The 265,714-nt window shown below is 45.0% G+C and overlaps 6 protein-coding genes and 2 long non-coding RNA genes across 8 annotated transcripts; 4 read left to right on the top strand and 4 right to left on the bottom strand.

Moving 5' to 3' along the window:
* Positions 1–23,448: 23,448 nt before the first annotated feature.
* On the top strand, positions 23,449–53,175 carry LOC310840260. Its single transcript, XR_014561881.1, has 2 exons — positions 23,449–23,666; positions 52,314–53,175. It is a non-coding gene; the product is annotated as an uncharacterized lncRNA (long non-coding RNA).
* Positions 53,176–53,626: 451 nt separating this feature from the next.
* On the bottom strand, positions 53,627–104,578 carry LOC310840132 (uncharacterized protein). Its single transcript, XM_083729330.1, has 9 exons — positions 103,577–104,578; positions 88,522–88,736; positions 77,201–77,261; positions 73,828–73,923; positions 65,395–65,562; positions 63,882–64,007; positions 61,155–61,375; positions 60,085–60,140; positions 53,627–59,106 (listed from the first exon to the last, which is right to left on the bottom strand). The coding sequence occupies exons 1-9, from the start codon at positions 103,913–103,915 to the stop codon at positions 56,543–56,545; spliced, it is 3,846 nt and encodes a 1,281-aa protein (XP_083585456.1). The 5' UTR covers positions 103,916–104,578; the 3' UTR covers positions 53,627–56,542.
* LOC310840244 lies at positions 98,741–150,432 on the top strand. The gene is made up of 2 exons (XR_014561865.1): positions 98,741–100,460; positions 150,315–150,432. It is a non-coding gene; the product is annotated as an uncharacterized lncRNA (long non-coding RNA).
* Positions 150,433–155,236: 4,804 nt separating this feature from the next.
* On the top strand, positions 155,237–178,630 carry LOC310840175 (keratin, type II cytoskeletal cochleal-like). Its single transcript, XM_083729456.1, has 9 exons — positions 155,237–156,387; positions 157,831–158,039; positions 166,079–166,139; positions 168,847–168,942; positions 171,014–171,178; positions 172,007–172,132; positions 175,221–175,441; positions 176,355–176,389; positions 177,434–178,630. Exons 1-9 carry the CDS (start codon positions 155,980–155,982, stop codon positions 177,622–177,624), a joined length of 1,512 nt encoding a protein of 503 aa, XP_083585582.1. The 5' UTR covers positions 155,237–155,979; the 3' UTR covers positions 177,625–178,630.
* A 9,092-nt stretch (positions 178,631–187,722) lies between these two features.
* On the bottom strand, positions 187,723–197,154 carry LOC310839562 (keratin, type II cuticular Hb3-like; the record flags this gene model as incomplete). The annotated part of the gene is made up of 10 exons (XM_083728196.1): positions 187,723–187,792; positions 187,892–188,015; positions 189,089–189,120; positions 190,220–190,440; positions 191,779–191,904; positions 192,598–192,762; positions 193,726–193,821; positions 193,970–194,030; positions 195,046–195,254; positions 196,882–197,154. 10 exons carry the CDS (start codon positions 197,152–197,154, stop codon positions 187,723–187,725), a joined length of 1,377 nt encoding a protein of 458 aa, XP_083584322.1.
* A 9,084-nt stretch (positions 197,155–206,238) lies between these two features.
* Positions 206,239–224,939, bottom strand: LOC310840171 (keratin, type II cuticular Hb5-like; the record flags this gene model as incomplete). Its single annotated transcript, XM_083729450.1, has 9 exons — positions 206,239–207,828; positions 207,952–207,983; positions 211,380–211,600; positions 212,115–212,240; positions 214,036–214,200; positions 214,637–214,732; positions 215,374–215,434; positions 217,744–217,952; positions 224,472–224,939. The coding sequence occupies 9 exons, from the start codon at positions 224,937–224,939 to the stop codon at positions 207,569–207,571; spliced, it is 1,638 nt and encodes a 545-aa protein (XP_083585576.1). The 3' UTR covers positions 206,239–207,568.
* Positions 224,940–234,931: 9,992 nt separating this feature from the next.
* On the top strand, positions 234,932–244,818 carry LOC310840211 (keratin, type II cytoskeletal 75-like). The gene is made up of 7 exons (XM_083729516.1): positions 234,932–234,945; positions 235,409–235,504; positions 236,916–237,080; positions 237,335–237,460; positions 240,572–240,792; positions 242,157–242,188; positions 244,376–244,818. The coding sequence occupies exons 2-7, from the start codon at positions 235,466–235,468 to the stop codon at positions 244,657–244,659; spliced, it is 867 nt and encodes a 288-aa protein (XP_083585642.1). The 5' UTR covers positions 234,932–234,945; positions 235,409–235,465; the 3' UTR covers positions 244,660–244,818.
* Positions 244,819–247,513: 2,695 nt separating this feature from the next.
* LOC310840170 (keratin, type II cytoskeletal cochleal-like) lies at positions 247,514–259,137 on the bottom strand (the record flags this gene model as incomplete). The annotated part of the gene is made up of 9 exons (XM_083729449.1): positions 247,514–248,114; positions 248,227–248,261; positions 249,247–249,467; positions 250,675–250,800; positions 251,229–251,393; positions 253,765–253,860; positions 255,179–255,239; positions 256,962–257,170; positions 258,667–259,137. The coding sequence occupies 9 exons, from the start codon at positions 259,135–259,137 to the stop codon at positions 247,876–247,878; spliced, it is 1,623 nt and encodes a 540-aa protein (XP_083585575.1). The 3' UTR covers positions 247,514–247,875.
* Between the last annotated feature and the right edge of the window lie 6,577 nt (positions 259,138–265,714).

The following is a 265,714-nucleotide window of genomic DNA, read 5'->3' as shown; positions in this document are numbered from 1 at the left end:
TTTTTCATTGTCACATATCTAGCAACTGTGAGAGGTGGGGACACAATAATGTATTGATTAAGCAAATAAATGGCCCATCAAGTTGGACATGTTGCTGTGGTGGTGGTGGGATGTTGGTCTAAGTCAACTGTTGCAGATGGCAGCCAGGCAAGTTGCTTTTTCAAAAGCTGGTCCCACCCCAGATCTGCAAGCCAAACATTACTGCAAAGCCTTTAGACAGAGGCAGGGGATGCACCAAGCGCAAGAACTCAGGAGCTGCGATCTGCTTCCTAGAAATGACTAGCTGCCATTTTCTCAATGCAGAGGGAAATCTGAGGCAGAAGAAGCTCACCGCATGGGGCAGAGCTAGCTTCCCAAGAAGTGGGTATCTGATAGAAAGGGCAAGAAAGCTTGACATGGTGGAAACACACTGGCACAGTCAATCCAGCTCTCGTGCTGGTGCATTTTCACTGTGTTGATATCCCTGCCTCTTTGCCACTTCTCCTCTTTCTCCCACTAAAAACCAGTGGCCCACCTGCCAGAAAGCTAGCATAGCAAATTGGCCCTTCCTGGTGAGCTGCTTCTGATATGAGGCCCATCCCTTGCACCACTGAGGAGCTCCCTGCTCCTGAGAACTGAGATCGTTCCTTCCTGCATTATTCCACCCACTTCATCTGCACAAGTCCATTCTGAGTAAGGTTTATTGGTCACACTATAGAGGGAGGGAATGTTGGGAAATTGGCTTTTTCATGTAGTGTGATCACAGCGTATGCTCACTGAATGAATGAATTGATTTGATTGATCATTTAATTTCTATACTGCTTAATATATTTTTAAAAAATCCCTAAGCGGTGTACAAAAGACAGAAGCAACAGCAAACAACATAAACAATATATTACAAAAATACACAGTTACATATAAAAATGTTACATTAATGCAAAGGTACTAATATCAATTCATTCTCCTTCTGACCTACACCCTCCCCCTCAGCCCCCAGCTTCTCATGCAGGGTCCCTACAAACTTTCAGTTCATGCACAAAAGTCTCACAACAAGAGTTCCTGGAAACAGCAGACACCACCCTAGTCTCTCACTTGAGCCTTGCTTGTTATGGACAGACCCAAAGTTCTTCCTCAGGATTCCCACAGCTGTGTCCCATTCACCTGCATTCTCCATACCCAGTTCCAAAGTTTCCCGAGTTCCCTGGGGGGTCCAATGAATGGCATAAACCTATTTAATGGGTGTTGTTGAAAGTGGATGTGGTGAGAGGAGGCTACAAGACCAGCAGTACCTGCAAAAGATCTCCGAAACCTTCCAGATGTTGAGACTCCAAATCCCATCATCCTGACCATTGGTCATGCTGGCTGGGACTGATGGGGGTTGTAGTTCAACAATACATGGAGAACACTACATTGGCTACCCCTTTCCAACAGCATCTGCATGTCTGCAAGTTTCCCATCCCTGTGCAGCAGACGGCTTTTATTTATACCGCCGGTGAATGCTTAGGCCTTTGCAGTCCACAGCAAGCAGGAAGGTTACATATCTGTGCAGCCATAAACTGAGAGAGTGTCCTTACATGAGATGGGACAACTGTCAGAATCAAAGGATGTTTAGTGAGCAGGAGGAACCTCACAGAGACACACTGAAATAGTAACAGAAGGGAATGCTAGTTCCACATGAAGGAGCTAGTTGCCAGGTCAGGAACATCCCAGTTCCTGAGATTTCAGGGCCTGACCCGAGGCATGAGGGGGCTGGTGATATCACGGGGGCACGTCCTGGAGACTTGAGGACAATTGGGAGAGGGGAGTGAAGGAGAACAGACCCCCCCCACCAAGTGTCTATGCTAAAATTTGCAGCTAGCTCCTAGTGGGTTGAAGCTTACAAGCAGTGTGCACAGGCATCATCATCATCATCATCATCATCATCATCATCATCATCATATAAACACTCTTACCTACCTGTAGAGCGTCAGGCAAACCTGGAGACTTCACATCAGACCTGGAAGTCTGACAACCCTAGAATAAGGTTACCAGATTTTTTCCAATGAATCCGAGCACACTTTTCAACTTCAATGGATTTTGTATGGGGACTGATTTGTAAATCTGGGGACTGTCGCCGGGAAACGGGGACGTCTGGTAATCTTACCCTAGAAGGAACACAAGCAAGTGAATCTACATGGCTGATTCAGGCAGCGTTATTATTTTTTGGGTGTTGCCACAGAAGGTGGAAAAGGTTTCCTTACCTGGTACTACAATGACCTATGTGCTGCTTTGCCCAGGGCAATGGTATATTTGTGTGTGGGAGGATGAGGAAAGAAACGCTAGTGCTTTGGGGAAGGCCAGGAAGGGAAGGAAACACAAGAAGGGAATCCTTTCTTCCTCACACATCTTTAAAACTCCATGCGAGGGTCAGGCTGTCTTGACTCATGGAAGAGCGCCTCCTCTTGTCTGCAATTTGGGGTCATTTGCAAATGAAATCTCCTTAAGCCTCTTTGATTAGCAGCAGATCATAGCTGAGCTGTGTGAGGCCACTTCAAAAAGGTGTCGAAAGAACAACGTGGGGGATCTCCCTCCCCCTTTCTAGCATCATCTTAGGGACTTCATTTTAATAGATATGGTTTTTGACCGCTAGTCTCTTCTGAGAACAAGAGGAGCCAGTGGTCAGCGTTCGATTTCCATACTTTGCTCACCTCTCCCCTTTCCATGATCATCACTCTAGGACACAGACCATGTCACCAAGAAGAAGTCCAGGGCAATTTATCAATTAACAGCCCCCCACCCAACACAAAACTTTACCCACAGTATTTCCCCCTGAACTTTGCACCATTTTCTTCCATCTATCGTGTATCAGGGGGACATGTTCCCACTCCTTTCAGCCACACTTTAATTCACAGGTTCTATTTGTGGGGGGGGGGGGACTCCTGGCATGCCGTTTCAGTAGGAGTGACTCACCTGGTGGGGCAGAGTCATGGCAATAGCCTCCCATGGGGGCATCACTGCTAAGGATGAAGGAGAAATTCACTCCACTTCACAGTTTAAAGGCAAACATTTAAATTCACACTTGTCAAAACAATACATGAACCTGAAACACAGCCATCCATCAAAATTGGCATTTTCCCGAATTTTGCAACAGAGTTCCTCAGCCAAGTAATGTGTAGGGGAAAAAACATGCAGTGCCCATAAAAAATGTGCCCATCGGCAAAATCATTACAAATGTGTATTAGGGAAAGTATATATTAGGCAAAATTCAGTGGGTAGAGCATGAGACTCTTAATCTCAAGGGTGCAGGTTTGAGCCCCACATTGGGGGAAATGATTCCTGTATTGCAGGGGGCTGGACCCTCATAGTCCCTTCCAACTCTACAATTCTATGATTCTACAAGCACCATATTTTTCGCCCTATAGGACGCACTTTTCCCCCTCCAAAAATGAAGGGGAAATGTGTGTGCGTCCTATGGGGCGAATGCAGGCTTCAGGAGAGCGCCACCGCCAGCCCCACAAACTCGGGGGACAGCGGGAGGCGCAGCGCACCTTTCCCACTGTCCCCTGACTTGGTTAGAAGGCTGGCGGGGGGGGGGGGAGAAGCCTGCTCCTCCCCGTCACCAGCCCCGCAAACTCGGGGGACAGCGGGAGGCACAGTGCACCTTTCCCGCTGTCTCCCAACTTGGTTAGAAGGCTGGCAGAGGGCTTCCCCCTCCTCCAGCCCCGCAAGCTCCCAGAGCGGTGCCAAAGATGCATGCAGCTTCGGCATCGCTCTGGGTCCCGTTCTGGGGGCTGGGGGAAGGGGAAGCTCGGGCTTCCCCCGTCCCAGCCCCACGCCTAGGGGGGGAAAAATAATTTTTTCCCCTTTATTCCCCCCCCCCCAAAAAAATCTAGGTGCGTCCTATGGGCCGGTGCGTCCTATAGGGCGAAAAATATGGTAGGTGCATAATGGGAGAAATTCACAATAAGTGCAAATAAATCTTCAGGTTTTTTATATTAAAAAAAAAACCTCATGGTGTGGAAATGTGGAGCACTGGATTTAAGATTGGAAAATAATAATACAAAACTGACAGATTTGCTCATCCTTAATCACTGCCACTTATTGTAGAGACATGGAAATAGGAAGAGTGAATTGTGTGTTATAAGGGGACATAAGCAGGGGCACTGAATTAGCACCAGCCCGGCCCAGACCCCACTACCACCTTGCCATTCCCAATATGGGATAGTGATGCCATGTTGGAAGGCTGTTGCAACAGCTGTGCCCTACTGTGTGAGTCACTCTTCCATCTCACAAGAAAAGAAGGCCGTGCCTGGAGGGAAATAGGAGTATCTACCCAGAGAAAGGAAGAGCATATACCCAAACAAGATAACTGGGTGGGTTGAAGCCACAAAAAAGATTCAAGAGCTCCAAACCCAAAGGGCAATTCTCCAAGTCCATCAGAAAGAGCCACACCTCTAGCAAACAACATCTCTTGCATTCATGTTGCAGATGGAAAAAAACAGTTATGTGTGATCCCATGTCAGATTGCCATGCTGTATGGATAGGGAACAGGGAGAAACCAAACTGGGTGCTGGGGAGAATCCCCAGAGGAGATGCCTCTGGGATGAGGATGTCCTCCGGGAGCAGATTCTCAGAATCAAGGAAAGTCAAATGCCCCTCTAACCACATCTTTATCTCCTCAGCCATCACACTTCTGTTGGAGATAGGGGCCATCAAACCAGTTTCTCTGGACCTCACCCTGCTCTAGGGTTTACCAAACTTTTGCTTTACAGCACCCAAGATGCCCGGGAACGTGCAAACAAATTTAGATGTGAAATGCTTCAGCTGGAGAATGTGGAAATGACATTCTGGAATTGGAATGTTTCCTTTCATGGCAGCAGCCAGCAGCCACACAGAGTTTGTAGATCTCCCTGAAGCGTTACCTAGCACTGTCAATTCACCCAACAGGCTGGAATCAGCATTGTTTTGCTTGCGCCAGGAGGCACGTCTGACAACAAGCGTGTTTACAGGGGTGGCCAGGGGTGCTTATGGCTCATTTGGCATTTCAAAGATAGGGTGCAGGAGCTTTTTACTGCATCTCCCTGCCCCTAAAAGGAGCTGAGCATTTGCAAGAATGATAATCAAAACACTCTGAAATTTTTGAATTCTTTGATGCATGGAATTACAAGACCTACCTTTTATGAGTGAGAATATAAGATCTGGATTCAAAGTTCTGGAAGACCATGAGTCTCACCTAACAAAGATTGTGAAGGATGCTTCTGTCTTGCCAAAAGATGAGGTTCTACACAAAATCTCTCCTAAAAGCCATGACAACTTCTTTTTCAAGAACGGAGAAGCCATCAATCTCATTTTCCAATAACCCTAGTGGTGATGATAGTTGGCACCATAGAAATGCCACTCTAGAAAATTATCTTGCCTGCCAATGGTCATGATGGATGTCAGTCTATTCAGCTAGGGGAGCAGGGAATAGAGGGCTCTTTTGCAGGGTTTATAAAGGTGGAACATATTACTACAGCATTGAGCACAATGGTAGAATGGCTCAGCAAGAAAGCTTTCAGTCAAATGGACACAGGCCACATTTAGCAACATTCAGATTTGCAGCTGGTTTAAAGGCAGCCCAAATGACTTTTGCCTTATGAAAACTTTTGCCTGAGCAAATTCTTTGCTTGGTACTGGTATTCACTGGCCATTGAGGTGGATGCCTTAGGAGCAGGAACCATATTGAGCCAGTCTACATGTGTATGAGACAGATATTTCTTCTTCCCATTAAGGCTGTTCTCAGAGTCATACAGATGTTAGAGAGCCAATGCAGTGTAGTGGTTAGAACAGTGTTTCCCGATTGGGGGATGCAATCTTAGGAAGATCAGATCCTAAGAGAAGAGGAGGAGGAATATTTGCCACCCACTTTGCTTCCAGTGTCTCTAGAAGCAGGGAGACAGGATTACAAATCTGACCAAGGTGGAAGTTGGAGCTTGGGGAACTTTTGGACTTGAGAGGAAGATGAAACTAGGTTTGGAGCACCCCATAAGCGTTAATTTTAAATATGGAGGATTAGTTGGAAAAAACATGGATCCTGTGGGGTTGGAGCCCCTCCGAGCCTTGGGGCTCAACATCAAGGACCATCAAAGAGGCCGACAGAGAGGAACTGAGGGTGACTTGAGAGCCTCGGACGTGAGATCTCCAGGCTAAACAGTATATGATGAACAATTGTCGGGGACCAAAACCGGGAAAGGGGGGATGGAGTTTGGTAATCCAAAGGGTATATAATTATAATTTACTTTGTTTTAATGTGTTGATTATTTGCATGGAAGTTGGGAAAGCCGTGGAAGGGAAATACTGGCCGACTTTAAGAAATATGCTTAAGAATAAGAAATGACGTATAAGTATTGATGTTTAAGTTTAGATAAGTTAAAATTGGTTTTTAGAATGGTCAAATTAAAATGAAAATAAGAATTGCAAAAATAATTTAAGGAAATGGAAGAAAGAGGAAAGGTAAAATTACAATATGTAAAAATTATTAACTGAAGGTTGAGAAATAAGTAATAAGAATTTGCTGGAATAACAATTGAATTGGAATACAAGAAGGGGAGGTGTGAGGAGGTCTGAGAAAGAAGTTATATGAAAATAAGCAATTGAAATTTCATATGTTTTTAATTGTTCTTTTTAAGTTTTTTTGTATTTTTGTTACTTTTTTGTCTATTTTTGTTATGTTTGTTATTGAAAATGCTAATAAATATTCATTAAAAAAAATAGAAGCACGGAGACAGGCAGACACAGAAACTGCACAGTTGAGAGGGGAGCTACCCAGCTTTGAGATAGTAGCTAAGCAATCAGAAAGGAGGGAGCAGCTGGGTGATACATCAATTGAGTGTGTGTGTGGGGGGGGGAAACACCGTCCCGGGGGAAAAACACCCTCCCTCCCCCCAAACTTGGAGGTCTGAGTGTGTCAGAGAACAAAGGAGATGCTGGGGAGGGACATCCCATTGGGGCGCTTCTTGCTGCAGAAATGGGGGGGGGGTCAGAGTGAGCAACTGCTATCCTTGCAGAGATTTGCTGGTCTGTGCTCATTAATTCTTATCGGTGAGCTACCAGAAAGGAGAGGGGAACTCCTGGACTTGACAGGTAGGGTAGGAGAACTGTGTACACTTTGAGGTCCTTGAAGCCAGTAGTGGATATAAATGTATTAAATAAATGGTCACCCTGTAGGGCCCAGAAGACTATGATGGGAGTTCTTGTTATATATTAGTTCAGCATTCATTGTAGGGATTGGGGCCTTTTCCCAGGAGACCTGCATGGCCTATAGGTCTAGGAGTCAAAATAAATGCCTCCCTTCACTTACATGTGATGTTGACCTAGGTAACCAAGAGGAAGAGCTATCCTACTACTCAGGACTCTTGCCTCAGCACTCCTGAAAGTGTCCATTCAACAGTAAATCACTTAAGTGACTATGGTAGCCCGAGTCCCATTGACTCACACTTTGTCCAGTGCCCATTCTTGCCTTTGCCTATTATCATGCTCATCTCCTTGTGTAACTGCTGGTTTGAGGAGATTGCAGCATCTGGTATGCTGCAGAAGTTTGGGTGGGAGAGGAGCCTAGTGGTCAGTAGGCAGGTGTGAATCAAACAGTTACTGCTACTTTTTGGCTTCTGTAATGAGCAAATAGGGAGAGGGCAGAAGGAACCAGAGCTCCGAGAAGCAGCAGCAGCATTTGGTCCCCTCCAGCATTCTCTTTTTCCCCTACTCATCGCCGAAGAATTGAAGCTTTTGAATTATGGTGCTGGAGGAGACTCTTGAGAGTTCCATGGACTGCAAGAAGAGCAAACCTCTCCATTCTGGAGGAAATCAGCCCTGAGTGCTCACTGGAAGGACAGATCGTGAAGCTGAGGCTCCAATACTTTGGCCACCTCATGAGAAGAGAAGACTCCCTGGAAAAGACCCTGATGTTGGGAAAGATGGAGGGCACAAGGAGAAGGGGACGGCAGAGGACGAGATGGTGGGACAGTGTTCTCAAAGCTACCAGCATGAGTTTGACCAAACTGCGGGAGGCAGTGGAAGACAGAAGTGCCTGGCGTGCTCTGGTCCATGGGGTCACGAAGAGTCGGACACGACAAAACGACTAAACAACAACAACAACAAATTTTTCTTTCCAGTGTCTGAAATGCTGGCCATACGAACCCTCTTCTGATTTGGAGAGCAGAAATGGAGCGGGGGTGTTTCAACATTTATCACTGGCTCTTATTTCTTCATGAAGCAGGTGTTTGTGTGTGTGTAAAAAATCCAGTTAGCTAAATGTATATGATAATTTATTGCCCCCTTGTGTTTTTTTGTGAAACTGCAGGGCATCATATACTTTTGCCCGCATCCATCCTTTGATTGTTCCCATATTTGCTCCATCTGCATTAGCTTGTATTGGTCTGGTGGCTGGCCAGAGTCTTGATGTTGTTTTCAATGGAGTCAGTAGTAAAAGGTCCAAGCGCTCAGCTATCACTGTGTTGAGAAGAGACAGTGGGGATGGTTTAACTGAGGGGTAGGAAGAAGCAGCAGATTTGGACCTCTAGGTAGATCTCTTTGTGACTTGCAGTAGATCACCAAGGGTTTCTGACTCCCATCTGTATAATTGTAGCAATACAAAGCAACCTTCCTCACCTAATTAGGCTGCTGAAATGAAGGAAAGCCAATCAGGAATAGACTTTCCTGTGAAGGGCTTTTGAGCTCAGTTCATTTCTGATACTGACATCAAATTCCCAGGCTCTAAAGATGCTCAGGACTGCAAGAAGATCAAACCTCTCCATTCTTAAGGAAATCAGCCCTGAGTGCTCACTGGAAGGACAGATCGTGAAGCTGAGGCTCCAATACTTTGGCCACCTCATGAGAAGAGAAGACTCCCTGGAAAAGACCCTGATGTTGGGAAAGATGGAGGGCACAAGGAGAAGGGGACGACAGAGGATGAGATGGATGGACAGTGTTCTCGAAGCTACCAGCATGAGTTTGACCAAACTGCGGGAGGCAGTGGAAGACAGAAGTGTCTGGCGTGCTCTGGTCCATGGGGTCAAGAAGAGTCGGACTAAACGACTAAATAACAACAACAACAAATCCATTTCTTTTTTTTTTAAAAAAATAATTTTTATTAATTTTTAATACATCACACTCATACACATTTTATCTGATTTTAACAAAATTCAATTTTTGGTCTTCCTTCGGCTTCTCTGGTAATCATCCATTTTTACCATTCAATACACATTTCTTTCATTATATTGCCATTTATCTTCCCTCATTTTTTCTATTTCCTTTAAACAATACCTCTTAGAGTTTTACAGTGCTTCTTGAAACCCCACTAGCGTTGTTTGTACCTCACATATATTTTTCAGATATTCTACAAATTTTCCCCAATCTTCGATGAACTTTTGGTTTCGAGTATATCTTATTTTCCCGGTCAACAACAAATCCATTTCAATTGAATCACATACAATCCAAAGCATAAGTCAAAACATGCAATACCAAGTTTATAAAGTCTCTCCTCTGTTTTTGTACAACGTCATATGTAGAAAATACTAGAAGCCGTTCCCCATGCCCACTTTGATCACCAACCCCACTTCCACCAACCCCATTCCCTTTCCCTTACTCCTTACTCTTTTCTAAAGCCCCCTTACTCTTTATGCATGCCTCCTCCCCAAGCTCGTCTCCTTAAAGGTAAAGGGACCCCTGACCATCAGGTCCAGTCGTGGCCGACTCTGGGGTTGTGGCACTCATCTTGCTTTATTGGCCGAGGGAGCTGGTGTACAGCTTCTGGGTCATGTGGCCAGCATGACTAACCCGCTTCTGGAGAACCAGAGCAGCGCATGGAAATGCCATTTACCTTCCCGCCGGAGCGGTACCTATTTATCTACTTGCACTTTGACGTGCTTTTGAACTGCTAGGTTGGCAGGAGCAGGGACTGAGCAACGGGAGCTCACCCCGTCGCAGGGATTTGAACTGCTGACCTTCTGATCAGCAAGTCCTAGGCTCTGTGGTTTAACCCACAGTGCCACCCACATCCCTGCTTGTCTCCTTACTCCTTGCTAAACCTCCACAGCTCATCTGTGTCACAATGCTGTCCCCTTGCTCAACCTGCTGCACTGCTCCAAGCCCAGGGTGCCCACCCATGTCACCCTCCCACCACGCACACTCAACCCACCCAGCACCAGATGCCCAGCTCACTCACCCGCTTCAATCCCCCCACTGGAATCCCAGCTTGCTCACCTGCCACCCCCCTTGCTTGCCCCTCCACTGTAAGGAAGTTTTAAACAAATAAGTGACTGACTGTAATGTTAGTATTAAGTATCCATGGAGGCATGTCAACTCCCGTCAATTGTACATTCCATTTTCTACTCCATCATCACCTATAAAACCCCTTTCCATGCTGGAGGAAATGTGACATTGCCTAAGGGTTTAATCAACACTGTATTTTGGCTCCTATCTCCTTCTCTGCATTCATGACTAATATAATAATTCCACACTGATGAAAATTAACTGTTTATATTTCCGGTCCACCTGCAAGCCCATTCGCAGGCAGTGACCTGCAGTCTATCTGCATCTTCACCGCTTGTGACTAACGTACGAAGCAAACAAAATAGATCTTCAACACACCGTCATGTACCCTGCAGATACACAGAATGGTTGCTTCCTGTTTATGAAATTCATACTCTAGATGGACTGTGGTCTGAGGTCATGATCTTCTCTTTTTTTTAAAAAAAATTATTTATAAAATTTTCAAATTTAACAATGAAAGAAGAACATTCCATTTGAATTATACATCCAATTCTAATCTTTCCACTTTCAGACTTCCTTCAGTCTTTCTGGAAATTTTCATGTTTTCACAATTCACATTTCTTGCATCTGTATTGTTTTGGTTTTTTTAACCAAATTAATCTTAACAATTATTATAAAACAATATTTCTTTCCATTATTATCACAGAGCTTCTTGAAAACCTACAAACGTTAATTGACCTTCACATATATTCTTAATATACTCTGTAAATTTATTCCAGTCCTCGGTAAATCTCTGGTCTCGCCGGTTCCGAATTTTCCCCATAAGCTTGTCTAATTCTGCGTATTCCATCAACTTTTTTCTCCATTCTTCTTTCGTCGGGATTTCTTCCTGTTTCCATTTTTGTGCCACCAAAATTCTTGCCACTGTTACTGCATGATCTTCTCAATGTATGATGTCTAAACAAAGAAATCCCTACAGCAACGCGCAGTCCAATCTTGTAGGTGTCTTTTGCCAATGAAGAAACTGAGATCTACCGTATTTTTAGCCCTTTGGACACACCGTCCCATAAGGTGCACTTAGTTTTTTTGGGGGGAAATAAAGGGGGGAAATTATTCCCCCCCCCAGGCATGGGGCTGGGGTGGGGGAAGTCCGAGCTTCCCCCGACCCCAGCCCCCAGAACAGGCAACTCTCCGCAAGCCATGGGAGCCTGGCGCAAGGCTCCCGCGCCTTGCGGAGAGCTGCGCAAAGTCTGGCCGTGCTGAGCTCAGTGCACCCAGCCTTCGGCATGCAGGCAACTCTCTGCAAGCCGCAGGAGCCCAGCGCAGGGCTCCCGCGGCTTGCGGAGAGCTGCGTGAAGCCTGAAGAGCGAGAGGGGTCGGTGCGCAGCAACCCCTCTCACTCTCCAGGCTTCAGCAAAAGCCTGCATTCACCCCATAGGACGCACACACATTTCCCCTTCATTTTTGGAGGGGAAATGTGTGTCCTATGGGGCGCAAAATACGGCACTTCTCAGTGACTTCATGGGCATCTGGACTGGTCACTGTGAGAACAGGCTTGCTGGGCTAAATGGACCACTAGCAACGTCTTCTGATGTACCTCTGGGTTCCTGATGTGGGTTCCCCAGTCATCAGACAAAGCAGGGTGGGCAGAAGACAGAAGGCCTTTTTTGTGTTAGCTCCTCTGGTACTTCTGCACAATCTCAGCCTCACAACTGCTCTACTCCAGCCCCATTAAGGTAATCTGCAGTGATGCCAGTGACGTTTAAAGCACAGTCAGTTTAATGCACATGTCTCCCCCTGCAATGAATCCTGGGAACTGTAGTTCTACCCCATAGAGCTAATTTGAATTACTGCTGTACCAAAAATTTCCCTTGTGTTTTCTTCAGAACATTCTTCATCAGTTAATGAGAACTGGTGACAATATCATGGGTGTTTGTACTGTCCTTTCTTTCATTTGAATCCTTGAATGAGCAAGTATCGCAGGGAGAAGGGAAAGAGACAGAAATGGAGCAGAAAGAGGCTAACATCACTGGCATCTTCAGCCAGCATAAAGTCAAAATTTGCCACTTTATCCAGGCTTTCGATACACTAAGATGATGTGGCAAATTGTGCTGCTGAAGCTTTTTGCTGCTGTTATTAGGGGTTATTTTGTGGACTTTAAAGAAAATGAAATGCGTGGATAGAATTCAACAGTGCACCAATGTGATCATCTCATCAGCACGATAATTTCTGCAGGTAAGACTGAACAACCTTTCCTCTCCTCCCAGACCCCCCACGCTCTTCTGTGGGGTTCTTTCCTTGCAGAGCCACTTTGACTTTCTTCAGTATCCTGCACATTTTCAATACGTTGCATATTTTGGGATAACTGACAACTACTAAGCATGCTTTTCTTAATTAATTATTAATTATTAATATTAAAGAAAGACAAAGATACAAAGCTGCCTACATTTAGGTTCTGTCTGTCTGTATTGATTCCCCACCCATACCCTTAGACAACTTCCAAAAATAAAAAATAAAAAAAATCCTATGAGTTTGAGGAAGAGAAACTGGCTCCAAAATCCTCCTTTCCATTATAGGTCTCCTTAAATGTAAAGGGACCCCTGACCATTAGGTCCAGTCGTGGCTGACTCTGGGGTTGCGGCTCTCATCTCGCTTTATTGGCCGAGGGAGCCGGCATACAGCTTCCGGGTCATGTGGCCAGCATGACTAAGCCGCTTCTGGTGAACCAGAGCAGCACACAGAAATGCCGTTTACCTTCCCACCAGAGAGGTACCTATTTATCTACTTGCACTTTTATGTGCTTTCGAACTGCTAAGTTGGCAGGAGCAGGGACCGAGCAACGGGAGCTCACCCCGTCGCAGGGATTCAAACTGCTGACCTTCCGATTAGCATGCCCTAGGCTCAGTGGTTTAACCCACAGTGCCACCCACATCCCATTATATTAAATGGCAAATTATGTCCTTGCATAGACTTGCAAAATGCATAATATGGAAATGCAGACCTTTTTATCCTTGCAGAAAATTTATCTTGTGCCACTTCCATCCATCCATCTCAATGAATATTCAATCTCTTTGACTAAACATTTGAAATGAATCATCTGGAACAGTTTGGTGCTTGATTTGCACCAAGTGGGATAACTATCAGTGCTTTTTTCGGGAGGGGGACGCATACCCCTAAACATTTTGTGAATCTTTGTACTTTTGTCCATTTACTGTATTTATTTCCCCCGATTTGAACTATAAAGTGGTGATTTTCTTGAGTCAAAATGAGAGCACCCCTAAACATTTTTTAAAGAAAAAAAAGGCACTGGGGATAACTATCAGTGCTCAGGATCTTATCAAGGACATTGCAGCAATTCAGTTCTCCACTAGGAGGCTGTCTTGTACCTTTGCACAATCATATCAAGCGCTGTGGAAGTAGTGATACCTGCACTTTCAGCCTTTGACTCATCTACCAGAGAACCTCTGCACATCTGCCAAGGAACCTCTGCCCATTGCAGGTGATTCTGGGGCATGTTCTAAGACAGACAAAGTTCACATGGAGCCTCTTGGTCAACTTAAAGGTAAAGGGACCCCTGACCATTAGGTCCAGTTGTGACCGACTCTGGGGTTGCGGCGCTCATCTCGCTTTATTGGCCGAGGGAGCCGACATACAGCTTCTGGGTCATGTGGCCAGCATGACTAAGCTGCTTCTGGCGAACCAGAGCAGCGCACGGAAACACCGTTTACCTTCCTGCTGGAGCAGTACCTATTTATCTACTTGCACTTTGACGTGCTTTCGAACTGCTAGGTTGGCAGGAACAGGGACCAGTGGCATAGCGTGGGTTGTCAGCACCCGGGGCAAGGCAAGTAATTTGTGCCCCCTAACCCGTGGATTTGCGCCCCCTAACCCTAACCCCCAGATGTTGCGCCCAGTGCAGCTGGCCCCCCCTGCACCCCCCACGCTACGCCACTGGCAGGGACTGAGCAACGGGAGCTCACCCCATTGCGGGGATTCGAACCGCCGACCTTCTGATCGGCAAGCTCTAGGTTCTGTGGTTTAACCCACAACGCCACCCACATCCCATTGCATCACAATTAAAACATGCATATAAATATTACTGTTTCAGGAGCAGGCCACTAAATAATCTTAAAAGGTAAAGGTAAAGGACCCCTGACAGTTAAGTCCAGTCGCAGACGACTCTGGGGTTGTGGTGCTCATCTCACTTTATAGGCCGAGGGAGCTGGTGTGTGTCCACTCCGCAAACAGTTTTTCCGGGTCATGTGGCCAGCATGACTAAGCCGCTTCTGGCGAACCAGAGCAGTGCATGGAAACGCCGTTTACCTTCCCACCAGACCTATACCTATTTATCTACTTGCACTTTTTTTTGGCGTGCTTTCGAACTGCTAGGTGGGCAGGAGCTGGGACTGAGCAAAGGGAGCGCACCCCGTCATGGGGATTCGAACCGCCGACCTTCTGATCGGTAAGCCCTAGACGCTCAGTGGTTTAGACCACAGCGCCACCACGTCCCCGGTGCACTGGGTGACCTGATCTTTTATTTCCCTTCTCTTTCCTCCCCCTCCCCTTTTATGAAGATTACCCGCTCTGGGACCCCACAGCTAATTCTCCCCTGGCCTCCTCACTGGCCCAAGTAGGACTAATTCAGCCAACTAGCCCTAGAGACTATCTAATGTTTATTGGATGGATTTTCCCCAAATTGATTTTTGAACTTTGAATTTTATTGTTATTCATGCTTTTATACTGTACTTTATGCTGCTTCTATGTTGTATTACAATTAAGTGTTTTAAATTTGTTGTTAGCCGCCCTGAGCCCGGTTTTCTGAACTGAGAAGGGCGGGGTATAAATAAAAAGTTATTTATTTATTTATTTATTTATTTATTTATTAGAAGGTGATTGGGCCGGATCCTGCCCCCGGGCCTTAGTTTGCCTACCCATGCCCTAGGTTGTAATATTATTATTGTGGGAGTGGGGCCTTGACTTCTCTCTGTTTGTTTTTCTCAACACCATGAATAATTTCGTACACCTCTATAATCTCCCCCTTTTTTTCTTATCTAACCTGCCTGAATTATCTCAGTTTTGCCTTTCCACTCCCTATCAGTCCCAGCACCCAATGGATTTATGGTATTGGATAAAGCACAATATATGTCTCTCTTCTTATTTTCCTTTCCTATTCAAATTTCCAGATGGTGGCAGTAGCACACTGCAGAAGAAAGGTGCTGGAAATTATTTCATCTAAGAAAAATATCAAAGGAGAGGAGAGAAGCCATTTCGCATCCATGCACTTCACTTTCTGGGAAACATCCAGTGAGTTTTGCAGTGAGGTGGCTGGTTTAGTTCCTGATGCAAGAACTTTCTGAAGCAACAAGATTCCTTTCTTAGTGCAGTACTGCAATTAATGCAGGTTTCAGGATTTGGAGGCTTGTACATACCAGGGCCCTGGGATTTGGAAATTAGGCAGATGGAGGCAGCAACTTCCCCTGCAATGTTGTTTGCTTGTTGCTAGCCTGGACTGTCCTTCTGTTTTGCCTTGTTGCCTACTCCCAACAAGTTACAGACAGCACCACTGGAGAAAACCCCGTACTGAGCAAGCAGGCAGAGAAGCAGGCAGCTCAGATCACACACTCCAGCAGCCATGACACAGGCTGTCACCACCACTGTTCCACATCATCACTTGTCTAGCCGGACAGTGCTCAGGGTACCAGGTGGAGCAGAGAATGAAGGGTAGCAGGCATTGGAAGAAGCAGGGGATTTGAATCAGTTCACTGACCTACCTATTTTGCGCTTTCCAATATGTCAAGCAAAATGCAGCCATCCTTTGAAATTTGCACTTCTCTGGATTTTGCAGTGCAGTCCTTCAGCCAAGTAAAAGGTAAAGGGACCCCTGACCATTAGGTCCAGTTGTGGCCGACTCTGGGGTTGCGGCACTCATCTCGCTTTATTGGCCGAGGGAGCCGGCGTACAGCTTCCGGGTCATGTGGCCAGCATGACTAAGCCGCTTCTGGCGAACCTGAGTGGCGCACAGAAATGCCATTTACCTTCCCGCTGGAGCGGTACCTATTTATCTACTTGCACTTTGACGTGCTTTCAAACTGCTAGGTTGGCAGGAGCAGGGACTGAGCAACGGGAGCTCACCCTGTCGCGGGGATTCGAACCGCCGACCTTCTGATCGGCAAGTCCTAGGCTCTGTGGTTTAACCCACAGTGCCACCCACGTCCCTTAAGCCAAGTAACATGTACCAAAATGGCAAAAAAGTGTTAGACAAGTTCTGCTTTCTTGAATGCACTGTGCAAGGTTGGGACAGAGGTCCAGGGAAGGGATACACCACTCTCTCTCCTTACTCTCTCCTGGCTGTTGCCAAATCCTAGAAGTTCAAAGAACTAAAAATGCCACCTTGGCCAAAACTTTGTTCAGGATGGGGACCAGCCATGCCCAGAGACCCCTCAACACATTGATGGAAGCCAGGAAAGCTGCCTGTGTGGTCAGTATAAACTGCAGGAGAAAGGAGATAGAAAATACAACCAATATTTTCCAGTGGTAGAGGCGTTGGTGGGGGACATGTTGGTTCATTTCCTAAGGCTGGAAAAATCCAAAATCAGATGGAATAGATTCTCATATCCAAACCTGGTCAAGATCCAAGTGCATTATTTTATTCATTATCACATCCCTTCCTTGGGGCAATATAAATATAGGTGGAGTTGTCCCCTTTGATCTTCACAGCAACCCTGTTTTGTGCGTTTGTTATGTTAGGGTTAGAAATCTTGACTGGCACAAGATCACTCATTGCATTTCATGGCTGAGAGAGGATCTGAACTGAGGTTTCCCCTGTCCAAGTACAGCATGCTGTCCAGTACACCAGATCTCAGCTGCTCTCTAGCCACCACAATTTGTTATGCTCCTAATGCCCTCTGGCCAGGTAAGGGAAGCTTGTCGTTCGACATCCTTGGCGGGGGCCCAAGGCTGAAAAATGGTGGTGCAGGAGATGCAGAACTCTGGTGGGAAGGGGGACAGGCAGTAAATCTGAGCCAAATCAAGCCCACTGAAGGTGCTTCCTGTGGCCACCCCTGAGATGTGAGAGGTGTGTGATGGGAGTGAGAGGAGGAGCATCTGTGGCAACAAAGAACCAGTTTGGTGACATGGCCAGCATGTCAGACGAGGAGTGGGGAGATCCAGGTTCATGCTCCCTCATGGTGACAGCTTAGGCCAGTGACTCTCTCCTTCCCTCAACATAGACCACCTCACAAGGTTGTTGTGAGGATAAAATGTGGAGAGTACAGTGGTACCTCAGGTTAAGAACTTAATTCGTTCCAGAGGTCTGTTCTTAACCTGAAACTGTCCTTAACCTGAAGCACCACTTTAGCTAATGGGGCCTCCTGCTGCTGCAGTGCTGCTGCTGCGCAATTTCTGTTCTCATCCTGAAGCAAAGTTCTTAACCCGAGGTACTATTTCTGGGTTAGCGGAGTCTGTAACCTGAAGCGTCTGTAACCTGAAGCGACTGTAACCTGAGGTACCACTGTACTTACTGTCTGTCTGTCTTTGTATGTATGTATGTATGTATGTATGTATGTATGTATGTATGTAGCTCCTTGGAGGAAAAAGTGGGATATAAACATCTCATTCAACAATAGCAAACAAGAAGACCTTCTACCCATGACTCCATTCGTAAATCCTCCTGAGAAATGGTGGCTGACCTGAGCAGTAGGAGGATAACATACAGGGCCTCTGCTGAGTCCAGAACAAGCACTGAGCCCAGTGGAATTTAATTATCATGGGTGTGGAACAGAAAGCTTTTGGACCAAGCTGTAATCTTTCCCTCTCGTGCAATTACTGTACCCTAATCAGCAAGTGGCTTTCACAAACGGCAACTTTGAAAAAATCCTGGAGAGCCATGGCCAGTCGGTGTAGACCATACTCAGCCAAATGGGCCCACAGTCTGATTTGGTATAAGGTGGTTTCCTATGTTCCTGGAACAGCACCACAAATTGCTCCTCAATTTCTTCAGTGGGAACCACAATATAAGAGATGACCAGCTTGCTTCCTCAGAACTGTCCTGTGGTGTTGCTACAATCGGATTCCACCCTAGCCATGGGTGTAGTCCTTCTCGAGTATGCACTTTTGCCAAGGTATAGCAAGGTTTAAAAACACCAGCAATCATCTCCGAGTGCCTCTTACCACTGATGACAGAGTTGTGACTCAGCCCTATTCTCCCACAGGGAGTGCAGTTTGGCAGATTGACCCCAGGATGGTTGCAAAGGCCTTTGGGGTGAATTCAGATGAAAGGCACAGGGAGTTTCATTAAGTGCTTAGCTATTGACATTCGCGGTCATTTGGGTTAAAGACTATTTGCACCTACCATGCATTTAAGGTAATTAAGCCTCACACCACACACTGTGTGGCATGTAATTACCAGCTTGCTTTTTTCTTCTTTTTCTTTTAAGAGATGGGGAAAAAACCAAGGCAGAGGATGGTTGAGGCACCAACTGCCCTCAAGGCCAATTGGGGATTGCTGGGCTTTTTCCTAGTCCAGGGAAGCTGTGGTCCACAGTGTTGGACTCTAGCTTCCATAAGCCCCAGCCAATATGCCCCAAAAGCGGGTGATGGGAGTTGTAGTCCAGCAACATTCACAGGTTCCCCATTTCTGCCCTAGTTCTTCAGGTATGTTCCCTCCTAAACTTTCTTGGACCATGAACCACATTACCAAGTACATGATGAGGCCTCCTGTGACATCATTTGCCCTTCCTATCAAGCTGGAGGCACATGTTTCAATGGAAACAAGCCAAGGGGCTGATTGTTCTAGAAACAGGAAGCATACTATGCTGTTCCAATGGATTCCTTCTCCAAATTCAAACTACAAGGTAGCTGGTTAGCCAGGGCTGACATTTGGCAGTGTGTGGGCACACAAGTCCTGTAATAAGTTGGGGTTCAATATATTGAGACAATAGATAAAGTTTTGGTTTTATTAAGTAGGATTTACAACAAACACTAGTTTTCTGCTGGAGCTCTATTAGCAAGCCAGACTCCACCCCCTCACACCATTCCCCAGGGATCATTTCCAGACTCCCACTCCAATGTTTCTTTGTAAGGAAATGTCCACAACTTACTGCAATCACTACAAGCCCTATCTGCACAACAGTCCTAGCAGAACATGGGTGTACCAGGACAGGGTACACATCACAGTTTGTGGTGCTTTCACAACAACTGTGCAGCTTGCTAGACTGTCCTGTTTGTGCAGCTGGCCTTTGCAACAGCTTATGCCCATGAGCGCCACAAATTCCAACATTCCTAGTGCCCCATCATGTTTCTCTTTGTATGAGAAATCAAATGCAAAAGCCGTCCACTTATATACCAGCCGTTCATTCTTCCTCAGAACACATGATGCTATGTCAGCCTTAGCTTGGCTGGCCTATTGCATTTTGGTGCCTGAGATAGGATATCTAGATGGAACACCTTCCTAGATAAACTGGGTAGTCTTCCTTTGGAAGCCAGGATCTGCATAAAAGCATCACTCCGTTCACTGCAAACCCCAAAACAACAGCTCCTTTTCACTGAGGTTAGAACAGGGGGACATCCTCATGGATTGTGTCCCATGCCTTAAATCTGCCCATCTGCCACAATGCCACCATTCACAGCATCCCAAATTTGTCAGCTGAGGCAGTTGCTTCACTTCAAAATGTTGTTGTTGTTTAGTCGTGTCCGACTCTTCGTGACCTCATGGACCAGAGCACGCAAGGAGGCACTCTTCAATATAGGACTACTTCAGGATAGGAAACTGCAAGTCAAACCATTGGTTCATCTTACAATATTGTCTAAATGCTGGCTGGCAAAGGCTCTCTAGGTTTTCCGACCGAAGATGCCAGGGATTGAATCTGAGATCTTCTACATGTAGAAAATGTGTTCTACCACCGAGCCACAACTCTTCCATTTTGTTTCATGGCTGAGCTGGTGGCCACCTCTGAGCTTGGAGGGACATTTTATCAGGAACACCACAAATGGGAAGGGCTTTCCTCAGGGCCAGCTCCAAGGCACTTAGAATGGGAGATGACTGTCTCCCCATCCATGGAAAGTCTCTTCCCTCTTATTTATCCTTGCTGGATATCGGGTTAAAGTGGGTGGGCACATCTGAAGAAGAGGTGGATGTTGGCAGTGACAGCATTCTTGTGGGCAAGCATTCTAATTACCCATAATGCTTAGGGCCATATGCAATGCTATATGCACTATGGGGAAGGACTGAAAGGTGCAAGCTTGAACTTGCCCATCTAGGCACCAGAGTAGCAAAACCAGGGAAGACACGTTGCAGAATCCAGTGTTGGATTCCATTGTTAAAATCTCTAGGGTTCTCCTTCAGTACGAAACAGTCCTTTGGCTAATTTTTTCCACCTCACTGGGAAGAGAAAACTTGCCCTTGGTTGAGGCTGACAGATCTGCCCTGGCCTGGGGCCTTTCTGATGTCAGCATTGTTCCCTGAAAAAGGCACCGCCCGATGTGTCTCCTTTGTGCTCGGAGCATCCACAGTGTCTTGGGATGAGGAATTATAAAAACGAGGGGGCAGTGGCGGCTCCAGCCTGCTTCTGTACTCCACCCCACCCGTCCCCTACTTTATGTTCACAGGCCAAAGTCTTTTGGGGGCTTTCAAGAAGAGACAGGGCTCTATCAGCAAGTGGGACCATTAATCTATTCAGATTGGATAAATCCAAAAGGTCCATTTCACCCTATTGTACAGGCTCTACTTAGATAAGTAGAGTCATCCTAAGATCACAACCAAACTATACACCCAAACAATTTTAACAGCCATGGCTTCCCCCAAGGAATCATGGGAACTGGAATTTACTCCTCACGCAGCTGCAATTCACAGCACCATTAACAAACTACAGTTCCCATGATTCCTTGCTGGAATCCAGACACGTTAAATGTATTGCCACAACCAGGTACCAGTTCAGAATTACCTTGAAAATGGACTGAAATTTCAAGTGAGTGGATAAGAATTGAGTTTGCCATTTTGCATTTCTGTGACATAAAAAATAAGGGCATTGCTGTGGACGTGTAAAGTGTGTTCTCCCTAAACAGAGAGCACGTGTTGCGGTTGGGAAAACATGCCACCTTGCCATGACTAGGCAGTTTTGAGAGAAAACCCAAGCCTTCTAAAGGGTTAAGATTGGGTTGCTGGGGAGTTTTGAATGTTGCCAGTTCAGAGGAGGGGTTAGAGTCTATAAATATAGGGGGCCAGACGTTGGACTTCCTCTTGGCCGTTTTGCTGCGGATCACCCGCCCTCCCTCCCTTTAATAGGGGGTTTTTTCTTGATCGCTTGACCTTGCTATGCCTGTCATGGTGTCGTCTGCCTTGGTGCAGGGGCACGGTAGGAATTTTTCCATCTGGCTGATTGGCTGGTGCCATTTGGTTTTCGCCTACTGCGTAGCAAATCGTCACAACTTGTAAGGTTGGCGGTTAGGCATTGGTTAAAGTGGTGCTTGGAGGGGTAAGTGCCTACCCCTCCAAATGATGCGAAGGGAATTCCGTTAAAGGAATCCAGGGGCTTGCCATTCTTTTCGTCCTTGTCCTTGGCATCGGACTTGGGCCGTGCAAGCCCCACAGGAACATGAGGGTGAGAAGTGAGGGACTGTTGCCCAGCTTCATTTTCTCACCCAATACTTGTTTCCCACTCTGGCTTCCGCTGGTGTCCGGAATGCCAGCTCTGTCCCTGAGGGCATGGACAGATAGTCATAACCAATGCCTAAGCAACCACTCACATATTTTGTATTGAATAAAGTTGTGGCCAAAATTATGCCAAAAACCTAAACAAAAATTACGTGTGAAGTGTGAATTTTTTTGGGGTGGCAATTGTGGGACTCAACACGCAACATCCCTATCTTCACCCCAAGGACCTCGCCCTAAGTCATCCCCCCCTGCAACTCTACATTTCTGAAGGCTCTTTGTTTGCAATGTATTATATTGTACTGTACCAGTTCTATACCAGTTTTTATTGTTCCTTAGAAGGACAGACATAAATTTGGATACTCTTAATGATGTTGGGTATGTTTCAGTGGATTGTCTTAAAGTAACTGAGGAGTACACTGCCTTGGTAACTTTAAGTTCAATGTTGGCATAGAAATGATTTTAATAAATAAATAAATAGTGAAGAAATACTCATTTACTCTGCAATATTATGTCCCACCCTGGCTTCCTATATTCTTCAACAACAATGACAACAACGCACACACATGCGCCCAGCACACTATGCAGCGTCACACAGATTTTTACCCAAAGATTTCGCATGCACTTGTGCACACACAAAATGCCTATGTTATAAATCATTGGTTTTTCAGCTGGTGGGCCATGATGTACAGCTGGGTCCTACTCTTGAATTAAAATTGCATCACACCAGGGAAATCACCACATTTTCTTTTCTTTTCTTTTCTTTTCTTTTCTTTTCTTTTCTTTTCTTTTCTTTTCTTTTCTTTTCTTTTCTTTTCTTTTCTTTTCTTTTCTTGGAAGGTGAATAGATGGCAAAAGAATAAATGAGAGAGAAAGGAGGAAGCTGGAAGTTTACTTTAAGTGGAGCCTGTGTTGTAGATTGTGATTGAAAGTCAACACTAAGAATTGTTGGAAGATGCGCCGGCCTCAGTGAAGCATATTTCACACTCCCAGCACCAATGTTTTCTGTTCTTTCTTGGGTTTTCCCTTTAAAGCCCATTTGTTCATTTTCTTTCAGCACACAAACTAAGAAACTTTTGCAAATATTTCCTATGGTAACCTAGAGTAACGCTCTTCAGAACTGCTTTCTCGCACACACACACCCCATCTTCCTAGGGCAGCTGATGTCAGCACATCTTACAAAACCAGCCAAGGCAAGTCCTTGGAGGAAAAAAATGCAAACACACACACAAAGCTGAGCAGCTACTAGCCAGGGCCAGTCACCCTGGCATGGAAAGTGCAACCTTTCCCAGTGACAACATGGCTCAGAAATTCCAAGCAAGAGAGAACAGGGAGCAGCAAGGAGCCAGCCTTAACCACAAGGCAAGGTTCCCCCCCCACCTCCCTGAGCTGCTGGGTTCAGCCTTAGTTGGAAAAATGTGTCTCTTCTACACTAAGCTTTTGGTATAGAAGTGAGGAACTCTGGACAGAGGGTATGCAGCCTTTGGGCTGAAAAGGGTTCCCCACTCCTGCTCCGTTGAACGTTAATTATCTCCTGACCTCAGATGAGGTACACCAGAGTGGAAGACCTGAATGAACTACAGTGGTACCTCAGGTTAAGTACTTAATTCGTTCCGGAGGTCCGTACCTAACCTGAAACTGTTCTTAACCTGAAGCACCACTTTAGCTAATGGGGCCTCCTGCTGCTGCCACTCTGCCGAAGCACGATTTCTGTTCTCATCCTGAAGTAAAGTTCTTAACCTGAAGCACTATTTCTGGGTTAGTGGAGTCTGTAACCTGAAGCATATGTAACCTGAAGAGTATGTAATCCAAGGTACCACTGTAAAGGGGTTGAAAGCTGCATCAAACTGCCCATGCCCTGTAAAAAACCAAAGAAACAGAACAACAAAAGCAACAGCAGCAAAGGATTCCCGCTGAATTAGTTCCACTTAATTTGCAATTCCAAAATCCTGAGAGAACAACTCCAGGTGGGACATTATGTACAAACTCCAGAGACTGGTGTCAACATTCATGCATGAAATATTTCTGACTTCTGCAACTGATGAGAACAGTCTCCCCCCCCCATGAGTGAAACTGAACAAGCTTTTTTTAAAAAAACCACACCTTGATTAAAAAGTCACAGGGTTACCAGAGGTGAAAATTGAGCTGTATCTGGTTCTTGAGCTGCCAATTGGCCAGACTTATGTGGAACTCTTGAACTGGCCTTGCCAGAACCTTCCCAGACACTGAGCGCTATGGAGAACACCTTCTCTCCCCTTCCTTCTTACATGGAACCATTTCCCTTTCTTCATATTCGATCTGATCTCTGGAGAATACCAAAGGGCAGCTTCCATATATGCAGGCTCTACTATGAGACTATTTAAATCATGGGGAGGCAATGTGGTGTGTGTCCCCGCCCTCCCCTGATGATACTGGACTTCAGCTTACATCAGCACAGCCAATAGGCAGGGATCATAGGATCTGTAGTCCATCAACATCTTGAAGACCCCATATTGTTTACTACTGATTTAAATTAGTGAGGGCTTGGCACCCCATGTAACTTTAGGTCAAGAACACTCGCAATATGACCTGACATCATCTGAGGCTACTGGTGCCTCCCATGCAGGAGAGGTGAAGAAGACTTTAGCCTGTGGTACTCAAGGAAGACGCGGGAGGCACTGTGGGTTAAACCACAGAGCCTAGAACTTGCCGATCAGGAGGTCAGCGGTTCGAATCCCAGTGACTGGGTGAGCTCCTGTTGCTCGGTCCCTGCTCCGGCCAACCTAGGAGTTCGAAAGCACGTCAAAGTGCAAGTAGATAAATAGGTACTGCTCCGGCGGGAAGGTAAACGCCATTTCCGTGCGCTGCTCTGGTTCGCCAGAAGCTCCCTCGGCCAATAAAGCGAGATGAGCGCTGCAACCCCAGAGTCGGTCACGACTGGACCTAATGGTCAGGGGTCCCATTACCTTTACCTTTACTCAGGGAAGACAGAGCGTCAACACTGGGAATGGAATCCAGCGTTGTGGGGAATGCACTCAGGGAGAAAGAGTAGAGTTAGGGTGTTTCCATCTGTGAGCCAAACCAAGTGACACCATTTTTTTCTTTTCATTTATGAGGAGAACACTGAAGGTCTGCCTTGGCCTTTTGATGTGTCATGTGCAGGTTTTTCCCTCAGGGAATGGAGGGTGAACCTGTCACAGCTTGATGGATGTTCACTCAGCCACTGCTTTCCCAGCAGAATTTTTCAGCAGCTGTGTAGCTATCCTCACCCCAAGTTTATGCAACGTAGCATGGTCACCACTCTGCTGCTATTTTTATTTTATTTTTATTTATAACAAATGACTGGAAATCAAAAATAATTAAAAGTTTGCCCTTCCCTAAATGGCTAGTCAAAAGCCAATGATTGGCACACAAATGTTTGTTGCCTGACTGCAACATGAAGTGATAAGACTTGCCTGGAAGAGCCTCCACATCACCACCTCAGTTCACCTGAAACGCGACTCTTTCCCCTTGAAGCAGTTCACATTAACACAAACTGACCTCCGAGGCATTGAGTAGTAAGGCCTAGTCTACCCAAGCAGCAGAATACTGTGGAAGAGTCCTAAGGTGGCAGAGGTGGCCAATGTCCATTCCTGTATTGCTCTCCTATGTGTGGTGGAGCGGTTAAGAGCTTTAGACTCGTAATCTGGTGAACTGGATTCGATTCCCCGCTCCTCCACATGCAGCTGCTGGGTGACCTTGGGCCAGTCACACTTCTCCGAAGCCTCTCAGCCTCACTCAACTCACAGAGTGTTTGTTGTGCGGGAGGAAGGGAAAGGAGATTGTTAACCACTTTGAGACTCCTGAAGGGGAGTGATAAAGTGGGGTATCGAATCCAAACCACTCCTCCTCCTCCTCCTCCTCCTCCTCCTCTTCCTCCTCCTCCTCTTCTTCTTCCAAGTTGGCTTGTTGGGGGAGCTTACCACTTTGAGGAGGGTGTCTATTCGAGCCCATTCCTTTCTGTGGAACATTTTCACCTAGGGAATTGTGCTAAGATGTGATGTCTTTCCTGCTGTCTGGAATGATACAGTCCATTCTGCCTTCCTGGATGTCTCTCCCTCATACCACTTCATTATGCTGCATGAATAGCAGACCAGGCCCAAGTCACTGTAGGCCTTTTGTAGTATTCCAACTGCCACCAGTCAATAGGGATGGGTGAGTCTGTCGTTTTCAGTTTCTCTCCATTTCTAATTTTTCCAGACATAAGTTCAGTCCTCCACATTTCCACAACAGTTTGCTGGTTTTTGTGTGTGCCTAATATGCATACTACATGGGTGGTGCTGTGGTCTAAACCACTGAGCCTTTTGGGCTTGCTGATCAGAAAGTCAGCGGTTCAAATCCCCATGATGGGGTGAGCTCCTGTTGCTCGGTCCCAGCTCCTGCCAACCTAGCAGTTCGAAAGCACGTCAAAAAACAAGTAGATAAATAGGTATCACTCTGGCGGGAAGGTAAACAGCGTTTCCATGCACTGCACTGGCTTCGGTGTTCCGTTGCGCCAGAAGCAGCTTAGTCATGCTGGCCACATGACTTGGAAAAACTGTTTGCGGAGCGGACAAAAGCCTTGGTCTGTAAAGCGAGAAGAGCGCTGCAACCCCAGAGTCGTTTGCGACTGGACTTAACTGTCAGGGGTCCTTTACCTTTACTTTAATATACATATATTTGCAAAGCCATTTCCCATAATATAATGCATTTTTGTATGCTGTTTCCACAGTATATGTATATGTACACTTTACAGTAGTATATGCATTTTTGCACAACCTACTTGTTCATATAATTTTGCACTGGAAAATTCAGAAAAGTGTGAATTTTGAATGAGGGTTATGTTTTGATTTGTCTATTGTTTCAGAAAATGTGAATTAGGTAAGTTTGTTTTTAAATGGGAAATGAATTTAGTTCTCCCACCCCATCTCTACCAGCGAATATTAGTGTTTATATTCAAAGAAATTATATTTAGAGTAGATCCACTGAAATTAATGAACCTATATTAGTCATGGCCATTATTTTCCATGGGTCTGTACTGAGTAGAGGTAATATGCAGTACAACACAGTTTTTGTTTTTAAGTCCTCATGAAAATTCATAAGCATTTTAGTGGAAATTTCTCCTTCTCATCCTAATTATTACTGACATTTTTGTATGGCTGCTTCCTTAATATAATGGATGTCTGCATGTTATTTTCACTTATATATGTGTTTTTATGTACACTTTGCTCCAACATATGCAGTTTTGTTCACATTTCCAAGCTGGAGAACTGCATCAGAAAATTTAGACACATGCAAATTTCGAAAGATAAGCGTATTCTGATGTGCATAATCTTTCCAGAAGTGCAGATTAGATAGGTGTAGTTGAAAATGCGAACCAGATCAAATTCCTCCCCAATCCCTGCAAAACCTCTAATGATCACTGAAATAATAATTTATAATAATAATAATTTATTATTTATACCCTGCCCATCTGGCTGGGTTTCCACAGCCACTCTGGGGCGGCTTCCAACAAAATATTAAAATACAGTAGTCCGTAAAACATTAAAAGCTTCCCTAAACAGGGCTGCCTTCAGATGTCTTCTAAAGCAATCATAGTTCTTCCTGAACTGTCACAAGTTCTCCAATTTCATTACGTTCTCCTGACTTAGAGATATCTGAATATTTGCTCAAAACTCCATAGGAGAGAACTAGTGATTTAAAGCCTCAAAGTATACAAACTTCAGCTCAAAACCTACACACATAGAATTCTTTCCTTACTGGTAGGAGGAGAGGACAGAAGCACACTCCTTCGCTACCACACAAGGGAGACAGGATGTTTGCAATACCAAAGTGTCTTACTCAGCACCTCTTAATCTCTCCTTCTCTCCCTTCACTTTTTTCTTTCTGTATTTCTTAAGCACTGGCTCTGTTTTAATTACTGGTATGGGGCTGTTGGAATCACACACTCCCTGATGCTATCATGAAAGAAAAAGTGTTTAGGAAAGCATTGCTTTGTGAGAGATGGTGGGGCGGGAGCCCATACATCGCCTGCTCTGATGTGCCACAAGTTTCCCCACCTCATTCCTTGCATGACTTGGCGTAGCTTAGAAATGCTGCTTTCTTTGCACATCTCAGTGATCCATGCAAAGGCTGCAAACAATGACACACAAAGGCAGAGAGAGGCAGAGAGAGAGAGAGAGGATGCAACAGCTCAGGTCAGTTTCACATGAGTTCATTTTGTCATATGGTGGTTCCATTTAATGTGGTTATGACCTGTTTGACCTCTCTCAGAACTTGTGCGCATTTTTACCTGAAGTTGCTTCCAACTTCTACCAGCACTCAGCCGAGGCTTAGAGTCTCATGTCCTAATCCATGAAACCAAATGTATTTATTCGTTTTTTTAAAAAAGTAAGATGCACCTCAAAAGCTCTCAGCGGAACAATTTATTTATTTACTACAGTGGTACCTCAGGTTAAGTACTTAATTCGTTTCGGAGGTCCGTAGTTAACCTGAAACTGTTCTTAACCTGAAGCACCACTTTAGCTAATGGGGCCTCCTGCTGCTGCCGCACCGCTGGAGCCCAATTTCTGTTCTTATCCTGAAGCAAAGTTCTTAACCTGAAGCACTATTTCTGGGTTAGCAGAGTCTGTAACCTGAAGCGTATGTAACCTGAGGTACCACTGTACAATTATATACCATCCTTCATCCGAGGGTGGTTTACATCATAAAAACACACAAATACACAGGTGGGGTTTTTTTGAGCACGAACTTAGGTGATCTGAGTTCTCTTACCTGTTTTAAATTTAATAATAATAATTTTTTGTCAGGGCCCCCCTGGAAGGATATACATTCAATGCCTGAGCCAAAAATCCACCTGTATCTGTAATCAATAAAGTTGTGGCCATTTCTAATCCAGATCATTGTCTGCTTGAGTTTATTAACCACATTTTATATTTAGTCGCTGCCCGGGGGGTGGCAGCACTGTGACTGGATCAACAATAAACAAACAAACATCATGGTGCGTTCCCACATCTTCCCCCTCCCCAAATACACAATAACAAACAAAACAATACAGTGGTGCCTCGCAAGATGAAATTAATCCGTTCCGTGAGGCTCTTCGTATAGCGGTTTTTTTGTCTTGCGAAGCAAGCCCATTGACAGCTTAGCGGATTAGCGCTATTAGCGGTTTCGCGGCTTTTAGCGGATCAGCTGCTAAGCGGCTTATCAGCGGATTAGCTGATAAGCGGCTTAGCGGCTTAGGAAAAGGGGGGAAAAAGGGGGAAAACCCCGCAGGAACTCGCAAGACATTTCGTCTTGCGAAGCAAGCCCATAGGGAAATTCGTTTTGTGAAGCGCCTCCAAAACGGAAAACCCTTTCGTCTAGTGGGTTTTCCGTTTTGAGAGGCGTTCGTCTTGCGGGGCACCACTGTATTTGTGCCCGCCCTCCGCCACTGCTCAAGAGCTTAAAAGGCCATATATTGTTTAATTAGTCGAAGGCCTGGGAGGAGAGGAATGTTTTGCTGAATCTAACACCCTGTTTCCAAAAGTGTACAGTGATGGTACAGAGTTTTTATAGGAATCCCCTCCCTTATTCAGCTAGGATACCCAAGGAAGGACTTTACAAAGCTCAGCAGCCGCCAGGAGTGGGAGCAGAATGAAGTGACTCATGCATTCAAAAATCGGTTGTTGTCCAGATATTTTGAACTACAGATATTTTGACAGCTATGCCAGAACAAACAACGGTGCTGGCTGCGGATGATGGGAGTTGTAGTCCAACATATGAGAGCCAGTATGATGTAGTGGCTGGGCTGTTGGACTAGACCTGGGTGCCCAGGGTTCAAATTCCTGCTCAGCTATGAACTGTACTTGAGCTGGTCTCTCAGCGTAACCTATTTCACAGGGTTGTTGTGAGGCAGAGAACTACGTTCACCACCTTGAGTACCTTGGAGGAAAGGTGGAATATAATTGTAAATAAATAGAACATCTGGAGAGCACCAGGATGGGGAAGGCTGCAAGAGAATAAAAATGTCTAGGTGCAGGATTCACACAGATAGGTATATTGCTATGTCTCAACACTAAGCAACAGAATAGTCATTCTGTATTCCCAAGAGTGCTTACTTGGGAGTAGACCCCATATCGTGGTGTGAGAATTAATTTTGAGCAAGCATGCATAGGCCTGAGCTACCACTGACTCATAGCTGAGTGTGAAAGTGAACTGTCTCTGTGGAAAATAATTGTGTGCGAGATGATAAGAGGTGTTTTAAAAAATCTGTCTGGGCCTGCAGTGGCTGTTTCACTTAGGCAGGTAAGGTAGAAAGGCTACACCTGTGGAATCACTGCCTCTGCTGTCAGGTCAAGGAGGAAGCATGGCGACTCTGCTGCAAGTCCCAAGTACATGACACCCATGTTCTCTTTTAGTGGTGGGAGCAACTAAATACTGTAAAATTAACTGCCACAATTAGAAATGAAAAAAGATTTAGAGAAGTTACAAATGGGTGTAAGTTAGCAATGCAATGTATTTGAAAAAGATCTAGCAGTTTCAGGAGATGGAAGAGACAGCATTTATTTTCAACATGAATAATATCCTTCTTGAAATGAAATGGGATTGAGACCAATATTTAATAATGTAACAATTGATTACTCAGGAGTTCTTCTATGTGTATTATTTATGCTAGTTATTATCTGTATTCTTAGGTAATCTTAGTAGTTGTTGAAAAGCAGTCCACTCAGAAGCACTAAATTGTACATGACAAAAAAAGAAAAAAGAAAATGACACATGTCTCTTAATATTCACAAAAGGCTCTGTATTCCTAAATTATTTGGGTGTAAAGTATATTAAGATTTTGTAAATATATATATTAAAAAATTACATGGCACTGAAGTACATAAGTGATCAACTCACTTAGGTGGCCTCTCTAGGATAAATAATTGCCCTCACCATTTTGTGGTACAGAGGTTAGGAGGAAACTGAGTTCAGATTTGCCACGGTCCAGCTACAACGATACTTAAAGGTACCCCTGCCCGTATGGGCCAGTCTTGCCAGACTCTAGGGTTGTGCACTCATCTCACTCTATAGGCCGGGAGCCAGCGCTGTCCGCAGACACTTCCGGGTCACGTGGCCAGCGTGACAAGCTGCATCTGGCGAGAGAGCGCAGCACACGGAACGCCATTTACCTTCCCGCTGGTAAGCAGTCCCTATTTATCTACTTGCACCTGAAGGTGCTTTCGAACTGCTAGGTTGGCAGGTGCTGGGACCAAATGATGGGAGCTTACCCCGCCGCGGGGATTCGAACCGCCGACCATGCGATCGGCAAGCCCTAGGCGCTGAGGTTTTACCCACAGCACCACCCGCGTCCCTTACAACGATACTTAAGATTTATTAATTTTTCAAGATTGTTTATAGTTTTAATTAGAATTGGGAGTGGGCTCCACTTTACTTGTAAGCCATCTAGAGTTTACCTAGATGTGTAAATAAACAAGTCTCCAACATTCAGTCACATACCAGTGTGACCAAGAAACAGATCCTGGTTTGAGGCTTTGCAGATGAAGATGTGGGACTATGCAATGACAACAGATTCGATTTTGAACAGTTAAAGTTTTCGGGGAAGATACATGTTTTGACTCATCAGATACCATGAGACCAGTCTTGTCTCCCCTTTACTTCCCCCCATTAGTGAATGGCTGTCATTCACTTCTATTGGGAAAGCGGAGAAAAATTGATGCACTGTTGCAACAAAGGTGAAAAAATGGCCCTGAATCCCTGGCACTGGATGGCTGAGCTCTCAATGGCAGGGATATTGGGTGTGGGTGGGTGTCACACTATACAACTACACACACATTTACACCCCCTCTGCCCTTGGCATCATGGGTGTGAGGCCATACAGAAGAACCTTCTAGGTTTTACCTGCCTTTCACTATGCAAATCAATGGAGCAATGTCCCCACTGAGTTGCATGGGGAAGAACAGAGAGAGAAAGAACACAAACAGATGCTGGAGACTGGGGGCGCTCCCAGTATTCTGAGATTGGCCACACTCCACAGCAGCCATTTTGTGACTAGACGTGTCCTCATGGCAGCCATGTTGTGATTGCACCCATGACACTTAAAAAAACCCCCAAATGTGCCTAAGGGCCCCAAATGGGACCAACATTTATATAAAGACCACACATTTGTTAAGACCCAGGCTGTGGGAAATGCAGCTTTAATCTTCTAGCCTTCGATCCTACACAGCAAAAAGTTTCTGTGGAGACTCTGAGCTCTTCCATGGAAACCCAGGGTTGTCTCTCAGTTTCTTGCACTACCCAGTGCCTTTTCCTGGTAGGCTATAATTTGGATGGGGAGTCCATGCCAGTGTCCCACACAGCAAGACAGGTTGCATAATAACCGGGAGTGCGGCTCTACGTGGGTAAAGGCGCTGGTGAAACCATGGAACCTTCTCTTCAGGTTTAGACATGCCCCTTAGTTGTTTGATGCCACTAATGAGTGTGAGGCATGCATAGGAAATTATGTATATACATACATAGACGCACACATGAAGAGCTTCCCAGCTTCCTCTCTCTCTCCATCCAAGGAGGAAATCCTATCCACTTCGCTGGCCAGGGAGCAAGTACGTAAGATTGCAGGGGTGGCCAAGACAAATCTTACTCAACTAGGTGCCACTTCTTCTTCCATACTCACAACCACTACTGCAGATCAGAAGCGACCACCCCTGCAGGGCAGCAAGCTGGCTACCTCAGTATACCGGGTTGGCCATCGTGAGAATTTGCACTGCAGGCTCCGCTGTCCGGATGCAGCTGGATGAGTGCTTTGGCCTGTCCACGTGCGCAGGGGAATTTGAAAGCCTTGTGCAATGTGACGAACAGGTGTCCTCCTGTATTTGTGTGTGACTGTGTGGGGGTGTAGTTTGTCTGCCTCAGCTTGTTCAACCTATCCGATCTGCATCAGCAAATAACTTGCACAGTGAACGCTGTCAACTTGCAGCAATATATGGGACACTTGTGTAGGGAGAACCAAGGCGCAGTGTTGGGGATTTTTCACCTTAGATACCCAAAGGTCTTGAGCAAGCTCCTCTGAATAGGTGTGCACAAGCATGCAAGCCGTAGGATGGGGGTCTCCCTCTTTTAATATCAAAAGAGGCCTCTCTCACTCTTTAAAAATTGGCTTCTTTTTTTTAAATAATTTTTATTAATTTTCCAATTTTAAAACAAAATAACAAACAAACATCAACAAACAAGAACATACAAACAAGTATAATTTCATATCCTCATTTTCATGAACCTTCTCTCTCGGACTTCCCCATACCTCACCCTTTCTGCATCCTTATTTAACAGTTTTTCAGCAACCCTTTACTCCAGTTAAATTGTAACTTATTTTCTTTCTCAGTTTCATCTTAATTCATCAAACAGTTTCAGCTGTAATTCTGCATCTTCCTTTCCCTTGACATTTTAGCACTCATCAATTTTAAAACAGTTCTTAAGGTCAACTTTAAATTTCTTCCAGTCTTCCTCCACCGTCTCTTTCTCTTGGTCACGGATTCTGCCAGTCATTTCTGCCAATCCCATAAAGTCAATCACTTTCGTCTGCCATTCTTCCAGTGTAGGTAATTCTTGTGTCTTCCAATACTTTGCTAGAAGAATCCTTGCTGCTGTAGTAGCGTACATAAAAAAGTCTTGGCTTTTCTTGCACTGGGTTAAGCAAATCAACAGGTAAAGGTAAAGGGACCCCTGACCATTAGGTACAGTCGTGGCCGACCCTGGGGTTGCGGCGCTCATCTCGCTTTATTAGCCAAGGGAGCCGGCGTACAGCTTCCAGGTCATGTGGCCAGCATGTGGTGGGATCATGTGGCGAACCAGAGCAGTGCACAGAAACGCCATTTACCTTCCCACCGGAGCGGTACCTATTTATCTACTTGCCCTTTGTTGTGCTTTTGAATTGCTAGGTTGGCAGGAGCTGGGACCGAGCAACGGGAGCTCACCCCGTCACGGGGATTCGACCTTCTGATTGGCAAGTCCTAGGCTCTGTGGTTTAACCCACAGCGCCACCCGCGTCCCTAAATCAACAGGTAGGGGTGGCAATTTGTTGACCAGTCGAAGCCATTCCTGGTGTGTGGCAGCTGTCACATGCTGACAGGTGAGAGCTGACTGCAGGGCAGGGACTCAAGGTGGACAACTACCCTAGAAGAAGCATGACATGTCCCACACCAGAGGTACTACCTAACACCCCATATGCCCCACCTTTGTGTAGTCGGTTTGCTTCCATGCATGCTTGTACACCCCTCTCTGTCTTCCAGTGAGGCAAGCAAGAGGCATTCTCATCACTGAAGGACACATCCTAGGCAGCCAAAAAAAACTTGGTTTGAAGCTGCGGTAGCTGGTAGCGGCAGCAGCTGGCTAATGTGTGTGGCCTGCAAAGAGTCCCCTGGGCAGATAGAGAAGCTTGGGGGCCGTCCCTGGGTCCTGAGGCTCCCCACCTCTGCACTAAAAGGCAGCGACTTTCTCCAGCACATTTCCTTGAACACGATGTGCTAGAGGTGTTCATGTTTTGGTAGTTGGGGTGGACATGCCTTAGATTGAGGGTCGAGCTAGACAGGGAGCACATGATTTAAAAATGTGCTCCACTGAAACTATGGGACCTCAGAGCCTTTAAACTGCAGCTGCCAGAGGTCAGACCATTAGCACATGAAAGCACATGAACTCTGGGCCTCCCTGCACTTGGCAGCGGAAGGAATTTCCTGCGGGTTGTCTTGCTTGCCCGAGCCATTTTGAGCTCTTTACTGCACGAGCTTCTGTGCTCCCTGATCACTTGTCTGCACCCTTCTTTTCACTGCCTGTTGCTATCCTACGCGCATGCATACAAGGTTTGCCCGCCGGTTGTCTTGCATAAGAACTGGATGGGGCACGCGAGCTAAGGGACCGAATTCCCTTCCCTGTTGCACATTCTCTTTGCACTGGTTGGAGAGGAGAAACTGTCCTTTGCGCTAGAGCTGCCTAGACCGATTTTCTTCATGGGCCTTCCCTCACCCCAACCCCCCCCCCATCCCAGCTCCTGCGGGCAGCTCCCCACCCTGGGATTCCTCAGCGATGAGGTGGCTCCTTTCAGATATGTTTTCTCTCTCTTCCAAATCCCTGAATCAGAGGGTGTGTCTGCTAGGCTCACAAATACTCGCAGGCTCCAGCAGGAAGAGGACAGAGTCTTTCCCATTGCTACGCAGCAGAGGCAGTCTATACCTGGCCTCCTGCCACCTAGGCCCTTGCCAGATCAAGCAGCCAACTCTGAAGTGCTGGTTCTTTGTTCCACCCATTTTGATAGCAGAGTTCCTTTTAATCCCCTTCTTAAGAGTCTCACAATTGCAGCCTTATTTCCCACAACCAGCTGCAGAAGGCGGGGGGAAATGGGGCAGAAAGCTTTTGAGTGTGCCATTTCTCTCTCCTTCCGTCTCGCCTGCCCTGCCCTTGGGAGTGACTCACCCTTTTACCTGTCCTTCGGCCCTCAGCAGTGCTCCTCCACCCTGGACTATGAAATACCACAGTCATGCACAATTGCTCACACAAGGCCTAGTATTTAACAAAGTTGCGGGGTGGGGGGGGTAGGAAGTTTGATTCAGTTCACATTTAAAGGTGAATGTACCTAATTTACCCTTTCTTTAACAATATGCCATCCAAAACTCAGCAACCCTCCAAAGTTCTCAGAATTTTGCAATGTGTTTCTCCAGCCAAGTAATGTGTCCCGAAATGCATATTCTAGGGTTAAGCATGCATTTTTAAAATGTGCATATACCTAAAAGCAGAAACAAAACAAAAAAAAAGCATTATGTTATGGGGAATTGCTTTGCAGAAATGAGTAATTAGGAGAAATGAAGATGGATTTTTATGAGGACTTTAAAAAAAAAAATAAATAAATTGCAAACTGGAAATAGTGAGAGCTGAATTTGAGACTGGAAAAATGAGAAACCTAAATGGACAGATTTTACCATTCCTAGTGCTGCTGGTGGTGGCAGGAGGCTCACTGGTTTTATGTTAAGTGGACCAGGCCATCACAGACTGGATTTTTGACTCTGTGGGTGCTCTTGCAGTGAGCTCAGTTATCCCCCTCCCCGCAACTTATTACAGGGAAGCCAAGCTACAAAGCTACCAAACCAGTGCATTCTATTCATTCCCCCCTCTTGCCCTTCTGCCTTCTCAAAGAACTGGTTTGCAGTGATTTTTCCGCCTTTCAGCACAGTTGCAGAACCAGCCTCTCAGACATAGACTGGCAAAGCACCGAAGATGCCCATGGTGAGAGGAGTGGTCCATGGGGCAGTTAACAATCCACTCAACCTCAACACAAACATGATTCAACATTAATAGGGCTGCATATCCTATTCCCAGCACTTCTACCATTCGCTGTCAAACCCACAGAGCCACTTACGAAAGGTTAATATCCTGCACATCAGCTGTGTGCGATAGGGAACTGGAGACCAGTGGCGTAGCGTGGGGGGTGCAGGGGGGCCGGCCGCACCGGGCGCAACATCTGGGGGTTAGGGTGCGCAAATCCACGGGTTAGGGTGCGCAAATCCACGGGTTAGGGGGCGCAAATTACTTGCCTTGCCCTGGGTGCTGACAACCCACGCTACGCCACTGCTGGAGACTAGACTCAGCTCCCAGCTCACCCTACAAAATAGCTGCTTGGTGGTATTTTTAACTTTATTTATCTACCAGCTGCATTCTTACACCTAACCTGAGCTCAGGGCGTTGTACCACAAGGATTAGAACAACCAGATACAGTCATCGCATATAAATCCATGTAAGAAACTTAAACACAAAGTCTCCAGTAATTATAGGCATTCTCAAAATCATCACGGAAGCCTTTAGCTGGCTGTGTGCACCTCCTTTGGCTTGAAATGCAAGCAATGAAATAATGCTTTCTTCTTTTCTCCAGCTCAGTCTGCTTCTAGACAAGCTGTTTATTGAGCATTCATCCTGATTTGTTTGCAGCGAGGTTAGACAGAATTGGCTAATTAATGAGCGTTCATTCAGATTTGTTTGTGGGCGGTTTAGAGAAAGTTGCACCAAGCAAGTGTTGTTCCATACTTTCCTGTCACTTTCCTTACGACAAGAAGTCCAGTGGGCGGGCGGTTGGAGAACAGGCTTGAATCTGCCAGTATGTGATTGAATCCCTCAGTAAAATAGCGAGAGGCTCCATTGGTTTGAAGGCCCAAAGTCCCTTAAAGAAAGAATTAATCTCTCTCTTGGATACCTGTGAGGCTGCCACTCAGCAGGGGAAACTTCAGCTTGCTTCAATAATAAAAAAAATGAAGCATCTAAGCCCCATCTGCACTGGGAATTTGTTAAGGGTATGGAGAGTTGCCAGGAGACCTTTCGTCCCCTCATAGGGATACAATTTTCAGAGTGGTTTAATAGTCAATCCTTCTTCCCAGGGAACTCCAGGAACTGTAGATCTGTGAGGGCAACAGCTGTCTCCTAACAACTCTCAGCTCCCTTAATGAACTACACTTCCCATGATTCTTTGGGGGAAGCCATGGCTGTCTAAAGTAGCATCATCCCACTTTAAATGTATAGTGCAGATGGGGCCTATGAAACTGGCCTGCTTAGGAATCCGAGAAGGCTTTCATTCCATTGTATGTGCAGCAGTAAACTAAATTTAAAGTCCGTGTCTAAGAAATCCATACTTTGTACCAAGAAACCTCAACATTTGCACGCAGAATGACCCATGCAAGCCACAGCACTATGTGCTAAGCTGCTTATTTTGCACACACATTGCTTTTTACTTCGATGCCCAGGCATTTGATTTTTTTGGTTTGTATAGGTTTGGGGTCCCGCCACATGCTGCAAAGACATTGTGTTGCTGCAGGAGGGACAGAATCATTCAATGTCTTCACGGGAACAGGAGGGAGCTGTAAGAGAGCACCATATTACCTCACCTTACCATCTAAATGTGAGGTTCCCCCCCCTTCTTCTTCCCGTTACTGCCCTCGTGTTTCTCAGTGCATTGTCAACAACATCACGAGGGCTTGAAACTTTAAAACAAAAAAGAAATTAAAATCAGGTTCTCACGAATGGGTGGCAGTGGGAGAAAAGGGGAAAGGCAAGGTGGCTGCACATCTGTCATTGGAGCATAGTGTCCCAGAGCCACAGCTCTACTTGCCTGAGTGTTCCTTTGCTGCCTGTCCACAATTTTCAGGAGACCACTTGGTGGCGCTGTTGTTCTAGTTCACTTGAAGCTCCGAGGAGGACGTGAAGTATGCAATTAAAAGGACTCCACCCTTGTGAGAACAGCTTGTCCAATCTGTTTTATTATTGCATAGAGAGAAACGAAACTTAGCCACCCACCTTATGTGAAGGTGCTGGTGGTGATCATTGGTTACCAGTAGACCTTTGCCAGCACAGTGGTACCTCGGGTTACATACGCTTCAGGTTACATACGCTTCAGGTTACAGACTCCGCTAACCCAGAAATAGTACCTCGGATTAAGAACTTTGCTACAGGATGAGAACAGAAATCGTGCTCCGGCGGTGCGGCAGCAGCAGGAGGCCCCATTAGCTAAAGTGGTGCTTCAGGTTAAGAACAGTTTCAGGTTAAGAACAGACCTCCAGAACGAATTAAGTACTTAACCCGAGGTACCACTATAGCAGTGTTTCCCAACCTTTGGTCTCCAGCTGTTTTCAGACTACAATTCCCATCATCCTTGACCATTGATCTTGCTAGCTAGGGATCATGGGAGTTGTAGTCCAAAAACAGCTGGAGATCCAAGGTTGGAAAACACTGCACTATAGTACCGAAGGCAAATAAGAACCCCCCACCTCTTGCATAACAAGTTGGATTTGCTGAAATTCCCTTTTCTGCACAATTCATATAGGTGCAAGCCCTCTTTTTCATTTGGCCATCCTAGAAGTGCCTGTTACCATCTGAGACTGGGTGCAAAGTTCTTTGGGGCCTTGCAGAATGCCTTTCTGTATGAATTGAGATACATGGTGTGTGTGTGTGTGTGTGTGTGTGTGTGTGTGTGTGTGTGTTTGAGAGAGAGGGTAAAAAAGGTAGGCAGGCAGATTTCCCTCCAGGAAGTGATATTCCATGGCGTAATATGCACTAGGCATTTTCTATAAAACACACAAGTCCCTGCCCACAGACTAAAAGCAAACTAAAAGCAACATTTAAGAACCTCTCCTTCCTTCCATGCTTCCTAGGTTGGCAGACACACGTTCCTTCTGATCCAACCAAGGCTAGATAGCTTTGTAACTTGGAAGTTTAGCAGGGAAGTTATTAGCTGCCTGGAAATTCCCGGTCATGTTTGTTCAGGCACATGCCTTTCAGCTCTGCATGTGCACACATACATTTCTCAAATGTAAGACAAGAGTATACACACAGACCCAAAAGCAAGACTCCATGATAGAAGCAGATAGAGCTGGAGTTGGATTTTGCAGACCTGGTTTCAATTCTCATTTCTGCCACGGACTCATTGGATAGGCTTCGGCAATTCGCTATAGGTCAGCCTCAGTTTCCTGTGTGCAAAGGGTTGCATGGAAATGGAACGGAAATAGAACAGTCAGCTCATTTTCCCAGAGAGCTGCTCAGCTGATTTGTGGATCAGGAAGTGGAAGCAGCCACCAGGAAATCTGCAACATTTTGCAGCTTTAAAAGGCATGTACAATTATTGACACCGTGCTCTAATTTGGTGTGGGAGAGACCTATTGTGCAGTCTCCCAGAGCTTCTGGGAAAGCTATAGGAGGGCATACATTAGGAGAAAGGGCGGACTTGCAGATTTCATCTAGGGGACGCCTACCATTCTGTACCCTCTCACTGAGCACTGTTATAGCATTGCTTTCCCCTGCCTCTAGTGTAGGGGTGAGGAATTTGTGGCTCTGCATAGGTTCTTGGACTTCAATTCCCATCAGCCTCAGCCAGTGTCGAGAACTTTTGAAAGAGGTGGTATGTCCATTAGATATGTCCTGCTTGTGAGTTTCCCATAGTCATCTGGTTGGCCACTGTGAGAATCGGGATGGTGGATTAGACAAGCCATTGGCCTGTTGCAGCAGACTCTTCTAATATTCATATGTTAAGACACAGCTTTCATGTGTAGTAGCTGCGAACACCGCAAAGATGACCTTTGAAGCACTCAGGGCATTAAAATATGTACTGAAGTGTTTAAAAAGAGAGCAGAATGCTCAATGATGTTATTTTATGGTTGTGCATTGGGGCCGCTGCACATGGTGTGACTGACACACTCTCTGTGGGGGTCAGCTGTGAGAAGTGGCTCACGCATGGATTATATGAATATTCTGCACATCATCACACACAGCACAAAATTGGTGTGGCATAGCATGGGTGGTGCTGTCGTCTAAACCACTGAGCCTAGGGCTTGCCGATCGGAAGGTCAGTGATTCTAATCTCCGCGATGGGGTGAGCTCCCGTTGCTTGGTCCCTGCTCCTGCCAACCTAGTAGTTTGAAAGCACGTCAAAGTGCAAGTAGATAAATAGGTACCACTCCGGCAGGAAGGTAAACGGTGTTTCCGTGTGCTACTCTGGTTTTGCCAGAAGCAGCTTAGTCATGCTGGCCACATGACCTGGAAAAACTGTTTGCGGACAAACGCTCCCTCGGCCAGTAAAGCGAGATGACTGCCGCAACCTCAGAGTCATTCGCGACTGGACTTAACTGTCAGGGGTCCTTTACCTTTACAGAGTGGTGGTGGGGGGGAATTGCCTGATTGGTGTGGTGATTGTGGCAAGCCTTTTTCTCAAGAAGGACTCATCCTTTGATACAGGGAAGAAATTGAAGCAGTCTCCATGTTGTAGCTGTGACACGAGCACCAGTTGATAGGCACTTGGGATATCAGGTATTCCACACACCTGAATAAGATACTTCAGTTCTCACACTGCCCAGTAACATTGCAAAATGTCTGGGCAATCTGTTACTCAAGGAATTGGTTTCGGTGGGATTCAAAAAAGAAAAAGAAAAATAGGCACCAGGCCTTGTGTGCTGAATGTCAGCCTTGCTCGAAAGCCACGGACTGAGCTGTTGGGAGTGGTTTTGGCTACCTCACCACCTCCAAGCCTGTGTGCGCTGCTGCCAATGCACCTGGTGAGCTCAAATAATTTTTTTTCTTTTAAGTCCTGGCAGATGTTGCAAAACTCGGTTGAGGTTGGAATGCTGGCATTCCTCTCCTGATTGGTCAGCCGATCAGCGAGAAGAGCAAGAGATGGCCTTATAAGGCAAACAAGAACACTTGCCGTACTTTGCCACACCTATGTAAGAGACTGGACTTGTCTGGAAAAATGGTGAACATTTCCTCTGTTGGGTGGAGCTGCTTTCTCTGTCTCTTCTAAAAAGATCTTTCTTTCTTTCTTTCTTTCTTTCTTTCTTTCTTTCTTTCTTTCTTTCTTTCTTTCTTTCTTTCTTTCTTTCTTAACAGGGGGAAAAGATCATATGCATGCAGGGGAAATCACAGCACACCTTACCTGCCAGAGAAATCTGATATGAAACATTTATGCTTTACCGTGTTTAATAAAGATCTCTGCTTTCCCCCTGTCCCCAGAACATCGAACCCCTGCACACTGCAGGAATCCCACCTCTTCTCCTGTTCTTATTTCTGCAGTGATGCATAAATATTAGCAATATAAATATTAGGGTTGGGGGGAGAAATTTGATCCAATTCTAATTTAAAGGCAAACATACCCAATCCATGCTTTCTGAACCAATCCACAAAGTGAAATATAGACAGCCTTCAAAATTCACACGTCTCTGAATTTTGCAGTGCAGTTCGCCAGCCAAATAGAATGTACCAAAAATGCATATATTAGGTGAAAGTGTGGCTAAAATTGCATATATTAGCAAAAATAACATACAAAAATGCATTATCTTAGCTTTGCAAAATTTGCATGTTAGGAAAACATTCATTAAAGTTTCTCTATTAGGAGAAATTTGCAATGAAATGCTGATGAATTTTCATGTAGATTTTTCTGGTGTAGAGATGTGGAGAATTGAATTTAGGAGGGAAAAGTGAGAAAGAGAGAAATCAGAACTGACATAGTCACCTACTCCTAGCATTATCCCACTGTTTCCTGCAGCAACCATGTGAAATGTGAAAATAATATATGTTGATTTATCTGATTGGGCCAGGAGATACATCTACACGGGGAGTTTAAAAGTACATCAAGTTAAGACTTTAACATTCACTGCAAGAAAAATCCACATAGCCTGACCTTTACTACCCCTTCACTTACATGAGAATGCGATTGCACTTATTCTGAAGTCACCGAGATGCTGTCAAATTGTTTCTGATTGCTGGAAACTCTGTGAAATTGATTTAGCTTTCTCCTTGGCACATATTCTGTCTTTTGATCTGGACCACCAAGAACTTTCGTGACTCCCCATTAAAACTGTTTTATTTGTGGTGTTTTGTTTTTCATCTAGGTTCACCTAGACCTTGTTCATCTAGGTCTTTTAAATCTAGTTTTAAGTAATTTTTAAGAGAATGTTGTAGTGATGTTGGGGGTTCTCCCAAATCCTGCAGAGCCAATCTTTTAATCAAATAAATCAATAGCATTATTGGTTTTCAAAGCATTTTACAGACAGTCTTCCAATCACCTATCAACCATCAACCTCCTAAGGAAGGTCAGTGTTATTCTCCCCATTTTGCAGATGAGATGCTGAGATAAGGAAGTGCCTTATCTTGGCCCACCTAGATAGCTCATGGCTGAGGTGTGATTTGAAACCAGATCACCCTCTTTGCCAGTAAAGTGCACCAGTTTCCCATCTCACTGAGGAGGCAACACATCCTCCTGATTGAAATCCACAGAATGCAAGACAATTTCTCCAGAAATGAATCATTCAGAGTCAGTTCCAGACAACTCCATCTTTGTGTTCAGATGCAACCAGGTGTGACTGGAGTGGATTCCTGTGAGAAGCTAGGATTGTTTAGATTGCTGACCAAACCCAATAGATGGGGAAAGCTCCTTAATTTACTCATTCCTTCTGCCAACAGGTCAAATGCTAACCACATCCTTACAAAGGACTAATTTATCATTACTAGAATCAAGTGGCAAAGATTTTCCCAGACTTTACAACCTCCTTGAAGGGCAATGGGGTTGGGTGGGGGTAATATTGCATTGAATGAACGTATATATATTTGACTTTCTTCTATAATGTTTTATTTGATGTTTTAAAAATGAGATTGGACTAGATGACGCTTGGGTTGCCTTCCAGCTCTTCAGTTTTATGATTCTATGATAAAGAGGTATAGAAGTCAAATGAATAATAATAATAAATAATAATACTGCACATATGAATATTCCTTCAAGGATAAAATTTTGCATTCCTATACATTTAGAACATTAGCATGTCCGGGAGAAAATTAGGGTTAGAACCATGGCATGCTCCTTATCTTCAAAGTATGACCCCTTGCCATCCCCAATCTGAAGTAGAGCATTTCAGGATTCTACCACATTATTCAGTGTGTAACATGTTGAGCATATTTTATTCCTAGGTTGGGAATATTTGGCATTGCAGATCTTGTTGGACTCCAGATCCAATCAGGCCCAGCCACCATGGACAATGGACAGGGATGACAGAGGTCATGTGGCCAGACAACTTGCAGAAGGTCTCAGGTTCCCCACCCTGTTCCTTCCTGTTTACACACGTGACTATACAAGTGCCATAAATGTGCTTTAAATGTGTGGTGTGGAAGTAACCATTGCAGGTTAACGATAATGTGCTTTGAAGGTGGGGGATGGGGGTTAGGTCACAGCAGTCCAATATTAAATCTGAAAATTAATTCAAAAGGAATCCCAGATAGTACCGAAAAAGACACTGGTCATGAATATTGTGTGTATGTGTGTGGGGTTTATTGCCTTGTTTTTGTTTTATTATGTATTTTGTACTCTCATTTTATATATTTTTTTCTGTTGGGAACTCCCCTGGGATCTTTGGATGAAGGCCTGTATACAGATTTAATAATCAACAACAACAATAATATTACAGGATGGTAGAAGAACTAGAAGCTCTCTTCTCAAGGCTTGGCCTCAATCTCAAACCTCTCTCTTCCCACACATTAAATCTTAGCTCTCAGCTCGGCTTGGCTCCTCAGCAAAGCTTTGCTTCCAAGGTACAGTAAGAAAGACAAACAATATGTAAAGAAAAAAATAAAAGTGGGTCCCGTGTTACGGACTGGGAGACAACTTGGCTTATAGAGGAGGAAATGTTTCCTAAATCCTTTCACCAGCTCCATGAGGAAAGAGAGATGACAAAGCTCTCTCTCCCCATCCCCTGTGCTTTGAAAGCACAATCCTGCTACGTTTTCCAGCATGAACATTTGGCAACTTGAGATGATAGACAGAGTCAGCTTGGAAATGTCTCTATCCCCAGTGTGAGCAATGCAAAGACCAAACGTTGATGCATGACAGTAACCTTGAAAAGCTCTAGATGGCACCCTGAGTGCATGCTTAGAAGCAGAAGGAGGGGGCGGGGAAAGAAGAAAAAGCACACAGCTCTTGGGCCATGGAATTCAGGTATGATGAGTTAAACTGGAGTGTTGACTCACCCAGCAACATAGCTGGAATTGTGGGCCTCTTCTGAGCTCTTCGCAACAACACAGCGTCCCTTCCAGATAATTCTCTAGTAGGTGGTGATCAGTAATGATCATTTCCTCACTTGGCCTCATTCTTCTCACAGCGCTGGGAGCAAAATTAAGGAATGCATAGCTTCATCCTAGGAATGTAAGCAGGAACCAATTTCCTCCCTTGTCTTCCTCTAAAACCTACTTTGTTCATTTTGCTTTCCGGGATGGCCAAAATGCACATAATTAATTGTGTAATTAATTGCAATGCATTCCAGTCAAGGGAGACATAAAAACAAAACAATCCACAATATAATTATAATGTTTGTGGACTAAAAAAACACTTGCTTGATTGCTGCTTCTGACCTCAGACAAACATGCAAATTGCAGGAATTCCTGCTCCTGACAGAATTCTCCAGCTTCCATATATCATATCTTCTTCTGCACCCTCCTGTCTTGAAGGGGGCAGTTTGAGTACTGCTGTCTTCCCTTGTCCCACAGAAGTCAGTTTCTCTGAAATATTATTATTTTCTAGCTAAGAAGAAGAAGAGGAAGAGTTTGGATTTGATATCCTGCTTTATCACTACCCTAAGGAGTCTCAAAGGATGCTGGTGGCGCTGTGGGTTAAACCACAGAGCCTAGGACTTGCCAATCAGAAGGTCGGCGGTTCAAATCTCCGCAACGGGGTGTGCTCCCATTGCTTTGTCCCTGCTCCTGCCAACCTAGCAGTTCGAAAGCATGTCAAAGTGCAAGTAGATAATAGATACCACTCCGGCGGGAAGGTAAACAGCGTTTCCTTGCGCTGCTCTGGTTCGCCAGAAGCAGCTTAGTCATGCTGGCCACATGACCCGGAATCTGTACGCCGGCTCCCTCGGCCTGTAAAGCGAGATGAGCGCTGCAACCCCAGAGTCGGCCACAACTGGACCTAATGGTCAGGGGTCCCTTTACCTCTACCTTTAAGGAGTCTCAAAGCGGCTAACATTCTCTTTTCCCTTCCTCCCCCACAACAAACACTCTGTGAGGCGAGTGCGGCTGAGAGACTAGCCCAAGGTCACCCAGCAGCTGCATGTGGAGGAGCAGAGACGCGAACCCGGTAGATTACGAGTCTACCGCTCTTAACCACTGCACCACACTGGATCTCACCACTCTAAGTGGTGGAGTGCATGCCCAAACCCCTAGGTTTAATCCATGCCATCTCCATGTAAAAGAATAAGGGTTCCGCTGATGAGATAGGCATTGGAGAGCTTGTCAGAGCTGACAATACTGGGCCAGATGGAGAAATAAGTGGGACCTGGTAGAAGTCAGTTTTTTTCTGATGCTTCTTAACAGTAATGAGCTGGAGGGCAATTTTAAGGCAGACTTGGTGACCAGAAGGATTCTTTGCCTCCCAAGCTGGGTTTATTTCTGGTCTTGGAGCATTGGGGGGCTGGGGAGTAGATTGGGAAGAATGTGTGTGAGTTTTTAATGGGACTTGGCTGGCAGAGGAAAGCTTAAGCATTCAATTTGCTCACCAATTTCTCCTTGCCAATGGACCCTTTCTCTCCTTCATTAGCCAGCTTCAGGACTGAGAGCACCGTGGCTCCTGCAGTTTCCCCGCCTTGCTTAAAATGAACTGCTTTGCAAATGCAGCCCTGCAGCCCTGCTCTCTATGTGTAATAGGTGCACCTGTAATTAGGTGCAGTCGTGACCGCCTCTGGTGTTGCGCTCTCATCTCACTCTATAGGCCGAGGGAGCCGGTGTTTGTCCGCAGACAGCTTCCGGGTCATGTGGCCAGCATGACTAAGCCGCTTCTGGCAAACCAAAGCAGCACACAGAAACGCCGTTTACCTTCCCGCCGGAGCGGTACCTATTTATCTACTTGCACTTTGACGTGCTTTCGAACTGCTAGGTTTGCAGGAGCAGGGACCGAGGAACAGGAGCTCATCCCGTCGCGGGGATTCGAACTGCCGATCTTCTGATCGGCAAGTCCTAGGTTCTGTGGTTTAACGCACAGCGCCACCTTCATCCCTTGCTCTCTACGTGAAGGTTGCACCTATGATTTCAACCCCTTCACGTTGCACTACAGATGTAGAACAAGCTCTTTGCTTTGGTCATTCCTCGTACCCATGCTGAGCCAGCAAGGAATATGATAGCAGCGATGGCACCTCTTTGCCCCCCACCATTTTAATCGCATTCAGGACAACAAGTGAATACAGCGCATGCTCGCATCTCAGTTCCGTCCTAGCTGCCAGGTTGCTATGGCCTACCCTGCTTCTCTGTGTGGTAACAGCTAGGAGGTAAACAGTGACTCATACAGGCCTCAAGGACTGCTGGGAGCTGGAATGAAGAGAACATACCTGGACAGCTCACAGCAATGCTATGAGAAGCAGCTTTGAGTGCCTTGCTAGCAACCTGTCCCCCTTGTCTACAGCCAACTGCTATTTTTCATTTCAATATTGGCCCCAGTCCTGCCCTGCTAAACTAGTTCAAATGTTTAGCTTGTCTATCTGGTGCCGAATTAAATCGTGTCCGCTGCTCCCCCCCCCCTTCCCAGTTTCCCAATAATTCACTGTTTGATTTGTGGAAGCATCACCAGCCCTCCCTCCCTCCCTCCCTCCCTCCCTCCCTCCCTCCCTCTCACTCCAGTTCCTCGGCCCCACCTCTCAGTCTACAGAGATGCTATTCAGAGCTTAGCCTCCAATCCTATCACTTTCATGCCCCTTTTCATTTCAGGAAGTGTCTTGGCAAGACAAGTCCTGCATTGTTCGCCGTTGGAAGGGAGCAAATGCCCACTTCTCAAGGCTAGAGGGCACTGTAGATACGTGCGAATTTTCATTCCCATAGGCTGAGGTGTATGGCAGGGTGGGTGAGGAGAGGACTGGCACACTTTATACAGTGGTACCTCGGGTTAAGTACTTAATTCATTCCGGAGCTCTGTACTTAACCTGAAGCTGTTCTTAACCTGAAGTACCACTTTAGCTAACGGGGCCTCCTGCTGCCGCCGCGCCACCGCTGCACGATTTCTGTTCTCATCCTGAAGCAAAGTTCTTAACCTGAGGTACTATTTCTGGGTTAGCAGAGTCTGTAATCTGAAGCGTATGTAACCTGAAGCACATGTAACCCGAGGTACCACTGTATAAGGTGCGGTGTGTGAGAACCTGTGGTAAAGGGAGCAGCAAGCGGTTACTTCGATGAGCACAGACTCCGCCTCTGCCCTCCCTTCTAATATTTTCTGTGTATGTTAACATGGCAAATCTCCCCCAACTCTACAACCATTAAAGGTGAAAAAGCTTTGCCCTCTTTTGTACCTGGCATCCCTACTGTGCACCTCTCTGGACTTAGTTGTGTACAGCAAGGGGGAAACAAGCCAGGCAGAGGGAGCCCAGGAGAAATTTCTTCTGCTGGCTGATGCTTCTGCGTGTCCAGACATCCACATTTTTTAATTTTATGAAGGGGTAGGGTGGTCTAAACTACAGAGCCCAGGACTTGCTGATCAGAAGGTCGGCAATTCGAATCCCCGTGACGGGATGAGCTCCCGTTGCTCAGTCCCTGCTTCTGCCAACCTAGCAGTTCAAAAGCACGTCAAAGTTCAAGTAGATAAATAGGTACCACTCCGGCGGGAAGGTAAACGGCGTTTCCGTGCGCTGCTCTGGTTCGCCAGAAGCAGCTTAGTCATGTTGGCCACATGACCTGGAAGCTGTACACTGGCTCCCTCAGCCAGTAAAGCGAGATGAGTGCCGCAACCTTATAGTCGTTCGCAACTGGACCAAACAGTCAGGGGTCCCTTTACCTTTATCTTTAGGGTGGTCTTCTTCCTTGCAATATTCCTCAAGGAAAATATGAGCCCATAGGCTCCCCCCTTTGTTTGTTTGATCTGCCTGCTCTTGCATAACAAATGAATGAATGAAAAGTGTGTTAAAGGGAGAAATTCTCAGTTGGGCCTCACCACCCTTTCATTCGTCTTGTGGCTAGGCTAGAAGTAGTAGAAGAAGAGTTTGGATTTGATATCCCGCTTTATCACTACCCGAAGGAGTCTCAAAGTGGCTAACAATCTCCTTTCCCTTCCTCCTCCACAACAAACACTCTGTGGGGTGAGTGGGGCTGAGAGACTTCAGAGAAGTGTGACTAGACCAAGGTCCCCCAGCAGCTGCATGTGGAGGAGCCGGGAAGCGAACCCGGTTCACCAGATTATGAGTCCCCCGCTCTTAACCACTACACCACACTGGCTCATGCGTGCATGCGCACACACAAACACATGCACAAATACTCCATTCAAATCGGGCACACAGCAATAGGGAGACCCATACTGGCTTCCTGATGAAAATCACCCCTCTTCCTCAAGCTGCTATTTGCATTAGTAGGGAAAATGTATGGATGCAATTTTGGGATTGGGCTATTTCTGTGTGCTGCTCTTATTATGCATTCCACCTAGGGTGCTTCTGGACAAGTATTTATTATGGGACGGGTGCTCCTTATGCCCACATTATTTTTTTGCAACATTTATACATTGTTGGCTTCAAAGTGCTGAACAGTAAAAGGTAAAGAGTTTGGATTTGAAGAGTTTGGATTTGATATCCCGCTTTATCACTACCCGAAGGAGTCTCAAAGCGGCTAACATTTCCTTTCCCTTCCTCCCCCACAACAAACACTCTGTGAGGTGAGTGGGGCTGAGAGACTTCAGAGAAGTGTGACTGGCCCAAGGTCACCCAGCAACTGCATGTGGAGGAGCGGAGAAGCGAACCCAGTTCCCCAGATTACGAGTCTACCGCTCTTAACCACTACACCACACTGGCTCCCCTGACCATTAGGTCCAGTCGTGACCGACTCTGGGATTACGGCGCTCATCTTGCTTTATTGGCCGAGGGAGCCGGCGTACAGCTTCCGGGTCATAATAATAATAATAATAATAATAATAAATTTTATTTATATCCCGCCCTCCCCAGCCGAAGCCGGGCTCAGGGCGGCTAAGAACCATAAAACAGTACAAAAGTACAACACAACACTCTAAAATCATTCATTATAAAATTAATTCATGTGGCCAGCGTGACTAAGCCACTTCTGGCGAACCAGAGCAGCACACGGAAACACCATTTACCTTCCTGCCAGAGCAGTACCTATTTATCTACTTGCACTTTGGTGTGCTTTTGAACTGCTAGGTTGGCAGGAGCAGGGACTGAGCAATGGGAGCTCACCCCGTCGCAGGGATTCAAACCACTGACCTTCTGATCATCAAGTCCCAGGTTCTGTGTTTTAACCCACAGCACCACCCACGTGAACAGTACCCACCCTTTAATTCAGATTTCCCCTTTCTTGGGAAAATTCACCACATTTCAGTTTTACTTAAAAAAACCCCAGCCCCCATTGCCAACGAACCATTTGTGATATTTCAGCAACTTGCCTGCATTATTCAATTTCCATCCAAAAATATCCACGTTCAGCTGGCCTAGAAACAGATAGATTGTAACCCTGTCAAGCAGGCTCTTAGGGTAAGGGAAAAGCCTGTATTCAATTATCTCTTTCTTTTGTGTGCAAGGCCCTGCCCCTTGTGTACAGGCCAGACTACCCAAGGGTAGAGGGGCGCTTTTGATCCCACCACAACTGCTACCTCCAGGCATAATGCTTTGTTTTTTCATAGAAGTAAATGGTAGCCATTCTATTGGAGGAAAATAAGGTAAAGTAGCTAAGTCAATGCTTGGTTGGCTCCGCTGCATGACTGAGGCTCCTCTCAGTCAGCTATTGTGACCAACACACTAGTCTCTCTCCAACTTGGTTCCCCAGATGTTGTTGGACTACTACTCCCATCATCCCTGGTGAGTGGTCCTGGCAGCTAAGGATGATGGGAGTTGTAGTCCAACAGCATCTGGGGACCCAAGTTTGAGAAAGGCTGCCATATACGTTACTCCTTACAGATCAGTGGCAACTATTGAATTATGTAGGAGAGAGTAAGGGGCAGAATTGAGTGTGCTTGTGAGTATGTTTAAACCTGCCCCTTTCTCCATTATCTGATGTCCCCAGTATCAGTTTAGGGTAATTTCACTGCTCATCTAAACAACACAATTGTTTCTACATTTGCTGCTCTCCATCTATTTACCCAGTACTTTTCCGAGCACAATTCAAAGTGTTGGTGTTGACCTTTAAAGCCCTAAACGGCCTCGGTCCAGTATACCTGAAGGAGCGTCTCCACCCCATCGTTCTGCCCGGACACTGAGGTCCAGCACCAAGGGCTTTCTGGCGGTTCCCTCATTGCGAGAAGCAAAGCTACAGGGAACCAGGCAGAGGGCCTTCTCGGTAGTGGTGCCCACCCTGTGGAACGCCCTCCCATCAGATGTCAAAGCGATAAACAACTACCTGACATTCAGGAGACATCTTAAGGCAGCCCTGTTCAGGGAAGTTTGCAATGTGTGACCTTTTAGTGCATTTTTGGTCTCTGTGAAAGCCGCCCATAGTGGCTGGGGAAACCCAGCCAGATGGGCGGGGTACAAATAATAAATAATAATAATAATAATAATAATTATTATTATTATTATTATTATTATTATTATTATTATTATTATTTGCCAGCATAAAAAACCCTGATGTTTGCTATGAGGTAACAGCAGTATTTCACCTCCTTTCTTGAACAACAGAAAGTTCCTTTCCTGCAAGCAGATGGCCCAAATCTCAAACAAAAAATAGATAATTAAAGGCCTAGGTATCCTCCTATGTATTTGAACCACTGCATAGCTCTCTTCCAAAAGGGGCTACAAGATCTCTTCCCAGAATGCTTAAAGGCAGCAGCTCCCTGAACAGAATGCAAACCATCCAGGGCTGGCTCAAAACTTTCCCCATAGTGACTCGAAGCATGAAGGCAATTCTTCGGTGAGTCACATCTGGAGAGCCTCTTACTGCTGTTTTGATGCACCTTATTTGCCTCACTATTTCCATTTGGAAATACTCCTATCACAATGTTAATCTGTCAAAAGTTGTTTGCCCTGCAGACGAGTATCTGCATTTTATGGTGACTAAGAATACACATTGCGGTCAAATAACTAAAGCCTGATCCCTGGATGATGATGGTGTTTGTTTTCTAAAGACAGCCAAAAACTTGACATTTTGTCTTTTCTCAGTTTACGTGGGATGAACTAGGGAAGCAAGGGAATGAGATGTTTTGCTTGCTACCTGCTTGGAGAAACTATTGAACAGGCAAAATGGCCATTATTATTCAGGGTGGTTAAATATGCACAATGGAAGGGTTTTCGTTTAGCAAGGACTCCTGGGAATTTATAGTGTTCTGTGTGGATATTCTTTCTGCATCCCAGGAACATCACTGCCAGAGAGAGTAGACCACCCTGTGTCAAGAATGGGTGGAAGGGCTGTAGGTCAAATAGTAGAGCATCTTCTTTGAATGCAGAAAGTCTCAATTGTGAGAGCCAGTGTGGTGTAGTGGTTAAGAGCGGTGGACTCGTAATCTGGTGAACCGGGTTTGCTTCCCCGCTCCTCCACATGCAGCTGCTGGGTGACCTTGGGCCAGTCACACTTCTCTGAAGTCTCTCAGCCCCACTCACCCCACAGAGTGTTTGTTGTGGGGGAGGAAGGGAAAGGAGAATGTTAGCCGCTTTGAGACTCCTTAGAGTAGTGATAAAGTGGGATATCAAATCCAAACTCTTCTTCTTCTTCTTCAATTTCGATCCTCACCACCTCCAAGTATGGCTGGGAGTGTTTCTGGCCTGAAACCCTGCCTGTTAACTGTGGACAGTACAGTGGTACCTCAGATTGAGTACTTAATTCGTTCCGGAGGTCCATTCTTAACCTGAAACTGTTCTTAACCTGAAGCACCACTTTAGCTAATGGGGCCTCCTGCTGCTGCTGCTGTGCCCCTGGAGCCCGATTTCTGTTCTCATCCTGAAGCAAAGTACTTAACCCGAGGTAATATTTCTGGGTTAGTGCAGTCTGTAACCTGAAGCGTCTGTAACCCGAGGTACCACTGTACATGGACCAATGGGTTGACTTCCAATTCAGCATAAGGAATCTTCCTATGATCCTAAGAGGATGGCAGCACCCCTTTGCCCCCCCCAAGTGCACTCCATAGGAGTGAACAGAATTGTATATGGGAAGTAGTAACATTTTCCCCCCCCCACCTCAGTGGATTGAACTGTCAGGGGGTAAATTATATCCTAAATACAATAAAAAGGTAGAGGGCAGTGCCATGGACAGAAACGCCCTATTGGGTGTCCTGTTGTGTAGAAGCCTGATGATCGTCTTCCAAAGCAACTACTCTATTCCGAACTTAAAAATGGAAAGTGTAATGCTGGTGGTCAACAAAAGAGGTTTAAAGACTCTCTCAAGGCAAATCTTTAAAAAATGTAGTATAAACACCGACAACTGGGAAACAGTGGCCTGTGAGTGCTCCAATGGAAGAACAGCCTTTACCAAAGATGTCATGGACTTTGAAGATGCTTGAACTCAGGATGAAAGGGAGAAACATGCTAAGAGGAAGGCATGCTTGGCAAACCCTCACCATGATCAACTCGTGCCCAGAAACCTATGTCCCCACTGCGGAAGGATGTGCGGATCCAGAATTGGCCTCCATAGTCACTTACGGACTCAAAACTGTGTTTATGGAAGACAATCTTACTCGGCTATGAGGGATCACCAAAGAAGAAGAAGATATTGAACATACATTTTGAATTTTGTGCATTTTAGCAAACATACCAAGTGGTGATATTGTGCTGCCTTTCCCATGCTTCTTATCCTTGCTTTCACCCTTCGACAACTGGCTAGGAAGGTAGGACTTTTATGTGGACTTTATATGGTGTTGAGATATTTGATTGCAATAAATAGAGTAATAAATATAATTCAAGTAGGTGAGGGTCATGAGCCTCAGTAACTGATATTAGTTCCTTGCAGAGAAGTAGGAAGGTGATCTTTTCAGAGTCTTATGAAAAACATTGTATATTGTCTTCCGTGGAACACACAAACACACACACACACACACACACACACACACACACTTTATATGACCCTCCCTAATTTTAAAGTATCTGTTTTTTTCTTTAAAAAATTAAAAAGGGGATATTTGGCAAACCCAACACACAAGGATCTTTTGTATTAGGTAGTGCTGAAGTACTTTGTGAGCTGAACATAAAAGCTTAATGATAACTCGCTTTAGATATCCAAAGTGTGGGTTCTATGGAGCAATCAGTGGGCCTGGAATTTTGCTGCTAAAAGTAAGAGCAGATGTTTGGTATAGGAATCAGGTATTTTTTGAGGAATGAATGACACTTCTCATACTTTGTTTTTAAATAGCTCAGTACTTTTATTAACACAGCGATGTTTTAATACAATGCAACAGAAATAAACAAAGAGGATCTTTTCTTCAACAGCATCATGCAACCTTATGGACCAGGCTTCCCAAGTAACTAATACCTTGCCCACAGAAATTTATGCAAGTGAGAACAATGGGCAAAGAATCGGAAATCTCATCTGCTTTAAGTTGCCATTGTGATGGTTCTCGAACATAAAATTTTGATAAACCCCAATCTGGCTGTAGATGAACAGATTTCACTGCACGGGTCAGTGGCTGTGAAATTTGAACTCCCCCGTGTGCTTTAAAAACTGCCAAGCACTGGAGGTCAACATCCTCTTTTTAGTAAGCTGTTGCATTTATCCAACTCCTCTTAGAGCAGAAAATATGCAATGAATGTATTAACTATGTTTCCCTTATGCAACATGGCGTAAGATTGGTGTCTTCACCGACCTAGAAATTTTCCATTGGGGAAAATCAATTGTGGTCTCATCGGCCTGTTCACCTATATATTCCCATTATGGGCTGTGGTACAAAGCCTATCAAGATCCAGTACCAATAAGGTTGCAGGAGTGCAGGTTGATGGCAAAGTTTGACCCCAATGTGTAGAAATGCTCCCCTATAGGTTATATATTTAGTTGCAAACAAAGGAAAAACTAAGCATTAAGTTAAGAAGAACCAAAATAAGTTATACAAATATATGAGTAATGCTAATGGTATCATCTCAGCAAATACTAATAAATATCCTACGAGAATAGCACCTAACCTCAGATCTGCTATTTGTCTTTTACTTTAACAACTGACTTCCATATGCAATATGTACACCTGCAGCAAAACCCTCACCTGAGAAATAGGCCAATACAATTCAGGGCTCATGTCCTTGACCTGTGATCAAGGCAAACTTGAAAGGTCCCATTTTCTCTTTCTCTGGAGACAATCCTCACTTCACATTCCACAGTCAGTCCCCTGCCTTCTCTTTATCTCTCTCTCTCTCTCTCTCTCTCTCTCTCTCTCTCTCTCTCTCTCCCTCCCTCCCTTGTAACTTTCCACATTGTTCTCAGTTTTCTTGGCATTACTCTTCTGAGTTAGTAATCACTGCCTAGATATTTTCCTCCTTCACCAACTAGGCTTAACTATCATGTGCATATTGTTTTTAATTTGTTTGGGTTTTTTCTTTTTCTTTTTTTTTAAAAAAAGAATACATTCATCTATATTTGCAAGTGCAATCCTATGCATGCCTACTCATGAGTAAGTCCCACTGGGTCTTACTGCTAGGTAAGGTTGCACAGGATTCCAGGCTTAGTTATGATCAGCTTCCATCACCTTGTCTAATCCATAAGCAGAAATAGAGGGGCAATGGAATGGTGCCATTGTAGCAGCAGTGCAGCTGAAGTACACAATGAGGCTTAAGTTAATTGCTCAGTCTCTAATCACTGGACTCCACAGTCCCTGGATCTGAGTACACATGTTCAGCTCTACAACTTGCTGATACAGAAAAGAAACACTACACCAACACCTATCTATAGTCATTACACCAACACCTATCTATGCTCATATAGACATGCAAAGTTCTGCCCTACTCCATTGTTCCCTGAATCTACAAAATGATAGCATGTGACTATGTTTGGGTAGGCAGTTGGCCCAGAATGTATGCTAAAAATCACTGAGGTGCACGTAATTTGCTTTGCTTCACTTTCTTTTTGTCTGGCTCTTATGGTGCTCTCTCAAATACAAATGAACAATTCATTACCAGCTACAGTGGTACCTCGGGTTACAAACACCTCGGGCTACAGACTCCGCTAACCTGGAAGTAGTACCTCGGGTTAAGAACTTTGCCCCAGGGTGAGAACAGAAATCGCATGCCGGCGGTGAGGCGGCAACTGGAGGCCCCATTAGCAAAAGTGGTACCTCAGGTTAAGAACAGTTTCAGGTTAAGAACGGACCTCTGGAACTAATTAAGTTTGTAACCAGAGGTACCACTGTATTCCTAATGGTAGTATGGTTACAAACACCAATTTTGCATCATTTTGCATCTATTTTGCACCAGGAGTTTCATGGCATCTAACCTGGAGAATGTATATTCTCACATTCTGCTTCAGGAGCATAAGGGAATAAGAGTTTGTGCTATTGTCTCATGCAACTGGCAGGTACTCTGAAGAACTGGGATGGAAGAACTAAATTCTACATCCGTTATAGACCGGGTCTTGTCCAGATGGGGACAAGTTAAGACCCCATGTGACATGTGCTTATCTGTATGCAAGAGTCGTGGAATAGCTCACATGCAAAAAACTGTAGACAGCTGAAGTAGATGAAGTGTAACATGGGCCTATTAAAAAAAGCAAGTGCTTAACACAGTTTTAGCAAGACGAGGCCCAACCATGACCTGACTTGTGAGATACATATTTTAGTTTGCCAGAGCCTAATGGTGTCCCTAAAAGCAGCCAGAAGAGGAGCAGTGAAATGTCCCCACTGGTTGCACTTCTCACACAAAATATCCCTTGCTGAGCACCACTTGTATTTCAAAAAGCCCAGAAATAATTTAATCTACATATTAATTTTTTTGAGTATAAGTAAAAGAAAGAAGGTGGAAAGGGCACTGTTTATAATACAAGTCAAAAGACTATTCTGTTGGCTTCTAGGTTCTTCCAATAGGTAATGCTAGTATTATAACTCCAATACTAGTTTTCCCTCACCACAGAGAATACTACTCTGTGAACTTGACCCCCACAAACCCTAAGAGACAAGAAAGGTTTCGTTGCCACCTGTAGGAGTCGGATTTCCAACTGTTAACCTCAGTAATTTAAGGCTTAATGTGGATTTCCATCTGTGGACCATGAGTCAATGGATGGAATGAGGCTTCTAGAAGAAGGTATCTGGATCCCAGTCATGTGCTCCTAGGAAACTTACTCCATAGAGCCAGACTCAACATAGTAGCATATTTCACCAGCTGGAAGGTGGTGGTGCTCATCAGTGCTAAATTCATAGACCATACAGACAGGGATTCCAATTGCTGGCTCATCACTCTGGGATCTGGAAAGGCCTCTCTCCACCAAAGGTCCACTCTCTGGGAAGCCTTCATGTCCACCACTGTGGCTTATGCACAGGTTTTCTACTAGGGCCTCTTCACTTCTGCCGCTGTAGCTTCTAGAGAGACCAACTTCTGGCACATTTTCTTTTTCAGAGCTGTGGCTTCGAGACAGACTGCTTTCTGGAGCATCTTCGCTTTCAGTTCTAGACAAAGTAGGGGGTGAAATAACTGCACATCTATAGCTGTAGCTTCTAGAAACTGTGCCCTCTGGGATATTTTCAGTTTCCTTGCTGCTGCTTCTAGATAGACTAGCCTCTGAGGCACCTCTGCTAACTTCACTGGAGCTTCTATAAAAATCAGCTGGTTTAAAGCTCCCACTTTCTCCACTGTGGCTTCTAGAAAAGCTTGGCTCTATAGCATCTCCACTTCTTCTGTGAATCCAAATAGGAGTAGATGTCTCCACAGGGCTTCCACTCTCGCCACTGTGACTTCTAGCAAAACTATCACCTTTGGCTTCTGTACTTCTACAAAGACCAGACTCTAAGATAATGTTATGGGCCTCACTATAACTGTGATCATCTACCAACCTTCCACTTCTATCACTATGACTTTCTTTGCTTTCACTGCTGTGGTCTCTTGAAAGGCCACCACCTACAAATCTTCCACTGTTGCTGCTTTGGCTTCTGGAAAGACTACCCTCTGAGGTGCCTCTGCCTCCACTACTATGACTTCTAGAAGCACTACTTTCTATAAAGTTTGCATTAGTACCACTGGAGCATCTAGAAAGGTTGCCCTCTTGTGTACCTTCAGTGCGGGCTCTAGTAAAGACAGTGTCTGCAAAGCCTCCACTTCTGCTTCTAAAAGAACCACCCTGTGAGCCATCTCTGCTGGCCTTGCTGCTGCTTCTAGAAACTCCACCAACTGGAACGCCACCATCTTCAGCGCTGTTGGTTCTGGAAACCACAGACTCAGCAGATCCTTCGCTGTCATGGGCTTCCTTTTCATCACTGTAGCTTCTAGAAGGGCTGTTAACTGAGATGTAGCTGCTTGCCCCACTATGACTTCTAGATATGCTACCCACTGGGACTCCACTATCTTCAGCACTGTTGGTTCTAGAAACAGTAGGCTCAGCATATCCTTCAATTCCATGGCTAACATCACTCTCGTTTCTAGAAAGGCTACCACCAGAGGCATAGCTGTTTGCCTTGCTATTGCTTCTAGATACACCACCCACTGGGACTCCACCATCTTCAGCACTGTTGGTTCTAGAAACAATAGGCTCAGCATACTCTTCACTTCCATGGCTACTATCATTCTGGATTCTAGAAAGGCTACCACCAGAGGCATAGCTGCTTGCCCTGCTATTGCTTCTAGATGTGCCACCCACTGGGACTCCACCATCTTCAGCACTGTTGGTTCTAGAAACAGTAGGCTCAGCATACCCTTCACTTCCATGGCTAACATCACTCTCGTTTCTAGAAAGGCTACCACCAGAGGCATAGCTGCTTGCCCTGCTATTGTTTCTAGATATGCCACCCACTGGGACCCCACCATCTTCAGCACTGTTGGTTCTAGAAACAATAGGCTCAGCATACCCTTCATTTCCATGGCTACTATCATTCTGGATTCTAGAAAGGCTACCACCAGAGGCATAGCTGCTTGCCCTGCTATTGCTTCTAGATGTGCCACCCACTGGGACCCCACCATCTCCAGCACTGTTCATTCTGTAAACACTAGGCTCAACACATGTTTCACTTCCATAGTTTCCATGGATTTCATTTTCATTACTTTCACTTCTAGAAAGGCCACCTTCCACATAGGATACACTGGTACCACTATAGCTTCTAGAAAGGCTGTCCCCTGAGACACCTTCACTCTCACCACTATGAGTTCTAGCATAAACTTTATCTGCTAAGTCTCCACTTCTGCTGCTTTGGCTTCTAGAATAGTTGCCCGCTTGGACACCTTCACTTGCGCCACTGTTGGTTCTAGCGAATACACTGTCAGTCAAACCAACACTTCTGTTGCTTTGGCTTCTAGAGAGGTTGCCTTCTAGGTTATCTCCACTCCTGTTACTGTGACTTCTATAACTCCCACTTCCATGACCTTGACTTCTAGAAACACTGCTATTCATGGTGTCTTCAATGTCTGCAAAATTTCCACTTCTGCTACTGCTTCTAGAAGTACTACTCTCCAAGGTGCCTTTGCGGATACTGCTATGACTTCTTGAAGCCTCTGAGATACCCTCTGAAGGACCTCCACTTCTATTGCTATGGCTTCTAGAGAAATCATCATTGGAAAACCCTCTGCTTCCACCACTGTAACTTCTAGAAAGTCCACTTTCCAAACTGCTTCTGCTACGGTTCAGGTTATCTGTTGAAACTTCATTTGCTACGCTTGCCACATGTGAGGTGGTTGTGATGTTGGTGTTTGATGAAGCTGTGAAGGAAAAACAGAGAGGATGGTTGCAGTTTTGGGAGGTTTCTCTTATACTTTTACTGTAAAGGTAAAGGGACCCCTGACAGTTAAGTCCAGTCACGAACAACTCTGGAGGTGCGGTGCTCATCTTGCTTTACAAGCCGAGGGAGCCGGCGTTTGTCTGTTCCACAGGCAGTTTTTCCGGGACATGTGGCCAGCAGGACTAAGCCACTTCTGGTGCAATGGAACACCGACACCAGAGCAGCACATGGAAACGCCATTTACCTTCCCGCCGGAGCGGTACCTATTTATCTACTTGCAGATTTTGGCGTGCTTTCAAACTGCTAGGTTGGCAGGAGCAGGGACTGATCAATGGGAGCTCACCCCATCACCGGAATTTGAACCGCCAACCTTTTGATCGGCAAGCCCAAGGCTCAGTGGTTTAGACCACAGCACCACCTACGTCCCCGCACTTTTACTGTAGTGTTTCTCATTTTAAAGGACATTCCACTTACGTATTTGAGTCTAAAGCATCCCTCTAGTGCTGGCTCCAGGGTTTTTATTTTGGGGGGGAGGGTGCTTGGGCAAGAAGACCTTAGTAGGACCTCCCTGAGTGGGCTCACCACCTCCTTGTTACTGTCCCCACTTTCTTAACTGTTCTTTTCCCATTTGGGCCCAGTCTAATCACCCACTCAGGTGGAGAGACAAGGCAACTGGAGGGTGCTGTTCTATCTGCTCTGTCTTGTCAATAATTGCATGCATCTAGAGGGCAGGTAAACAAGCAGTGGCAGTGAACGGGAGGAGCAACAGGGCCTGAATGCCTGAGGTGCTGATAATGGGCCTCCTGGACCTTGGGCAGGTGCCCAAAGTCCTTCTTGCTGCTGCTTCTCAGCTCAATCTCCTTTTCAGCTTTTAGAAAGACATGGTCAAATGTAGGATGCTCTTCAGAATAATGAGCATAGCTGATAATCAATCAGACAACAAGAAAAATAAACTTACAGTTCTTTGGCATGGAGTAGATTCTGCTAATGACAGCAGGCTGTGGGGACTCCATGCTGTGAAGGGAAAAGGTAATGAGGTAAGCTACAGAAGAAGAAAAACATCTAAAGAAGTAGAGTTCAACAGTTTGGTTAAAAAGTCTGGGATGTGAATAGGAGTCATCATTGCTACATGTGTAGAATGCTGGTGGATTAGGAACCCTCAGAGTTCCAAACACTTAGAAGCTTGTTTCTTATGTTACTCATGTGAAGGGGCTTCAGGTGTACAAGGGCTGCAAAGCTGGGCTGCAAAGTTGGCTTTCCCTTAAGGTCATCCAGTGCCTTCACTGAGCCCCCAGTGTTCATGCATTTGAGCACGGATATCTGATAGGTGAAGTCTGTTCAATCAGGGTTCCAAGCCAGGTAAAGGTCTATGCATGTAGGCTTCATCTTGACACTTGGAAGTTGAGTAAGGGAGAGATATAATATCAGGGTTGGGGGCATCAGCACAGCCCCAGTGCCCTGCAGCAAAGATACACATCCCTCCATATGGTTAATGCACTTCTTCTCTCTTTGTTGGAATTAATCTCTGAACCAGGCCTTGTATTTGGTTTGATGTTTTACAACATACTTTTTCAGAGGTATGACTTTAGTTAAGTAGCCCAGCATTGCTGGATCTCAGACCAGGATGTCTGTCATCTGCCAGAAACTGGAACCTATTATCTAAGTCCCTTAGCTCCTTAGGAGCAATGGGGTGGCATTTAATTAAGGTTTACTCAAAGCAGACCCATTGAAATTAAGGGAATGAACTTAGTCATGTTTTTTTCATTTCAATGGGCCCACTCCTTAGGCAAAAGCTACAAACTCCAGGTCTTTCCCTAGAGTGCAGCTGTAGACATTTCTTGATTGTTTCCCTTCTTGAAAAACATCAAGCATGAAGTGTCATAAGATGTCAAACAGCTGAATATACAAATACTATCTGCAGGACATTCAGTCTCAAAGTTCCCAGAGGAGAATTTTGAACAGAAATGATTTTCAGCTCTGGCCTCTGTTCAAATGACACACATAGTGGCTTCCAATCAGTTTACACACCTGATTTCTTCCCCTTCCATCAGCTTCCGGTAGGTAAGAATCTCTATGTCCAGGGCCAGCTTGATATTCATCAGCTCTTGATACTCCTTGACAAGCTGAGCCAAGTCCTGCCTGGCATTGTGAAGAGCCTCCTCCAACTTAGCCAGTTTGGCTTTGGCATCATTGAGTGCAGATTCACCTTGCGCTCCAACCTCTTTGATGTTTTCCTCGAGACGCAGGCACTAGAATGAACAGGAGGCAACATGGAAGGTGATGAATGAGGGCACATGGCTTGGGAGTGCTCCATGCTCTCCTCCTGCTCACTGCCTTCCATTTGACCAAGTGAAATGCTGAATGGGTCACTCACAGGTATGTTCTCTCTGGAGATGGGCACTCCCGGGGGATGTTAGATCCCTTGCAAGACTAGGGTCTGAAGTTACAACACTTCCCGTGAGAGGGATGGAGAGATCGAGGAGGGTGGGAAGAGATGGACTTACCAGTCTGCTCTACCACTTGAAGCATTCTGTCAGTAACAAATCATGCTGTGAAATTTGAGAACAACCACTCCCAAACCATGCTGGAAAAGCAACAATATTGAGTTCCAGATAAACTGTTCATTCAGCATTCACCCTGGTTTCCTTGCTCAGAGCTTCTGTGGAGGTTAGACTATAGCTAGACTTTATTGAGCATTCATCCTCATTTGTGTGAAGGTTTGTTTGCATGCCATCCTGTTAATGATGCATTCATACCACACTTTTCAATGTATTTCTTCTGCTGCTTTCCTAACGGCAAAATCATTCCTGGTTGTTTTCAGTGAATTTGTTGCACCAGGGTGACAGAGCGATTAAATCTATCTTAATTGCACAAACCTAAATTTCAAGTATGCACTTGAATCCCTCCAGCAATAGAGAGGCAGTCTGGAGACGCCCATATATAATTTCATTTATTAACAATAACAAATTTGTCAGGCGGCTCTGGGTCCCTCCAGACTGCCAGTATTTTGCAGGAGGGATTGAACTGCATACCAGAACTTTGGGTTTATGCATTTAAAGTGGATTAAAGGTCTCTGTCACCCTGTCACAACGAACCCACTTTGGAAAAACTTCAGAGTTTAATGGAGAGATGCATTGAAATGTGTGAGGTGAAGGAATGACTCACAGGAAGAAGTGTAAACAAGAAAATTAAGGCAAATGCAGGGTGAATCCTCATAAGCGTGTAATTGCCCTGCAAACTAATTAGAAAGAATGCTTAATAAAGACCGAATATAGTCTAACCACTGTGTAAACTTTGTGCATGCAGATCAGAATGCTGAATAAATGGATCGTCAGGAAGAGCCTGCTTGCAATAAATCAGATATGCGAAGTAGGTTAACAAAACAAAGCAGGCAAAATGCTGTCCTTTGATCCTATTGTAACTAATTTTACTAATGTTCCTCCACACCACACACTTTCCCTGTCCTATGAGACAAAATCCCCACATTCCTGTAGTGCAGGGGTGTCCCGTCCTGTTTCACCACCTGAGGCAACCAGGAAGGTGAAACACAATTGCCACTATCCCCTCTCCCACCAAAGCTTCACTTCCTGGGGTCACAGAGCTGTGGCTTTCATCAAGATCTCGCAAGAAGCCCACAATATCTTGCTGGAACCTGGAAGCCACAGCTGCTTCCCCTTGTGGCAGTGGGAGCTGGAGGTGTCCCCCACCTTGGGAGAAGTAGCAGTGAGATCTTACAAGAACCATCACTGCTTCTCCTTGCTTCTCTGGCAGTGGTAGAGGTAGGTGAGATGCCTGCAGGGGCGCCTCCCCTTTGGATTCCATAGCCCATGGGAACTGCCTTGGTCTACCTGAGGGGCAGGCCGGTCCTGCTGTAGTGTATTAGTTAGTTAAGGCCAGGAATGGGGAATAATGTTTAAGCCAGAGAATCCAGATACTGTTGGATTTCAACTCCCATCAGCCCTAGCCGTCAAGGCCAATGGTCAAGGGACGGTAGGAGTTCTTGGCCAACAACACCAGGAAGATCACAATTCCTCATCCTTGGCTCAGTTTTTGAGAAACCTTGGATTGAACCAGGGACATTCTGTATGTAAAAGATGTGCTCTAAGCTATGGCCCCTCTAGGATGAATACCGCCAAGACCACACCCCTGTTTTGCCTGCTGTCTTTCTTCATAGTTGCTGTAACATTCAGCTGTTCCTATTGCATTAATTTCATCATGAATGTGGACAGGTCAAGCACTGCAGCCATAGGTAAAGGTAAAGGGACCCCTGACCATTAGGTCCAGTCGTGACCGACTCTGGGGTTGCGGCGCTCATCTCGCTTTATTGGCCGAGGGAGCCAGCGTACAGCTTCTGGGTCATGTGGCCAGCATGACTAAGCCGCTTCTGGCGAACCAGAGCAGCACACAGAAATGCCATTACCTTCCCGCCGGAGTGGTACCTATTTATCTACTTGCACTTTGATGAATTGCTAGGTTGGCAGGAGCAGGGGCTGAGCACCCCGTCACGGGGATTCGAACCGCCGACCTTCTGATCAGCAAGTCCTAGGCTCTGTGGTTTAACCCACAGTGATACAGCCATATATACACCTAATTAGAATATAATATTAGAATAGCAAAAAGCATGCACTTTTACATTGTGTGTGTGTGTGTGTGTGTGTGTGTGTACAACATCTATGTGAAATCTTGATTTGGCATATGTCTTGAGTTTTCCCCCTCTCATTCTTGTTTTCCCACCTCCCACCAGCCACATCTTACTTGGCTTTTCAAAGACACAATGCAGGACCTCATTTTCTGGATCTGTATGTTTAACTCAGCAATCACCCTCCGGTCTTGAAGGAGATGGTCACCATACTTAGCAGACAGCACCTCTCTTTCATTCAGCTGGAGGAGAAAATGAAAATATATTACCCTCCTCTTAGCAAAGCAACGCGTGGGCACCAAGTAAGAGGATCAAGGAATGGAGGGGCCATAAACACGACACCTTTCTGAGAAAACCTGCAACAATGATTGTACTCATTACCGCTGGGACTTTCCGTGTAAAACTTCCTTCCTTTCTAAGAACTCTTGAGCCCTGGGGATTAGCACACACATATAGAATTACCCTTTTGACCAAAGTGGCAGCAGCTAATCCTTCTTCCCAACTGAATGATAAATCTGTTTTCTTCTTCTTGTACATCCCCTTTCCCATTATTCATCCTTATTTTCTTCCCCTTTCCTTGCTGCTTCAGCATGCTTGATCTGGGTATCGCCATTCATGCCAAATTCCTGAGGTCTCTTTACTTCCTTCCCATCACTGGGAGATGACAATCAATTCTGCCCACCAAGGACGAATCAGGTCTACCCCTTTCCATTTATCTGTTGTTGCTACTTGTCCTATCTGTATATTTTTTGCAGGCTATGTAGTGCCATGGTGGAAATGAAGCAGCTGTCATTTTCCTAAGTGCGTAGCATATACTAAAAGAATAGCCCTGTCCATGGTCTATTCGGGTTGTGATTCAACACAGCCTAAATTCATGCTACTTTTCCAGGCTTTTAAGAAGCATACTATATATGTATGTTTTGCGAAGAGAGAACTATTGGGAGAAATATAGTCAGGCCAGCTGTAAAGCATCCAGCAAACTCCTCTGTGGGTTAATATTTCAGAACAAATAATCATTTTGTGGGAATTAGACCAAAAAACCCCACTCTCTGGTCTACATCAGATATGTATGTCTTAGTAGAAGTGAAGGAATGGGTTTCTGTGCAGTCAGTTTGAAACGGGACCCAAAATCTACTTTTTTGTAGTAGTACAAGGGAGCGCAGAAACCTATTCCTTCAGAAGAAAAGGAGGAGTTTGGATTTGATATCCCTCTTTATTACTACCCGAAGGAGTCTCAAAGCGGCTAACATTCCCCTTTCCCTTCCTCCCACAACAAACACCGTGTGAGGTGAGTGGGGCTGAGAGACTTCAAAGAAGTGTGACTGGCCCAAGGTCACCCAGCAGCTGCATGTGGAGGAGCGGAGACGCGAACCTGGTTCACCAGATTACGAGTCTACCGCTCTTAACCACTACACCACACCAGCTCTCAGACTATCCCATCTCCACACATTAGTCTGGGAGGAGCAGATCAGGTTGGTTCATATTAAGTTCTTCACCCATCCATTTCTGCATTCTCTCTTTGAGCAGCTCTGGCATTTTAAGCCCTCCTCCTTTGCTGTGTCTTTCCATTAGGACTGGTGTCACCATCAAGGGCTTGGGGGCAGTTCTCATTGGCAAGCAGGTGTGTACCTTGCTTCGTGTGAGTGCCTCTAATTCTTCCCAGCTCCTGATAGCCAGGTCTTCATACTGAGCTCTCACATCCTCCACGATCCGGTGAGGGTCAGGGTTGTATCGGTTGTTATCAATTCCCACCACGATAGAGATGTCCTTGATTTGTGACATCACCTCTTCAAGTTCCTAGGTACAGCAGAAAGAAGACTGGGCTTGAGTTGTTGCCATGCATATGCAAGGTCATGTAATTACCACTCGCGACAAAGGACTGGAAGCTCAGCTGTGCATGGATATAATATCAGTTAACATTACGTATCACTTATTCAAAACTTTTCACCAACATTATCTTAGCATAAGATAACCTTAGCACAATGCCCAGAGAGAAAGCAAAGGAGGTCACACCTTTGCATAAAATGTGCACACACACATTATATGTGCAGAAGCAATAATCCACCTCCAGACTGGATTATTGTAATTCGCTCTACATAGGGCTGCCCTTGAGACTGACTCAGAAACTCCAGCGGGTGCAGAATGCCATGGCGAGACTCCTTATGGGGTCTTCACTGCGAGATCACATTCCCCCGGTGCTATACCAGCTGCACTGGCTCCTAGTGGAGTACAGGATCAGGTTTAAGGTGCTGGTTTTAACCTTTAAAGCCCTATACGGCCTAGGACCCCCGTACCTACGGGACCGCCTCTCCACAGAGGAACTTACGGTCTGCAAATAAAAACATCCTGAAGGTCCCAGGCCACAGAGAGGTTAGGCTGGCCTCAACCAGAGCCAGGGCTTTCTCGGCCGCGGCTCCAATCTGGTGGAACGCTCTGTCACAAGAGACTAGGGCCCTGCGGGACCTGACATCTTTCTGCAGGGTCTGAAAGACAGAGCTGTTCCACCAGGCCTTTGGTCAGGGCGCAGCCTGACTCCCTCCTCTGGCAATCTGCACAGAATTTTGCTTAACGGTTGCCATCAATTTGATTTTAATTAATTTTTATAATGAAATGTTTTTAGAATGTTGGATTATTTGATTGTTGTTAACCGCCCTGAGCCCGGCTTCGGCTGGGGAGGGCGGGATATAAATTATTATTATTATTATTATTATTATTATTATTATTATTATTATTGACTATAATTTAAACAGAAATATGATACATCTTACCACAGTGGGGAAGATGGTGTAAGGTGGAAAATATGTCCCTACACCTCAGTAATCCCTACAACAACTCTACAAGGCAGGTTAGTATCATACTACCCCCATTGGTCCATCTTGCTCAGAAATGTCTATGCTAACCAATATCAGCACACTGGGGTGTCAAGAAGGGGTGTTTCCTGTTGGGAGATAACGCTGAGGCCTTGTGCCTTTCCCCAATGCAGTGTCGCCCGGGATTCTTCACTCCGGTCTCCCGTCACGCTGATGCGACCCATACCCTCCTGGGACATGAGCACATGACCAGCAGAGTCCAAAATAGAAGCGCTAGCCTTGAGGTGTAACATCTAATCCTTATTTAGTGTAATGAAATCAAACATAACAGTACAAACAGTATAAAATAAACATGGCTCCTCTTTCTCTCTCTTCCTTGGAGAGAACGCTGAAACAAAACATCACTGTGAGAGAACAGTGGGAGGTAGGGAGCTAACAGTGTATCTCCCTTTCTGCTTATATAGCTCAAACAATCAGCAGCTGAAATGCATTACATACAGACACGTGATCCAACAATCCCATAACTGCAGCGTAGGGAGGGTTGAAATCCTAACATCCCATCTGGAAATTAACCTGAGACCTTCTGCATGAAAATATGAGCTCTGCCCATGAGCTATTCTCTATTTCCACCTAGATCCAAAACCAACCTTCCTTCCTTCCTTCCTTCCTTCCTTCCTTCCTTCCTTCCTTCCTTCCTTCCTTCTCTCTCTCTCTCTCTCTCTCTCTCTCTCTCTCTCTCACACACACACACACACGTAGCAGCTCCCTGACCTCGGGCACATACCCACAGGATGACTGATGCTGTCATGATACAGAGGAAGGGTGCCCGGACTGCACCTAATAAAGACGGGATTCAGCTCAGTAACTCTCAAAGGCATCATAATCCCAGCTAGCAAACCACACACACATGCCTGCGTGGCTGAAGGGCAGGCAAGATCTAACTTGAAGGATTCCGAAGCCAGAACATTTTGGGTGTTTTTGTCCAGCTTCCTTCACCTCCAACCTATGCCTTTCTCAAAACAACCATGGTTTGTGACAGCCAATCTCCATTGGGCAAATGGATTCACTCCACCACTCAGCCCTTTGGTTTTTCCTCACTTTTATGGGAAGTTTAAAACTGTTTCCACATGGAGGGTTGCAGTTTTGCTTGCCTGACTCACTGGGAAGGAACAAAGGCAGAGGCTGGAATCCATGGTTTGCCCACCTGTAGCAAAAAACTGCTTGCCACCAAGCAGAGTTCTCAAATTACTGTCTCTTCCACATATACCTATTTCCTGAGTAAAGTAAACAAGAATTTTTGCACGCGGGTGGCACTGTGGGTTAAACCATAGAGCCTAGGACTTGCCAATCAGAAAGTTGGCGGTTTGAATCCCTGCCATGGGGTGAGCTCCCATTGTTCGGTCCCTGCTCCTGCCAACCTAGCAGTTCGAAAGCATGTCAAAGTGCAGGTAGATCAATAGGTACCGCTCTGGCGGGAAGGTAAATGGCATTTCCGTGCACTGCTCTGGTTCGCCAGAAGCAGCTTAGTCATGCTGGCCACATGACCCAGAAGCTGTACGCCGGCTCCCTCGGCCAATAAAGCAAGATGAGCGTCGCAACCCCAGAGTCAGCCATGACTGGACCTAATGGTCAGGGGTCCCTTTTCCTTTACACCCTCATTTTAAAAGGAACTAAAGCCTAGAGGTATAGATGCAGAGAGAAGTATGTGTGCACAGTTCTGAAGCATTCACAGAAGAATGGCAACAGCCAGGATATGTTAACTCTATAGCAATTAAGGCTGGCAACTTTGGGAAGGGGCGAAGAGGCAGAGTCATGGCAGAAGGCGGAGCCAGGCAGATGGCTTTGTGATGAGCCATTAGCCACTTCATTAATTTTATTTTTAAGGAAGTTGATTTTGCTGCTAAAGACCAGCAGGGCTCCCCCTCTGTAAATTCATGAACTCTGACAAAGTGAAGGCTGAACAGAATATCCAGTTTTCAAGACACGTAGCTGAAGGTTCTATTTAAAGATTGGGTGGGGCAAATGGCTATCAGAACACAATATATAAACATATATGAGCAAACCAGATAGACATGTGTGCACATTTTTATTTATAGAAGTATTAATACACCACCCTCTGATAAAATATCAAGGCAATGTACACTCTTTAAACCCCATTAAAACAATAATTAAAATGACTGGCTACTCAACAAAATGTTAAACAACTACATTTGCTTGACCCTTTTCATTCATACCCTGTTTTTCATGGCCCAGAATCTTCAATCTAGATACTTTGAGCACAAACAATGCCACCTTGATACAATTTTCCCTAATACATGCACACACACACACACACACACACACACACACACACACACACATATATATTTGGAAGACATTGTTTGGTTAGATAACTGCATCACAAAATTTGGATAACTGCAAATGCTGAAAGATAGCTGTATTTTGGTTTGCATCAGTGGGGTGTGGTCAGTGGACTAGGGGAACCACGCTAGAGCCCTAAATGTTCCCCTGGTGCCTTCTTCCCAAAGCCCAGGAAGCTCACACATGTGATGTCACCCCCCATCACCTTCACAAGCTGGTGCCTCTGGCCCTAACTGTTCCCCTAGGAAAAATTTCACCGCAGGCCATCGATTTGCATATTGGTCTGGGAAGTGCAAATTTGGTAGATTTGCCTATAGAATGAACTGAATGGAACTTCTCTCCCACCTCAAGTGCTATGATATGTTTAGAAAAGTTATTTCCATAATGTCGGACAGAGAAACAGAAGAAAGGCTTGTGCAAAATTAACCAATAGCCGTGTGTCAGGGAACTGACATCAGAGCGAGAAGCGGAGGCAGGGCTCCAGAGTGATGCCAGAGAGGGGACCAGCAGGGGGGAAGGAATTCAGCGTAACACCAGTAGAGAAGAGAGGGAGATGGAGGAATTGGTGACAGGGCTCCAAGACCCTTCACCCGAAACTAGTGGAGAGAGCGCTGGCACGCCCCTGCCTTCCCCTTACATGCGCAGATGCGTTCCGCGCAGGGAACATAGGAGGAGACTTGGCGTCAAACAGCTTTTATGCTGGAAGAGGTTCAAGAAACGCCCACTGACGGATTCTGCAAGTGACTAACAGGTCACGGAGGGCAAGCTCTGACCCTAAGCATGGTTGAGCAAGCAATCTAACTGAACCGAAGGCAATTTACGCACAAGTAACACCCTCACAACCATTACACCGTGCAATGGAAAATAATAGAGGAATGTGGATTGAGACACACCCACTGCTGGATTTATGTATAAGCTAAACAAGCTATAGCTTAGGGCACTTGCAGAGGTAGAGGAGTGTGTGGGGGGAGCGCACCACCCCCGGCAGTGTGATCCCAGTGGGGTGCCATAGCGGCTGCCCCACGCCCATGCTGGGCGCCACGCCCCTTTGGGCGGCGCATCATGCCTTGGGACACACGCCAGCCATGCCCCCATTTGCTCTCCGCCCCCCCGGTGCCAAAGCATGACGGTCCGCCACTGGCACAGGGCCCCACTCTCTTGGGGCCCCCAAAAAAAATTTAAAGGAAAAAACACACCTGGATGTACATTTCCAAAATATAAGATAAAAAACAAATAAAATAAAACCCACATACAGCAATGGTGTTTTGTGTTGTGTAGACTCCTATGATGTAAGTAATGGGCCCCGCCTGCTAGCCTGCCCCCTAAAATACCATTGGTTTGCTCATTTCTATATCAATTACCTTGATAAAAATACATATTTTGTTATGTGCAAATGGCTTTAGAAACCTATTAGGTCCATAAATTACCATATAGCATACATTCAACACAAAAAACAGCGACAATTTGTTGTTGACAAAGGACAGCTGGGCATAAAAAAGGACCCATTACCTTCAGTAGCTTAGGGCCTCATCAAACCTAAATCCGGCCCTAGACACATCCGTACATTCCTACTCCTAACACTACTACAATCTCTATAACTCTGACTTCTCATCTGTTCATGCAGCACAGAGGTGAGGCTGTTTGCGTTTAAAATGTCTAGATTTCAGTGCCATGTAAAGCTGGGCATAATTATTTACTAAATTTGTATGCCACCCTCTATCTGTAGATCTCACAGCGGTTATGAATGAAGCAGGTCAGACAACTGTGCACATGTCTGTTCACATATTGCTTCTGATAGCCATTTGTCTCTCCCAGTGTTTATCCAAAATATTCAGCTATGTGTCTTGGACAGCGGAAATCCTATTCAGCCTCTACTTTGTCTTCTGAATTTTTGTCCTAGACACCGCCCACACATTTTCAAACTTACTTCAGTAACCTTAAGGTCTAGTAACCTGCTTGAAATAAGTGAAGCATCCTGAAGCTGAGGATCTGAGGGTGCTAAAATGTGTGTGGTGCAATTTGAGAGATAAGCAGGTGGGCAGCGGGTAAGGGAATCCACTGCTACAGTTATGATCTCTTACTGCTGGTGACATTTGCATTTGTAAATGGAAACTTCTGCAGGCTCTCTGCCTACCAAGACTGCTTGTGAAGTAGGGAGGAAAAGGACCAGAGGCACAGGAAGATACAACACATCCATGGAAAGAGCCTACGAAAAGTACCGTATTTTTTGCTCTATAAGACGCACCTTTTCCCTCCTAAAAAGGGGAAATGTGTGTGCGTCTTATGGAGCGAATGCAGGCTTGCACGGCTATCCCAGAAGCCAGAACAGCAAGAGGGATCGCTGTGCAGCGCTCCCTCTTGTTGTTCTAGCTTCTGGCTTAGCCGTGCTCTGTCCCTTCCCCCACCTCCCGGAAAAGCCCCCAAGAGCCGCGCTCCCTTTCACGAGCCAGGTGGAGTGTGTGTGCAGCTCTTGGGAGCTTTTCCCCAAGGAGGTGACGGGCTGCCCTTCTCCCTCCTTGGGGAAAAGCCTGCAAGTGCCACACACACGCTCCATGCGGCTGTATGCACACACACACGCTGTATGCATCTCAGGCTCTGCTCAGTGCTCCCTTTAAATAATATTTTTTTTCTTGCATTCCCCCTTTAAAAACTAGGTGTGTCTTATGGTCAGGTGTGCCTTATGGAGTGAAAAATACGGTAATCTCTGCCAGTCCTAGCAACCATTACGGTCTCTACCTTCTGGCCGAAGCAACCAATGCACAAGAAAAATGGAAGCAAAGGAGACATGGTGACAAACTAGCTCTACTTTAATTAACAGGCCACTCCATTAATGTAATAACCTTGGAGTCATTTTATGCTGATTGCTGGAGCACTGTCTGTGAAATGGGAGCAATAAATGGGAGTTCTAAACCTCAATGTGCATGATAAAGCTCAGGAAAGCTTTGAAACACCTCTTCCTTAATTTATTTGGCATCAGACAAAGCAGGGAAGGTCAAGTGACTTGAAGTGAGCCTACATTTTAAGAGAGGGCAGGGCAAAGGCGCTATATCTGGCACAGGTAGAAGGAGGTAGATGGGGTCGGAGTGATTGCAGAAAAGCTTGGTTTAAGAGGTATTGGAGCAGGATTCCAAGAGCAAAACAGAAATGGGTTGACAAACGAGAGTGAGAAAGATTGTCCTCAACAGAATGGGCTTTCCAAAGCAACTGGCAAGGCTGGGCCAGTCTCCACAACGGAGAGGAACTGTCATGCTAGATTGAGCCAAGCAGTTCAGCAGACTCTCCTTGCAGATAGCATATCTTGAATTCCTAAGGAAAAGTCACCGTCTGATTATGTATCTAGGCCAAATGCAATGAGGGCGATGTGGGCAGGAGAGTGAGTGCTGCTGGGGAATTCCTTCCTGAAGCAGCTGAAGATGTTTGTGTCTCAAACAAAGCGTGTTTTCCTTCAGGGAGAGCACGTGTTGCGGTGGGGTCTACTGAGCCACCCCTTAGTTGCTGGGTAAGTTCTCCAAGATGGCCAGGGGGCATTGATTGGATTGCCGAGTTGCTGGGGCAAAAGTTATGTTGCAATTTTGGTGGGAGGGGTAAAAGGTTTAAATACTCTGCACGCAGCCTTGTACTTGCTGCGTGCAACGGATCACCTGCCCACCCGCCCTAGAATAAGGGGTTTGTTGCGTTGACCTTGCTATGCCTGTCATGGGGTCGTCTGCCTTTGAGCAGGGGCCTGGTAGGAATTTTTCCACCTGGCAAATTGGCTGGCTGGGTGGTTTTTGCCTACTGCGTAGCAAATCGTCACAACTTGTAAGGTTGTGGTTAGGCATTGGTTATAAATCTGGTGGAGGAGGGGTTAGGATAGGCTGGGCCTACCCCTCCATGGAGGGGTTCAGGATAGGCTGGGCCTGCCCCTCCATGGTTGCTGCGGAAAGGGAATTCCGTTAAAGGAATCCTGGGGCTTGCCATCTTTTCGTCCAATCCCTGGAATGGGACTAGGGCCGGCAAGCCTTCGGGGAGCAGGCGGGTGAGAGTTGAGGGTCTGTGTCTCAGCTCCAATTCTTCCCCGACTTGCTTTCCCCCGCACTGTCTTTCGGTGGTGCCCGGAAGTCAGTTCTGTCCCCAGGCGGGGGGACAGATAGTCTTAACCAATGCCTAAACAACCACTCACAGTTTGTATTTTAATAAAGTTGTGGCCAAAATCATGCCAAAAATCTTAAACAAAAATTACGTGTCCGTTGTGAGTTATTTTGGGGGGTGGATTGGGGACCTCAACACGCAAGTAGGGCTGTCATTGCACCCTGGTTGCAGATCCTGTGCCTGGGGGAGATTAGAGGTCTTGCTTCTCAGCTTGGGTTGTAACTGGTGTAATATGTTTTGGAAGGGTGGGCACATGTCACAGCTACATGCTCTATGCGTATTGTCAAAGTAAATAAACCCTGATTATTATTTTTTTAAAAAATATATAATTTGCAGTTGTCTTCCTAATTTGTCTCTGGCCATCATTGAAGCTACTCTGCTGTTGTTGTTTTGAAAAAAGAGTTTGCCTTGTCTTGCAAGGCTGTTCTTAAGGGATCAGGCTTGACTGAGAAAGTGTCACTTGGTGTGCTCTGACGCCTCGGACAGTGTTGTTGTAAGATCAAATTGCACGGTTCCCACCAATTATTATGTGGCAGCATTGTTCGCTTTGCACTGATTTTGTATGGAGAATGAGCTGTAACCCACAGGTGTCTCTGTGTTTTGCTTAAAAACTGAACAAGCACTAAGGAGAACCTTCACTGAATTAGGAACATACAGAAAACTGAATTCTCTCTGGAAATTCACCATAGACCAACAGTCCAATCTTTACGCAAGCAAAACACACCTGTAGCCCACCTTGCTCTTTCATGCTTCCTCTTACCTGTTCATAGATATTTTTCATCAACTCTGCTACAGCAAGAAGTCCACTCAGTTTCGCTTCAAGTTCAGTTTTGTGCAGGAAGCCGTTGTCCAGATCCTGTGTAGAACAGCAAGAGAAGAAGGGTTTGTGTTTTTTCATTTGAGTTGGAACTTCTGACCAAAAGTTAAGAGTGCTGCAACATATTGTTGGGGAGGGGGAGAAGTACCCTCTGCTGACCAATGCTTAAGGGTAAAGGGACCCCTGACCATTAGGTCCAGTCGTGACCAACTCTGGGGTTGCGCGCTCATCTCGCTCTATAGGCCAAGGGAGCTGGCGTTTGTCCGCAGACAGTTTTTCCGGGTCATGTGGCCAGCAGGACTAAGCTGCTTCTGGTGAACCAGAGCAGCACACGGAAACGCCGTTTACCTTCCCGCCGGAGCGGTCCCTATTTATCTACTTGCACTTTGACGTGCTTTCGAACTGCTAGGTGGGCAGGAGCAGGGACTGAGCAACGGGAGCTCACCCCGTCACAGGGATTCGAACCGCCGACCTTCTGATCAGCAAGTCCTAGGCTCTGTGGTTTAACCCACAGTGCCACCCACGTCCCTTGACCAATGCTTAGATGCTCTCTAAACATTCCCACCATAACTCTGACCTTCCCCATTCAGTACCACAGGGATTGAATAATCATACACTGATATTCCTACTTCCATATGTGCCGTTACAAAATGCAAGCTGCTTAAAAACATACACCCATGCCAAAGATCAGTGGTTTTAAAAATACCTTTTGCTTTTCAGGAACACTTTCCATGTTGACTTCTTTGTTAATGAACCCTCTAACACATTTACTACTGCATCTCCAGGCAGTACATATTATTATGGGGCATGCTCAATTTGTATAAGGTGATGGCAAGCATATACAGTCTCACTGCTGCCACGCTTGAGCTGCGTCCAAAACTCACCCAGCCTTCTTCTGAAGCTGCACATGGAAGATCGCAACATGTGTACAATCTACTTTCCAGGTTTGCTTTTCCTCCTCCACCTCCTCCTTGTTGGAAAACTTTTCGGAAGCTTTTTAGGAGGCCACCCAGATGCTGATGGACCACTATCCCCATCATCCCTGATCATTAACCATGTTGAATGGGGCTGATGGGAGTTGGAGTCCAACAGCATCCAGAGGGCCACAGGTTCCATATCCCTACTTTAGAGGAACTTCAAATTTCCTGTTTGGAAACCAAAATCACAGATTGAGGGAGTTCTGGTATGTGTACCTGCTCTCATTTAGGTTTGGGTTATACACTTCCCTTTTTGCTCCATGTCCCAAAATATATGTAAGATTTTATCACTCCTTTAGGGTTGCATCAAACAAAGTTGCTCCATTTGTACAAGGGCATCTGCAACAAACTTCCCTTCCCTCTCCTTTTCCTTATGCTGCCATTTGCTCTGGAGGGTTAGGGGCATGCACACCAACTCCTGGGACGCGGGTGGAGCTGTGGTCTAAACCACAGAGCCTAGGACGTGCCGATCAGAAGGTTGGCGGTTCGAATCCCTGCGATGTGGGTGAGCTCCCGTTGCTCGGTCCCTGCTCCTGCCAACCTAGCAGTTCGAAAGCATGTCAAAGTGCAAGTAGATAAATAGGTACTGCTCCGGCGGGAAGGTAAACGGTGTTTCTGTGTGCTGCTCTTGTTTTGCCAGAAGCACCTTAGGCATGCTGGCCACATGTCCCGGAAAAACTGTGGACAAACGCAGGCTCCCTCGGCCAGTAAAGCGAGGTGAGCATCACAACCCCAGAGTCGTCTGCAACTGGACCTAATGGTCAGGGATCCCTTCACCTTAACCTTTACACCAACTCCTAGGGGCTAAGGCAGTCCCCCCCCAATGTATTTTTGATGAGACCAGACCCCCCTCAATGTTCAGAGGACGTTCGGCTCTGCCCCCGGCCCTCAGGACATTGCACATGTGACATCAGGATGTCGATTGGACCCCTCAATCAACTTGCAAAGATGGTGCCTCTGGTTAGGGGGAACCCCATAAACAGATTTGGGAGGGATGGGGGGGGGAGAGGGAGGAAAATTTTTGTTGCACAAGGAGAAGTCATTGCCCAAATGGTATGACATTGTTGCATATAACTCTTCGTTCTGTTGGAAATTAGGTGGATCACAGAAGGAAGGAAGTTGGGCTGGTCCACTAATTACTCTTTGAATTAGAAGAAAAAATTAGGCTGTTGAATGGCAGCAGCAGAGTAAACAGAAAGGTAGTTGCAAGCTGGTTTCAATGCAGGATGAACACACGTAAAAGGAATTCGTAATTCATAGCAGCAGCAGTATATCACAGGGAATATTTTTTGACGCCCAGCTTTGTTTCGTACTTAAAGGTCCCCATAGCAATCACCTTCAATGAACATTCAAGGCTGTCCGTCAAGAGGTGGAGTGAGGGAACTTAGAAGTAACACAAGAGCGTCGTTATGCCTTAAGAACAGGAAAGGCTGGAAATTTCTGTTTGCACTTAAAACATCATGGAAATCTTGAACAAGTTTCTTATAATCATACAGGTTTCTCCCAGACATGCTTGTCTGACTGCCAGATGACAATGAGCAATTACAGGTTGTCTTGGTTCCAATGTTTTTAAAACCTCCTTTTCAGAAGAATAATTATAATCAAGGTCAGAGGCCAAAATTATTCGATACAATAATATGGCTGCTGCCCAAAATCATGATTCATTTACAGCAGTATCTAGAAATAACAAATGCTGTAAGGATTTAACAATTATCGCAGTCCAAGTTTCGCTTGTCCTGTAAGTGGCAGCCAGGACATTGACAAAACTAACAAGTTGGATTAGAAAGAGTGCAAATCAATTTTGAAAATTAAAAAGCCAAAATGTCTAATTTTGAGAACAAAATTTTCAACCCCTCTTTCACTTTATTCATTTCAGTAATATTTTTTCAGCATATATATTATATTAAAAAAAGAGATGGTTGACACCTTTTTGAACTTCAACCCTTTTGGTTTAAATAAGCACTTTGTTTGTTTTTCATTTATTCCTAGTGGTCCAAATGGACCTATAACCACCCTTTTCAGGCAGACACAACTTAGTCAGGTCTAACCACACTGTTTCCATTTTTCTCCCTCTTTGTCTCTCTCTCATGCCTGTCTGTGTCCATTCCAAAGCAGACAATCTCATCAAGGGACAATTCTTGGGGTTCCTGGTTTAAACAAAAGAAGTGGCCCAACCCCCCAAAATGGAAAAGCCTTTAAAAGTTTTCTCTCTCTTCCATAAGAGATTTTATGTAAACCTGCCAGTGATGCCGCTGTCATTGAGGGAGGTGGGTATATGGCTGGGGACCAGCATTACCACTGCACGGATGTGAAACTGAAGAGTTTTGGGTCTACTTTACCTTTTTGAGTGTCATGAAGGTGAATTCCATCCCAGTGCGTTTGTTTATTTCTTCCTCATATCTAAAGGAAAGGAAGGATGGCTGGTATGAATGAAATGGCAAAAGGTATAATTTAAGCAGTGTATATAATTTAGGCTCTCAAGATCTGTTGGTTTATTTCTTCCGCATATCTAAAGGAAAAGAGGGATGACTGGTATGAACGGAATGGCAGAAGGTATAATTTAAACAGTGCATATAATTTAGCTGCTCTAGATTGATTTCCATTTTCTGTTTAGGAAACAGAACCGGTGTTTCCCTTACATCCATCCCATCACACTCACACGCCACACAAAAAGTCACACCTGAGCTATCATCTCATTAACTTGTGAATTATCATACCTCTTAGAGACATAATTTTGAATGATGGGCCTATTCTGCTGGATCCTGTACAGATAATGCTGTAATAAGAAATTGCCCCTGCCCTAAAGAGTCTGTAGAATGACTAGAAAATGTTTGGGAGGAGAAATAACGTGAGAAATAATAGCAGACGAAATAAGGGCACTGGGCGAGTGCAGAAGATGTAGGAAAATAATCTCTAATTAGTGCGTGGCTAATCACGTCATCCCACTGCCTCAAAGAACAAAAGAGATTTCCTTCTTCTGCACCACCCCATTTCCTTCTTCCCAAGCACAGTTCAAAACGATTGTGGCATGGTGGCTGGTGGCTGTAGGTCCTTTGTGGTCCTCTCCAACACCACACCGCAGTTCCTTATCACATCAGATCAGGGTTTCGCAAACTTGGGTCTCCAGCTGTTTTTGGACTACAACTCCCATCATCCCAAGCTAGCAGGACCAATGGTCAAGGATGATGGGAACTGGAGTCCCAAAACAGCTGGAGACCCAAGTTTGGGAAACTCTGCATCAAATGCCCATTTCATATGGTTACTTTCCATGACGGTGCTTCTCCCTTACCTTATCTGCATCAAGAATGCTTATACTGTATTATATCCTATGGTATAAGAAACAGCATCTGCCACCCCCCTGCATAGTACAATAATTATAGTGTCTCAAAATGTGAACCAAGGGACTCAACTAATTGAACCCTTTCTAGAGAACACCAAATACAGAGCAGACCCCTAGGGCAGCTGCTGCCATTTTATATTATTGTGATGGGAAGAGTTGCATTGTGTTGACTGGTGCTCAGCACCACCTGTTGCTTCCATCCTTTCTACAGTGTGCAGCAGCAAATGTTAGAACTGCAATGACTAAGGTCTCAAAGCCCTATATCTCCAATTTCATCTGCTCAACTTACATACAGCTTTGCCAAAGGATGACAATGCCAGCATCTCCAGGCTTAACAGAACTGGATGGACAGGGTGGTGCCCCCTTGTATCTAAGTTCCCAGAAGAGGCCTCATCACTGTAGGTGTTTTAAACAGGTTTGTTAAGGAGCTAAAGAAGATGGGATGGGAGTGAGGCAACTCCATTTTGTGATGCTGGCAGCCTGCAGTCATAAAGACACTTGCGATCCATTTTCTTCTCAACAGGAAGTAATGGAATGTAGCCCTGGGTGGCATGCAGGTCCCACAGGGGCCCCTGAGGCAAGCTTTGAACACAATGGACTGCATTAATATCCCCTAACAACTTAGAATGCTTTCTCTTCAGTAATGCAATAGCTTGTTATTGTCTAAGTAATAAAAAGCAAGCCTTTCCTGAGATCAAATGAGAGTGGTGTTGAGGCATGGCTGGAGGGCTCCAGATGTTGTCTGTTATCGATACGACTGTGATACATTTTACTCCTGCGCCCCGCCTTTAGGTTTCTGGACAGAACCAGGAAACTGCGTTTAATTCTTTCCCCCTCTGCTCTTTAAATTACCCTAAGATGTTGGTTTCAGTTTGCACCTTGTGCCTTAGCATTGCACAGTGTCTCACGGTAGGGTTCCCAGGCTGCAACCTGGAGAATAAGTCTCTCTCTTTAAATGTGCCAGACTGGGGGCAAAGTGGGGGCTGAACCTGAATACAAATAAGAAGAGCTCTGCTGAGATGGACTAGTCTGTCCCCTTCTGCATCCTGTTTCCAACCAAATGCCTATGGCAAACACAGAAGTTGGACAGAAGGACAATAGCTTTCTTCTGCTGTTGTTCTCCAGAAACTGGCATTCAGAGCAAGCAGGTTCTTGACTAGTAGCCACTGATAGCTTTATTCTCCATCAGACTGTCTAATCCTCTTTGAAAACCATCTATAACTTCTACACTAGGCATTTACTATGTAAAAGCCACACTTTGTTCACTGACGTTTCCCAGGGCATTTGTAGGACACCATCAACATCACCCTATGGTATTCTTCAGTTTCCCTCACGCTTCTCTCATTTCTTGCAGAAGACAGAAAATTTGGGTAGGGTAGTGGAACAATCTCCACAGGTCTGGTCACCTTATGCCCTTCATTAAAAGAGTGTTTTTCTAATGTGTGCAGTGACCAGTGCTATTTTTCTGGAAGAGGTGCTGGAGCTCAGTACAAACATCTCCCTTGTTCTCTTAGAATGGTAATGGTGCCCATCTGAGAGGTGCCAGAGCTAAGCTGCAGTGAAATCTGGCTGAAAAAAAGCCCTGGCAGTGACATATCAGAGCCTATCACCACGGAAGTACTTCGCTACTCATTACAGTGCTACCTCTGGTTATGAACTTAATTCATTCCGGAGGTCCATTCTTAACCCGAAACTGTTCTTAACCTGAAGCACCACTTTAGCTAATGGGGCCTCCCACTGCTGCTGCGCCGCCACCACGCAATTTCTGTTCTCATCCTGAGGTAAAGTTCTTAACCCAAGGTACTACTTCCAGGTTAGCGGAGTCTGTAAACTGAAGTGTTTGTAATCTGAGGTGTTTGTAACCTGAGGTACCACTGTATTTTACAATGAAGTGCTTTGAAAGAATTCGGCTGGGGCCATGGAAATGTTCACCCAGCTTTGAGATCTGGCGTAGGAGCCTTCAAGCAGGGGTAAGGGAACAAATTCAACAAGCAGAAATCCAGGCAAGACAGAAGGACAGGCCTGGCCATTCAGAAGCGTCATACGGCTAGCCATAATAGAAGCTGGTCTTGCAAACCTCTGTTCCAGAGATGGGGAAACTGTGGCCCTGCCGATGTTCTTGGACCAGAGCTCCCTTCATTACTGACCACTGGCCAGGCAGGGTGGGGTTGATAGGAGCTGGAGTCCAAGAACATTTGGTGATCACACGTTCCATAACTCTACTGTACTTGAAGTGCGACCTGAACATGCAGGGTGACTTGCTGGGCTAAGTCAAACCCTGAAGCCCCTGAACCAGCAGTGCAGTCAACGCAGACACCATGACTCTGTATGAAAAAGCCCCAACGAACAGAAAGAGCCCGAGGCTGAGGGAAGAGAGCTCTTCCAATTCAGAATGGGTGATGACAGAACCTCCTCCCCACCCTGGGAGCTACCTCTTTCATAAGCCCCATTACAAGGATAGTGGCAGAAATGTTGGTTCTTCTGGTTCTTCTGCCCTTTGGCTGGAATGCTTGGCTTGTTGCCAGAGCACACACGCTACGCTTAATTACAGCCTGCCTCCTGCATACAACCCTGATCCCTCTCCATTCTCTTTTGCAACTCCTTCTGATACCTCCTGCCTTCAGCCCACCCTGAGAGAAGGCTTTATGGATTGCAAGGCCCTGACATACTTTACCCGAGGGAGGTAGGAGAGGAGCAAACAGGAGGCATGTCGGTCTTGAGGGGTTGCAGAGCAACCTGATCATAGCCTGCCAAACCATCCATGTTCCTTTAACCAGGGCTGATTGCGTAGGAGTCCCTAGGATCAAGGAGTTGCATCCAGGAGTTGACTCATACGGACATGGAAGGTTCATTCCCAACTACAGCAGTTGGAGATCCTCACTGAGAATCACAAGTGCAGGGCAAGGAGGGTGGTGATGGGGAATAATTGTAAAGTGCCCACCAGGTAAAAACCCATATTGTATACCTTGTTTTTAAAATATTTTATTTTATTTATTATTACATCTCTATCCCATCTTTCATCCCATGGACTCAAGGCAGCATGTATGGTTCTTCCCCACCTCATTTCATGCTAACAGCAGCTTTGTGAGATAGCTTAGGCTTCAAGACAGTAACCAGCCCAAGATCGCTGAGTGAGTTTTGTGGCTGAGTGGGTTTTTGAACCCTGGCTGCCCAGGCCCCAGTCCAGCACTCTAACCAGTACAGTGGTACCTCTCGTTATGTACTTAATTCGTTCCGGAGGTCCGTTCTTAACTTGAAACTATTCTTAACCTGAAGCACTACTTTAGCTATTGGGGCCTCCTTCTGCTGCCGCGCCGCCGCTGCGCGATTTCTGTTCTCATCCTGAAGCAAAGTTCTTAACCCAAGGTACTATTTCTGGGTTAGCGGAGTCTGTAACCTGAAGCGTCTGTAACCTGAAGCGTATGTAACCTGAGGTACCACTGCACACCAGAATGGCTCTCATGTTAGTGTCTGCACACAAGTGTGTTGACATTAGGCGTAGCCTAGCGGATGTTAGCACTTCCTGTCTGCTGCCTTTTCATATTTTCTCAGCATGGGCTCATTTGTGTTGTCAGAAAGAAGGGGTGGGAAAGCGGTGGCCTTCCAGATGTTTTAAACTGCAGCTCCCATCAACTCCATTGACCTTCTGCATTGCCAGTAGTCAGGGATAATGATGTTGCAGGCAGGAACACCTGGTGGTTCCCCACCCATGTCATGAAGGATGCCCAGAGCAACCTCTAACACATTTATAATTAAACAACCAAAGATAGTGAATATAATGATCAAATCAACACACAAGACAGAAGCAGCCATTTTCAGTCCAAGACTGAAGTTTTCAGACTGTGTTCCAAGGAACCCTGGGGGCTAAGAGGTTTATTAATGAGAAGAGCAGCAATGGTGGACAACAGCTTGTGCACCTTTAACAATATATCCTTGCAATGTGTAAGCCGCCAAGAGTGGCTAGGGAAACCCAGACAGATGGGTGGGGTATAAATAATAAAATTATGATGATGATGTGCCAGACATTTTGGCTATACTCTCAGTTCTTGTGGAACACATAGCTAAATATAATAGGTCAGGTGCGTTGATGCTTTGCACAACTTGTGGAATGCACCTAACAACATGCTCCCCAAACCTTTGCCATGTGCATCCACTTCTTGAAAGGCAAATTCATGTCAAGGATTCCTTAAGGGAAGAAGGTTTTGAAGCCCACTGATCTGATAGTTCCTGGAAATTCAAGTGATCAAGTGGGATGCAATCATGAGGACATTATCACAGCTTTACATTGCTGCAGAGAAATAGAGCATTGAACATATCCTCCTGACAAGAATTTGGATTCTCTTTCACTAGAAGATGGGAAACTGTGACATATGTAAGCAGTATAAAATTTGCAATGCTATGCACATGTGATTCTGCAGAAGTAGCTATATCCAGCTTATTGATTTTATACAATAATTGGTAAAAGTATTTGACACAATTCAAAAGGCTCGTGTACTTGGTGTAGGTGTGTGCCAAAGACACAAATATCATACCCTCCAACATTTCTCCAATGAAAATAGGGACATCCTATTCTATAACAACAACAACAACAACAACAACAACAACAACAATAATAATAATAATAATAATAATAATATTTATACTCCACCCATCTGACTGGGATGCCCCAAGGCCTCTGGGCAGCAGCTTCCAACATATATAAAAACATCTCTGAGGCAAAGTCTCTGGGACATATCACACAGTGATCTCCGATCTCAGTCTCATGTTATCTGTGGCCCAATAGCAGTAGGAATTCACTATGGGCTCAATTTTCAGACACCTACATATCTTAGAAATCTGTCTATACCAACTTATCGGCATCTTTTTACCAAAGCCAGATTAAATGTATTTCCATCAGAAGTGCTAAATGGCAGACTGAGAGGCATCCCATATCAGAATAGGCTCTGTGCATGCTCTCAGGACATCGATTGTATGAGGCATATCCTACTGCATTGCAGACAATATGAGCAAGCTAGGGATCTATTGATTAAACCCCGACTGGCAAATCGGCCGGGTAAATCTGAAGCCTACTACGTATACTGAATATCTTCTGGACGACAAGTCTAATGATATCACAGTGGCCGTGGCAAAGTTTTTTTCAGTAGTCATACGTATCACAGATCATCATACTCAAGACTAAACAAATATCGTCTTGGTCTTCCTCTCCAAGGGGGTTTTCTGTATGAATCTATATTTTATTCTGAATCTATGTTATGGGTCTTTGGACTGCAAGAAAGATATTATAGAAAAACATAATAAAACACTAAACATTAAAAAAAACTTCCCTATACTGGACTACCTTCAGATGGCTTGGGGAGCTGGATAATGCCATACCCTCCAACATTTCTCTGATGAAAATAGGGGCTTCTTAAGGAAAAGTGGGACATTCTGGGATTATGTCAAAAACCAGGACAGCTTCTGTAAATCTGGGACTGTGCCTGGAAAATAGGGACACTTGGAGGGTCTGAAATATCCTTTGCTTCAAAATATCTTAACAAATGTACTTGGAATACACTGACCTTTTGCAATCTACCTTTGACTGCAATAAGGAGACCATGATAAAATATTGCTCCACTATTGAAATCGGCCCCACTTTACTAAAATCTAAAATGGTATCCAGATTACTATGGAGACTCAGAATATGCTTGCTTTTGTGACAGTAGACTGGGGCCTTTGAACAATCCAGTAACAAGTCAAGCTGGTTTGAGCTGAAGTGCAGTGCTATATTAGGAGAAAGTCCCTTTAGCATGGCTTCAGGTTTTTGAGATAATTTTTTACAACAACGTTAATAAATGTGTAAAAGCAAAAGCACAGCTTTCAGAGTTAACACATTATATTTGAATACAGTGGCACCTTGGTTCTCAAACTCCTTGGTACTCAAACAACTTGGAACCCAAACACTGCAAACCTGAAAGCAGGTGTTCCGGTTTGCAAACCTTTTTCAGAAGCTGAACATGTTCCGTTTTGAGTGTTACTCTTCCGATTTGAGTGCCACACTTCCGTTTTGAGTGTTATGCTGAGGTCTGTCTTCTGTTTTTGCTATTTATTTTGCATTTTTGTTTTTGTGGCTCTTTTTCATTTTTGTGACTTTGTGGAACCCAGTTCAGCTACTGACTGATTGATTGAGTGAGTGACTGCAGTACGTTATTGCTTTAATTTTGTATATCAATGGTCTTGTTAGTAAAATTCATGTTAAATTGCTGTTTTGGGGGTTGCTTTTAAAAGTCTGGAATGGATTAATCCATTTTGCATTACTTTCTATGGGAAAGCGTGCCTTGGTTTTGGAACGCTCTGGTTTTGGAATGGAATTCCAGAATGGATTAAGTTTGAGAACCAAGGTACTACTGTACAGTGGTGCCCCGCAAGACAAATGCCTTGCAAGACGGAAAACCCGCTAGATGAAAGAGTTTTCCATTTTGGAGGTGCTTGATCTGCTTATCAGCTGATCCGCTAAGCCGCTTAACAGCTGATCCGCTAAGCCCGCTAAGCCGCTAATAGCGCTAATCCACTAAGCCGCTAATGGGCTTGCTTCGCAAGACGAAAAAACCGCAAGACGAAGAGACTTGCGGAACGGATTCTTTTCGTCTTGCGAGGCACCACTGTATATGGATTTGGTAAACTTGGAATATGTTGGCACCAACTGCAATAGCTGGAGACTGATCCAACAGATATCTACCTACAGTGGCATCTCTTGTTACATACAGGCTTCCAGATGATACCAAAGCCAACCAAATCTGGCTCTATGCTGATCGCAAAAAACCAAATCAGAGCAAGAGAAAAGCTTCCTGCCATCCCTCTGAGATGAACAGTTTAAATCCATTTCACAGGGCTGAACAATTGCCAAAATGGGAAAACGCACATTTTCCAAGTCTTTTTGCACAAAAAGCCTCCGTTTTAGTTCAGCTCTGTTTAGAAAAGGTGTATATTTCTTACAAGTAAAGCGTTTTTTTGGGGGGGTATTTCTACTGAAAGCACTATTTCTAGACCAAAAACCAAAACAGGAGCATACCGTATTTTTCGCTCTATAAGATGCATCCAGCCATAAGACGCGCCTAGTTTTAGAGGAGGAGAATAAGAAAAAACTTCTCTCCCTCTCTGCACAACGCCCCTTCAGCGAAGCGGCAGGAGAAATAGAGCCCGTTCCGTTTCAGGGGAGGGGGAACATTCCTCCCATTGCCCTGAAGAGGCTTCACGTGGCTATCCCTGAAGCCAGGAGAGCAAAAGGAATCGGTGCGCACCAATCCCTCTTGCTGTTCTGGCTTCAGGGATAGCTGCGCAGCCTGCATTCACTCCAAAACGCACACACATTTCCCCTTACTTTTTAGGAAGGGAAAAGTGCGTCTTATAGAGCAAAAAATACAGTAATTGGTGCAGCCCTACATTTAATGCAGCTTGGAATCAATATTATGCAAGGAATAAAGGAATAAAAGAAGCAGTAAAGAGGAGAGGACTGTCTGAAAATGATTGTTGCATGCATATTATTGTCAATTGGTTTAATTGTGCAACACTTTATGCATCTAGTCCCAGCCCACCACCAGCACCCACATATTTTCTACCTATAATGTTTTCCAAGCAGAAAATCATGATTTTCATGACATCTCTAAATAAAACTTGCTGGTCCAAAACTGAGAGAAACCTTTAGTCAATTGGAAAAGTGATCAGAAGCCTTAAGAATCAATTTGAAATGCATGGCCCTTGGACAGAAACATTTAATTAACTCTCAGCTGTTGTTATGAAAACAACAACAATAATATCTTTAAAAGGAAATTTCACAGGTTTTAACTCTACAGTTAAATAGGTTGCTGGCATATTCTGTTTTTTTGGTTGTTGTTTCCCTTGGGAAACATTGCCATTGTGTAATAACGACAGCCTCGTTACTTTGCTTAATGACTGATGGTGTCAGGGGATATCTTTTCAAAGTTCTCAAACTGGATGCTGGCATGTTTCTCTTGCTTCAGTGAAAGTAAATGTAAACAAATCTTCCAACCTGCTCAAGAGCAATAAAAATAAAGCTCTTAGGAGCGGGAAAGCAGATCTAGGAAAACATCCAGATGGCTTTATTTTTAGGAACTGGGAATGCCTTCTCATACCAATGGTTTAACCTAAATGACCCTGAACATCTGGATTGTTGGGATCTTAGGGTCACCTGGATGATCTCCCAGATCTACAACCCCATTCTCAAGATCTTTGTTCCACAATTTGTGTCTGCTCTGCCAAATGGATGTGAAAGATATGGTGTCAAAAATCCCGCCTGCCTCGTTCTGCAGCATCAAATCACCCACTATTCCATCTGGCAATCCAATTCCTCTTTTATCTAGGTTGGTGTGACCTTGAGAATACTTACTTGTAAATAGGGGTTATGACAAAGATGGCTGCATCTATGTATCTTTTTTATTTTTAAGACTATTCACAGGTAGGTATATTATTATTTATCCATTTTTATCTACAACTATAACTGCTAGGTGAAGAACAGAGGGTGCATATCTATCTATCTATCTATCTATCTATCTATCTATCTATCTATCTATCATCTATCTATCTATCTATCATCTATCTATCGATCATCTATCTATCTATCTATCTATCTATCTATCTATCTATCTATCATCTATCATCATCGTCTGTCTGTCTGTCTGTCTGTCTGTCTCAAACCCTGCCTGAAGCCTTACAATCTAATTATAACAGGACAAGATAAGGAGGGGAATGAAATGAAAGTAAAACAATGACTGACCAAATAAGTGCATCCTTAAGTCACTTGTGAATATACTAATAGAAGAGGAAAAACTGACTGTTGGGTGGGGAGTCCTAGAATCAGGAAGCTGCCAAGGAAAAGGAATGTCGGTAGGAAATACAAGTACTAATATCAGGCTGGTATTAGAAGAGTGCAGACTCCAGGAAGGAACAGAGATAAAGAATAGCTGAATGTTGTAGGAGGAGTGAGACTGAAGGGTAAGTAGACTACATTTACACATAATTATTTACACATTAAGCTCCCTTTGCTTCTCACGTTTCCTTTCCATTTGGCTGAACTTTGCACATTCAGCCAACATGCATTATCTAGCAATCAAGCCAACAATTGGAACAGGACATTAAAATACGGTTCACAAAACCAAGTCTAAAATTAGGGGTATTATTTGTTTCTCACAAGAGAACAAATCTCTTCATGCATTGGCAATCTGATATTCGGTGCCCAGCTGAGCAGATCTCAACAAAAGAGGAGGCTCAATGCTGGCGCAATGAGCTTGTGGCCATTGCTGTTGTGCTACGACCCTACTATGCCTTATTTACAAAGCTATTGTACTACCAACCTTACTGTATGCTTGTGAAACATGGACCACTTATAAACACCATCTCCAACTCCTCAAAAGATTTAAAAATGGAAAGCGTAATGCTGGTGGTCAACAAAAGAGGTTTAAGACAAATCTTTAAAAATGTAGTATAAACACCAGCAATTGGGAAACACAGGCCTGCGAGTGCTCCAATTGGAGAACAGCCTTTACCAAAGGTGTCATGGACTTTGAAGATGCTCAAACTAAGGAGGAAAGGGAGAAATGTGCTAAGAGGAAGGCACATTTGGCAAACCCTCACCATGATGAACACCAGTCTGGAAACCTATGTCCCCACTGTGGAAGGACGTGTGGATCCAGAATTGGCCTCCACAGTCACTTACAGACTCACTGTCAAGGCGAAATGATTGGAGAAGAAGAAGAAGAAGAAGAAGAAGAAGAAGAAGAAGAAGAAGAAGAAGTCTTCTGCAGTGCTTCAACAACGCTGGCGCTGCTGAACTCTCACCACATTTTCTCCTCAACTCCTCTGTTGTGCAACCATGCAAGTTCATGGTTTTTATTTTAGAGAATAAAAATATGTATTGGGGCAGTGGTGGAAGCAGTCTTCTGTACGTCAACCAAAGGTCTGTTGGAGAATTCTTGCCTCTCGAGCACAGGACAGAATGGTTATCTTTCATTTTACAAGCCCTCTAGAAACTCTCTCGCTCTCTCTGTTATGACATCTCATCTCAATACAGGACTATCTGTAGTGGATACAGATGTGAAGTATGAAGTTGTAATCTTTGAGGGGTGCACAGAATATGCAGAAAGATATGAATTAAGAGACAAGGAGGAAAGAGATGCTTTATAAATATGTCCACCAAACACGTGAAAGACCTAGAACAGGAGTGGGGAACCTGATCATGGCCCATGGACAGGCATGATGGGAGTTGTAGTCCAGCAATATCTGGAGGGCCACAAGTTCCCAATACCAGAGAAAGAAGAGAAGACTTACTTGTTACGGAAGGCGTCCATGGCATCCAACACTTCATCAAGTTCTGAATCCAGCTGCTCTTTTTCTGCATCAATTGATCGAATCTCTAGGTTCAGCCTGTTCATGTACTGGTCGTAGAGGAGTTTGATATCCAACTCAGAAAGAGAGTTGTCTTGTTCTTTCAAAAAGTTCCATCTCGTGAGAAGGACTTGGTTGTGCTGTTCTAGGCTCTGGACCTGTGAGGTTGTCAATAAACGGAAAGATTAGACTATGGCGATCCTCTTGTCTACCTTTCATCACTAATGCAGGAGTTACTATATCCAAAATAAGTCCTCAAAATTCTTATCCAGCCTTTTGATAAAGCAGCAACAGCAACCCCACCAACCCACATTACACCTAAGTTTTGTTGCACAGTGCAAAACCATTACCCCAAATTATATCAATAACGAACATATAAAGACATCTGAAATTAACACCCTTTTATTGTGTGGGTTTGTTTATGTGTGAACTTTTGGATCCCATCCAGGACCAAATAGTCTCCTACCTGTAATGTAGCTATTTCATTTAAGTATATTGCATTGTACTGTACAGGCAGTGTTTTTTCCTTTTCTTTTCAGGGGGTACTCAAGGTTACACAGTACCAGCACTTTATGGGGGTTGTTGTTGTTGTTAAAAAGTGTGGCACCTATTTTTCTAGAAAAAACCCCACTGCGTACACGTAATGTACGTCCATTATAGAATGGCATAATATTTTCATTTTTTTGTTTTATTTGCCCCAATCTTGATATGGCTCACCCATCACACAAAATGGAGGCACGACCCTAACCTACAAATAGAGCTATATGTGCTGCCACTGTTGCCTTCGTACTTGCTATAGTTGCCCTTGAATGCAAAGCCATCTGTTTGAAACCCTTTTGGGGGTGCAGAGATGAGGAGAAATGAAGACAGCAACTTTCAGAGTTTCTTAGGAACTGCAAGATGTGCTTTCCACTCTCCAGTCCCTTACAGATCCAATCACTTTCAGCACTTCCATGGCCTCGAGGATCTGATACCTCCCTCCCTCCCTCCCTCCCTCCCTCCCTCCCATACCTGACAATATTCAAGATAAGGAACACTCAGACTGATTAACATTTGTTTATTTACTTAGATCTCTGCCTAGCACACCACACTGCGAATATTTCCAGGACCATTTGTCTGTTTCGGTACAGTGTTACTTGCCTCAAAAGTCTCTTCAATATCTGCACCAAATACTCTTTAAATTAAAGATAAAAGCAGCTTGGCTTCGTGTTTCATGAAGCACTTCCAAGAAACTTTAAAGCATTTTTCAGATTTTTCAAAAGCACTAATTAACAGCTGCTCCTTCCGTAGTGCAGCTCTTTCCACACAAATCCTACAGCTGAGAACTGCCAAAGCCTCCATCACTGAGGTTTTGTTTCAAAAGATGTAGCGAGCATCTTACCCAAGAGGATAATACCAGAAGCCTCTGGGCAAGTTTCTGAATCGATATATTTTGAAGGTGTAGGCACACTTTGCGTGGACAGGCGGAGTCCCCAGATCCCGAGTGGTCTCCCCCGTCATGTGGAATAACGACTCTAGACAACGTGCTATGGGATTAAATTGGCCACAACTTTATTAAATTTCAAGTGGCTCAGGCATTGGGCGTTCTCCCTCCCTAGTCCCCAGCCGGGGACCTAGGGAGCATCAGGGTTATCCAGTGTGTGTGGGGGGGATGGGCCGGCTCTGGAGAACATATGTTCAAGCAGAGATAGCCGCCCCCGTTACGCCGCCGCAGGGGAGAGCAATGACGACCTTTCGGCGTACGGCCAAAGCCTCCCTTCAAAAACCCCTTTAACGGGGAACCCTGGTATCGCCGCCGCAAAGAGGAAGATGGACTAAAGGATTCCTCCCAAGGCCTGATACTGCCAAAGTTGTGACGTTTTGCTACGGGAAAGGCGAAACCTGCCAATGCAGCGAAATTCCTTTCCGGCCCTTTAACAGCGACCTTATCGTAGCAGCGCCCACATACCTGTGGAGACAGGTTAACCTGCAAAACCTATGAAGAAAAGTTAACCTGCAAAAGAAGACATTAAATGAGGGTGGGTAGGGTGGGAGAAGCTCTGGAGCCAAGTGAGGATTACCAATTAAGATCCACCCTCTATTGTGTGGGCAGGTAATCCCTCCCCTTACCTGGCCTGGTTTCCCTGGCAACGCTTCCCCCAGGTGGGATTGGACAACTCACTGGGCTAGGCGGGGACCTCCAGGTATCCCACCTGAGGGAAGGCAAAGCCTATGCTGATGGGGCCACTCCAGATCCAGGGCTGCACGCGTCCACGCAAAAGGCGCCCCCCGTTTTAAGTGGGGAGCGGTCATTCCTCCACAGGTATGAGAACTATGCCAAGAGCCAAAGCCCTTTTTCTCATGTTGTTGTTGTTTTTAAACTCATCTCATTCTAGAACTGTACAGAATGGAAAGGAACCAGAAAGGAGGAGAGACCAGAGATCAATCCAGCTGAAAATCCGTGAGAGAGAGCCAGTCACTTCTGGCCTCTGGCCACACAGCCACCTGAACTTTACTGTACCTTGCAACCAAGCTGAAATGTGTGGTAACCTTGATGGTATAGTAAAGCATGCCTCACTGTACAACAGGGTATTATAGGTGAGTGTAGACAACCTACAATGAACTTTTACGTGACTGCCACACCACAAATAGGTGTCCTAAGCCCTTCCAAAGAGCACAATGATAATAATCTGAATCCTGAAATACAAAATAATGGATAGTTCATGGACAGGGGAAAAAACAACCTTCTCCTCCTTTGAACCTCATCCGAAACTCAACTTTTCAAGAGTACAATGTGAGGGGGTAAATACAAACATTAGATCCATGCTTCCTAGGTGAAAACGTATGGGAAATGATATATAATGAGATGAAAAATAATGTTGAAATATACATTTATAAAGAAACCAGAAGCTTTTCTACTGGGCATTGTCGGAGGTGCAGTAAATAGAAAAGATTTTAAGCTGTTTTCATATGCAAAGACGGCAGCAAGAATATTATTGGCACAAAAATGGAGGCAAGAAGAATTACCGACGAAAGAAGAATGGAGGATGAAATTGATGGACTATGCAGAATTAGATAAATTAACAGAAAGAATTCAAAATCTGCAGGACCAGAGATTCACAGAAGACTGGAGTAAATTTACGGACTATTTGAAAAGTAATTGTGATGATCAGATTACGTTTGTAGGTTTGCAAGAAGTTTTGTGAGGTGAATTATTTGAATTATTGCAAAAATAGATAAAGGGGAGGATGGTTAGCTAAGATATTTAAAGGCAATATGAATTTAAGAAATGCAGAAGAAGTGATAAGAATGGTGGATCATCAGAGGTGCTGGTGGAAGTCCAAAAATAGATTGTATAAGATGTGAAGTTTTGTGGTATGTATTATAATTTATATGTTAAAAATTAATAAAAATTATTCAAAAAAAAAAAGAAAAAAGATCCATGCTTCCTAGTGATCCATTGGGTTATCACAACTAGCTCTGCAATGCAAATTACAGAAGATTGTATCTGGTGCTCATCCAGCTTAGAACAGACCCACTGAAATTAACAAGCACGGCTTACTTAGGCCCATTTATTAAAATGAAAAGGTAGAGCATCTGCTTTGCAAGCAGAAGTTTCAGGTTCAATCTCCATCATCTCCAGGTGAGGCTGGGAGAGAACCCTGTCTGAAATCTTGGAGAGGCACTGCCAGTCAGTGTAGACAATACTCAGCTTGATGGACCAGCTTCCTGTGCTCCTGTATTTATAGAATTACAGTTGGATGCAACCCATAATTGTTGGTTGGGCTAGAGAATATAAAAGCCATGAACCAATATCAACTTGTGCATGTCAAAGAAGAAGTTATGGACAGGCACCCACAATTTCACTGGCCAGAGTACCAGAGGCGAGTGCCCCTTGGTCTCTGGTGAGGAGGAACAATACCCAGCAGCTACCCAAAGACTGTTCGATGAAGGGAAGAAAACGATACAGGTGTTTGTCGTAATGTTTCTTCCTTTCTCCCAATTGCATTGTAAGGGAAGGGCAACTTCGCCTTCCCACTGTACTTGCTCAAAGCTTGAGCAGGAAGAAGAGTCTTACATCCAAGTTTGGATGAGATAAGGAATTGGCATGAAGCTGAGGAACACTTGCTGTTTCTTCCTTCCCCAAACCTCTGAGCAAAGGGCTTGGTGGAGAGGTAAGGATGTTTATCTCTTGCGTGTATCAGATAAGGTACAGCAGTAGTGTCACTTTCTGCATCTTATCTTATGCTAATAAGACGCCTCTCTTCCAGATTCACTGTGCTTAGGGGTGGGGGCACAATTTCATTCCAGCTGTGCAAGTTTTCTTACCACTGCCACACAACTGCGGTTTTCAGTAATCCCATGCCAACGTCTTACAGGTGTTTCAGTCTAGGTTCAGATTTTGAAACCTACCACTGCAAAACAACCTAAATGGGCTTCACCGGTAGCATTAGATAAGCAAAATCCAGGCTGATTTCAGCACAGATCAGTGACTAGCAGAGGGTGGATCTGTCAATGTTGGTTTATCTCGGTTTCTCATGTATCCAGTCTTCAGTTCAGTTCCCCACATTTCCACATCAATTTGGAAGTTTTTAAAATGAAAAGATCCGCAAGAAAATTTGTTAGTGTTTTAGAGTACATTTCTTCAAATATACACATTTTTGCATGCAATTTCCCCCAATATAATGCACTTCTGTATACACCTTTTCACCTAATCCAGAAAAAAATGTATACATTTCTCAGTTGGAGAACTAAGTCGTAAAATTCAGAAAAGTGAGAATTTGAAGGATTGTTTTATTTCAGTTCAGGTAGTTTCAATTAGGTGGACTCACATGCAAACTCAAACTATGTTCTCCCCATCTGTATCAGTGACGTGACTCCACAAACTGAAGTGAAAGGAAATCAGCAGAGGTGACATGGGCTTAGGTAGCCATGACTGTGCATAGCTAAATCAAAGTCCATTCACTGGGTCTCCTCAAAGAGATGCAGTTCTACTTCATCAAACATCCTCTACCTAGTTTCCCCCTTTCTTCTCCAGGGAGAAAGCGAAGCCCCTAGTTTGTGAACATATTGCTACACAGCAAACAATAAAAATGTATTAAACAAGCCTCTATAAATAACAACCCACTGGCAGATCTTGCATTGAGTTCAACAGATGAAGATTTGAACAAGTTTGCAATGAGTCAAGAAGGAAAATGGCAGCTCCTATAAACTTCAGTGCAAGCCTCACATGTTAAGTTTTCATCAAAACATGTCCACATTTCTTGATTATTGGCTTTGGCTCAAGCTGCTGTGCTAACAAGCCTGTCAACCTGTGTTTAGAGAGTATTATCTTTCTAAAGAGCATCTGCTTCTCTTTATCCAAAGATTGCACATGATAGAGAATTCACCCCCTCTTTTGGCAACCTCTTCCTTACTTAATTACCACCATTGGTTCCTGCTTCCAATGTTTGTTTGGAACTGCCAATGAACAACCAAGGAGAGATGTCTGATAGCATTATTATACAGCACCTAGAGGCTCCAAAGGAGATGGTTGTCCTACTGAGCAATCTCTCGTACAGGCATAAAAGGAGCACAAGTTCAAAAACAGCTCCAGTTAAAGAGAGACACAAACCTGGAAGGAAATGGAGTACGCATATAGACCAAGAGAAAGAAAAAGGAGACACCTCCAATTCCAGAGTTAATTAATCTCTGCTTTGTGAATCCAGTCTATGATCATTATCATACAGCTAGCTGATTTATAGAAGATAAAATTCAGATTTTCTGAGTTTCGAGCCAAAGAGTAGTGCATTCTGTGATGATTGAGCAGTGACATGCCCTTACTTAGGCAGTGTGACATTCTAACCCTTGCCCAAACTTGATGCATCACTGATCTGTTATGCTTTGGGTTTAACAGCCTTAATATATGGCCTGATTCTGGCACAAAAAACTCTCCCCAAATGCTTCTCTGAATACACATAGCTGCCTTGTATGACTCAGGCTGCTGGTCTGTCTAGCTTGCTGGTAGTCGATCTACAAGGCTCTCCAGTGCTTTAAAGAAGGATACTTTTGAGTGTTACCACCCAGTATGGCCAAACAGTCTCTTTTCTTACCAAACAGCCCTGTCACCTTAATTTAAGTGGTCACCTTAATTTAAAAGTAAGTCACAAATGAATCCTCAAAGTGCCCTGGGTGGGAAACAACCCCATTTCAGTTCCATTTCCAGGGTCAAGGGAAGGAAAAGGAAGCAGCATTGTTTCTTGGGAGCATCTGAGGTTTCAATCAGAAAGGAGATTCCACCTTTGAGGTTACAATCTGAAAGGAGGAATTTTCTGTTGGAAAGAGCTGTTAGACAGTTAAGATCAATAAGGCCTTTAAGAACCATATTGTCAGGAAAGCAGTGTTTAATGTCTGGACAAAATACAAAGACTTATTGGAAAATAAAACTCCAAGGTGGCTTTCACCTCTGGAAGCTAAGGCCCGAAAAAGACCCAATATGGAGGCCAAATGGCCAAAATATTGGGAAATATTAGAAAAAGATGGAAACAATTGGAAATTGCAGAGTTTGGAGAAAATGAAGGATAAAGTGCGAGACTGGTTACATTATGCTCAGATTAAAGAAGTCTTTAAAAATGATAAAAAGTTAGGGTTCCAGGTGGAGAAATCGAAGTTGGAAACAGAACTGTTAGAACCTAAAACTAAGGTACTTTCAAGAATGTATAACTTGCTGTTAAAATGGAACACACAAGATGAAATGGTTAAATCGGCTATGATAAAGTGGGCACAGGATATTGGGCATAACATTATGTTTGAGGACTGGGAAAGGTTGTGGACCACTGGGCTGAACTTCACTGCATGTAATGCTTTGAAGGAAAATGTTATGAAAATGATATATAGATGGTACATGACCCCAGTTAAACTTGCCAAGATATACCATTCGTCTGATAATAAATGTTGGAAGTGTAAAGAAAACGAAGGAACATTCTTTCACCTCTGGTGGACTTGCCCTAAGGTGAAGGCCTTCTGGGAAATGATATATAATGAGCTGAAAAAGGTATTTAAGTATACCTTTACTAAGAAACCAGAGGCCTTCCTTCTGGGTATTGTCGGCCAGAAGGTGCTAAAGAAGGACAAAATATTTTTTATGTATGCAACAATGGCAGCAAGGATACTCATCGCCAAGAATTGGAAAACCCAAGATCTACCCACCCTGGAAGACTGGCAGATGCAACTGATGGACTACATGGAACTGGCCGAGATGACTGGCAGAATCCGAGACCTGGGAGAAGAGAGGGTTGAAGAAGACTGGAAGAAATTTAAGATTTATCTAAAAAAACATTGCAATTTGGTTGAATGTTAAGAAAGGATGCTAGATTATAAATAATTGTGCACCACTAAATTAGACGGAATCAAGATGATAAGTAAGTTGAGGATAAATTATAAACCTATTGGAGAATTAATAGACTATAGTTAAATGAATGTGACAAAAGATTGTAAACAAGATGATAAATTGCGGGCAAGAATTGACAACGATGCAAGTGGGAGCGGGAGGTGTGAGGGAGTCCTAAGAAGCTAAGAAAGTATGTTATGATATATGTTATATTTGTTCTTTATTTCCGCATTTATGTTTGAAAACCTTAATAACTATATATTTTTTTTAAAAAAGGAAAGAGCTGTTGGACAGTGGAAGGGACTGCCTCAGAAGGTGCTGGGGTCCCTTTCATTGGAGGCTTTTAGGGAAAGGTTGGATGGCCATCTGTCATGGATGCTTTAGTTGAGAATCCTGCATTTCAGGGGCTTGGACTAGATAACCCTCAGGGTCTTCTGCCAACTCTAGAATTCTATGACAATTCACACAGTGCGGTGGCAAGCTGACAGTGGCAATGCTGCCTCAATGCATTTTGATGCTCTTGGCAAATAACAATAAGCCCCCCACACTCTCTGCTCCACATACAAAAACCAAGAGGGCTACCACCTGAATTCCATTTCAACACAGGCAACAGGGCAGGGCAGTCTGTTCCTGAGAGCAGCAGCTTATCATACAGACTACTTGACCTACATGTCTCTGGTCTCCAGCAGCTCCCTGGTGCTCCCTGTTCTCCAGCATCTGCTACCTGAGGCAGCTTCCTCACTCTGTCTAATGGTAGGCTGGTCCCTGGTGGCTGAAGGCTTTGCTTTTGCTTAATTAAGTTTAAAAAGATAGACAGACACCCACCAGCCAACTTGTCTCATAGTACGATTCCTCCAGCCACCTGAAAGGAATCATGCAACTTATTTCTTCTTAATTCAGCAGCAGAAGGGATGGTGGTGAGATGACTAACAATGAATAGGGGTACAAAGTAAAAGGGAAAGTGATTTTGGAGCAGGGTGGGGAACTAACTGGGATTTTCATTAATTAAAGGAGATTTGGGTAATCTGGAAAAGGAAATTAATGGGAGAATTTATTTGGGGAGATTTAGCTGGAATGCTCCAACTACCGCACAATTGCACTCATTTCACACACTAGCAAGGTTATGCTTAAAATTCTACAAGGAAGGCTCAAGCAGTATGTGGACCAAGAACTCCCAGAAGTGCAAGCTGGATTTAGAAGAGGCAGAGGAACCAGAGACCAAATTGCAAACATGCACTGGATTATGGAGAAAGCTAGAGAGTTCCAGAAAGAAATCTACTTCTGCTTCATTGACTATGCAAAAGACTTTGACTGTGTTGACCACAGCAAACTATGGCAAGTTCTTAAAGCAATGGGAGTGCCTGATCACCTCATCTGTCTCCTGAGAAATCTCTATGTGGGACAAGAAGCTACAGTTAGAACTAGATATGGAACAACTGATTTGGTTCAAAGTGGGGAAAGAAGTACGACAAGGCTGTATATTGTCTCCCTGCTTATTTAACTTAAATGCAGAATTCATCATGCGAAAGGCTGGGCTGGATGAATCCCTAGCCGGAATTAAGATTGCCGGAAGAAATATCAACAACCTCAGATATGCAGATGACAAAACCTTGATGGCAGAAAGTGAGGAGGAATTAAAGAACCTTTTAATGAGAGTGAAAGAGGAGAGCGCAAAATATGGTCTGAAGCTCAACATAAAAAAAATGAAGATCATGGCCACTGGGCCCATCACCTCCTGGCAAATAGAATGGGAAGAAATGGAGGCAGTGAGAGATTTTACTTTCTTGGGTTCCATGATCACTGCAGATGGTGACAGCAGCCACGAAATTAAAAGACGCCTGCTCTTGGGAGAAAAGCAATGACAAACCTAGACAGCATCTTAAAAAGCAGAGACATCACCTTGCCAACAAAGGTCTGTATAATTAAAGCTATGGTTTTCCCAGTAGTGATGTATGGAAGTGAGAGCTGGACCATCAAGAAGGCTGATCGCCGAAGAATTTATGCTTTTGAATTCTGGTGCTGGAGGAGACTCTTGAGAGTCCCATGGACTGCAAGAAGATCAAACCTATCCATTCTTAAGGAAATCAGCCCTGAGTGCTCACTGGAAGGACAGATCCTGAAGCTGAGGCTCCAATACTTTGGCCACCTCATGAGAAGATAAGACTCCCTGGAAAAGACCCTGATGTTGGGAAAGATGGAGGGCACAAGGAGAAGGGGACGACAGAGGACGAGATGGTGGGACAGTGTTCTCAAAGCTACGAATGTGAGTTTGACCAAACTGCGGGAGGCAGTGGAAGACAGGAGTGCCTGGTGTGCTCTGGTCCATGAGGTCACGAAGAGTGGGACATGACTAAACGACTAAACAACAACACAATCGGCTTACTTTCTCTGAAATGTAAGTAATTATTTGAAAATTTGCCTCTATACTTATAACCCTGCTACTGTTACATCAGGCTGGCAGAATTTCACCAACCATTTCTTTCCTATGAAGCTGGACTATCTCATAGCATAGCTAGTGCCCAGCCCTATTACGGCTGCAGAAGTGAAGTTGCTTGATGCCACACTGGAGACAGGAGAATTTTTTCAACACTGACATGCTGAGACTGGGCTTAAGTGCCAACCCCAAAGCGATTCTGCCTAGCAGTGTGATACTGCAATGTAGCTGAAGGGCATCATGTACAGTTTTGCTGGTGCAGCAGTGCTGAGCGTTGGATTACAAAGACATTTGTATCATGCCCATTTGGTGAGGGGGGGGGCAGTATTAGACTGAATAGTTTCTATGGTAATTTAAATGTCCAAAATGTGTTACAACTCTTTTATCTCCTACAACAACTCCTGGTGGCGGGCACACTCATTTTATACATGGCGAACAGAAATTGAGAAAGACTGGCTTGCCAAAATAACCCAGGGCTCATCCCTCCCACTTCCCGAAACTTAAAGAATTCCAGCCAGGCACTTCTGCATAAAGACGTATGAACTGGCTGATCTCAGATATAGCACACAAATCTTGATCACAAGAGGTGGAAAGTGGGCAGGTTGACTTCTCCAATCATAGAAATAGCTGTCCACTAAATCAGCGATTGGCTGGTTCTGCTGATTTGTTTCTGTTCTCCATGTGAGCACTTGTGTGCAAGAAATGATTATAGGAAGTGGCCTCCAGGGAAAGAGCTGCTACAATTGGAATTTAAGGACCCCAAACTACATGTTAGGCAGAATGTGCATCTTTTGCCAGTGAGAGCTACAGCTACACATCTCTTTCCTCTTATACTGCCCGTAACATTTAAAGAAGATGTCTGACTCGATGGTGTCATGCTCAGTTTTCCTATCCACCCCTCTGCAAAAAAGGCAGCGGTTGATGAAGGGATGCTGTTGCATGGAAACTCTGAGCATCATCTATTGTGTTATGCATTTTCTAAAGATTACAGCAGATCACCCTTTTCCAGCATGGTTTCCTCCAGAAATTTTGGGTTACAACTCCCATCAGCCTTAGCCCAAAACATCTGGAGGGCACCAGGTTAACAAAAGTTGTAGTAGAAAGGCCTGGGAGGAAAGACCTTGATTGGCAGCTGCCTTACAGTCCTTATTGACATGTACTTTGACTTCCAGACCCACAAAAACAATGCGTGTTGCAGAGGATTCTGGTGAGGGTTGTACATGCAGGCTGGTGTCCAGACCTGCCCTGATGAGCTGTGATTGTACCCTAAAACATTCCCAGCACCCTCCCTTGTAGATTTATATTCCAGGGAAAGATCTGCGGTGGTGGGCAAGCTGCATTTCAAGGACAGCTGTCAACCATCGTTCTTTTTTCATGGAGTAATCCCAGATACATCTCCATGGAACCAAGGACCAACACAATTTGACACCATTGAGGACGATCACTTTGGCTCCCAGTGTGCCTCCTGTTTCTTCAGGAATGAGTATAAAAATCCATATATGGTCAAAAAGCCAGATCAAAGTTCAGTTGCATTTGTCTCCAGTAGCTCACACAACAGAGAACATGCCTGCACATTTATCCATTTGCATGTCATAAACACTGGGTGTAGTATTCACATAACTGAGGAATAAACAGTGTCTCTTAAAATGAAATCACAGTGGTGCCAGTGTGTGTGTGTGTGTGTGTGATTTTTTTGGTTTTAAGATTGGCACTTGCTGCCTACATTAGACACTTCAGTGAAGCAACCCTTGAGGAGATTACCATCTGTTTACGGAACATGAGGGCTTTGCAGGAACCTGCCTTGGGTAGTTCAACTATTTCACTTTCAAAACAACCTTCTGCCTTGCCTATGAGGTCTTAGTATACCACAGGAGAGAGGTGGTGGGGAGATAATTGTATGCTGCTGCAGTAACATTTCTTCTTCAAACTTCTAAAGGCTTTCATTCTGGTCAAATCTAAAGGACCTCTCCTGTGATCTATGAAAAGTACACATGTGCTTTTCCCTGCTGAAAGTACCAAGGAAGATCACTTGGTGTTTTCCTAACTTCATAAGGCTATACAGTATGTGATGCCTGGCAAAGGACATTCCTGTCATCAGAGGTAAGGCCTTATACCTATTGTACACCTTGAGCAGAATGTGCTGGAAGATAGAGGTGTTTGCATCAAAAGACCTTCTGTGCTTGCCAGTTCATTTCCATCCCCAGTTAAGGTCCTGGTTTGGGCCTTTAAAGCCTGAAACGGCATAGGTTTGAGTATCTGAAATACCATCTTCACCTCCATGAAGCTGCCCCTCAACAAAGATTGTCACAGGCCCTTCTGTTCCAGATGCTGTTGCCCTCTGACATTAGGCAAATCATGGCTAACAGAGAGAGAAGGTGCCTTCTGGGTGATAGCACCAATATTGTGGAACTCCTTTCCTAGGTACTTACTATATTTTGGCATCAGATAATGGCTGTTCCATACTCTCAAGTACTAGAACCTGGGAAACCAGATTCTGCGTTCAGCCATGAAAGTTCTAAGGTGACCTTGGGCCAGCTATCAGCTGTTCGACTAACCTATCTCACAGGGCTGCTGTGAGGGGGCAGGGACCTATGTATGCCACCCTTGGGCTTCTTGGAGGAAAAATGGAATATACATGCAATAAATAAATATTAAACATTTTGATTGAATGGTTTTTTGGGAGCTCATGGGTTTCATTCACCCACTGCCTTTTTTTTTTGCATTATTAGTGCATGGACTTTATTAATTTGCTGCTTCTGCTGTTTGTATCATGTTTTTAGTATTATAATTACAGTGGTAACTCTGGTTGCGAATGGGATCCATTCTGGAGCCCCGTTCACAACATGAGCAGAACACAACCTGCGTCTGCGCAGGTCGCGATTCACCACTTCTGCACATGCGCGTGATGTCATTTTGAGTGTCTGCGCATGCGCGAGCGGTGAAACCCAGAAGTAACCCTTTCCAGTACTTCCGGGTCGCCACGGGACGCAACCTGAAAAGATTTAACCTGAAACGTCTTTAACCCGAGGTTTGACTGTATTATAGTCCTGAAGATTTTGTTAGGTGCCTAGAACAGTCTGCATGATGAATGAATGAATGAAACCTTTTCTTAAATCCACTTCAGACAGTAGGGTGGTATGTAGGGGACATGTTTTTGAATGCTCCTCCCACCAACACAAATAAATAGCTCCCTCCATGAAGTAAACGAGGACATTAGGAATATTCTCTAGGATTTGTTAGTTTATTACATGTTTGGAACTTTTAACTTTGGAATGCATTTGAGAACATGGCACCCCACCACATTCTGAAGTGGTGCAGTCTAGAATTCTGTTATCTTATATCTTCATGCCTCTATCTTCATGCCTCTTTTATTTCCAGTGGCAACAGTGAGGGATGAAGGGCTAGTTAGAGAGTAGGAAGGGATGACTGAATGGCAACTTTTGAGTCCTCTTTGCTCTTCTCTTCAATCGTTCAGATGCTAATGGAGCAGCTGACAAGGTACAAACTATGAAGCTGAATCTATCCTGCTGACTGAAAACTTGTTTAATGGACTTTACCTTCCCCAAGAACCCATAGTTGCATAGCTGCATGTTGGAGAGTTTGTAGTTGCTGCAGCTCTGTGAATGGGATGGTTAGGATCTTTAACAGAATTCTCCTGAAACTACAATTCCCATAATTCCCCGGGAAGCTGCTCAACAGAGATCCCCAGAAGTGCATTTTTGTCACCCTGGGGGCCTTTCATGAGACTATTTTGAATGCACTAATAAACAGTTGTTATCATTCGTCACATAACACCTAGTCATCTCCTTTTAAGGAAAATGGTGGTTGCATCACATTTCATCTCCGCTCTGACTGAAATTTTACTCCATGCAACATGAATCATAACCAAAACATATATTTAAAGGGGAAAACACAGCTCTCAGGATTCTTTGATGGAAGCCATGGTATAAATGTGCTTTAAATGTTTATGTGACTCTGGTCACGTATTACATAATGCCTGCAATCTTGCTTGTGAATAGTGAGTGACATAGCCACTCTCCCATGTGTCTGAAGGTTTGTGACCTTTTGTTCTGTTTGCAAATATTCCCTCCCACCCCATGCTTCCTCTTCTGTACCATCCCACTGTGGGTGTGTCTATGTAGCTCTTTAAAAAATTGTGGGCCACTTTTAAGGCTCTGGAGGGACTGGAGCAACCCCCCCTATGAGGAAAGGTTATGATGATTGGGCATTCCTTAGTTCTGGGGGGGCGGGGCAGGGAAAAGGCAAGAAAAGGGGCACATTATCATAAAAATTATGCATGCTATGAAGGAAGTGGATAGAGAGAAGTCTATCACCCCTCTCTCATAACATTAGAAGCATGGGATCTGGTGAAGGTCAATGGTGGGAGCACAGGAAAAGGAAGTACTTTTGCACAGAGTCTATAATCCACTGCTACATGATGCGTCAAAGGCCACCAACTTTGACAGCTTTGGATGAGGAATACAAGGAAATCAAAGGCATGGAGAAAAAGGCTATCAGTGGCTACTTATGTTGGCTATGTTGTACCTCCACTATCAGAGGCAGTTTGCCTCTGAATACCAGTTGCCAGGGATCACAAGAAGGCATGGTACTGTTGCACTCATGTTCTGCTTTTGGGTCTCCCACAGGCCTCTGATTGGCTGCTGTGAGAACAGATGCTAGACTAGATGGACCTTCAGCCTGAACCAGCAGGGCTCTTATTGATGCCCAGCCATTGTTGCAAACCTAATTATATTCCTTTGAAGCTATACGCATTTAGCTGGTGAACCTATTTGTTCTTATTCCATTTATTAAAAAACCTGGAAACGGCAACCATCCACCCCCCATAAACACACAGACCAAGGCTATCCCCACCTGTTACATCTGAGGACTGACAACAGTACTTCACAACTGCTGTTGGCTTTGGACTAGTAAGACTAGAAATAAAATCTTGGAAGTTATATTGTGTGGCATTAGATACTGATAGTCTTTGGACTGCGCCAGAGAGCTGTCCTGGTACCTGAAGCAGTGGCCTGAAATTACAGCAACATACACAGGTGATAACTTGCCACCCTACAATGGTACCCTAAAGCTGCCACCTGAAGCAGCCACCTGAATCAACCACCTAAAGCAGCTCTCTCTCACTGTCTTGCACACTGGTCAATACAAAGAGAGGCGTCATCTTACCTTCCCATTCAAATAATAGTATACAATCTTACCTTTCCAATTAAGGCGGCGAATTGGTTATTGAGTGTCCTGATCTCATCTTTCTCCTTGGTCTTTATCTCCTGCAAGGAGGGATCTATATCCAGGTGTAGCGGTGTCAGAAGCCGCTTGTTGACCGAAACCTTTGGGTAAGAGCAGCGGCTGTGTCCGGTGAGGCTCGAAGAGCTGAAGTTGTTCCTGCTGGTGCTCACCCCCATGGTGGGGCTGCTGCAGGCCCCATACCTTGAAGAAGGGGAGCAAGAACGCTCTCTCCGCATGCTAAAAGAGCCTCCTGGCGAAGCGAAAGAGCTGCTGTTGCTACGGCTCCGGAAGTCCCTCGAGTGGCTAGTCATTGCGGCTACAAGGAGGCCGGATGAAGCAGTAGGTACTACGGAGAAAGAGAAGAAGCACACCAGGGAGCAGAGCAGATTTCAATTCCTGTCTGCGCTGAGCTCAGTTTAGCTAATGAATTACAAACACCTGTTCTGCTATGTTCATAAAGTAAGGAGGGTGTGACTGTTGATGTAATCCAGATCAACCTGTTGGCTTTCTCTCTCCCCCTCCCTTCCTCCTTCCCGCCTGCCTTTTGTAGTTTTGTTTGTGAGGTGAGCGCACATGCACAGGCACTTATAGTTGAAAAAGAAAAAAAAAACAACTCAAAGCAAAAATTACTCACTTTGCAACCATCTAGATGCACACACAGTGAGGGTGGAGAGGCTTCCTCAGTCTTAAATGGAAAAAGAGAGTTTTGGAAGGTTGACTGAAAGATCACACAAGAGCAACCGTCCAAGAGTAGAACATGCCAGGATGTTTTCTCAATTATCACCCAAATCCCGAGTGAATCAAAAGAAACATGTGGTAAAACTATACACTGATTAAGGAGTGATTTAGTATTTCCAGTTCATTCCTTTTCAGGCTGTTTGAATGCTAAGAGATAATCACAAGGGCCTTCTATCTCCTTTTGTCTTGTAGTTAAAACAAGGCGGTTGTGAGTTCATTTTAAATGCAGCAAAGTGAAAAGTAAAGAATCATTCCATGCAAGGGTATGGATACTAACCAGTGCTCCCCCCCCGGGGGGGGAATGGAGGGTTATGCATACCCCTAAACATTTTGTGAATCTAAGTTTGGCTTCATTGAGGGGCAGTATTTCATTATGAGTAGGAAAATGAGAGTACCCCTAAACATTTTTAAGGGGGGGGGGAGCACTGGTACTAACAAGCCAACTTACACTAGGGCTTTCCCCACAAGAACTTATAGCCTCAGGTTTTGAAAAGGCTAAAAGGATGGTGAGCCAGCGAATAGGAGATGTAGAGCTTCAGGACCATATGAGCAAGATAGATAAATATCCAGCCATCCAAGATTATGGAAAAGGGTTCAATCTAACACCATATTTGCTGGATTTACAAATCGCAAAATACAGGCGGGCGTTTACCCTTACCAGATTTGATGTACTGCCATCTGCCTTACTAAAGGGCAGATACGTGGGCAAACCCTATGCTGAACGAGTCTGCCCATGTGGTCTGAAAGAGGTGGAAACGGTTTCACATGTGTTGCTACACTGCGACCTCTACGGGGATATCAGGTCACTGTTTATTTCCCCTATCGTTCAGAAATTTCCAGGTCGATCTGAATCTCAGCAGCTGAAAATCCTACTAGGAGATAAAAACCCAGAAGTAACACTGAAAGTGGCCAAATTTTCTGCGGCTGCGATCAAGCGGAGGGCTTTAGCTGTAAAAAAGTAAAAGACTTGACCCCTGGACAAGCCCCCTCATTTTTTAAGTCTATACATATATTGTAGTGCGTGTGTGCGTGTGTGCGTGTGTGCGTGTGTGTGTGTGTGTGTGTGTGCATATGTGTATTGCTTTTATGTATAATTTTACAATTTTTAATTGACACCATTACTCCCCTTGTAAACTATCGTTGTTTTTTCTGGTCTATGACCGTAATAAATTAATTAATTCATAATTCATTCAAGCCAACTTACACTAGGGCTGCTTGGGGAATTCAAATGCCAGTATAAACTGGCCTGAGTCGCACCTCTTGGACTAATGTGCAGATTTTGCACTTTTCCAAATATTGTGATGCATTTTGGGCTCAATTAAAGTGTCAAAAGGCATTTTTAAAAATAGTAATATGAGAAATATAGATTAGATATAGATATATAGATATAAAATGCACATAGCAAAATGCAAAGGCAAACCAAGGGTACATATTGTAGTGTAGCCCGCCACAGCACTATGTAATACTTTGGCTTATGTGGTGCACTTGCCACAATTAGAAGGTGCTTGTTTTTCTGGATGAAGATGCCATTTCCATCTCATGCATGTGATTTCAGCGGCCACAATCTAGTGCACGTCTATGCCCACATCTCTTCCTGTTGAAATTAGGTGGTTTAAGTGGGTCTAACTCTGCACTGAGTTTGTGACCATAAGCAATTAAGTCATATCCTCCAACATTTATTTAATGAAAGTAGGAACACCCAGTACTATTTTTCTAGAAAAAGAAGTGCTGGAAAGCACCAAGAACTCTTGTTCTCTTATAATGGCACCCACCTGAGAGGGGCCAGAATTGAGTTTCTGTGAGTTCCAGATGAAAAAAAAAGCCCTGGGGAAATCCTATTCCATACCCTCCAACATTTCTCAGATGAAAATAGGGGAAAGGGGGACATTCTGGGATTAAAACAGAAACCAGGACAGCTTCTGTAAATCCAGCATTGTCCATGGCAGATAGAGACACTTGGAGGGTCTGTTAAATGCTTGAAGATTATTAAGGGGGCCAGTCAATTACATGAAGGGTAGGCAGCTAAAAAAGCCAATGCAATTCTGGGCTGCATCAATAGGAGTATAGCATCTAGATCAAGGGAAGTAATAGTGCCACTGTATTCTGCTCTGGTCAGACCTCACCTGGAGTACTGTGTCCAGTTCTGGGCACCACAGTTCAAGAAGGACACTGACAAACTGGAACGTGTCCAGAGGAGGGCAACCAAAATGGTCAAAGCCCTGGAAACGATGCCTTATGAGGAATGGCTAAGGGAGCTGGGCATGTTTAGCCTGGAGAAGAGGAGGTTAAGGGGTGATATGATAGCCATGTTCAAATATATAAAAGGATGTCACATAGAGGAGGGAGAAAGGTTGTTTTCTTCTGCTCCAGAGAAGCGGACACGGAGCAATGGATCCAAACTACAAGAAAGAAGATTCCACCTAAACATTAGGAAGAGCTTCCTGACAGTAAGAGCTGTTCGACAGTGGAATTTGCTGCCAAGGAGTGTGGTGGAGTCTCCTTCTTTGGAGGTCTTTAAGCAGAGGCTTGACAACCATATGTCAGGAGTGCTCTGATGGTGTTTCCTGCTTGGCAGGGGGTTGGACTCGATGGCCCTTGTGGTCTCTTCCAACTCTATGATTCTATGATTCTATGATTCTAGGCCCAACCAGAGCTACACTTTGTTGGAAAAGCTAATCTCGTTCCGTCTAGCCCTTTGTAGTATAAGAAGTATATGTAATTATCTGTTTACATTCACTTCACTGCTGTGGTATTTAAGGGGAAATGTCTGCCAACACTTATGAAGTGGCTAGGAAATATTTAAGAGGAAAACAACTATTAGGCATATTGCTGAGGAGGAGTGTGAACTGGTTCCTCAGTTGGACTGGCCTCAGTTTGGGATGTTCCAAATTAGTTTGGTAAATTCTTATGACACAGGACAAATATTATTTGCACTGCTTATTCCTCTGGGCACTGCCATTCCAGCCATTTATTTCATATTTGCAGTGTTTTAGGCATTTGTTTTTGTGTATCATCACAACATCCTGCTGGAATTGAACATATCCCAATGCCTCCCACCCAGGCCAAGAATTACATGAGTTTCCCCTAAAGTGGGAAGAAAGTATAGTAATGACCAGTATGGTCACAAAAATTGGCTGTTTCAAATCTGGTTCAAAGCAAAACTCATCAGTAAGGTTGGCGATTCAAATCCCCACAACGGAGTGAGCTCCTGTTGCTCGGTCCCTGCTCCTGCCAACCTAGAAGTTCGAAAGCACAAAGTGCAAGTAGATAAATAGGTACCGCTCCGGTAAACAGCGTTTCCGTGCGCTGCTCTGGTTCGCCAGAAGTGGCTTAGTCATGCTGGCAACATGACCCGGAAGCTGTATGCTGGCTCCCTCGGCCAATAAAGTGAGATGAGCGCCGCAACCCCAGAGTCTGCCACGACTGGAGCTAACGGTCAGGGGTACCTTTATCTTTACCTTTATGTGATGCTACCATAGGCACCGACTCCATGGGGCCTGAGGGGGCCCGAGCCCCCTCAAAAATTCGTTTGGGGGGGCTCTGCCCCCCCAATAATTTAAGAAAATTATTAGTTATATTATGCTTTGTAAAATCACAAAATTATGTTGGTATTTTTTATTTTCCTTGTTTGACGATAGTTACCTTTTAAAATACATTCAGTAATGAGTTAAAACAAATAATTATTACTGTAGTAAAAGAGGCGGCGCGAGTAGTTTTGCTCGGTGCGTGCGACTGGCCCAGCCCCTCTTTCCTTTTCCTCTCTTCTGCTCTCCTGCCGGGCGCCTGAGGGAGAGTTACTTAGCGGTTCTGAGGAGCCGCTGTTGTTTCGGCAGTGGAAAAACCGCCGCCCGCGAACCGCCGAGCTCCCTCTCTCTTTCCAGCCTCTCTCTCTCTCTCTCTCTCTCTCTCTCTCTCTCTCTCTCTCTCGCTATGGCCAAGGAGGAGAAGAAGCCCTTCAGCCAGTCTATGGCCGAGTGGCGGAGGTTCATCTACAACCCCAACAGCGGCGAGTTCCTGGGGCGAACGGCCAAGTGCTGGGGTGAGGAGGGCGAGCGAGCGAGCGCGTGCGCGCGGGGAAGGGAGGGGAGGGGGCGGCCGGCACGAGGGGCGGTGGGAGGCGAGGTGCGGCGCGGCGGGCACTTGCCTTGCCCACCACGCATCTCTCTCCTTCTTGGTCTCTCTCACTCCCTCAGCTGGCGAGGGGGCCACGAGGCGGGCGGCAGCAGCAGCAACGGGCCGGGAGCGGCTCTTAGAAAACTTCCCAGGGCAGGACCCCGGTATGGGCCCCCCCAATATTTTTTATAAGTCGGCGCCCCTGGATGCTACTTGGCAATGTGGCTTCCTAGCATGCCTCCTCTGCCCCAGTTTGGTTCATCACTGTTTTATTTTCACGGGCAGCCGTAGTAAGTTGCCTTTTTTTTTGCTTTCACTTTAGACCAAGGGCCACTGAAAATACTGCTGCAAGCGGTGATCGAGGAGTTTCATCATGGTGACAATAAGAGAGCTTTGATTTCTTTGTTATGGCAGGGGGAATGACAAAAGAGTAGCCACATAAGTATTTGATTGTTTTGAGCATCAAGAGATGTCTACAGAAGGGCACAATCCAGCTTGATCCTCAGTTACCATACATATAGAGCAGGGGTTAGCAAACTTTTTCAGCAGGGGGCCGATCCTCTGCCCCTTAGACCTTGTGGGGGCCAGACTATATTTTGAAAAAAGAAGAAGAAAAAGAATGAATTCCTATGCCCCACAAATAACCCAGAGATGCATTTGAAATAAAAGGACACATTCTACTTATGTAAAACCCGCTGATTCCCAGACCATCTGTGGGCCGGATTTAGAAGGCGATTGGGCCGGATCTGGCCCTTGGGCCTTTGCCTACCCATGATATATATATATATAGAGAGAGAGAGAGAGTGCAGGTCTCCTGCAAGACTGAAAAGCCAAACCTATCAGATTTCAGTACTGCTGCCCTAACCTTTGTTCATTGCATTGGAAAAGTATGCAAACCCTCACAGTTACCAAAGCTTCTTTTAAAAAATCTTACTAGCAAGCCAGGTCTCCCACACAACTGAAAAACCAATCTTACCAGTTTACAATTTTATTGCCTTTTCTACTGTGACATAACAACAATAACAACAACTACAACAATAACGGCAGTATCCAACTAGCACATCCTATCAGTGCAAGGATTTCCATTTCTACAACAGAACTTGCCCTCTTTTCTTCTCCCGCCCCACACCTGCCCCACACCCTCCCCACATCTACTCTGGAAGCTTGGGAGAACCCTGAGAAGAGATTTAGGGAGCTCATTGGGGAAGGTGGGTTAGTTCCATTGTGCAAGCAGAAATCCTTGTGCTGACAGAACAGGGTACTTGCACTAATTTGAATACAACTCTCAAGTGAAGATCTGTGAGAGTTACTGTGCAGCAGATCTGTACAACAGATCTTAGATGTATGTCAGCTTTTTTTAAGGAGCACAAGCCCTGTTGCACTATGAAAACAAAATTTCAGGTGCTGTCATCCCACCATGCACAGGTGCTGCAGGAATTAGACATGTGGACAGATGGTGGCAATTGCACAACACTACATTTTCTGTGGGTGTACAATTCCAAAAGCTTCACTTTGTAATTTCTGTGCATGCTCAGTGAGGTGAAGCAGGTGGAGAAACAGAAGGGTCTTCGCATGTACAAAGTAAACACATTTCAGTACGGTAATTTACCACCCAGTGGTCTGAAATGGATACAGAGGATGTTAATCCTTAGGGCCAAATTCAACTAATGGGTCATAATGGTGGAAGCCAGCACAACGACTTCCAATAGCAGAGCCAGGCTCCCTCCCACCCCCACTCTTCCCCCATGGCCTTCACATATTTCCCCAAACTGACTTGAGGTGTATGTCTGGAGAACCAATAGAACAGCGTGCAGGGAGAGGAAAGGGGCATTCATTCCTTCTGGCAAGTGGAAATTCTTGTGCTGATAATTCCACCATAGCACCACGTTGAATTCCTCCCATAAAATTCAGAAGTGTGTGTAAGCTTCTCCCCCTATCCCAGATTCTGATTAAAGCAGAATGAGAAGGAAAATAAATTGGCACAACACTTCCCTGTGAAAACGCCCTTTCAGAACTGGGCACATTAATATTTTTTTTTGTCTTGCCAGTTTGAACTTGCAGAGAAAGGAGGGGATTATCTCTCTTTTTGCAAAACTATGGCCCAGAGGTGTCTTGAACCAATTATAATTAATACTCATTGTAAAGATCTGACTGAAGTTTGGCAGACCGATAGCTTTCCAAAGGCAAGAATGGTTAGCCATTTGTGGCTTGGCACCAGCAGAAGCCCTGCAAAGCAGTATTTATGAAACAAGGTCAGTAGGCCAAAGTGGCCAGGCCTCTTGTCCCATAATGGGTCCTTCAAACTGATAGCTCCAACAATATGTTAATAAACAATATTGATTTTTAGTTTTCCCCCAAGAAAAACCCACTGCCTCTCCAGTTCACAAGGATACCCTCTCTGGAGTCTGAAGATGATGTCCTCTTTGGGCTCTGGGAAGGTTCTGTTCGTGAGCCTGAGGACTCCCCACTTACACCCATTTCACTAATCTGTGTGGGTTCCTAGAACATAACACCCGTGCAAGTGGGGAGACACCAGTATTGAGCTGCTAGCCGAGCCTGCCCAACCATGAGGTGGGGTGAGGCAACCGCTTCAGGCAATAGAAGTGCAAGAGGTGGTGCCCAGCCTGATGCACTACTTCCAAGAGGGTGGCATTCCAGTGAGTGGCAATGCCTTGCAGAATGCCCTGGCTCTCATTGAGTTTGGACAAGAACTGGAACATTCCAGCAGTGGCAGAAGGGGATGGTGGATCATGGTGGTGCAGGGGCAGGAGGCAGCATGTTCCTGTTTCGCCTCAGGTGGCAAAACAGGATGAGCTACCCCTGGAGGCTAGGCTGGCTGGAAGTCGGTGAGAATGCCACTGTTGCCTCCTTCGTTCCGTTCTATGAGTCTGCTCCTTTTGGGATTTTTCTTCTTAGTCTAAATCTTTCCGTTTCTCTTCTCAGTTTCCTCACTCCAAAATTCTCGTTCTTCTTTAGCTTCTCCTCTGGGCAGAAGGGGCTTTCTGTAGGGAACCAACACGGGGTAAATTTACTCCTTTCCAACTTCTACAACAAATCTTTCAAGTCTCCATTACCTCCTTTGTCTCTAATCCAATCTTTCTTCAATTCATGACCCTCATACGTGAGTTTTCTATTTGACTCTTGCTTTGTGGATAGGAGCATTAAAAATACACTTCATTGCTCTCGTTCTTTTGAAATGTTCTCATGATGCTCTTCTCATTCCATTCCTGGCCATAATGATCAGGGTGAGGTTTGTTACCCTCAGCATATAATATTGAGATAGGAATGAAGTTAGGCTTTTCATTCTAGGATCGTTGTAGGGTGACCAAGATGACTCCCATAGGCCTTTTCTCAACTTGTTCCATTTTCATAAGCTTCATTGTTGCAGCCAATACTCTATACTTTTCGATCTACTTGCGATGAGGCTATATTTTAATATTTTAATGTTCCATTATTTTAATGTTGTATTTTATTTTTGTTTTTAAGTTGTAATCATTCATCTTGTTTTTATTATTGCTTGTAAGCCGCTCTGAGCCCGGCATTGGCTGGGGAGGGCGGGGTATAAATAAAAAATTATTATTATTATTATTATTATTATTATTATTATTATTATTATACTTTTCGATCTTATGCGTTCTATTTCCCACACTTTGTATAATACCTTCTGAAATTTCACAGATGAAAATCACACTTGTAACATGCCTATTTTCACACCGGATCACTGCCAGAATTTTCACCTCACAACTGCTTACGGATTGTTGAAGGTCTTTGCTGGCAGCTGTAAATCAATCACCTGCATTGATTTTAAAAGCAAAAGGGGCGTTTTGTTAAAGATATAATAGAAAACACACAGTTGTCCTACAAAATGGTAACAGCAGTTCAAAACAAATCTTACCAGATGCAGCATATGAAAAGGTAGGCGCTGTACTATGTGTGTTTGTGTTCATATCATAGGGTTGGAAGGGAACCTGAGGATACCTAATCCAGGCATAGGCAAACTCCGGCCCTCCAGATGTTTAGGACTACAATTCCCATCATCCCTAGCTAACAGTGTTCAGGGATGATGGGAATTGTAGTCCCAAACATCTGGAGGGCCGGAGTTTGCCTATGCCTGATCTAATCTAACTCTCTGCAATGCAGGAATATGCAGCTGTCCCATATGGGGACTGAACTTGCAAACTTGGCATTATCCGCACCATGACCAAACCAAGAGAGCTGCATATGTGTGCTTTTACATACAAGTGTCCTACAACAGAAGTTACCAACCTCTTTGGACCATTGGGCACATTTGGGATTTTGAGAGAGGGCTGAGGGTATCATAAAATGGGTCCTATTTCACTGGTTACACTGAACATAATCATGATTTATTATTTATATCCCTCCCATCTGGCTGGGTTTCCCCAGCCACTCTTGGTGGCTCCCAGCAGAATAGTAAAAACACGATAAAACATCAAACATTTAAAATGTCCCTAAACAGGGATACCTTCAGATGTCTACTAAAAGTCATATAGTTGTTTATTTCCTTGACATCTGATGGTAGGGCCTTCCACAGGGCGGGCGCCACCACCAAGAAGGCCCTCTGCCTGGTTCCCTGTAACCTCACTTCTCACAGTGAGGGAACCACCAGAAGGCTCTTGGCGCTGGACCTCAGTGTCTGGGCTGAGTGATGGGGTGGAGACGCTCCTTCAGGTATACTGGGTCAAGGCCGTTTAGGGCTTTAAAGGTCAGCACCAACACTTTGAATTGTGCTTGGAAATGTACCGGGAGCCAATGTAGGTCTTTCAGGACCAGGGTTGTATGGTCTCAGCGGTCAGTCCCAGTCACCAGTGTAGCTACCACGTTCTGGATTAGTTGTACAGTAGTTCCCAGGTCACATTCAAAGGTAGCCCCATGTAGAACACACTGCAGTAGTCCAAGCGGGAGATAACTAGAGCATGCACCACTTTGGCAAGACAAACAAAGTTCACTGCTGACAGGTACAAGCTACACATGCATATCTGTTTGTGTGAAAGAATATTCATTGATTTATGCAGCTCATCTGCTGCGTACACAGGTACATTATCTGCACATTTATTGAATGTTATATTTGAATAACTTTGAGTATGTACCTCAGCTATTTGCTTGGACAGTCGGAGTCCCACAGATCCCAGGTGCCCCCCCCCCGTCACGTGGAATAACAACTCAAGACAACATGCTATGGGATTAAATTGGCCACAACTTTATTAAATTTCAAATGTGGGTAGACCTTGGCTCAGGCATTGGGCGTTCTCCCTCCCCAGTCCCCAGCCAGGGACCTAGGGTGCATCAGGGTTATCCAGTGTGTGTGGGGGGGATGGGCCAGCTCTGGAGAACATATGTTGAAGCTGAGATAGCCGCCCCCGTTATGCTGCCGCCACAGGGGAGAGCAACGACGACCTCTCGGCGTACGGTCAAAGCCTCCCTTCAGAAACCTCTTTAACGGGGAACCCTGGTATCGCTGCTGCAAAGAGGAAGATAGACTAAAGGATTCCGCCCAAGGCCTGATACCACCAAAGTTGTGACGTTTTGCTATGGGAAAGGCGAAACCTGCCAATGCAGAGGAATTCCTTTCTGGCCCTTTAACAGCGACCTTGACATAGCAGCGCCCGCATACCTGTGAAGAAAAGTTAACCTGCAAAATAAGACTTAACGGAGCGTGGGTAGGGTGGGAGAAGCTCTGGAGCCAAGTGAGGATTCCCAGGTAAGATCCTCCCTCTATTGTGTGGGCAGGTAATCCCTCCCCTACCTGGCCTGGTCTCCTTGGCAACGCTTCCCTCAGGTGGGATTGGACAACTGACTGAGGTAGGCGGAGACCTCCAGGTATCCCACCTGGGGGAAGGCAAAGCCAAGCCTGTGTTGATGAAGCCATTCCAAATCTAGGGGCTGTGCGCGTCCACACAAAGGGCGCCCCCCGTTTTATGCGGGGAGCGGTCATTGTGTTCACAGGTATGCAGACTCTATACTTGCCGGATATAATGTGTGGACACCACCATAAACTCACTATAACGATTGCAAGCACAATTATCAAAATATTGGGGCTACCCTTGGTAAGTAGGTACAACGGGAGCAATCCTTTGTGGGTCCAAACTCCCACAAAGTCTCTGTTTTTAAAATTTAATCCATTCATTCAAATTGCTCCAGATATACTGTATACATGATTTTCTCTTCCGTTTCCCTTCAAGCCTTCCCATTCTCTCTTCAAGGCTGGGCTGTACTTCAAATTTCAGAAAATGTTTTATGGCAGGAAGATATTGACTCATACCTTATGGCAAACCTAGCCTGTCCTATAACTTCTCAAGGTGTTTTGTGGTAGGGGGAAAGGCTGGGCAATATGTTAGAGACATGGAATTTCCTGTTTTGTTTTGTTTTTAATTGTTTTCAGCCCTGATGCTTTGGGAGTGATAACTTCTTAAAAGGGTGTTTCCCCACCTTTCCTGTTTACACCGCCACCCCTATCTATCTGTGTCAGATATTCAGTGCAATTTGCAAAGGCATGAATGTCCTAGCCCTAATTGGCGACATTTGGTAAAAGGATGGGAGAGTCAGAACCCAGGAAGAAGCCAGGAAGGAAAACTGGCATAGGGTCATTGTGTGTGGAAATCTGGAACTACCATCTAAAACAACCAGGGAACCTAAGTGCCCTGACTGCAATGGAGCTGTTTCAGAACTATTGTGCAATGTGTGTGTGCATCTCAATATGATTTTATTATTTATTATTTATTATTTATTATTTATTATTTATTATTTATTATTTATTATTTATTATTTATTATTTATTATTTATTGTTTATTGTTTATTGTTTATTGTTTATTGTTTATTATTTATTGTTTATTATTTATTATTTATACCACGCCCATCTGGCTCCCCAGCCACTCTGGCCGGCTTCCAAAAAAGCATTAAAATACTATAATACATCAAACATTAAAAGCTTCCCTAAACAGGGCTGCCTTCAGATGTCTTCTAAAAATCTGGTAGTTGTTGTTCTCTTTGACATCTGGTGGGAGGGCGTTCCACAGGGAAGGCGCCACTACCGAGAAGGCCCTCTGCCTGGTTTCCTGTAACTTGTCTTCTCGCAGTGAGGGAACCGCCAGAAGGCCCTTGGAGCTGGACCTCAGTGTCCGGGTAGAACCATGGGGGTGGAGACGCTCCTTCAGATATACTGGACCGAGGCCGTTTAGGGCTTTAAAGGTCAGCACCAACACTTTGAATTGTGCTCGGAAACTTACTGGGAGCCAATATAGGTCTTTCAAGACTGGTGTTATATGGTCTCGGCGGCCGCTCCCAGTCACCAGTCTGGCTGCCGCGTTCTGGATTAGTTGTAGTTTCCGGGTATATCTAGTATATTGCTTTTCAACCACAGTGGTTGAATAATAATATTTATAGCTGGATCATATTTCCCTCTCAATAACAGATTTGGAATGCATTGCAATTCACAAAGATCGAATTCTTCAAATACCCCTCAGTGCAACCGAGATTACATGGTTAATGAAAATGGGGAAGAAATTCATTTTTGTTTGAATTTTAAAGAGAAAATATTTTAATTCACACCTCTGAGATCGATACATGAACCAAAATGCATCTATCCTTCAAAATCCTCCCTTCTCTGAATTCTGCTATGTGGTTCTTCAACTAAAACAAAACATGCAGCTATTATGAGAAAAGTGTGCATTAAACGGCAGTGGAAATAACATGCAAAAATGCATTATATTATGAATGTGAATAGACTGATAAGATTCAATATTTCATCCCGGTCTAATTAATGTCATTATTGCTTTCCAATTTCTTTGGGAGATTATATGGGCTAAACTACCACAAACAAGCTGAAATCCTCCTAGAATATGAAACTTGTCACCAAAGGCAGCCAAGCCTCTGTTTAAAGATACCGGTAATTTTCTCACATTCTTGTGCTCCATTATTGGATTCTATTGCTGGTGGCAGGTTTCACATTCCGGGAGGATTCCAACTTGTTTGGAGATATTTCTGGAAAACACATAGAGGAAGCAACTAGTTTCTTCAGTTAGGTCCAACAGATCAATAATTATTTCTCGGCATCAACTCAACATTGGAAAATTCTAACTCGTGATGTATCAGACCTAGGCATAACAAAATAAGATGGGAGAGTCCAATCAATGCTTTGAAACCACTAAGATATCCTCTTGGTAGTATATATGATGGTTTAGAGATCTTTAATAACACAAGCCTAAAAGGTTTACAAGCAAAAATAAAGAACGTGATTTAAAGTCAGCTACAAGCCAAGTGCAAGTGACTAATAATTAGCTTGTGGACGCGGGGACCCTAAAAAACCACAGGCGCGGAAGCCTGTGGACTTGGTGACTCGGTGGGCACCATTTGCGCCCCCCGACCCGCGAAGGAGTCTTTTTAAAGGCTACGGAACGGGGGACGGGGAGCGGCGTGGTGCTGAGAGTCCTCTGCTTCCCCTGCTAAGTGAAGCCGCATGCCATGGACGGAGAGCGCTGACTTTTTCCTTTGAACATTCGGATTAAAAGCAATAACCCGTGAGTAATACACAGGTGGCGCTGTGGGTTAAAGCCTCAGCGCCTAGGACTTGCCGATCGAAAGGTCGGCGGTTCGAATCCCTGCGGCGGGGTGCGCTCCCGCTGCTCGGTCCCAGCGCCTGCCAACCTAGCAGTTCGAAAGCACCTCCGGGTGCAAGTAGATAAATAGGGACCGCTTACCAGCGGGAAGGTAAACGGCGTTTCCGTGTGCGGCTCTGGCTCGCCAGAGCAGCGATGTCACGCTGGCCACGTGACCCGGAAGTGTCTCCGGACAGCGCTGGCCCCTGGCCTCTTAAGTGAGATGGGCGCACAACCCCAGAGTCTGTCAAGACTGGCCCGTACGGGCAGGGGTACCTTTACCTTTACCTTTTTAATACGGAAATTGGACTTAAAGGGGAAATTTTCTTTCTGAATTTGGCACGATCGGGGAAGGCGCAAAAAGGAAGTCCGTCTCCCCGCCTTGTAAACAATTTAAAGCAAGGACTAGATAACTAAGGTTGAGAGAATATCTTCTTCTTTATTGGACAAAAGTTATTAATTTCACGATTGGACAGTACAAATAATTTTGCTGGAGGATAAGAGTTGATTTGGAGAGCTGAAGTGTAACCCCCCGGGACCCGGGAGTGATCTGCGAGAGAGCCTGTTGAAAAGATACAGAGGACTTTGTCAGCTGTCAAATTAGCTGTCAAAGTTGGGGAATAAAAAGAAACTTTGTTTTTGGTGCCTTTGCTGGTTAGATTTGTTACAATTTGGATACAAATTGTTGAAAACAAAGAAGAACAAGTTATTTTGATTTTTGGATTGGAACTGGAAGGATAGTAAGTAACCATAATCCCTCTAGAGGGGGTTCTGGGACACTGCAAGAATGGCTGCAAGTGGAAAAATACTCATTGAGCTGAAAGGACTTTTTATCTCCTGGGAAAGCTTCAAGAACAAAGTGATATTTTGGCTGCAAGGGTAACCACACTGAATGAAACAGTAAATAAATCTACTGAAATTGGAAGGGACTTGACTCAAGTCTTTGTTGCTGAACAAAAAGTCCTTGTAGCGGAAATAAAAGTCTTTGCAGCTGAGCAGGAAAAGAAATTTGACAAATTTGAGAAAGTGGAACAAGAGATACATGATGACCTGGTGGGAAAGGAAGGAGGAGTTACAGTGTTGCAGAAGATGAAGGAAGGCCAGAGGCCTGTTAGGAAGGACATCAAAGAAAATAAGAACTAGATGATGAAAATTTGGTTTGAATTGGAGAATGAAGAATGGAGAGATCTCCTTATGAGGAGATCTGAAGACCTTTGGATTACAAATTTGATCAAGATGGAAGTTGGAGCTTTTGGGACATTTAGACTCAAAAGGATTAAGAAACAAGATTTGAGCTCCACTTTTAAATATAGAGGTCTGGCCGTAAGAAAAATGGACATTATCGAGACAGAGCTTCTCCGAGATTTGGGGTTTGATATAAAGGACTTTCAAAAAAACTGGCAAAGAGGAACTGAGAGAGAATTGAGAGCCTCGGATGTGAGGTCTCCAAGCTGATAGCAGATAGACTGATGGACATTGGGGATTGAAACTGGGAAAGGGGGGGGGGGAGTTTGGGAATCCAAAGGGAGTATAACTATATTTTGATTTTTTTTTCCGTTTTTTTATTTTGTTTTGTTATGAGTATAAAAATGGGGAAATCAGGGAAGGGAACAGGGGTCGATCTTAGAAAAAGACTCTAATGTATAAAGACTGAGGTTTATAAGGTAAAATTGGTTACATAATATGAACTAAATATAATAATGAGCTAAATACAATAAGGTCAAAAATTGGGGATAAGAACTTGTTGAACCAAATAAATGGAATTGGAATACAAGAAGGGGAGGTGTGGGGAAGTCTTGGAAATATGTTATTGAAAATAAGGTTTAAATGGTGAATGCTTTCTAATTTTTCTTTTCTTTTTTCTTTCTTTTTTCTTTTTTCTTTGTTTGTTCTTTTTCTTCTCTTTTTTCTGGATTTTTTGAAAATTTCAATAAATATGTTATAATAATAATAATAATAATAATAATAATAATAATAATAATAAGCTTGTGGGCTGCTATGCATGTGTGATAAGGATTGTGTAATATATAATTTTTATTTGTTTTTGCACATGCTTTCCAAACATAACATCCCATCTTATACAATATAACAAACCTTTGGCTATCACAGCTCAGGACTTCCATCCACCTCGACTAATGGTTTTCTAACGTTCTTTCTGATTTTTGCATTTTATTTTAATGGTTATTGCAATAAAATCCCAGTCCTAAATAAACTCCTTCTTAGTCATTTTTCGCAAAAATTCATGTGGTTCTCCTTACAAAACTTCTTGCAAGAAGTGTGGTAAGGATTTTCAACAAGTCTGCGTTGATGCTACAGAGCAAGTTATAAAAAGGAGAAAGAAACGGTTTGAGTATGAGGCCCAAGAAGAGTCACTGCAAGATGCAAAACAAAAATTCAAAGTAGGTTTCTACTATGCTGTTGAAGGGAGAGTTCAACAACTACAACAAGATAATTTCCTAACTGACCTCCTTGTATACAGTATCAACAACAACAGAAATACTTAAGGCCTGCAACAATTTGGGGGAAAAAATCATTGGTGCACACTTGAAATGAAGATATTGATGCTGAATATTTGTGCTGTGAATTTTAGAGACACCCTTAATTTTCAGTGGCAAGTGGGGAACGCAGTTTCTCAGAGCTCAGACATAAAAACCCACACTCAACAAATGTTGCAAAAATGACTAGTGGGCTTGACAACTGTATCAGCTGAACATGCTCAAGTATAAGCAGTTGACCTGAAGGAACCAGTGACAAAATTTGCAAGGGAAAAGCTTGCAAAGTTAGATTTTGACGTGCCTGGAATTGAAAATTTTAATTTCAACATCACAATTCACAAGATTATTCAAAATGATTTGTGTGCTAAAGCATTTTCTTTTGTATTTGAGAAAGATAGTCAAATATTGTTGTGTAATGTATTCTTGCAATTTAAAATAAATTTAGCAATCTGCTTTTGAAAATTAAAGTTAATGGGGTATTGGGGGGATGCAAGAGGTTAGCCTTGCTCAGGGTGCAAAATAGCCTGACACCAGCACTGGAGGCAGCCTCACATAAAACACAGTCATTATAGTGGTCCAAATTGAATGTTACTACAGCTTGAATTGCTGTGGTCGGGTCTGTATTATCCAAGAAGAGGCTGCAAGCATGCCAGCCTAAACCTGCAAAAAGCGGGCTAGCCACTACTGCCACATGTTGATTGTGCAGTTTTAAATGTGCATTCTGTAGTTGACCTCCTTTGTAATGTTTTCTTTTGAAAACTTTAAGATAATATTTTAGTTTCCTGTTAATTAGGTTGCTTTGAATGTATACAGTGGTACCTCGGGTTACATATGCTTCAGGTTTCATACGTTTCAGGTTACAGACTCCGCTAACCTAGAAATAGTACCTCGGGTTAAGAACTTTGCTTCAGGATGAGAACAGAAATCGGGTGGCGACGGCGCAGCAGCAGCAGGAGGCCGCATTAGCTAAAGTGGTGCTTCAGGTTAAGAACAGTTTCAGGTTAAGAACAGACCTCCAGAATGAATTAAGTATGTAACCAGAGGTACCACTGTACTTTATATTTGGCTGTCTTGGGTAATCTTTTATTCTGGGTTGCGTTATTTGCTGTTTTATTGTGTTGTAAACCACTTTGAGATTTCCCCCCTTAAAAATATAAAGTGGTATAGAATTGATAATAATAATAATAATAATAATAATAATAATAATAATAATAATGTGTAATGGTGACATCATTGCATTTTCAAGTTTCTCTTTCATCACTTCCTTGGTTGCTGTGGAGGAGGTAGGGAAACTCAAAATGTGGTGATGTCATCATGTCACATGTCATATAATTCATTTTACTATATGCTACCAGAAAGAGGCCGGGGAGAGGGGGAGAGGGGAGAGAGAGAGAGAGAGAGAGAGAGAGACTGTCACTTGTATCAGCAGCCCCAAAATTCATGTAATGATTATTACTGGCCTTTTGCCCCATTGAATTCAGGGTGACTTGCTTCCAAATCATAATGAATGGGATCAAGTGTTGCTTCTTTTAAATCTGTTTGACTTCATTTTCTTAAACATCCAACCTGCGTTGCTCATAGGCCATCAGACATGACTAATGAATCACAGTCTTCCCTCCCCCCACTGTGTCTCTCTTGGAAGAATCCTATATTGAATCTGGCCAAACCTCAAAACATCTACACCCGCCGGTTTCACATGATGTAACTGAACGTGGGATTCATCTTGCCAACATTACATCACCTTGTTTGCTAACGATATACTTTATTGTGGCTTCCCCCCCCCCCCCGCCATGGTCTTACATGTTATAGCAGATACTATGAACAGTTGCTTTACTTTACAGTGGATAGGTCTCGTTTATGAGAATACATAGATATTTATGAGGCTCTGGGTTGTACCTGCATGCAGATCATGTGTGTTTCAAGGTATCTATCTTGAAACTTGCTGCACACAGACCAAAAATATGAGCTCATAATTTGTGCATTGCAGTGATCCAACAAGCCCTGTTCAGATGTTATGCCAGAACAGTAATTAAAATCCATGCATACTCCCGTTCCTCTAACATCCCAGTCACTAACTACTCAGACCACAACTTTCTTATGTTCTGCTTTCAACCATTTCTAAAGGGGATTCCTTCCCATGTTAGCTTGAACACAAATAGAAGCCTTTGCATGGCGAGTTCCCGCCTCCCCCCAAAGAAATAAAGACACGGGACACAATAATTCAGGTTAATGGGTTAAATTAGGCCACAACTTTATTGATTACAGGCATTGGTCCTAACTAAAGGTAAAGGTAAAGGTACCCCTGCCCGTACGGGCCAGTCTTGCCAGACTCTGGGGTTGTGCGCCCATCTCACTCAAGAGGCCAGGGGCCAGCGCTGTCCGAAGACACTTCCGGGTCACGTGGCCAGCGTGACATCGCTGCTCTGGCGAGCCAGAGCCGCACACGGAAACGCCGTTTACCTTCCCGCTGGTAAGCGGTCCCTATTTATCTACTTGCACCCGGAGGTGCTTTCGAACTGCTAGGTTGGCAGGCGCTGGGACCGAGCAGCGGGAGCGCACCCCGCCGCAGGGATTCAAACCGCCGACCTTTTGATCGGCAAGTCCTAGGCGCTGAGGCTTTAACCCACAGCGCCACCTGCGTCCCCTCTTTGGTCCTAACTACTAACTGGCTAAAAGCCGGAAGGGTTAATCACCAGTGGGAGGAGTCCTACTGAGGCATGTCAACTAGGAACTCTCCCCGGTGTCACCGTGTGGGGGCGTGCCATGGGCTCACACCTCCTTAGGCTTAGGACAGGGCCACGCCCCCCGGAATCCTTTACTGGACTACCCTTGTTTGGGGGGAGGTGATGGCGCTCCTTCCCCCTTCATTTGCATAACAATAGGACTATAACCCCCACCAATGCCTAACCGCTAATACCGAAGAGTTGTGACGGTTTGCTATGAGGTAGGCGAAAACCAAATGGCTGGTGCCAATCTGCCATTTGGGAAAATTCCTACCAGGCCCCTTGACCGTGACCAACCATAGTTCATAGCAACGTCAGGGTGGGATGCGAGGGAAAAACGAAATCAGCTGTAGGGAAGGAAAGAGGAGGGGCCTCGGCTGCAGCCGGGTTAAATAGCCGAGGCCCGGCCCCCCGGCGCCAGCCGATTGGCTGGCCCAGGGTATGAGGTGGACGGGGATTCCCTTGTTATCGCAGGGGCTGGAGCCAGCGTGTGTGGGAGGGACGTGACACCCGCAACCCCACCTCCTTGCCAGCACGGAAGTGGCTTTATCAAGGGCTCAATTTCTGTGAAAGGCTCTGATTGCATACAAGTGAATACAGGTAGACAGGCTTCTTCAGAGGGTGGGGCCAGTACATATATAACTGTTTGAGGTGGGGCTGGCCCTATAGCCCCTACATGTGTGGATAAGGGCCACAGTGGAACTGAAGAGTCTCAATTTCTTTGAAAGGAGAGCACCCGTGTGATGTGATGAGCATCTGACATCTTTCATGGGTCCTTTGAATTTAATTGGTTTGCTTTAATTCAGGGGTTGGCAACCTGTGGCCCATGGGCCACAAGCAGCCCACGGGGGGAGTTTAACCAGCCCACGAGCTGCCCCCAAACTTAGCTACCCGCTTGGCGAGTCCCTGTGTGCTGTGCTAAACCGGTGCGGTGTGGTGTGGGGACTCACTTCTGTGGCACCGGAAATCGCATCTGCGCACACCCAAGACGCTGGAACTTGTGTCTGAGCATGTCCAGACGCCAGAAATTGCTCGTGCACGCACGATCCGGCCCAGACCAGACCAGGCAGGTAAAACTTTGCTGACCCCTGCTTTAATTCATACAAGGTTTTCACATTGTGGTTGGTTGTCATGCGATGTCAATAGAGCCTAAGGCAGAGGGACATGTCTCTAAAGAGCAATGCGATAATTATTGTTATACAGTGGTACCTCGGGTTACAGACGCTTCAGGTTACAGATGCTTCAGGTTACGGACTCCGCTAACCCAGAAATAGTACCTCAGGTTAAGAACTTTGCTTCAGGATGAGAACAGAAATTGTGCTTTGGCGGCGCGGTGGCAGCAGGAGGCCCCATTAGCTAAAGTGGTGCTTCAGGTTAAGAACAGTTTCAGGTTAAGAACGGACCTCCAGAACAAATTGAGTTCTTAACATGAGGTACCACTGTACTTTTATATAATGCATTGTGTTGATTTTGTATTGCTAAGTTGTAGGCACTAGGTGATAGGTTCTGGTACCACTTTCATCTTTCCCATCCATCAATTGAAAACTGAAGCTGTACCTGAGATGTTGCTTTTACAAAGGATAGTACATTTCCACTTCTGCATCACGGACACTCCTAGGGCTGTTTTACTGGCCTCTCAGCTACCTAGCACGTAGCAGGGTGAAACATTATTGCCAAGAATGAGGTTGTGGTTTTATGTTTGCGAAGTATAAAACTGTTGATACAGCAGTAGACATAACTACTTGGTTTTGAATGGAACATCATTCAGTGGTCACTGAGGAATCATGGACCTAGGTGGCCCCCTGCATCTTAAGAATCCCATTTAAATTAAATTAATAAGTTAATAGTGGAATCCTATGCATGATTACTCATAAGTAAGCTCCATTGTTCAGCTAAGTATGTATAGGAGTGCCAGCTTTCAAGTTCTCCTGAACTCTTCATCAGGCAAGGTGTTACACAAGATGATTCACGTCACCCCCTGCTTCGTGTGACTTCTTGCCTGATGAAGATGAATAATAATAATAATAATAATAATAATAATAATACAACACGTAAGAGAAAGGGGACAAGGAGGGGAGGTGAAAATAAAGCTCAAAACTCAGGAACCAATTTCTAGACAGTTGTTCTTAAATCGATACCTGCATTGCAGGGGGTTGCACTCCAACGCCACAATTCTGTGATCAGCTGGCACAGTTCAGAGGCAGGAGGTCCCTGATAGAGCTGGTTCTCCAGCAAAGTGGAGGCAATGAACCCTGCTTCCTATCTCTTTAAAATATATATATATATATATTTATTAAGGTTTTGAAAGGTTACAGAATTAAAAAAAAGAAAAGAAGAAAGAATAGCAAAAACACAGAAAAATAGAAACAATTAAGGAAAAACACACACAAATCAATCCTTCCATGACTTATCTTTCATTTGCTTGTTTCCTTGACCTCCTCACACCTCCCTTTTTTGTATTCTAGTTCAATTAGCTATTTCAGCAAATCCTTTCCATCTTTGTTTTTATCCTAATAATTTATCTTAATATAATGTAACTTTACATTCTCACCACGTAACAATCTAATTTACAATCTTTGAACCCTGCTTCCTATCTCTCCCACCAAGGCAGCCTGATGAAATGGTATACTGAGGACTACATTTCCATGACTAAAGGGACTTACTGTACATTGGTTTCTTCTCGCATTCCAGATTACCTACGTGGACCAGGATGTGAGACTATTATCAGGGTGATGTAGTTGTCAGCATGTTGGACTTAGGCTGAGGAGAGCTCAGTTTAAATCCTCATCGAGCCCTGAAGTGCACAGGGTGACTTCAGAAGAGCCTCTCTCTTGTTGTGAGAATAAAGTGGGACAACCCACTTCACCAGAACAAGCAGCCATTAGAAAGCCAGTGTAGTGCACTTGTTAGAACAGGCATAGGCAACCTTCGGCCCTCCAGATGTTTTGGACTACAATTCCCAGCATCCCTGACCACTGGTCCTCTTAGCTAGAGATCATGGGAGTTGTAGGCCAAAACATCTGGAGGGCTGAAGGTTGCCTATGCCTGTGTTAGAGTGTTGGTCTTCAACCAGGGAGACTTGGATTCACATCCCCATTCAAGTCACCAGGTTTTCTTGTGTCAATCACCGGTCACGGAGTTCATTGTGAGGATTTACGACTGGAGCCGTGTGTGCTGCCCTGAACCTTTTGAAAGAAGGGTTAAATGAAAATTAGATAGAAAGAGAACACCATGTTCCTTTCCTGAGCTCATTGGAGAAAGAATGGGAGATCGAGAGTGCTGTGTTTGCTAAGCTCTTTTAATAAAAAATAAAAAATAAAATAAGCCCTCTCAAATTGCCTCCTGCTCTAAGATTCTGGAGATATGGTCTGATGTGCTGAATCACAACACACCTGCAATGACTTCCTGCAGTGGTACAATTCACTGCAGCCACATCTGGTGCCACCTGCTGTCCAAGTCTGTCACAGGCACCAGGCTGTGTTTGGTTCATGATTAGCACATTGACGTACTGCAGTCTCTGTACAGCCATTTCTCAGAGTCAAGAACAGAATCACCATCCTGGGTGGAGATGAACAGGAGTCATTTGTCCAGTTACAAATGTCCATATGAGCCAAAATAAATTGGGTCTAGAGTGATATGGGGATGCGGGTGGTGCTGTGGTCTAAACCACAGAGCCTAGGGCTTGCTGATCAGAAGGTCGGCAGTTTGAATCCCTGCGATGGGGTGAGCTCCCGTTGCTCAGTCCCTGCTCCTGCCAACCTAACAGTTCGAAAGCACGTCAAAGTGCAAGTAGATAAATAGGTACTGCTCCGGCAGGAAGGTAAATGGTGTTTCCGTGCGCTGCTCTGGTTCGCCAGAAGCGGCTTAGTCATGCTGGCCACATGACCCAGAAGCTGTACACTGGCTCCCTCAGCCAGTAAAGTGAGATGAGTGCTGCGACTCCAGAGTCGTCCACGACTGGACTTAACGGTCAGGGGTCTCTTTACCTTTACCTTTAGTGTGATAAGAGCAAAATTCTACAGTGAAAAAATACATGGCACACATCTAGCAATTCAAATAGTGTTTCATACTTTGTTCTGTTCAGACAAATCACACTTCCTCAAATCACTTTGAATAGGGTGGGGGCAAGGATGAGAGAAAACAATATAGGGAAATGAAGACTGTTCTAGGGTTGAAGACTATTATAGGGGTGGACAGCCTATAGGGGAGCACAACCTCTAGGGAAGCTTTGCTGACTGCAGTGTTCAGTGTTCCCTAGGATTGAGGAGTTCTGACACAATGCAGTTTTGTGAAATATGGGATAAAATGAATTTTCAGGTTCCAGAGGGAGGGAGGGATCACATTGTTGTTGTTGTTTAAATATACCACCCTTCACCCAGAGATCACAGGGCAGTTTACAGCACAAAAAGACAAAATTAATAAAGGTATTTCCACCATAAATAATGCATTTTTGTATACATTTTTTAGAAATGGAAACTGCATCACAAAGTTTGTGGAGCCATATAATCAAACTATTAGCTGTGTTCTGATCCATGTTTAAGTCCAGCAACTGTGAACTGGGTTGCTTTAGAATCCAGAGTGAACACAGTTCCACTCCATCCTTGCCCTGATCCCATCTCCCTGCTAAAACTCCCCCTACCATCTTTTCTCAGAAGGAGCCAGACCCCTCCCCAGTCCATTTCATCCAATTATTTATTTTCTCACACACCACACCCTGAGTCTAGTAGGTACTGATAACCTTCTCCTCCAAGTGTTTACACTGGTGTGTCCATATCAGTAGGATCTTTCCAGCAAACATGCAAGTCTGAACAGGGATAGTCCTACCTATTCCTTATTTGCATCAGTTCTGGCCCCCTTTTTTCCAGTCCCTGGCAGACCACCCATTCAAGGAGCAGCCTTCTCCACCTCATTCCTTCTAATTACTGCTATAATTGTTCTTTAGATAGTTAGGGAGGAACTGATGACACATGCAGAAGGATGGATGTGGCTAAAGGAGAGTCATTTCCTTGGCTGAGAGCTAGGAGAGGATCAGGGAAGATTGAGGATGCATGTAATCTGTTGTGAATGAAGTGTGTGAAAGACAGTTTATTGCTACACACCAGGACTAAACAGTTTGTGGCTCAAGAAGACCAGCACTGTCCACCAGCCATGTATCGTGCCATGCTAAGCATTTGATAACTTTCCTGTTTTGCAGAGGGACGCAGGTGGCGCTGTGGGTTAAAGCCTCAGTGCCTAGGACTTGCCGATCGAAAGGTCGGCGGTTCGAATCCCTGTGGCGGGGTGTGCTCCCGCTGCTCGGTCCCAGCGCCTGCCAACCTAGCAGTTCGAAAGCACCTCCGGGTGCAAGTAGATAAATAGGGACCGCTTACCAGCGGGAAGGTAAACGGCGTCTCCGTGTGCGGCTCTGGCTCGCCAGAGCAGCGATGTCACGCTGGCCACGTGACCCGGAAGTGTCTCCGGACAGCGCTGGCCCCTGGCCTCTTAAGTGAGATGGGCGCACAACCCCAGAGTCTGTCAAGACTGGCCCGTACGGGCAGGGGTACCTTTACCTTTACCTTTTACCTGTTTTGCAGTCCCAGGCAGGCAGCAAACCAGGAGGTTTAATAAGCCCCCAGTGGGCTGCTAAATAGGACAGGTGGGCATGTTTGGCTTGAAGGTTCATGAGTTAAACAGCAGTAAGAGAGAGGCCCAAATCAGAGTTGTGTTTATTATCTATCAAGATAACATTTGAAAGAGGCTTAAGACGCTGAGATCTTCAAAAGGGAAAATGTTTTAAGGGCATGGGGTCATGAAGAGTTGGACACGACTAAACAACTAAACAACAACAACATCTCCTTAAAGGGATGTGGATGGCGCTGTGGGTTAAACCACTGAGCCTAGGGCTTGCCAATCAGAAGGTCGGCGGTTCGAATCCCCGCGACGGGGTGAGCTCCCGTTGTTTGGTCCCTGCTCCTGCCCACCTAGCAGTTCAAAGTGCAAGTAGATAAATAGGTACCGCTCCAGCGGGAAGGTAAACGGTGTTTCCATACACTGCTCTGGTTCGCCAGAAGCGACTTAGTCATGCTGGCCACATGACCCGGAAGCTGTACGCCGGCTCCCTCGGCCAATAAAGCGAGATGAGCGCCGCAACCCCAGAGTCAGCCACGACTGGACCTAATGGTCAGGGGTCCCTTTACCTTTACCTTAACCTTTACCTCCTTAAAATGAACAACAGTTTGGTTGAGAGAGCACTCTTGCTTGAAATGAATTCACAAGCTACATTCCTAGGGAAAAGGGAGAATGGAGACTTACTTAGAATAAATAAATATATATCTTGGTATCAAGGCAGTGCAGAGGATGGCAGGATTTCCAGTACACTCAGTTCCCACCTACCAAACACAATTTGTTCCCTAGAAATTGTTCATTAGATGAGTATTCTCATAATGAGTTGACTATTTCCATTGATTCCTACGGAAAAGTTTCTAATGCATTCCTGACCATGGAATTTTGACACCACCAACCCCAAGCCATCACCCCACACAAAATCCCAGAAAAAATGCTCTCTGATTTGTCTGATCATTTCTCCTCCCTTCCTCCCTCTGTTCCTCAGCCAAAGGCAAACAAGGAAGTAATAAATGCTCTCTGATTGGCTATCTGTGCTGTATATAGCGAGGTTTTGGGTACTAATTCCTCGTGTTCGGGTAAATGAATTTTTGCATAGTGAATATTCATAAAGTGGGACCTGTGTGTAGTTTAGTAAGTGTTCATGGAAGACAGTAGAAAGGGTCTCAAAGGCAATGCCAATTCTTGCATTATCCATAGAAATATCAAGTATTCAAAACATTCCCTGATAAAACTAGTGAATTTTTGTGGGCCAGGGGAAGGTAATGTCGGCAGACAGAGCCCCTTTTTTTGTATCACCGTTTTTCACCTAAAAAGCATTTTAGAGGCGAATCAGAGATTTCTCCTTACGCAATACATCTGAGAACTTCCAAATGAAGCAAAAAAGGTTTTGTGAAAGTTCTGCAGTAATAAAAGTCCCACAAAATTCAAAAAGTCTTTGATAGGTTAATACCTTTGAGGATTTTAGCAAGAATTTTGCTTCGTCAGTGTCTGTATGTGCGAATAGATGTGTTCACCACCAGTTTATAACCACAGAAAAGCCTTCATAAGATTATCTAATCCATTTCAATTCATTTCCATAATCTCATTCATAATCTTTATAAAGTTTTCAAGCCCTGGGGCCAAATTAATTATTGGCTAGCAATTTATGCCTTGAGCAACTCTGCAGAATACAAAGGCTTTTTCGACTCTCAAGGGCGCCATTTCAGATTTCAAAGAAGGAGTTGGGAAGGCAAGAACTTCCAATAGAGAAAGGTTTCTAAGCCTACAATTGAATATATCCCAGATTAAAAGAAAGGAAAGAAGGAACAGTATATTTTTAAGAACATTTGTTACTTTTTAATACCTTAGAATAATATAGCAATGATAGCAACATCCCTAACTAAGCTACATGAACCCTGGGAATTGTGGTACGTAACTATCTCAAACAGATGGCTGCTTCCAGACAGTTGTGATTTTCAATTAGGATTCAATCAAATACTGGCATATTCAAGTTGAACAATTAAGGGTGATTTGAAACTCTTGAACAACAAGCCCACCCAACCACCTACACCCGAAAACAGGACGATTTGCAATAAGGAAAGTGGTGGGAATGCACTGGGAAGTATGGAAGAACATTTGCTTGACTCATCTAAACTCCCCATATTCAATTCACAATAAATGCTCAATGTGTAGTCGAAGTTCTCTAAGATCCCCACAACCTTTCTGCAAAGAAATTGGGACGATTGCTCAGTTAACAAGTTGTCTGGATTCTAAAAGCTATCAGAGAATCCTTTGTAACCTGACATTATTTCCTTGTGGATTCCTACAGGTCTTTGTGGGCAGCCAGGACAAATAAAAAGCCTTGGTGGCAGTTTACATTTGTAGAGTCAAAGCCATTTGAACATGAACATTAGAAGCAGCCAATTTTCACTACCAGAAGGAAGGCGATGTGGTGTGTATTTCTGTGATGGAGGTGTGTTGCTGCACTTTAAACTCCCACCCCACAATGCAGTCTCTGAGGTTCCAGTTTGAAATGGGAGACAACAAAGCAAAAGAAGGGCTTTTTAAAATGTTTTCCTATCTTTATTTCTTGCTGAAAAACCACATCTGAAAGCTACTCTTTTACCCATGTGGGGAAAATATAGAAGTATCCCTATCTCTTTCATAGTAGGGGGGAAAGCAGCTGGGTATGTGTGCTTTCTCACAGGAAACACATTGCAAAGGGAAAGAGTTTTAGCACACGTCTTCCACTATGCTGGTCTTCTACTTCCAACTGCAGCCTCATCACTTCCGCTTAATTCAGGCATGTCCAAAGACCGTTTCGGGGGGCCTAATCCGGCCCGACGGTTGATTTAATCTGGCCCCTGTGGCCCCTGTTTATATGTCACATAAAAAAGCTCAAAAACTCCAAAACTCTGGGGTTAAATCTGAAAAAAGCTTAACAACTCTGGTTGGCCCACACACATGTTCAGATCATCAAATCTGGTCCTCTTTGAAAAAAGTTTGGGCACCCCGAGTCTTAATTCAAGGGGGAAATGCTCTCAAAGGAATCACAGAGCTACACCTGAACATATTGTTCTACCTTCAGGCTCAGCCATGGGTGAGTCCAGAGGAGAAGGGAGTTTCACCATTGTGGGTCAACCACAAAGAACAGCTGAGTTGTCAACATGTACTTTCTCAACTGACTGACTAGATCTTGATGGGAGATAGGATCAGAGGAGCACATTGCCTCAGGCTAAATGTGAGCATCCAGTGATCTCTCCATTCTGCAACCTAAAGCTGACAACCAAGACAGGGAATTGACCAACCACCTGGTGGCCATCATACGTATTTGTTGGTGGGTTGAGTCCTCATTTGTTCAGGAATGTCACAACAGTCTTTATTACAAATTCACCATATTTGTAAGGTACACAGGTAAATCGGTCCCATATGTGTTTAAGTGAAGTCTGCCTTTTCAACAGAAGTGTTTTATTCATGCATGTTTGCAGAGATACTTCCAAGCATTCTGCTTGAGTTGTTGCAGTTGTGATGCTGGACTGGAGAGAGGGCAGAGGAAGGGAGGTTGCTGTTGCTTCTCTTCTTTTTCATTCATCATTTTCACTGTAGCAATCGATGGTGCAGCTCTTCAGCTGGTGGAAACTGGTGTAGCTCTCCGAAAGATTGGTAAAGGTAAAGGGACCCCTGACCATTAGGTCCAGTCGTGACCGACTCTGGGGTTGCATGCTCATCTCGCTTTATTGGCCAAGGGAGCCAGCATACAGCTTCCGGGTCATGTAGCCAGCATGACTAAGCCACTTCTGGCGAACCAGAGCAGCACACAGAAACGCCATTTACCTTCTCGCCAGAGCAGTCCCTATTTATCTACTTGCACTTTGACGTGCTTTTGAACTGCTAGGTTGGCAGGAGCAGGGACCAAGCAATGGGAGCTCACCCCGTCACGGGGATTCGAACTGCCGACCTTCTGATCGGCAAGTCCTAGGCTCTGTGGTTTAACCCACAGCGCCACCCACGTCCCCCAAGTTTAGTAACAGGGGCTTTAACGTTACACAATATCAAAAACATTGCCATGTGTCATTCTAATGGTCTGTGCCGTGCAGTGCTGTTTTCTAACAATCAACATCTAGATTTCTCAGGTAGGGCCCAAGCAGGGCATACATCCTTCTCCTTCGTCAAACACTGCCATCAGGTGATCAGTGATATACTGCCTGTCTCTGCAAATGGAGGTGGTGCTTTTGGCTATCACATTCATAAAAAGGTTAAGGATCCTTGACAGTTAAGTCCAGTCACGAACGACTCTGGAGTTGCGGCGCTCATCTTGCTTTAGTGGCTGAGGAAGCCGGTGTTTGTCCGCAGGCAGCTTCCAGGTCATGTGGCCAGCATGACTAAGCCACTTCTGGTGAACCAGAGCAGCACACGGAAATGCCGTTTACCATCCCACCAGAGCGGTACCTATTTATCTACTTGCACTTTGATGTGCTTTCGAACTACTAGGTTGGCAGGAGCTAGGGCCGAGAAACGGGAGCTCACCCTGTCGCGGGGATTCAAACCGCTGACCTTCCGATCAGCAAGCCCAAGAGGCTCAGTGGTTTAGACCACAGCACCACCCACCTCCCACATTCATACACCTGTGTTATTTATGCACTCACCTAATCCTCTTCATCAAAAGCCTTTTTTCCACTAGTGCATTGCAGACATACTGCTTCAGTGTGTTAAAAGGTGCTCTCTCTAGGCTTGGTACAGAGAATTGGCACTGAAATTCTGCATAAAGTGAAATCATAGGTAACTTTTACGGTTTCCTTCAATAAAAATTGGATTATTTTTTTTAGTAGAACTTTAAAGGAGGAGCATCCCACACATCAGTCAGCATCTTGACCCTTGATAGTCTAAAGGATCGTTATACTGTTCTTTGTCTTTGTTAAGATACTTTGAAATGTTCAGAAAACAGAAAATGGAAGTGCCTCAGACTTCCTGCTTTTTTACCAACCTTTTCTGTAATGTCCAAAGTCGAACTTTTTGTGGCTTTGGGGATTGCAGGGGACTTATACTACCTGCTTCTAGCATACTACTTGACTATAAAAATGCCAGAAATCTCAAGTGGTGTTTTTCTACAAAAGAAGCTTGCTTTGTTTTTGTAAAAAGGAAACTCACCCTGCAAAAATTCCCTCACTCTGAGAAATAAGAGTGCAAAACAATAACATCTTCTGGCAATTATGAATTCCATCATTTCATGTTGCATACATCACAATCTCCACCTTGCCAAACCTGTATTTGTAAATTGCAATCCTTGGCAATTATGGACTTAGCATATATGTAATTTATGTGCATGATTGCAGGCAAGGGTATGTGCCATCCCAGTCATTCTCTTTGGGTAAAATCCCAACATCTTTCCCAAGAGTTCAGGATAGATTTGCTTGCCCCAAATAGCTTTACAGTCTGTATTAGGTAGGAAAGGATGCGGGTAGCGCTGTGGTCTAAACCACTGAGCTTAGGGCTTGCTGATCAGAAGGTCGGTGGTTCAAATCCCCGCAACAGGGTGAACTCCCATTGCTCGGACCCAGCTCCTGCCAACCTAGGAGTTTGAAAGCACGCCAGTGCAAGTAGATAAATAGGTACTGCTGTGGCGGGAAGGTAAACGGTGTTTCCGTGCACTCTAGTTTCTGTCACGGTGTCCCACTGCACCAGAAGCTGGCCACATGACCTGGAAAGCTGTCTGTGGACAAACGCCGGCATCCTTGGCCTGAAAGTGAGATGAGCGCCACAACCCCATAAATGTCTTTGACTGGACTTAACTGTCTAGGGGTCCTTTACCTTTTACCTAGACAAAGTAGGGATGGGTCAGGAGAAGAGGTTAGCATGAGAAAGAGTTTCAGTGATGTAGAGAATCCAGTGGTCCAGCATAGCTGCTTTCGACTTCAGGGCATCTTGTGGTATGGGTTGCATTTAATGTTCTTTCAAGACTGAAGGATTCTGGGATTCAGAAGAAGGAGGAAGAAAGACAGTGTTTGGGACCAGGGAGAGGAGACGGTGGAGGAAGATTGGAAGAAATTTAAAGACTATTTACAGAAGTATTGTAAGATTAATGAATGTTAGAATGATGTTGGAATGAATTTATGTGATTCTAGCAGAAATGTAACAAAGATTTAAGAAAAATAGACTGTTAATTGGTGAAAGGAGGGAAAGTAAACTTATATTAATATCAAGATAAATTCTAAGGACAAAAATTTGAAAAGAGGGAAAGGATTTGCTGAAATGATTATTGACTTAGAATACAAGAAAGGGAGGTGTGAGGAGGTCAGGGAAATAAGCTAATGAAAGGAAAGTAATGGGAAGATTTGTTGTACTTTTTTTTCTTGATTCTCCTTTTTGCTTAATGGATTTTAATTTTCTGTTTTTTCTATTGATTTTTCTTTTTTCTTTTTAGTATTTTTACTTGTCTATTAAATATATATATATATTTGCCCCTCTTCCACCTTGCCTCACACCATAAGACATTTTTCTTAAAAACACATACATCATAAAATAACAAATTTTGTAATTAAAATTAAACAAAACAAAAATTAAGCAAACAAAAATAGCCATACATGAGTCAAGATAAATAAATAAAACACCGACTTAAACTGTCCGGGCAAAGGAAACATTTTTTACCTAGCACTAAATAAGAATGGCATCAGGTCTGACTCCCTGTGAAGGGAATCTCACAAATGAAGCAGGACAGCTGAGAAGGCCTCATCTCCCCTTAAAGGTAAAGGTAAAGGTAAAGGTAAAGGGACCCCTGACCATTAGGTCCACTCGTGACCGACTCTCGAGTTGCGGCTCTCATCTCGCTTTATTGGCCGAGAGAGCCGGCGTACAGTTTCCGGGTCATGTGGCCAGCATGACTAAGCTGCTTCTGGCGAACCAGAGCAGTGCACGGAAATGCTATTTACCTTCCCGCCGGAGCGGTCCCTATTTATCTACTTGTACTTCGACGTGCTTTTGAACTGCTAGGTGGGCAGGAGCAGGGACTGAGCAATGGGAGCTCACCCCCTTGTGGGGATTCGAACTGCCAACCTTCTGATCGGCAAGCCCTAGGTTTTGTGGTTTAACCCACAGCACCACCCGCTTCCCTCATCTCCCCTTACCACTTGCCTAATGCCAGACTGCAAAGGTCAAGGAGAGCTTGTCTTCTGAGAACAATCCCAATGACCGGACAGGATTGTGATGGAGCAAACAGCCATGTAGATACCTTGCTCCCAAGCCACATTCTCATTGTTGATAAGCTGAGGTCACTTTTGCAACAACACCAATACAGGACCATCAGGAAAGTATTATTTAGTCATCAATTTGAAGGGCTGTCAGAGGACTATCCATTGTTTGAAGGGTTGTCTAATCTTAAGTCCACTTTAAAGGTAAAGACCCATAAGAAGGGGGAACAGGGGCCTCGAAGTTGCCCATCAACAGTTAGTTAGCAAGTGGGCAGCAGGCTGAGTAGACACACACAGGTCACCTGTTCATAGTCTTCCCCACTATGGTGAGACATGCTGTATTTCTACTCCCCCTAATTTGCATGCAAACTTTCAAGCAACTCAGTATCCTCTTTTGTGATGTGTGAGTGGATACCCTACAAGAGTAAAAAGGTAAAGGTAAAGGTACCCCTGCCCGTACGGGCCAGTCTTGACAGACTCTGGGGTTGTGCGCCCATCTCACTTAAGAGGCCGGGGGCCAGCGCTGTCCGGAGACACTTCCGGGTCACGTGGCCAGCGTGACATCGCTGCTCTGGCGAGCCAGAACCGCACACGGAAACGCTGTTTACCTTCCCGCTGGTAAGCGGTCCCTATTTATCTACTTGCACCCGGAGGTGCTTTCGAACTGCTAGGTTGGCAGGCGCTGGGACCGAGCAGCGGGAGCGCACCCCGCCGCAGGGATTCGAACCGCCGACCTTTCGATCGGCAAGTCCTAGGCGCTGAGGCTTTAACCCACAGCGCCACCTGCGTCCCCTACAAGAAATGTAGCCCAAATGCCCCAAATCTTGTCCAGATAAGGAGGCAGGATGACACAGATGAGGATATGAGGAGTTGCAGGAGAGGTAGGCAGCAAATACATTTTTGGCTTGCTTACCTCCAAGTGACAATTTTCAAAAGAAATGTTAGAATGGACCTACGTGGTGCCATGGGCAGTGGTACCTGAGCAGAAGTCTTTGGTCAACCAAATAAGCACAAAGTGCCAGGATAATAGCATGTATGCCATTCCTTGTCTGAATGAACACATGCAAAAGTGTCATGGACCAGAAATAGATGGAGCTTTCCATCTGTAATTGTTACCTCTCCCTTGAGTGGTTGAAAGTTCCAGGAGTGTTCTCTTATGGGCAGTGGCATAGCGTGGGTAGCCAGCACCCAGATTCACGTGGAGGGGAGAGGGAGGGAGGGAGGGAGGGAGGGAGTACACATGCACAGTCAACTGCTTAATGGTGTCTGCATCACCCAGGAGATCACAGCTGCGGAGATAAGAAAAGAAGAGTAATTCTGTTGTCTGGAGAGGTCATTTCCTGGTTTGCATGGAGAAGCCGTTTTCAATGGAGCCCAGTGACAGAACCATGCCGCTGTATTGAGGCAGCACTGGGTGTTGAAATTTTGTACCCCTAACAAGAGCCCCTGGGCTCCTCCAATGCTACACCACTGCTTATAGGACTTAATTCCTTGCAGCGAATGAGAGCACTAGAGACTTATGGTTCCTTTGTAATATCTGCGGAAAGTTGATCAATCAAAAAAGCTTATGTTATAACTTTTTTTAAAAAGGGAGCATGCATTTTTTAAGGGAGTATGTGTTTTTAAAAGGCATGGGCATGGTACCACCTTGCTGTATTGAAGAGCCTCCTTTGCTTATGCGTAAGCAAGCAGAGTATTTTGGGAGCATATTATTTTCAAAAAGCACCAGCGTGAGCTCTGCAGACCTCACCCTTGGGTTGTTTCATGTTGAACTAGCCTGAGCTGAACTCCCAGCTCTCTCGTCTGACTTATTGTCTATGTAAATTCAAGCTGCTTCCAGCTGTCTCACTGGGTCCTCTCTAATATCTGGCGGGCGTGTTATTACAAAGGCTGGAGAGAAAGTGGAAGGACCATTGTTTACCATCAGCTACAGGGTTTTGCAATAACATTGTTGTTGTTGTTTAGTCATTTAGTCGTGTCCAGGTTTGTCATTGCTTTCCTCCCAAGAAGCATAATAATAATAATAATAATAATAATAATAATAATAATAATAATAATAATTTATTATTTATACCCCGCCCATCTGGCTGAGTTTCCCCAGCCACTCTGGGCGGCTCCCAATCAGTGTTAAAAACAGTACAGCATTACATATTAAAAACTTCCCTGAACAGCGCTGCCTTAAGATGTCTTCTGAACGTCAGGTAATTCTTTATCTCTTTGACATCTGATGGGAGGGCGTTCCACAGGGCGGGCGCCACTACCGAGAAGGCCCTCTGTCTGGTTCCCTGTAGCCTCACTTCCCTGTAGCCTCACTTCCCTGTAGCCTCACTTCTGGTTCCCTGTAGCCTCACTGAGGGAACCGCCAGAAGGCCCTCGGCGCTGGACCTCAGTGTCCGGACTGAACGATGGGGGTGGAGACGCTCCTTCAGGTATACAGGACCGAGGCCGTTTAGGGCTTTAAAGGTCAGCACCAACACTTTGAATCGTACTCGGAAACGTACTGGGAGCCAGTGCAGATCTCTCAGAACCGGTGTTATGTGGTCCCGGCGGCCACTCCCAGTCACCAGTCTAGCTGCCGCATTCTGCATTCTAGCAGGCGTCTTTTAATTTCGTGACACCATCTGCAGTGATCATGGAACCCAAGAAAGTAAAATCTCTCACTGCCTCCATTTCTATTTGCCAGGAGGTGATGGGACCAGTGGCCATGATCTTCGTTTTTTTGATGTTGAGCTTCAGACCATATTTTGCGCTCTCCTCTTTCACCCTCATTAAAAGGTTCTTTAATTCCTCCTCACTTTCTGCCATCAAGGCTGTGTCATCTGCATATCTGATAAGCTAATTCACAATAATCTGGAAAACCAAACCCATAACAGTGTATTTGTGACAAGGCTTGCTCCCAAGGAGATGAAGAGTTGTAAAGAACCATAAGGGTCATTCCTGCAATGCAGGAATCTTGTTGTCTGACGCGGGGCTCGAACCCTTGACCCTGGGATTAAGAGTCTCATGCTTTACCAACTGAGGGTTTTGCCACCTCAACTACTGCTACAGAAGCCTAAGAGGAGGCTGATTATGTAATTAAAGAAGACTTTTGTTCTTATTCTACAGTGAAGGGAAACAACTGATCCCAGGTCAAACAAGTGGAGCTGTAAACAGAGACCAGATCTTCTGGTTTGTTGCATTCCAGAGCCTCTCCCGCTGTACCACACACTGTGTTTGTTATGTCCCTACAATACCTGGGAAAACATTCTGAGATCCAAACGCCTCTGCATCCACCCATTTGCACAGGAAAATCCACAGTGGAAACTTGCAGCACCCAAATGGCTGTGCTTCCAACTCCAAGGAAAAGAAACAAGGACACTCCTATAAAATAAAAATGAACACTGGGTCAATAAGAGCAGCATGGGGGCCGGGTATGGCACAGACCTGGGTGCACCATTCCCACATTTGGAGTTTACTTTGGAGGAAAGGGTAGTACAATCTTCTGATATTTCTCTAATTGGGTATTTACAGATCAAGAAGATATTAAAGGGAGTGCTGGGGCAAGCACAAAGGCAACACTATCATCATGGGTCCTCTTGGTCCTTGAAATGCAAAAATACTGGCTCGAGTGCACAGGAGAGAGATTCCTGGGGTGACTGCATTCTGTTCTGTTTCCTTATTCTGTCAAAGTGATAACCAACAAAGGAGCGGTTGCCTAGAGTTCTGGCTCAAAACCCCTTGATCCCTCCTGTCAAGGGTTGTATTCAGTGCTAATCCTACTCAGGGTAGACCTGGTCAAGTTAATAGACATGGCTAATCCATGTCTATTGGGTCCATTAATTTCAATAGGTCTACTCTAAACTGACGTGGGTGGCACTGTGGGTTAAACCACTGTGGGTCCATTAATTTCAATAGGTCTACTCTAAACAGACAGACGTGGGTGGCACTGTGGGTTAAACCACAGAGCCTAGGACTTGCCGATTAGAAGGTCAGGGGTTCGAATCCCCACAACAGGGTGAGCTCCCGTTGCTCGGTCCCAGCTCCTGCCAACCTAGCAGTTCGAAAGCACAAAGTGCAAGTAGATAAATAGGTACTGATCCAGCGGGAAGGTAAATGGCGTTTCCGTGCGCTGCTCTGGTTCGCCAGAAGTTGCTTAGTCATGCTGGCCACATGACCTGGAAGCTGTACGCTGGCTCCCTTGGCCAATGAAGTGGGATGAGTGCCGCAACCCCATAGTCGGTCACGACTGGACCTAATGGTCAGGGGTCCCTTTACCTTTACCTTACTCTGAACAGAATTTAATAGGCTGCAACCCTCGATGTTTTTGCAAACAGAAAAGGATTGTGGAGAAAACATGGATGATGGAATTGTGTGGGGAAACACATTGTTCCTGTCTGCATATTGTACTGAACTGAAATGAGAGATGAAGGGATTTCCCCAATTTCATTCCTTTATTATTCTCTGGGTTTGCTCTGCCCGACAATTCTTGCCTCTAATTAGGAGACTTTCTGAAATTAATTCTGGCATGGCAGCGCGCACACAGGGGTGGCTTTTGAACCTTAAAATCTGGAATTTCCATCATCCATGTTTTAGCTAAGCACATTAATGAAGCGGGATCTCAGACGGCTAGAGCGAGTATGGCGACGGACTCGTGACGGAGCCTCAAGAACATCTTATAGGACGCTTATGAAAGCCTATGAGATGGCTATGAAAGCTGCTAAGAAATCTTACTTTGCAGCTTCCATTGCATCCGCTAGCTCTCACCCGGCACAACTTTTTAAAATAATTAGGTCAATAACGTCCTTAGGAGGACAACCAAATTTAAGCACAAATTCGACCCACAGCTGTGAGGCATTCGCGAGTTTTTTTGCGGAGCAAGTCCTGTTGCTCTGCCGTGACCTCCCTGCCAATTTAGATACAGTGACTGAACTGGAGGCCCCTCGACTGACTTCAGGTCCAGTGTTGGACCATTTCGATCGGATACTCCCTACTGATGTGGATAGATTCCTCCAAGTTGGTAGGCCCACCACCTGCCTCCTTGATCCGTGCCCGTCTTGGCTGATTAGGGAGTGTCCAGATGTTGTGCGGACCCCCCTGGTTGAAATTATCAATTTGTCCCTTGACACGGGGACATTCCCAGGGGAATTGAAGGAAGCAGTGGTGTGTCCACTCTTAAAAAAAACTTCATTAGATCCCTTAGACCTATCCAATTACCGCCCAGTTTCAAATCTTCCATACCTGGGTAAGGTAATTGAGAGAGCGGTTGCTGAACAGCTTGGTAGGTTTCTGGAGGAAACATCGGCATTAGATCCATTTCAGTCCCACCTGGTTTTGGGACGGAGACGGCTCTGGCTGCCCTAACAGATGATCTCCGTAGACAACTGGATCAAGGCGGGTCAGGACTGCTGATCCTTTTAGATTTGTCAGCAGCCTTTGACATGATCTTCTGGACCACCGCCTTGCAGACGTGGGGATACAGGGCATAGCCCGTAACTGGTTGTGCTCTTTTATCTCTGGTCGGGGACAGAGGGTGGCACTAGGGAGGGAAATGTCGTCGCGCCACTCCTTGGTGTGTGAAGTGCCGCAGGGAGCAATTCTCTCCCCGATGCTTTTTAACATCTTTATGCGCCCCCTTGCCCAGATTATCCGGAGCTATGGGCTGGGCTGTCACCAATATGCTGATGACACTCAGCTCTATCTGCTGATGGATGGCCACACTGACTCGGCCCCGAACACACTGACCAGATGCTTGGAAGCTGTGGCTGGATGGTTTCATGGGAGCCGATTGAAACTAAATCCTTCGAAGACAGAGGTCCTATGGCTAGGTCAGGATGGCATGGGGATGAGGGACCAACTCCCTTCTCTTGCGGGGGCCCAATTAGTGCCATTGCCTTCCGTTAAGAGTTTGGGTGTAATCCTTGATGCCTCCCTTTCCATGGAGGCGCAACAGCCAAGGCGACATTTTTCCACCTTCGCCGCATCAAGCAGTTGGTCCCTTACCTTTCCCACCCCGACCTGGCCACAGTGATCCATGCGACGGTCATCTCCAGGCTTGACTACTGTAATTCGCTCTATGTGGGGCTGCCCTTGAAGCTGTCCCAGAAACTCCAGCGGGTGCAGAATGCTGCAGCGAGGCTCCTCACGGGGTCTCTGCCATAGGAGCATATTCACCCAGTGCTTTTCAAGCTGCACTGGCTCCCGGTGGAGTACAGGGTCAGATTTAAGGTGCTGCTTTTGACCTTTAAAGCCCTTCACGGCCTAGGACCCTCGTACCTACGGGACCGCCTCTCCTGGTATGCCCCACGGAGAGCCTCAAGATCCATAAATAATAACACCCTAGTGGTCCCAGGCCCTAAAGAAGTTAGATTGGCTTCAAGCAGAGCCAGGGCCTTTTCAACTCTGGCTCCGGCCTGGTGGAACGCTCTGCCTCATGAGACCAGGGCCCTGCAGGATCTGATTTCTTTCCGCAGGGCCTGTAAGACAGAGTTGTTCCGCCTGGCCTTTGGCTTGGAGCCAATTTGATTCCCTCCCTCTCTCTCTCTCCCTCCCTCTCTCTCTCTCTCTTTTTTCCTCCTCTTTCTTTCTTTTCCTTCTCCTGCGATGAGGCTTCATTTTAATATTTTAATGTTCCATTATTTTAATGTTGTATTTTATTTTTGTTTTTAAGTTGTAATCATTCATCTTGTTTTTATTATTGCTTGTAAGCCGCTCTGAGCCCGGCCTTGGCTGGGGAGGGCGGGGTATAAATAAAAAATTATTATTATTATTATTATTATTATTATTATTATTATTATTATTAAAACTTGGCACAAAAACGAATCCTGATATATCACACGTGTAGCTGCACCAACATGCTTTGTGAAGTCCTTTGCTGATGTCATGTGCTCATGGGGGAACACTATTCTTCTTTGATCTCTCAGTGGTCTCTGAGGCCATTTGTGATGGCAGGGGTGTTAACTTGAATAAAATATAGGGGGGCAGGTAAGCCCCACCTTGCATAATTGATCACACAATGTGGTGCATGCACAGCATTTGAAAGGCAATGGTCCTCAACTTTGGAGGGCAGCCCCCTCAAATATTTTATGGGGGTCTGTGAAGGGACCATGACCCCTAGGAGTTAGACTTGTTGAGATGGACATTTGGGAATAATGTTTTACAATGGTTCCAATCCTATTTCTGGGGCCAGTGTCAGAGAATAACATTGTGAGGCTATCTTTTGGTCCCTTGGCAGTTCAGCTGGCAGGGTGGGAGGGCAGCAGGGTATTATCTTGTCCCCTAGCAAACTCATTACAGTGGTACCTCTAGATGCGAATGGGATCCGTTCTGGAACCCCATTCGCATCTAGAAGCAAACGTAACCCATGTCCATGCATCTGTGTGTGCGCGGGTCACATTTTGGTGCTTCTGCGCATGACATCATTTTGAGCGTCTGCGCATGTGCAAGTGACGAAACCCGGAAGTAACATGCTCCGTTACTTTCGGGTTGCCGCAGAGCGCAACTCGAACGCGCTTATCCCGAAGCACATTCAACCTGAGGTATGATTGTATTCAAGCGCGGATTCTTGTGTCACAAAATCCCACCATCCACTTCCGAGAGGGGAGATATCAGCAGGCTTGTGGGACCCCTAAGGTGTTTTAAGCAGCATTAAAAAAACCCCAACCTATTTAGAAAAAATCCTACATGCCAAACCCACCACCTCTACTACTCCAATAAGAATTAAGCATGCACACTTGACACACAGTGCTGACTGATTTTTTTTTTACTTAGGGAGAGCAGGCAGAGAACAGATAACCAGGAGGAGGGGGATGGAATGGAGTATCCTCATAGTTGTCAACATTTCCCTTTTCTTGTGAGGAATCCTATTCAGAATAAGGGAATTTCCCTTAAAAAAGGGGAAATGTTGACAGCTATGAGTATCCTGGAACTCTGATCAGGAGCAAGTCATATTGCATTGTTTTGTTTCAGGTCCCATTTGTATTTTTACAGATTCATTTGTCCTTTACAGATAAATGAAAGACGTTGGTACTAGAGACTAGACATTTTTCCTGCTTGCGAGGGAGGGAAACCTCCTCAGAGATGGTCAAAGTAGAATGACAACACTATACCACATATACAATATTATTGTCTAACCATCTATGGTTCCTTTTCAAGCAAAGAAATCTCCATTTTGTTGCCCATCTCTGGATATGCTTCTGGGAGGGGAGTTTCCTCTGTGGACGTCATTAGCTTCTGTTTTCAGAATTTGCTGCACAGGTAATGATGGTTTTCCTCTTAGTTGAGACATCAAGAGTCCCGGAGGCCTGTACATCCATATATTAGAATCAATTATCTCTAATTACTGCCCTTGCTATCTTAATAATAACCACACACACAGAGTTTCCTTCTCTGCCATAGTTCACCTTGTGTGGAGGAATATCACACCCACCTTGTCCAGGGAGAAATGTCATTCCTGTGAAGAATCCTGCAGGGATCCACCTGGATAATCTCACAAATTGCCCTGGATAGACACCAGACCAGATTTTCCCCATGACACATAATTAGCTAATAGACTTCTGCAATGAATATGGAGATAATGACCATGATCTCAAGTGGTTAGAAAAGAGTTTGAGAAACTTGCAGAAGACAGGGCTATCATCAACAACTATCCCTAATAGTTAATGTAATATCTTTATTTATAAGCAGTATTCCAGTGAATGCCAGATTCCAGGGGCAAAAAGTGAAGGAGAGGCATCATGGTATGCATGTGACCCTTCCCATGTGATGTTGCTGGCCAGGAATGAAAACAGAAAGATTTGTACAACCTTTGGTCTAATGCATCAGGGCTGTTTTTGTTTTTGTTTTTATCCTGGGGTTTCCAGTGTGGTGTTCATGGTGTTCACAATGCACCCTTGCACCCACAAGGCCTCTCACACCTTTGTATCAGGCATTGAGGGTGGTCACCTTTATTGAAGAAGGAAGCTGGAACAGTGATGCTCTTCTCAACCTCCTCTTTCAGCTCTGTGGGTTTCTCAAGGCTCAGATTGGCACTTGAGAAGCTGCCAGGCGGGGGGGGGGGGGGGGCGACTTGGAAGAGAGAATGAAATGCCAGAGAAAGAAAGAAGAAGAAGAAAAAGAGTTTGGATTTGATATCCCGTTAAACCCTAAGGAGTTTCAAAGTGGCTAACATTCTCCCCTCAGCCTGCCCCCTTCTGGAGTCTTTGCTGTCACTTTGGGAAAGGACGTTCCTGACACCCAGGCCCTTTGGAAAGGCAAATAATGACACGTGCTCTCTCTGTGTATGCATGCATGGACATATGTGTGCTTTGCCTATTGAGAATGGAGGGAAATTGACCCTGGAAAGGGATAAGAGGAGCATTCAGAGACATGGTGCCCAAAAGGTTGGAAACCCTAACTGCAGCACAGCACCCACTCAGCAGTATACTACCATCACTGTGAAGCTGGTTATATAGTCCACTGTGAGTCAACATCTTCTACTTAGGCCCTGCAGTCATTACTCCATAGCAGCAGCGCTCAGGTGTGATCTTCAGGCTCCCCTGCCATAGCATCAAGACACTGCAGCTCCACCTACAGACATCACAAAATTGAAGGGACAAAGTTTGCCACTAAACATAGCCAAGGAGATAGGCTCACCAGGGCCATAAATAGACAATGTTAGAATACTTGCACGTCACCTAGAGATCTGAAATTTGGTACGCGTATTGAACAAGAACCTGCAATGGCTAGGAAACAGTGCCTCTCTCCAAAATGGGAGACTCAAAATTCACCCCAAAATGTTTGTCACCTCTAGGTCCCTGTGAGACCTGAAAAGACTCTGCTTATTCAGAATGCAGAATTACAGCCTAAATAAATTATTTCTTACTTCAGCTTCATTCCTTTTTTAAAAAAAATAATATTTATTAACAGTTTAAAGATTACAAAAAGAAGAAAAAGAATTAAACAAGACAATACGATACATTACAAAAACAAAAACACTACATAAAACATTGAATTAACAAAACAAAACAAAACAATTAAAAACACATCCAATTTCTTTCCCATTCCTTTCCCATTCCCCTTTATTGCCTGTTTTTTATTCCATTATCTTTTTTCTTTTATTCCTTTTTAAAGCAAATCATTTTAGAAAGGATTCCCAAAACCTAAGACTGGCTGCTATCCAAGATAACTTATCTAACGTATTGTATTTTCCCCAGCAGTTTTCCCCAGCACTCTGGGGTCACATATCTGCTAGTCATCTTTGGCTCTTAAGTTCATTTAAAGTCTTGGCTTTCATTTCAAAAGGAAAACATTTGTGGTTATAGATGTGGAGGAAAGCTTGGAAACAGAGGAGCAGCATGTTTTAGCATTTCCGGGCATGTATTTCTTAACCACATCCAACATATCGTTTATCACTTTATGTACACAAGTTTGAATAGATATTTGGCAGGGTTTGTAAGTGTTCATGTGTCCACAGAATTTTGCCTGGAGAAGGCCCCCTGCCTGGTTCCCTGTAACCTCACTTCTCGCAGTGAGGTAGCTGGAGTTTCGGCTTCTGACAGTCGTTCGAAAACTGGAACACTCATTTCCAGTTTTTGATCGTTCAGGAGCCGAAACATACGAGTTTCAAGGCGTTCGGCTTCCGAGGTTCCACTGTATTGTGATGCAGCACCATGAATCCTCCAATGGGGGCTGTGCAATGACAGCCTTAGAGTTCTATGTACCGTGCAGTGGCGTAGCGTGGGGGGTGCAGGGGGGGCCGGCCGCACTGGGCGCAACATCTGGGGGTTAGGGTTAGGGGGCGCAAATCCACGGGTTAGGGGGCGCAGATTACTTGTCTTGCCCCGGGTGCTGACAACCCACGCTACGCCACTGGTACAGTGGTACCTCTGGTTATGAATGGGATCTGTTCTGGAGCCCCGTTCTCAACCTGAAAGGAACGCAACCCATGTCTGTGCACGCACGGGTCGTGATTTGCCACTTCTGCGCATGCGTGTGACGTCATTTTGCGCGTTTGCGCATGTGCGAGCGGTGAAACTCAGAAGTAACCCTTTCTGGGACTTTCGGGTCACCACAGAACACAACCTGAAAAGACGTAACCTGAACCGAACGTAACAAGAGGTATGACTGTGTATAAGAATGAAGCTTTTGCTAACTCCAGGGCAAAATCGGCAGTGAGCTGTGTCAAGCAGACACCAGCTTGGAAGTTGCAGGGCCAATAAGGCAATTTAAATAACGAGGGGAAGGCCATTCTCCCTCAGCCCACATCCTAACTTCTTTCATTGGCTCTGTGACCCCCAAACTAGAGTCATATTGGCTTAGTTCGCTGTCACTGTCATTTTGGGGTAAGATAATTTTAAAACCTAAAATGGTGGGCAGCCAGAGCATTCAGTTCCTCACATGTGACTCTTGCTGCACTGTGGTGGCGGCGTGGTATCTTTGGGGCAGTTAGGGGTAAAGTTGGCCTAAGATGGATGCTCTGGGTTGCATGCGCACTGCATCTTTACTCTCTAGTCTTGCCCTAGTGCTAAAGAAGGGAGAGACGGAGGGAGGTCATGCCTACACCACACATTTGCCTCAAAGTATCCTGGGAAGTAGAGTCTGTGAAGGATGTTGGAGACTGTAGTTCTGGGAGGTGTCTTCTAAGACCTCTCAGCATGCATAACAAACTACAGTTCCCAGAATTCTTTAGTGTTAGTCATGACTGTTAAAGTTCTATAAGAGTACTTTAAATGTATGTTGTGGGTGTGACAAAGGAAATAAATGGTTTCGAAAGAGATTGTGCCTATTTGGTATGACTCCTGCGTAGTGCTGCCTGAGTCATGAATGAAAATTGCATAGAACAGTCCTTTACAAAGTTTGGTGCCTTCAGGGAACATTTTCTACACCAACTGGTCTGCCATTAACCTTTCAGTGTCTGCTATTGAACCTGTCAGTGTTGCAGAGGATTCTGGGACATAGAATCATAGAATCATAGAGTTGGAAGAGACCACAAGGGCCATCGAGTCCAACCCCCTGCCAAGCAGGAAACACCATCAGAGCACTCCTGACATATGGTTGTCAAGCCTCTGCTTAAAGACCTCCAAAGAAGGAGACTCCACCACACTCCTGGGCAGCAAATTCCACTGTCGAACAGCTCTTACTGTCAGGAAGTTCTTCCTAATGTTTAGGTGGAATCTTCTTTCTTGTAGTTTGGAACCATTGCTCCGTGTCCGCTTCTCTGGAGCAGCAGAAAACAACCTTTCTCCCTCCTCTGTGTGACATCCTTTTATATATTTGAACATGGCTATCATATCACCCCTTAACCTCCTCTTCTCCAGGCTAAACATGCCCAGCTCCCTTAGCCGTTCCTCATAAGGCATCGTTTCCAGGCCTTTGACCATTTTGGTTGCCCTCCTCTGGACACGTTCCAGTTTGTCAGTGTCCTTCTTGAACTGTGGTGCCCAGAACTGGACACAGTACTCCAGGTGAGGTCTGACCAGAGCAGAATACAGTCTGACCAGAGCAGAATACTATTATTTCCCTTGATCTAGATGCTATACTCCTATTGATGCAGCCCAGAATTGCATTGGCTTTTTAGCTGCCGCGTCACACTGTTGGCTCATGTCCAGTTTGTGGTCAACCAAGACTCCTAGATCCTTTTCACATGTACTGCTCTCAAGCCAGGTGTCACCCATCTTGTATTTGTGCCTCCCATTTTTTTTGCCCAAGTGCAATACTTTACATTTCTCCCTGTTAAAATTCATCTTGTTTGTTTTGGCCCAGTTCTCTAATCTGTCAAGGTCATTTTGAAGTGTGATCCTGTCCTCTGGGGTGTTAGCCACCCCTCCCAGTTTGGTGTCATCTGCAAATTTGATCAGGATGCCCTTGAGTCCATCATCCAAGTCGTTGATAAAGATGTTGAATAAGACCGGGCCCAAGACAGAACCCTGTGGCACCCCACTAGTCACTCTTCTCCAGGATTAAGAGGAACCATTGATGAGCACCCTTTGGGTTCGGTCAGTCAGCCAGTTACAAATCCACTGAGTGGTAGCATAGTCAAGTCTGCATTTTACCAGCTTCTTTAGAAGAATATCATGGGGCACCTTGTCAAATGCCTTGCTGAAATCAAGGTAGGCTACATCCACTGCGTTCCCTTCATCTCCCAAGATTGTAATTCTGTCAAAAAACGAGATCAGGTTAGTCTGACATGACTTATTTTTCAGAAATCCATGGTGACTATTGGTGATCACAGCATTCCTTTCTAGGTGCTCACAGACTGTTTGCTTAATGATCTGCTCCAGAATCTTCCCTGGTATTGATGTCAGACTGACTGGGTGGTAATTATTTGGGTCCTCTCTTTTCCCCTTTTTTGAAAATAGGGACACACTCAGTGCATGCCTGGCACGGTCTAGGCATGTGGGGCTTCACAAGTGATCCATGTGAAGTGAAAGCAAGGGCTCAGGCACACGCTTTCCTCATTTCCATACCGTCCAACATTTCTCCAGTGAAAATAGGGACATCCCATTCCATAATGATAATTTTACTATTTATACCCTACACATCTGACTGGGTTGCCCCAGCTACTCTGGACAGCTTCCAGCACATATAAAAGCATACTAAAACATTAAACATTTTTTAAAAAACTTCCCTATACAGGTTTGCCTTCAGATGGCTCAGGGCCGGATAATTCCATACCCTCCAACATTTCTCCAATGAAAACAGGGACATCCTAAGGAAAAGTGGGACATTCCAGGATCAAATCAGAAACCAGGAAGGCTTCGCTAAATCAGAAATGTCCCTGGAAAATAGGGACATTTGGAGCGTCTGCATTTCAGAGGGATATGTCATCGTATGGAAAAGCTATCTATCTACAGATGATTATCTGCTATTACTGGGCTTCTCATTGAGGAACCCTGGACCTATGATAAGCTTTCAGAGTTCCCCTTAAGAGGTGTGGTTCTCAGACACAGGGATTTCTCTAGCTAAAGGCCTTGTTACTGGTTAATCACAGGAGTATCTTGGAGTGTTTGCTCATGTATGGCCAATAGAAAATCTCCAGTGACTTTCTGCCGTAAACCAAGGGCTAAGCAATATGCCTTGTTTTTACAAGGTTGTAAACTTTGAGCACTGTTGCAGATGACGCTTGGCTATTTCACCGTTGGACATTGATTTACTACCAACAGTTTTTGCTCAGGCACCTTCCTTTTTTTGTTCTCAACACCTTACACTGCCTTTCTTAGGGAAAACACAATACAACAAAGCAGGTGTGCAAAGAAGCTTAGGGATTTAGCGCATGCCAAAGGGCTACACCTACTGCCTAACCAGATTTTGCCCCCAGATAAAACTTCCGTTTTGCAGTGGAGCATAACAAAATTTGGGCTGTCTTGCACTGGGCTGTGTTAATGCAGAGATCTGCAGGGACCAGACTTCAGCTTGCATGCCTTGGTGTTTTCTTTACCCAAGGTTGTATTCCTGCTCCTGTTTTCTTCCATCATCTCCTCCCAGAACCTTATGTTCATGGAAGGAAGGTAAAGGTAAAGGTAAAGGTAAAGGACCCCTGGACAGTTAAGTCCAGTCAAAGGCGACTATGAGGTTGTGGAGCTCATCTCACTTTCAGGCTGAGGGAGCCGGCGATTGTCCACAGACAGCTTTCTGGGTCATGTGGCCAGCATGACTAAACCGCTTCTGGCACAACAGAACACAGTGACAGAAACCAGAGCAGCACACGGAAATACCGCTTACCTTCCTGCCGGAGTGGTACCTATTTATCTACTTGCACTGGCATACTTTCGAACTGCTAGGTTGGCAGGAGCTGGGACAGAGCAACAGGAGCTCACCCCGTCGTGGGGATTCGAAACGCTGACCTTCTGATTGGCAAGGCAGAGGCTCAGTGGTTTAGACCACAGCGCCACCCGTGTCCCTTAGAAGGAACTAGGACTATAGAGGCACCAGCGTAATTGGGGGAGATGTACGGGTGACTTGCAACGTCCCAATGTCATGAATGTGATATCAGGACACCAGGAGGAGCTCGGGGTGGAGCTGAACGTGACGGTCACATGGCTTAATGGCCAGCAACCATTGGAAGCATGCCAAGCTTGGCTCCGCACTATGGCTCTGTGCTTTTAGGACATTGGGGACCACTGGCCCCTATCCCCAAAATATGGGGGGGGGCAAAAGGACATGGTCCCTAGGAGACAGTGCTGCTGCTCGGTTATGTATGAAGATACTACACAGTGGGGGAAAGCACACCTTTGCAAATGACATTCAAAAAGCTGCTCCTTTAGCTTTGGCATCTTATCTAAGTAAGCATTACTCTCTGTCTTGCAGGAGGAAGAGGCCTACAAGGTCACATCTGTGGGGTGCCCTACCGCACAGTTGAGTTACCATGGCTTCTAAACAACACAGAGAAACATTGCTTCTGATAATGGCATTGGCCTGAGAGTTCCCAGGGCAAATTCCTGTCTGATTTTTTAACCTACCCAAGTGAGGCTGGCTTGATTTATGAGAGGAATGCATCGCTACCACATTCCACCTAAAGCAGGCACACACCAGCTTAACATGTCTCCAGATGGTCACTGTTTTGTGGGTGGGATTCAAGCATATACCGTATTTTTCGCTCTATAGGACACACTTTTCCCCCTCCAAAAATGAAGGGGAAATGTGTGTGCGTCCTATGGAGCGAGTGCAGGCTTTTGTTGAAGCTATCTGCAAGCCTTGGGAGCCCAGCGGGAGTTCCAAGGCTTGCGGACAGCAGCCTGCAGCCCGAAGCTGGGGGAGTGCAGCGCCGTGCACCCCGGGCTTTGGGCAGATATCCGCAATAAATTTATTTTCCTTTATTTCCCCCCCAAAAAACTAGGTGTGCCCTATGGTCTGGTGCACCCTATAGAACGAAAAATACGGTACCTGAAAGTTAGGTTTGCACAGTTAAAATAGATTATAGGGCTCATTGGAAAAGAGCTATTTTTGCGGTTTGGAATGTGACAGGGAAACGCATTGAAAAGTATGGAATAAACCAATTACAAGCAGGAAGGCTTGTGAATTTCTGTGCAAGCAAATTGGGATGAATACAGACAAATGCTCATTGTCATATAACCTCCCCAGAAACAAAGCAGAATGAATGCACAATAAAGACCAGGTATAATGTCATTTCCTCCTGCGTGATGGTCAAGTAAATCAAGATGGCTACTCAATAAACAGGTCATCTGGAGGCAGGGGCGGAGGAAGGGGGTGGGCTGCCCCCCGGGAGTCTTCACTGAGGGGGGCGGCATTTGGCGCGCCACTCTCCCGCGACTCCCAAGCTTACCCTGAGCCGTCTGGGGAAGGGGGGAGCTGCTCCACTTTGCCAGTGGCATCCCTCCCTCCCCCCTTGGTTTTGACAGCTCAGGGGAGGCTTGGGAGTCGCAGGCGGGTGGTGCGCCAAATGTCCGCCATCAGTGGCTCACTCCACCCCTGGCTGCAGGGCGCGCGCACCGCTCTGTGCACCTGAGCAGATATTCTGCACATGGGAGGGCACCTTCCATGTCCCACGCCCCTTAGGAGTGCACTCCTCCCCCCTTGGGAGCGCGCTCACCCTGGGCGGTGCAGACATATGCTCTGCCACTGTCTCTGTCTGGAGGGACCCTTACCAAGGCAAAGGCAAGCCATGAGAAGTATGTGTGGAAAAGTTGCAGCATTTGGGACTTCTTCATTTAGATAAAAGGTGTGTAAGAGGTGACATGATGATGGAAGTTTGTAGAAAGTAAATGGAGAAAAGTTTCTCTCACAACGCTAGAATTTGTGCACATCCCATCAAGTACAATGTTGGACGCTTCAGGACAAATAGAAAGCATGTCTTCATATAGCACATAGTTAAATTATTCACACACCCCCTACAAGGCGCACTGATGGCGCAAACTTGGGTGTCTTTTAGAGAGGATTAGACAAATTCATAGAAGATGATCAATAGCTACAAACCATGATGGCTATGCTCTGCTTCCATGGCTGGGGGCATTAATGCTTCTGAATCCTAGTTTATCGAAAATACAGGAGAGGAGAATTTTCTTGTGCCCAGGTTCTGCTTGCCACAGGAATCTGGTCAGCCAATGTGAGAAATAATAATAGTAATAGTAGTAGTAGTAGTAGTAGTAGTAGTAGTAGTAGTAGTAATAATAATAATAATAATAATAAATCAAATCAAAGAATCCTAGAGTTGGAAGAGACGCTGAGGATCATGTAGTCCAACCTCGTGCAATGCAGGTATATTGTTAACGGAAAAATCCGAGGGCTCCCTTGGACAAAAACAAAGACACCAACCAGGATTACTTGGAGCCAATCAGCAGCCTGTAGGCTTGGCCTTTATTGAACTGTTGCAACAGGGTGCGCCCCTCACTTGCAGGAGAGAGGAAAGACACAGAAAAAATGGTGTGCAAGGTCTTATAAAGACTTTTGAAATTGCCACCCTGTAGATGAAGACCACCCCCAGAAACATCATACATACATCACAGAAAGGAGGGGTTGAGGGAGGAGTTGTGGTGGTAATCTGAGTGTCCTGTCACCTGGCTGGTTCCCCCTTTCCCCCTCCCCATGAGTACTTTCCAGGTGACAGAGGGGAGTTTGCAGTTTCCTGCCCCCAGAGGGAAGAGCCGATTATTGTCCTTTGTTCCAGTCTGTGCTGAATCCACTCCCATATGCAAGTTCTTTGTGATCTTGATGGCCTTCTGTCTAGGACCATCAGGGTTGGCATAGCAACTGGGCAGGGCTCCTGTGGATGTGCTGAAGGGATAATGGCTGGCCTGTATCAAACCTTCCCCATTTTGTAGTCCTTCCTTCATGGAGTAAAATAAAAGTGGAACAGTGCAAATCCGATGTATGGTTGATTTTCTATGAATTTATAACAGAAGCATAGTGTATGTAGTATGTGTGAGTGTGTGTGAAGTTTGTACAAACTGAATGATTGGGGGGGGGGTTTCCTGCTACAATATGCAGCTGTCCCTTACAGGGATCAAACCTGCAACCTTGGCGCTGTCAGCACCACGCTCCAAACAACTGAGCTATCCTTGTCAAATTAGCCAGCTCTAGAATTTTCTTTAAATAGTTTGCCCTTGGAATTTCATATAACTTCATATAACATAATGAATGATGTCCCTTGGCACAAGAGGGGATGGGAAAGGAGCTCTGCAAGATGAGGGGCAGGGTGAAACATGGTCCCACAACTCCTTTGCTTAAAAGCACAGAAACAAAGACTTGTATCAAAAGAAGCTGGCAACCCTAAGTGCATCACAATTCCCCCTTGTCCCATTTTTACAGTCTAAGGACTCATCCATATTTCCGCTTATCTTCTGCTTAGAAATCATGAGTCCAAGTGCTTTTCCACTTGACCTGTGCTGTCTAGCCGCGGGTCCAAGAAGTTCTGCCTTTGTTCCACTGCTTTCTCCAAAAAAAAAAAAAAAAAATCTGTTCTTTAGTGCTACATCGGAACAAACGACAATCCACAGAACACCCACTTGCTGTTTATTCTGATTAAACGCTAAAGATTGGAAGATTGGGAAGTCACATGCTTTAAATCTGTATTGGATGTCCTTCAAAGGTATGGCATGAATCTGCCCTAATAACACAAAGTGAGAAGTTTGAGCTCATGGTGGTGATTACTGTATTATTAGAGCGATCATCTGCAAACATTAGGTTTAAATGAGAACAGAATGTGGCCAGTAATTCCTTTGCTTAAAATACAGCCTAGAGTTTATTTACATGTTGCAAATGGGTGATCTGGGACACATTTCTGGGTTGTAAGCCTCAGAAAGCCTCCTGCAAGGTTGAAAGCCGAGACATGAAAGGATGCAAGTTCAGCTGCACTAGAGCAGTTTGTCTGTTCCTTCTGTCTCAGTGTAGATCAGATACAAAGAGCTTCATTGTTCATGTTGGCTCTCACAGCCAGTGTACTATAGTAGACCGGGTGTTTACATTTGGGGATCTAAGTTCTAGTCTGACTTGGTGGCTGTGGAAAAGTGAAAATCTCTCACCCTAGCCTACAGCCAGCAAAATGAAATAAAGACATATTGACACATGCCCATGGGATATGGTAATAATAATAATAATAATAATAATAATAATAATAATAGTATTTATTTATAGCCTGCCCTTCCCGGTTCAGAAAACCAGGCTCAGGGCGGCTAACAACAAATTTAAAACACTTAATTGATGCAACAAAAAACATCATAAAATACAGTATAAAACGTGAATAGCAATAAATTCAGAATTCAAAAATCAATTTAGGGGGGAAATCCATCCCATAAACATTAGATGATCACCAGGGCTAGCTGGTTAAATTAGTCCTATTTGGGCCAGTGAGGAGACCAGGGGAGAATTAGCTGTGGGATCCCAGAGCTGGTAATCTTCATAAAAAGGGGAGGGGGAGGGAAGGAAGGGGAATACAAGATCAGACTAAGTTCAAATTGAAAGCCAGGCGGAATAGCTCTGTCTTACAGGCCATGCGGAAGGAAGTTAAATCCTACAGGGCCCTCATGGGACAGAGCATTCCACCATGTTGGAGCCATCACTGAGAAGGCCCTGGCCCTGGTGGAGTATAATCTGACTTCTTTAGTAACAACATCCAAATGGTTAACTGTGAAGGTGGTAGATAAAAGAGTTGATGAGCTAAAGAAAACCGACCCTGGCTGTGATGCCACATGTACTCAGATTGCACCTATCGTCACCCCATGTATGCAAATTATCACTTAATTTTTACTTGGCTGCTTTCTAATATTCCCAGCTAGACAAGGTACTGTTAGCACCTTGTCTTGGGTCAGTTGGTTGCTCTTCTTCAGGCAGCAAAATGTCTTGGATCAGCCCCGCTTAGAAGCAGAACCCAATGAGTTCAATGACACTAAGTCTGAAATTCTAAGCTGACTTGCTGAGCCCTATTGAACACAGTAGTGTCTGCCCCTGAGTGGGGTTGTGCAGCATGTCTGGGCCCAGGCAACAGAACAAGGTGATAAAAATCCAAAGGTGGAAGGCTTTATCATGTCAGAGTGAAGAGATAAGAATTTGCATTCCCTGGACATTCCCCAACATGAAAACAAGCAAACAATGGACTCCTTGTGCTTAGAAAAATAATGCAGCAAGGAGGCAGCAGAGAGAGAAAATGTCTCCCCGATTTGCTGATTTTCTACCTTGCTTGTTTCCAGTGGGAGGAGGCATTCAGGAAGATACCCTCCCCCTACTTGCCGGCCAAAGAGGGACATTCCAGAATTCCCCACACCCTCCCACACCCTTCAGCCAGCTTCCTTCTGCTTCGGTGTGGACATTGCCTCTTACTTCCTGGTAACTGTGCTTGGAATGGTAACCCTGATATGAACTCTACAAGATAAGTGAATCCTCTTTTTAAAAATAATAATAATAAAGCCTCAGAAAAATAGCACAGAAGTGAAATGTCAAATGTGAGGCAACATTTGAAGTACACCTCTCCCATCACATTTTGTTCATCTGTTTTTCTAGTCTCCCTCACCCACCCTGGCTTTGTCTGCTTTTTAATCTTTTTGCTCGCAGCAAGAGGTTGAAAAAAATGTGTGATAACTGCGGCACCCTTCCCTGCCTCCCACACGAACATGGACAAATCGAGGAGGGAAGGGAGAATGTCCTCAGGCTATGGAAGTATTCAGAGTGCAACCTGCTCTCTGTGCAGCAACAAAGGGCGAAAGCCGCCTCTGTGCAAAGGTGGGGCGAGTGCAAGGTGCAGGGAGTGGAGCCGATAGGGTCTCTGTGGCTGTGTTTCTCCTGTGTATGCTCAGCAGGTTGAAGGCAAGGAGTGGGACGGCCGCCAGACACACCCAGTCCGGGCAGTAAAACGATCCCTGCTCTGCCCCCAAGCTCTTTCTAACGGATAAAAGGAGAGGAAGTGCCAGCCTGCAGGTTTAGAGGGACGCTTCTCTCTTTAACTCCTCCGAGCCTCACTTGCTGTTTCTTCCCACCCCCCCTCTCTCTCTCCAAAATAAGGAAAGCCCTGCTTGAATAGGCCATGTCGAAATTTGGTTACAGCTCCCGCTCAGCAGCTGGGTCCGGTGGGTTCACCCAGGTCAGAGTCAGCTCCGTCTCTTCATCTCGTGGAATCGGAGGCGGTGGCAGTTTTAGCAAGCCGGGGGGCTTTGGCAGCTCCAGCCTCTACAACTTAGGTTCTGGCGTCAGGAGGATTGCCCCCGCCAGCTCCTACAGCGTCCAGTCTTCCTATGGTGCCCTCGGTTCCAGCAGACATGGAGGGATGTATGGTGGAGGGTTTTCGCCCGCAGGCATTCAAGAGGTCACCATCAACCAGAACCTCTTGTCACCCCTCAACCTGGAAATCGACCCCACCATCCAGAAGGTGCGCAAGGAGGAGAAGGAACAGATCAAGACCCTCAACAACAAGTTTGCATCCTTCATCGATAAGGTGAGCTATACGTAGCTTATTCTGAGCCTTCTCTAGTGTCCCAGCAATCGATAGGAGCTTCTCTATAGGCCTCATGGGGCCATGGCTGTGCTTTGCTTAGAAGTGTGGTCTTTTGTTGTAAGCTCAACTGTGGCTCTGCTAGATATTTTATTTGAAGCAGCACCTGGCCTTTGTTCTCTGCTTTTGATTTGTAACTCAATGACCAACATGACCCTGCCATTGCTTTCTTGGTGATCTTCCTTATTCACTGCCTGGTTAATAGCAGAGTGTGTTGGAGTCACAACTTCAACATGATGGCTTTTATTCCCTCATGTTGTGAAGACGGTGACCAGCACACCACATCCTGGGGAAAGTGGAATGAGAAGGGGATCCAAAGTAAAACATACATACAGTGATCTTTTGCTTGCTGCAGCTTCAGTTCTCTGAACCTGACATCTGAAATTAAGGCAGTTAAAGGATTTGATAGGTTCAATTATTATTATTTTTTAAATGTCAATGAATCTGAAGCTTCACCTCTTTTATTGATTGATCAATAAATCTCTGTTAAAGTGCACCACACTTTATAAGGTAAAAGAGGACAGATTGCAACCCCATGGAGATATAGCCTATCATTCATTTATTTATTTTTAATAAATGTTTTATTACATCTGCTTCTAGCTCCTGGACCATTTTTTTTTCTTTTTAAGTTCTCTCAGATACCTGGGAGTATCTTATTTGTTACCCTGTGGTATATCACAAGCATTCATTAGCCGTAACCTTCGTGGCACATTGCAGTACAGTTTGCATTACTTACCCAAGAAGAAATGTGTTGAATTTAATAGTCAGCCCACACTGACTTCCTGTCAGACACACACACACACACAATGAGCCCCAGTAACTTTGTGTATTCATATCCCTCCCCCATCGCAAGTGTGATACAGTCAGCAGGCTGTGAGTTTAGGCATGATGGTCCTGGGGCAGGGGGTGGAATCAGTGATCAGTCACAGCCTTAACTGGGTTGTTTTTTTGGGGGGAATGCAGTAAAAGGTATAGTTAATCAATATTGATGTAGATCAAAAGAAATCTAAATAAATGTCGGAAGTCCAAAAGTTCTGCAAAACATGTACCTGAATTCAAGCTTCTACTATATATACTGTGCTCTGGATCTTACTCACCTGATGAATGCAGATACTTGATATGAAAAATCTCCATTTTCAGCATAGTTTTATCCAGAGTGTTGCAGTTTTAGCTGCTCCTCTCCCACAAATAGTCAGTGAATCTCCTTCCTCCCACGCCCTCATCTATCTACATTCCTCGGAGGACTCCTTCCCCCCAGCCCCATCTACCCCCACATCTAAGAGCTGAGAGCCACGAAGGGCCATTATCTTCTACTGTTTTGTGGTATTTCGAGTCCTGCTGGCAGAATGACAGGCTTTATGGAATTTGCCTCGGGGGCTTTTTCAGGTCCGATTCCTTGAGCAGCAAAACAAGATGCTGGAGACCAAGTGGAACCTCCTGCAGGAGCAGAAGACCACACGGAGCAACATCCCTGCCTTCTTTGAAGCCTACATCAGCAACCTGCGGAGGCAGCTGGATGCCCTGGTGAACGACAAGGGACGCCTGGAGGGAGAGCTGAAGAACATGCAGGATCTTGTTGAGGATTTCAAGAACAAGTAATGTATTCATAACGGTTTTTGCAGAGATGAGCAGGTTCAGGTGGCCCATTCACAAAGCATCACCTGGCTCTAAATGGGAGAGCTTAAAGCTTCGATCCTATGCACATTTCTTTTGAGAGCAAATCCCATTGGTTTCAGTGGGGCCAAGCAACCGTAACTGTGCACTGTGAGCCTCTGGCCCGTCTACTCCAAAGTATCTCCCACTAGGCTTGTCAGGTGCAAAAAGAGAGGTCAGGATTCCTGCACTTTTAATAGTTAATACCAAAGAAAGAATTCCGGCAGATTTAGCTGGCAAGGCAAGCTACACCTGTTGAATACCCCTAGTCTAAGGGCACATACACAACATACATTTAAAGCACATGGCTTTCCCCAGAGAATCCTGGGAACTGTAATTTATCCCACAGAGCTCCAGTTCCCATCACTCTTAACAAACCACAGTTTCTAGGAGGAAGCCACCTGCATTAAATGTGCATTATTTCTGTGGTGTGGATGTGATCTGCAATCTGCAAAGGTGTAGAAGCCATGTCCTCTTTCCCCCCTGGCTCCTGCAAGCCCCACTGGGCTTGCTAGGGGTTACTTCTAAGCAGGTGTATGCAGAGACACCCTGAGATGACTCTCATGCAGTTCGCGGTGTGAGCATGCAAGTGTCTGCTCAAAACTACAAATTATTGAGTTCAATGTGACTTCCTCCCAGGTAAATGAGTGGAGAATTGCAACCACAGTATGAGGGTTTGCTGCATCTTCCAAAGCATGCAAAAGATGCATCAACTTTTTAAGAAATCCAATAAAGTATCCAATAAACCTAGGAAAGGCAACATCAGGCATTCATAATCTTGGAGTATTTTCAAGGGCCCAGGTAAGTGCAGGGGTGGGGAACCTTTGGCCTGTCAGATGTTCCTGAACTACAGCTCCCATAATCCCTGTCTACTGGCCAGGCTGGCTGGGGCTGATGGGAGCTGGAGTCCTGCAACATCTGGAGGGCCATGGGTTCCCCACCCTTGATTGAAAGCATCCAAGATCTGGTAGCCTTTTAGTGTCTGAATATATCTCGTTGTGATTCCCCTCCTTCCTATATGGATGCCAGAAGCCTGCCTGCCTGGCACTGAGTTTCCCAAACTGAATATTGATGCAATGGTTTGATTGCAACCTTGTTACACTCTTCTCATTGGAAGCCACACACTGCATGGTCCCTTATTGTACCTGCTCCTGCTCCCCAACCTTGGAGCAGGACCTCAGAGTGCATTCATGTGGACACATATTTTGCTTAAGATAAGGGTGTTAAATAAATGTCATAAATGTCACTTAAAGGTATGGCAGAGGATAGCAGCAGAATGACTTTGCTTCAGCCAGTGTTGGGTACTTACAGGACTTCAGTATTTCTGAACTACATCATCCCTGACCATAGATCTTGTTGGCCAGAGTTATGGTTCATCAACATCTGGAGTTTGGAAGGGTTTATCACCCCAGTGCTTCTGTGTTCATGGAAATCCATGGTGGCTGCATCCAGAGTTTTTATCTACATTAGTTCATGGAAGAATGATTGAACAAACTTGTCCCCAACCTAGTTGAATTTTATTTATTTATTTTACTATAAAAATACTTGTATACCACTCTACCACCAAAATGTATCAAAGCAGTTTACAAAAGCAATTTTTATTTTTAAAAAAGAAAAGTATTAGAATGCAGTAATGTAATACATTGACAATTACCACAAAAAGCACAAGGAAAACACTTGGGCTGTATAACACAAGGATAGGAAATCTGCAGTCATTCAAGTCTTGCTGTACTACAACTCCCATCATACCTAATCATTGGCCAATGGCTATACTTCCTGGAGCTGATGTTGCTGAGTTGGGAGTCACAGGCTCCCTGTCAGTGGTATAGCAGGTATTGGTTGGTTAAAAAGCAGGCTTTTACCTTGCTAGAAGCTAGTCATGGAAATCTTCTGGAATCGATCTGGGATGGGCAGCAGGACTGTGCTGATAAAAACATATTTGTGATATCAAATTGCAAGGTATTTCTTATAAGGAGACATGAGAGGACTCTACAGCCACGTAAGAAGCAATAACATATTAGAGGAGAGACTTCAGATTCAGACTTACTCTTTTGTTAAAGTGCAAGAACATTAAGCAGCAGTGGAAATGGTGTGGGTATGTGTCAAAAATTTAGAAAGAATATATGGTTTAATCCCAATGGGCCTGCATGCATGTCACATGAGACATCGTTAAGCTCTCCTGATTTGCCTTTTAAATATCAAGCCTTAGGGCTGATTTCCTCATGCCGAAATAGTGCCTGGGTGTGGCACAGCCCACTATGGACTTCAACATTTCAGGCAGCAGAGGGGAAATCACATGTCTGAATGCTGCCCTCACCCATATGCTACCCTTACCCACACCTGTAGCTCTCTGCGCATGAAAAGCAGTCCTGCTGGGCTAGGTTAAAGCCTTCTTCTCTGATCCTGCTAGCTTTTTTGGCATATGGCAGGAGAAGGAATTTCCAGCAGGTTTATGGGCTTAAACACCTCCATCTTCTAATAATTTCCTGGTATACATAACTTATTAGAGAGGTGCAGTGACCTTAAGGTTAAAAGCTTGCTCACGTCTACCCTAGCAGCAGTTTGGCTTCTGGATTCCGTTGTGGTCTGCAGATTGTTATGTGTGTGGTGGTGGTTGTGATGGTGTTTTACTTCCTTTTGCGTTATGTGCCTTTGGATTGGTTGCACGACTCTTCTGGGGCTGTTGTCACAGGCGCTCTCTCTCTCTCTCTCTCTCTCTCTCTCTCTCTTTCTCTCTCTCACCCTCTCTCTGGTTTGGATTAGGAGGGTCAGGTGTCATCTGTGAGGTTGTGGATCAAAAGTTTTCCCCGCACAGTCACAACACAGAGTTGGGTTAGATAGCTTTTTGCCCCTGCCCTTCCAGCTCAGATGGTTTATTCCATTTGTAGCCGCCCCCATTATTTGTCCCCTCAAGGTGGGCTAAGCCAAGAGAGAGTAACTGGTCCCAGCTTGCCCAGCCAGCTTCAAGGTTGAGTGAGGATTTTCGCTCAGCTCTCCCCAGACCACTCCCCAGCCCTCTTAACTACTATGCCCCACCCTGAATCTACAGAACTTAAACCAAGCTCCTGCTCTATCACATATCCAGTGTTTTAAAGCTTTAGTAAATCAAGTTTCAGCTGTTACGCTTTCACTGTGTACCTATATGCTGTGTTCTTGCACGGCCACGCACTTAAAAAGCAATGTGTGTGCATTTCGTGTCCTCTAACAATTGAGATTAGCTGCTTTGTGCAATTAATTCAAAGAGGAAAATTCGAGCGAGTGAAAGGTAGCTCCCCCCCCCCCCCGGCTTTCCCTCTCCCTTGGCAAAGAATTGCTACAAGGCCGGTGGGAGGCGGGCAGAGTTTAAACGTTGTATCTGTCGACAAACTTTGCAGTTCACAAAGGAACACACCTGTTGTTATTAAAAAGAGTTCCATGGAGACGAGCGGAGCAAAGGTTGGCAGTTTGATCGTGTTCAAGAGGCCCTTCATGCTCCTAGAGGAAGTCTCAATGGGAACCAATTCCTCACCCTAACCCCCGCCCCACCTATAGTGCTTTAAAATATATATGAGTTGGCAAACTGGCTCAGACCGGAACGGAAAGCAAACAGTACTGATAAACCCCCAGGGTGTGACCCATAGAGGAGAAAAGTCAATAACTAGTAATCCTTCCCCAGGTGCAGCCGTATTATGCATAGCTAGGATAACTGGTGGGGGGGGGTGTGCAGAGAGACAGCGACCCTGGGTAGAGCTTGGTTAGGGTTGCTATATTATTAATCATCTGAATTACCCCTTTGAAACAGCTGCCAATGCTTTACAATCAAAGGGCGTTTTCCTGAACCAAGGGCATATCTATAATGCATATTTAAACTGGTATAAAAGTCATTCTTTTTCAACAGTCAGCCCTGGGATACATAGTTCTGTGAGAAGGGCGTACTTGAAGATATGCAATGTAGAGAATTCTCAGCAAAACTACAGCTCCCATAATGTTTTGGGGAAGGAAGAGAGAGCCATGACAGTGAACATCCTATAAAAGTGATATAGATTTGTGGAGTAGTGTTTGTTTTTTCCCTGAGATAAGTGAATTTGAAACAGTCTCATATTTCTTGCCTTGTGATTTCAAACAGGGATGATTCAAAGACCAAGTGTGAAGACAACTTTAGCTGCGCTCAGGCTGCCAACAATATTCTTGGGGAAACATAGACATGGGTAATATAAAAAGATAGGGGAGTAATTTGAATCCGTTTAAGGCAAACTTCCCATATGTGTTGTTTACAAAATACAATGCAAACCGAAATACAAAATTCACACTTCTCCGAATTGGGCAATGCTGTTCCCCTGCCAAGTTACATGTTCAAAAACGCACATAAATGTGTGCATAAAAATGAATACATTTGTGAAAATAACATACAGAAATGTCTTGCATTTAGGGAAACTGCTCTGTAGAAATGTGCCTCTTCGGAGAAATTATCATGGAAATGTTGGTGATTTTTTGTGAAGACTTTCTTTGGAAATGTGGAGAAACCAAAATTGACAGATTTGTCCATCCGTAGATGTGGGAGACCTAGGTTTTTCAAAGGGAGGTGCTTTTTGCTCTTCCTCTCCCTTGCAGCATTCAGCACCTTAGTCCACATGGTGTGGGGAAGGAGGAATAAACAAAAATCACCTTATCCTATTCACCGGTGGGATGTGCCCTGAGGAGAACTCAGGGGCTGCTTCTTCCACTGAGTGTGAAGCCAAGATTCAATCCTTTTATTTTAGTACAATTTTATCACGCCTTATACCAAAGTTGCTCAGGGTAGCCTTTCTTTATTTTCAGGGGTGGGCAGAGTGCAAGATAGTGAGATCCACTCTGTTATTTGCTAGAGGGATAAGGAGCAAACATAGAATTAAAGAACAGGGTGCCCCTAAGCACATGATCCATCCAGGAATATGTATTTAGGGCCAGAACTGGGTGTACAGTCTGCTGACTCACAAATCCACTCCTGGTTTTCCCCATAAGCTTTCTTCATTTCAACAGCCTAATTCAGAAGAGCGTAGGTATGAGAGAGAGGGAGTTGCTATTGTTTTAGCAACTGGTAGTAAAAACCCTTAGTGATCTGCTGGAAATCACTCAGAGATCTACCAGTAAGCCCCTAATCTACCTTCTGCCCCCCCAATCCCACCCTTGATCTCTGAACTCCAATCAAGTCTTTTTCACAGAATGCATATTAGGGTTGCCAGATTTTGATACCTGAGCAAGACCTGTGCTCAGCTTATCAGTGACCACATGGAAGAACATTTAGTTGTGAAAGTGCTGCTTCGTATTTCAAAGAAATCCTGTTCACCAGATCACTTGTGCGCATGCAGCATCTGTCAGCCTGTGGTCCAAGAGGGTGTTCTTCCCGTGATAGCCACAATCTTGGATAGCTTTAAAGTGGCGTCAGACCAATTCATGGAGGAGAACCCATGCTGCCTGGGTTCTTCCTCCACCACCAGAATACCAGTTTGCCTCTGAATACCAGTTGCTGAGGAGCACCAGTGGGGAGAGAGGTGTTGTGTTCATGTGCCTCTTGTGGACTTCTCATAGACATCTAGTTGGCCACTGTGAGACCAGGGTGCTGGACGAGAAGGGTCTTTGGTCTGAAGCTCCTTTTACATTCTAAGCAATGTTGAAGAGTTGTTCTTGAGACTAATATGTGCCACACAAGCTCCTTCAGGGAAGGGCAAGGTATTTTAAAATCAAAAGGGGGGTGGGAATCTATGTGATCTATGCAGGCTCAATAGCCTAGGGTTCTAGGTTAGATTTGATATTATATATATTGTGGAAATAATTTGCCAAAAACAAAAGTAGTAGTAGTAGTAGTAGCAATCTATGAATTGCTTCCTGTGGGGCAACTCAAAGTGACTTACAAGACACTAAAAACATATATAAGGCAATTACATACATATAAAAAGTTAAAATATTGCATATATAAAATCGGTCATTTGCAAGAGGCCAGATAGGATAGCAATCTCCACTGAGAAGGCTTGTTGAAAGAGGAAACTGTTCAACAAGCACCAACAAGACAATAGAGAGGGGGATATGAAGTACTTTGAAGTCATGATGGCTGTGGAATAAAAGCAAAGTCCGTTTATGTGGATGCTGTAAATGACACGGAGGAAGGCCTGCCCTTAACTACACTATCTTTGCACAAAGGCCTTTGAACTCTCTCTCTCTCTCTCTCTCTCTCTCTCTCTCTCTCTCTCTCTCTCTCCAATAACCTCATGAAAAGACACTGGCAGGCATCTGAAATGCAAATAGGAACAGCCCCACAAATGCAGCTCTGGCAGCACTGAAGGGGCAGAGAATATTATTGTTCTATCTTTTGCCTTTGGGGTTTTGCAACAGTATTGACCAATTATGGAAACTGAAATCCATTCCAGTCCTCTGGTATTTATGCTCAAGGGCCATTGCCAAACCAGTTATCCGTCTTCAAGAGTGGAGAGAAGGGAGGGGACGACTGTTTCTTCCTCTTTCTTTGAAACAGTGCCACATTCTTGACTCTTACAAAGTTGAAGGTCAACTCTAATCCTTAGATGCTTCTCAGAAGGATGGTTGCCAGATTAGTTATCATCCATTTTGTACCTACTCAATCTTGTGTTTGTCAGTGTGGAGTCTGAATAGTGTTTCTTCTTGGTTAAGAGCAGAAGAAATTGTGGCCGCTGCAAACCACAGCACTATTTTCATGGTTTTTTTGCCCGTGTCAGGAAACTTGGGGTATCTAATTTTCACAAAGGTATTTTTTTTATTGTTCATCATCACACTTTTTCCATTCGATTCCATCTTGCACTTCCATCTTTTGCATTTCCCGCCATGCTCTGAAATTGGTCTAGCTCTGTAAAAGTGTTTCTTAGAGCAACATCTTTCTCTCCCTCAATCTCTCCCCCCCCCCCCAATTTCCAAATCCAAAATAACTAGCTTCCTAGATTTAGGACACACCTTTGCAATTATGAACAGACCAGTTTTGCTCCTGAAAATGAAAAGTACAGATATTTGTTGTGTTCATATTTGGCAAGTAGAACCAGAGAAAATAGAGGCTCCACTGAATGATTTTGACAGCCAAGTAGCAAAGGCTAAACCAGAATGCTGTATTGATGTTGCATGTTGCAGGTAATTGGTGCCTAGAATTTATTTGATTTGACAAAGTGCCAAGACTGGTGGGCAGAGAAATTCAAAGGTGGTTTCACCCTCAGCCTTGCTGGACTCTCACAAGCAGGCTGGAGGTGCTCCTGCAATTCTCTATCCATTTCTCAGGGGTTTTCTTTACTTTTTTGTTTCATTGGGGGACACCAGGAGGGAAATTCCCAAGAGAGCTTTAGACCAACTTGGTGGGAACAACCAAGCTGTTTCCAAATCTCCCCACACCAACACATCCCTGAACCACACCTAGCACACATCCATTCTGGCCATACCAGTGTCAGAAATCTTACGTTTATTTGGGCCAGGTTGTTGCCAGTTTCCCTGGTAGCAGGGAGGCTGGATCAAACATCCAGGGCTCCATCTCCAAGTTTGAAAAGGTGGAAAAGAATGCTCTCCCAGGAGCCACAGGATTGCACCCTTTAAACTCTGCAGCCCAACTTAATTAGTAGCTTTCAGGATTGGTGAATTTGGTATGAAGGAATATTTTACAAAGTACAGTTGTTTTTTCTGCAAAGGGAGGAGAGGGAAAGAGAGAAAGTTGGTTGTCATTGAAAGGGAAGAGGGATGAAATATGGTTAATGGTCTTGATTTGCTTGAGAACAGAACTGCAATCTGGAGTTTGTGGGCCATGATTTTTGCCTTGTTAGTTCAGTTGGTTAGACTGTGGTGCTGATAACACCAAGGCTGCAGGTTCGACCCATGTATGCAAGAGCTGCATATTCCTGCATTGCAAGGGCTGGACTAGATGTTCCCCAGGGGCCCTTCCAACTCTACAATTATATGATTCTACTAACCTACATGTACATTTAAATGATGTATTTTAATTCCCTTTTTCTAACAGATACGAAGATGAAATCAACAAGCGCACAACAGCAGAAAATGACTTTGTTGTGCTCAAGAAGGTGAGAAACTGTAACTGTTTTTTTACTCACAGTGTCATTGGTAATCATATGTGTTCTGACTCAAAACCTATGGCTGGCTGGTTGTGTGCCTTGATGGCCACACTCAAGCTGCTAATGCTGCAAGCTTTTCCAGTAGTATTTATGCAGCTCTCTGTGAATTGAGATCTGCTAAAGTGAAGGAGGGACGCAGGTGGCGCTGTGGGTTAAAGCCTCAGCGCCTAGGACTTGCCGATCGAAAGGTCGGCGGTTCGAATCCCTGCGGCGGGGTGCGCTCCCGCTGCTCGGTCCCAGCGCCTGCCAACCTAGCAGTTCGAAAGCACCTCCAGGTGCAAGTAGATAAATAGGGACCGCTTACCAGCGGGAAGGTAAACGGCGTTTCTGTGTGCGGTTCCAGCTCGCCAGAGCAGCAATGTCACGCTGGCCACGTGACCCGGAAGTGTCTCCGGACAGCGCTGGCCCCTGGCCTCTTAAGTGAGATGGGCGCACAACCCCAGAGTCTGTCAAGACTGGCCCGTACGGGCAGGGGTACCTTTACCTTTACCTTTTTAAAGTGAAGGAGGTGGCAAAACTGTTTTGAGACAGTGGACTACAAAGTAGAGATGAGGGGTCACATGGCTAAATGTTGGTCCATATTGGAAAACCCCACAATGCATATAGAAAATTAGACTTGCCTTCTCCCTGATATGCTAGCTTCCCATACATAGGGTCTTCCTCTTGCCCCATGAGAAGCATTCAGTGATGTTCTCCCCACCTGCAATATTACGTAGTACAGTGTTTGTATCACTGCTTCACTTGCTCTTTGTAGGAGCTAGAACTGAATGCAGCAAAGATTCTGAAAAAGCAACCTTAACGAAGATCAGGCTTATGTTCATGGAAGGTGGGGGAGATGGGAAGGCCAGAGAATCATTTCTCAGAGTGATCAGTGTGCTGCAGACTTTGACTTCTACTGGGGGAAGGATGCTCTAACACCTTTGAAGATCATTTTCAGTAAAGAAAGAATTGTTGGGCACCTCTGATGCACTGAATCACACTGAATATTGCACACGCTTCCTTATTATTTGGGCTGGACACCCAAAGCACATTTTCCATTGTGTAGACATGGCCTTTCTCTTCCCTTTGTTTACAAATCAAACAGACAAGATAGACAAGGAGAATAATAAAAGGCACACAAAGAGGGAAGGTGACTTACCCAAAGTCAAACAGGCCGTTGGCAATGTTGGAAACAAACTAGGGCAAAGGCAGACAACGTGGTGACTGTGGGCACACATGTGCCCCCAGAGCCTTCCCTGGAGCCCACAGTGTCTCCTGCTCCCACTGAAGTTAGTCTTGAAATTAACTGTTGTAACCAAAAGAATAGATGGCTGTGTGTGCTTGGTTGATGTGTGGTGTGGTGCCTAGGAGAATTTTTCCAGGTTGGAAATGCACCTACAGACCCATAAAAAGGTTGGCAACCCCTGGACTGCCTGCTGAGGGCCTGAAGGGCCCTGCCCTTGCCTCTTTCCACCTGGCTTGGGGCGGGGCTTGACAGGCTTCACAAGGACTGTGGCTCCTGCTTAGCACCAAGAGCTCCTCTTTTAAACTGTTTTAAATTTTCATCTGTGTTGTTTTAAATGAGACCATCTTGGCTGTGAGCCCTGGAAGACCTGCACCCTGGCTTACTGGCTCTTTCCCATCTGGCCTGGGAGAGTGGAGTCCTGACTGACTCCAGCTACAAAAGCTGTGGCTGTTGAGCAGATTCCTGGGCTGGAGCATTGTTTACGGGGGGGTTGAGAGAGCTATTGCTGTTATTGATATTATTGTTGGTATCTTTAGTTTTAGATCTTATGATTTGTGTGGAAATTGTTTCCATTAGGTTGTGTATTTTTTTGATGTGTTTCATTGTTTATGACTTCTGCTATGTTTGCAGTTATGTAGATCTTGTCATGTTGTAAGCCACCTTGAGCATAGTTTCAACTATGGAAAGGTGGCATACAAATAAAATGGTGGTGGTGGTGGTGATGGTGATAGACTAGGACAGTTCATATTAAGAGCAGGGCACAATGGTTTTCAGTCCGAGGGTGATTAACTCTTGGTGCATGGAGGTGGAATTCTCCATCAGTTGCACAAGGTGACAATGCTTTTCTCTTCATCGTAGTCCTCACTCCAGTGAAATCTCATTCAGTGTACTTGGTTTTCTTTATATTATGTATTTAAGGAAGACCATATACTTCAATAATACACAAGAATAACGAAAGACAAGCAGATTTAAAATTAAAAACACACACAATACAAATGTGGGTAATTTTGTTCACAGTCCCAGCGAAAAGCCATAATTATTTTATTTATAAATATCAGGATATTTTCCTTGATGTATTATGACAGTCTCACTTAAAACTGAAAAGTTACTAATTCCTATTTTCCAGCAATAGCTATGGACCAGATTTGACTGTACCATAAATTTGATCCCTCTAAATATTTTCTTGCGATAACCATCCTGACAGCAAACAGTAATTAGAGAATCTATTCTTTATTCAAACCATCTGCATTTGGCCCCATCCCATATCCCCAGTAATGCTAACAAAGGGGTTAGTATCAATTCTTGCTTTGTTATTAAATTAACTGCTAGGAACACCATCTCTCCCAAAACTGCCAATGGGTGACACTCCCACCATACATGTAAATATGTGCCTTTATGTTATCAAACTTGGTTTTCTGATTGTGTTTTTAGGATGTTGACGCATCCTACATGAACAAGGTGGAGTTGGAGGCCAGGGTGGATGGAATGACTGATGAGATAAACTTCCTGAGGGCACTCTATGAAAATGTAAGTATGCTCTTTCCACCATTTAGGATATCCTTTTCCAATCTGGTGCCCTCCAGATGTTGCTGGATTCCAACTCACATCAGCCTCCCAGCTAGCATGGCCAATGGTCAGGGGTGACAGGAGTTGTAGATCAAAATAGCTGGAGGGCACTAGGATGGCGAAGGTCTCTGCAGTTCTCCAGAGTTTCACACGGTAGCCTTTCCTAGCCTTACCTGGAAATACCATGGATTGAATGCTGGAAGCTTCTGCAGATGAAGCCTTCTCAAATTGAGGTCTTAAAATGGGAGGGAATATTTTTGCTCAGCCCTGTCTTAAATATTCTAACATTGGTTAGGAAAAAGAAAAGAACATGGTTATGTTTGCATGCGTCCTTTCAAGGCACTAAATATACTCATCAATAAGGCATGAAAGAATGTTTGAAGACTTTAATGATGAAGACGGTCAATGCTCTTAAAGACCAAATGAAAATGTAACAAGCAGACATTGTTTCCTTTTTGAACCAAGAAGGTAAAACCTAAATGCCCCAGGTGGGTGGGTAGAAATTTTCAGCAGAAGTTTTGCTTGTTCTTCAAACAGCAAAAAACTGTTTTAGACTTGTGGTTAGGGGCCATGTTTCGCAGGATCATGGTTGATCCTGCCATTTGGATAGGAGGACCAATGGATAGGAGCCCCAATGGGGCTGCAGGCAAAGACACATGAAGGGTTAGGATTAAAAGGCTTTTGTGAACAGCAGCACTTTGTTCAAAATGAGAATGATCAAGTCTAAAGAAATTTAGACTGGAAAATCCAGGTGCAATATATGTTGCTATATAAGCCACTGAATGCAAATGATGGTTATTTGTTCTCTGTGATGAAAGCAACAAACATTGAAGGCATATCATTCTAGTCATCTGTATTTACTTTTTGTTGTGCTCACAACAAAAAAAGTATTGTTAAGTAATGTATTGTAGCAAAGACGACAATTAGCCCTTGCTTAGCATATCCGGGTGGTTTCCTCACATGTTTCTCATCTGCAGCAGATGAAAGTCAAAAGGGGTTTGCAGGTCTTGTTGGTTTAATGACATAATATTGATATTCTTGTGGCAGGATGAACTCAGTATAGGCCACGTTGCAGGAACGGGGGGAGATAATATCTCTGAGCCTGTACCAGTTGATAATTGAAACTGGTGTCTGGGCTTCAGTGGGACATTTGTCCCCATTATTCTCTGAGCATGGTAAGCCACATAACCAATAAAGATACAAGAATGGTTTATCTGGATATTATGTCCACCATTTTGCAGCAACTTTAAAATGCTGCGTGCAAGCAACTATGTTAACCTTGTGGTGAACTGAACAGATGAATCAGTCAGTTATCACCACAGGCACCCCAAAAGGGAAGTTAAAGTTGGTGTGCTGAAATTGGAACATTTTGGGTTATAATTTGAACAAGAGGGTGTTCATGGTGTTGTTGGACTTCAACTCCCATCAACCTCAGTCAGCATGGCTAATGGTCAGGGATGATGGGAGTTGTAGCCCAGCAACATTTAGAGGACCCACCTGTGCTTTAAGAGTTGGTTCCAGATTCTCCCCCAGGTGGAATCAGGATTACCCTGAAAAATGGTGGGCTCCAGGTATCATTCTGTGTCAATGAAACCTGGGTTAAATTGGCACACACTTTCACATGACCATTAATTCTGGCAAAAGTGGGGAACTATTCAGTGATTTGCAGGGGCAAGGAAACTGTAGTAGCAGTGCCCTTCCTCCCTTGCAATACGGCCACTAAGAAGAAATGCCCTTAAGACTTTAAATGCAAACTGAAAATAAGCCAAGGGAGATGAAAATGATAGAGGATGGGATTCCCTTAGCAAGTCCTGTCAGCAGAAGCTTTGTGTAAGGTCTTCTGCTTGCATAACAGGGCTTCTCCCCTCCCACTGCATGCCTGCTGAAACTGCCTGGGGTGTGTGTGTCTCTCCCTCTACCCGCCAGACTTTAATTTTGTTACTCATAAACCCTAATGGTTCCTGATCTGAAGGAAAGGCAGGATGTTAAGAAGGATAACAGACAATGAATGCACGTCTCTTTAATTTTCCAGGAACTGCGTGAGCTGCAGAACCAGATCTCTGATACTTCTGTGGTGCTTCAGATGGACAACAACCGAAACCTGGACTTGGATAGCATCATTGCTGAAGTCAAAGCTCAATATGAGGAGATTGCCAATAAGAGCAGGATTGAGGCAGAAAGCTGGTATCAAAGCAAGGTGAGCCATAGTGGCAAAGATGAACTCATAAGGAAACAACTGTTTGGGGATATGAATAATATCCTCCCATAATGAGGTGGTTACCAATTACAGTCTTGACTAATGAGAAGTCAATGACATTTCATATTTGCTGCATTCCCTGATTTGATCTTGTTGAGGAGCTGCCTTATCCGCAAAGGAGACCCCTCCCCCCGATGATCACACCTACCTTTTAAAGCCTCCAGGATGAACAGCTCTTCGTTCATCTGTAACCGTTCTATAATGGAAGTGCATAGTTCCAAGCCCTCGATCTGCCCGTTGTGATGTCATAATTTCCACCTTAACCAATTGTTCCACATCCTCCTCCGCATTGTGTTATTGTGTGATGCCTGTTGGTAATGCACTCAGGATACTTCACACAAATAATCAAAGAGACAGATGAACTGATCTTTGTAACAATGAAAGGGTAACATCCTTTTTGTAATCTCTCTCTGTACTCATTTTCCTCTTTCCACAAACACATTAACTCTTCCTGAGTGCATACAATGGGTTGCATTCACTGCAGTAATAAGCAAATAATTTCCATCAGTGCAAATTTCTTCTTGTGCAACAGAATGCTCTCTTTCTTTCCTCCCCCTGTGCCCACCCCTTAGACTTGGCAATGGTGCCAGGAGAAATCCTCTTGCACTAGGACATTATTTAGTTAAATACCTCCCGATAGGTACCATGTGCCTTTGGCACTGGCCCTGTCACCAGAAAGAAGAGCCTGTGGTGAGGAAGGGAGACTGTTGTGCTGCAACAAATCCTACCTGCACCTTCAACGGCATCTCTCCTCTCTGTTAATCTCAGTATGAAGCCCTGCAAGCCAGTGCTGGGAAGCATGGCGATGACCTGCGGAACACGAAGAACGAGATTGCTGAGATTAACCGCGCAATCCTGAGAATGCAGGCTGAGATTGAGAATGTGAAAAATCAGGTGAGTAGCTGGAAAGAACTCTTTGTGGGGTTTTCTGTGATACAACACACACACACTGACTTAAATGAATTATGGGGGTGTCCCTGCATAGGCCAAACAGGCCCCACTCCCCACACCTCTTGTGACTTTGTGCTTCTATAATTGCCAACTTGGGGTGTGTGTGTGCGCGTGTGTGCATGTGTGTGTGAGAGAGAGTTAGTTCCCTTTCCTCCACCCCTGGAAGAAACTGATGATGCCCCCCTCAAGAACAGGAGTCAGCAAACTTTTTCAGCAGGGGGCCAGTCCACCGTCCCTCAGACCTTGCGGGGGGCCGGACTATATTTTGAAAAAAGAAGAATGAATTCCTATGCCCCACAAATAACCCAGAGATGCATTTTAAATAAAAGCACACATTCCACTCATGTAAAAACACCAGGCAGGCCCCACAAATAATCCAGAGATGCATTTTAAATAAAAGGACACATTCTACTCATGTAAAAACATGCTGATTCCTGGACCGTCCATGGGCCGGATTTAGAAGGCAATTGGGCCAGATCCAGCCCCCGGGCCTTTGTTTGCCTACCCGTGCTCAAGAATTGTAATTTCAGTTTAAAGTTGTGTGTTTCTCATTAACAGGCATTGCATTGGCCACTATGATAAGGTAGCCTTTTGGCCTGATCCTGCAGGTCTCCTATCAATGTTGGTTCCATGAGAGTTCTGGCCAGGAAGTTTACTACTCTTTCCTTCTGTCTTCTGTCAATCATTGGCAGTTCGCTGAGTGAATGACATGTTGGTTTTTTGTATTTTTTTAAAAGCACGGTAATTGTGCTGATGAGTACCCTCAAGGACTGGATATTTCATGATGAATTAACCAGAAAGCTTGCTTGCTCCAAAGCTGGGGAGATAAGCCATTGTGAATCACTCCCCATAGTGTTTGTTTGGCTTTAGGGCAGGGTGGCTCCAGCAAACATCCACACCGAAGCAAACAGTGAGACCCAATTCACCGCCTCTGAATAATGAATGGAAGCCCAGATTCTCAGCAGTACGCCCTTCCTCTCCTATATATTTGCATTGCACGCTTTACATTGCATTACAGGAGAGTCTAGTACTGATAACAGAGCAATGGGAGTGCAAGAAATAAATGAGTCATTGGCAGCAATGCAGTTGGCTAGTCATCTTAGTCTCAGTCATCTTTGCTTCCTACAAGCAGCAATCTGATTGTAAGCAGTTGCTGCAGCATGGAAATGTACTCCCTTGCTGCAATATATATTGCTATGAACCAAGTATCCAAGTATGAAAAGTCAATTAAGTCAGGACTGTGTGAGGTGTTAGCCTGGGGTAATGAGCCATTACGGTAATGAACCAAATGGCCTCGGTCCAGTATACCTGAAGGAGCGTCTCCGCCCCCATCGTTCTACCCGGACACTGAGGTCCAGCAACGAGGGCCTTCTGGTGGTTCCCTCACTGCGAGAAGCCAAGTTACAGGGAACCAGGCAGAAGGCCTTCTTGGCAGTGGCACACACCCCCCCCCCGGGAACGCCCTCCCACCAGATGTCAAAGAGAAGAACAGCTGCCAGACTTTTAGAAGACATCTGAAGGCAGCCATATTTAGGGAAGGTTTTAATGTTTGATGTATTACAGTATTTTAATATTTTTTGGGAAGCCTCCCAGAGTGACTGGGGAAGCCCAGCCAGATGGGTGGGGTATAAATAATAAATTATTATTATTGTTATTATCAGGCTAAGTTCAAATTGAAAGCTAGGCAGAATAGCTCTGTCTTACAGAAGGAAGTTAAATCCTGATGGGCAGGGTATAAATAATAAATTATTATAATATTATTATTAGCACAACAAAGGAAAATTTTAGCAGGCCTAAATAGGTGGGACCTATTTATCACAGACAAAGCCAAGAGCAATGTGGATTGGCAGTGCCAGATTTACATATAAGCTAAACAAGCTGTAGTTTAGGGCCCCAGTCTCTTGCCCCCCCCCCAAAAAAAAATAAAGGAAAAAAACCTGGATGTACATTTCGAAAATATAAGATAAAAAAACAAATAAAATAAAACCTACATACAGCAACAGTGTTTTGTGTTGTGTAGTCTCCTATGATGTACATATCTTGTTATGTTCAAATGGCTTTATAGATATCTATTAGGTCCATAAATTACCATATAGCATATATTCAACAAAAAAAACAGCGACAATTTGTTGTTGACAAAGGACAGCTGAACATATAAAGGGCCCCATTACATTCAGTAGCTTAGGGCAGGCATAGGCAAACTTGGCCATCCAGATGTTTGGGGACTACAATGGCGAGCTGCATCCCTACAGTGGTGAGCTGCATCCCTACAGTGGTGAGCTATGCATACCAATTAGCACATGCCAAGGTTATGCCAATCCATGCGCTCTTTTCTCCTCGCTCTGTGCAGAGGCTTGTGAGCCCACCCTACTGGCAGTGGTTCAGGCTCTCAGGCAGAGGGTCCTTCTGGTTACCTGATTATTGACCATTTTGACTGGAGATGTCACTGGGGGTTGAACCTGGAAACTTTTGCATGCAATTCATGTTGTTGTTTTTTAGTAGTTTAGTCGTGTCCGACTCTTTGTGATCCCATGGACCAGAGTACGCCAGGCACTTCTGTCTTCCACTGCCTCCTGCAGTTTGGTCAAACTCATGCTGGTAGCTTCAAGAACACTGTCCAACCATCTCGTCCTCTGCCGTCCCCTTCTCCTTGTGCCCTCCATCTTTCCCAACATCAGGGTCTTTTCCAGGGAGTCTTCTCTTCTCATGAGGTGGCCAAAGTATTGGAGCCTCAGCTTCACGATCTGTCCTTCCAGTGAGCACTCAGGGCTGATTTCCTTTAGAATGGATAGGTTTGATCTTCTAGCAGTCCATGGGACTCTCAAGAGTCTCCTCCAGCACCATAATTCAAAAGCATCAATTCTTCGGCGATCAGCCTTCTTTGTGGTCCAGCTCTCACTTCCATACATCACTACTGGGAAAACCATAGTTTTTACCTTTGCCATTTGGGCTGCTCTCTCTCCTTTGGGGCAGAAGGATGGAGAGGCAGAACTTCTAAACAATCTTATGCCTTGGTTCCCCCCCCCCCCAGCGTGCTAAACTCGATGCTGCCATTGCTGAGGCAGAGGAACGTGGGGAGATGGCTATCAAAGATGCCAAGGCCAAACTAGCAGAGCTGGAGGCTGCTCTCAACAAAGCCAAGCAAGAGATGGCCCGCCAGCTGAGGGAGTACCAGGAGCTGATGAACGTCAAGCTGGCCCTGGATATTGAGATTGCCACCTACAGGAAGCTGCTGGAAGGAGAGGAGAGCCGGTGAGTGCCAGATGCCATGCTCAAATCATCTAACCTCTTCACTAGGGATGCAATGTTTAATCCATCAATTGGTTAGCCTCAATTGGGCTGCATCCAGCTAGCTCCTACTCAGCAAACCATTCAAATGAATGGATCTCAGTTAGTCATGATCATTCATGTTAATGTGACTCCTCTGGGTATTACTGTTATGTGATAAAAAGCAATAAGCTAAAGAGGTGTTCCCAAGCAGCAAATTTTTAAAATAGATAATTGCTTTTAAAGACATGTACTTTTAAAGCAGTGCAGGTGGTGTGCCCTGTAAGATCTTAGGAGGGGCATCACCCTATTTTAATGTCTTGCGTAGCCTTTCTAAGCTGCTGTCTGCTCTAGTGCATGGACACATCATCCAAAAGCAAATTTTGCTTCTTGCGTTCAAACTGCTGGTTTTACCCATTTGCAAATTCACACAAATGTGACTGATCAATTGATCCACGAAAAATCATAAAGTTGCCTGGCTGAGATCTCTTGATTTGGGACAAGACTGTTCTTTACTCCCTTTGCTTCCACAGTTCACATGACACTAAGGCTTGTGCAAGCTGTTTCCAAACATGGCACACCTGATTTGTTATTACTTCAATTTTGCCTTTCCACTTGCAGGCCATTTGCCCAAGCTGGTTGGCACTGGAAAGAGAAGATTGGAGGGCTAAGTGGACTTGTAGCCTGGTCCAGCAGGGCGGTTCCAAATGGTTCCCCCCAGGACTGGAACGTGTCCATTAATTATCGGTCGCTATTTACAGGCACACAGCTGTCTCTTTTGAATATTTTATATAGACAACCATTTATTTTGTGTTCCCTTTCTGTTGCCAAGATCTATAATCCTTCAGGCATTAAAAGTTAAGAATTAACTGGAGCTCTTGATTTCTTTTCTGAATAGGCTGGCTGGTGATGGAGCTGGTTCTATGAGCATGAGTAAGTTTGTTTTTCCCACCTCCTCTCTCCCTTCCTTTCCCCTTCTACCACAATTGTTCATAATACATCCGGACTATTTGGCAAGCACAGCCTACTGTAAGCACTGCTTAGCAGATAGAGAAGAGGTGGAATCTTAATACATATGCAATATGTGTGTATTTATATGAATATACACAAATATAATGCAGCATCAGGTCTGACGCTTTTATACATATAACCATATAATTTTAATGCAAATTATTTTGTGTATAATTAAGTTGGGCAAACCAAACCAAAAATGCACAAAACATTTGGAAATAAGCGGTTGCTCAATATAAGAATTGACTCAAAGTGAGCAAAGCTTGATCTGGTCAGAACCACCAAATTCTGTGTATAAAACTATTTAAAATATATTCCTCCTCCATCATTAGAGGTTCTGCAGTTGCAGGGGAGATTCCCATCTTTGCTACCTGGTAGGAGTGTCAGTTGGATGAGGGTGGTGCTGTGGTCTAAACCACAGAGCCTAGGGCTTGCCAATCAGAAGGTCGGCGGTTCAAATCCCCGTGACGGGGTGAGTTCCCGTTGCTCAGTCCCTGCTCCTGCCAACCTAGCAGTTCGGAAGCACATCAAAGTGCAAGTAGATAAATAAGTACCACTCCGGTGGGAAGGTAAACGGCATTTCCGTGCTCTGCTCTGGTTCGCCAGAAGCGGCTTAGTCATGCTGGCCACATGACCCGGAAGCTGTCCGTGGACAAACACCAGCTCCCTCGGCCACTAAAATGAAATGAGTGCCACAACCCCAGAGTCGTCCACGACTGGACCTAACGGTCAGGGGTACCTTTACCTTTAGGAATGCCAGTTGGGGCCTAGATTGCTATTGAAATGAATAGCATATAACCACAATCAGAAATGTTTGTAATGGGCAGTTGCTGCTGAGCCCTAGTTAATAAACCCATTCCATGTTATTGGAAACAGTCCCTTGTTATTGGAAATTCATTTCCCCAAAAACAGGCCACACTGTTACTGTATCAAAGCTTAATACGCGGTTTCCCTGGTGTCCTACAGCTGTGCTCAACTCCAGTTCTGGTGGCTCCTATGGCAGCGGAGGTGGCTATGGTTTTGGAGGAGGAATCGGCTTGGGAAGTGGAATGGGCAGCGGCGGAGGCCTCAGCTTCTCCTCTGGAGGTGGCTCAGGTGCCCTGAAATCAACGTACAGCGTGACAACAAGCACATCCAGACGAAGTGTCAGAAACTAAGCTCAGAAAACCAAGGTCATCACTGCCTGAACACATCTCCATTCCCCCCACCCCTTCCCCCAGAACAGAGGTAGATAAAGTAAAGAAGAGATAGGGAAGATGGGATCATTATCTCCCAAGAACCAAACTGGCTGCTAAATCCAGCAGTAATAAATGAAATGATGGTGCCATATTCTGCAAGTGCATTATCCCACCTCCCACATCAACAACCTAAATCAGGAATGGGGAACTTCCAGCCAGATTTGGCCCATGAGACCCTTTCCCCGAAAATCATGTCCACCTGCCCTACATCAGACATCGTATGAGATGTCAGATTTGGCCCAGGTAGCAACATGGCTGGCTCAGCTGCTCACAAAGCCTGTCTTTGCAGAAAGCAGGATTGAACTCCCCATATATCATTCCTGCTCGGTTCAAGTCTGCAAGAGGGTTCCTTATGGGCAACGCTCTTGGGCACCTGAACCCTGCATAAATCAGGACTGAATTGCCTGCTCATCAGCTGATGTGCAGGGAGTTCAATCCTGCTCTGTTGCTATAGCTTACCCCAAAGTTCCACGGACTAACTTTGACAGGGAACACCCATCTGTCAAAGTTGGCCTGTAGGATGGTGGGAGATAAAGATCTGGCCTGTTGAACCAAAATGGTTCTCCAGTCCTCTAGGTACTACAGCTCCCATCAGCCCCAGCAAGTATAGCCAATGAATTCTAGAGAGTTCCCCATTCCTGCACTTTTGAAACAAGTATAATTATAGTGCACTGCTATTATGGGGTGGCTCCACAGGTTCCCCATCCCTGGCTTAAATTGTGGTGCTGCTCCCATTGAGATCAAGGGGAGTTTCGCTGTTGGTTTAACTGAGAGCGAAGTATAATTGGAAAACGAAATTCCAAACTATACAGGCAATTTCCATGTCCTCTGTTTTGGATGCAGAAATCGATTCCCACCCTCTCCCAATTTTCTTGGGGAGGAAAATGTGGAAGTCACAAAAAATAAAATTCTTCTCTGAATGATATTCTGTTTTGTGATGGCTTTTTCCTCCTACTCCACATTGTAGTCACAACCACTTAAGAGTATCCAGTTCTCACATGGGGCCACATGTTCTCACATTCTGCTTTTTTGAAAAATCATGGATTTCAAGACACCATTTTAGCTCTTTATATGTCACAGTTGAGCTATAACTTTAGTGAGTGCTTGTAGTGGGAAGGGGGGTAAGTGAGCAATCAATTACCATATTTTCCTGTGTATAAGACTAGGTTTTCCCCCTAAAAAATAATGTCAAAAATTAAGGGGCGTCATATTCTGGGCCATCTCCCCCCGTCAACTTAAATTTCAGTCTCCCAAAATAGGGGGCGTCTTATAGATGGGGGCGTCTTATAGATGGAAAAATACGGTAACTTATTCAGAAATCTAGGATTGGAGAGCTGGAGCAATGAATGCACTGAGAAAACAACAGAAAGGTCTGTTTCTGAAATTCATTACAAGATGATTCACACAGCATTAGGTTGCATTACTTCCAGAATTTCCCGAACATATCCAGAATACTGCTGTCTCTAGCAGTGTCCGGGTGGAAATTACAAAAATGTCAGAGAAAATTCAGACTCCCAGCATCCCTGACCCCTGGGCAAGCTGCTTAGGGCTCATGCAAGTCCCAAACATCTGTGGCATACCATGTTCACTAACTGCACCAAACATTCAAAGAAGTCCAAACAAAAAAGAATTATTGGTTTGCATGCTTAATATCTCCAGTTAAACAGGACCACAGGAGGATACCTGGCCTACTTGTGACATTTCATATATAGAATCATAGAATCATAGAGTTGGAAGAGACCACAAGGGCCATCGAGTCCAACCCCCTGCCAAGCAGGAAACACCATCAGAGCACTCCTGACATATGGTTGTCAAGCCTCTGCTTAAAGACCTCCAAAGAAGGAGACTCCACCACACTCCTTGGCAGCAAATTCCACTGTCAAACAGCTCTTACTGTCAGGAAGTTCTTCCTAATGTTTAGGTGGAATCTTCTTTCTTGTAGTTTGGAACCATTGCTCCGTGTCCGCTTCTCTGGAGCAGCAGAAAACAACCTTTCTCCCTCCTCTATGTGACATCCTTTTATAGATTTGAACATGGCTCTCATATCACCCCTTAACCTCCTCTTCTCCAGGCTAAACATGCCCAGCTCCCTTAGCCGTTCCTCATAAGGCATCGTTTCCAGGCCTTTGACCATTTTGGTTGCCCTCCTCTGGACACGTTCCAGTTTGCCAGTGTCCTTCTTGACATTTGACATATCATTGCAGGAATCCTTACAACCCCTCTGCGAAATAGGCTAATATTATTATTCCCATATTTCAGAAGGAGGATTGAGACAAGAAGGTAGTGGCTTGATTGAAGGTGGGTGATAGGATAAAGTACGTTGTTTTGATAGGTGGGTTATGGGCATAATTAATAGGATAAGGACTGAGAATAGAAGGGCTAGAACTCCACCTAGTTTATTAGGGATTGAGCAAAGGATTGCATAAGCAAAGAGAAAGTATCACTCTGGTTTAATGTGTGGTGGGGTAACTTGGGGGTTTGCAGGGGAGAAGTTTTCTGGGTCTCCTAGAAGATTTGGTAAAAAAAGAGTTAAGAAGAGGAAGCATGATAATATTATTAAAGCACATAAAAGGTCTTTGTAGGAATAGTAGGGGTGAAATGGAATTTTATCTGTATTAGAGTTGAGACCTGTGGGGCTGTTTGAGCCTGTTTCGTGGAGAAAGAGTAAGTGGACTATGGAGGTACCCATAATAATAAAGAGCAGTATAAAGCATGGGTAGGCAAACTAAGGCCTGGGGGCCGGATCCGGCCCAATCGCCTTCTAAATCCGGCCCGCGGACGGTCCGGGAATCAGTGTGTTTTTATATGAGTAGAATGTGTGCTTTTATTTAAAATGCATCTCTGGGTTATTTGTGGGGCATAGGAATTTGTTCATTATTTTTTTTCAAAATATAGTCCGCCCCCCCACAAGGTCTGAGGGACAGTGGACCGGCCCCCCTGCTGAAAAAGTTTGCTGACCCCTGGTATAAAGTGAAGGGTAAAGAATTGAGTTAAGCTTGCATTGTCTACTGCAGATCTGCCTCACACCCACTTACAGCGGCCGGGGTGGGGTGGGGTGTGGAGGGCAAGGCACAGCAAGCCCTGCGTGGTGTCAGTGCAGTGTTAGAGCCAATCTGATGCTCCTGCCACTTTGCCCACACCACGCTGAACTCCTCACCCCTCTCGCTCTCCATAAGAGCCAGTGATGCTCAGCATCAGGAAGCCAGGCACTCAGCACCACTGCCAACCCCACCCCACCAACTGCGACTGCCCAATGGTCTGCTTATGAGCTTGAGGCTCATATCTGGGAATCTAATTGCAAGCCTTTGTTTGGCAAGTGGGGAGCCAATTACATTGGTACCTTGGTTCTCAAACGTAATCCGTTCCAGAAGTCCGTTCCAAAACCAAGGTGCGCTTTCCCATAGAAAAGAATACAAAATGGAGTAATCTGTTCCAGACTTTTGAAAACAACCCCGAAAACAGCCATTTAACATGAATTTTACCATCTAACGAGACCATTGATCCATAAAATGAAAGCAATAAGCAATGTACTGCCGTCACATAATCAATCAGTAGCTGAACTGGGTTCCACACAGTCACAAAAACAAAACAAAAAGAGCTGCAGAAGCAAAAATGCAAAATGAATAGCAAAAACAGAGACCTCAGCATAACAATCAAATCAGAAGTGTGGCACTCAAAATGGAGCATGTTCAGCTTCTGAAAAAGTTCGCAAACTGGAACACTTACTTCCTGGTTTGCAGTGTTTGGGTTCCAAGTTGTTTGCGTACCAAGGCGTTTGAGAACCAAGGTGCCACTGTAATATCAAACTTGCTACACAGTGTGCGAAGGATTACAGGCTGGAGCACACCAGCTATTATGCATATTAAACTTGTAAATTCAGAACTTTGCTTTGCAGGCTCTAACATGCGAGGATTACTTCACCATCCTTACCTATGCCTCTTGCCTCTACCTGGGGGCCTGGGGATGTGGGGAGAATCGTGCTGATACTACTGACAATGCAATTATTACATTTAAAACTTGTGGGAAAGCTGGGAAAGGCAAATGAGATAATTTTTGTTGTCATCCTGCTTCTGCTGCCCCCACACCCTTCTTGGATAATCATAGAAGGATCATAGAATCACAGAGTTGGAGTCCTCTAGTCCAACCCCACCCAAACACACGGTCCCCCATCCAATTTGAAACCATACTGGACCCTGCTTAGCTTTGCAAATGTAATAGCAGTTTTACTGCAGCACCACTAGTGCTGGTGGCACGTATGGAAGCAGAAGTAGCCCCATCACAGCTGTATGCCAGGATGCTGTAAGCAACTCCCGGCTGGTTGCCCAGGAAAGTATATAGACAGGGGGAAGTTTCTTACCATCCTTTTTAATTTGATATTTACAGAGAGAGGCTATAGAAGCAAAACGGTTGCTTCTGTCTCATGGGTAGGTCTGCTCTAGCCATGCTATCTGGGGCTGATGGGAATTGTAGTCCAATTGGGCCTATTTACAGTCGTCATGCAACAAGGACTGGCCCTCCCCCTCCCAGTCCTTGCTGGCGTACGAAGGGGGGCAGGGGAGCACACTGCCCTGGGCACCATTTGGGGAAAGGGTGCCATCGCGGCCACACACCACCCCCCCAGGATGCACGGCACACGCCACACAACCCTGGATGTGCACCACACCCCCACAGGTTATGCACCACGCCCCTGCGCTGCTCGCCATGCCCCCGTGGGTGCCACGCCCTGCACTGCTTGCCACGCGCCACACCCCTGGGGCGTGCGCCAGCCATGCCCCCACCTGTTCTCTGCTCCAGGGGCTGCAGCATGTTGCTCTGCCACTGGTTGCATGACCACTGTAAATGCCCATCAGAGAACTGGCTAGGTCTCACCCAACTATGATTTAGCAGCAAACTACAGTGGTACCTCGGGTTACATATGCTTCAGGTTACAGACGCTTCAGGTTCAAGGGTTACAGACGCTTCAGGTTACAGGCGCTTCAAGGGACGCGGGTGGCGCTGTGGGTTAAACCACAGAGCCTAGGACTTGCCAATCAGAAGGTCGGCGGTTCAAATTCCCACGACGGGGTGAGCTCCTGTTGCTCGGTCCCTGCTCCTGCCAACCTAGCAGTTCGAAAGCATGTCTGCTTTCGAAAGCATGTCTGCAAGTAGATAAATAGGTACCGCTCCAGCGGGAAGGTAAACAGCGTTTCCATGCACTGCTCTGGTTCGCCAGAAGCGTCTTAGTCATGCTGGCCACATGATCCGGAAGCTGTACGCCGGCTCCCTTGGCCAATAAAGCGAGATGAACGCCGCAACCCCAGAGTCGGTCACAACTGGACCTAATGGTCAGGGGTCCCTTTACCTTTTTACAGTGGTTCCTTGGGTTACATACGCTTCAGGTTACAGACGCTTCAGGTTACAGACTCTACTAACCCAGAAATAGTACCTCGGTTTGAGAACTTTGCTTCAGGATGAGAACAGAAATTGTGCTCTGGTGGCATGGCGGCAGCAGGAGGCCCCATTAGCTAAAGTGGCACTTCAGGTTAAGAACAGTTTCAGGTTAAGAACGGACCTCCAGAACGAATTAAGTTCTTAACTCGAAATACCACTGTACTCTTGAACAAAGGTTGGACATTCAGGGACAGCAAATTACTTTGGTGTCTCTGGTCTTGGGGAGGGAACCCAGGAGAGATAGCATGGATCATAGGTTTCAGCAGTGTCAGGAGTTGCTGAAAGATCATTTTTTAGGGCCAGATGTGTCTTTTGGTCCTATTAGCAGCACTCTTATGTCTAGAACCTGCCGCCTTCTTTGTGTTAACTCTGCTTGTTCTGTGCTTTCCTTTCCCACCCATATATGACAATCTCTGTTCCAAGACTGTGTGTGAGATTTGGGTGAGAAAAGTTCCTAATTGCTGTATGTGCCAGCATAACTCTCTACTTAGCATCATAGCGTTGTCCTTACTTGTTTCCTTTGTGTTCTTGCCAAGAAAATCTGCAAGGCACCAGAGTCAAAAGAAAATGAGAAAATCCCTTGGAAAGCTGCTTCTTGGACCCGACGTGTTCTTCTTCCTCTCAGCCAGTTTCATTCCCATGATTTTAGCATAAGAGATCCTGATTTCATCCAATTGTGTAATTAGAAATGTTTACAAATTAACTATCACTCAGCCAGTCATTTTGGCTTCGGTATTTTGAGTCTGGGACTGGTAGATATTGTACGCAACAAATTGTTCCACACATCGCAGTCTCCAAGCGATGAAAAGCTCCAGGGTCTCCAGCTTTTACCCAGGGTTCCCTGTCCTTGGAATGAAAGTCAACGGAGACTGTGGCATCTTCGGGATGTATCATTTTATTTACACCTTAGGGGCTACCCCTCCTGCTTGCTCCACTCTAGTACAACCACTAGAGGTCACACCTCTAAATTTGGCCAGGCTTCAGAACACACAGGTGTTTTGTGATATTCATCTACAGACTTCAGCCAATGTCTGGTAAAATGGTGGCTGCCCTAGAATCTCATTTCGACAAGGGGTTAAACCCCCCCCCCCCCAGATATTTCCTCTGACAGTCATGAAATATTTTGCTTCCAGGACAAACTGCTCTGGATCAGCTCCAGAACATAAAACAATGTACAATATTTAGAAAGGGTTATTGAGAGCCTAGGACTTGTTGATCAGAAGGTCGGCGGTTCGAATCCCTGTGATGGGGTGAGCTCCCATTGCTCGGTCCCTGATCCTGCCAACCTAGCAGTTCGGAAGCACATCAAAGTGCAAGTAGATAAATAGGTACCGCTCCGGCGAGAAGGTAAACGGCGTTTCCATGCGCTGCTCTGGTTCGCCAGAAGCAGCTTAGTCATGCTGGCCACATGACCCGGAAGCTGTACGCCGGCTCCCTCGGCCAATAAAGTGAGATGGGCGCCTCAAACTCAGAGTCGGTCACGACTGGACCTTATGGTCAGGGGTCCCCTTACCTTTACCTTTATATTGCATTCAGTTTCCATTTGCATCTAATCTGACCTTTTCTCCTGTGAGGTCAGGCAGCATACATAGGAGTCATCAAAACAAGAACCCTGAGAGGTAGGTTGGATCTAGTGAAACTATTATTTGCTCAAGGCCAGCATATTTCAGCAACTGCTAAAGAAGAGGGATTAGTAAGGGTCTGGGCAGCCTGTAGCTTCCCAGATCTTAGTTATGTTGGCTGGGGCTGATGGGATCTCAATTTCAATCACATGTAGAAGTCCATAGGTTTTACAACTCTGGGTTAGATTTCCCTCTATTCTGCTTTTCTTTCTTCCTTGAATTCTTCACTTCATCCTGTAAATTCAGATTTAACCAGGAAGAATTCCTAAAGTAATTCAGGAACTGATGCATGTGTGGTTTGCCGCAGTGTTTGCTTGCTTCTCAGGTGGGATTCTGCACCTTCAATAGCTGTAGAACAGAGGGTATTTCAGCAGATGTAACTTACATAACCATCACATTTTATGTGATGTCATATCTTTGCATTATTTTTCCCCTTTGCAATAGCATCAAAATCTTCATTGTACCACATTCTACTCATGCAGAAATTCATGCTTGCTTGCTTGCTTGCTTGCTTGCTAGTAATACCCCAAGCCAAAAGAAGAATTTCATCACATCAATGGGAGTTTTTGGCAGTGCTTTTTATCCAGGTTCACAAGCATACCTTAGGGCCCTTAGTCATCTTTTTTTTCTAAACAAATCACACACACACACACACACACACACACACACACACACATTTAAATGCTTTATCCTTCCCTTTATAGGGACAATAGTGTGGCAATAATGAAGAGGGGGAAAACATGGAGTCCCTCAAACCATTTTTTATTTTTTTATTTTTTTATGCTCAGCACAATCCATTTATTAGAAACAGAATTCCAAAACAGGATGGAAAACAAAATGCAGGCAGAAATGTATTATACAGAAGCACTTAGGGCAGTCAGTTGGAGGTAGAAGGCCACACTTGTCTCTTTATGCACATTGCAGGGCAGAGATGGAGAACCTGCAGCCCTCAAATTGTTATTGGATGCCAATTCCCATCAGCCCCAGTGGGCAAAGACAGTGGGATCTGTAGTCCAGCAACATCTGGAAGGCCATAAGTTTATCCATCCTTGTTATAGGGAATGAAAATTGATCATTCTTCTATGCTAATGCCAGTTGGAATATTTAGAAAAGAACATGTATGTTTTCTGTAGTCTTTGTCCATGGAGTTTTTTGTTTTGTTAAAGCTATGGTTTTCCCAGTAGTGATGTATGGAAATGAGAGCTGGACCATAAAGAAGGCTGATCTCCGAAGAATTGATGCTTTTGAATTCTGGTGCTGGAGGAGACTCTTGAGAGTCCCACGGACTGCAAGAAGATCAAGCCTATCCATTCTGAAGGAAATCAACTCTGAGTGCTCACTGGAAGGACAGATCCTGAAGCTTAGATTCCAATACTTTGGCCACATCATGAGAAGAGAAGACTCCCTGGAAAAGACCCTGATACTGGGAAAGATTGAGGGCACAAGGAGAAGGGGACAACAGAGGACAAGATGGTTGGACAGTGTTCTCAAAGCTACCAACATGAGTTTGACCAAACTGCGGGAGGCAGTGGAAGACAGGAGTGCCTGGCGTGCTCTGGTCCACGGGGTCACGAAGAGTCGGACACGACTAAACAACTAAACAACAATAACATGTATGTTTTCACCCACACAGCAGTTTCTGGCCATCTTTATACTTAATCACAAGTATTATGTCCTGGAAAGACAAGCTGTTTGATCAGGTTTGGGCTTCAAGTGATTATTTTGGCTGGTAGGAGCGCAGAGACTGAAACCACACAGCCAGACTGACAGGTTGATGGAGGGAGACACTGCCATCCAATAGCAAGAGGAGGGTGAAAATTGCAAAATAGCTCCCAGTATCCATAGATGGTACAGCTGTGTTCTGTGGACCTAAGCCAATTTACTATAGCTACCAAAAAGACACATTTGTGCTGCAAAGCGTGTTCTCCTTCATGGAGAGCACGAGTTGCGGTGGGGTCTGCTGAGCCACCCCTCTGTTACCAGGCAGGGTCTCTAAAGATGGCCTGGGGCAGTGATTGGTTCACTGGGTTGCTGGGGTAAAAGTTATGCAGCAATTTTGGTGGTGGTGGTGGTGGGGTAAAATGTTTAAATACTCTGCTCGCAGCTTGGAGCTTTCTCTTTGCTGCGTGCAATGGATCACCCGCCCACCCACCCTTGAGTAAGGGGTTGTTGCATTGACCTTGCTATGCCTGTCATGGGGTCGTCTGCCATTGGGGCAGGGGCCTGGTAGGAATTTTGTCCATCTGGCTGATTGGCTGGGCCATTTGGTTTTTGCCTACTGCGTAGCAAATCGTCACAACTTGTAAGGTTGCGGTTAGGCATTGGTTATAAATTGGTGGAGGAGGGGTTAGGCTGGGCCTGCCCCTCCATGGTTGCTGCGGAAAGAGAATTCCGTTGAAGGAATCCAGGGGCTTACCATCTTTTCGTCCAATCCCTGGAATGGGACTAGAGCCGGCAAGCCTTCGGGGAGCATGCGGATGAGAATTGAGGGTCTGTGACTCAGCTCCATTTCTCCCCGACTTGCTTTCCCCCGCACTGTCTTTCGGTGGTGCCCGGAAGTCAGTTCTATCCCCAGGCAGGGGGGACAGATAGTCTTAAGCAATGCCTAAACAACCACTCACGGTATTGTATTGAAATAAAGTTGTGGCCAAAATTATGCCAAAAACCTTAAACAAAAATTAAGTGTGCGTTGTGAGTTATTTGGGGGGTGGCTTGGGGACCTTGACACGCAACAGCCAAGTCATTAAGCAAAATTGGTAGTTCATACAGCTTGTAGAAATGTATGGTGGGAGCCATCACTTTAGTATTTCTGAATAAATATCAGATTGACAGCAGGGCATTTGTAACATCTGAAAAGGGGTTTGTTTGGCAAATCTGCTATTTTGAGTATTTGCTATTGGTAGGCAGTAATAGGGGGAGGTTGCCATTATTGGTCATCCGGTGTGCCAGCTGCCTGTTGCCCTTCCTAGTATCTTCGTCCGCAGTAGCCAGCAGGTGCTACAAACTTGACACTGGAGCCCCTGCCACTCCCACAACTAAAACCCCGTGGAGGGGGACACGGTTCTCCGCAAGGTGGGCCACAGAGAGGAACACACGTCACCCCATCCCTGCAAGGATGCATGGCATCCACACACGAATCTCTGCCTGGCCCGCAGCTTGTCACTCGAGGGCCACAGGTTGTCGTGATCTTGCCGCGGGGCCCACACACAGGTTGTGGGTCGGTGTCGCACACAACTGCACCCTGGCTCCTTCGCACAGCTGGTGTGGCAGAGGGAGAAAAGCAACATGGTAGTTAGAGGTCAAGTCACAAGAACATAAGAATAGGCTGCTGAATCAGGCCGATGGCCTATCTAGGCAGAATCCTGTTCTCACAGTGGCCAACCATATGCCTGACCGCACGCAGGATCTGAGCACTAGAGCCCTCTCCCCTCCTTTGGCTCCCAGCTATTGGTATTCAGAAACATTACTGGCTCCAACTGTTGAGGGAGAGCATAACTCGTATAGCTAGTAGTCATTGATATCCCTATCCTCTATGAATTTGTCCAATCCTCTTTTGAAGCCATTCAAGTTGGTGTCCATCACTCTCTTCCATGGAGTGAGTTCCATAACTGTGTGAACTCACAAAACTGTCAGGAGCAGACCAACAATAAATCACATGGCGTCAGTGAAGTTAACTCTTTATTCAAAGAAACAAGGCAGCTCGAGAGACCAGGCCCAGTGAGCAGAGCAACGCTTCCTGGTAGATCTTACCCCAATGGGGCAGTTGTGAGGACTGAAGGTCCCCAACTTCCTACAGTTCCTTAAGCCTCCTGCTCCCCTTGGTGCTTCCCAAGCAATCTGAGACTTTGCCTGTATTTGCTCTGCCTTCTTCATACCTCTACTGGTTCTAGGAGACCAGGGGGAGGGGATGTTAGGGCAGAGGTCAGGGCCCCCACATTTTGGAGCAACACCTAATGAATTTGATATTTAAGGGCGTGTATTTTGTATCTTCATATTTCTGAACCGCTCTAGGGTTTTCATATGAGGTGGGACACAGAAATGTCATAATGACGGTAAAATTTAAAAAAATATGCACATTTCCCCTAACGAGGGGAGTCCTCCTAAGTACCAACTAAGGAGCCCCCATAAGACCACTGTTCCGGAGTCTAAACCTATCTAATTGCACCACTGTCTGGCCTTCAACTCTCTGGCCTCACAGAATGCATTTTCTCATAGCTTGGGCCCCTGCCACTCCCCCCCCCCCGCTCATGATGAAAACATGGTCATATCTCACTTCTCTAATAACCATTATCCCCAATGTCACCCAAGAAGGGGGTCGTCAGAATACTTACAGATGTTCACAGCACATTCTCCCTCACCCAACCTAAAAAGCAAATCAGGGTATAAATAAAAATTATTGTTATTATTATAAATGGTAAATAAATGGGTTCTTTGCTAGGAAATCACCACCACTGCTATGCATCATTCATCGACTGAAAAATCTTGGCCTGATATCACACATGAAGGATGTAGAATGATCCTGCCCCCTTGTTTCTCATCTCATGACCTCTCTCTGGGGCTTTCTGACAATGGCCACCAATGATTCACCCATAGCTTCTTCCTATACCCTCTAAGGCACCATGGGGCAGAGCAGGGAGTGTTGTAGCTCAATGGGGAAGCACCTGCTTTGCTTGCAGAAGACCCCAGGTTCGAATCCTGTCATCTCCAGCTTGCCTCTCTTTTTCTTTTTTTTAAAAAAATTGAGTAATAGATAATGGGGAAGATCTCCTCCTGAGGCTCTCAAGAGTAGGCAGCGCTAGACTTGAGCAGACCAACAGTCTGATCTGGTATAAGGCAGCTGCTAAGTGCCACTGTCACTCTTCCTTGCTGGTTCCACCGGCAAGGAAGGATAATAACTGAACAATGTATCCTCTCCTAGTGTCTAAATCCATTTCTGCAAGGCTGAAGTTACCCTAATGGGCCAGCCTCCACTTTTGGCAAGTGAAGTGATAGGAAAACTTAGCCTGCTGTACTTCTGCATTGCAGATTGCTATTAAAGGAACTAAAACAACTCTTAAAAGCCTGCAACGATTTAGTCAAATCCACAAGGATTCAATAATGGTTTAGTGATTTCATCTGTTTCCTTCTCCTATGGAGACTTAACAGTGATATCGAACAACTTCTGTCCCATTGAGTCAAGCATGCCCCATACAACTATTCTTTATTGATGATATATATTTATTTACTGTACTTATATCAGTTGCCCAATAACATATGCTCTTTGAGCACCATGCATTACGCTCTTCCAGGTGCTTGATATCCTCCTTTTTGGAGTTGTGGGCGGGCACAAAAAACACACACAATGCATTTATCCAGCCTCATGTACACAATACATAGCTAGTGTGCTACTTTGTGCTTGGTGGGCTCTAGACTGTGCTGCAGTGCAGCTGGTGTGCTAATTCACCCAGTCCTATGGGGCTCACCTGCATTCCTCTCCTTCCAGCAGCTTCCTGTAGGTGGCAATCTCAATATCCAGGGCCAGCTTAACGTTCATCAGCTCCTGGTACTCTCGCAGCTGGCAGGCCATATCCTGCTTGGCCTTGTGCAAGGCATCTTCCAGCTCAGCCAACTTGCATTTGGCATCTTTCACAGCTATCTCCCCGCGCTCCTCAGCTGCAGCCACCTCCTCTTCCAGTTTTGCTTTCTGTGGTGGCAAAGGCAACAGCATCATAACAGCACATGAACTCAGCTACATTGGTCCCTGGACTGTGGTTTGCCTAGTTAATGTAATGCCTTATTAGTTGCAAACTCTAAAGAACTAGAAGGAGTGGTTTTGAGGGACACCAATAATTTCTCTGCATATTCCACAACAATTCAGGAGTTCCCCTGGAGATTTTGCGAGCTGATGAAGTGATAGGTTAATTATTGCTTTGTATATTCTTTCCCACACTGTGATCTTTCCTTTTCAAAATGGTTAAACACAGGGGCGGGGGGGGGGGGAGCGTTGCTGGATCAGGCCACTGGTCCATCAATTCTAATGTCCTATTCTTTGGTATGCATAAAAACTGAATAAATCTCCCACCCCTTGCTCTGCCTCTCATCAAAGAACAATGGCTTAATTCAGAACCATGTTTCCTAACTATAATGATGATGATGATGATGATGATGATGATGATGATAATTTATTATTTATACCCCACCCATCTGGCTAAGTTTCCCCAGCCATTCTGGGCGGCTCCCAATTGAGTGTTAAAAATAATACAGCATTAAATATTAAAAACTTCCCTAAATATGGCTGCCTTCAGATGTCTTTTAAATATAGGATAGCTGCTTATTTCCTTGACATCTGATGGGAGGACGTTCCACAGGGCGGGTGCCACTACTGAGAAGGCCCCTCTTTCTGGTTCCCTGTAACCTCACTTCTCACAATGAGGGAACCGCCAGAAGGCCCTCAGCACTGGATTTCAGTGTCCGGGCTGAACGATGGGGGTGGAGACGCTCCTTCAGGTATCCTGGGCAGAGGCCATTTAGGGCTTTAAAGGTCAGCACCAACACTTTGAATTGTGCTTGGAAATGTACTGGGAGCCAATGCAGATCTCTCAGGACCAGTGTTATGTGGCCCCGGCACATTGCAGTAGTCCAAGCGGGAGATAACTAGAGCATGCACCACTCTGGTGAGACAGTCTGCTTAACTAAGCTTAACACTCTTAGTTTCATTTAAGAGAATTCCCACCCCTACCCCTACCCCATACTATTTATTCACATCTGATCTCCTACAATTTTACCTGGAATTGTTTTCAAGCAGTATTGAGGACTAAAAAATTGGAACTTTTTTTTTTTAAAAGATGAGAGTAGCATTTGTTCCACATGCTGAACTCTGTACCCAGTAGTGATCTGTTGTGATCAAAGAAAATTCCTGCTCGACTGAACTTGAAGTCACTTGGTTCCTTGGTAAGCAGCTGTGATACTTCAATTGCACATTTCTAATCTGCAGCTAACCTCACAATTGTGACTTCCAAAAGTCAACACTGTCCCATCTTACCTGGGCTTTGACATTTGAAACTTCTGCCTCCAGCCTGTGGACCATCCGGGTCAGCTCACTAAGTTCTTCCTTGACGCTACGCAGGTTGTCACAGTGTTTGGCCGCAGTTGTTTTCAATTCTTGATACTAAGGCAAAAGAGAAGACGTTGGAACCACTGAAAGCCGGGTGTGGTGGGGGAAGTCACACAATCACCCCCCTGTTTCCCCCTCAGAAGCCCGGCCCTTCCTGTGCAGCTGTAGCCAATGTATGTGGCCTCAGTGGGAAGAGATAGAGGCAAGGAGAAGTGGATGGAAAGGCCCCACCCCAAAGCCCTCTAGAGAGGAGGCTGTGAATGAATATCAGGGCAAATAGCTTCAGCAAAGGGAGAGACTTCAAAACAATAGAAACTGAACAGCACCCCTAGAGCATCCTTTGACATCCACCCATCCTTGAGGGAACTCCCTTCTCTAGATTGCGTCCCATACCACGAGCCACTTCTATTTATACCATCACTCATTTTCCTTGTCTTATCTTGTGCTTCCCATCCACAGGAGAATCTGTTCTCCTTGCAGTGCCTCATTCTGCCAGGTCCCAATGCCCAATGGTTCCTCCCAGCCACCAGTTGTTCTCCCTCCCCCTTCTTCTCCAGTTGATTGACACTGTACACATCTTTGCATGTGGGAAACACAGTTCTGTCTTAAACCCAGCAAAATGCAAAGGTCACAACTCTCCACTGCTGAAGGCAGAAATGTGGAAGCTGTATGTCCACTGCATGGAATCAGAGAAGTTCCCCCATTCCTGCCTTAAGGCATGCTAGATATTTCCACCACAGGGATCACCTGGCAATGGCACCAAGCTTCAGCCTCAGCCCGGCTCCGAGAGGCAATATCTTCATACCGACGCCGGAATTCCTCAATGACACAGTCCATATTCAGGCCTCGGCTGTTGTCCATCTGCACTGTGACACAGGTGTCCGAAATGCAAGACTGCAGCTCGCGGATTTCCTGTCAGAGGGACAGAACACGGCCTGTCAATACTATGGAGTTTTACTTTCATGAAATTGCCTCCAGATTTGGCCTGCGCTTTTCAGAGAGGATGGAATAATTCCTTTGAATATACCTGATTCCATACCCAAATTCCATGTTCTCTAGCCAATGTGGGAGGATGCTTTTGATAGCCTGTTTGGGACAGAGGTAGCCAACACCTTCCAGATGTTGCTGGATTCAGCCCTAGCTAGCAAGGCCAGGGATGATGGGAGGTCAAGAACAACTGGCCAGAACCAGGCTGGTTTTGAATCTTCAGCTGCCCTGATAAGAGTTGATGGGAGCCTATTGTGCTAAAGGTCAGCCACCCATACTACCTTCCTATTATTCTGTGAGCATGATTTAAGGTGTGGGGGATTTGCACTAAAATGGCCTTAATGTCATGAGCTCAACCCAGTCTAGAATGCCCCTCCTGCTCCTGCTCCTCTTTACCTCATAGTCTCCTCTAATCAATCACATTTTATTCCACCCAAGATGATGAAGTTGTGCCATGAACCTTGACAGAAGACCTTGGCCTAAGTCACCCACACCCACCATGCTGTTATCACCCACTGCTGCATCTGAATAGTTGGGGCCTTCACACAGCTGAAGAAATGTTTGATTTGCCTTGAACTGGCTGTATTGTGAGCTGGTTGAATACCATGGGCAGTAATGGGTTAGGGTTAGTTGATGGTCTTGGCATCAAAAAGAATCCAAATGTTCTCTCAGCTACATGGAGGCTCACACCAAAGCTTCTGCTTTCTGCCTGAGAGCTCAAGAATATGTCTGTCTTATCTAGTTCTAACATGGTTTTCTTCCTCAGCTCTTACCCCAATTCAAAATTGTGTTTGCCTTTTGGTCTACAACCTGTCACATGTGATAGGAGCTGTGGTCCAAAAACCCCACAGGTTTTCCATCTCTGTATGGAATGGGAGAGTACCTTACCTCCTCAAAGGTGGCTCTGAAAAAGCAGATGTCTTTCTTCAAGGCGTCCACTTTAGTCTCCTTTTCTGACTTGTCCATGAAAACACAATCCACCTCCTACAGGAACATGAGAATGAAATGGGGAAATATTGATAAGAAGCCTTGACTCTTAACAATTACCATTCAAGGTGCTAGGACAAGAATAGTGCTAAAGCCCACTTGGGTCTAGAAACAAATGCCATATTTTAGAAGACTTGCCACTTGCCTTTTTAATAGTCACATACTCATTTTCAGCACATGTGCGGTGGTGACACTCCTCTTCGAACCTGATGAGGTAAGTGAAACAGTTTAGCCTCACATCTGAATGTTTATTTTATTTATTATAAAACCATTTACAGACTGCTTGATATTTTAAAAACCTGTAAACCATTTACAGTATAAAATAAAACAAGCAATTTCATTAAAACAAAAAGAAAACCGAAAATCAATAAAATAGCAGCATAAAAACAAGTAGATGCATGCAAAAAGAAATGTAACAAAAATCAGGGGATTTGGGCATATGAAACAAGATCTTTAAAGTAAAGGGGCAACCCAGGCAAAGAGTGAAACGCTGTATTTTTCCCTCTATAAGACGCCCCCCATGTATAAGATGCCCCCTATTTTGGGGGACTCATATTTAAGAAAATTGGGGGAGATGGCCCCATGTATAAGACGCCCCCTAATTTTTTACATTATTTTTAAGGAAAAAATCCTAGTCTTCTACATGGAAAAATATGGTATTTACAGGTGCTGCTTATCAGGTACTTGTGCATATCTCATCCAAAATTATTCTGCTCATGTTCATTTTGGGAGGATCTTTGAAGACCGACTTTGCTTAATGCTGAGTCAACTCTAGGCTTGACAAATCACAAAAGAGAGAGCTGGCCTATAGGGCTAGTCAATGTAATACCCTGCAGATGCTGATGGGCTACAGCTCCCATCATCCCTGACCGGGACACGTGGGAGTTGGATTCCAACAACATCTGGAGAGCTACAGGTTCCCTGTCTCTGCCCCAGAGCATTGGCACATGAGACAGAATTGTGGCTTCTCTTGCCCATTCTGCCTTCCATCCCCTCCATGTCTTCTGTAATGATCAGGACTCCAGATGTGTCACACAGCTGGCAAGGAAGATTTCACACAAGGCCAGAAGAGGCATGACCAGAGGTAGCCACCATTTACTGATCTGCTGGTGGGCCACCATATGTAGCTTATGACTGCATTTGTACTGCACAGGTCTGGTTGGGGCTCTGCATTTCAGCACGTCCTTCTGCTAGTAGGTTGAGATGATGGATCTCACTCACTTTTTCCTGTTGCACTCCAGGGTGTCACTCCAGTTTTTCATTTCCGCCTGCAGCTGTGCCCTCTCACATTCCAAGCACTCCAGCTCTTTCTTCAGGTTGGCAATGTACTCATTAAACATGGGCTCCATGTTACTTTTGCAGCACTTCCTCTCTTGCAAGAAGTCCCATTTCGTCTTCAGCATCAGATTCTGCTGCTCTAAGAATCGGACCTGTCAATCAAAGGAAACAATAATTCCCCTCATCAGGACAGGAGTGTTTAATTTTAGGGCTGAATCAGAACTGATTCCAATATGAAAGGCAAAGAGGGTCATTCCAGGGGTCCAGGTGCGTGCTTGAGTCCCGTTAAGCTCAGTGGGTTTTGCAGAACTGTAAAGTTGCACACATTCACCTCACCATTGAAAGCATAAGAAAAGCCCTGCTGGTGTAGAATGACTACATGCTCATTGCCAAATAAGAAGAAATGCATCACTAAATAAGGGACACCCATTTGCATAAAATGTGCATGTGCTGAGTTATAGGTATAGGTGCAAACTGAGAAACAATGACTATCATTTTAGTAGCAATACAACGGGTCTTCCCATAGAGGAGAAGACTGTGCCTGCTTGATCTGCTATCCCAGTGCTAATTGCTGAAGAGCAACCTGGGTCAGATCAAAGGCCTGTCTAATCTAGCAGGCTTAATTTAGCTACCATTATCCTCTGTATCAGGAATGGGGAGCCTGCAGCCCTCCAGATGTTGTACTCCAGCTCCTATCAGTCCCAGCCAGCCTGCTCAATAGTCAGGGATGATGGGAGCTGTAGTCCAGCATCTGGAGGACATCAGGCCCTACTATATGCAGAAAAATGTCAGAAGTGCCATGTTGGATGATCAGAACAAAGGCCTTTGGTCCAACATTTTGTTTCCTGATGACCGACTGGATGCCTCTGGGAAACCTACACGAGTGCAACGGCGCTCTATTTTCTCTCCTCCTTTTGAAAAGACATATTGATCAATCTCCAACAGCGCATTTTGTGGCACTGTCTTCACAACACACAGAGGAAGTTGATGAGATGCCACCTGCCTCCTCCACCCCGCCACAAGTAACAGGCCAGTTTAGATTCAGATCATCTATGACTTTGGCTGCTTCTGAAATATATCCAAAGAGTGATGCTTGATCTTCCAATCTCAGGTATAAGCATTCTGTATACATTCCCTGCCAAACTCTTTGGAACATACCAGCCTTATGCAGAGTCAGACCATTTGTCAGGAGTGTGTGCAGGAGCCAGGCCCTGTGACTGGTAGGGCCTCGCAGGACTGGGGCCTTCCTGAGTTTGGCCTGGAAGGGCAAGGCACTGCCGCACAGGTGAGGCTTGACAGAAGACGCGTAGCACCTGGTGTCAAGGGCCAGGAGAGGTAATAAGACCAGCATTTCCCTCTGGCTCTTTGCCACAGCAACACGCTACCCACCTAGCTGTGCTTTGGCTTCCTGGCATCCTGGCTCTTAGACCCTTGGCTTCCTGACTCCTGGTTTCCTGACCCTTGGACCCTTGGCTTCCTGAATCCTGGTTTCCTGATTTGTGGACTCTTGGCTTCCTGACCCCTGGACTGCTGACCCTGGACTGCTGATTCCTGCTTCCCGACCTCTACCCCGGTCCCGACATACCAAGCCGGGACTCCGACTGCCTGTAACCCGGACCGTGACACCATTGGTACAGCAAGGTCAGTATTGCAGTCTCTCTCTCCAAGGCAATGGACATTCCTGTCCTATGTGGAGATGCCAGGGACTGAAGCTAGGACCAACCTTCTGCATGCAAAGCAGATGCTCTACCACTGAGCTATAGCCCTTCCATGACTCACCTTGTCAATGAAACAGGCAAACTTGCTGTTGAGGAACTGGAGTTCATTCTTCTCTTGGCATTTTGCTGCTTGGGCTGTGGCATCGATCCCCAGGTTGAGCGGTTGAAGCAGCGTCTCGTTGCAAGTGACGGGGGTGATGCCAGGTGAACAGGGTGGGCAGACTCCAGAGCGCCTGAAACCATAGCCGTATCCAGTACCACAATAGCCGTATCCAGTGCTGGCACCATGACAGCTGTATCCACACCGCGGAGGCAGGCAACTGTTGGCAGCCATCCTGGGGCCACATGAACCGGCGCCACCCAGGCTCCTGCTACTAAAATGACCCTCTCCTCCATAGCTGATCTCAGTGACCTTAGCAGAGCAGGAAGTGCTCATCCGGGAAGCATGACCTGCAGGATGCAGGACAGCTGAGCAGGAGCTGAAATTCCTGGGGCCACATGCAGAGTTTGAGTGGCAAGACATGGTTTCGTAGGAGAGCAGAAGTTGGAAGAAGAAAGGGGGAAGCGAAACTGCAAAGCAAAAGAGGCAGAGGTAGTGTGGTTAACTGCAGTGAAATGCTCCCTTTATATCTGTTTGGGACAGCTGGGTTTGGCCAGCATTGAAATGGAAGAGAAAGCAAATTCTCTGACATTTATTAGCTTGGGACATTTAGGGAACCAACTCCCCATGTGCTCATCCACACTGTTTGGTGGCTGATCACCTGGTAGATGAAAAAGAGTTTCAGGGATTTCACAAAGGCCTTTTTTTTTTTTTTTACAGCATCTACAATGCTGTATTAAAGGGCTGATTCCACCTTCCCCTTTTTATACATGGAGGAAACTAGACTTGTAATTATGACGCGGATATCAAGAAGTTGGGATTTGAAGTTGACACCCCTTCCTGGTTTTGTCGGCAGTTGGCTGTGCGACCTCTGCATCTCAGTTTATAGACCTCTTAGCAAAGATAATGAGGGGGTTGGACTAGATGACCCTTGGGTCCCTTCCAGCTCTAAGGTTCTATGGTCTCCACACACACCCAAAAATGTTGGGAGGCTTAATTATCAGCCGTGCTGCCTGCAGATGAAAGGTTGCTTTGATGTAGCAAAGTCATTGCTGCGCAACATAATGGGACCTTTTGCAAAATCTCTCTAAGCTGCTGAAGAAGCAGAGTCTTTGTGAAGTGGAAACAGAATTAGGAATGCAATGACAGGCATGGGTTTCACACAGTCTCCCTGAAAACTGCGGCCATCAACACATCATGCTGCAGACTTATGGGGTCACCCTCAGTGGAGACCCCTCTTCACCCCCAATAAGTAGCTGACAGATGTTGCCTTCACTGTATTAGTATCATCTCTTACTGTATGTAGCATTTAACTTCCTCCTGCCTCTCATTCCTCTTCAGCCTGGGGTCTAAATATGGGCCACCCTATGCTCTGCTTCAGGGATGTGGGTGGCACTGTGGTCTAAACCACAGAGCCTAGGGCTTGCCAATCAGAGGGTCGGCGATTCGAATCCCCGCGACGGGGTGAGCTCCCATTGCTCGGTCCCAGCTCCTGCCCACCTAGCAGTTCGAAAGCACATCAAGTGCAAGTAGATAAATAGGTACCACTCTGGTGGGAAGGTAAACGGTGTTTCCGTGCACTGCTCTGGTTCACCAGAAGCGGCTTAGTCATGCTGGCCACATGACCCGGTAAAACTGTCTGCGGACAAACGTCCGCTCCCTTGGTCAGTAAAGTGAGATGAGCATCACAACTTCAGAGTTGTTCACGGCTGGACCAAATTCTCCTACCCCTTCAGGATTATTTAAGCTGTGAGGGGGACTTGCCTTTCAGAAAGGGGTATAGGAGGTCTCTAGCATGTGGGCTTCAAGCACAGTTATTGGAGTTACTCCTTCCCAGGCTAAAGGGTGATGTGGGGTAGAACTGTCTCAGAGGGTACATGTGATCTCTGTGTCCCCACAGATCTCTCGATCTCTCTCTCTCTGTGTGTGGTAAAGTGGTAGCTGCCCGCCTGCCATACTCCTAAACCCTCTGGCCCTACTCCGCTGCTGGAAGGGTATGACATGCAGCCTGCCCTCTGTCCCAAGATAGACAAGCTAGACTGCTGCCCTTAGGTGCTGAAGGGCCCTGCCCTGCCGTCAGTGTTGAAGTATGATCTGATGGTCGGTCAGTCAGTCTGCTTGTGTGTGTAGAATAGGGTGGGTGCCTTTTCATCCTCCACTCCAAGCAGCAAAACGTCTTGGGTTGTGTTTGTGTATGTGCACTCTTAAGACCCAGTCTTCATAGCATAGTAGAATACCTGCTTTGCATGCAGAAGGTCTCAGGTTCCATCCCTGGCATCTCCAGTTAAAAGAATAAGGTTTCAGCTTATGGGGAAGACCTTTCAGCCCCAGGTCCTGGAGAGCCATGACAATACAGGTCTAGATGGACTAACAGCACGACGCTATAGAAGGTTACTTCCTATGTGCCTAATCCAACTGCATTAGAGCCTTTACATTGCAAGAGGGAATAGCTCATCACCGTTTAAAGGATGCCAAGTCAGATTGACCTTGGAAGATGCGCACATCCTGAAGCCAATTCCGTCCCTTCATCTGGAAGATGCTTTCAGGTTTCTCCTTATTTGTATATCAAGATTATTCACTTGCATCTGTTTTTATCTGAGCAATCTCTAATGACGTCCGTGTTTTAATCGCTAGATTAGTTGTAAAGAGAAGCCCCTTCACACGTTTCTATGGTCGGGACCCCCCATTTGCACAGCCCTCCTGATAGTGTGAAGCCCCTCTGCATGAGTAATTGTACATGCACAGAGCACAGAGGCCAGGTACTGAGGCTTAGCCAGCTACGTGGCATCAGGGGTGGGGTTAGTGCAACAGTCCCATTCTTTGCTCTGTGCATGGACTGCATCTATGGCTATTATTGGTCAAGGGGCTAGAGTTGCCTGTGAATTTCATGTAATTGGCAATTTGAGAAAGTAAGACATCTGCAGGAAATTCCGAAAAAGCTTTAAAATGTTTCAATAACATTGCCATTGAATTTCAGGTAAAGCAAAACTCAAGCACACGAAAGCTTTGCGGGGATTTCAAGGCAAAGGAAGAAACATTATTAGAGACAGATGGATCTCCCTTTTCCAATCTTAAATTCTCTCCTCTCTGTTTCCACAGTAATCTTTGGATTTATTTATTTATTTATTTTAATGCTCGCGAAAAATTGGCATCACTCTAGAGCACATTTTTTTCCTAATCCACGTATTTTTGCAAGCAATTTCCCTAATGCAATGCTATTTTCACTAATTACATCAATGTTTGTGTGCACTTTCCCTTAACATATATGCACATTGTTTCATTGGAGAACTGCTTTGTAAAACTCAGAGAAGTGTGCATTTCGATGGGTAGCTGTGTTTCGGTTCGTGTATTGGTTCGAGAAGCATGAATTGGGTAGTTTTTCATCAAAATGAAAACAAAATCAAATCTGTCTCCCATCCCTAAACATCAGCAAAATTTATAGGGGTCTTGTGTGCCTATATTTTTCATGCAGTTGTAAGCATAATAGTAGCACCTCTTTCCTAACTATTAATGCATGTGATCTTGAGCAAACCCTCTTAGTTTCCATTGTATTGTGAAGCTGGACTTCTCTGAATGCTTCACACACCACAGAAATTTAGTACTGCTGGGCTAGCAAGCAAGTTTCTAACAATGGCTAGAGGTGTTGATGTTGCAAATGATACTGCCCTACTTAATGTTTCGCAATGATACTTGCACAATTTCAAGACATTAACTTCTCCCATTGAAGTGCAATTGTGATATGACACATTCACCATAAAAATACAGCCTATCATTTATTTCTCAGGGCAGTCCAAAAGGTGCCTGTACCTTAAACTAAACAAGCAAAAAACTAAGGTATTGGGGAAAAAACTTGACACCTTTAGAATCAGAAAGGTTTCAGAAAGAGACAGAGTTAAATGTGGTTAAAAAAGTAAAATAACTAGGGGTAAACATAACAGCCAAGAATCTGAACTTGTTTAAGGATAATATGAAAAGTGTTGGTCAGAAATTAAAAGGGATTTAGAAGGTTGGTCAAGATTGAAACTTTCCTTGTCGGGCCGAATTGCTGCTATAAAGATGAATGTATTGCCAAAGATGCTGTTTCTGTTCCAGACTTTACAGATTGTGGATAAAGTGGAGTGTTTCGGGAGGTGGCAAAGAGATATCTCCAAATTTGTCTGGCAGGGCAAAAAGCCCAGAATTAAGTTTAAAATATTAACTGATGCTAAAGAAAGAGGGGGGTTTGCCCTGCCAGACTTAAGGTTGTATTATGAATCAGCAGCTTTCTGCTGGTTGAAAGATTGGCTGCTTCTTGAAAACACTGATGTTTTAGATTTGGAAGGATTTAACAACGCTTTCGGATGGCATGCATATTTGTGGTATGACAAGGTTAAAATTCATAAGGCTTTCAAGAACCATATTGTTAGGAAAGCAGTGTTTAATGTCTGGACAAAATATAAAGACTTACTAGAAAATAAGACCCCAAGGTGGCTGTCACCTATGGAAGCTAAGGCTCTGAAAAGACCCAATATGGAGGTCAAATGGCCGAAATATTGGGAAATACTAGAAAAAGATGGAGACAATTGGAGGCTGCAGAGTTTGGAGAAACTAAAAGATAAAGTGCGAGATTGGCTACATTATGCTCAGATTAAAGAGGTTTTTAAATTGGATAAAAAGATAGGATACCAGGTGGAAAAATCGAAGTTGGAAACAGAACTGTTAGAACCTAAGACTAAGGTACTCTCAAGAATGTACAACTTGCTGTTAAAATGGAATACACAAGATGAAACGGTTAAATCAGCTATGATAAAATGGGCTCAGGACATTGGGTGTAATATCATGTTTGCTGACTGGGAAAGGTTATGGACCACCGGTATGAAATTCACAGCATGTGATGCTCTGAAAGAAAATATTATGAAAATGATATATAGGTGGTACATGACCCCAGTTAAGCTTGCAAAAATATATCATCTGTCTGACAATAAATGTTGGAAATGTAAAGAAACTGAAGGAACGTTCTTTCACCTCTGGTGGACTTGCCCTAGGGTTAAGGCTTTCTGGGAAATGATATATAATGAGTTGAAAAAGGTGTTTAAGTATACCTTCCCTAAGAAACCAGAGGCCTTCCTTCTGGGCATTGTTGGCCAGAGGGTGTTAAAGAAGGACTGAACATTCTTTATGTATGCAACAACAGCAGCAAGGATACTTGTCGCTAAATACTGGAAAACCCAAGATTTGCCCACGCTGGAAGAATGGCAGATGCAACTGATAGACTATATGGAACTAGCAGAAATGACTGGCAGAATCCGAGACCCGGGAGAGGAAACAGTGGAAGAGGATTGGAAGAAATTTAAGGACTATTTACAAAAATATTGCAAATTGTATGAGTGTTAAGAAGGATGTGAGATTGAAAATAACATGGCACCATTAAGTTAGTCAAAAAGAATATGAGAACAAGTGAAAATTTTAGAGAAAGATAAATTTTGGATAAATATTATGTCTAATTTAAGTATCTAAGAATTAGATAAATGTATTTAAAGTTAGGGACACAATATTGGAAACTTACAAAATAAGAATCGAAACAAGGTGATAAATTGCTGGTAATGGTTTTATAAATTAGGAACGCAGGAACGAGAGATGTGAGGAGGTCCAAAAAGCGAAGAAAATACGGTTAACATCTAGTTGATTTTGTTGTGGTATGCTTTCTGTGTAAGATGAAAACTGTATTTCTTTTTCTTATCTTGTCTTTCTTATCTGTTTTTCTTTTTTATTGTATTAATAAAATCTTTAATAAATATTTTTTTAAAAAACAAAAGGTGCCTGTACAATCAGAGTTGGGCTTCTGTTGATTGTGTGTGTGTGTGTGTGTGTGTGTGTACTCGAAATATATAATGGTTACTAGGGAGGAGTATATAAGCTCCCCTCCCCACCTCTTTGGATCAGGGATGGGAACATCCGGTCCTCCAGATGTTTCTGAAGAATAATTCTTTGAACCTTGGCCATGCTGGTTGGGATTCCAGCTGTTTCACTTGCAAATTCCCCAAAATATATTGTACGTATGGCTGCTGCTGGCATCACATTAAAGGTAAAGGGACCCCTGACCATTAGGTCCAGTCATGACCGACTCTGGGGTTGCGGCGCTCATCTCGCTTTATTGGCCAAGGGAGCTTGCGTTTGTCCGCAGACAGCTTCTGGGTCATGTGGCCAGCATGACTAAGCCTGCTTCTGGCGAACCAGAGCAGCGCACGGCAACACCGTTTACCTTCCCGCCGGAACGGTACCTATTTATCTACTTGCACTTTGATGTGCTTTCGAACTGCTAGGTTGGCAGGAGCTGGGACTGGGCAACGGGAGCTGACCCCGTCACAGGGATTCGAACCGCCGACCTTCTGATCGGCAAGTCCCAGGCTCTGTGGTTTAACCCACAGTACCACCCGCGTCCCTGGCTTCACATTAGGCATGGCCTAATGTAGTGCACATGGAATACTTCAGAGGTTGTCAGTCTCCAGCTCCCATCATCCTTGGCCATTTGCCAGGCTGCCTGGGGCTGACAAGAGTCACACAAACAACTGAAGGGCACCATACTAGCCATACCCATCTGCTACCTTTGCTCTGTGCTGAGATGGTTCATATCTGCACTCCAGATTGCTATTACTCATGTAAAAGCTGGACCTAGCGCTTAGGACATGCATGTGAGATTGCATGAATTCATCTCTGTGCTTGCCTGTGACATTAAGTGTGTGAATGCAAATAAGGAGCTCACTTTTTGTTACTTAAACAGCAAGCAACCTCGGGAAAATCTGAACAGCCTTGAGACTATGGTTGGTGGAGATGGAGAAGGGGAAGGGTTACCTTTCTCCCTTCTACAGTTCTGACAAGAATAGCCAATCCAAAGGTACAGTTTGTGTTCCAAGGAACATTCCCTCCTTTGAGACCAATAGGAGCTTCCACTGATATACAGGAAAGAGCTTCTGAAATGTGATTTTTATCAGGACCATGGCAGGGAGGGGAAAAACTAATATTCTGCTCCCCAACCCATCCCCATGGTCCCAAGGTTGTTCAGGATTGCCTCAGGAAGATGGAGAGGAAGATGGATTAGCTCTGTTGTTGTTACACATGGAACACAAGCCATTTGAAACTGGGTCATGTTTGGGGGCTGGATTTAAAGTAGTAGTGATTCCATTGTGGGGATGGGCCATCCGAAGAGGTGGTAACTACAGCTACCCTAGTTGGAATGACATGTTGTCCACTTGCTGAGTGTACCAACCTAATATTTTACGTTATGTGGGATGCGGGTGGCGTTGTGGGTAAAACCTCAGCGCCTAGGACTTGCCGATCGCATGGTCGGCGGTTCGAATCCCCGCGGCGGGGTGCGCTCCCGTCGTTCGGTCCCAGCGCCTGCCAACCTAGCAGTTCGAAAGCACCTCCGGGTACAAGTGGATAAATAGGGACCGCTTACCAGCGGGAAGGTAAACGGTGTTCTGTGTGCTGCGCTGGCTCGCCAGATGCAGCTTGTCACGCTGGCCACGTGACCCAGAAGTGTCTGTGGACAGCGCTGGGTCCCGGCCTATAGAGTGAGATGAGCGCACAACCCTAGAGTCTGGCAAGACTGGCCCGTATGGGCAGGGGTACCTTTACCTTTGTGTACATGGCTGTACGCTGTGGGTAAGTTTCAGCTACGCAGGGCTAGCCCAAAACATTTTGGCACCTAAGCCGAGCAACAAAATGACACCCCCCTCCCCCAAAGAAGAAAGGGTAAGTGAAACTCTACGTCAGGAAAAAGAGGAGAATGCAGATCTACACCAGGATCTGCTGTCCCTATGGATCTGGCCACCCGATGTGGTCACCTCTCGTTACCTCCTGGATGGCCCTGCAGCTATGTATAGGATAGCATTTGAATGGCTGGAAAGCCTTCCCATCTTGATGGCCCTACAGTTCAGAGATAAAAACACACCCTTCTCAGTATCAGTGCCAAGCTGCTTCCCTCACCAGGGTGTGGTGTGGTGGATGGCACAAAGAGAGGACACAGATGAGGGAGGGAACCCATTCATTGAATGAGGAGCACCACATTGGAAAGGACACAGGGATGGAGAGAGTAGACCAGGGTCATCACAAGCTTGGATAATATATGCATGTGCGCATCTTGGAATTTACCAGCATGTTGCTTGGCAGTGGACCCATAAACTAAGTCCACTACAAAGCAATGACCGCTCCCCACTTAAAACGGGGGGCACCCTTTGCGTGGACGCGCGCAGCCCCTAGATCTGGAGTGGCCCCTTGGCTTTGCCTTCCCTCAGGTGGGATACCTGAAGGTCTCCGCCTACCTCAGTCAGTTGTCCAATCCCACCTGGGGGAAGCGTTGCCAAGGAGACCAGGCCAGGTAGGGGAGGGATTACCTGCCCACACAATAGAGGGAGGATCTTACCTGGGAATCCTCACTTGGCTCCAGAGCCTCTCCCACCCTACCCACCCTCAGTTAATGTCTTATTTTGCAGGTTAACTTTTCTTCACAGGTATGCGGGCGCTGCTACGTTAAGGTTGCTGTTAAAGGGCCGGAAAGGAATTTCTCTGCATTGGCAGGTTTCACCTTTCCCGTAGCAAAACGTCACAACTTTGGTGGTATCAGGCCTTGGGCGGAATCCTTTAGTCCATCTTCCTCTTTGCGGCGGCGATACCAGGGTTCCCCGTTAAAGGGGTTTCTGAAGGAAGGCTTTGACCGTACGCCGAAAGGTCGTCATTGCTCTCCCCTGCGGCGGCGGCGTAACGGGGGCGGCTATCTCTGCTTGAACATATGTTCTCCAGAGCCATCCCCCACACACACTGGATAACCCTGAAGCTCCCTAGGTCCCCGGCTGGGGACTGGGGAGTGAGAACGCCCAGTGCCTGAGCCCACATTTGAAATTTAATAAAGTTGTGGCCAATTTAATCCCATAGCACGTTGTCTTGAGTCGTTATTCCACATGATGGGGGGGACCGCACGGGATCTGGGGACTCCGCCTGTCCACACAATGTCATTAAGGCAGGTATAGGCAAACTCTGCCCTCCAGATGTTTTGGGACTACAGCTCCCATCATCGCTGACCACTGGTCTTGTTAGCTAGGGATGATGGGAGTTGTAGTCCCAAAACACCTGGAGGGCAGAGTTTGCCTATGCCTGCATTAAAGTGATGTTTTTGCAAGTAATCATTCAATCAAATAACAGAAGTGCATATGAGAACCAGCTGCCTGTAGATTTATCAAACAGTCTTAAAACTGAAAAATGCTACCCATAATTTAGCTCAACCATAGCATTCATTCTCTGCTGCATGGTTAAAGCTAGTCAGACTGGAGTCATTGCTTAGCTGAATTGATTTATTTAAAATTGAAGTTCACATGCACACACACAAAAGCAGAGGTTCACATTTTTAAAAAGCAACCCACCAGACAGTAAAAGGCATGCCCAAACCTGAAATACTTTCTTGTTGGGCTATTCTCTGCTAGCAGTCATGCAGTGCTAAAGCTCTGTCACTGAGATATAATTTGGCAGATACACAAGCAGCTGAAAAGCAACCCGACTCCCTTTCTCATTCACCAAAGACTGGTGTATTCAGCTTCATTTAGGCTGTCTGAATACCTTCACCTCTATCATTCACAGAAAGCACTTTGTCTTCTTTTGCAAACCGGTTTTGGTTATACATTCTTGGCTTGCATGAACACACAGCTTTGTGCAAACCAGTGCCTAGATCGGGTATTTAAAAAGAGCTGGCAATGCAATTATGTGCATGTCTACTCAGAATCAAGCCCCACTGAATTCACTGAGGCCTTGCCAAGGTAAATGTGTACAGGACTGCAGCCCAAGAGAAATTCTTAGAAGATAGATGTCTCTGGCTATTAACCATGGCATCAAACTGCAAGTGCAGTATGTATTTAACTACTGCTGGACAAGCAATAAGGAAGGGCCATAAAATGTTTTGTAGCAGCAACAAGACATTGCTGGAATCAAAATACCAGTCCATATCCCCACCTCCCTTCCAGGGAAAATACAGCAAGTTTTTTTTAAAAAATCTAACCTATGACCCATTTGAGATACATATATATGATCACTTACAGTATTAAGTCCCTGTCTGGAAGCACCCAAAGTTTGTCTAAAGAAGCAATTTCCCAGGACAAAACCAAAGGAGAGAAGCAAGAAAGGGTGCAAAATTCTGGGTATTTGCAGGTAAGAAATAGACTTTGAACACAATATTTTCAGCAGGAAGCTATGTACTTTTTTTTTATCATCAGAATACACGGCATTTCCAAATGAAATAAACCTTCCCTTTCACTGTAGGCGTTGGAACTTGCTTTCGTAATCAGTTACCCTGAAATGACAACATCCTCTTAAAATCAGTGTTTTGGGTGATGAAGGGGTTTAACTGGAGCTGAAGGAAAGCCCCTGGGGGCTCCTGCCTTACCTCCGTTTGATCTTAGAATAAGGGACCACAAAAATAGCAACAGTCTTTATCCTGGTTATGCAGAAGTTGGTTGATACTCAGAATTCACTGTGAATTGAAAGTGACATAAGATTAGGGAGCCAATAAAGGTGGATGGACCTGTCCCCAAGGATTGTCCTGAAAAGTACAAGAATTGCTGAGTCAAGGTACAAATGCTGAATCAACAACTTCAGGCATGCAGAAACCCAAAGTCTAGATTTAACCTCTTGATGCGCAAGGAGAAGCCGCTGCTACATGTTTAACGTTGGAGCTCTTCACACTCTGGGTGCTAAATCCTTCGGGAGGAGGGGTATGGCTGTCTCCACATGGAAGACCCGCATCTCCACAGGGAGCCATGCCTCTTTTGAAACCTGCTGGGCTGCAGGGATCTCTTCCATTTGTCATAATGTGTCCACCTCTTCCGGGTCCACAGTGGTGGTCAGGATTGCACACAACGGCGCCCTGGCTCCTCTGCACAGCTGGGGAGGGAAAGGGGAGGAAGGAACCACATGATGAGATACATAGAAAGGGTCCACCCAAAACAGAAAGAAATGAATAAATTAGCAGTGGCATTTCTGGAGGCATCTCTTGGAGGTACTTACAGATGTTCACAGCACATTCTCCATCGCCCATCCTAGCAGGAATTAAATAGATTGAAACATCTCATTAGCTGAATATTAGGCCTAAATCACCAACAATTTCATAGCTAGAAATAGGTTGTGCATGTATACGTGCATAGATATATATATATATATATATATAGATAGATAGATAGATAGATATAGATATATATATATATATCTGTGTATGTATGTCTGTCTATATATCTATCCATCTGTCTGTATATCTACTGTATTTTTTGCTCTATAAGACTCACTTTTTCCCTCCTAAAAAGTAAGGGGAAATGTGTGTGCATCTTATGGAGCGAATGCAGGCTGCGCAGCTATCCCAGAAGCCAGAACAGCAAGACGGATTGCTGCTTTCACTGCGCAGCGATCCCTCTTGCTGTTCTGGCTTCTGAGATTCAGAATATTTTTTTTCTTGTTTTCCTCCTCCAAAAACTAGGTGCATCTTGTGGTCTGGTGCGTCTTATAGAGCGAAAAATACGGTATCTATCCATCTGTCTGGCTGTCTGACTGACTGACTGACACTGTCTGTTTAGGTATGGCCCTTTAAAGAAGCAATCCAAACTACCCAGACAGGGGTACAACATACAGAAAAAACCACAACTTGGCAAAGGCCAGCATTAAACAGCACCCACAGCAGTAAATTCTCAATGAGAAAAGGTAAAAGGTAAAGGATCACTGGACGGTTATGTCCAGTCAAAGGTGACTATAGTGGTACCTCTGAATGCAAACAGGATCCGTTCCGGAGCCCCGTTTGCATGCTGAGTAGAGCACAACCCTCGACTGTGCGTCTGCGCATGTGCAGGTCACAATTCGCTGCTTCTGTGCATGCATGTGACATCATTTTGAGCATCTGTACATGTGCGAGTGGCGAAACCCAGAAGTAACGTGCTCCATTACTTCTGGGTCGCCGCATGGCGCGACCTGAACATACTTAACCTGGAGCTACTTCAACCTGAGGTATGACGGTATGGGGTTGCGGCGCTCATCTCGCTTTCAGGCCGAGGGAGTCTGTGTTTGTCCATAGACAGCTTTCCAGGTCATGCGGCCAGCATGACTAAACCACTTCTGGTGCAACAGAACACAGTGATGGAAACCAGAGCACACGGAAACGCCGTTGACCTTCCCGCCGCAGCAGTACCTATTTATCTACTGGCACCTGGCGTGCTTTTGAACTGCTAGGTTGGCAGGAGCAGGGACAGAGCAATGGGAGCTCAGTGAGAAAGTCACCACCCAATTGCAGGTGGGGAAAAGCCTGGGAAAAGTCAAACCAGCAGGTCCTTCATGTTGTGAATGCTACCTGTCACCACCTGGGGGCACGTTTATCAGAAAATATTCTAGCTTGTAAAACTAGTGAGTTTAAATCCTCCTGTATAAAATTTTCTCACTGTGCTGATGTTTTTTTTAAGCATGTAAGAAAAATAAAATGAGAACCTGGCTTGGCACAGGACTTTACATTCATTCTTCCCTCCTTTATTCTGATCACTTGTGCATAGGAAAAAATGCACACAGAACATATATACTTTGTTGTGTTTGCTTCTATACTCTTTACGAAGCGCTTTACACATGAATAAATGTCAATGAACCTCTGCATCTACGCTAAGGAACTTCTGTATGTTGCAAAGGATTCTGGGGATTCTGTAGCATATTCTAGGTGTACATTCTAGGTGTTTTTGTGTGTGTGTGTGTTGCTACCATCTTAGATAGACTGAAAGCATAGCCTACAGAACAGGTTCTCTGTTGCGGCTGCATATGGCAAAGGAGGATAAATGATGGAGAACAAGCTGTCTTTCAGTGAATTTTGAATCATTACTGATTTACTTATGGACCTTTATATGTGCACTGCATGACGAATACTCTCATTGCCTTCTGATAGCTGCCTGCAAGGATAGGAATCTCCTTTGCCCCACAACATAATTATATGGCAGGGGTGGGGAACCCGTGAGTCTCCAGATGTTGCCGTGCTACAGCTCCTGGTTTTTGAGCTGAAAACTGTATCACAGAATTTGGAGAAAGTGTCAGATCTGAAGACTAATTACCGGTACATCTCAAGCCAAGTATTAGTCTGGGAGATGTGAATTAAGTCAGTTCACTTAATGACCGCTCCCCGCTTAAAACGAGGGGCGCCCTTTGCAGGGACGCACGCAGCCCCTAGATCTGGAGCGGCTCCAACAGCATAGGCTTGCCTTTGCCTTCCCTCAGGTGGGATACCTGAAGGTCTCCGCCTACCTCAGTCAGTTGTCCAATCCCACCTGGGGGAAGCGTTGCCAAGGAGACCAGGCCAGGGAGGGGAGGGATTACCTGCCCACACAATAGAGGGAGGATCTTACCTGGGAATCCTCACTTGGCTCCAGAGCTTCTCCCACCCTACCCACCCTCAGTTAATGTCTTATTTTGCGGGTTAACTTTTCTTCACAGGTTTTGCAGGTTAACGTTTCTTCACAGGTAGGCAGGCGCTGCTACGTTAAGGTCGCTGTTAAAGGGCCAGAAAGGAATTTCCCTGCATTGGCAGGTTTTGCCTTTTCCGTAGCAAAATGTCACAACTTTGGCGGTATCAGGCCTTGGGCGGAATCCTTTAGTCCATCTTCCTATTTGCGGCGGCGATACCAGGGTTCCCCGTTAAAGGGTTTTTTGAAGGGAGGCTTTGGCCGTACGCCAAAAGGTCGTCATTGCTCTCCCCTGCAGCAGCGGCGTTACGGGGGCGGCTATCTCTGCTTGAACATATGTTCTCCAGAGCCGGCCCATCCCCCCCACACACACACTGGATAACCCTGATGCTCCCTAGGTCCCTGGCTGGGGACTGGGGAGGGAGAACGCCCAATGCCTGAGCCAAGGTCTACCCACATTTGAAATTTAATTGGCTATGGGCCAATTTAATCCCATAGCACATTGTCTTGAGTCATTATTCCACATGACGGGGGGGGGGGACCGCGCGGGATCTGGGGACTCCGCCTGTCCACGCAAAAATGTGGACCAAACAAAAACAACCTTCATCCCTATTTATGATACAGTTTCCAGCCCCCCCCCCAAAAAAAAATCCCACACACAAGGTGCATTTTAAAAGCATAGGTTGAAATAAAATATATTTAGAAATCTGCATTTTGAAATAAAGTGATATAGTAATGTATGTTTGCAAATAAACCATGTTTACAAATATGTATTCGCCTGGAGATTTCCTGTGCGGATCTTTTTTATGCAGATTAATTCAGAAACAACACAATAAGGGTATTCACGTGTTACATTCAACAACTGTACAGTTTGCAAACCTGTGTACACCATAGGTTGATTTGTATTATACAAATCAACAAATGTACACACTTAATATTGCAGTGAAACTTTGAAATTTGCTTTTCTGGGGGAGCTTTTCTAAAATAGACTTTCAAATGGGTCCAGAGGAGTCTCACCTGAACTCCTCTCCTTCCAGGAGTTTCCTGTAGGTGGCAATCTCGATATCCAGGGCCAACTTGAGGTTCATCAGTGCCTGATACTCCCGTAGCTGGCAAGCCATGTCCTGCTTGGCTTTGTGCAAGGCCTCCTCCAGACCTGCCAGTTTGCATTTGGCATCCTTCACCGCCATCTCCCCACGTTCCTCAGCTCCAGCTACCTCCTCTTCCAGTTTGCAGCGCTGTCGGCACAGAACACACAGAGGGAAGGTGAGAGACAAAGAAAAGAGCACACAACAACAAAGTTCTGTAGCATGAAGAGTCTAAGATGAATCTCCATTCTCCTTTGGTTTTCACATGTTCCCCAGGCTTGCACCACTCTACACTCAGGTCCAGTGGTACAGATTCAGGAGGCAAAGGAAGAGGGAAGAGGGCGAAGTTCCATTGCAGAGTGGAACTCCTTGCACTTAAGGGATGTGTTAGGTACAACCCAATGGACATCAAAGGGAACAAGATAGTTCTCATCTGGATGTTTTGGAGCACACATCCAACTCACTAAGGATTTCACATAATGAAACAAACCTTATCTCTTCTTCCAACACAGGCAGAATGGGTCTTGAATAACATATCCCCTTCTTAAGATGACAATGTGTTAATCAGCCACAAGAACTGTTAATATTAGGTCCATCACCGTTATGACACTCCTCAACAATAGTGGTGTTCTTGTTGCAGCCAAGCTCCACTGGTCATTCTCACCTGGGATTTAACATTTGAAATTTCAGCCTGCAGTCGGTGAACCATCCGAGTCAGCTCACCAAGTTCATCCTTGACATTGCGTAGATTGTCACAGTGTTTGGCAGCCGTTGTCCTCAGCTCCTGGTACTGCAAGGAGAGAAGTGATGTGGCTGAGCAAAATACCAATATATCTGAAACCCATATGGATAAGTTGAACCTGCTTGCCAAACACATACTCTCTCACTGAGCTATAGATGGTACCTATCACAGGCAAGTGTTCCTCTACACCAGCGATTCTCAACCTATGGGCCCCCAGATGTTGTTGGACTACAACTCCCATCATCCCTGAGCTCTGGCCTTGCTAGCTAGGGGTGATGGGAGTTGTAGTTCAACAACATCTGGGGACCCTTGAGAAAGGCTGCTCTACACCCAGCTTCCTCCAACCTGAGGCCCTGTAGCTGTTGTTGCGACTACAGCTCCCATCGTCCCTGACCATTGACCACATGGCTAGGGCTGAAGGGAGTTGGAGTCCAGCAATATCTGGAGGGCACCAGGCTGAGGAAGGCTGGCCTGCATTATGGAACCAACGAGGAGAAGCTGGCAGAGGGGAGCTGTTTTAGGTGGTCATCCCATGGCATGCATACCAGGTGATTCCAGCCTTATTATGTGTGTCACCCAGAAAACTATTGTCGCTAGGTGACCAATACACCAATGTGGTGTAGTGGTTAAAGTGTCAGACTAGGACCTGGGCAGCCAGGGTTCAAATCTCCAGTCGACTACGAAGCTCATTGGGTGACCTTGGGCCAGTCACTGACTCGCTGCCTGACCTACCTCACAGTTATTGTGGGGAAGACCTTGGAGAAAAGGGAGGGATATAAATGCAACAAACAACCAGGAGGAGGAGGTGGAGGAGGAGGAGGAGGGGCTGGCCCATCTAGCCCAGCATCCTCTTGTCATCACAAAGCCACTTCCGACATAAGGAGGAGGTGGTGTTGCGGGCTCACGCCCCCAACAATCGTGAGGGGCTGGCTCCAGCCCCGCGTGACCAGGGGAATCCTCGGGCTGCGTCAGCACCAGAGCCAGCCAATCAGCTGGCCTGGGTCATTTAAGGCTGGTGCGGCCCCGGGATCTCCCCTTTTCATCCCAGCTGCAGATTCGGTTTGCCACACCCACCCTTTAGGTTTTCCTTCTGACATTGCTATGGACTTCTGTTGGTCGCCATTAAGGGGCCTGGTAGGAATTTTTTCCACTTGGCAAATTGGCCATTTGGTTTTTTTCGCCTATCTCGTAGCAAATCGTCACAACATCTCTTGGTTATGGCGGTTAGGCATTGGTAGGGGTATTATTATGTAGATGTGTTGGGGGGGAGGAGCGCCACCACCTCCCTCAAATATTTAAGGGTAATCTGGTAAAGGATTCTGGGGGACGTTGCCTCGTCCGAAACCTATGGAGGCCATGGCCTAAAACATGCCCCCGAGCGGTGACCCCTGGGGGAGTTCCTAGCAATGTGCATCCCAGGCCCCTCCCCTGTTGGTGTTAAGCCTTTCCGGTTTTCATGCTAACAGGCTGAAGCTGGATAGTCTGATAGGACCAATGCCTAAAGCCAATACCGCTCTTACCTGTAACCAATAAAGTTGTGGCCAATTTTTGCCCATTAACCTTAATCAATGGTGTCCTGTGTCTTTATTTATTCTAATTGGGGGGAGGCGGGAATCGCCACACAATGGCCAACCAGAAACCTCTGGGAAACCTACAAGCAAGATTTGATCACAAGAGTACTCTCCCTCTCCTGTGTGTTCCAACAGCTGGTATTAAGAAGCATTGCTGTCTCTAGCTATTTAGGTGGAACATAGTCGTAATGGCTAGTATGGGGTACACACACACACACACACACACACAAAACATATATAATGGAGATGTTCAAGAAGACAGATCAATGAACCTGACACTGGCACCAAGCCTCAGCCTCGGCTCGACTCCGGGAGGCAATGTCTTCGTACCGACGGTGGAACTCTTCAATGATGCAGCCCACATCCAGGCCTCGGCTGTTGTCCATTTTCACTGTGACACAAGTGTCTGAGATGCATGACTGCAACTCACATATTTCCTATGAATTACACAGAACACATTCAGCCTGTGGCTGTTGAATTTCCTTTTTTTAATGTCACAATCCTGAGTTGGATAGTAAACTATTTTACTTGGGATCATTTTTTTTAAGTCTAAAAAAAGGATGCTTGTACCTAGACCTTAAACGCATTTATGTCTACATAAAGTGGTGTTCATGCATAATATTCAACAAGTATACAATCTGAGTGGCTGTGTACACAAATAGTTGAGGTGCACATTTAGGTGTGACAATGACCCTGTGTACATATCAGTCAAGAAGGGTACCTTTATTTCCACTTATTTCAGGGGCTCTTAGGATGACAGCCTAAATCTTAAATAATTGGGGAGGGGAGCCTCTGACCTTCCAGACAGGACCATGGGAACCATTTTGTAATGACAACCAAGCAGCATGAACAAATATAAACATTCCTTGTTACCTCTTCAAATGTATTTCTGTAAAAGCAGATGTCTTGCATTAAAGTTTCCACCTTGGCTTCTTTCTGTGATTTGTCCATGAAGACACAATCCACTTCCTAGCAGAAGACAAAAAGGCACAGTGCTGAAGCAGAGTTTCATCACAGCTCCTACTATCTGGGTTGCCTAGACAGCTAGTTAGTGAGGAGTATTGTTTTACATCACTTGCATGTTAAGAAGCTGATGTAACCAAGTGCTTTGTCAATAAAGAATTAAAAATCCAGTTGCTTATCCTCATTGTTCTGGTTGTGTTCAGGACATTTATGAATAATTTGCACTTTCATAAAAGCTTTATCTAGCTGGTATACAACATGCAAAGCTATAATAAAATCAGCAAAGGCATCCATGAAGACATTGTTAAAAATCAATAAAACATAAATAAATACTGGTCTGCTTGAAGTGCTTCAAGCCAGGTCTTTTGAGTCTTCACCTAGACCAGGGAAGGAGAACCTGAGGCCTTTCAGATGTTGCTGGACTCCAGCTACCAGCAGCCCCAGGCAGCATATGATGTAGTCCCTTGTCACATGGAAAGCCACAGATTAATCTCTTTTGGTCAAGTCACTACACTGCATTGGTTCTCCAGAACAAAGTGATCATATTCTTGTGATACTTCTTGGCATCTGATCCATTCTGATACCATACCAACAAACCACCAATAATTCTCTCAAGGTCTTTAGCAGAAATATGGCCCATCACTTGCCTTCTTAAGTGCAACATATTCATTTTCAGCACAGGCCCTTCGACTGCATTCTTCCTCAAACCTGGGGAGGTTATAAAGACAGACTTCATGCATTAGTGACTAATAATTAGTATCACCATGTTGAACCACAAAGAAAGGAAGGCCTTTCTAAATAGGTCATTATGTCCTCAGATGACTAACCCAATAGTGACTTGTTAAGGCTTGGGGTCTCGTTGAAATAGTCCACTTATGGGTAGGCTGGACCACTTCCTAACCAAAGCCGGCCCTAACATTAGGCAGAGTGGTGGCAATGGCAAGGAGTGGCAACAAGTTGTTGGAAGACAGAGCAGTGAGTTTTGTGTGATCTGCCCTGCACTGTCTAAGCAAGCCAGCTGTCCCATCACCAATGTTGAAATAAGATTCAACTGCCTGTCTGGCTGGTTTGTGTACACAAAATGGTGGTGGTGTCGGGAAGCCACCATCATTCCTTTGCATCGGGCAGCAATGACCGCTCCCCGCTTAAAACGGGGGGCGCCCTTTGCGGGGACGCACGCAGCCCCTAGATCTGGAGCGGCTCCAACAGCATAGGCTTGGCTTTGCCTTCCCTCAGGTGGGATACCTGAAGGTCTCCGCCTACCTCAGTCAGTTGTCCAATCCCACCTGGGGGAAGCGTTGCCAAGGAGACCAGGCCAGGTAGGGGAGGGATTACCTGCCCACACAATAGAGGGAGGATCTTACCTGGGAATCCTCACTTGGCTCCAGAGCTTCTCCCACCCTACCCACCCTCAGTTAATGTCTTATCTTGTAGGTTAACTTTTATTCACAGGTTTTGCAGGTTAACTTTTCTTCACAGGTATGCAGGCGCTGCTACGTTAAGGTCGCTGTTAAAGGGCCGGAAAGGAATTTCCCTGCATTGGCAGGTTTTGCCTTTCCCGTAGCAAAACGTCACAACTTTGGCGGTATCAGGCCTTGGGCGGAATCCTTTAGTCCATCTTCCTATTTGCGGCGGCGATACCAGGGTTCCCCGTTAAAGGGTTTTTTGAAGGGAGGCTTTGGCCGTACGCCGAAAGGTCGTCATTGCTCTCCCCTGCAGCAGCGGCGTTACGGGGGCGGCTATCTCTGCTTGAACATATGTTCTCCAGAGCCGGCCCATCCCCCCCCCACACTGGATAACCCTGATGCTCCCTAGGTCCCCAGCTGGGGACTGGGGAGGGAGAACGCCCAATGCCTGAGACAAGGTCTACCCACATTTGAAATTTAATTGGCTATGGGCCAATTTAATCCCATAGCACATTGTCTTGAGTCATTATTCCACATGACGGGGGGGACCGCGCAGGATCTGGGGACTCCACCTGTCCACACAAAATGTATTGGGCAGGCCCTGTTGTTCATATTCCAGGCACAGACTCCATGGCTCACATGACTCAAGGTGCCCCCATGATGCAAAGGTCCCTGCATATAGAAAATGAGCAAGTTTTGCCCATGCAGCCAGTTTGGGGAAAGTGAGAAATGAATGAATGAATAAATGAATGACAGGAGTTTGGGCCATTGATCATCATGACCTGGTTGTGGCCTGGTCTGATGTGGGTCGCAACAGCAGCACAGCCACCATACAAATATCTATTGGCCCTGGGTCACCCAGTGCATCGGGGATGCAGGTGGCACTGTGGTCTAAACCACTCAGCCTCTTGGGCTTGCCGATCAGAAGGTCGGCGGTTCAAATCCACATAATGGGATGAGCTCCTGTTGCTCGGTCCCTGCTCTTTTCAACCTAGCAGTTTGAAAGCACACCAAAACGTGCAAGTAGATTAATAGGTACTGCTCTGGTGGGAAGGTAAACGGCGTTTCCGTGCGCTGCTCTGGTTTCGGTGTTCCATTGCGCCAGAAGCGGCTTAGTCATGCTGGCCACATGATCCGGAAAAACTGTCTGAGGACAAACGCTGGCTACCCTGGCCTGTAAAGCAAGATGAGCGTCACAACCCCAGAGTCGTCTGCTACTGGACTTAACTGTCAGCGGTCCTTTACCTTTTTACCACCCAGTGCATGATTGTGTTAAAGGTGGGTGCTAGGTCTAAAAAAGTTGAAGAGTTCTCAATGTGAGCATTGAGAGCATTGAGCCAACGGCCAACTGCTGCCAAGCAGTGCAACTCACACCACACAGCTTCCCACAAAGAATCCTCAGAGCTCAACCGTCACAGAGCTACAGTTCCCAGCACCCTTAACAAACTACCTCGAACCCGGATTTACCACTTCATTGAGGAAAACATGGTGGGCCTAATGCAGAGAATAACCTGCAGAGAATAACCCTGTTATTCAGCCATGCTGCTGTTGCGACCCACCTCAGACCAGGCCACTTAGAAGAAAAATGCTGAACCCAGCCCTGGAGTTCACCTCCTCTTGTTCCCTTCCATGCTTTCTCTCCAGTTGTTCATTTCGACCTTCAGCTGATTCCTCTCCCATTCCAGGCACTCCAGCTCCTTCCTCAGCCTACTGATGTATTCGCTAAACAGGGGCTCCATGTGGCTTTTCTGGCGCTTCTTCTCCTTCAAGAAGTCCCACTTGGTCTTCAGCATCAGGTTGTGCTGCTCCAGGAACCGGACCTGAATGGAGAGCAAAAGCAGCTTAACGGGAGAGCATTTTTTAAAAAACAAAAGGGTGGTGTATTGGTTGATCATGTTATTTATTCACATGCCTTGTAAGAAACTAGACAGCATCTTAAAAAGCACCTTGCCAACAAAGGTCTGTATAGTCAAAGCTATAGTTTTCCCAGTAGTGATGTATGGAAGTGGGAGCTGGACCATAAAGAAGACTGATCGCCAAAGAATTGATGCTTTTGAATTATGGTGCTGGAGGAGACTCTTGAGAGTCCCATGGACTGCAAGAAGATCAAACCTATCCATTCTTAAGGAAATCAGCCCTGAGTGCTCACGGGAAGGACAGATCCTGAAGCTGAGGTTCCAATACTTTGGCCACCTCATGAGAAGAGAAGACTCCCTGGAAAAGACCCTGATGTTGGGAAAGATGGAGGGCACAAGGAGACGGGGACGGCAGAGGACGAGATGGTTGGACAGTGTTCTCGAAGCTACCAGCATGAGTTTGGCCAAACTGCGGGAGGCAGTGGAAGACAGGAGTGCCTGGCGTTCTCTGGTCCAGGGGGTCACGAAGAGTCGGACACAACTAAACGACTAAGCAACAATGTAAGAAACTAAACTGGAGAAAGAATGCTTTTTGGGAACGTTCAACCATCCAAACCCCCATGCACTTTGAACTGCTCCCCCATGTGAACTGGAAGGTCTTACATATACTTCAGTTGAGAAGGCATATATGTGCAGAGAAATGCTTCTGCTGATCTGCCTCCACAATACAAAATGTCTATAAGTGCATAGATTGGGGATGAGGATTCCCATGTCCTGGGGGAACCACATGTGACCTTCTGGAGTTCCCTATCTGGCCCTTGACAGTCCCCCAGGCCACATCCAATTCTGAGCCACACCAGCCTTCCTTTGCACTTCCCTTGCATGTTTTTGCCTGGCTGGAATATGTTCTCGAACTCTGATAATGCCGCTTGCCTGCCTGGGCAGAGGATAGAGAGGGGCGTGTGAGATACAAATAAACCAGGCTATGGCAAAAAAATTAAAATTCCTATTCCTTGCTCTGCCCACTTTTGCTCTAACCTTCACTAACAGGTGGCCCCCAGAAGGTTGCCCAGAAAGGAATGTGGCCCTTGAGCTGAAAAATGTCCTCACCCCTTGATTATGGTATCAGAGAGCATTATTTTCACTCTTTTTTGTACCACCCCGGTCATGCCTTTCTCCCATGTAGGTGATTTGGATGTATCCACAAGGAGGAAAACACATGCAAAGGGATTTCACTGGGACTGAAACCCCATATCAGTTTTGCAGAAAAGTTCTGCATGAGGACTATCCTATCTTCTATTGCAACGGATCCTTACATATGTTGTTTCTGTATCCATTACAACAACCCTGTAAGGAATATCCTTGCAGAGGGGAGCAGGGATTGACAATGAAAGAACACTTTCTCTAAGTTGAGAGAGGAAGAGGGGGCATTTAAATTCACAACGCTTATCCATTAGCTCCTGTCTGCAGCCAGCAAGTTCCATGCTAATGCAGTGATCCGGGAGGGGGGAGGGGAATCATTTTGTATTTTTATTTCTTATGTCTGATTTCCCAAGCACATTCTGCTACAGGTATAATATAAGTGTAAACATTAGTGCCTGGAATAGTATTTTGTGCTCTGGAAGGAAGAAAGAAGGAAAATTCAAATAAACATTGACAGGGTTAGTTTCCTCAAAACATAATACACTGGAGGCTTATTGTGCTTTTACAGTAAGTAAAATTGTTGCAAATGCATAGTGTAAGTGACCAAGCATTACGGGAGAATACAGAGAGCACCCATCACTCCTTTCAAAAAGTGGGCAGTGTAGATTTAACATATAGATTAAGAGAACAAGAAGAATGTATGTTTAAAGAAGACTGGAAAATGTTTACTGAATATATGGGTGAAAATTGTATTCATTTAAAAACGGTGGTAGCATTAAGATAAATTCAACAAATTCAAATTTTTTAATGAAATGATTTTAAAATGTTGTCTTATTTTATTGTTGTTAGCCGCCCTGAGCCCGACTTCAGCTGGGGAGGGCGGGATATAAATAAAAATTTATTATATATTATTATTAACAGTGTAAATAAGTTTCGATAGATGTAACAATGGATTACTGAATGGTTTCGTTCATGTGTTTGCAATAAGTTTTTCAAAAGCATCTTATAAATTCACTGTTCAGGGAGGATACTGGACTAGATGTGACTTGCCCAAGACAACAAACTGAATGCAAAGCATTCCCACAACCTCACTTGATTCCCAAGCCTCACTTGATCCCCACAACCATTTCTGCTTCAGAAGGCAAATGTGTCAGACTTGGGAACAAGTGATTGGGCTGAGACCGCAAATTTCCAGCCTCTGCAAAACTAAACCATCAAAATATTCAAATCCCGAAACATTAAGTTCTGATAACCCAAGCCCAAAAACATTAATTTCCTTTCCATGTCTCCCCAAAAATCAATTCACCCCCCCTTCCCAAATTTTCTCAACAACAACAGCAACAAAAAGTGCCCCGCCCCACAAAAAGAGAGTGGTTCAGCTTCAGCAGGTTTTTAATTGCTGCTGGAAGCATTCTCTGGCATTCTCTGGCATTTCCCAAACTGTTAATTTCCACATTATACTTGAGCATTCACATGATGTAAAAGCTACTTCTGGAGAGGTAATGGAATATAACTCATGTTTAGGGGTCATTTCTATGTTACATGAGGGACGCAGGTGGCGTTGTGGGTTAAACCACAGAGCCCAGGACTTGCCGATCAGAAGGTTGGCGGTTCGAATCCCCATGACGGGGTGAGCTCCCATTGCTCGGTCCCTGCTCCTGCCAACCTAGCAATTCGAAAGCACATCAAAGTGCAAGTAGATAAATAGGTACCGCTCCAGTGGGAAGGTAAACGGCGTTTCCGTGAGCTGCTCTGGTTCGCCAGAAATGGCTTAGTCATGCTGGCCACATGACCTGTACGCCAGTTCCCTCGGCCAGTAAAGCAAGATGAGCGCCGCAACCCTAGAGTTGGTCAAGAATGGACCTAATGGTCAGGAGTCCCTTTACTATGTTATAGGGAATCCCTATGCAGCCCCCTTAACCTAAAAAATTGTGAAAGTGGTGAAATTTGGGGCAGTATACCAGCATACAGCTCTTTCCAGGCAAGGATCATCGGGAAACAAAATCACACATGTGCAGAAATTGTGGGAGAGTAGTGTGTCACTGTTGTGAGTGAAATTTAATGCAACACACTGGTATATAAATAAGGGGGTGGGGAGAGACCATGGATCCATAATGCAACAGGCACTGAAGTGTGAAAGGAACATTAGCAAACCTGAGAGAAGAACTAGCATTATATCAGGAAAAGCAACACAATATGTCCCGCTGAATGAACCCACTGCTGGCTCTTTTGAAACTGTTTTTATTGTATGCTGTGAACAGTCCTGCAACTAAAAAATAAATAAAAATCAAAGAGCAATATGCAAAATGACCTCAGCAAAATAAAGAGAAAGAAAATTCCAATTTCTCCTTCCTCCCTCATGATTACTCTGCATCCTTCCGCATTCTCTATCTACACACAAATACAGAGCCAATGACCTGTGATTTTCACACTGTTAATGCTCGGGTCAAACAGAATTCCCCCTTTGTCTTCAACCACATACAATTATCTGACCACTGCTTGATCAGTTTGAAAGCCCATTCAGCTCAGCATCCTGTTTCCATAGTGGCTAACTAGACACCTCTTAGAAGCCCACAAACATGCTAAATCAGACAACTGGCCCATTTAGCCTAGTATTGCTCCAGGCATGGCCAAACTTGGCCCTCCAGATGTTTGGGAACTATAGTGGTACCTCAGGTTACAAACGCTTCAGGTTACAGACTCCACTAACCTGGAAGTAGTACCTCGGGTTAAGAACTTTACCTCAGGATGAGAACAGAAATCGTGTGCCGGCAGCACAACGGCAGTGGGAGGCCCCATTAGCTAAAGTGATACCTCAGATTAAGAACAGTTTCAGGTTAAGACCGGACCTCCAGAACAAATTAAGTTCTTAACCCGAGGTACCACTGTACAATTCCCATCATCCCTGACCACTGGTCCTGTTAGCTAGGGATGATGGGAGTTGTAGTCTCAAAACATCTGGAGGGCCAATTTGGCCATGGGTTTCAAACAGGGGATACTCCCAGTCCTATCTGGGGATGCCGGGGATTAAATTTGGGGCCTTCTGCATGCAAAGCAGATGCTCAACCAGCAAGCTGTGGCCCTTCCCATTTTATCCCCTTTTCTCCTTTCTGCATTTGATTCCTAGGGTAATCTGTTTCCACACACCCCAGAAACTGGCCATTGAAACAAGCTGAAAGGGTGCTTCTCTTGCAGAGGGTGGACCATTCAGCTGATTTGGATATCAGTACCAGCCTCTGCATGGACTGGGTACACCTCCCATATTCTTATGCAGCCATCCCTCTTTGTTTTCAAAACCCCAGCTTTCAAAATCTGTTTGGAACATGACTAACTTGCCAGTGAGGCCAAGAGAGCAGCTGGTGCCACCAGAGTAGGACTTCAGGGCACAGGCCAAAGGGCCCACTCAGCAGAATGAACACTCCCACTTTACATTGTGGGTGCCCTTTGTGGGGTCTCACGCGGTGCTACAGTTCCCAGGGAACTTACTGGCAAACCGGGACTGGCCTGCCTCTCAGTGTTCTTTTTTGGAGGTTCATGCCCAGCCTCAGTGGTCAAGTTTCATTGCTGGGAAGTGGGACCAGTCCCATATATATAAGGGGGTGGAGCTGACAGTATCCAGGCAGTCGGCTTAGGAGATTCACCCTTCCTGCCCTCCCTTAGTTTAATGTTTTCTTGTTTGCAGGTTAGCTTTTTCTTCCTGTTTAGCGAGCACTGCTATGGTCTATGACTGGTTGCTGTTGAAGGACTGTGAAGAAATTTTTCTGCTTTGGCAGGTTTTGTCTTCCCAGTAGCAATTCATCACAACTTTGGCAGTTATGGCCTTGGGTGGAATCCTTTAGTCTTTTCTTCCCTATAATGGGGGGCGTGGGCATGAAGTGGTGACCCCCCCCCCTGCAACAGCGATTCCAGGGTCCCCCTCTTAAAGGGGTTATATAATGGGTTTCACTGGCCATATACTGAAAGGTTGTCAGTGAACTACCCTGCATACGGGGATATGGGCTGGGCTGCCTGCTACACTTACATCTCGCAGAGCACCCCTATATTGCATTTACCCTGATGTTTACCATATTCCAGTTCCCCCAGCTGCAGGGCCTAAGCCAAGTTCTTCCTACATTCAGAAGTTTAATAAAGTTGTGGCCTAATTTTAATTCCATATAACATTGCCGGAGTCTTTATTCCTTCCTTTTGATCCCTGGGGGCTGGGGCTGTCGCCACCTGGTCACACAATGAGCAGGAGGGCCGTCAAATGCCTCAGGGGTGGCGTACCAGATTTCAAAGTAAGTGAAGTATTCCATGTTGTCATTTAAAGGGGTTGCAGAGGACATAAGGCCATAAGGTTCAGAGTCTAAGATTACCTAACTGCATTACTACCTTGGAGAGGAGCGAAGTCCAAAAATGTATAAGAGAATCTCACACTGGCCACTTCTTATATGTAATAGCAGCTGTTGTCCATGTGCTCTCAAAGTGAGTAAGGATGGGCAAACCAGTCCATGGTTTATGGCACTTTTCCATGTGTTCAACCAGAAGTCTGCCCTGCCCTCTTCCCACATTCTCCCCCTGCCCCACAACAGCCACATGAAAACCCACATTTAAATATGTATTTAAAAAACATTTTATCTCCAAATATGCCTCTCTAAACATTCTTTTCTTACAAAATACACATTTTTAAATGTATTCCAAAACTTTTTTTGCATAGAAAACTGGATCAGAACACTTGGGAATGTTGAGACCAGTGGACAACCAAGTTCCAATCTGCACATTGGTCCAAGAGATGCAGATTACCGTATTTTTCGCTCTATAAGACGCACCAGACCACAAGACGCACCTAGTTTTTGGAGGAGGAAAACAAGAAAAAAAATATTCTGTATCTCGGAAGCCAAAACAGCAAGAGGGATCGCTGCACAGTGAAAGCAGCAATCCCTCTTTCTGTTCTGGTTTCTGGGATAGCTGCGCAGCCTGCATTCGCTCCATAAGATGCACACACATTTCCCCTTACTTTTTAGGAGGGAAAAAGTGAGTCTTATAGAGCAAAAAATACGATAGTTTAGTATTAACTGGGAAGGGAGGGGGACAGAGAAAGGGCCTGTTCTCTCCTGAAGATGCCATTGCATTCACAGGAGAATCGGAAGCAGCTGGCATCTGTCTTTGGTGCGCAAAAGTCTCCCATCTCTGACATTTCTTTGCACAAGTTTATATTTTCCTATTTCAGTTTGCTTTCCAGTATTTTTTTATGCAGTTGGAATTTAGGGGCTTTGGGGCAAGTAGCATGTAAATGATTGAACAGCAGGCTTTAAGACACCTGGTCAAAGCATCGCATTGAATGCTGACCTCTTAACTCACCTTGTCAATGAAACAGGCAAATTTGCTGTTCAGGCACTGGAGCTCGTTTTTCTCCTGGCATTTCATCGCTTGGGCGGCAGAGTTGATTTCCAGGTTGAGAGGTTGCAACAGAGACTCATTGCAAGTCACAGGAGTGATGAAGGGCGTCCCAGTTCCGCTGGCAATGGGTCGCCTAAGCCCATATGAGCCATAAGGACTGTGACTGAAGCCAGTGCCAGAATAGCCGACTCCCCGATGGCCATATCCATATCTAGCGGAGTGGTAGCCAGCGCTGGAATTTCTGGATCCTCTTGAGCTGATGCCACCCAGACTTCTGCTGCTAAAGTAACCAGCTGCCCTGAACCCAGAGCTGGATCCCTTTGAAGGGCTGGGAGAGCTGGTACGGTCTTTGCTCCCGATCGGCGGAAGGACATCTGAGCAGGAAGTAAAGCTGCTGGGTCTGATCCCAGGGCTCGATGGAGAAGACATTGCTTCTGAAGTTCAATGCGTTCGAAAACGAGGAGAGTTAAAAATTGCAGGAAGGGCCCACACAAAACAGCCTGATCCACTCTGAAAAGAGCTTGGCCTTTATATCTCTTTGGAGAACTGGGTTTGGCAGTCTCATAATGGGGAGATCAGAACGTTTCCAGCATTTATGAGCTTGGAATGCTGTGCTTAATTAAAAAAAGCAAAGTGTGGCTTATTGAGCCTATAAAATATACACAGCTACTAGTCATTGTCCAGAATGCACAATCTACAAAGCTGTATTTTTCACTCTCCCTGGTTCTTGTTTTTTAGATTGTTAATGGCAGGGGTGCCAACTTGAATAAAATATTGGGAGGGGGCATAATTGATCACAAAATGCTGCACATGCACTCCAAAATGCCCATCAACTTTGGGGGCAGCCCCCTGTCTTCTACACAAGTTGGAAAGCTAACATTGAAAGCTGTTGAAATGGAAAGTGCAATAAATATAAGTGTGTGTGTGTGTGTGTGTGTGTGTGTGTGTATACCCTACATTTCCCCCCTACAAAGCATGTGCTCAGTGCAGCTTACAAATAAAAAGCAAACATAAAACAATAATGAGCCAACCATTAATTATTACTACTACTAATAATAAGTCATGCTCAAGATAGACCTATTGAAATCAATAGACCAATATTTCAATGGATCTATTCTGAGTATGACTAATTGAAAATAACAATAACACATGATAATATTGTTAAAATATGCAATAGCTTGTACAATATTATTTCCTGATATACCTACAGAATGAGTGAAAAGTCTCTAGCATCTCAAGGAATAAAAATTTCAACTTACACATTTCTTCAAATATTTTCCCGAATTCAAATACATTCAAATACAGCCAAATGCATCAATAAACACAGATAAAACTTGCATAGATTTAGAAAGATTTCCATAAATACATAATCTCACATATATTTATGCTCTTCCCTGAATTATGATCACAAGGGGAAAGTGGACTGGCTCAATGAGAATTAGCCAATGGGTGTGGCAGGCAGGGACACTATGTTGCATTTCCAGCAGCAGCTGATGACTAGAGTTGCAAATCTACCAGATAACAAAAGGAGGTGATGCTGTGTGTGTTTTCTTCCACCCTTTTATACTTTTTTAAACCTTTATTTCTGCAAAACATTTTTAAGCATGCTTATGACTACGAGTCTCTGTGGGTTAAACCACAGAGCCTAGAACTTGCTGATCAGAAGGTCGGCGGTTCGAATCCCCGCAACGGGGTGAGCTCCCGTTGCTCGGTCCCTGCTCCTGCCAACCTAGCAGTTCGAAAGCACGTCAAAGTGCAAGTAGATAAATAGGAACCGCTCTGGCAAGAAGGTAAATGGCGTTTCCGTGCGCTGCTCTGGTTCGCCAGAAGCGGCTTAGTCATGCTGGCCACATGACCTGGAAGCTGTACACCGGCTCCCTCAGCCAATAAAGCAAGATGAGCGCCGCAAGCCCAGAGCTGGTCACGACTGGACCCAATGGTCAGGGGTCCCCTTTACCTTTACTGCATGCATGTGCACCTCTTCCCTTAAAATTACCCCACCATCATTGCAATGTCTCCCGTTCTAGAGCAAATTGGACCATAAATTTTGGTGGCGCTATTGCCCCCTTCCCTCTTTCATCTCTCTTTCTCCACTATGGGCCTTTCCTGGCAACTGGTAGGCAAATCTGTCGGTTTTGGTTTCTCTCAGTTTCTCACAAATTCAGTTCTCCACGTTTCCACATCATTTTGCAATTATTATTATCAGTGGTTTTTTTTCTAAAAAAACAAAACAACATTTAGGGGTACTCTCATTTTGACTCAAGAAAACCACCATTTTATAGTTCAAATCAGGAAAAATAAATAGAGTAAATGGACAAAAGTACAAAGATTTACAAAATGTTTAGGTGTACATGTACCCCTGTGTCCCCCCAGAAAAAAGCACTGATTATAATTATTATTAAAAGTCTTCATGCAAATTCATCAGCATGCAAATTTCTCTTAACATACAAGTTGTTATGCAATTTTGCCTAACACACACAAATGGTTACAAAGCAAGCACATTTTTTGTATGTTCTTTTTGCTAATATACGAATTTATGTGTACATTTTAGCAATGACTTCTTGGAGGAAGAACTGTATTATAAAATTCAGAGAAGCGTGAATTTTGAAGGACAGCTTTGCTTTGCTTCACATATCATTTCAGAAAATGAAACAGGTGAGCACGAGCAACTTTGGTTCATTAATTCCAGTGGGACTTCTTTGAGTAGCAGTTAATTAAATTCAACCAGTTTTGACCCAGACATTTTCCTCTTGTTCCTGGTGGGCTTAGCTTATCCCCTCAGAAGACCCCAATAAATATATTTTTTAAAAAAAATCAGGGAGGAGCTTGACAAAGTCCCAGAAGTCTGAGTAGACCCCTAGATACCCCAAACAAAACAATAATATAGCTGCTACTTGTGGAGCAACCAGAGAAGAGAGAAAGACAGAGGCAGAGAAACCCAAAGCTACTAATAATGATTAAGCAAGCCTTCAAAAGGGCGGCAGCAACAGATCCTATAATCATAGTTTTTATTGGCAGATGAAGCAGGGATGGCAACAAAAAATACAAGGTTAATTATGGCATCTGCTCGCTTCACTATTCCTCACAAGGGCCTAGATACTTGGCTTGAGCATTGTGATGGTCATCAGTGTAGCCTGTTAAGCAAGCATCACGAAGCGTCCGCCACATTCAGGAATGTGCTTCTGGTGTGGTGATGACATTTCTGCAAAAGCTTCCATGGTGGTTAATGAATGTTTAGTACTCAAGAGTCCTTCTTCCTGGATGTCTTCACTCACAATGAGCTAGTTAGCCAGCCTGCAGATTTTGCAATTAGGTTGCATGGAAAGGTTCAAAAACGCCTCCTTTTTGAAGGATGGGCAACTGGAGTGGGGTTCTGCCTTGGCCCTGGCCTAATATTGTGTGACACAGATCCATGGCTGCTTTATAGGAGACACACTCAGAAGGGGAGCTGCCAGTGTTTTGCCTGGTTATTAAGCCCATCACATGAGAAGCCTATTGCCCAAAATTCCCAGCTCATAAATGCCTAGAAATTGCTATTCCTCCACAACGAAGCAGCCAAACCCAGCTTCCCCAAATGGATATAAAGGACGACTTGCCCTACTTAAACCCACAAAGCCTTTGCCTCTCCTCTCCCCCTCTCCTCCCCCCCGGAGTGCACCTTTTGCAATTCCTTTCATCTGCTTTTGCTCCAGCTCCTCCAGGCAGCAATGTCTTCCCACTGTGGTTCTGGATCTGATCCAAAAAATTACAGCTCTTATTCTGAGGTTCTGCCCACCAAAGGAACCCAGGGCCTTATGAGCCAACCTCTTTGCCCTCCAATGGGTATTGGGATATATTATGGAGGAGCAGGTGGCTTTAGCAGCAAGAGTGTTGGCACTTATGGACCCAACTTTTCCACCAGTAGCAGAAGTGGCCGTCATGCTGTTGTTGCTGAGCATAGCTACCGTGGCACTGGATATAGCTGCAGCTTCATGGATACTGGAAGCGTCATGACCGGTACATCACGCACCATCGCTCCTGTGATTTGCAACAAGTCCCTGCTGCAACCTCTGAACCTGGGAATTGATACCACAGCCCTAGCGGTGAAGTTTCAAGCAAAGAATGAGCTGCAGAGCCTCAATAGTAAACTGGCCTCTTTCATTGACAAGGTGAGTTGTGGGAGGGGTGGGGGGAAATAGGTGTCGATCGGGATCTATCAGAGGAACACAATAGAATGGTTATGGTGAAAGGGAGTCAGATTAGAATAAGATTCTAATGCCAAGTTTTAGGGAAGGCCTAGCAGAACAATCTGGAAGAACCTGACATTCTTGACCTTATTCTTGCAAATACTACTGATGAAAAGGCCTTTATGTTCTCTAAGAGCAATTAAAAGGGGATTGGACAAATGTCTCGCACAAACATTGAGCAAGGTTTCGTTACAGAAACGTTTGTCCCTGGACAGAAAAATTGTGGACCTTTTTTTTTGTCAAAGTTGTTGAGCGTTTCAGAGAGAAGTAGGCAACAGTGATATGGGCCGATATGGGCTGCCAAATGTCCGGGTTTTCCCAGATATTTCTGCAATATTTCAGCCTGGACTTGCGGTTTGCGGCTACAGTTTTCTGGAAATTCTGAATGTATGGCAACCGTATTTGGTCCAAGTATGTGGCAAATGTGGGGACGCAGGTGGCGCTGTGGTCTAAACCCCAGAGCCTAGGGCTTGCTGATCAGAAGGTCGGTGGTTCGAATCCCCACAACGGGGTGAGCTCCCATTGCTCGGCCCCTGCTCCTGCCCACCCAGCAGTTTGAAAGCACGTCAAAGTGCAAGTAGATAAATAGGTACCGCTCCAGCGAGAAGGTAAACGGCGTTTCCGTGCGCTGCTCTGGTTCTCCAGAAGTGGCTTACTCCTGCTGGCCACATGACCCAGAAGCTGTACGCCAGCTCCCTCTGCCAATAAAGCGAGATGAGCGCCACAACCCCAGAGTCGTCTGCGACTGGACCTAATGGTCAGGGGTCCCTTTACCTTTATATGTGGCAAATGTACTGTACTGACCCTAGAGATAGCTGATGAGTGGGCCTTGTGTTACATAACGATTGCTCCCCACATCAAACAACTTGCTCCCATAAGTGTCCCGCCTTTTGCATGGATGCTTGCAGCCCCCCCTCCGATCCCATGTGACTCCCAGCAGTACAGAGCCTGGATATGCCCCCCCTCCACTGGACACCTAGAGGTAGCCGTCTACCTCTGCCAGATACCCAATCCCAGCTGGGCGGGGCATTGCCAGGAGAGAGTTGGCCAGGTAAGGGGAGGGATCGAGCAGCCCACACAACAGTGGGCAGAACTTACCTGGGAGTTCTCAGTTGGCTTCTTTTCTGGGGTTGCAACAGCAAAACTGCCATGGGCTCCTGCAGTTTCCAACAAGGATTTGCAAAGCTCCTACACAGGCCTGATGCCCAGAATTGTCTTTTTTTAAAAATAAATATTTATTAAGATTTTACAAAATCATAACAAAATACAGCGAAAAAAGAAAAAGAAAAAAACAGAAAAATACAAGATACAAAAGACAAAAGAAAGTAAAGAAAAAGAAAAAGAAAAAAAGAAAAAGTTCATTTTTCCTTTTTTAACTTTAAAGCTCATTACCCTGTTTCCTTGACCTCCTCACACCTCCCCTTTTTGTATTCCCATTTACATAGTCAAATCAGCAAATCCTTGCCCTCTTTCAATTTATCATTGTTAACTTTGTATCTTAACATATCACAACTCAAATATTTTCATCTATCAATTCATTTTTGCATACTCTTTCTAACTTTATCACTAATGCCACTTATTTTTAATCCAACATCATTTTAGCATTCATAAATTTTACACTGTTTCTGTAGATAGTCTTTAAATTTCTTCCAGTCCCCTTCCACCAGCTCTTCTCCCAGGTCTCGGATTCTGCCAGTCACCTCCGCCAACTCCATATAGTCCATCACCTTCATCTGCCATTCTTCCAGGGTGGGTAGATCTTGTGTCTTCCAATACTTTGCAATAAGAATTCTTGCTGCTGCTGTAGCGTACATAAAAAATGTTCTCTGATGCCCAGAATTGTCTAAGGGACAGGATAGCCTCAATGGACCTATTTGAAACTAGAGGAAAATTCTGTTCGGATATAAGCTTTTTTCCAAGTGTCCCTCAAACTCATTTCCCATATGGCAATTGCCTACATGACCATCGCCTCCATGTAGAAGGTCACCATGTGAAGGACACTTGTTCACCACCATGATTCATAACAAATGCTTGCATGTCTATCCCACCTTTGACACATTCTCTCAGCTCTGTGAGAACTGCTTTGCCATGGGTTCACCCCAAAGCACTGCTATAGGAGTTTGGATTTGATATCCCACTTTATCACTACCCGAAGGAGTCTCAAAGCGGCTAACATTCTCCTTTCCCTTCCTCCCCCACAACAAACACTCTGTGAGGTGAGTGAGGTTGAGAGACTTCAGAGAAGTGTGACTGGCCCAAGGTCACCCAGCAGCTGCATGTGGAGGAGTGGGGAATCGAAGCCAGTTCACCAGATCACGAGTCCACCGCTCTAACCACTACACCACACTGGCTATAGTGTTTAATGACTCACAACCACATGGAGAAAGCCATTCACACAGGCCTTTCCCATGGAATCAACAACCTTCATCCCATCAGAGTGCTGAGTCAATGGGGAAAGTGCATATGAACAGCCTTGCTTTCATGGTTGCAAGCCTTTACTCATAGGATGAACACATGTTAGAGCAGCTACTGTGTTTAACGAGTTTAACACAGTGTATATGCTATGTGTAGACACATTGAGATACTGTGGGAAGTCATGAGGAAATGTTATTTATTTGCTTGTTCCATGTATGTCCCACCATTCATCAGTTCCATTGATCCTAGGGCATGCTACATCTATGCACGCTCTATAATGATGCAATGCATTATTTTATATAAATAAAACATCACTATCCACTTTACCAGGGATGTGGGTGGCGCTGTGGGTTAAACCTCAGAGCGTAGGACTTGCCAATCAGAAGGTTGGTGGTTCGAATCCCCACAACGGAGTGACACACTGTTGCTCGGTCCCTGCTCCTGCCAACCTAGCAGTTCAAAAGCACGTCAAAGTGCAAGTAGATAAATAGGTACCGCTCCGGTGGGAAGGTAAACAGTGTTTCCGTGCGCTGCTCTGGTTCGCCAGAAGTGGTTTAGTCATGCTGGCCACATGACCTGGAAGCTGTACGCTAGCTCCCTTGGCCAATAAAGCGAGATGAGCACCACAACCCCAGAGTCGGTCACAACTGGACCTAATGGTCAGGTCCTATCCACTTTACAGCTTTGGCTCTTTAGAGCCTATCGACTTCCTTCCCTCCCGTCTCATGGTTTTCAAAATTAACCTTTATATCATTGCATTTTGTACATTTTCCAATTCTATTTACGCCCATTACAAAATAGCTCAAAATTTAAATAAAAATAGAAAGATTTCTCATTACAAGTCTTCAGACAACCTTGCTAGTGATGTTAATTGCTTACAATAATCTGGGTGAATCATTGTAGTTCAATATTTTGTTGGAAGCCACCCAGAGTGGCTGGGGAAACCCAGCCAGATGGGTGGAGTATAAATAATAAATATTATTATTATTATTGTTATTGTTATTGTTATTACAAATATTTTATAAATTTACTCCAGTCCTTTTGGAATACTTGATCATGCTGGTTTCAGATTTCTCCTGCCAGCTTCGCCAGTTCTGCAAAGTCCATCATCTTCATCTGCCACTCTTCCTTCATTGGTATTTCTTGTTGTTTCCATTTTGGGGCTAAAAGAATTCTTGCCACAGTTGTTACATACATAAACAGTCTTTTATCTTCCCTTGGTATCTCTTCACCTACTATACTCAGCAAAAAGGCTTCTGGTTTTTTAACGAAAGTATTTTTAAACATTTTCTTTAACTCATTATATACCATTTTCCCAGAAAGCCTTTACCTCTTTACAAGTCCACCCCATGTGGTAGAAGATGCCTTCCCTTTCTTTACATTTCCAGCACTCATTAGTTCTTGTTACAAGTTCAGTGCTACCTCAGGTTACATATGCTTCAGGTTACATACGCTTCAGGTTGCATATGCTTCAGGTTACAGACTCTGCTAACCCAGAAATAGTACCTCGAGTTAAGAACTTTGCTTCAGGATGAGAACAGAAATTGTGCCCTGGTGGCGCAGCGGCAGCAGGAGGCCCCATTAGCTAAAGTAGTGCTTCAGGTTAAGAACAGTTTCAGGTTACGAACGGACCTCCAGAACAAATTAAGTACTTAACCCAAGGTACCACTGTAATATTAATGATGTGGGAGTAGGATTGCTCTAGAGCAGTGGTTCTTAAACTTTGGGTCCCCAGATGTTGTTGAACTACAACTCCCATCACCCCTAGTTAGCAAGGCCAGAGCTCAGGGATGATGGGAGTTGTAGTCCAACAACATCTGGGGACCCACAGGTTGAGAACCGCTGCTCTAGACTATCAATAGTGACTGGTGGAACATTTACTTGGCCCCCCACAAAAGGCTGAGGTTTTAGGCTTCACTGAGAAACAACAATGATGCTTGCCTCGTTTCAAGAAGGAGGGAATTCCACAACCATGGTGCTACCACTGAGAAGGCTCCCTTTCGTGCCACCATGCCATGGGCCTCTCCTGGTGGTGGAACCACTAGGCGGGACTCTTCTACAAATATTAATGAATAGGCAGGCTGATACTGAACAGCAGGTTGACACATGAGCAGTTGTCATGTCTGTGACAGTGCACATGGTCAGCACGCTAATCCACATAGGTAATTGTTGTGTGTGAAGTGCTGCTTAAGTCATTTACAGATAGCTTGGCTGGCAGTGCAAAATTATGGAATGTTTATTCTGGCCCCCAGATCAACCTTGTTTCATACATCACCATTGTGGTGCACAGGCCTGTCGTCTCTGTGTTCCTACCCCATGGATTCTAGTAATGTCTGGATGGAGGTAGGGGTGTTGGAGAATTCTGAGGAAAAAGGAAACAGAAGCAGAAATTGCTGGTGTTTGTTTATTTGTCCCATATCCGGAAGAGCCACAAACATTTTCCTTTTGGGATTCAGGTCCGATTACTGGAGCAGCACAATCTGATGCTGAAAACTAAGTGGGATTTTGTGCAACAAAAGAAACGTTGCAAGAGCAACATGGAGCCCCTCTTTAATGAACACATCGGTCAACTCAAGAAGGAGCTGGAGTGTCTTGAGCATGAGAGGGAGAAGCTACAGGCTGAGCGCAACACTTTGGAGCACACTGTGGAGGGCTATAAAGAGAGGTGAGCTCTAAAGATGTCTCTTAAGGTTTCACATTCCATGTTATATAGAGCACCCATAAAGAAAGAAGGTGTGTGTGTGTGTGTGTGTGTGTGTGTGTGTGTGTGTGTTGAGAGGCATGGAAAAAACATTGTGGGGGGAAATTCAGATTTACTGCATAATGTAAAAATCACAACACGCACATGGATTTATACCCACCTGAGGTCACAAGAAAGAATCATCTAGTACTTTCCTCATATTTCCGTAAGCCTCACAAGAATCCTCCGGCTTTCTCCCTCCCCAAAATGATCTCCTTCAGATGTTAGAATCCAACTCCCATCAGCTCCAGACAACATGGCCAGTGGTCAGGGTTGATGACAATTGTTACCCAAAAATATCTGGAGGTTGCAGAAGACTGCCATGAAGTGTTGTGTGGTTATAGATAGATTATATCCTTTTAAAAGGGATGCGGGTGGCGCTGTGGGTTAAACCACAGAGCCTAAGACTTGCCGATCAGAAGGTCAGCGGTTTGAATCCCCTCGATGGGGTGAGCTCCCGTTGCTTAGTCCCTGCTCCTGCCAACCTAGCAGTTCGAAAGCACGTCAAAGTGCAAGTAGATAAATAGGTACCGCTCCATCGGGAAGGTAAACAGTGTTTCTGTGCGCTACTCTGGTTCATGCTTAGTCATGCTGGCCACATGACCCGGAAGCTGTCTGCGGACAAACGCCGGCTCCCTCGGCCAATAAAGCGAGATGAACGCCGCAACCCTAGAGTCGGCTACGAATGGGCCTAATGGTCAGGGGTCCCTTTAACTTTACCTTTATCCTTTTAAAAGCTTCTGTGTGGATTTTATAACTTCCCCTAAAAATGTCTTTCCAATATCTAATTCTTTATGAATTCCTATTTTCTTTGGTGTTTTGTTTTAATGTTTTTCATTGATTAAAAAATATTTTCCCTTATTGCATTAGGTACGAGGAGGAATGCAACAGGCGAACGTCTACAGAGAATGAGTTTGTGCTACTGAAAAAGGTTATGCACAGCAACATTTTTGTCAGAAGTTGCAATTTTTATCTTACTACCTATGCAATCACTTTATTTAAAAACTCTGAAGTGTATTTATATAATCTTTGTGTTTGCCCTGAATTATTGAGGGTGATCTGGGTCATGATTATTTCACTTTTCCGACTGCACCATTAAGAAGGCTTCTTAAGGCACACTAGGGATTCCCTAAGTTTCCAAGTGGCCATTGCTATCAAAAACAAAATGCACAGTCATTCCCCTCAGGGAACAAAGCCAAACTAACTAGGAAAATGCCCAGAGTTCATAACAGAAGGTGGATGTGTTGTTGCGGGGACAGGTCGAGCTTATAAAAACAGAGAAATATTTTCTGAGCACTCCAATTAAAAACTGCTTGCTTTTCACATAAATCTATTTCAAGGGAGAGATCTCCATGCAAATATGTGGGTGAGGCGCAGAAGCTAACCCACACCAATGATTCTTGGCTTCCTTGGGGACCAATCACCACTTTTGCCTTTTGAGCTTCATGCCTCGTCCCATTCCTTGTTCCAGGTGGTAAAATGTGGTACAAATCGCTGTGGTTTCCTTTCTTTTGCAGGATTTGGACTGTGTCTATTCACACAAGGCAGAACTGGAAGCCAAGGCAGAAAGTCATATGAAACAAATCAGCTTCTTGAAATGTGCATATAAACAGGTGATAAGATTTTCTGCTATTGTGGTGAAGTATTCTCACTCAGTTCTCTTAAAGAAAGGTCTAAAACAGTAAAACACAAGTTCTCTTGGCTTCCAGGATGTAACCAAGATCTTTGCTATTGGAAGCAAAGGATATGATGGGAGCCCGTTAGCCCATTCCAGAAGCTGATTGGACTGGCAGGCCACATCGGCAGGGATAGATTTAAAGCACTATTATATAAAGCACTATTTCCAGAACTTTAAAGGAAGGCCTAACATATTACAGAAGCTGTCTAGGCCTTTGTGTTGTTTAGATAAAGGTAAAGGGACCCCTGATCATTAGGTCCAGTCATGGACGACTCTCGGGTTGTGGCGTTCATCTCGCTTTATTGGCTGAGGGAGCTTGCTACAGCTTCCAGGTCATGTGACCAGCATGACTAAGCCGCTTCTGGTGAACCAGAGCAGCACACGGAAATGCCGTTTACCTTCCCACTGGAGTGGTACCTATTTATCTACATGCACTTAGATGTGCTTTCAAACTGCTAGGTTGGTAGGAGTTGGGACCGAGCAACAGGAGCTCACCCTGTCGTGGGGATTCAAACCACTGACCTTCTGATCGGCAAGTCCTAGGCTCTGTGGTTTAACCCACAGCGCCACCTACCTACTAAATCTAATTTTTGTTTGCTACTAAATCTAATTTTGTTTGTGTATGCCATCAAATGCCAACAGTGTCCTTCAGCTCTCTATATTGGACAAACAGGCCAGACCTTACGCCAAAGAATAAACGGACATAAATCGGACATCAGGAATCACAAGACAGAGAAACCAGTAGGAGAACACTTCAATCTCCCAGGACATTCTATACAAGATCTCAAAGTCCCTGTTTTACTACAAAGGAATTTCAGAAATAGACTGGAAAGAGAAGCTGCTGAATTGCAACTTATCACCAAACTTAAAACCATGGAGACACCTGGTCTGAACAAAGACCTTGGATTCTTATCTCATTATACATGACAAAGCCATTTTTCACCTTCTCACCCCTTGCTTTTTCCTGTAAGACCTATTGCAGTCGTTAAGAGTCGTCAACAGGCTCATCACAGCTATCTGCCAATCACCCATTCCCACCACCCTTCTGAGTAATACCCCTCCCCACCTTCTCACTATATAGAAGGGTCTGGAAACTTCTGTTTCAGTGTATCTGAAGAAGTGTGCATGCACACGAAAGCTCATACCAAGAACTAACTTAGTTGGTCTTTAAGGTGCTACTGGAAGGAATTTTTTTTGTTTTAATTTTGTTTGTTAGATTAATGCCAGTATGATTTGTTAAAACCCAGGTTTGGTCAAAAGTTTCTAAACATGAAGTTAATTCAGCACTTGTCTCAATTCCTGGTTACACCTACATAACTGAGACTTCATATACAATGTCACTGCAGGAAATTTGTGAGCTCCAAAACTGCATTTCTGACACTTGTGTTATGGTGCAAATGGACAATAGCCGAGGCCTAGATATGGACCATGCGATTGAGGAGTTCCGGCGTCGATATGAAGCAATTGCTTCCAGAAGCCGAGCTGAGGCTGAGGCTTGGTTCCAGTGCAGGGTAAGGAATTGGGCAGATTTTGCCACAGGGATCCTTTCTCCTACATCAGTGGTGGGGAACCTGGAGCCCTTCAGATGTTGTTAGATTTCAGCTTCCATCAGCCCCAGCCAGCATGGCCAATTGTCAGGGGCGATGGGAATGCTAGCCCTGCAACATCAGGAGAGCCGCAGGTTCCTCACACCTGTCCTTGGGGAAACATGGCCAAATTGTTGCCTGCTCCACTTCTTAAACAGTTATTTTGTTTTTCATGGTAGTATGATGAGCTCAGGACAACAGCAGCGAAACGCTGTGACGATCTACATAACGTCAAGGAAGAACTTCAGGCTCTGACCCGTGTTGCTCACAGGATGGAGTCAGAAATTGCAAGTGTCAAGGCTCAGGTAAGTTTAATGCAGGGATGGTGAATTTGTGGTCATCCAGGTGTTGTTGAACTACAGCCCCCATCATCACCCCTGACCATTGGCCACGTTGAATGGTGCTGATGAGAGTTGGGGCCCAGGAAAAAGTGGAATGTGACAGGTTCCCTTCCTCTGGTCCATTGGTTTGTCCATTCAATAGACAAGTTTGGGCAGCAAACCTGAATATCAAGGGCCACATAGAGGGACATTTCTCAGGAAGCCCCTCACAAATTTTGAAAACAGCCTAAGGGCAGATACAGATGCTCCCGACAAAGATGTGTAAGCTGTTTCCCTGTGATCCCTTCCCATTTCATCCTGATAACATCTGGAAACTTTGGGGTTGGATCCACTTATTTTTATTTGTTGCTTTCTTTCTTTTTTTAAGAATATTTTTTTATTAACCGACCAATCACATCAAATCAAACCAAATTACATAAATTCCAAATTACACAGCCGAATTTTAAATTTTTGTTGGGGGTACCCATATTTCAAGTTCCGAAGGGGATCCAATCAACCTCTTGCTTCTTGCTGCTGTTTTAATGTCCACAAATCTAACCTTATGACGTTCACAGTACTATCCAGTCCTTTCTTATTGTTTTTCCACATCTCTTGTTGTTATTTTCATATATTTTTCCTTTCTCTTTGTGACCTCTGATAGTCTCCACAGGCTGGTTAGAACATTTTGTAATCCTGCGTGGATAATTTTTTTTATTTATCCAGTAGCCATATCCAGACGTTTTCCATGTAACATCACTTCCATACATCAAAACAGTCTTAGCGTCATTAATCTTCACCAATCTGCCTCCTTTCTCAAAACCTCTGAGGAGATTCACCAGGAATGCAGTCTGAAAACAAGTCCATTCTTCCACCCGGCTATAAATCCTTTGGCAAGATGGTGACTCTGAATTAATTGCTGCGCCATTCAAAAGCTCTTATTGCTTCTTGATCTCCATAAAGCATACTTTTGGTTAAAGTTTATCTCCACACAGACCTTAATAATCCTGCTTGGGTCAGTTCAACCGATGATTCTAATGAGGAAGGGTTCTTGTAAATCACATAGAAGGAAAGTAAAAAAGCCCCCCCCCCATTCAGTCCCGTTGTCAACACACCCAGCCTTTGGTGTATCTTCATCATAAAATATTCCTGTTTCTCCAACCCGTCATCTTCTTTCGCAGAGGTCACTTAAATTAGCAGACTTCACTCCCCTTCTTCACTTGAAATATGTGCATTTGCTTCTTTTGTAATTAATTATTCCAAATTGCTGCAGCTAGTGCGCGATCAGAGACAGCGTCCAGGAGAGCCGAGGTCCACACAGGGGCATTCTGCCTAGGGCCCTCACCCCCTTCTTTTGAATTAGGGGGTGATTTATGGGCACAGCAGGCAAGGGGAGTGTTCCCCATTTCCTTGGGGCAACAAGGGAGGCTGCCTACTCCCATAACAGCCTCTTAATTACCCCGTGTGGGTCAGAGAGATGGTATTGTCAGCCATCTTCCAATGCGCCCCTGGTGGGCCCCCTATGTTGCTCACAGGATGGAGACAGAAATTGCAGTGTCACGGCTCAGGTAAGTTTAATGCAGAGATGGTGAATTTGTGGTCATCCAGGTGTTGTTGAACTACAGCCCCCATCATCATCCCTGACCACTGGCCATGTTGAATGGTGCTGATGAGAGTTGGAGCCCAGGAAGAAGTGGAATGTGACAGGCTCCCCTCCTCTGGTCCAATGGTTTGTCCATTCAATAGACAAGTTTGGGCAGCAAACCTGAATATCAAGGGCCACATAGAGGGGCATTTCTCAGGAAGCCCCTCACAAATTTTGAAAACAGCCTAAGGGCAGATACAGATGTTCCCCACAAAGATGTGTAAACTGTTTCCCTGTGATCCCTTCCCATTTCATCCTGATAAACTTTGGGGTTGGATCCACTTATTTTTTATTTGTTGCTTTCTTAAAAGCATTTCCTAAACCATTTAACATGTTGCAAAATCTCAAAGTGGTGTACACTATGTACAATATAGAACAACACCCATGGAAACAAAAATACAGCCAAAAACTGTATAAAAAAGATAGAAAAGGAATTAATAAGCAAATGCTACCCTCTCTCACAGATGGCATTTCATTGACTTGCTTTGGGAACAAGAGCAGGGCAGGGAGTTGCGAACTCTTTTCCTCTGTTTTCCTGACATAAATTTCACAGTACCAAAAAAGTGCCATGTGTCTTACTAGAGAAGGCAGACATATATGTTACTTAAGGGATCATCTTACCTCATATGTTCTGACTTGATCACTTCAATCTGCAGAACTTGCACTTATACGAGTGCCACACAATGTCTGTTTGCGTTTTTGAGGAGGCGTACAGTACTTTGCAATTCCCCGACTGTTGACAATAGTCATGCACCATCACTGCATTATTTTAGATACCTGCTGAAAACATTTCTGCTTCGTCAGACCTCTCCAAACACACAATTTGCTTATAATGTTTTATCGGGCATTTTTAAAAGATGTTTTGAACAGTTTTGAAATGTATTTTAAATGCATTTTATTTTATTCGTAGTTGTATTTTTTTAAAAACCTGAAGATATGTCTGCTTCCCTGAGCATCTTTGGGAAGAAGGGTGGATAATGAGGAGGAGGAGGAGGAGGAAGAGGAGGAGGAAGAGGATGTTTCCCCAAAGTGTGTAACTTTAGATGTGGAAAATGACACCAGGGCAACTTTCCAAATCAGCTCATATTTATTTTATTAAATTAATACCCCTCTGTTCAAATATATCACCAGGGGAGCTTGCAATAATAATAATAATAGTACATTGGAACAATAATAACAGTACATTGGAATCAGATACAAAGTGCAAATCTCTTTACTCTGTGTATCCACACAACTGCTTTTAAGTAGTAGTGAAGATGGCAGGAGATCTGATAAAATGCGATATACTGGCCCTGATTTGGAAGTTTCAGAAATAATAGCACACCGGAGCACTGCAGGATATCACAGCTTGCCAATGGCTCGCTTCATATGGAACAAATGTTGGCTTGGGTCAAACTTCCAAGCTCACTGAGGAAGGTCCATAGAGAAATGTCCTGTGCATTCTGCATTGACAGCTTCGCAAATTGGAAGAGGAGGTGTCTGGAGCTGAGGAACGCGGGGAGATGGCGGTGAAGGATGCCAAATGCAAACTGGCAGATCTGGAGGAGGCCCTTCACAAGGCCAAGCAGGACATGGCTAGTCAGCTACGGGAATACCATGAACTGATGAACATTAAGCTGGCTTTGGATATTGAGATTGCCACATACAGGAAGCTTCTTGAAGGAGAGGAAAGTTGGTGAGTGTAAATTAAGCTTGTTAAAAACATTCGGTGGGAAGAATCCCAAGCAATATGTCTTTTCCCAGTATGATTCCAACTAGGGCACTGGCTCCTGGTAGGCAGATTTTTTTTTTAGGGGGCTGGGACCCCTCAGTGCTCAGAGGGCCCCTGCATGATGTCAGGACATTGTGTCTGTTCTCCTCAATCCTCTGGAGAAGGTGGGGCCTCTGTTTTCCAAACAATACGTTTGCTTTACCCCCTATGTTCAGATTAGAAATGGAAGTTATTTGCACAAAATTCAACATGTGGCAGATTTCCAAGTCTGAAATAATTGGGTTCAGGCATTTGAATTTTGAAATATCAAAATGAAAAGTTTCATTAGGGAAATGAAAGTTAGGTGCTACGATATGAGGGCTGTTTGTTCTCTTACTAAAACAGACTCCCACTCCAGAATTCATCTAAGATTTCAGGCTTTGAAATTGGACATTGAAATATAAAATAGATCCATTCTGAATGCTGCATCTTGACAAAATCTAGAGATAATATTTGAAAGGGTTATAACATTTATAACAAGTATTTCACTTCCAGTTTGACTTTTAGACCTTCAGGGTTTTTTATTCTCTTTTTTTCTGGTACACATTATCCTTTCATATACTCGGAAACAGAATGGATATTTTTTTAAAGCACTTTTAATACTTTAAAAGGAGCTGCAAAGGCTAATTCACATGTTGTCCACTCACTTATTGACTATAGTTATCAAGAAGTGACTTGCATCTGTAAAACAGCCATCACAGGTAGGATATCTGCACAAGCTCATTGGGAGTGCCAACTTGAATAAAATATTGGGGCCCCCAGATGCACATAAACACCATTTGAATGCCAATGCCCATCAACTTTGGGGAGGCCTGCCCCCCTCAAATATTTTATTGGTGGGGCCAAAGTCACCTTGGCCCCTAGGAGTTGGCTCCCATGAGGCCCATTATCAGCACCCAGCCTGGTAGGGGAAATGCTGTGGTCCATGGGTCCTGGACCACAGCTGGGGCTGCTCACTGGCTGCAGCCTCACGCAACGATTTGCTTAACAGTACCAGGCTGATCATAGCCTGTCTCCTTAGAGAAAAAAAATTAAGGGATTACGAGCAAAAGGCCCATCAGGGTGTCATTGGGGTGGTCTGGAGGGTCCCTTGCTCAGGGTCCCCCTCATACCTGGCACCAGCCTTGCTTCTGCATGATGGTTTTCAACAAAGACATTTCAGTCATTTGACTGTAAGTCATCAAGTGACATTGACTACTAACACATCAGTGAGCCCTAAGAGGCACCTCAAGCCTGTTGAGCATAGACAGAGATCTGAAATGGTTCTTCTTTTTTTCATTTCTCACTAGGTTGAATGAAGGGGAGTGTGCTGTGAACATCTGTAAGTAGCTTATAAACTGAGATAACTATATGACAAGTACTATGAGACCCTAGTCCACATCCTCTTGGTGGTTTAAAAAGGAAGGGTGCTACAGCACACACACACCAAAATCCAGGGCCATCTTACCCATAGCCGCTAGGGGTGCGGGGCATATGGGCGCCGGGCTCTCAGGGGCACCAGGCTGAGAGTCTGGGGCCCGAGAGTTGAGTCCGGGGAAGAGCCCGTCTGTTGGTTGGAGTGCTGTGGCAGGCACTTCTGCTGCAGGTGGCTCTGTGCCACGGGTTTGGGGGTGGCCAAGCCAGCGAGACGCTGAGGCGACCGACCGGCTCCGCCCTCCTGCATGCCTGGGACTGGGCAACCTGTGGAGGGGCGCCAGGCAGATCTTTGCACCCGGGTGCCACAAATGCTTAAGACAGCCCTGCCCAAACCCACACATATTTCCAACCCAGTCCCTTCCTGGACCATCAAAGTATCCTTCCTAGGGTAAAACGTTTACTCAGTTGATTAATTAGAGTAGTGGATTAAAAACCTTCAAACTGTTTAAAAACATGCCACTATTGGATCACTATTGCTTACTTCTTTAACAAGCTTTACTAGAAGCACTTGCAGAACTCCAGATTGCAGGCTCCATTTTAGAAGAGTGATTTCCCCTAAACTCTTACCCGTGACTCTTATAAGAGGGTGCCTGTGGTGATGTGTGTGCCATCTAAACATTCCAGTATAATTTGTTTTCCTTTTGGAATACTGCTTTTACTCCAATTGAAAGTTACATAGATTTCATTGATGTATTTATTGATCAAGCAGTGGCGTAGCGTGGGTTGTCAGCACCCGGGGCAAGGCAAGTAATTTGCGCCCCCTAACCCTAACCCCCAGATGTTGCGCCCGGTGCAGCCGGCCCCCCCTGCACCCCGCATGCTACGCCACTGTGATCAAGTACACAGTCGAATCAAATTCAGCATTTGAGTTTTAAAAGGAGATTTATGGATTGGGTGCACAGCACTAATCCCCATCCACCCACACCACAAAGAGGCAGTAAGTGTGAGACCAGTGTAAACCAGCCACCAGCTTTGCCACCTTAAAAACAAAAAGTGCCTTGTTGCATCAGTTCAAAGCTTTATCTTGTCCTCCGGGCATTCCTTCTCCAGTGCTGGGCCTCCAGCTGCCTATAAACTCATAGATCATAATGAGACCATGAGAATCTGCCTTATACTGATATATAAAACCTGCATATATATATATATATATATATAATTAAAAAGTCCAGTAGCACCTTAGAGACCAACTAAGTTTGTTCTTGGTATAAGCTTTTGTGTGCATGCACACTTCTTCAGATAAACTGAAAGAGAAGTCACCAGACCCTTATATATAGTGGGAGGGTGGGGTGGGGTTTTTCTCAGGACTGTAGTAGGAGATGGGTGATTGCCTCAATGGTAAACCTGTTGACGACAGTTAACAACTGCAATTAGTCCTACAGGAAAAAGCAAGGAATAGTATGCAGATGATTAGCATATGTAATGAGACAGGAATCCAATATCTCTATTAAGACCAGGTCTCTCCATAGTTTGGAGTTTAGTGATAAACTGTAATTCAGCAACTTCTCTTTCAAGTCTTTCTGAAATTATTTTGTAATAAGACAGTTGCTTTGAGATCCTGTATGGAATGTCCTGGGAGATTGAAGATAAGATAGCTGCTTTGAGATCCAGTATTGAATGTCCAGGGAGATTGAAGTGTTCTCTTACTGGCTTCTCTGTCTTGTCTTGCCTTATACTGAGTCACACCATTGGTCCACATGGCTCCATGTGACCTAGCAGCAGCTCTCCACAGTTTCAGGCAAGATACGTCACCAACTGCAGATTTTGGGGACTGAACCTGGAATCTTCCGCATGCACAGCAGATGCTCTACCCCAAAGGGTCTTCAGCAGGACCAGGTGGCTATAGGCATCTCCTGTTGTTTGTCTCTAACATCTGGTTCTGAATATGGAAGTCCCATGCTTACCCATTAGTATGTCTTACAACTGGCCTTGATGGGTCTACCCTACATGAATTCATCTTCTTAGATACTTGGCTAGCTGAGATCACTAAAAGCCAGGAAGCTTCCATAAGAAAGTGTGTCCTTATTCTGGTAGGAAGCTAAGTCTAGATTCTCTAAGAAACGTAAATGTGCTTTTCTCTTTTCTTCCTCCTCAGCTGTTCAGAGAAGTGAGGGGGCGATAGTGAGTGATGGTGGCCCCCACCATGGAGCAGGAGACACACATGGAAGCAGCTATAGAAATGAAGGTGTTTGCAGCCGTGATAGGGCCACCTCTGGCAGCGGCACAACCACAAGGAGCATCCAGACAAGTGGTGGGGATGTTTGCAGTTCTTCTTGCCCAGTGAAACATGCCCCTGCTCAGGGCTTCAGTGGTGGAAATACTAAGACCACCACATTGCGCTTTGTGTCTGCTAGTTACTCATGTGAGCCACCACATTGAAAATAAGGAGTCCTGTGTAGAAAGAAACACAAATGTTACTCAGCTCTTGACATCAGAAAAATAATGTCTGCTTCTGTCATTGCTGAGCAAGAAGCGGAGGGCACTTGTTGATGATTTGGGGAACAAGAAGTGATATATATAAATTTGAAAGTGGAAAAACCCTGTTTGCTCATTGTAGTCATTGTTTGATAAAAACCACTTCCGACATCAGGAGGAGGTGGTGTGGCGGGCTTCACGCCCCCGTGCGATCAGGGGAATCCTCAGGCCGCACCATGCCCTGAGCCAGCCAATGTGTGTGGCTTGCCTCATTTAAGGCGGGCGCGGCCCTAGGATCTCCCTCTTTGGTCCGCGCAACTGATGTGGATTCCCACCCACCCTGTGTCTTGTGAGTGGCAGGGGCTGGCGGCGGTGGAGGGACGATGAGCAGTGTGCAAAAGGGCTCTGGAGAGGGGCTGCTTAAAAATGGTGGCCAATCAAGTGCTGCTGCTGCTGGCACCAACAAAGCCTAGCCCCCTTCCTCCTCTAGGCAGGGCGGGGAGAAGCCAGGAAGAGAGAAGGAGGAGGCGCTGCCGCCACCACTGTGTGAAGGAGAAGGAGGGAGAGGGAAATAATGTGCATGCTGGCGATCCACGCAGTGATTCCCGGACCATCCACAGGCCAGATCCAGAAGGCAATTGGGCCTGATCTGGCCCGTGGGCCTTAGTTTGCCTACCCACGCTCCAAGGTGATTTACATGGTTCTTCTTCTCCTTCTTTATCCTCACACAACAACCCTCTGAGCTAGATTCGGCTGAGAGACAGTGGCTGGCCCAGGACCACACTGTGAGCTTTATGGTTCATCTACCAGGTCCTAGTCCAACAGTCCAACCACTATGGTACCTTGGCTTCAGCCACCTGGATGCCTCTTGAGCTTCTCTTAATCTGGCAGGTGGTAAAGGGAGCTCACCTTATCTCTGATGGCTTGTGGGGCTGGAAATGGGTCGTGAGATCAGGTCCTTGGTAGGACTACCTGATTTCCTCCTGGAGGGATCAGCACATTGCCTCCTAACTTCCCCTTTGGCTGCTTCTCACCCCTTCAGGACCTCAGCTTCCAGTACTCCATCCCTACCTTGTCACTCTACTGTCCTTCCAGTGCTGGAAGAAGTAGGCTGAGCTGTTACTTTTTTGCATGCAAGACAAATATTCTACGACTGGCCTACAGCCCCTCCCACAAGTGTGACTACTGGCAAAGGCATGGGGGAGAGTGGGGAGGGATGGCACACCTGGGTATGTGGGTTCTTGGACTTGGTTGTGGCACAGAATTGGATCCACCCACTTATCTGCCACCCAAAGTTACTTGCCTCCCAAGTAGACCAGAAGCAAAACTATACCAGGCATGAGAGCAGTGAGAGGCTGCGCACTAGTGTGACACTGTAGCCCCATAAAGACTGCCCTCCACTAAGCAGGTGTTTAGGATTTTTTTCTAGTACAGGAACTTGATGTCAGCAGCCTTATAAGTAAGTATTCATCAACTCTGAATTGTTGTAAGAAAACAGCCAGTGACTAAAGAAAGGTGCACTCGGATCCTGAAAGGGTGTAGAAGATTGGCTGTGGTTACCTAAATTTGTGGGAGAAGAACACTGCCTACCATGTGTTTTTATATTCAAAGCTTTGAAAAAGGTTGTTTGTGGATACTCAAAAGAGAATATGAAGAACCTGCAACAAAATGTTGCAGTATGGTGGGCCACTGTTCAGAATGCCAGCCAGCCAGCCAAACTCTTTTTCCAGGATTCTCCCATTCAATTCTCCTCCACCCCTCCGAAACAGGCAGTCAGCACTGCATACCCACTATGCATGCTCAGTCCTTACCAAAATGATTTTAGTCTCAACCCCCAAACTTGCTTTTTTGTACTTCTGCAAACCTTGGGATTTCCCCAAACTTGCAGATTACTTTCCTCTTGTGCATATGTGATGCTATTTTGGTTACATAAAGATTCACACTTGAAAAATGACTTCACTATTAGTATATATTATAGGATCTGGCTGGGACTCACACCAGAAAAAATAACAATTATTTATGGAGCCTTGCATTTTTTCATAAAGCTAAGATACCATCACACTATAGGTCATGTGCTGCTGTATAGGTTTATTGGAAAATACAGAAATAATCCAAGAGAAACGCAAACCACGGGGACAGCAGAAGGAATAATCAGCAATGTCCCCACCTCTACTTGTACACTGAATAAAGGAATGCAACTGCAAATCAGTGCAGCTAGCTGACAGTGTGGTAAGCTGGAAAACGACAGTTTTTGCATGTGTGTAGTTGCCCCATTGGTGTGCATGAAATGATCTGAAGGAGTTAGCCACCACTTAGCATTCATCTATCCAAGAGATCCCCACAAAATCAAATCCCTGCTTATTGCAAAAAGCAATTGTTTACATACTCTGCTCTCGAGGAACCTCAGAGTTCCTCAGAAGCTTATCAAAAGCCTTTTTCTTTGCTTTTTTTTAAAGCTGATTGGTCATGGTGGAAAACAGCTTGCCCACCAGGACCAAGTCAGCAAAGAAGATTTGGGTGGGTGTGTTCTGCATTTTACTGTCGGTTGGAATCTTGTGAGTGGTAGGGGGAAAAGATGTGCTTCCCTGCTGGAAGGCAAAAAAAAAAAAAAAGCTGAGTGCATAATACTAGCATGCACTGTGCATATTTGACACAGTCCATATATATTTTGTAACTAGGTGATAGGGATGGAATAGTTTTAATTGGTCTCAGGTGCTCTCCCCCAACCCCCCACCCAAAGTTCAATTCTTCCCATTTCTACACCAGTCTGCAACCCTTAAAACCCCCCCAAAAAGACCACCTGAAAATTAAGGTGCATTTTCATCTGCATTCCACTTAATATATAACCCTAAGGAATGAAGTTTTCTGTGCACTTTCCCATAAGACATGCTTTGTTGCATGCTTTTGGGTGTCATTCGTGTCGGAGAACAACATATCAAGACTCGGAGAAGTGCAAATTTTAAGGACATTTGTGTTTTGATTCACATGTTGCTTCAAGAACTGTGAATTAGGTAGGTTTGCATTTTAATGTGAACGAATGTCTCACCCATCCCTACCAGGTGTGCATACCTGGCTAAAGAAAGGAGTGTGCAGAGTAGCCCTAAATGCTCTTCTAGAAGGTTTAGGTGTCCCGCTGAAGCACTGAGTTCCCCTTTCAGAATGCTCCTTTTTGTTTTCGTTTTAATATTTTGTTCTAAAAGAAGTGGAAGTGGACACAAATTTGACATTAGAGCTTTTTGCACTTCCCGCACTGTGTGCCCCAACTGATAGGCAAGGGGCAGCCAGCTCACTGCCACCAGCCATGATGCTTCTTCCAACAATCCCTCCACCTCGGACTATGGTCCTGCTGCTCGAAGCATATCCTCCTCCGATACAAGGATCAGAATCATACACAGCTCCTCCCTGGGTCCGACACACTGCTGCAGCAATAACAAGGAAACACAACGCAGGCTTCATTAGTTCAAAACTCAAGAGAGATGCGCAGGAGATCCATAACAAAAGTGAAAATATAGAAAGCGAAGTACGACTTACAAATATTCACGGGGCAGACCCCTTCACCACACAACCTGTTCAGAGAGAATGGGAAAGTCTCATATTTCCATTGTATCATGGATGTTGAATTCTGAACTGTAGTGATTCCCCCCTTGTCTTGGTTCATGTGGCTCACCACATGTTGCAGTTGAAATCAGTTTCCAAATGGTGGCCCTCAAGGGTTGGGTCATGCTGAGATAAGATCAGAGGTAGCCAACATGGGGTTCTCCAGATGTTGCTGGATGACAGCTTTTCATCATCCCTGACCATTGGCCAGGCTTGCTGGGGCTGGTGGATATTGGAGCCCAGCAACATCTGGAGGGCACCATGTTGGCTAGTTTGGCATAAAAAGGTAAAGGGACCCCAGACCATTAGGTCCAGTCGTGGCCGACTCTGGGGTTGCGGCGCTCATCTCGCTTTATTGGCAGATGTGGACAGCATGACTAAGCTGCTGTTTAGCTTCCCGCCGGAGTGGTACCTATTTATCTACCTTTTCAACTCTGGCTCCGGCCTGGTGGAACGCTCTGCCTCATGAGACCAGGGCCCTGCAGGATCTGATTTCTTTCCGCAGGGCCTGTAAGACAGAGTTGTTCCGCCTGGCCTTTGGCTTGGAGCCAATTTGATTCCCTCCCTCTCTCTCTCTCTCTCTTTTTTTTTTCTTTTCCTTCTCCTCCTGCGATGAGGCTACATTTTAATATTTTAATGTTCCATTCTTTTAATGTTGTATTTTATTTTTGTTTTTAAGTTGTAATCATTCATCTTGTTTTTATTATTGCTTGAGCAATGGGAGCTCACTCCATCGCAGGGATTCAAACCGCTGACCTTCTGATCAGCAAGTCCTAGGCTCTGTGGTTTAACCCACAGTGCCACCCGCATCCCTGGCATAGACCTCAGGAATTCTATGGGACTTGTTTGTAATGACTAGCCAAAGTCCCAGTGACTTCAGCAGACCTATTCTACATGTGACTATCTCGGGATCCAACCCGGTGTGTGCACCTTGCATTGAAACAATCAACTCACCTGCTCTCCTCTCCTTCCAACAGCTTCCTGTAGGTGGCAATCTCAATATCCAGGGCCAGCTTGACATTCATGAGCTCTTGGTATTCCCGCAGCTGTCGGGCCATGTCTGCTTTGGCCTTCATCAGGGCATCTTCTAGCTCTGTTAGCTTGCACTTAGCATCTTTGAGAGTCATCTCTCCACGATCTTCTGCTTCTGCAATGGCAGCCTCCAGTTTGCTGCGCTGCAGAGGCAAAACCCAGAGACATATTCCCAACACATTCTCATCCATTGGCCTGAACAATTTAAGCTACCATGGAAAAATTGGACATTAGGGCTAAAGTTCTAAAGGAGATCTTTCCAGCCCGAGGATGACATTCCCTTCTGGGAAACAGTGGTAGATGGAGACAGAGGCAAAAAAGGGTTGTGCAAGGAGTGTAAATTTTATCTCTGTACAGTAGAGTAGTTTCTATGCACATTCACACACCCCTCTGTATCCTCCATCCAGGCAACTAAAAGTTAAAGGACACATTCAAGTCAGGCCAAAAAATCTTAAGCAGGATGCAAAGCATAGTCAGGGAACAGATGTGGCCTGGGAAAAGTCCTGAGGGCCAGATAGAGAAAGTTGAAGGGCTACATTTGCTGAGCTTCTACCCAGGCCTGAGGTTCCCCATCTCTGATCTAGAGGGACTGTAGTGAGAGTGACTGATATTAGAACCTAAAACTATTCACATTGAATGAGTTCTGGAGACCCCAGAGAGGCAGCTATTGTACCATCTTTGCAAGAATTACACAATTCAAGTCAAGGCTCTCTGTTGCACCAGGCACTTCATTTATACACTTTATAGCAGGAAACATGAAGATCCCCCCCCAAAAAAAAATCTTGCCCAGAGCAAAACTAGAAATTAATTCTGAGAATTCTGCTTAGGTGAAATATCTGTGGGAGGTTTCGGGGTAGTTAACAGAAAGTTGATCAGGCTTTCGCTAGGTTTTTTTAAAAAAATTAACTACATTTCTTATTTCTGTCAACATAGTCCCAAGTGTGTGATCTGAAAGGACGCGAAGCTGCAACCTTGCTGAAGTTAGGCAGCTCTGGATCTGTCCAGTGCCTGCTTATTAGCTAATAGACACTATGGCTCCTGCTCCTTCCAGTCCTCTCGCCTTCACCCTTTGCTTTCATCAATATAAACAAACAACAGAGTTTCTTCAGCATTAAGAGCTGGCTAAAAAAAAATCCCAGAAGATTATTTATTGAGAAACAAATATCTCATCCGATGCCAACAATATTCCACAAAGCACACCCCTCAATTTTCCTGCCCACAAATAGCATGAAGAATTGGAGGGTGAAGTTGCCCAGCCTTCATATTTTTCCTCAGCTTGCTGGGAGTTTCTTCCAGGAACAAACTGGTATAATTGGGGCAGACACCCACACAAAAGTTGCCCATATTTACCTGTCCTTTGGCACTGTCAATTTCAGCCTTCAGTCTCTGTATCATGCGGTTCAACTCCATGATCTCGTTCTTTGTGTCACGTAGGTTGTCACAGTGCTTGCCAGCTGTTGCCCTCATCTCTTCATACTTAGAAAGAAAACATGACATGTGAAATACCTTCTGGGACAGTCAGACTTCATAATTATCCAAGCAACTCTTCCCTCTTAATAATCCATAGTTTACTAAAGTTCACTGAAGTTTCAGTAAATTTCATGTTAGACAACAATTAACCATAGATTGCATCTCATTTTTAAACCCACCAATCTTCCTATACACCTTTTTTTAAAACAAAAATTACCAAGCTTTATTAAAACATCATCTTTTTTTAAAAAAAGTTTGTATTTAAACATCAATAATGCAATCAGCATCTATCTGATAGTACCTGTGAACGGCATTATCTTAGCCATCAAGACAGAAAATGTTTCAGGAGCTGCTAGTGATTTCGGTTGTGAACTTTCTTTGCTAACATATACAATATCAACCATCCTTTCGTCCCTGAGAAATCTAACTCTCACCTTGCACTGGTACCATGACTCTGCCTCAAAGCGGCTCCTGTTTGCGATGTCTTCATACTGGGCTTTGACCTCAGCAATAATGTCATCCAAATCTAGGGCTCGGCTGTTATCCATTTGCACAATAACAGAGGTATCTGAGATGCAGGCATGGAGTTCCTGGAGTTCCTGTAAGAAGCTAGGTATAAGATTCCTCTCTACACCTGTATACAGGACCGGCCTCGGTCCTGTATACCTGAAGGAGCGTCTCCACCCCCATCGTTCAGCCCGGACACTGAGATCCAACGCCGAGGGCCTTCTGGCGCTTCCCTCATTGCGAGAAGCAAGGTTACAGGGAACCAGACAGAGGGCCTTCTCGGTAGTGGCGCCTGCCCTGTGGAACGCCCTCCCAGCAGATGTCAAGGCAATAAACAACTATTTTACTTTTAAAAGACAACTGAAGGCGGCCCTCTTTAGGGAAGTTTTTAATGTCTGATGCTGTACTGTTTTTAATATTCAGTTGGAAGCCACCCAGAGTGGTTGGGGAAACCCAGCCAGATGGGCGGGGTATAATTATTATTATTATTATTATTATTATTATTATTATTATTATTATTATTACAGTGTCCCTAATTTCCTGGGACAGTCCCAGATTTACAGAAGCTGTCCTGTTTTCTGATTTGATCCCAGAATGTCCCACTTTTCCTTAGGATGTCCCTATTTTCATTGGATAAATGTTGGAGAGTATGGAGTTATCCAACCCCCAAGTCATCTAAAGGGAAGGTCTTTTTAAAATGGTTAATGTTTTGTTATGTTTTTATATATGTTGGAAGCTGCCCAGAGTGGCTGGGGCAATCCAGTCAGATGGGCGGAGTATAAATAGTAAAATCATCATCATCATCACCATCATCATCATCACCATTAATATTGAATAGGGTGTTCCTATTTTCCTTGGAGAAATGTTAGAGGGTATGTTATTATTAGATGACCATTTTCTGCATTCTCAAGGGCCACTCTCTTATTCAGAAGCTAGGCCTTGGGGACGGGAACAAACCAGTCCCATCTTGGATTACATTTGCATGACATAGCAGTATGGGATTCACATATATTGGGGTGGAATAAGTCAGGGGTGACTAACTCCCAGGTCAACGGCTTGATGTACCCACCCACCCCCAATATCCCACCATTTTTGCTGGCTGCAGCAAAAAGGGGAGGAGTATTAAAGCAGACACAGTGCTGCATGGAGCCCAGAGCCTTGATTCAGATCAAACCTTTGATGAGCAGAGAGGGCAGTGACAGCCCTGCCTCCTCAGCTGTTCTGTATGAATCAGCTGAGGAAGGAAAGCTGAGTGCTTCTGTGTTTGTTTGTTTGTTTGTTTGTTTGTTTGTTTGTTTGTTTGTGTATGTTTGTCTCTGCCTGTGTGTATCTTGTGTGTGTGTGTGTGTGTGTGTGTGTGTGTGCATGGAAGAAAATACATGTGAGTGTGTGATGGGTACACTCCCTTTTGGCCTCACCAACTGCTGGCATGTGCCCATCCTGTCTGAAGTTTGCCCATGGGTGAATTCTTGGGCCCAAAAACGGTTAGCCACTCTTTACTTCCTGAAAGGCTCCAGGAATTATTAAAGAGATTCTTTGCCATTGGGGAATGCACCCAGACTGATGTGGAATACACAGCAAGGCATATGGCTGCATAAGAAAGGGGGTTGATGGGGGGAGAAGAACACTAAAAAAACCTTCAGCACACCTGAATTAAAATGTAATGAAGTGATCAGAGACCAGATAAAGCTTCACACCAGAGACCCTTTGCAGTAGGGGAACTTAGGTCTGGTGATGCCTCCATCCTCTCTGCTTGAGGAGGTAACCCTCTCGCTCTTCTGACTCACATTATTTGCCCACAGAATGTCCTGCAGTTCTGGAGCCACCCCTCCACTATCACACCACGTCCAGGGGCATAAGGAAATTTCCCATCTGCAAGGGAGTAGGCAGTGCCTGTCAGTTTTCCCTAAGGAGATGGAGCGTGAGGAACTCTCCAGACAGCAGGACCCCTTAAAGCTTTCACTTTGCTCCAGATTTATGCCAGGGAGACATTCCAAGCACTCTGGGTATCAATTTGTCTGCATCAAGTTTGAGTCAGGTACTGCAATGGGCAGTCTATGGTCCTGACTGGCCTATCTTGGACTTCTTCCATGCTTGCCTGGGAGACTCCAGTAAACTTCTGTCTCAAACAAGACAGACTGGATCTGGCCTGTGGGTTACCAATTTTCATCATAGATGTGTGTGTGTGTGTGTGTGTGATCAGCTCCAGCTGCATAAGGTTGAATACTATGCATTGACTTAACATACCCGAAGTTTGGTTGTGCTTCTGAAAAATCAAATGGGCTCATCGGACATATGTCAAAATGCCTCTGTATTTTGCCTCTGTAACCTTAGACTTCCCCCCTCTTTTATTACCATACATTCTCATTGTTGCTGTTGCTGTTTAAAGGAATATAGACTTTCCCCACTTCATCAATAAAAGGTGGGCTACAGTGTGTATTGCAGATTAGAAAATGTCATTACCGCCTCGTACAAGCATCTCAGAAAGTTGATCTCCTCAATTAAGCTTTCCACTTTCGCTCCCAGGTCAGCCTTGTTCATGTATATGCAGTCAACATCCTAGGGACCAGTTAAACATATGGTAAGACAGGGTGCTTTTAAATTACAATTTCCCAGAACACAACAGTGGGCCATTGGCAGAGTACTTTGATAATGGCCCATACCCAACATTTCATGCAGAAGAGCAGGAAGCCTGTTTGAAGCAGATACAAGTGGGACCTCTGACAGTGTAGAGTGCTTGCTGTTTAGGATTTCAGCCACCCCATTCCATTTTCCCCCTTCAATACCCAATCAACACCCCATGGCCACTAAGCATGCTCAGTTCTCACTAGAGAAAATACCCTTGTTGAATCAGACCATTTTATGCAATTCAGTCTCCTCTTGTGACGTGGAGGGGACTGTCCTTTCACCAGTGCTGAAGTCAGATACACCTGCCAATCTGGTTGGCTCCTTGGCGAAGAACCATCTCGCTCTTCATTCTCAGGAAAGAAGCAGCTTTGGCTCAGCCCTTGAGTATCATCTTCTGTCTGGAGAGGGCTAGAATGGTGCTATCCTTCCATGTCTCAACATGGTTTCAGTACTGTACCTCATTGGTTCCTTATGGGCTTGCTATGAATAATCACAGGTGAAGCCTATTTTGTTTTGCTTTTTAACCTGGGCAGCAGCTAGATTCTTGACTGTGTACCTCTTTAGATACTTCCCCATTACCTGCACTTACCATCTTATTCTCCGATCTATTTGCCTGTCTGTAGACTCAACATGCAATTCTGCTTCCCCCTCTGTTGTACCCCAAGACTGGTCCTACCATTAAACAGACAGAGGAAGTCACCTCACAAAGCATCCCAACATGGTTGCGCCCACTGCTTTTTTTCTTTAAAAAATTGTTTAGGGGTACTCTCATTTTCCTACCCATATTGAAATACTGCCCCTCAATGAGTCCAAACTTAGATTCACAAAGTGTTTAGGGGTATACGTACTCCTGTGTCCCTGCAGGGGAAAAAAATCACTGGCTGTGCCTGAGATATTTTTCTCAATAGCCTGCAAACCAATCTTTACAACACTGAAACTTGGAAAGAAGACCTCCAGTCACATCTCTGTCTTTAGATAAACAACTAGTAAATGGACACTTTTTATATCCAACACCAGAAAGAAGAGATGTCACTGGACAGGGGCCATAGCACAGTGCTAGAGCATCTTCAGAAGGTCCCAAGTCCAATCCATGACATGATCTCCAGGTGGAGCTGGAAATGTCCTCTGCTTGAAACCCAAGCATGGCTGTTGACAGTCATTGTAGATGACATGGGCCAATGGTTTGACTTGGTACAAGGCAGATTCCTCTGCCCCCATGCTCATTTCAATCAAGCTGTATATCACGTACCTTTTTAAGTGTTACAAATTCATTCTCAGCACGGGTTCGTCCGTTGCACTCCTCTTCATACCTGGTGAGAGAGTGGATCAGTTTTGGACAAGGCAATGTGCATGGGGCACTCACCCTGATCTGATTGCACAAGATTTGTGCAGAGCTTATACGATCCCCACTGCGTATTGACATTCCTTCTGAGTTGTTTGCACTGTGGGTATATGACGTCACTCAACATAGTCTTTATCCCACCTTTCCGAGTGCATTTTCCCATCAGTTTCCTTACTACGTATTATGTGTGAAGCAGATCTGTTGGCCAAGAGACCAAATCCACCTTATTTGTGCAACTTGAATTTTCTGGCGCACGATTGATTCATACTGCAAAATAGCAACAGTCCAAAACTGGCCCTATTCTTACACTGTAAAAAGTCTGTGACGTTTGAACAGCATAGCAAATGGGTTTTTCTTATAGTTCAAAGAAATACAGGCATCGTTTGGAGATATTGGGGGTTTGGTTCCAGACCACTGCAACACAGTAAATATCGCAATAAAGTCACACATTATTATTTTTTGGTTTCCCAGTGCATATAAAAGTTGTGTTTACACTATACTGTAGTCTATTAAGTGGGTGGGCTGCCTGTAGCTGCACTAGTGTCCTTGTAAGGTGTGGCAGGAGTCACTGTGCGACAGGTACAGGTTCCTACAGCCTCGTCTCCAACCCAGCAGCAACAGCAGCAGCTCTTCCAGTCCTTCAACTTGTAAAAGAACACAATTTCTGCGAAGTTCAATAAATCAAGATGTACCAGTGCTATGTTCTTTGGCAGAGCTATCATCTAATTTCTTGTATGAGACTGGGAATGTAGCTTTAGTTAAGGGTCAAGTTCTTTAACCTAGCATGGGAATATGGATCCTTTTTAGACAAGGGAGGAAGAACCTGTGGCCCTCCAGAAGTAGTTGGACCACAGCTCCCATCACCCCTGACCATCGTTCATGCTGGAGTGCAACAGCTCATGGAGGACCACTGGTTCTCGAGTCAAGCTATCCCTGTAGTAAAGACAGGAAGAGGATAAGCCATGAAAGCGGGGAATGGGCCTCCTGAACCTCTCATCAGCACACAGGAGCCAGGGAGAGGGGTCAATCACACTTATGTATTTAGTTTTCTTATTATCCTGCTTTCCTTCCATCACTTCCATCATGAGAACCCAAGGAAACAGCAATGTGGTTTCCAGGTGGTCACCCAGATAGGTCTTCAGACCTATTCAGCTTCAGCAAGGTGGGTATCTCATGAACCTTCAGACCACACCCTGGAACTAAAATATACCGACCCAACAGATATCTATGCTGCACTGCATAAGCCTTGTGTTGTGTATCAAATGCAGAATATCACAAGTCTTTGCAGAATGAAGTCCTGGAGGGAAGGGTTAAGTCTTTGCAGGATAGCTTAGTGCATTTAGCCTCAGTGCATACGGATCAATCAACTATGCATGCAGAAACAGCGGCAAGTGGGGCTTATCTGAGACCTTGAAAATGGCTGCTTCTGAGGGAATACTTCACAGAAGCAACATCTTCAAACTTTGCATAAGCAAAATCTATGTTGATTCAGACTGGCATTAAAGAGATTTAATTTATTTCAATCTGCTATGTGTCACTAAACTTTTGAAGAGCTGCATATATTAAGGACCTGTTTGTATGGTGTTCATGTGTAGTAGAATACCCCACAAAAAAAGCTTTTTCTTCTTCAAATGAAGCTTATTCAACTTCAGAAAACATGCTGTGTCACAGATAAATATATGCCACTTACTTTCTCCTGTAATCCTCCAGTACATCTCTTGAGTTGGTCAGGTCAGTCTCCAGTTTACTTCGGTCGCAACCAAGACCCTCCAGCTGCCTCCTCAGGTTATTGATAAAGGAATCAAACAAGGGCTCTATGTTGCTCCTGACTCGTTTCTGCTCTTGCAGTAAGCTCCATTTTGTCTCCAGCACCTTGTTTTGTTGCTCCAAGAAGCGGACCTAGCTCCCCCCGCCCACAAAACAACTGTTGTTATGATGAAAGTAGACATACCCTATGTATTTATCTGCATGTGTCCTATTTCAACAGCCCTTCTCCTTCCTGCCACCATAGTTATATCTTCCTCCAGCATGGAGACAGGATAATGGAGGATATGGAACACTCAGACCCTACCTACTCAAACTTGGCTTTGCAGCCACATCTCAAATAACTTACTGTAGTTTGGTGTGTTGAGGTGCTGCTAGAGTGGTTTAAGAATTAATCCCTCCGGCCAGGGAACTCTGGGAAATGTGAAGGGGAATAGGATTCTCCTAACAACTCTCAGCACCCGTAACGAACATTTTTAGAGGAAGCCATGACTGTTAAAGTGGTATAAAGGTAAAGGGACCGCTGACCATCAGGTCCAGTCTTGACCAACTCTGGGGTTGCGGCGCTCATCTCACTTTATTGGCCGAGGGAGCCGGCGTACTGTGGGTTTAACCCACAGCGCCACCCACATCCTGTTAAAGTGGTATAATAGTGCCCTAAATATATGGAATGCATGTGGCCACAATCTATTTTCTAAGTTAAGCATACCTAACTCCTTCAGCTTTTCCTCATAGGACTTTGTCTCCAGGCTCCATCCAAATGTTTATTGCCCTCCTTTGGACATGTTCCAGTTTGTCAATTTCCTTAAATTGTGGTGCCCAGAACTATGCTGCATCACAGCTGAGTGGGAATTTGGAGCCTGGTCTTTGAGATCCTAGCCTGACATTTTATCACCACCTTTACTATGTTTATAGTCTACTGTTTGGGCATATTGAATTGCTGCAATCAATCAATCAATCAATTAATTTATTTTTTTAAAAGACTACTTCCCCTCATTCCTGATCTCCACGCCCAAAGCAATAGTTGCATGAGAACATTTCCCCTCTCACAATACTCCCTACCCACCAATCATTTGGAAAAGCTCTGTGTCTACCCATGGGACAAAGTAGTACAGAATACTGGAATGTGTCCTCCAAATGTGTCAGTTTGGGTGAGAGATTTCCAGCTTTCTTCCAGTGTTGTACGATCTAATATTTTGGCCAGTGTGTACAGAAATCCGGTACTCTTAAATTGGGAGTTGGATTTGTTTGGCATTAAGTAGTAGAACCCATTCTACTACTCTGCGTGCTGAAGACTCAAAGTTCAAGTTTATATAAGAAGGACTATTGAATTTTAATATTTTGTTGGAAGCCGCCCAGAGTGGCTGGGGAAACCCAGCCAGATAGGCGGGAGTATAAATAATATATTATTATTAATAATAATAATAATAATAATAATTATTAAAATAAGTTTTCCTCAGAGTAGACCTGCTGAAATCAATACATTAGGTCCATTAATTTCATTGTGTATACGCTGAGTAAAACTTAGTTGAATACTACCAACCGCATGCATTCTTGCAGAAGATTTCGGTTAATGAATAACTTTAACTCCATCCACTGAAATATCTATACGAGTTGTTTAGATGACTCACCTTGTCAATGAATGAAGCGAATTTGTTGTTGAGGGTCTTCAGCTGCTCTTTCTCCTGCTGTTTCACCATTTGGACGTTGGGGTCAATGTCCAGGTGGAGAGGCTGGAGGAGGTGAGGGTTGACCGTGACAGGCGCAATGCCTGGTGAGCAAGTCCCACTGATTCCGCCAACCCTGTAGCCAAAGCTGGAAGTACCATAGCCATGTCCAAACCTAGCAGCCCCCAGACCATATCCATATCTCACTGGGCGGTAGCTGCCAGCAGCTATTCTGGGCCTGCAGGACGCAACACCAGAAAGACTTCTGCTACCAAATCCTAGCCCTCGGGGGCCCACACTGCTGCCCCCTTTGTATGAGACGGTGCTAACAGCACTGTAGCGTTTCACATTCCTTGGTACCACAGCTGAGGATGAGCTGTAATTCCTGACTGCACCACCCCCTCTAGTACTAGCATGGAATGACTGGCAAGACATAGCAGCTGACAGACAGCGGAATGAAGGATGATGCCTTGTGTCTCTGTGTGCCGGAGCAGGCAGGAAAGTTATCCACAGGCGGTACCCTCACTCTGAAACCAGAACTGGAACTTTCTCCTCTTTTTATCTGCGTGATGGGCAGCTCTCATCAGCCCCAAATCTCCATTTACATCCCGTTTATTAGCTTGGGGTGTTGGTTAACCAGTATGCTTGCCCGTTTTGCTGAGCAGAGATCTGAGCTATACTTAAAAGCACGTCTGCCGTAACTTCTAATTTAATGGCAGGGAAATCCAGTTCCATAAAAACTAGACTTGAAGGCCTTCACTTTTTATAGTGATGATGAAAAGAGAAAAGCAAGAGAAAGGGACTCTTTTGATGTCCTCAGCATGTTCAGAGTTAGGAAAGAGGCACTTGATTCATTTTACAGGTGAGAAAAAGCAAATGTTGATACATAAGCCTGTGAGAATGCTTAGCTGGTGATGAACAGATGTGGTCAAAATCTGAATTCAGATTCTGCCAATGTAACTCTGGAGCTCCTTGTTGATTTAGCTTGGCTCCAGGTTTTTTTTAAGGGGGAACTCACAGGAACTCAGTTCCAGCACCTCTCAGGTGGGTACTGGCACCTCTCCATTGCCATTCTAAGAAAACAAGAGAGGTATTCGTGGAGAGTTCTGGCACCTCTTTTTCTAGACAAAAATGGCACTGTTTGGACCCATTGAGCAAAGGAAGCGTGGCTGGAACTATATGTCTGGGTTGGCAGTCCCACATGAACACTGACTCCATGGCACACCCTCGTCCCATGTAATTTTTGATAGAGCCAAACACTTGCTATGCCATCAAGCTGAAATTCTGATCATCCCTGCAAACAGCAGCCAAGGAAGTGGAAAGGGCACTGGAAACTTACATTCCGATGGCATCATATTCCATTCATCTGTTTATTGGAAATGTCTGTAAATTGCCTTTGGACCTCCAAGGTAGCTAACTTTTCGGCTTCTCTTTTTTCCACATTTTTTCCTGTTTATTTTGCCACATTTCTGCACTGTAATTCATCAGTATTTTAGTGTTTATTTTTCCATCCTGAATCCCTGTTTTGCTATTAGTTACCAGCCATCACAAAGGGACATGGGTGGCGCTGTGGGTTAAACCACAGAGCCTAGGACTTGCTGATCAGAAGGTTGGCAGTTTGAATCCCCGCAACGGGGTGTGCTCCCGTTGCTCAGTCCCTCTTCCTGCCAACCTAGCAGTTCAAAAGCACACCAAAAAGTGCAAGTAGATCAATAGGTACCGCTCTGGCGGGAAGGTAAACGGCGTTTCTGTGCGCTGCTCTGGTTCGCCAGAAGCGGCTTAGTCATGCTGGCCACATGACCCAGAAGCTGTACACTGGCTCCCTCGGCCAATAAAGCGAGATGAGCGCCGCAGCCCAAGAGTCGGTCACGACTGGACCTAATGGTCAGGGGTCCCTTTACCTTTACCTACCAGCCATCACAAGATGAAAACGTCTCTTGCATTTTCATTTAAATGCTCCAGCTGGCAACAAAACTGTGTTTGCTCAGCAGCCAACCCCAACTCTGTGATGAGCATACTCATATGGTGCACATGTTGTCAAATGCCTCTTTCTCATATTCACCCTTCACATTTTTAGGTGGACACTTTAACAAGAATCCTACATGTACAAAAGAGAACGTATGAAGAGGCCCCGAGTTTTGTGGTCTGTAGAAAAGACAAATTCTGAAACATGGGGGCCATAGCTCTGCAGTAGAGGATCTGCTCTACATGCAAAAGATTCCAGGTTCAATTCTCAGCATCTTCCAGTAGGGCTGGGAAAGACTCCTGTCCGAAGCTCTGCACAGCTGTTGCCAGCCCATGAGCTAGGTCAGATATCTTCAGCCTTTTCAGACTCAGAACCAACATGCATTTCGGGACCCATATTTTTGTCTTTCACCAGAGGCAGATTTAGGGGAGAGCAGCTCCCTGGGTATGGAGCTGCAACTATGATTTAGAATGGAGTGTGAGAGGCAGAGGGGCGCAAAATTTTATCATTGCACATGCTGCTGTTGAAATTTGAGATCCCAAGGCCCATTACTGACCATATATTTGCATGGTCTTGGTGCTCCTGTTGCAATTCATCTTGGATCAGGCTGTGCCCCACTAGTGGGTTCTACCCCATCACTGAAAACCAGTGAGTTAGATGGACCAGTGGTCTTAGTATGAGGCAGCTTCCTTTGGATGGTATTCAACTAAGTTTACTCAAGCTGGTTGAATACTATCTTATGTTCATAACGGTTCAGAGTTTAGCCTTCATGTTTTATTTTCAAAGAAGCTGCAGAGCAGAACTTTGGTGATCTCATAGACCGATTAAGGTCTCTTGTGCAAATGAAATTCCACCTAAAGGCAAGTTGTATGAAAGGAGCCCCACACAGTCAGAATCAATGCACACGGCTTAGATTGACAGCATTTTTATTATGGAGATGGCATGATATTGGAAAGACTTCAACATAAACACAAAAGTAAGACAAGTGCTGTGGTGGTTTGATTACAATTATAGTTCAGAAATATATCTCCTTTCCTTACAAGGAGCCATCAGTCATGAAGACAATAAACTTATACGACCTCCATGTTTCCTTGCTTAGGGTTCTTTATCTTTTCATGGACAGCCTTTCAAAGAGGATGCCTTGAGGTACCGGAATACCCTCCAACAGCTCTTCAAACAGGGACTGTCTTCTGTAAAAGTAAGATACATGGCCACTCTAGATACATGGCTTTAGAGCCCTGGCTCCTCCTTTCAAACCCATTTCCCCAACACTTGAGAACTGCTCACCCTGCCTTGATACAACAATGCTGCCTCAGCCCTGCTTCTTTTGGCAATGTCTTCATACTAAGCCTTGTCCTCGGCAATGATGCTGTTCAGGTCCAGGTTTCAGTTCTTGTCTATTTGGAGAACGACAGAGGTGTCAGAAATGTAGGCCTGCAACTGGGGTATTTCCTACATTGGGGGAAAGTTGAAGAAAGAGGGCTTACCAAGGTGAAAGACTCCCACATCTGTACCACATTCAAGCACTGGTCCACACTGAGCAAGGAAACTTTGCAGCCTGAAGCTTATTTCAGAGATGGGGAACCTTTGGCTCTTCAGATGTTGCTGGACTCCAGCTGCCATCATCCTAGCCAGCATGGCCAAGGGTCAGAGATTATGGGAGTGGTAGTCTAGCAATGTCTGGAGGGTTCCCCCATCTCTACTGTACTAGATGGAAAAGTGAAACCCTAGAACAGCCTTTCTCAACCTGTGGATCCCCAGATGTTGTTGAACTAGAACTCCCATCACCCCTAGCTAGCAAGGCCAGAGCTCAGGGATGATGGGAGTTGTAGTCCGACACTGGCGACCCACTGGTTGAGAACAGCAGCCTTAGAACAATCTGCAACCCTGCTTGGGAAAAAAAAGTCCTATTCTTGCTAATATTGAGGATGCAGTCACCTCAAGAGATTTCTTTGGTGCTTGTTTGGTTTGATGTCAGGCCTAACTTTGTATTTTGTCTATCCATTCATCATTCAGTCCTGATTGTATTTTATTATGGCATCTGAGCAACATATTAAGTAAGAAACAAGATTTCAGTAGTGAGCAAGCGGTATACTTCTAGGGCAGAACAGCAAAGATGCTGTTGTAAAAATTGCTGAAATGGCAAAACTAATTTAGCAGCGCCGGGTTAAGCTCTGTAGAGACTGCATGGCAGTTGAAATTGCAGTCCACCCCCATTGTGCTCATGCTCTACTGGGATAGCATTGAACTAAGAAAGCTTGATTTCAATTTTCTATCAAGGTTTTTTTGATCTGTTTTCTCAGGGCCCCTAAAAGGCTTGGGGCCCATATGCCTATGCCTACACAGCCTATTTGGTACTCCAGCACTGTGATACAAAATAATAAAAGCCAGCAAAATACTGGGTATTTTGAAAGCCTATGGTTTCCTTCTATTCACTACTTTTAAAAACTGCATTCATAGAAAGAAGGTTGGTGGAATTGTCTGGCTTTTGCTTGATGGCTTATTGCTTTTCTTTAAATCATATTTGATAAGTGTGTCTTTTTATTATAATATTTGCAACATTATTATATTGAGATGTATATTATTATTACTTTTATTCTTTTTAAAATTTGAATGTTTTCTAAAAAGGAAGCAAAATCAGAATTCAGACCTGATCCACATGTTAGCCCAAGAGTGTGTGAACTGATTCCTTGTGGTCTAGTTTCAAGGCCTTCCAGTAATACAGTGGTACCTCTGGTTACGTACTTAATTCGTTCCGGAGGTCCATTCTTAACCTGAAACTGTTCTTAACCTGAAGCACCACTTTAGCTAATGGGGCCTCCCACTGCCGCCATGCCGCCGGAGCACGATTTCTGTTCTCATCCTGAAGCAAAGTTTTTAACCCGAGGTACTATTTCTGGGTTGGCAGAGTCTGTAACCTGAAGTGTATGTAACCTGAAGTGTATGTAACCCGAGGTACCACTGTACCTTGGTTCCCAAATGGCTTGGCTCCCAAACAAATCAGGCTCCTGAACGCAGCAAACCCGGAAGTAAGTGTTCTGGTTTGCGAATGTGCAACATGGCTTCTTCCTGAGTGCTGGAAGCTCCTGCAGCCAATCGGAAGCCGCACCTTGGTTTTCGAACAGTTCTGAGAGTTGAACAGACTCCCGGAACAGATTAAGTTTGAGAACCAAGATTCCACTGTATATGAAAAGAAGATTCATGCTAGCTGGACAAATGATGCAATTCATTCAAAGGCTAGTATAGTCATGTGATTTCTGCATTCACTCTGATGCACAGCTCCTCCCCTCTAGGATCAGGGTTGGAGAATCCTGTGGCTTTTCAGATAATGCTAGACTCCAGATGACATCAGCCACAGCTAGCATGGCCAATGGTGAGGGGTGATGGGAGTTGTAGTCCAACAATATCTGGAACGCCAGAGATTTCCCATCCCTGATTTAGACTTCAGCAGAGAAGTGTAGGATTAAGCCACAAGGAGCTGGTTTCCTCTCTGTTAGGATGCCTTCTGAGTAGAGGCCTAGAGACTGAACTTGTTGGTAGCAACCAATGCTTGGAGATGCAAAATGCCAACCAGAGCTGGTTTGGGCTCATCTTGCTAGACTCTTCTTTCTTTCTCCCTGAAAAGACTAGAAGGTGTTCTTACTTCTACATAGAAAGCTCTCAAGAAGTTGATTTCATCAGCTAGGGAATCCACTCTGGCTTGCAGCTCAACCTTGTTCATAAAGGAAGCATCCACATCCTGGAAAGAGAGAAAAAGATCAAAGGGCTGAACACCACAGCAGATGTGAGAGCCAAAATGAAACCACAAGTTCCCCCTAAAAGTACAAGGGTTAAAGCATGCATTCGTTTAAAGGGGTGGCCCCATCACTCTGTGCCAAATGTGCTGAAGTTACTGTTATGTATTCAGTGGTCTGTGTTTGCCTGAGCTTGAGTCTGGACTAAGGATTCTGAGCTCTTTTGTTCTGATTTGATACAGGATGTCCAATCACAGAACGTTTCAGGATTGGGGCCTCTGCCATTGGCCCTTGAACTCTGAGTCGTGATTCGCAACTTGGAAGTTTAGACAGCCAATCACGTTGGGAGTGGGAATGGCCCATGCTTTCAGAAATTTATATAAGCAGTAGCTTTGCCCCTGTTTCCAGTTATGTAGTTCAATCAAGGTTCTTGCTGTTATCACTGTGTCTTGCCTCATGGAAACCCACTCACCTTCTTGAGCACCACAAAATCATTTTCTGCACCTGTGCACTTGTTGATTTCCTCTTCATACCTGTCGGAGGGAGGGGGAAAGTGAGTGACTCATTACCGCTGGATGAGTGGAAGAAAAGACCTTCCCACCTATTTCACAGCCTCCCATCACCATCTGTCACTTGCCACATTAATCTTTGCGTCTTTCACCAGAATAAAGTAGAAGGATGGAACCCATGTGCAAAAAAAGTAGGCACATCCTTGTTTGAAGACTGATATTTGCTGAAGCTAAGAGTGATTATAATTCCTTTTATGATTTATGGTTTGCAATAAACATATGTTTTTTTGTTTGTTTAAAACATTATTGTACTGGTTAGTATTATTTTTATTTTGAATTGCACATGGCGGGCACCATAATCTTTTCAGTCTTTAGGGCCTCTAAAGGTCTTAAGTTGGCCCTGGTAAGAACACTCTCCATGCCCTGCTCCCTCTCTCCATGAATCTACCTCCTCGCCATCTGCCACCATCTGCTCCTTCTTCCTCCCCCATTGCTACCTGCCACCTGCTTGCTTTCCTGGCAAAGAGCCAATGAGCAAGTAGGCAGGGGCATCCACTGCTTCTCTCTCTCAGCACCTCCACCACCGTTTGGGCCAGAGAGAAAGGTGGGTGAATGCTGGCAGGTTGCAATGCTGAAGAAGAGGAGGAGGAGGAGGTTCGAGGGGTTTCGTCATGGGTGGAGTTTGGGCCCTCAGAAGATGCCCAGCCAGGCTGACGTTTGACATGTGACCAAAAATAAATAAGATTTTCATCTGACTGAGATTTTGCTTCACATTTAGAGCATCGGCAGTCAGCTAAGGAGAT

Source organism: Podarcis gaigeae, assembly GCF_964106915.1.
Source record: "Podarcis gaigeae genome assembly, chromosome: 2".
NCBI lineage: Eukaryota > Metazoa > Chordata > Lepidosauria > Squamata > Lacertidae > Podarcis > Podarcis gaigeae.
The sequence above is the reverse complement of the archived record's forward strand: the minus strand, read 5'-3'. Positions and strand labels throughout refer to the sequence as shown.

What these genes read in the sequence shown, in the direction of transcription:
- LOC310840132 (XM_083729330.1), bottom strand. Translation starts at nt 103,915, where the DNA reads ATGACTAGCCACTCGAGGGACTTCCGGAGCCGTAGCAACAGCAGCTCT. An exon ending in ATGGACGCCTTCCGTAACAA is followed by an intron (nt 77,262 to 88,521) that starts GTAAGTCTTCTC and finishes CCTTTCCTTTAG; the next exon opens with ATATGAGGAAGAAATAAACA. An exon ending in AGGCACTCACACGAAGCAAG is followed by an intron (nt 64,008 to 65,394) that starts GTACACACCTGC and finishes TTTCTCCTCCAG; the next exon opens with CTGAATGAAAGAGAGGTGCT.
- LOC310840175 (XM_083729456.1), top strand. Translation starts at nt 155,980, where the DNA reads ATGTCGAAATTTGGTTACAGCTCCCGCTCAGCAGCTGGGTCCGGTGGG. An exon ending in TGAGGGCACTCTATGAAAAT is followed by an intron (nt 168,943 to 171,013) that starts GTAAGTATGCTC and finishes TTAATTTTCCAG; the next exon opens with GAACTGCGTGAGCTGCAGAA. An exon ending in TTGAGAATGTGAAAAATCAG is followed by an intron (nt 172,133 to 175,220) that starts GTGAGTAGCTGG and finishes CCCCCCCCCCAG; the next exon opens with CGTGCTAAACTCGATGCTGC.
- LOC310840211 (XM_083729516.1), top strand. Translation starts at nt 235,466, where the DNA reads ATGAAACAAATCAGCTTCTTGAAATGTGCATATAAACAG. An exon ending in CTTGAAGGAGAGGAAAGTTG is followed by an intron (nt 240,793 to 242,156) that starts GTGAGTGTAAAT and finishes ATTTCTCACTAG; the next exon opens with GTTGAATGAAGGGGAGTGTG. An exon ending in GGAGTGTGCTGTGAACATCT is followed by an intron (nt 242,189 to 244,375) that starts GTAAGTAGCTTA and finishes CTTCCTCCTCAG; the next exon opens with CTGTTCAGAGAAGTGAGGGG.